This window comes from Histomonas meleagridis (assembly GCF_020186115.1).
Source record: "Histomonas meleagridis strain 2922-C6/04-10x chromosome Unknown contig_20, whole genome shotgun sequence".
Classification (NCBI taxonomy): Eukaryota; Parabasalia; order Tritrichomonadida; family Dientamoebidae; genus Histomonas; species Histomonas meleagridis.
The window spans coordinates 2265520-2504854 of NW_027150805.1; the positions used below are offsets into that span (position 1 = coordinate 2265520).

At 27.9% G+C, this 239335-nt stretch overlaps 65 protein-coding genes across 65 annotated transcripts; 37 read left to right on the forward strand and 28 right to left on the reverse strand.

Moving 5' to 3' along the window:
• Positions 1 to 876: 876 nt before the first annotated feature.
• On the forward strand, positions 877 to 1710 carry GO595_003234 (checkpoint protein HUS1; the record flags this gene model as incomplete). Its single annotated transcript, XM_067916232.1, has 1 exon — positions 877 to 1710. The coding sequence occupies one exon, from the start codon at positions 877 to 879 to the stop codon at positions 1708 to 1710; it is 834 nt and encodes a 277-aa protein (XP_067777035.1).
• Positions 1711 to 8513: 6803 nt separating this feature from the next.
• GO595_003235 (Beige/BEACH domain containing protein) lies at positions 8514 to 9701 on the reverse strand (the record flags this gene model as incomplete). Its single annotated transcript, XM_067916233.1, has 1 exon — positions 8514 to 9701. One exon carries the CDS (start codon positions 9699 to 9701, stop codon positions 8514 to 8516), a length of 1188 nt encoding a protein of 395 aa, XP_067777036.1.
• Positions 9702 to 16255: 6554 nt separating this feature from the next.
• GO595_003236 (xylulokinase) lies at positions 16256 to 17797 on the reverse strand (the record flags this gene model as incomplete). The annotated part of the gene is made up of 1 exon (XM_067916235.1): positions 16256 to 17797. The coding sequence occupies one exon, from the start codon at positions 17795 to 17797 to the stop codon at positions 16256 to 16258; it is 1542 nt and encodes a 513-aa protein (XP_067777037.1).
• Positions 17798 to 17920: 123 nt separating this feature from the next.
• On the forward strand, positions 17921 to 18976 carry GO595_003237 (uncharacterized protein; the record flags this gene model as incomplete). The annotated part of the gene is made up of 1 exon (XM_067916236.1): positions 17921 to 18976. One exon carries the CDS (start codon positions 17921 to 17923, stop codon positions 18974 to 18976), a length of 1056 nt encoding a protein of 351 aa, XP_067777038.1.
• Positions 18977 to 24951: 5975 nt separating this feature from the next.
• Positions 24952 to 25377, forward strand: GO595_003238 (uncharacterized protein; the record flags this gene model as incomplete). The annotated part of the gene is made up of 1 exon (XM_067916237.1): positions 24952 to 25377. One exon carries the CDS (start codon positions 24952 to 24954, stop codon positions 25375 to 25377), a length of 426 nt encoding a protein of 141 aa, XP_067777039.1.
• A 6020-nt stretch (positions 25378 to 31397) lies between these two features.
• GO595_003239 (uncharacterized protein) lies at positions 31398 to 31631 on the forward strand (the record flags this gene model as incomplete). The annotated part of the gene is made up of 1 exon (XM_067916238.1): positions 31398 to 31631. The coding sequence occupies one exon, from the start codon at positions 31398 to 31400 to the stop codon at positions 31629 to 31631; it is 234 nt and encodes a 77-aa protein (XP_067777040.1).
• Positions 31632 to 31714: 83 nt separating this feature from the next.
• On the reverse strand, positions 31715 to 33931 carry GO595_003240 (Adaptin N terminal region family protein; the record flags this gene model as incomplete). The annotated part of the gene is made up of 1 exon (XM_067916239.1): positions 31715 to 33931. One exon carries the CDS (start codon positions 33929 to 33931, stop codon positions 31715 to 31717), a length of 2217 nt encoding a protein of 738 aa, XP_067777041.1.
• A 6351-nt stretch (positions 33932 to 40282) lies between these two features.
• Positions 40283 to 40768, reverse strand: GO595_003241 (centrin-1; the record flags this gene model as incomplete). Its single annotated transcript, XM_067916240.1, has 1 exon — positions 40283 to 40768. The coding sequence occupies one exon, from the start codon at positions 40766 to 40768 to the stop codon at positions 40283 to 40285; it is 486 nt and encodes a 161-aa protein (XP_067777042.1).
• An 8055-nt stretch (positions 40769 to 48823) lies between these two features.
• GO595_003242 (PIKK family atypical protein kinase) lies at positions 48824 to 49996 on the forward strand (the record flags this gene model as incomplete). Its single annotated transcript, XM_067916241.1, has 1 exon — positions 48824 to 49996. The coding sequence occupies one exon, from the start codon at positions 48824 to 48826 to the stop codon at positions 49994 to 49996; it is 1173 nt and encodes a 390-aa protein (XP_067777043.1).
• Positions 49997 to 52918: 2922 nt separating this feature from the next.
• GO595_003243 (papain family cysteine protease domain containing protein) lies at positions 52919 to 54622 on the forward strand (the record flags this gene model as incomplete). Its single annotated transcript, XM_067916242.1, has 1 exon — positions 52919 to 54622. One exon carries the CDS (start codon positions 52919 to 52921, stop codon positions 54620 to 54622), a length of 1704 nt encoding a protein of 567 aa, XP_067777044.1.
• A 360-nt stretch (positions 54623 to 54982) lies between these two features.
• On the reverse strand, positions 54983 to 55759 carry GO595_003244 (XYPPX repeat family protein; the record flags this gene model as incomplete). The annotated part of the gene is made up of 1 exon (XM_067916243.1): positions 54983 to 55759. One exon carries the CDS (start codon positions 55757 to 55759, stop codon positions 54983 to 54985), a length of 777 nt encoding a protein of 258 aa, XP_067777045.1.
• Positions 55760 to 57317: 1558 nt separating this feature from the next.
• GO595_003245 (Ras-related protein Rab-5B) lies at positions 57318 to 57923 on the forward strand (the record flags this gene model as incomplete). The annotated part of the gene is made up of 1 exon (XM_067916244.1): positions 57318 to 57923. The coding sequence occupies one exon, from the start codon at positions 57318 to 57320 to the stop codon at positions 57921 to 57923; it is 606 nt and encodes a 201-aa protein (XP_067777046.1).
• A 5422-nt stretch (positions 57924 to 63345) lies between these two features.
• Positions 63346 to 64560, forward strand: GO595_003246 (Nucleoside transporter family protein; the record flags this gene model as incomplete). Its single annotated transcript, XM_067916246.1, has 1 exon — positions 63346 to 64560. One exon carries the CDS (start codon positions 63346 to 63348, stop codon positions 64558 to 64560), a length of 1215 nt encoding a protein of 404 aa, XP_067777047.1.
• An 847-nt stretch (positions 64561 to 65407) lies between these two features.
• GO595_003247 (Ubiquitin-40S ribosomal protein S27a) lies at positions 65408 to 65836 on the reverse strand (the record flags this gene model as incomplete). The annotated part of the gene is made up of 1 exon (XM_067916247.1): positions 65408 to 65836. The coding sequence occupies one exon, from the start codon at positions 65834 to 65836 to the stop codon at positions 65408 to 65410; it is 429 nt and encodes a 142-aa protein (XP_067777048.1).
• Positions 65837 to 66782: 946 nt separating this feature from the next.
• GO595_003248 (uncharacterized protein) lies at positions 66783 to 67658 on the reverse strand (the record flags this gene model as incomplete). The annotated part of the gene is made up of 1 exon (XM_067916248.1): positions 66783 to 67658. The coding sequence occupies one exon, from the start codon at positions 67656 to 67658 to the stop codon at positions 66783 to 66785; it is 876 nt and encodes a 291-aa protein (XP_067777049.1).
• A 4334-nt stretch (positions 67659 to 71992) lies between these two features.
• Positions 71993 to 72778, forward strand: GO595_003249 (small glutamine-rich tetratricopeptide repeat-containing protein beta; the record flags this gene model as incomplete). Its single annotated transcript, XM_067916249.1, has 1 exon — positions 71993 to 72778. The coding sequence occupies one exon, from the start codon at positions 71993 to 71995 to the stop codon at positions 72776 to 72778; it is 786 nt and encodes a 261-aa protein (XP_067777050.1).
• Positions 72779 to 74843: 2065 nt separating this feature from the next.
• Positions 74844 to 75854, reverse strand: GO595_003250 (AGC family protein kinase; the record flags this gene model as incomplete). Its single annotated transcript, XM_067916250.1, has 1 exon — positions 74844 to 75854. One exon carries the CDS (start codon positions 75852 to 75854, stop codon positions 74844 to 74846), a length of 1011 nt encoding a protein of 336 aa, XP_067777051.1.
• A 224-nt stretch (positions 75855 to 76078) lies between these two features.
• GO595_003251 (AGC family protein kinase) lies at positions 76079 to 77254 on the reverse strand (the record flags this gene model as incomplete). The annotated part of the gene is made up of 1 exon (XM_067916251.1): positions 76079 to 77254. The coding sequence occupies one exon, from the start codon at positions 77252 to 77254 to the stop codon at positions 76079 to 76081; it is 1176 nt and encodes a 391-aa protein (XP_067777052.1).
• A 426-nt stretch (positions 77255 to 77680) lies between these two features.
• On the forward strand, positions 77681 to 78376 carry GO595_003252 (leucine-rich repeat domain-containing protein; the record flags this gene model as incomplete). Its single annotated transcript, XM_067916252.1, has 1 exon — positions 77681 to 78376. One exon carries the CDS (start codon positions 77681 to 77683, stop codon positions 78374 to 78376), a length of 696 nt encoding a protein of 231 aa, XP_067777053.1.
• Positions 78377 to 78703: 327 nt separating this feature from the next.
• On the reverse strand, positions 78704 to 79039 carry GO595_003253 (uncharacterized protein; the record flags this gene model as incomplete). The annotated part of the gene is made up of 1 exon (XM_067916253.1): positions 78704 to 79039. The coding sequence occupies one exon, from the start codon at positions 79037 to 79039 to the stop codon at positions 78704 to 78706; it is 336 nt and encodes a 111-aa protein (XP_067777054.1).
• A 529-nt stretch (positions 79040 to 79568) lies between these two features.
• Positions 79569 to 80453, forward strand: GO595_003254 (eukaryotic initiation factor; the record flags this gene model as incomplete). Its single annotated transcript, XM_067916254.1, has 1 exon — positions 79569 to 80453. One exon carries the CDS (start codon positions 79569 to 79571, stop codon positions 80451 to 80453), a length of 885 nt encoding a protein of 294 aa, XP_067777055.1.
• A 3454-nt stretch (positions 80454 to 83907) lies between these two features.
• Positions 83908 to 84507, forward strand: GO595_003255 (ankyrin repeat-containing protein; the record flags this gene model as incomplete). The annotated part of the gene is made up of 1 exon (XM_067916255.1): positions 83908 to 84507. One exon carries the CDS (start codon positions 83908 to 83910, stop codon positions 84505 to 84507), a length of 600 nt encoding a protein of 199 aa, XP_067777056.1.
• A 4509-nt stretch (positions 84508 to 89016) lies between these two features.
• On the forward strand, positions 89017 to 90231 carry GO595_003256 (PHD-finger family protein; the record flags this gene model as incomplete). The annotated part of the gene is made up of 1 exon (XM_067916257.1): positions 89017 to 90231. The coding sequence occupies one exon, from the start codon at positions 89017 to 89019 to the stop codon at positions 90229 to 90231; it is 1215 nt and encodes a 404-aa protein (XP_067777057.1).
• Positions 90232 to 91568: 1337 nt separating this feature from the next.
• On the forward strand, positions 91569 to 92147 carry GO595_003257 (DUF51 family protein; the record flags this gene model as incomplete). Its single annotated transcript, XM_067916258.1, has 1 exon — positions 91569 to 92147. One exon carries the CDS (start codon positions 91569 to 91571, stop codon positions 92145 to 92147), a length of 579 nt encoding a protein of 192 aa, XP_067777058.1.
• A 201-nt stretch (positions 92148 to 92348) lies between these two features.
• On the reverse strand, positions 92349 to 93464 carry GO595_003258 (histidine acid phosphatase; the record flags this gene model as incomplete). Its single annotated transcript, XM_067916259.1, has 1 exon — positions 92349 to 93464. The coding sequence occupies one exon, from the start codon at positions 93462 to 93464 to the stop codon at positions 92349 to 92351; it is 1116 nt and encodes a 371-aa protein (XP_067777059.1).
• A 542-nt stretch (positions 93465 to 94006) lies between these two features.
• On the forward strand, positions 94007 to 98020 carry GO595_003259 (TKL family protein kinase; the record flags this gene model as incomplete). Its single annotated transcript, XM_067916260.1, has 2 exons — positions 94007 to 94975; positions 95618 to 98020. The coding sequence occupies 2 exons, from the start codon at positions 94007 to 94009 to the stop codon at positions 98018 to 98020; spliced, it is 3372 nt and encodes a 1123-aa protein (XP_067777060.1).
• Positions 98021 to 100128: 2108 nt separating this feature from the next.
• Positions 100129 to 101166, reverse strand: GO595_003260 (DUF382-domain-containing protein; the record flags this gene model as incomplete). The annotated part of the gene is made up of 1 exon (XM_067916261.1): positions 100129 to 101166. One exon carries the CDS (start codon positions 101164 to 101166, stop codon positions 100129 to 100131), a length of 1038 nt encoding a protein of 345 aa, XP_067777061.1.
• Positions 101167 to 102903: 1737 nt separating this feature from the next.
• Positions 102904 to 103512, forward strand: GO595_003261 (uncharacterized protein; the record flags this gene model as incomplete). The annotated part of the gene is made up of 1 exon (XM_067916262.1): positions 102904 to 103512. One exon carries the CDS (start codon positions 102904 to 102906, stop codon positions 103510 to 103512), a length of 609 nt encoding a protein of 202 aa, XP_067777062.1.
• A 91-nt stretch (positions 103513 to 103603) lies between these two features.
• On the forward strand, positions 103604 to 103912 carry GO595_003262 (ankyrin repeat domain-containing protein; the record flags this gene model as incomplete). The annotated part of the gene is made up of 1 exon (XM_067916263.1): positions 103604 to 103912. The coding sequence occupies one exon, from the start codon at positions 103604 to 103606 to the stop codon at positions 103910 to 103912; it is 309 nt and encodes a 102-aa protein (XP_067777063.1).
• A 561-nt stretch (positions 103913 to 104473) lies between these two features.
• GO595_003263 (ribosomal protein L10) lies at positions 104474 to 105421 on the reverse strand (the record flags this gene model as incomplete). Its single annotated transcript, XM_067916264.1, has 1 exon — positions 104474 to 105421. One exon carries the CDS (start codon positions 105419 to 105421, stop codon positions 104474 to 104476), a length of 948 nt encoding a protein of 315 aa, XP_067777064.1.
• Positions 105422 to 127146: 21725 nt separating this feature from the next.
• On the forward strand, positions 127147 to 129895 carry GO595_003264 (Dynein heavy chain family protein; the record flags this gene model as incomplete). The annotated part of the gene is made up of 2 exons (XM_067916265.1): positions 127147 to 129024; positions 129854 to 129895. The coding sequence occupies 2 exons, from the start codon at positions 127147 to 127149 to the stop codon at positions 129893 to 129895; spliced, it is 1920 nt and encodes a 639-aa protein (XP_067777065.1).
• A 1424-nt stretch (positions 129896 to 131319) lies between these two features.
• On the forward strand, positions 131320 to 135582 carry GO595_003265 (dynein heavy chain 1, axonemal; the record flags this gene model as incomplete). Its single annotated transcript, XM_067916266.1, has 2 exons — positions 131320 to 133153; positions 133676 to 135582. The coding sequence occupies 2 exons, from the start codon at positions 131320 to 131322 to the stop codon at positions 135580 to 135582; spliced, it is 3741 nt and encodes a 1246-aa protein (XP_067777066.1).
• A 144-nt stretch (positions 135583 to 135726) lies between these two features.
• Positions 135727 to 136236, forward strand: GO595_003266 (HAD family hydrolase; the record flags this gene model as incomplete). The annotated part of the gene is made up of 1 exon (XM_067916268.1): positions 135727 to 136236. The coding sequence occupies one exon, from the start codon at positions 135727 to 135729 to the stop codon at positions 136234 to 136236; it is 510 nt and encodes a 169-aa protein (XP_067777067.1).
• Positions 136237 to 136265: 29 nt separating this feature from the next.
• On the reverse strand, positions 136266 to 136958 carry GO595_003267 (HAD family hydrolase; the record flags this gene model as incomplete). The annotated part of the gene is made up of 1 exon (XM_067916269.1): positions 136266 to 136958. One exon carries the CDS (start codon positions 136956 to 136958, stop codon positions 136266 to 136268), a length of 693 nt encoding a protein of 230 aa, XP_067777068.1.
• An 8004-nt stretch (positions 136959 to 144962) lies between these two features.
• GO595_003268 (uncharacterized protein) lies at positions 144963 to 146966 on the reverse strand (the record flags this gene model as incomplete). Its single annotated transcript, XM_067916270.1, has 1 exon — positions 144963 to 146966. One exon carries the CDS (start codon positions 146964 to 146966, stop codon positions 144963 to 144965), a length of 2004 nt encoding a protein of 667 aa, XP_067777069.1.
• A 2551-nt stretch (positions 146967 to 149517) lies between these two features.
• Positions 149518 to 153348, reverse strand: GO595_003269 (Kelch motif family protein; the record flags this gene model as incomplete). The annotated part of the gene is made up of 2 exons (XM_067916271.1): positions 149518 to 150610; positions 151832 to 153348. The coding sequence occupies 2 exons, from the start codon at positions 153346 to 153348 to the stop codon at positions 149518 to 149520; spliced, it is 2610 nt and encodes an 869-aa protein (XP_067777070.1).
• Positions 153349 to 154029: 681 nt separating this feature from the next.
• Positions 154030 to 154947, forward strand: GO595_003270 (uncharacterized protein; the record flags this gene model as incomplete). Its single annotated transcript, XM_067916272.1, has 1 exon — positions 154030 to 154947. The coding sequence occupies one exon, from the start codon at positions 154030 to 154032 to the stop codon at positions 154945 to 154947; it is 918 nt and encodes a 305-aa protein (XP_067777071.1).
• Positions 154948 to 155255: 308 nt separating this feature from the next.
• Positions 155256 to 155576, forward strand: GO595_003271 (uncharacterized protein; the record flags this gene model as incomplete). The annotated part of the gene is made up of 1 exon (XM_067916273.1): positions 155256 to 155576. The coding sequence occupies one exon, from the start codon at positions 155256 to 155258 to the stop codon at positions 155574 to 155576; it is 321 nt and encodes a 106-aa protein (XP_067777072.1).
• Positions 155577 to 156098: 522 nt separating this feature from the next.
• On the reverse strand, positions 156099 to 156725 carry GO595_003272 (NLI interacting factor-like phosphatase family protein; the record flags this gene model as incomplete). Its single annotated transcript, XM_067916274.1, has 1 exon — positions 156099 to 156725. The coding sequence occupies one exon, from the start codon at positions 156723 to 156725 to the stop codon at positions 156099 to 156101; it is 627 nt and encodes a 208-aa protein (XP_067777073.1).
• A 192-nt stretch (positions 156726 to 156917) lies between these two features.
• GO595_003273 (uncharacterized protein) lies at positions 156918 to 157973 on the reverse strand (the record flags this gene model as incomplete). The annotated part of the gene is made up of 1 exon (XM_067916275.1): positions 156918 to 157973. One exon carries the CDS (start codon positions 157971 to 157973, stop codon positions 156918 to 156920), a length of 1056 nt encoding a protein of 351 aa, XP_067777074.1.
• A 3594-nt stretch (positions 157974 to 161567) lies between these two features.
• On the reverse strand, positions 161568 to 162596 carry GO595_003274 (CMGC family protein kinase; the record flags this gene model as incomplete). The annotated part of the gene is made up of 1 exon (XM_067916276.1): positions 161568 to 162596. The coding sequence occupies one exon, from the start codon at positions 162594 to 162596 to the stop codon at positions 161568 to 161570; it is 1029 nt and encodes a 342-aa protein (XP_067777075.1).
• Positions 162597 to 163011: 415 nt separating this feature from the next.
• GO595_003275 (uncharacterized protein) lies at positions 163012 to 163746 on the reverse strand (the record flags this gene model as incomplete). Its single annotated transcript, XM_067916277.1, has 1 exon — positions 163012 to 163746. The coding sequence occupies one exon, from the start codon at positions 163744 to 163746 to the stop codon at positions 163012 to 163014; it is 735 nt and encodes a 244-aa protein (XP_067777076.1).
• A 62-nt stretch (positions 163747 to 163808) lies between these two features.
• On the forward strand, positions 163809 to 164765 carry GO595_003276 (Carbohydrate binding domain containing protein; the record flags this gene model as incomplete). The annotated part of the gene is made up of 1 exon (XM_067916279.1): positions 163809 to 164765. The coding sequence occupies one exon, from the start codon at positions 163809 to 163811 to the stop codon at positions 164763 to 164765; it is 957 nt and encodes a 318-aa protein (XP_067777077.1).
• A 410-nt stretch (positions 164766 to 165175) lies between these two features.
• GO595_003277 (Clan S, family S54, Rhomboid-like serine peptidase) lies at positions 165176 to 166237 on the forward strand (the record flags this gene model as incomplete). Its single annotated transcript, XM_067916280.1, has 1 exon — positions 165176 to 166237. One exon carries the CDS (start codon positions 165176 to 165178, stop codon positions 166235 to 166237), a length of 1062 nt encoding a protein of 353 aa, XP_067777078.1.
• A 1762-nt stretch (positions 166238 to 167999) lies between these two features.
• GO595_003278 (nucleolar GTP-binding protein 1-like) lies at positions 168000 to 169790 on the forward strand (the record flags this gene model as incomplete). The annotated part of the gene is made up of 1 exon (XM_067916281.1): positions 168000 to 169790. One exon carries the CDS (start codon positions 168000 to 168002, stop codon positions 169788 to 169790), a length of 1791 nt encoding a protein of 596 aa, XP_067777079.1.
• Positions 169791 to 170200: 410 nt separating this feature from the next.
• GO595_003279 (ADP-ribosylation factor) lies at positions 170201 to 170746 on the forward strand (the record flags this gene model as incomplete). Its single annotated transcript, XM_067916282.1, has 1 exon — positions 170201 to 170746. The coding sequence occupies one exon, from the start codon at positions 170201 to 170203 to the stop codon at positions 170744 to 170746; it is 546 nt and encodes a 181-aa protein (XP_067777080.1).
• Positions 170747 to 170998: 252 nt separating this feature from the next.
• GO595_003280 (Myb-like DNA-binding domain containing protein) lies at positions 170999 to 172231 on the reverse strand (the record flags this gene model as incomplete). Its single annotated transcript, XM_067916283.1, has 1 exon — positions 170999 to 172231. The coding sequence occupies one exon, from the start codon at positions 172229 to 172231 to the stop codon at positions 170999 to 171001; it is 1233 nt and encodes a 410-aa protein (XP_067777081.1).
• A 375-nt stretch (positions 172232 to 172606) lies between these two features.
• GO595_003281 (small GTP-binding protein) lies at positions 172607 to 173200 on the forward strand (the record flags this gene model as incomplete). Its single annotated transcript, XM_067916284.1, has 1 exon — positions 172607 to 173200. The coding sequence occupies one exon, from the start codon at positions 172607 to 172609 to the stop codon at positions 173198 to 173200; it is 594 nt and encodes a 197-aa protein (XP_067777082.1).
• A 1081-nt stretch (positions 173201 to 174281) lies between these two features.
• On the reverse strand, positions 174282 to 174935 carry GO595_003282 (14-3-3 protein; the record flags this gene model as incomplete). The annotated part of the gene is made up of 1 exon (XM_067916285.1): positions 174282 to 174935. One exon carries the CDS (start codon positions 174933 to 174935, stop codon positions 174282 to 174284), a length of 654 nt encoding a protein of 217 aa, XP_067777083.1.
• A 1720-nt stretch (positions 174936 to 176655) lies between these two features.
• Positions 176656 to 178113, reverse strand: GO595_003283 (IMP dehydrogenase; the record flags this gene model as incomplete). The annotated part of the gene is made up of 1 exon (XM_067916286.1): positions 176656 to 178113. The coding sequence occupies one exon, from the start codon at positions 178111 to 178113 to the stop codon at positions 176656 to 176658; it is 1458 nt and encodes a 485-aa protein (XP_067777084.1).
• A 744-nt stretch (positions 178114 to 178857) lies between these two features.
• Positions 178858 to 179964, forward strand: GO595_003284 (serine/threonine-protein kinase AFC2; the record flags this gene model as incomplete). The annotated part of the gene is made up of 1 exon (XM_067916287.1): positions 178858 to 179964. The coding sequence occupies one exon, from the start codon at positions 178858 to 178860 to the stop codon at positions 179962 to 179964; it is 1107 nt and encodes a 368-aa protein (XP_067777085.1).
• A 3256-nt stretch (positions 179965 to 183220) lies between these two features.
• On the reverse strand, positions 183221 to 183679 carry GO595_003285 (uncharacterized protein; the record flags this gene model as incomplete). The annotated part of the gene is made up of 1 exon (XM_067916288.1): positions 183221 to 183679. One exon carries the CDS (start codon positions 183677 to 183679, stop codon positions 183221 to 183223), a length of 459 nt encoding a protein of 152 aa, XP_067777086.1.
• Positions 183680 to 184031: 352 nt separating this feature from the next.
• On the forward strand, positions 184032 to 185474 carry GO595_003286 (tetratricopeptide repeat protein 16; the record flags this gene model as incomplete). The annotated part of the gene is made up of 1 exon (XM_067916290.1): positions 184032 to 185474. The coding sequence occupies one exon, from the start codon at positions 184032 to 184034 to the stop codon at positions 185472 to 185474; it is 1443 nt and encodes a 480-aa protein (XP_067777087.1).
• A 2316-nt stretch (positions 185475 to 187790) lies between these two features.
• Positions 187791 to 188387, reverse strand: GO595_003287 (Casein kinase II regulatory subunit family protein; the record flags this gene model as incomplete). Its single annotated transcript, XM_067916291.1, has 1 exon — positions 187791 to 188387. The coding sequence occupies one exon, from the start codon at positions 188385 to 188387 to the stop codon at positions 187791 to 187793; it is 597 nt and encodes a 198-aa protein (XP_067777088.1).
• Positions 188388 to 188810: 423 nt separating this feature from the next.
• GO595_003288 (small GTP-binding protein) lies at positions 188811 to 189386 on the forward strand (the record flags this gene model as incomplete). Its single annotated transcript, XM_067916292.1, has 1 exon — positions 188811 to 189386. The coding sequence occupies one exon, from the start codon at positions 188811 to 188813 to the stop codon at positions 189384 to 189386; it is 576 nt and encodes a 191-aa protein (XP_067777089.1).
• Positions 189387 to 189728: 342 nt separating this feature from the next.
• GO595_003289 (Myb-like DNA-binding domain containing protein) lies at positions 189729 to 190307 on the reverse strand (the record flags this gene model as incomplete). The annotated part of the gene is made up of 1 exon (XM_067916293.1): positions 189729 to 190307. The coding sequence occupies one exon, from the start codon at positions 190305 to 190307 to the stop codon at positions 189729 to 189731; it is 579 nt and encodes a 192-aa protein (XP_067777090.1).
• A 1865-nt stretch (positions 190308 to 192172) lies between these two features.
• On the forward strand, positions 192173 to 193267 carry GO595_003290 (intraflagellar transport protein 57-like; the record flags this gene model as incomplete). The annotated part of the gene is made up of 1 exon (XM_067916294.1): positions 192173 to 193267. One exon carries the CDS (start codon positions 192173 to 192175, stop codon positions 193265 to 193267), a length of 1095 nt encoding a protein of 364 aa, XP_067777091.1.
• Positions 193268 to 202717: 9450 nt separating this feature from the next.
• GO595_003291 (GTPase-activator protein) lies at positions 202718 to 206077 on the forward strand (the record flags this gene model as incomplete). The annotated part of the gene is made up of 2 exons (XM_067916295.1): positions 202718 to 203107; positions 204224 to 206077. The coding sequence occupies 2 exons, from the start codon at positions 202718 to 202720 to the stop codon at positions 206075 to 206077; spliced, it is 2244 nt and encodes a 747-aa protein (XP_067777092.1).
• A 208-nt stretch (positions 206078 to 206285) lies between these two features.
• GO595_003292 (Sec7 domain containing protein) lies at positions 206286 to 207362 on the forward strand (the record flags this gene model as incomplete). Its single annotated transcript, XM_067916296.1, has 1 exon — positions 206286 to 207362. The coding sequence occupies one exon, from the start codon at positions 206286 to 206288 to the stop codon at positions 207360 to 207362; it is 1077 nt and encodes a 358-aa protein (XP_067777093.1).
• A 14324-nt stretch (positions 207363 to 221686) lies between these two features.
• GO595_003293 (U3 small nucleolar ribonucleoprotein IMP4-like) lies at positions 221687 to 222568 on the forward strand (the record flags this gene model as incomplete). The annotated part of the gene is made up of 1 exon (XM_067916297.1): positions 221687 to 222568. The coding sequence occupies one exon, from the start codon at positions 221687 to 221689 to the stop codon at positions 222566 to 222568; it is 882 nt and encodes a 293-aa protein (XP_067777094.1).
• A 291-nt stretch (positions 222569 to 222859) lies between these two features.
• Positions 222860 to 224215, reverse strand: GO595_003294 (polyA polymerase family protein; the record flags this gene model as incomplete). Its single annotated transcript, XM_067916298.1, has 1 exon — positions 222860 to 224215. One exon carries the CDS (start codon positions 224213 to 224215, stop codon positions 222860 to 222862), a length of 1356 nt encoding a protein of 451 aa, XP_067777095.1.
• Positions 224216 to 233146: 8931 nt separating this feature from the next.
• GO595_003295 (uncharacterized protein) lies at positions 233147 to 233362 on the forward strand (the record flags this gene model as incomplete). Its single annotated transcript, XM_067916299.1, has 1 exon — positions 233147 to 233362. The coding sequence occupies one exon, from the start codon at positions 233147 to 233149 to the stop codon at positions 233360 to 233362; it is 216 nt and encodes a 71-aa protein (XP_067777096.1).
• An 82-nt stretch (positions 233363 to 233444) lies between these two features.
• GO595_003296 (Splicing factor U2af small subunit B) lies at positions 233445 to 233888 on the reverse strand (the record flags this gene model as incomplete). Its single annotated transcript, XM_067916302.1, has 1 exon — positions 233445 to 233888. The coding sequence occupies one exon, from the start codon at positions 233886 to 233888 to the stop codon at positions 233445 to 233447; it is 444 nt and encodes a 147-aa protein (XP_067777097.1).
• A 1286-nt stretch (positions 233889 to 235174) lies between these two features.
• Positions 235175 to 236053, forward strand: GO595_003297 (26S proteasome non-ATPase regulatory subunit 7-like A; the record flags this gene model as incomplete). Its single annotated transcript, XM_067916303.1, has 1 exon — positions 235175 to 236053. One exon carries the CDS (start codon positions 235175 to 235177, stop codon positions 236051 to 236053), a length of 879 nt encoding a protein of 292 aa, XP_067777098.1.
• A 557-nt stretch (positions 236054 to 236610) lies between these two features.
• Positions 236611 to 237618, forward strand: GO595_003298 (uncharacterized protein; the record flags this gene model as incomplete). The annotated part of the gene is made up of 1 exon (XM_067916304.1): positions 236611 to 237618. The coding sequence occupies one exon, from the start codon at positions 236611 to 236613 to the stop codon at positions 237616 to 237618; it is 1008 nt and encodes a 335-aa protein (XP_067777099.1).
• Positions 237619 to 239335: the final 1717 nt, after the last annotated feature.

A 239335-nucleotide genomic window follows, 5' to 3' on the forward strand; every position in this document is an offset into this window, starting at 1 on the left:
AATTTTGACTATTTAACGGATTTTCCTAAATTGAACTGACTGTTTCACATAACATGTCTCAAATAATGGCTGCTGCTTTGATAGTCTTCCTAATCTTTTTATTAATTTTATATTATTATCTCTTCCCACATTCACAGTATGTAAAAGACATTAACAATAAAAAGTCAAGACTTATCACGGTTCCAAAAAGGAAAACATATCCAATTCAGCAACCAAAAAATACAGAATTTCCAGATATGCCTCAAATAAACAGAACATTTGAAATAAGTGGAAGCAATGCAAATATGCATTCAACATATGTAAAAACAATAGAAAATCTTCGAGATCAAAAAAATTCATATTCGTTTTCATTATATGGATCTCAAGCTTCTTCTGTTGATAGTGAGTTTATTAATAACAAAAGAAATTCATGTAATAAACCTACCAATACTTCTCGTCAGATTCCAATTCAACAGAAACCAACACCTTATGATTCTTCTAAAGAGTTTTGGAGGAAGCGGTCAGTTGCAAGTCAAGAACAATTAGTACAATCGGCAAAGCATCCCATCGTTGTTCCTGCAGTTGTTCCAAAGAAACCACCAAAGAAAAAGATTGAAACACCAAAAGTTGAAGCGCCCACTGCATCAACGTCAACAACCACAACCACTCCAAAGAATAGTCAGTCAACATTTACAATACCATCACCTCCAAAAGGACAAAATGAATCAACGAGTAGTAATACAGCAACACCCACGTTTAGTTTTGACTTTTCCCAATTTGGAAAAAAATAGAGATATTTGTTCAATAAAATCATATCTAAAACATCTTTTTAATAAACGGAATCATTGGCGAACGTTAATTAACGAGCCCCGAGGAACTTAGCTAAGTTAAATCATTATGAGATTGACAGCTGAGATAACAACTGATCTCTTAGCAAAGCTTATTTCTATTCTCAGTTCATGTGGGAGTGATGTAGTTCTTCATTTTTCAGAGGAATCACTTTCACTATGTATTCCTCATGATACAGGTCAAATTGGTGTTTGGGTTGGTTGCGACATTATCAGCTGTTTTAACAAATATGAAGTTCGTTCTAATGTTTCAAATACTGTTTCAATGAAATTAAATCCAGCACAATTGGCACAAGCATTAATATCAAATACAAGTCCATCCATTCAATTACATTTATCTCGAACAAATGATTTTGTTTATTTACAACTTACTCATAAAAGTTTAGACACATTAAGAAAATTAGAACATCGTGTTCCAATTATTCTTTTAATGCCAAGTGTTATTCAACAATATGCAGAACCAGAGTGGGAGTTAGCTTCTATGTGTTCAAAATTCCCACCATTAAGAGCGGTCGTTAATTGGTGTTCAAATGCAAAAAGTATTCATCATCATATATCAATATCATTAAAACATAGTAATACAACCGGAAACATTGATGCTGTTTTTAGGGTTGAGAATGAAATGGTTTGTGTATCAACAACATTTTATGATTTGAAACCTGAACAAGATGATGAAACAGAAACGAACTCTAAAAACTCTGATTGCGAAGTATATGTTGATCTTAAGAAGTTTATAAAGATCCTAAGAGTTGTAAATCTTCAACCTACAATTGGTCTAATTTATATTGTTGACAAAAAATATATAAGATTACATTTTGAAGTACCTGCAGGTGCTGCATCAGCAGTCTCAATGACGTATTTCTTGAATGCTTCATCACAATAATATATATTTTATATAAAATATAACATAAATAAAAAAAATTTTTTTTGATGTTCCATCCGACGATACGTATTAATAAGTTTACATTGAATAAATTTAAAAAGTCCGATAAAAAAATGTCGAGACAGATTAACTGCCTCTACCCTCCTACATCCAAATCAATTAAGCTCGCTATTGCAGAGGAACTGCCCGACAAGTGTTTGCCTTTAAAAAATTTCGAGGAAAATTCGATTTATATCAATTCATTTCTTAAATCTTCAGATATGACAATGCTTCCAACAATATTAAGAAAGATTTATGATGTAGTTCAAAGCTCGGAATGTACTAAAGAACAAAAAACATCAATAGGTTCATATCTTGAAAATATGGTTTTAACTTTTCAAGACACTCCTCTTTTTAGGACACAAGTTCTTCTCTTTTTCGAGTCTCTTAATATGCTTCCACTTAATTTTCTTTTAATTATGCCTATTTTATCATCAGTAGTTTTCACAACAATTGCAATATCTGAAAAACGATTTACACATGTTGCTAAAAAGTTTCTTGTCAACAAAATCCTTCCGAAGGTTACACCGGAAATATATCACAAATTGTCACCATCCATTATTTTTGAAATCAAATTTTCGAATTTGTATAATCTCCCAACAATCTTTACGCAGAATGTTCCAAATGATTTACTTAACACATCCGTATATAATTTAGACATTAAGCCTTTATCATCGTTAGATTTATTTAATACGATATTAGAAATTGACTCACGAACTTTAACCAGTCAAAACCAATTACTTCGTTTATTTGATTTCTTTCCAGAATTTGATGAGAAATATGCCGCTGCATATATAGTAGCGATCTCATCACCACAATGTTGTTTTCCAAAATTCTTTTCTAAACTTGAGCCATCACAAAAGGAACGAATCATTGATGTTCTACGTCAAACTTTTATCGAAAAAAACGTCGACATCACCAAAATTTCGTCATCATTAGATCAAATCTTTCTTACACCACGATTAGATGATTGTTCATTAATATTCTTTTTATTACAAGCCTTATTAAAGAATGAATTAATACCATTTAAATCATTTTTAGGCAAATGGGATAATATTGAAGCTCAATTACAATATTTAATATATTTATCAATACATTCTATTCCACAATTAGATTTTAAAGATTGTAAAATAGCAACAGTTTCAGATTATACTAATGATACACATTTAAATATACCGAATAATTGTTGGATATGTATTAACTTTGTACAATCATTATTAACATTATCTGAATATTATGAGAAAGATGTAATGCGTTTATTAAGTAGTGCTGCAGATGAATATTCCACATATATATTAATATGTTATTGTCAAATATCAATGAATTCACAAAAACAAAACTCGAAAGTCTTTGAAGAATCATCTTTATTTTTCTTGTTAAATATTATCCAAAAACATAATTCGACATTTGAAAAGATTTTATGGAAACTTAATCCGAATTTTTGTGAATATTTATATCGATTATTTTATTTCAAATATACATATAAAAGAGATATATTAATTGAGTTAATTAGTGATCATTTAATCGATGTCATTAAGATATCCAATGATATAAACTTTGCAATGAAAATAGCATTTCAAGCATCGTTTAAAAACATTATAGAGATAGAAATATTTATAAAAGTATTTATAGAGAAATATTCGAATAAATTTATAGAATTATTATTGATTCATATAAAAGAATTAATTTTAGATTCAAATATATCAAAATCAGCTTTATCGATTATATTAAATAAAGTGTTCACTATCATTTGGGATATATATCCAAATTTAACATCTGATTTACAATTAAAGATTAATATAATATATTCAATTGCAAATACTTCAATTCCTGATATAAAACAATTTGATTTTATCCGTTCTATTAAAACTAATACTAATTTAAATGAATCAAAAGAAACAGCAATTGAATATTATAATAATTATTTAAATGATAACTTAAGTTTAAATGATTTTGTCTTAATATTTCATCAAAAACGTATCGATTCACCTAAACTATTTCAACTTATGCAAAATTATTTATTAATTGAAATGAAATATATATATAAACATAATCAAAACGTTAGTAATAAACTTGGCGAATTATTAGGAACATTAATACATGAAAATATATTTAATGATAAACAATTAAAATATATATTTAATAATTTTAATAAATGTTTTCAACAAAATCAAAGTATTAACTTTGTAATTACAGCATTAAATTTATGTTATACTAAATTGTTATTATATCCAAATTATGTATTTAGTTTATTAAAACATCCATCATTAAGAAGTACACAACTTTATGATAAAATTAATAAGTTATCAACGAATTTATCATCATCAATACAATATGATCAATATTCAACAATTAATATTCATCATCAAATTTCTAGTAAATTTTCTAAACTTAATACACCACCACCTAAAGTATGTAAATTATTTCAAACTATACCAAACAATAAAGAAATCTTTTTACAATATTTAAATTCATTTCCGAATTATATTAATTGGATAATATTACATTTAATTATAATTGTACAAGATCATCCCAAACAATTACCAAATTTATTAATGATAATTTCTAATAATAATTATTTAACTAAATTAATAATGGAAGCAGCTATATATGAATCAATCGAATTAATTATAGATCCAACATTTACTACATTTGATGGTGAATTTAATCGAAGACGATTATTTATTTTAGGTAAATTATTAGGAAGAATTACTTTAGCACAAAATAAAACTATACCAATGATATATTTAGACTTAAAACATTTATTATTACATTCATTTTCACAAGGTAAATTATATGGAGTTATTCCATTCATTAAAGAAATATTATGTTCAGCAACAAAATATTTTTATCCTCCAAACCCTTATATATCTTCTTTATTACAAGTATTAGCATCAATATTAACAACGAGTTTATTAAAGTCGAATATTCGAGATCAAATTAATTCGATTTTTACATACTTTAAAGTTAGTCCATATCAATTTAATTTATTACATTTACGACCAGAAATTAAACAAAATAATTTTGATTTCATATCGAAACCTTTTTCATTAGATTATATATTATCACCATCAGATATAAATCGATTAATACAATATGATGAAACTATATATAAAGGAATTATATTAAATAATTTAATAATACCTAAACCACTTTTACCAACACAAGAAAATCAAATCGATAAATTAAAGACATCAATTTCAAATGCGATTTTTATGTTTTTAAAATCAGAAGGTTCTTCATTAGCTACAATATCTTCATCAACAGCGTTTGAATTAATATTAAAAGATTTTTGTTATTTTAATAACACCGATTTAATCCAAGAATCTGCATCAATATTAGCTAAACAACTTTCATCTGGTTTAGCATTATATAAAGTCTTTCAAAAGATGCAAAATTCTTTAATGCGAATTATAATAAAAGATTTTAAACGTCAAGATAATGAATGGATAACATTAACAATTCAAACTAATTTAAATTGGATATCACAATTATTTGTCGAAATAGTGAATTATAAATCATATAAATATATCCAACAAAAAATCGACGAATTTAATGATAAGAAAAATTCGGAATCAATTAAGTTTAAATATGAACAAAAGTTTAATTCATTACCACCAATATTATCACCTACGGAACAAGAATTTTCACGTGAACAAATCCTAATTTATCAAGAATTAAATGAATTACAATTATCACCAGCCGGGATATCAATACCAAGTTTATTAATTGATAAAAACATTAAAACTAATCAAGAATTCGAAATATATAATAGTCAAGTATCATATATAATATCAAGTAAGATTTCGCAAGGTAATATTAACTTACAAGATACTTCTAATTCATTCGAGAGTTTGTTCGAAAATTGCCCACCTTTAGAAACGACTTTTGACGAGTTTTTATCATCAATTAAAACTATGTTGAAATATATGACACGACAAACACATCAATATAACGATATATTTTACATTGAATTTCTACATCAAATTGTGAACAAATTTCCGCCATCGTTCCCTAAACGTGCTCAACCGTACATCATAAATTTATTTAATAATAATATACCTTCCATTAACTTATTTTGTACATTTTTGAAGTTGAACTTAATATCGACAAAAGGTTTAAATGAATTCTTCTTTAATACATTAAACAAACAACCTTTTAATTGTAAGTTAATCGGCTTCGCTATTCGATTTTTACATTTTACGATTATCGAACAAAAAATTGTAAATCCAATCGAAATGCTTTCTTCATTAACTTTAATAACAACAACACCTTTTAATAAAATGGAAACTTCAAATCAAACTCAAAGAGAATATTATTTGGACTTACAAAAGATCGTCGACGAATTAGATATACCTTTAACTATATTATCGCCACAAACGAAACTTCAAGTTATATCAACATTTGACCCAATTGAAGATATTAAAGAATCGAATTTGATTTTGGAATTATTTAAGAAGTTTAAAGAGAAACAAAACGTTGAAATGATTAAAGAAATTCTTAAATATAATGAAAACGCTTTTGTTATATTATTCTTTAAGAGACAACTTAATGAAATTATTAAATTTATTAATATATTAAATGAAAATTCTTTGGTGAAAAATAATTTCCATATAATATGTTCCGCAATTTTGACTTGTATCTCTGGTAATTCTTTAGTTATCAGTTATGACATGACAAAATATTATAAAATTTTATTATATTTCTTCGATTTAATCTACAAAGATTTCGATTTATTATTAAAGTTTTCGGAATTGTTACATGAACTGAGACCGTTAAAGGTTCCATCGTTTTCATTTCAATGGATTCAATTGATGTGTCAAAGCCGCTTTTTGATCAACATGTTGTCAAATAAAAACGGTTGGGATTCAATATGCATTTTAACGGCCGACTTCATAGCCATGACAATTTATACACAAGAAAATGATGAATGTTTTAATTTAATGTATAAAGTTTTATTAAGATATATATTAATTATAGCTCATGATTTCCCTGACTTTTTGGTTCAAATTACCCCTTTAATGATGTTGATATTACCAAATAATTTCACTCAAATCCGAAATATATTTTTAAGTACCGCCCCATCTGACATTGTAAAGCATACAAATAATTGTTTCACTTTTGATCCGCAGAAGAATGAGGAAATTAACAAGTTTACACCGACGATACAGCCGATGGAACATTTGATAGAACATTTTAATGAAGCAACGAAAAATGATGATTCTTTTGGTCAATTAGCAAATCAGTTTAAGAAAAAGAATTCAATGGGCGAAATATCTGCATTTATTATTTATATCACAAATAAGATTCTTCCAACAATTAAAGCTCAAGAGATTTTGTCACCTTCATTTAGTAACAATTACATTTACTTTATCATAGGTAAGCTAATTCAAGATTTGGATATCGAAACAATAATTGTATTATTTAATGTTCTTCTGGACCAGCTAAGATTCGTTGGTAGAACAACACTATTCTTTTGTAAGGCGTTGTTGACGTTGTACGAAAGTAATAATGAAACATCGAAGATAGGATTTGATGAACTGATTTTAAGATTGGTGGTCGAAAGGGCTGTGACGCCAGCGCCGCACCCGTGGGGACTCGTGATGCTGATAAGGGCAATTCTAACAGACAAGGAAAAGATCGTTTGGAATTGTTCGTTTGTGAGCCAAAATGAAAAAGTACAGAAACTGCTCAAAGCGGTCGAAGAAGTCTACTGCAAGTAGAAATAAAAGTATACACATTAATCTCTGTTTTTTTTATGAAATTTAGGTTTCGACATCAAATAAACGGTCTCCCATTCGAAAAGTAGAATGTAAAATCGTAATGCTCACAAAATTTGTGTCGATAAGACCAATTTTTGATAACGAAATCAATGATTTTTGATCAAATTTGAATGGGGTTTGAAAATAACCGTCAAAATTTTTAATTGGATGATCAACTGACAAAACGTTTTGATGCTTTTTTTACTTATTTTGAACAAAATTAGAAATCCTGGTATTCGCACACCACAACCAAACAAATTCATTAAAGTGGTTACAGAAGATGCTCTAAAAAGGCAATTTCAAAAATTATATAAAAAGTCTAAAGGTTTAAAAAATAGTGTAATTTACCCCAAAATAATTGGTGTAAGAGGTGTGCTCTTTGGTGGGCTTGGAGTTGTTGATATTGAGCCTGGTTCAACTCCTATTCAACAATTTCCTTTTTTACGTAAATAAAGAAAGCCTTATGACTGACACCAAAATGATGATATACTCGATGAAGAAATATCTGTATCTTATAATTGGTAACAGTATTTAGTAAACATTTTCAACATCTTTTAACCTCTTTAGTGATCACATAAAAAATATAATATTTATAACAATAGGCAATTAATAATGGAAACACTGAATTTCAAGTTATTCATAACTTCGAGATATTTATCATTAGATTAAAATTTCATGCACATCACTTCTTACTTTTTAATGTAGATTGTTTGTTATGGGTATAAGTAGAAGTCTTATGTTGTTTATTCTTCTTTATAATACATTAGTACTAATGTATTGGTGGGAAATCCAATCTGAGAAATCATATTTGAATAAAAATTGATTCCATTCTTTATTATCATAAACATCAAACAAATCAGTGATATTTTGAATAAAATACTTCCAATAAGATGCAATTCGAAAAGATTTGTAGAAAAATTCATATTTATGAAACCAAATGTCTAAAAACAAAACTTTAGTTGATACAAATTGATAGATAATCTTATTTATTTAACCATAAAATCAGATGAACGCAATGCAATGTCTGCAATTTGGGCCTTTTAAATGATTTGTTTTACACAATTCACAAATTGGCTTATTACAGAATTGGCAGATTGATTGAGTTGGGTTTGTACAAACAGCGCAAGAAGTGAAAACTGACGATCTATCAGGGTCCAACATTCCGTCAGTATTCCATTGGGACACTACACCTGCTGCGTCCATACTTATTACTTTACCGCTTTTATTTTGTGGGATCACTCTTTTAATTGAACAATTATGATTACTTTCAATTTGTTTAAATTCCGGTACTCTTGTTTTCAGTGAGTAATTTACGACGTAAAGGTTACCATTATCCGTACCACAAAACGCAGATAAACTTTCTTCAGATTCTTTGATTTGTGTAAGCGCCGTCACTTTTTCGCCGATATCAACGAACCCCAACTTTTGACCGTTAATTCCCAAGAAGACGATCATTTCGCCCACCCCAATCCAAATCAAGCCGGATACCTCGTAGAACGTTAAGTCCGATATTGGGTCATCGAATTCTATAACTCTATGAGTAGTACCAGTAATCATTTCCCATAAAACTAATTTCGATAATGAAGCTGTAGCACAAATCCAATCTATACCGGAAATCACCGATTTAGGTTTCGGTCCTACACTAAATTCTGATATAAATTTAGCGCTTGTTGGAACATTATTTTTAAATATTACTTTAAACGCTTTTGTTAAACCGAATGTGAAATTGATTACGAAAAATATTCCGTTCTTTGATACAGAAACACTTTCAGCGTAACCATATAAAAAGTTATATTCATAAAACAAAGTTTTATCAGTTACGTCACTTACAAAAGATAATTTTGAATATCTTCGACTTACATTTATAATTATTGTCTTATTAAAATCACTTTGCGACAAGTTATTTGGTGATGTACTATGTGCTATTGTATTAACTTGTTGTTGTTGTTGATTATTCGAATTCTTTAAACTTGTTAAATCTAATGATAAACTTCGTGGTGGTTGAACAGGGAATTTCTCACATGCCCAATTTGATATGTATTCATTATTTTTAGAGTCACAAATCGATGCATAAATTTGTGATGGTATATAATAATTATCAAATTCGATTGTCTTTAAGTCTTTAATAAACATTTCAGGTAATACAAGAGAAGTTGCAGGTATATCAGCAGAATCTTCGATATTTTTCATGATATTATCATCAGAATAATATTTAAATGGTAAAATCCATGAAAAATAATTTGCAGTTTCAATGGAATTAGGAAATGTTTTAGTGATTACCAATTTATGTAAAACATTAGGGATATATGGATAATTATTTAAATCAACAAAAGAACGTCCTGAAAGTGCATTTAATATATATAAAAATGTGTCTGTTTTAAGATTATTGGATTTCCATTTTTGATATGCTTCATAATTCGATTTATTAAATGTTAAATAATCATCAAGTGAAAATGATTCCATTGCAATTTTATTAATTTTAGATGATAATGCAATTAATGTTTTAATTTGTGGCGTGGAATATCTTAATAAGAAATGTCCAGTATTAAATGTCCAAAATGCTAAAGTTTTTAAGTCATGTTGTTTGATGAATAATATTGATGTTATAGGTATTATTATCATTACATGAGACATAAACATTGATGTTAAACCATAATCATTAATTAATACTGATTCAAGAAAGATATGTAATGTTTTAGAGTCAATTTCTTTAATGAATTCAATATCTTTCTTAGAATTCAATTTACAAAATGTTAATATAATTATAGCTTCAGTAAACCAAAATGAAATTGATGGTATTGAATCATTATATCTAAATAAGATACAATTATTTTGTTCTAATAATTGTCCATATTCTTTATTTGATTCTAAGAATAATGAAATTAAATTCTTTTTAATTAATTTCGGTGTTTTATATTCAAAATATTTATTAAAATCAGAAATTATTTGAGATTCTTCAAAATTTTCTTTAATACATGGATAAAATGAAGGAGTTAATACTTTAGGTGGTAAATATGGTGGACATCGTGGTGATAAATGATAAGTTATAGGTTTAAATGTAGAAACTCTTGAAGCATTTTCTCTTAAATTTGTTAAATAATTCGACCAATAAATTTTCTCAAGATTAATTTGAAATGTTGAATCATAAAATTGTAATATATTATTTAAGAAAAATGATATTAAATAATGTTTACAATTCGCAATATATTTACGTTTGATAATTTCGACTGCTACTTCAGAATAAATATTTTTGATTTGATTTAAATTATTATATTTTTCAAATAAAATTTTAGAATTATTATGTGAATTAGAAATGAAATTATTCCATTCGTTTTTACATATTTCATAATTTTCTTTATCTTCATTTAATTTTTTCATATGATATAAATTAATTATATTCTTTTGTTGTTTAGTTAAATTATTAATTGAAGAAAATGATTTAAATATTTCATTAATAAATTCTTCATCATTATTAAATGCTATAATAAATCCATATATCCAACAATTAATTAATTTTTGTTGGGTTATTAATATAATAAATATATTTAAATTCTTTAAAATTATTAATTTCAATTTTTCATAATCTTTATTTGAAGTTGTTGAAAATATTACTATTAATATTTGTAATATAATTTGTGAATATTTATTAATACCTTCTTTACCAAAATTATTAATAATCTTTTCATATAAATAAAATAAATCTTCAAAGAATTCCGATGAATTAATTGATAAATATCGATCGCCTGCAAATATTAATATTGTTTGCAATATTTGCGTTAATGAAAACCTTTGATTTTCAAATGGAAATTTAATTTTATGTATTAATTGATGTATAAAATCATATAAAAGAATATTTGGATTTAATTGATCGAAAAATGGTTTTGATAAAAATAATGTTTGTGTTATATTAATATATTGATTTGGATTAATATTTAATATAATATCTATAAAGAATTGGAATAAAGTTGAATTTAAAAACCATTTTTTAACATTATTCCATTCAAATATTTCATTATTTTCATATTTACCTATTAATATCGTAACGAAATTTTGTAAAAATGTTTTTATGTTTGAATTAATATTAACTTCAGGAAAAGTAATGTTTTTACTTAATAGTATAAAATCATTCCAAATTGGATCTGAATATTCACTAATATTTGAAGGTATTAATGTGATTAAAGTTTGATAATTATTTTCAAGTATAAATTCTTCATCAAATAATACTCGATGATTTAATATTAATGGGAAATAAGTTAATATTATATTTAAACAATTATTATCATTACAAATTCCATTTATATAACTTGTACAATATTTAATTCCTTTATTAATTAATTCTTCTTCTTGATTTAAATTCGGTATATCTTTCGATTTCATTATAGAATAAATGATTTTTAATGATAAACTCCATATTAATTGTAATAATAATGGCATTAATGCAGGCCTTCTAATTCCTTCGATATTACAATTAGAATCTCCTGATATAATAAACATTACATCATGCCAAATAGATTCATAATTTGATAATGTTGCAATTTTAATTTGTATTGAAGAATCACATTCAATAAAATCAGGTATAAATGAAGCTAAAGTTACAATTAAATGAAATATTTTTGCTGAAAATTTATTTGTAGATGTAATAAATATATATCTTAAATCATTAAATCGTATAATAGATTTGAAATATTCAATAGTATTTCGATTAATTAATTTAGTAATTACTTCTGTTAATGTATATTGTATAGGATAATCAATTCGATTTTCAAATGATTTCCATTCAATTGCATTACCAACTTTTAAAAATGATATTAAAAGTTTTCCTATTCGTGGAAGTTTTGATGAATTAATAAATAATAATTTAGCAATTTCTAATGAATTTGGATTTTTCTCCATAACTTTAATGAAAAATAAATCAGAATCAGGATAATTCTTCCAATTAATAGTTGGGAAACAATCAAATAAAATAGTTAATAAGATTTCATTATTAATATTTTCCCAAAGTTTTTTATCATAAAGTATTGAAGAAAATATTTCTTTTGAATTATTATTAGTTATCATTGAGAACAAAAAATATTTAAATAATTCAATGTCAGGAAACAATTTTCCATGTTCAATCGAATTTAAAACTTGTTTCCAAAGTTTTTTATTATAATTCCTTGTAATTGAGTTAATATTACAAATCGCTTTTAATATCGATTTATAAATTTCATAATCATTTGTAATTATTAATTCATTTAACATCTTCCTTGTATAATGTGTAGAAAGATTATGAATAGCAAATCCTAAATATGGCACAGAAAAACAATTTAATGGCATCGTCAAATTATTAAGCATAAAAGGTGTAATTAAAAGACTTTCTTCAAATTCTTTCGATGGTTCGATATAACCTGGTCCTAAACTATATATTACTGAAAAATCTTTTATTGATTTTTCTGAAAATCGAATTGCTGAACCTAAAAATAATAAAGAACCAAAATTCGAATTAGAGAAATATGCATTATTAAATTCTTGAATTTTATTTTTAACATTAATTATAAATATAAGTGAATTATTAATAAATATTTTTATGTTTTGTGATATTAAATTAGTTTCTAATTTAATAAAGATATGATTCCAATCAATTACATTAATTTCATGCATATAAGTTTGACCTTCGAAATTTAAAGTTAATGAATTACCACTTAATATCATAAATATATTATCCGAATGAAAGAATTGTAATTCGGTTTCTAATTCTTCTGATAATTTAAACCAAAATGATAATGATTGATATTTAGTTTTGATTATCATTTCATCATTACCTGGGAAAAATTGGAATAATGAAAATTGATCATAATTTTGATCACAAAATTTTTCAAATAAAATCGGATATTTAAATACTCGTTCAACATCTATTGATCGCATATAACGATTAGCTACGAGAATTAAAAATGGAACTTTTGATAAATCTTCATATCTTGTTAATTCATATTTCCCTAATATATATAAATTATAAGGATCTAATTCATCAGGAGGATCAATTAAATGGAATAATCTATGAATTCGAATAGGTTTATATCTTTCATCTCGATTACCATATACCATTTTCTTAATTAATTCTTTATCGACATGAAATAATGGATATGAATCATCAACGTTTTTAAAATGTAATAAAATATTTAATGGTACACAAGTCTTTAAATAATTTAATGACGCAAAAATTAACGCTGCATTTTCTGGTGTTATTAATTTAGAGTCAAGATATTTAATAATGTTTTCGACACCTGAAGCTTTAACAAATGAATCAACTAATTCAACAGAATTAGGTAATGAATATATTAATACATTTAAAATTTCATAATTTTTGGATGATAAAACTTCTTCAAATAATATTTCGATTGATGTTATCGATGAAGCTATAACTAACATTGCTGAACATATCGTAAAAAAGTTATCATGATCATTAAATAAGTCATACATTTGTATGACTGTCATAAATGATGGATCTCTCATTGGTTTTCCTTTTTCATGTGATAATACATCTAATGTTAATTGCATAAACATTGGTGATCTTTCGAAAAATTTAATTAATGTATTTTTTGGTGGACTAATCAAAAAAACATCTAAAAAATTATGTGATATTAAAAACGATAATGAAATAAGTCGTTTTGAAAATAAGTTTTCCATTAATATTAAACAATCAATATAACAATTATCAGGTGGAATTGTTGTTTTGAGTAAATAAAAATAATTAGGTAATATTTGTGGTAATTGTTCAGGAAAATGTCGATTTACGATTTTCATCATTTCTAACGCATTCTCGATTTTGATTGTTTTGGATTCAAACCATTTATTGATTGGTATAATTTCATTTAATCGGTCAATGATTTTTTCATTGACTTTTATTATTTGTAATAATTTATTAAAAAATTCACTTTGGATTTTGGTGTCTTGTACATATACATTATAATATTTAGTCAAAAAAAATGTATTTGGTGGTGGTGACTTATCATCGTTTCCACATAATATTAATTGAATAAAGATTTCAACTTTGTCTTTGGCTTCGAAATCTGATGTAACTAAAAGAAGTGAATCAAAACCTCCTAATGTATTAAATAATTGGGTCAATCCTTTATTAGTTTTGGATAAAATACAAAATAATGATGATATAATAAAAGCTAAAATTTTTTTGACTTCTTCATCTTTAGGTAAATTGATTTTGACATGATTAAAAACAGTGGTTAAATATTGCTTAAAATTGAAGGTGGTGAAAAAAGACCTATGCATTGTGTTGAAAAAAAGCATATAAATGAATTGTGCTGTTGACGGAGATGGAAATTCAAATATGTATTTTTCGGTTAATGTGTCAAGTAAACATTGTTTGGCTGCTTCTTTTGCTGTGGATTCGAGTTGGAACCCATTATGGAAAAAATTGGTATATTCTGACGTTAAATCAAGTGTTGAATTATTAAAAAAAGCTAAAAGTAAAGATGAATATGAAATCGGAATACTCCCTGAGCTGATTTCACTTAGCTTTTTTAGCAGTTGCATTGACTTAGAAAACAAAGAAAAATTTTGATTTAGTTTTATAAGCACATTTGCTACTTCTTGTGAAAGCTTGAGTGTTGCCAACGTAATTGAGTCACAATCAGTGTTGTTGGCCATAGAGCTATATGCATCAATAAATTTTTCAAATTTGAGTAATTTGGCTTCACTATTCTTTTCATTTTGAAATGAAGCAAAATTTTCATATGTTTGCATGAATAATGGATTATTGGTGCATGTTTCGATAGTAGTTTCGTCACTTTGTTGAATATAGCTCTTCATGCTTTTTTTTGGGTTGAACTGAAGATTTTATCGTTTTCGATTGTTCAAAAGCAGCTGATTGAGCGGTTTAAAATTGAATTCGTCAGAAAAATTCAATCAAACGATGTGTCAATTCAGAACAATGAGATAGCTAATTAAATCCATTTTTTGTAGATCATTCAATTGACTTTACAACAACACAATTTGACACATTCCATTCGCCAGGCTAAAAAACCAAAATATCTTGGTAAATATCATAATTTGTTATTAAAAATTTCACATATAACACAACCAATTTGGCATATTTGATAAAATATTATAAACATGAAAATAGCGTTAACAAAATGGTTGAATCACATTTAAAAACATGTTTCACTAATTAACATAATTTGATGCTTCGATATAACAAAACGCAATTCCAAACATGCTCTATACTGTGAGACATATCCCCACAGTAAGTTTTTTTGAAATGTGATGTAAAAAAATCATGTGTACGTTATCCAAAACATGCAAACTCAAATAGAGCCAAGTGCAATCTCAGAAGAATGCAATGTATCTATAGTATTCCAAAGGGAAATTTTAAACCGTCCTGACAGTGAACAACCAATGAACAAAGTTTATTTATACCAAGTAAATTATAATGATAATGATAAATTTAAGGTTGTAATTCCTGAAGATCCGAAAGAAGATACATTCAATCCAAATAAGACTCCAAGTTGGTGTAAAAAACAAATTCGTCATGATAAAGTTATTTGGCGTCAGCTTCATTCAACGGTAAAAAAATATCCAAAATATGCACCTGAATATTTTTCTCCTCTTCCTGAAGTTGAAAAGCCACAACTTAAAAATACATCAAATTATTTTACAGAAACACAAAATCCAAATTCATAATGTGCGTTTGTTCATATCATTAAATTCAATCAGTGTTTTGTTTTTGAATAAAGTAAAAGCTTTTAATCTTATTCCTTTAAAACATCGAACACAGGCACAAGCGCCGGGTATATTGATCTAAATTTCTTGTATCTTTCTTCGTATTTCTCTACAATATCTTTTTGAGGTTCTATAACATCCACTACTTTTATTATCTTGTCGGCCATTTCTTCAACATTTCTATATTCGCCACAAGCCACAGCAGCCAACATTGCCGCACCTAAAGCCGGACCTTCTTCAGATTCAATTGTCTCTACATTCATATTCATTACATTTGCAATTATTTTCCTCCATAAAATGCTTTTCGCTCCACCGCCGCATATTCTGGTCTTTTTAACATCAATTCCTAAACTCTTTGCTACTTCTAATGAGTCCCTAAGTGCGAATGCAACTCCTTCCAAAACAGCAAGTGACATATCTTCGCGTGTTGAATCCATTGTCATTCCTACGAATGCTCCTCTTGCATTTGGGTTATTATGAGGAGAACGTTCACCCATTAAATAAGGCAGAAAATATATATTGTTCTCTCCCAAATGTTCTAAATCGATATTTGATTGTTCCTTAGCATATTCATTAGTCCCTAAAATATTGTTCATCCACCATTTGTTACATGAAGCGGCACTAAGCATACATCCCATAAGATGATATGTTCCATCTGCATGTGCAAATGCATGTAACGCATTGTTACTATCAACACAAAACTTCTTTGAAGAGATAAAAATAGTTCCGCTTGTGCCTAATGATATATTACATTTCCCATCACCAACTGTACCCGTTCCTACTGCTGCAGATGCATTATCTCCAGCACCAGCAGCAACTTTTACATCATTCCGAATTCCGAATTCATTAGATATTTCTGGTTTGACATATCCAATAAAGTCTGAACTTTCGTATACTTTTCCAAGTTGTTCTGGACGAATGTAGCAAATTTTACACATCTCATTTGACCAGCATCGATGAGCAACATCGAAAAATAATGTTCCTGAAGCATCTGATACATCTGCACTGTGAACTCCTGTGATTTTATATGCAATATAATCTTTTGGAAGCATAATCTTGAAAATGCGTGAAAAATTATCTGGCTCATTTTTCTTTAGCCAAAGTAACTTTGGTGCTGTGAAACCTGCAAAGGCAACATTAGCTGTGTATTCTGAGAGCTTTGATTTTCCAATGGCATTATTGAGATAATCACATTCGACCGCAGTTCGATTGTCATTCCAAAGAATTGCTGGGCGAATGACATTGTCATTTGAATCTAAGATAACAAGACCATGCATTTGACCACTTATACAGATACCTGAAATTTTTGATTTATCGAAATTTTCTATAAGTTCCTTTAATCCTGTGATAGTAGCACAATACCAATCATCTGGATTTTGTTCCGACCATCCAGGATGAGGAAAGAAGATCGGATATTCTTTTGAAATAACATTTTTAATTTGGCCTTTTGAGTTCATAAGAAGAAGTTTCACTGCTGAAGTACCTAAGTCGACGCCAATATAGAGATTAGAAGAATCAGATTGCATTAATGAAGCAAATTGCGAGCAAACAGAATATTTTCTATTAATCATACAAAAAGTTTAGAATTTAAGTATATCGTCATGACGATAGTGATGGTTGTAAAATCCTCAGAAAAAATTGAATTGAAAACGATCAAAGGAATATGAAGCGCCACTTTTTATCGGTCGCCCAAAATGGAAAGAAAAATCCAACCAGAAGAGATCAGAGCAGCATTAATATCACAATCAGGCGATATTTACAATATGGGTGATGTAATTCGATTTCTTTGCCAAAAAAATTTATACAAACATGTTGGCGCAAGATTTTTATGTTGGATGATTATGATCAACAAATTACCGCCAAATAGATCATTTTGGGTATCCAAACTCTATGAAATGTATCAAAACTACATTGAAATTCGGGAAAAGAATTTAAATGATTTATCAATATCACCATTATATCTTATTCCAGCAGATGCCAGAAGAGTTATTAGTGGCGATTTGAGGCGAACATATGTTTGGTTTTGCAAACTTGCCGAACAAGTAGGGATCCAAGAATATTATTTAAATGGCGCACAAATTCGAGCGGAACGAATTTTGACATTTATATATCTTGAGAACCCCAATTATTCATATACACAAGGGAATGATCGCTTTGTTTGGGTATCATTTCTTGTATGTTTATTTTTTGCTTCACACGGCGGGTTAAACTGTTCATTTGCTGAAGCGTTATCGTTTTATTTAGCGGAGTTTTTTATTATGCACAACAAAGTTGCCAAAAATTTACAAAATCTTCCATATCTCCAGCATCGATTTTCCAAAATGGATTCACTACTATCCATTGAAGAACCCGAAGTCTTCCAATATTTAAACCAAAGCCAACACTTTGCGCTCCAGTATGGTATGAAATGGGAATTGACATTTTTTTCAGACGAACATAATGCGCATGAGCTGATGCTAATTTGGGATAACATCTTAGCGCGATTTGATCACTACGGCAAGTTTTTGCAGTGTTTAGCGGTGGCGCATATTAAGCAGGTGCCAATTCCAAGTCATCCGGACGAAATGGCGATGACGATTCAACAGTATAAGAATTGGAACGTGTCCAAAATCATTAGCGATGCAATAGAAATGATGGACTATGAAGAAGATAATTCTCAGCAATATTGTAAGTGTTATGGCCGTTGTATTAACTTTATGGGTCATTTGTTCGGTTGCTATAAGAAAAGGAATTCAAGTTTACAATGGTAACCCGAAATTGATGTGTTTTGTTTTATATATAATAAATTCTATCCTATCCAATGATTCTTCTTGTTTTATGATATTTTTTGAACTAAATTTAATTGATAAAAATATTACAAAAGACATCAAACCTAAATATTTTCAACATTATAAAACTAAGGAAGAAAATCAAAAAAGAAATGCGGGTGGCCTATTTGAAAGAACTTTTTTTCAAAGAACTTTCAAAGAATGATTGGAAACTTCATAAACAATTAATTGAAGAAGGCCATAATCCAAATGAATTAAAAAACGTAATTCGAAATGATGAAAACGAAAAACTTCAAGAAATATCATCACAAGAAAAATTTGATTTTGATCAAAAAATTGTACCTTCACTTTATGAAAGATGTTCTTATATTAATAAAGAAAATGTCTCGTTAATTGATTATGCAGTATTTTTTGGATCAGTTAAATGTTTTAAATATTAACTTATGAAAATAAGATTTATGGATAAAAAATATTCACATGATACATTCTTAGCTGATTTAGGGTATTTTTGTATTAATAATTTTTGTAATTTATTTAAACTACTTAAAACTACTCTTATTACAGCAATTGAAAATCGTAACACAGAAATCGCTAAATTACTTCATGGAACAATAGGAATTGATGTTAATGTTAAAGATATTAATCTGTTTTATTTAATTACTTTTTTTACTTAATTAATGGATTTCAAAGCAATATTTAGAATTTTTTTAAAATATTTAATACAGCACTTGAAAAAGACAAAATTAAATTCAACTGATGTTATAGTAAGTTTAATTGAGAAATATTTAAAGGTTTTTTAAAATTAAATTTTTTATTCTTTTTAAGATAGGAAATGAATGAAATATTTATTTTTTAGTCAGTTTATATATATATAATTTATCTACAAATCATTTATCTTTTATAATAACATAAATCAAAAGTATACTTCTAATGATTATAGTTGAAAAATTTTTTCCTATTATTTATATATATCAAATATATATTTGATCACATATGTGCAATGGTTTTCCTGTTCATTGAAAAATAAAGTACCTTATTAAACCTCACCATTTTGTTTTAAAAGCACCAAGAATTCACGTTTTTATTCTTCTCATTTTCATAAGTAAAATAGTTTTCACCTTTGTTTTTAATTAACATTTACATTTCCAGCACCAACAAAATCAAATTGAAAACCAATGTAATTTTGCGTCTACTAATACAAGTTCTTTTTCACCATTTATTCATCTTTTTAACAACAAAAATTTCAACACATTTGATGATCATCAATCTGCTAACATTTTGGTAAAATCAAAAGAAATATGTTAACAAACATACCTTATTGATCTTATGCGATCAAAAAACATATTATTATTAACACAAACAAAAAAAAAGAAATGTTGAAAGAATTGGAATTTCTGTATTTTATAATTGCATATCATTAGTAAATATTACAATTCCAAACAAGGTAACAGAAATTGGAAATTTTGCATTTTATAATTGCACATCATTAGTAAATATTACAATTCCAAACAAGGTAATAGCAATAGGGAATTATGTTTTTGCATTATGTACGAGTATAGAAACGATTTCTATTGGAGAAAATGTAAGTGCAATTGAAACCAATGCATTTAGTTCATGTACAAAACTTAAATTCATTAATGTTTCGAATGAAAATTTATATTTTGCCAATGATCAAAATGATGGAATTTTATATGATAAGCAAATCAAAAGAATCAATATTTATCCATCAGGAAATTTAAATATTAAATTTGAAGTTCCATTTTCAGTAAAAGAAATTGGAAGTTATTCATTTGTTTCATGTATTAATTTAGAAACGATTTATATTGGCGAAAATGTTACTTCAATTGAAGCAAATGCATTTTCATCATGCGATAAACTCAGATGCATTTATTACTTTGGCGAAACAGATCCGACAAATTCATCAAATATATTTATAGATGTAGCAGCAAAAATTGTCATGACAACAAATTCATATAATGGATCAACATTTGGCGGATTAAATGTGACTAAAGGAACAATAATAAATGAATGCGCCTTATTAACACATTTGCTAAGACAAATACATTTACTGAATCGAATACATTAATGAAATCAAATGCATTTACGAATTTATATGAAATTTCATTTGTTGTTTCGAATTCATTTACTTTTTCATATTCAAATGGTATAACATTAACGAATACAATAACATTAACACAATCATTATCTATTACACAAACAATAAGTATTTATAAATCGACTTATTCGAATTCAATATCTGTTTCTATTTTTAATTCATCATTAACTTATGTTTTGAGTGAATTTATTTATTACGAATATACTGTTATTGTGTATCCGACTTATTACATATATTATAGTAATTTCTTTACTATTATACACCAAAATGAAAATATTAATGATGATAATTAAAGCACAATAAAAATTATAAGTGTATGCGTTGCAGTTGTCGTAATTGTAATAATTGCAATACTTATCATAGTTTTATTGCGAATTCATAATCAGAAACAAATAAGTAATGAACAAGAAGCAAAAAGTTTCGAAGAAAATCAAAATGAAAAAGAAAATACATTTGTAATGGGAACATCAACGAATAATATTGATGAAGATCCATTTGCTGATGATTTTAAAGAAGAAAAATTCATCAATCATATTTAAAATACAAACATTTGCTTATTAATTAAGTAAAAATCGCTAAAACTTAAATTTATAATTTGAATAACATATTTCTCATGAGAGTTACCTGTTCAGCTGGTGTGCCTCAAATCCGTTGACACTTTTATATGCACGTAATTTTTTTGAATACTTTATTTACAAAAATCTCCATTTCAGTAAAAGATTTGGTCTTTAAGATTAAAATATTTAATATCAACAATTTGAATATTTGCGTAATCATAAAATATGATTTACCAACAATTGTGGATATATTATATACAATTTTACGATCAGGTAAATTTTCTTTAATCAAATTATTAATAATATGTTTCTTTTGAATTTTCAAGAAGAAAATATGAAAATACATCAAGAAAATTGGATTAAATGCTCGCAATTTCCTTTATAAAACTTAAATATATATCAATATCACTCATATTACAATTCAAAATGAATATAGCATTTGACTATTTTTCAAGTCAAAAAACATTTCATTTATATAAAGAAAGTTTTTAATTTCACTTCAAAATTCTAGTTATAACTGCATACAAAGAATTTGTATAATTTTTTTTTATTTTAAGAAGACGTTTATTATGACAAACGGCTCACTTTTTTCATTTCACTTTTTGAACATATTCACTAAATATCGAATAAAAAAATTTTGCTTCACCCAGGAGTCGAACCTGGATCAATAGCGTGTAAAGCTACTGTTCTAACCGTTAGACTAGTGAAGCTATTCAATATCCATTATATATCAAGAAATATAATATTATACAAGATTAACCAATGATCTTGATATATTTTTAGACAATCATTAAAAACACAATATAAGGATATATTAAAAAGATATGCATAGGAAAACAATATTTTTATACAAAATCTCTGTTGTTCATTACTTCATTTCGAATTATATCTAATGCTTGTTGATTTAATTCTTGAGCTTTCTGGTTGCATTTTTGCAACGAAACAGAATAAAATGAAAAGCAATGTGATAATCGATTTGTGACAAATCTAGAAAATCTTTTCTTTTGGTCTATTAGTTCTTGAAGCGATTTCTTCAATGAGTTCAAACATTGTATAGCATTCTGACGGCAATTTTCTTCATTTTGTGTCCCAAGATTTTTATTTAAGTTTGCTTTAGCAGATATGAATTTTGTATGCAATGTTTTGTAGTTTTCTTCTAAGCTATCTAAGACCATTTTTCTCTCGTATATATCTCGAATATCGTCTGCACACCTTTGAATCGAAACTGTTTGTTTATCCTCAACTTCGATGAAAGAATCAAATACGTTTGTTATATGTTCTGCAATACATGAAAATTCTGGTGCTATTGCCTGAAAAATGTCTAATAATTTTAATGAAAAATTATATAAACTTTCACCTTTTGCTTTGTATGCTTCAGATTGGCATGTAAGGTTTTCTGAAATTTTTCTAATTACGGGATCAGCTTTGAAGAATGTGGATAAATTCGTGGAAAAAAAAAAGTAACGTACTCCAAAATGTCCACTTAAGTTTATTTTCAGAAAAACACAAAGAGACACCAGGTATAAAAAACAAAAAGTATCATTCAATGAGAATTCCCCCTCTAAGAGAAAAAAAAATTATAAAAAAATTAGACAATTCATTTCATTGAAAGATTAATTATAATTTTGCTTAAACCAACAAGTACACAAGATAATGGAATATCATTTCAATCAATGGAATATCTTAAAGTTTTATTTCCTAAGTTCCCAACTATCTTTAAAATAAAAGATGCAATAATTTGGAGAATCGCTTAATAACACGCGACTTTTTCTGAGGAAATTTGAATGCTTTATTCCCACTTTTGGGTACATCCATGAGAAAAGAGAAAAATAACACGCCACTTTTTGTGTGATTTATCATGTTCCATCCAAATCAGTGCAATGGAGACTCCTCCTGAGCTCATAGAAGCATTTACTCGTCTTGACAATGCATTCTTTGAAGATGTACATGCTCTTGTTCAACGGGTGCGCGAGATTTCTGATCAATATAAGTGCCGATATATTCCTAGATCAACAGGTGAATCAAGATCAATGCAACTTTTCTGCTGTAGACAGTATCGAACAATCTATAACTGCAATGCATGCCTTAGGATTCTTTACAACCCCGAAACACAATTAGCACAATTCGATTCTTGCGATTTAAACCACACGCATGAAATTTCTGCATCATACAACGGAAAAGAAAGAAATCAACTAAGCGAAACACAAAAAACAAATATCAGAGATTCAACATTACAAGGATTATCGGCTTATAACATTCGCATCAAACAAGGATTGGTTTGTTCGAAAGATGTATTATACAATACAAGAAGAGAGATCTTAAAAAACATTCGAGACCATAAAATGGATGAATTGCTTGATCAAATGAAAAATGGAAATAATTGGTCGAACAAAATAATAATAGATGAAAATAAGCGTTTTAATGGATGTTATGTATTTCACGAACCTATTATGTCTGAAAAATATGCTAATAATCTGTGCATTATTGACGATACAAGTTGTACAAATTACTATCACCTCCCTCTTTTATTAATGATTAGTGAAGATCAAAATGGTCGAAACCAAGTATTATCTTTTGCAATAATATGCTCACGAACAAATAATGAATTTATAAATTATTTTGTAGAAATCAAACAAAAAATAAGTGATATCAGGCTCTTTATCTGCGATCGAAACAAAACACAGGTCAAAGCACTGAAATTTGTCTTTCCATTTTGCAAAATTATATTTTGCAGTGTTCACATTTCTCGTAATCTTCGACAGAAGGCAGGGCAAGAAATGTGTGATTTATTTCATAAGCTACAAATCCAAGAAATTTCTGAAGAAGAATTTATCAATGCATGTAATAATTATGTAAATGAACATCCAAAAACAAAAGGATCGCGTTTGTTACAAAACTTATTAGCGGATCAGGATAAGTGGCTACCAAGTATAATTTCAAAATATATACATTGCGATAATACAACATCAAATCGAGTTGAAGGTTTTTTTGGAAGTCTCAAGAATTTACTAGAACATAAAATTGTAACATTAGGAAATCTTGTATATGCAATTTATTTAATAGGTGAAAGACTTAGAATATTATCTAAAAGTGATAAACCAACAATTATCCCACAAGAATTAATGAGCAAAGAAGATTCGAAAAAACTCGGTACATTTGCTTCAGCAATGATATTCTCTGAATATATGGACCTCAAACTAAATGGTGTATTGTCTATTCCATACTCTGAGACCTGCTGCAAAAATCATACATTATACAATTTCCCTTGTAAACACCTTATTCTAATGAGAATTAAAGAAGATAAGAACCCACTCTTAACAATCAATGACATACCTTGTAGATGGATAATCACTAACGAAAATAAAACAGATAATCCCAATACCATTGAAAGATATTTACGGCCAAAAAACAAAGAAAACAATTGGAGTTACAGTAATTGCATTGATAAATTTGAACGTTTTTTCTCCCTCGCGAATCGATCTTCTGAAATTAGAAATATTCTAGACAAAGCCTTAAATGATTTATGCTCGCTTGAACATGAAACAGGAGAAGATGGAGATATTCTTCCACCAGAACACATACAGATTTCTGGAGCGCCTTCAAGATATCCAAGAAACAATGTGGATAAAGCAGGCGCTCCAAAAGTGAAGAAGAAATATCGTTGCAGTATATGTGGAGGTGATACTCATACTGCACCTAGATGTCCATAAAATGTTTTAGCTACTTAATGAAAACTTAATATATTAAACTCATAATATCAGAAATGTGAATATACAGTTTAACAGTTCATGAGAAAAAAACATCATAAATCATGTGAGGATAAGCATATTCGAGAATCCTTTGTAAACAGTTGGAATTCCAAATTCTCCTTTTTAAAAAGTCGCCGTTGCGTTCACAAATGAATGTTTCACCATGTTTTCATTTAAAAATGCTACAAGATGACTTGCTTTAATGCCAAAATAAATCACACAAAAAGTGGCGTGTTATTTTTCCTTTTCTCATGGATGTACCCAAAAGTGGGAATAAAGCATTCAAATTTCCTCAGAAAAGTCGCGTGTTATTAAGCGATTGCCCCAATAATTTTTAGCAAGGATTCTATTCTCTTTTATGAATATCACTAAAACTAAAAATTTAATATATTCTCTGCAGCAATGAAAAAGCCAATGGCTATTATTCAATAACAAAAGTGAATAAAAATTTGTTTAACAAACAATTTATTGAAATATAATATTATATTCGAATGAAAGGATTCCGAAATGGAGATATGTTTGGGATCCTTTGTCTGTTTTCGCTTCTGTCTGGAAATGCTTTTCTTGGTTTTGAAAAATAATTAGATTTGATTGGCACTTGCTCATTCCTAAAGTTTCGCGGAAGGGGCTCTCTATTTGGCGGCATTGGTCTTTCCTGGTATTGTGGAACCATATTGACATCAAGATTAAATGAATTTGTTCTTAATTGTTGTTTCGAATCACGTGGCTTAAAAATGAAATTTTGATACATCTTAGCAAATTCAGTAGCATCAATTTGCTCTTTGTATGAAAAACCATTGTTGAAACAAATTGGGAAATTATGAAAATTGATTGGTTCGAAACTATTATCATCTTGTAAGGAAGGACTCGCGTTCTCAGTAAATGAAACGTTCTGTATTTTAAATGAACTTTTTGGTGTTTCAGCTTGAAATTCATTTTCAATTATGATTTCTTCCTCATGCTTGGCTAATTTTGTTGCAAAGTAGCTACCAAACACAGAGTAAAACGTTGGGTATCTTATAGAAATTTCATCATAATTTTTCTTGATTTGTTTTTCTTGTTTATTTTTAAATTTAGAATGATAAGGAACATACTTCATCTGTTGCTGGATTTCATCTGTTTTTTGTTTTTGTTGAGGATCTTTTACACGAATTTTGAGTCGGTTTGAGTGGCTAGCTTCATGCATCCACAATTTCGAATTAAGGGCAGCCCAAAAAATGAAGTAAAGTATTCAATACACATAAAAAACCGTCTGAAAGTTTTGATTTCGAATTTTACAAATAAATAAAAAAATAGTATCAAATTTGTGCGTTTTAGTTTCTTTTAACTAGTATATGCCTCAAAAGGATAGTTCCGTTGATGTGAAACTTAATAAAGACAAGAATGAAAAGTGCATGTCCAGCTAATGAAATCAGTGAAAAGAAAGAACTTGGAGGGCGGAAGAACATAATGTAACCAATGATGAAGTAGAAAAGGTAAATTGCAAATATTACTCCATCCAATATCCAATGACCAAGTGAATGTTTGAATTTAAGAAGGTTAAACAAGTAATCGGTAACACCAAGGTATATCATAAGTGTTGTGAAGAAAACAAAGTGGAATGAAAAATGAATCCATAATCCATCAGCAATTGAAAATAGGCTCATCAATAATAAAGAAACGACAGATGTAGCACCTGCGCCTACACAAACATATACAAACATTTTTGTCGTTATCGATTGAAGACCTACACGATGACTTGAATTTAGATATCTGAAATTTTTATAAATTCCAATACCCATAAAAATGCATGCAATTACGACAGAAATTCCATATATGATATTTTGAGGTGTATAAACAATAATCGATGAAGGAAGAGGTGGATAATATTCAAAATTATATTGCCGGTTATAATAACCTATAAAAATACATAAAAGTAACGCCAATGGTACTATCAATGGAACCGTAAAATAACATTGTGGTGCTTTGAAGTATTTTTTGATGTTCATCACTTTAATAACTTTTTAAATAGTTTACATAAACTTGATATTTGAATAGTTTACGAAAAATAACCAATCTTCTAAATGAACAACATTTTTAAAATTTGGTTTAAACCTGATCAATTAATTCATTATTCCTCAACTGCTCTTATGCATTATTTTATATCTTTTGAAAAAATTATTTTTAACTTGAGTGAAGATAATATTTTAGAATCAACCCGTGCTACTATAGATCAAATAAATAATGATTATGTTTCGTCTTGCTCAAGCTTAATTCTTAGTAGATTGATATATTCATCAATTCTTTCACAAATGAAAGATATTAATTTATATATTAATTTCATGAAACAAATTGAAATAAAAGAACAAGAAATCACCAAAAGTAATTATGAATTGATTAATAAATTCAGAGATTTTCTTCTTGATATAAACTCACAAGAATCATATTTTATTCTAGAAAAAATGATTGGAATGAATTTAGTTTCATTAAATTTAGTTGAAAATAAAAGGACTTATTATTTTGCACATCATTTTCCTAATAAATTGCCAAATGACATAAATAAGCAATATTACATGTGGAATTATCACAAAGAAGTTTATGAAAAACTATCAAATAATGATTTTGAACATCATAAAAAATCAGTTGAAGAAGGACATAATCCGAACAAAATATTAAAAGTAATTCGAAATGATGAAATAGAAAAGCTTCAAGAAATATCATCGCAAAATGATTTTGATTTTAATCAATATGTTGAACCATCACTTTATGAAAGATGTGATTTTATTAATCAAAAAAATGTTACATTAATTGATTATGCAGCATTTTTTGGATCAGTTAAATGTTTCAAATATTTACTTATGAATGATGCAGATGTAAGTAATACAGGTAAATATGCTGTTGCAGGTGGAAATGAAGAAATTATTCATTTATGTGAACAAAATCATTCATCATTTGAAGATGCATATGAAGCAGCAATTGAATATCATCGAAATGATATCTTTCATTATATTTATGAAAATAAAATTAGTGAAACCAAAAATTTAGGAGAAAGAATTATTAAGTTATTTTTAACTGGTAAATTCATTAATTATGAAATACTTAACTTTTTACTTAAACAAGAAGTAATTGATATTAATGCTAGATATATTTGTTTATATATAAGATTTTTTTTAAGATTTTGATATATTAAGATAATATTTGAAATTCATTTAAATTAATTCAAAAACTACTTTTCTTTGTAGTTTCAAATGGTCATCTGGAATTAACTAAATTACTTCTTGAACAAAAAGGATTTGATATAAATGAAAGAGATATTCATTTATTTTATTTATAATTCATTACAATAATTTTCAATTTTAAAATAACATTTGGAAATTATTAAAAGTATTTAATACTATATTTATCCTAGCATCTGGAAATGGTTATACAGAAATAGTCAAATTACTTCTTGAACAAGAAGGAATTAATATTTATATATACAATATTATTTTACTTTGTTTTTTATTTATTACAATAATTTGAAATTTCAAAATAATATTTAGAAATTATTTAAATTATTTAAAACAGCACTTATATGTGCAGCTGAAAATGGTTCCATAGAAATAGTCAAATTACTTCTTGAACAAAAAGGATTTAATATTAATTCCAAAGATTCTTATTTGTTTTATTTAATATTTATTTTAATAATTTGGAAATTCAAAATATTATTTGGAAATTGTTTAAATTATTTTATACAGCACTTATGTATGCATCCGCAAATGGTCATACAGATATAGTTAAATTACTTCTTGAAGAAAAAGGATTTGATATTAATTCTCAAGACATATATTTATTTTAAATAAAACTCATATTTTTAATTTCATGTTTCAAAATGTTATTTGGAAATTATTTAAATTATTTAAAACAGCACTTATTATAGCAGCTAAACATAATCATAGAGAAATCATTAGATTACTTCTTGAACAAAAAGGAATTGATATCAACGCTAAAGATGTTTATTTATGTTATTTAATATTTATTTTTTGAATTGTATATGCCAAAATAATCTTTGGAATTTGTCTAAATTATTTAGAACAGTCTTTATGGAAGCAGCTAAATGTTGTATCATAGAAACATTTAAATTACTTCTTGAACAAAAAGGAATTGATGTAAATGCAAAAGATATTTATTTGTTATCTTCAAAGTTCAATTTTATAATTTGATATCCCAAAATAATATTTGGAAATTATTTAAATTATTTAATAATGCACTTATATTGGCATCTGCTGATGGGAACTTAGAAGTAGTTAAATTACTTCTCGAACATGAAAAATTTAATACAAAAACTGAAAATTTTTGTTTATTTTATTTAATGCTTATTTTAATATTTTGAAATTTCAAAATATTATTTATAATTCATTTAAATTATTTAATAAAGCATTTATTTCGGCATGCGGTTTTGGGTGTATAGAAGTAGTTAAATTAATTCTTAAACAAGAAGGAATTAATATTAATGCTAAAGATATAAATATTCTTTATTTGATATTTCAAAATATAATTTGGAAAGTGTTCAAATTATTTAAAACAGCACTAATTAAAGCATCCTCAAAAGGTTATACAGAAATAGTTAAACTACTTCTTGAACAAAAAGGAATTGATGTCAATGCTAAGGATATTTATTCATTTAATTTAATGTTTAATTTAATCATTTTATATTCCAAAATTATATTTGGGAAATATTTAATGTATTTCGAACAGCACTAATGTTAGCATCTTGGGATAATCATGGAAAAATAGTTGAGTTATTACTTAAACAAGAAGGAATTGATATAAACGGTAAAGATATTTATTTGTTATATTTAATATATATTTTAATATTTTAAAATATTATAATAATTTTTGGAAATTATTTGAAATATTTTTGACAGCGCTTATGTATGCATTTTCGGGATATAATACAAATGTAATTAAATTACTTCTTAAACAAGACGGAATTGATATTAATTCCAAAAATATTAAATTATTCTATTTTATATTTATTTTAATTATTTAATATTGCAAAATAATGTTCGGAAATTATTTGAATTATTTAGAACAGCACTTATATATGCATGTGAAAGTGGTTATACAGAAATAGTTAAATTACTTCTTGAACAAGAAGGAATTGATATTAATAATATTGATATTTTTTTGGAGTATTTAAGATTTATTTTATTCGTTTGATATTTAAAAATATCATTTGGAAATTGTTTAAATTATTTTATACAGCACTTATGTATGCATCTAGTAAAGGTTACAAAAATATCGTGAAATCATTACTCGAACAAGAAGGAATTGATGTTAATGTAAGAAATATTTATTTGTTTTATTTAAAATTTATAGTATTAATTTAGAATTTTAAAGCAATACATAGAAACTAATTAATACATTTGAAACAGCTCTAATGATTGCATCCAAAAACGGTTATAAAGACATTGTAAATTTGATTCAAGAAAAGATTGAAGCAAAAAGAGGATAAACTCTGGTAGACCCGCTATACACTCTTCCATTTCATAAAGAATTTTATACAAACCATTATGATGTTTTATTTAAAAATTTTTTTGTGCACAAAAATTTAAAATATTTATGTAAAAGTGGGAATGATCATTTTTAATTTCTCATGCCAAGTTGGAAACTTCTTCTTTTCAATAGCCAACACAAGACTGTTTTTCTTGTGGGCTAAAAGCACACAAAACTTGGTGGAGGCTATTAGTAAAATACGAAAGGTTATGCTTATTCGTTAAATTTACAATCAAACATGATCAATGGAAAACAAATGCATCACAGTTTTTGTTTCAATGTTTTTCCGAATTAACACATTATTTAGATTCTTGTTTAGCTTTTCATCTGCTGTGTTTTCGATGATGTTTTTGTTCACAAAAAAAACGTTATTTGAGACGTTCCACCGGAGTAGACGTTTATTACGTTTAAAAACAGTTTATTTTCAAAGGATTAGCGCGCTTTTGATAAGTTTATCTCACTCAATGAGCGATACCAGTTCCAGCACTTCAGAAGAAGAGAAAGAAGGCGAAGAAATCAATACCGAACAATCTGAATATGAAGACGATGAAAAAACAACACCGCTTCCCTCTCTTCTTGTTGATGTTGTACCAGATCCACGTGATGTCGAAGAAGATATTCTTCTTCCATATTTTACCAAAAAGATAAATGGCCTTAAACCCAAGAAGTCACAAAAGCCGCCAGAACCCAAAAAATAATTTAATTAATTAATAAAACATTATTTAATTTTTGTGTTTGAAGAACCTTATTGACCAATCGCAACAACTTATCTTATTAACATTTAATTAAATATTGGGTTTATGTCGCCTGATTCTGTAATTGGTTGAGATCTGTACATGTAACTTATTTGTACCTTCATCATTAAAGGCATATCACTTTGTGTTACAGCCATCATTTGTTGGAAAATTGGTTTTCCGCCGATTGGTTCTAATGTTTCGCTTGAAGGCTGTTGAACTTGAAGCATCCAACTTTTAGGTGCCCCAAACTTAACCGTAAACCGCTCCAGTGGCACTTTTCCTAGATTGAAGATTGATGCTCTAATTGCAATTTGCTTAAAATTATTTGGATTCTTCACCACTTCGAAGTATATTACATAATCAGGCATTCTTAGTGCTTCCACAGCACCTTTTGGTGGTGTTATATTAGTTTCTGTTAATGATTCTAACAATGAATTATCTTTTTGTGGAGGTTGTTGTTCTGTAGATTTATTATAATCGTCTATTAAATTCAGTAAATCATCTTCATGATTCTGTTGAAGAGTTTGTTCACCATTTTCATTCTGTACTAAAGGAGCAAGTACATCATCAACGATTTCTGGTTCATTTAATAAGTTGACCATTTCACCAGCGCGTTGTTGCACGTCAAGGTTTGGTGATTTATATAATTTCGCAATGAATTCTTTTGCTTCATCTTTCTTATTAATTCTAACGGCCAACTTTGTAATTGCCGTAATGATATAACCTTTAGTTTGATCAGAAGTCTGAGGCATTAACATAATTCTTTTCATATTCTCGAAGCTTCCGTCGTCCACTTGCAAATATTCACCGATAGCCCAACACGCCACTTGGACCAATATTTGGTTATCTGAATGCCTTAACAATGATTCACTTAACACCTTAATTCCATTATTTTGTAATTCCAACGAATGTGAAATCATCTTACAAAACGAAGATATTATTTCTGTACCGACATAATTCCCATTCTCTAACAACATCCGATACACAATGTCGAAGTTCCATTTCTCATTCGGCGCAAACCTTTGTATTGCTGTAAATAACTTCGAAACAAGTTCAACTCGAAATTCAGAATCGGCCAATTTGACGTAATCTAAAACTTCCGGAATTACTGTCGTCGCATTCGTTTCGTCAACAAGTGCTGAGACTACATTAAGTGCACGACGACGTATAGAAGAATCCCTATTATTCAAACAGTGGACAATCTGCGACTTGTACCGTTGGAGTGCAATCGAGTCATTACTCGTACGTCCAATGATTTCGTTACCAATATACAAAACTCGTGAGAACACCGATAGAGAGGAATACAATACGTTCTGATCGTTCATCTGTAAAAGTCGGCCGACTTGTGTAAACGCTAAACCGCGCAACGATGGATTATTGGCGGTGGATACGACGGTTTCGACGGCTTGGAACAAAAGTGACCGACAAGGGTTACGATGGATGTCGACACCGGTGACGATGGACTGTAAGACGTCATCAAGCTCTTGCGATGGCTTCTTAAGGAGAGATAGGATTTTCATGATTTTGATTTGAAGAAATGGATCATTGAATGTTGAAACATAGAACTCTTTGGATTGACGCGACTCATGTAATTGCTTTAGTATTTTGGTGAGAGGTTTGGTATACTTTTGAAATGTTGAGATTAACGACGGATCAATTTTGATTAGTTGTTCCATCAGATTTAAGCACGCGGTTGTGATTGAGTGGATCCCAATTTTCATGAGAGGTTGAACACATTGCGTAAAGTTCTCCATGAGATCGGGTAATTTTTGAATAATTCGAAACGAGGCAAGCGCAGCTTTCTTGACAACGCTGTGGTCAACTGATTTGATGTGCTTCAAAACTTCGGTGAAAACTGTTTGGCACATTTCGGGTGATCCGTTATTTGCGATGAAAGCTAACGCTAAAGATTGAATCTGTGGGTCATTTGACTGTAGGTCTTTGAGAACTGTCTGTGTAATGAGCACTGAGATTTCGGATGTTTCGTCAAGCATAACTGAGGCAGCAATGTATCCGATCCGTTTATATGAAAATAACTCATGGCTCATTAATGTGAGAACTTCCATGTAACCATATGATACATTCTCCCCAAGCGTTCCAAGAAAAATTAACTTGGAGACAATTCTTGGTCGCATACTTGGTTCACATTTTCGAATATATGATCGCATGTCGGCTTGTTCGGATGATATTATGAATTTTTCTTGTTCAGCATTTTCTGCAAAACGAACAGCTGTGATAAAATCGCGGAGGGAACGCGTCATTTGGGGTTTGATTATTGGGGTGCCTTGTTTTTCAATTGATTTTGATCGTTAATAAAAATTGCTTTGTTTTGATGAATAAGAAATCGATTCTTGTATGGAATAGTAATCTTAAATATTTTGTATTCAAAAAATAGCAAATCTTCCATTTTATTATTTCAGAATTTTTAAGGTTGTACTCCAAACGGTCGCCACCGAAAAAATATTGTTTTGTTAATAAATTGATACATATTTATAATTTTAATATGTAAACCAAAAAAATATTTATAATTATTAATGCTCTTTGTTAAATACTAAATTATTTTAATTGAAATTTTTTTATGATAGATAATCAATTTCATTTTGAATCAAAAAGTTGAAAAATCTCTCTATTACATTTTTTAGAATTATATGGTATATTTAAATTTTTTATTAATTTTGATTTATATTCAGTTAATATTGAGTTCTATTCATTTTAAAATCAAAAAATCATGAAAATTGATTTTGAAATATAATAAACAACATAATAATACCAATTGATGCTACAATATTATTTTGATAAATTATTATTTGATTTGGAGATAAAAATGTTTATAACAAGAAAATACGATCAAAAAGCATAGAAAATACCTAAAAAGTTGGACATGAAAAACCTGTTTTCAAATATATTTTTCTTATTATTATTTATATACAAATATAATTCTCTTGTATTAAATAAACAACATAATTATTATATATATCTTAAATTTAAAAAATAATATGATAATATTATGATGTTATCTTGTAATTTGCAATTGAAATTTTTTTTCAAAATTTCTCCAATATCTCTCAATAACTTTATTTTAAATATTTTTTACAATATTCTGATGTTATTTATTTTTTTATCTCTTATATCCATTCCTCTCTATTCATTTTAAGTTTCATTTTTTAATGATTGCATTGTTTTTAATCGTTTTATATTCAATATTTTTTGTTTATTATACCAATTTTCTGATTATATTTCCGATTTTTTTTTTTGATGGTTTTCATGAAAATAATCATCACAATAATCTAACATAATTGTGTTATGAGAAAAAATGATGAAATTCATTATGAGTTTGTTAAATACAATATAATTATTTATTTTTCAAATTATAATCTAACATGGAAATCTTTATACATGTAATAATCTAATAACTCAATATGGTAAATATTTACATTATGTAATATGACAAGATCTTTCTTATTCTGTGTACGATTATTTTCCGTTCTGAAATATTCATTGGTTTTTCTTGAAGTGAGATACTCTCGTGGAGGAAGTACTGAGTACTATTTCATTATTTTATTTGATATTTTCAAAAACATTTATAATATATATTACCATTTGATAAGTAAAATCTGTTTTTTTGTAGATTACTTATTGCTCCTTTTTCCTGAAGAAACTTTACTACTTTATCACAACAAAAAAAATTTGCAAGTGAAAGTGCTGTATTAAATAATTTGATAAATTTCCAAATCTAATTTTGGAACTGCAAATTAACGAAATGATATTTATCCGAAGCATTGATTTCAATTCCTTCTTGTTCACATAGTAATTTAACACCTTCTAACCCTCCGTATTTTGATGCAAACATAAGTGCTGTTCTAAATAATTTGAATAATTTTCATATTTTAGCTTGAAACTTCAAATCAATTGAATAAATAAAAAACAAAACATTTATACATTTTCTTTGGCATTAATATTAATTCCATTTTGTTCAAGTAATAATTTAACTATTTCAACGTTACCATATTCAGATGCTATCATAAGTGGTGTTTTAAATAATTTAAATAATTTCCAAATGTTGATAATAAATAAAAAATTAAAAGAATAAACACAATCTGTTTCGTTAATATTAATTCCTCCATGTTCGAGAAGTAATTTGACTATTGTTGTGTTATTAATATCAGATGCATTCATAAGTACTGTTTTAAATAATATGAAAAAATTCCAAATAACATTTTGAGATTTTATTTGGAATTTACAATAAACATTAAACAATCTCAAATAACATTCTTAGCGTTAATATCAACTCCTTTATTCTCAAGAAGTATTTTAAATATTTCTATGGGATCATCTTATTCAGATTTACTTTCAGATCCTGCAGGAATTAATGAATACATTAGTGCTGTATTAAATATTTTAAATAATTTCCAAATATTATTTTTAAATATAAAATGATTAAAATAAATTCTATCTTTAGCATTAATATCAATTTCTTCTTGTTCAAGAAGTAATTTAACGATATCTATATAATCATTTTTAGTTACTATAATAAGTGCTGTTTGAAATAAATTAAATATTTTTTTTTACATATTATTTTAGAATATCAAATTATTTTTTACAAATATCGTTTTTAGCATTAATATCAATTCCTTCTTGTATAAGAAGTAATTTGACTAATTCTATATTACCATTTTTAGATGCAATTTCCAAATTTTATTATGAAATATCAAATTATCAAAATAAATTTTAAATAAAAATATTAATTATCTTTTGTATTGATATCAATTTTTCCTTGTTCGAGAATATATTTAACAAGTCCAATGTTCTTTGATTGAGAAGAATAAACCAAAATATCATCAGGCATTTGATTATATTGTAGAAAATGTTTAACAAGAATTAAGTTGCCTATTTCTGCTGCTTTATTAATAATATGAGTATCAATTTGATCAACTTCTTTATTTAAAAATGATAATAGTTCGTAATTGCTATTACATACACAAATCATAAGTAAATAATTATTTAGAATTCTTCTTCTGTTAATTTCATCATCACTAGACAATGCGTGATCTTTTTGATTTCCTTCAAATTTATTTTTATAAATATATTTAAATATATCATTTTTATGGTATTTGATTGCTGTTTCATATGCATCTTCAAATGATGAATGATTTTGTTCACATAAATGAATAATTTCTTCATTTCCACCTGCAATTGCATATTTACCTGTATTTTCTACTTTTGCACCATTTATAAGTAAATATTTAAAACATTTAATAGATCCAAAAAATGCTGCATAATCAATTAATTTAACATTATAAAGATTAATAAAATCACATCTTTCATAAAGTGATGGTTCAACATATTGATTAAAATCAAAATCATTTTGTGATGATATTTCTTGAAGTTTTTCGATTTCATCATTTCGAATTACGTTTGCTAATTCATTTGGATTATGTCCTTCTGCAATTAATTGTTTATGAAGTTCCCAATCATTCTTTGAAAGTTCTTCATAATTTCTAAAAAAATATATTATTGGATCGATTTAAAAACCTTCAAATAATCCAAAGACAGAAACATGTTTTTTATTATTTTGTTTGGTATTTGATTTATTTTCTGCTTCAGTTTTGTAATGTGCAAAATATTTTGATAAAATATTTTTGGTTATATTTGAATCAACTAAATTTTGTTCAATCATTTTCTCTATTAAATAATATGATTCTTGTGAATTAATTTGAACGATACAATTCGAAAAAATTTCATTTATTTTTGGATTTATTTCTTCTTCTTTTATTTGAATTGATTTTAAGTAATTTATGTATATATTACTTGAGTTTTTTTGTGAGCAAAATGCAGAATAAACTAAATTGCTAATAACAAAATTGGATGAATATGGAAAATTAAGATCAAAAAATTTCATGGTTTGATCAATTGATATCTCCATATTTTCTTCAGTTAAATTAAATATAACATGCTCTAATATAGTAAGTAATTCCATGTAAACTGATTTAAATTTTCCTTTTTCTTTTTCCGGAAATTTTTTCTTGTCTTGGCTGTTGAAATTTCAGTGATTTTTTCTCTATATAAAGTTATAATAATTTACCTAGATAGCTATCATGAACAAAACATTTTAAATTATGTCCTGATTTAACAGGGAAAGTATAATCTTGAAATATCATGCTAATCTTGAGTTAAAAAAAAGATGATATAAAAAACACATTAATCGGCCTATACGTACAAAAATGGGTATCACCCATCGAACTTGAGATAGAATTAAAAATAGCAATTTATACAAAAAAATTTCATAAAAACGAAATATTTATTAAAAATTTTTCCGAAATGGAAATTGATAAATTTTTCTATAGATTTATGCCCCATTTTCTATACTCACATATTCTCATAACAAATCATGAAAGTTAAGAAAATAAATCATAAACAAAGCAAATAATAAATATATTTTTTTTATTATTTATATTTATACCAATTTCTTAATGTGCGAGAAATAATTTTTCAATTTCTTTGTTCCCACATCTTTTGGCATGCATAAGTGCTGTATAAAATAATTTAAATAATTTCCAAATATTTTTTTGAGATATTAAATAATTAAAATAAAAATTATCTGTAGCATTAATGTCAATTCCTTTTTGTTCAAGAAGTAATTTAACTATTTCTGTATAACCATTTTTAGCTGCTAAAATTAATGCTGTTTCAAATATTTAGAAAAATTTCCAAATATTAATTTCAAATACGAAAGTATTGAGACAAATAAGAAATAAATCAAATAAATACTTTTAACATTAATATCAATTCCTTTTTGTTCAAGAAGTAATTTAACTATTTCTGTATAACCATATTTAGTTACTATAATAAGTGCTGTTTCAAATAATTTAAATAATTTCCAAATATTATTTCGAAATACAAAATTAATATAACAAATAAAATTTTTATAATTAGCATCGATTCCATCTTGATCAAGAAGTAATTTAGTTATTTCTATATAACCGTATCTAGAAGCTGTTAAAAGTGATTCACAAGCAAAAATTATTTATAAATATATTTAAAGTTTAGATTGATTTTTTTTAGACTTAAAACATATTTCACAAGTTCGATATTTCCTGATTGTGAAGAATACACCAAAATATCATTCGGAAATTTAATGGTTTTAAGGAAATAATTAGCAAGATATAAATTACCTATTCTTGCAGATTCATTTATAATAACTTTTTTAATTTTCATGCCTTTTTCTAGTAAAAATAAAAAAATTTCATAATTATGTAATTGTATACATATTATTGCTAATTCAGTTAAATCTTTAATTTCAATAATTTTATTTTCATAAATATATTTAAAGATATCATTTCGGTGAAATTTAATTGCTGTTTCATATGCATCTTCAAATGATGAATGATTTTGTTCACATAAATGAATAATTTCTTCATTTCCACTTGCAATTGCATATTGACCTGTGTTATTTAATTTTCCACCATTTATAAGTAAATATTTGAAACATTTAATAGATCCAAAAAATGCTGCATAATCAATTAATTTAACATTATAAAGATTAATAAAATCACATTTTTCATAAAGTGATTCTTCAATATATTGATTAAAATCAAAATCATTTTGTGATGACATTTCTTGAAGTTTTTCGATTTCATCATTTCGAATTATCTTTGCTATTTCATTTGGATTATGTCCTTCTGCAATTAATTGTTTATGAAGTTCCCAATCATTCTTTGAAAGTTCTCCATAATTATCAAGGATTTGTCTACGAAAAACAGGGAATTTTATGTTATTTATTTCTTCTTTTGTCATGTAATTGGCAAAATATGGACTCTTTTTTGTTTTAATAATTTTTGGATTAATAAGGTTGTATTCTACCATTTTTTCAAGAATATAATTAGAAACATTTGTGTATGAATTCAGAAGAAAACTAGAAAGTACATCAAAAATATAGGATTTGGAATTATTATTTCTTTCAAATATTTCAATTTCTTTAATGAAATTCAAATACACTTCTAAATTATTCATTTTAATAGGAAACAATGTGTGTATCATCTGGCTAACAATTAAGTTAAAAGAGTATGGTTGATCCTTATCAAATTTGTTAATGATCAAATTTGTTAATGATCAAATTTGTTGAATTGAGAACATTTTCACTGTTCATATTATAAATGATATCAGTAATAGTTTTTAGGCTTTCCCATTCATTCATCATTTTGTAATCGGTTTTTGTATTGAATACTTTCCTAAAAAGCGCTCAAATTTTGTGATGAAATATTGATATCGATACCACATGTGGTTTTATTACTACAAATATTTAATATGATATGTTTAAATGATAAAAATCACAACAGTAACTTACGATCAGAACCTGTTATTTCAAAAATTTCGAAAGCTAGATATAGCAAATAAACATTTATATTAAAATAATCTATATTAATTTAAACAAAACATTTGAGTGGAATTAAAGCACATTTTCTATCTGTCTACTTTGTAGAGAAAACTCAAATCAATTTCACTGTTCGAATTTTTTAAAATAAGAAACTTAAAGAAATGCATACATTCACTACGATATAGTGAATATGGAATTATTTTTTATTTTTTTTAAATTCAATGATTATGAAACAAATTTAGAAAAGAGTTGCCCTACGAACAACACGCTTAAAGTCTTCAAGAGTAACTTTACCATCGTGGTCTCTGTCAGCTTCTTTTATCATTTCATAGAGTTCTTCTTGACTCATTGATTCTCCTATTAGATCTGCAACATATTTCAAATCATCAATATCCAAATAACCATCTTTATTGTTGTCAAACAGCCGAAATGACTTTTCAATTTCTTCATCGCGGTCTGGCTCACTGATCTTTTTTACAATTGCTTCCATAAATTGTGGGAAATCCAAAAGGCCGTCACCTTTTTTATCAACATCTGTGATCATACGTCGGAGCTCTTCTTTGGTTGGCTCAAAGCCAAGTGCACGAAGAGCTACTCTGAGTTCATTAGCTTGAATCTTACCAGTTCCATCAGTGTCAAACATATTAAAAGCTTCTTGTAATTCAAGTTTTTGTTCTTCAGTAAGGTCAGCACGTTGAGATTTTCGATTCTGTCCGGAAATCATTGTTGTTACACAAACGTATTTTCTTTCAACTTGCTGATAATGACTTTTTGAATAATTTACATTGCATTGAAATTTTTTTGAATGGTGAAGCATTCAATTTTTATGAAGACGTATTTTCAATACTATTCTTGATATTGTGTAAGTGGAGTATTATTACAAGCTTGTAATTGACATTTTCTAGTTTCATTCAAATAATTCATGACGAGGAAATTTTCTCTGAATTTTTTCAATATTATACAAAAAGTCGTTAACGACACAATGCATCTTAAACAAGTTGGAAAAGTTTGAAAAGTCAAATAAAAAATATCAAAATGAATGGGAAACAATAAAATCAATAAAAGATATTATTTTTAATTTAGATAAAGAAAATATCTTTCAATCAGTAAATACAATATTCAACAAATTTTACGAAAAACATCCATTATCATTTGACATTATTATTAGTAAAATAATATATTCATTATTCACCATACAATTAACTGGTTCTGATATGTATTTAAACTTTTTAAAAGAAGTTGATAAAATAGAACAAAATAAAAAAAGTGATTTAAGAATATTTAATATATTTACAAATTTTCTTATTGGCAAATCTACACATGAAGCATATTATCTTCTTATAAAAATGATTGATAATAATTTTCTTGAAATAAATATTGTTGGCATAATAGAATCATTGTATTTCATTCATTTATCTGGAAAAAACATCGAAGATATAATATATATAAATTTTTTAGATGAAGACAAATATAATATTAATAAACTTAAAAAGAACAATTGGGAACTTCACAAATTAATTGAAGAAGGAAATAATCCAAATGAAATAGCAAAGATAATTCGAAATGATGAAATCGAAAAACTTCAAGAAATATCATCACAAAATGATTTTGATTTTAATCAATATATTGAAGAATCACTTTATGAAAGATGTGATTTTATTAATCATTGGAATGTTACATTAATTGATTATGCAGCATTTTTTGGATCAGTTAAATGTTTTAAATATTTACTTATAAATGGTGCAAAAGTAAAAAATACAGGCCAATATGCAATTGCAAGTGGAAATGAAGAAATTATTCATTTATGTGAACAAAATCATTCATCATTTGAAGATGCGTATGAAACAGCAATTGAATACCATAAAAATGATATATTTAAATCTCTTTATGAAAATAAAATTTATAAAATAGATAATTTAGAAAAATTAGGTGAGAAATGTCTTTTACATCATAATTATGAATTATTTACATATCTAATTGGAGAAGGAATGAAAATTAGCAATTCAATTATTAATGAAGCAGCTAAAATTGGAAATATATTTCTTGTTAAATATTTTCTTAAAGAAAATCAACTTCCTAAAGATATTTTAGTTTTCTCATCTAGAAAATATTGAACTTGTTAAATATATTTTAGATCAAGAAGGAATCGATGTAAATTCTAAAGATTTTTATTTGTTTAATTTAAAATTTATTTCAATTATTTTGGAATTCAAAATAATATATATGGTAATTGTATAAAATATTTAAAACAGCACTTATACAAGCAACTAAAAATGGTCATACAGAAATAGTTAAATTGCTTCTTGTACAGGAAGGAATTGATATTAATACTAAAGGGATTTATTTGTTTTATTTAAAATTTCTTTTAATAATTTTATATTTCAAAATAATATTTGAAAATTATTCAAAATAAATGAAACAGCACTTATTATTGCATCTGATAGAGATTATACAGAAATCGTTAAATTACTTCTTGATCAAAAAGGAATTGATATTAATGCTAAAAATATTTATTTGTTTTATTTGATATATATATTAAAAATTTGATATTTTATGTTTTTATTTGAAAAGTATTTAAAATATTTAATTCAGCACTTATGCTTGCATCTTGGAAAGGTAATATAGAAATTGTTAAATTACTTCTTGAACAAGAAGGAATTGATATTAATGCTAAAAATATTTATTTGTTTTATTTTTAAAATGCTTTAATAATTTGAAGTTTCAAAATAATATTTGGAAATTATTCCAAATATTTTATACAGCACTTATGGTTGCATCTTGGAAAGGTCATACAGAAACTGTTAAATTACTTCTTGAACAAGAAAGAATTGGTGTTATTGTCAAAAATATTTATTCTTTTTATTTGAAATTTATTTTAATACTTTTTTATTTGAAAATATTATTTGGAAATCATTAAATTTATTTGAAACAGCATTAATTTTAGCATCTCAACATGGTCACACAGAAATAGTTAAATTACTTTATGAACAAAAAGGAATGCATGGTATTGATATTGATGATTAAGATAAAATGAAAGAAATTGTATCTCACTATCTAAGATATGGACACGATGTAACGCCCTCAACATCCAAATCTACAAAAACAAGTAAATAAATATACCTTCTCAAAGTTTTGATATTTCTTCACAATGTTTTATCAAATTCGATTATAAATTAAGACATTATTTGCAATAGAACGCACCATTGATTGTGGCTATTATCAGATTATATACATTGTTATATTTGGTGATATATTCATTTTTAACTGATGTATTTAAACTTGACCACAAAATAGATCGATTGTGAAGATTTTTCAATTGCCTTTCAAATTTCATATTTTTTTTCATTTATATAAACATAAACTATTCAATACCAGTGTCAGATGTTGCGTAGTCAAAAAGACTTCAGCATGCTGACAAATTTTGAACCATCGTTGAATTAAAAACGAAATACACTTTAACGTTCTCATCAAAAAAATAATGGATTTTCAAACTTTCGAAAACATCAAAGCTAAAATATCTTCTGCTACAACTTTTAAAGAAGCTTATACACAATCACACATCTTGTTTACAAAAGCTTTCAAAAATGCGAAAGAAGAAAATCAAAAAATTTTTCTAAATGAGCTATTCCGGTGGTCACAAGAGAAACTACACTCGCGAAATACTGAAGATCGCCTTGGCACATTAGTAGGATTTTCTTTTTATATTGATATTGAAGAAGATCAAAACCAACTTATTTTAATCAATCAGAATATCGAAAGAATCCTACCTTTGGAATCCATTATTTTAATAGAAGGAATAGCTCATATTATAAAACGTATTTTAAATGTTATCACATATCCAATAATCCCCAAGCTTTTTGAACGATGTATTTCCTGGCTCACAACAAGGGCCACACGTTCCGCAGTAATGTCTTCTGTTTTTCTTGTTCATCATCTTTTTTCAATTGATTCCAATTTTTTTATCAAGTCATCAAATGAACTTAACACAATAATTTCCACTGCAATAAATATTGGCACTGAAGAAATTCAACAAATAGCAGTAAATCTCTTTCAGCGTTTAATCCAATTTAGTCCACAAGGTAACCATATCGTTTCCGCACAAATCACAACAATCCTTTATAGCGCCCCGGCAAATTTACCTCGATATCTCTTACTTCTTGAGTCTTTTCTAGAGAACAACAGTGATGTATGCATTGAAAAAGCAAAAGATATCTTTACAAATATTCTTTTGTTTTTAAAGTCAAATGCCACTCCAGATTATCTATGGATTCTCATTAAACTTTGCAAAGTACTCCGCGAAACAGCACTTGAATTTTCCGATTCAATTCTCTCACTTTTTCAGAGTAACGATAACATCAATTTCAACGATACCAATGTTTGTGAGGTTTATTCTAAAATTATGAAGTTTATGCCAAAAACATTTTGTATTTATGGAAATTTATTACTTTTAACGCTTAAAAACAATGCTAATTGTTTCTTTATTATTGGTACTAGTATAATCAAATATTCACCTGAAATAGTTGATCGAAATCTTTTTTTGAATACAATGAAAACATTAAATTTTAATGAATATTCGATTAACCTTTGTTCCATTTATTTTAAGACATTTCCAGAAGATTCCACAAATATTATTAATATATTTAAACCAAAACTTGAAGAAGAAATTAAAACAATGAATTTATATATTATTAAATTTATATCGATATTATCAAATATTAAAGAATTTGAAATCGAAGAATTTTGGGATTTTGTTTATAATTGTTTCATTAATTCAACTGATGAGGAAATTAAAAACATATCAATACAAACATTAATAATTATCCTTCAACGCTTTGACAAAGAAAAACAGAAAGAATTATTAATATTATTATATACGAAACAAAATAATTTTTCAACAAAATGTAAAATAACATTTTTTTATTCTATTAATGATTTTTTAATAATAAATTTTTCAGATCATTTGTTATTTTTTATTATTGAAACTCTTTATTCAGATGAAGAATATTCGGTTAAAATTTCGGCATTAAATTTAATATCAAAAATTCAAAAAATTATTCCGAACATAAAAATAGATTTCTTCCAAACAAAACTTGAACAATTTCCTTCATTTTATTTCCAGAATTATTTAAATGAAGATCGATTAAAAGAAATATCAATGTTACCATTATTAATTCGAAACAGTGGAGAAATTATAACTAATTATCAAACGAATTTATTAAAATTCTTATTAAAAATCCTTAATTCGAGAATAGAAGTATCATTGACAATGCCAAAAAGAGTTTATGATAAATTAGAACAAAAAGTTGATCAAAAAATTCGTATTTATACATTAAAAAGTATAACTGAATTAGCTAATAAAAAAGCGCTTGATAATGATATGTTATTTTTAACAATATCTTCAGTTGTTAATCAATTTTTTATATATAAAAAGACCGGAATTTATTTAGCTACAATTAAAACATTAAAAACAATTTCCCGAAATTTTCCTATAATTCAACAAATTAGTAGTAAGAATATTGTAAAATTCCATCAACAATTATATCAATTCTTAAAGACTTCAACGAATTCTAAAGTTAATAAATCAATGTTACAATTATTAGGTACTATTGGTGCATTAGATCCACATCAATTTCATAGTCCTAAAACTCATATTCCAACAAATGATTCATATCCATTATATGATAAAGAAAACCGAGAAAAAAGCACATTAAATTATGTAATGAAATATATTTTAGGACAATTAAAAGATGGTAAACAACATGAATTACCTGTTTTAATTAATGCTTTGACTTATATATTTCAAAGTGATTCACAAAAATGTTTAATATATTTAGAAGATGTAATAAAAATAATTAATTCATTTCATATGAAACCTGAATTAATTGCATCTGATGATTTATTACATTTTTTAACGACTATAATATTAGTTGTAGATGTAGCAATTTTACCTTATAAAGATGATATATATAAATTAATATTACCTTATTTAAAAGAAAACACAAGTATTGATGCAATTAAACTTTTATGTGCATTAATTTTTGCAATTAAATATAATTTTAAAGAATATGGACCAAAAACATTTAAAATTATTTATAATTTAATACAAAAAGAAGAAGATTCAAATATTATAATTAATTATTTATTAGCGTTAACATTAATAGTAATTTATGCTGATGGTACAATTCGATTATATTTTGATTTAATTCAAAAATATATTTTAAAATGTGATTTTGTATCAGAATTCGCTATAACATTTTTATGTCAAATATTACGAAATTGTTCATTTCCTCAAATAGTTTTACCTTCATTTCATTTAGTATATAATTTTATAAACACAAATAATCATTTACAATATATATCAATCCGATTAATTGAATTATTAATCATTCGATTTCATTCGATAATGTTTTCATTACCAATTAATTTAAATGAAATACATCCCGAAATCACAAAGTTTTTAAAAGAAATTAATACAAATTCAACGTTTGAATTCTTACGTAATTTCGATGCTGTACCTGATCCTTATCCAATTCGATCGAAACCTTCAATACAACCTTCATCATTATCACAAGTATTTAGTCGTGGAAGACTTCAAAGTTCAGTAAATGAAAATGATTGGTCTTCATGGTTATTACAAATCACACAAGAACTTGTATTATGTTCTAATTCACCAGCTATTCGTGCATCACATCCATTATTACGAGTTTCATCTGATTTTGAACGTGGATTATTTCCTTTTGTCATAGTATCTGTATGGGATTATTCTGAAGATAAAGGGAAAGAAATGTTAAGTAATTATTTACTAGAAATAGTTCATAATTCTCATACACCTACTGATATTTTAGAGGTTATAATATCTGCTTGTGAAGCTATGGATAGAGCACAATTTAACTTGTTTAAAGATCCTTTAATTATAGCGCAAATAGCAGAAAGATGTAATTCTTGGTTTATAGCTATTCGATTTTATGAGAAGATATCGAATTTAAATAATGATATTATACCACATTTATTACGAATACAATCATTATTAAAACGGAAAGAATCAGCTTTAGGATTATTATCTATAGCTAAATCACCAAATAGTAATTGTGAATTACTTGAAACTTTATCTATGTGGAAACAAGCTCGTGATATATATTCACAAAAATTAAATGAAAACAAACGTAATGAAAATTATTTAATTAAATATTTATCTTGTTCAATGTTAATTGAAGATTGGGAAAGTATTAATGAAATTAGTAAAGATTTTAATTCATTTCCTAAAAATATTCAATCACAAACAGCAATAATATTTGCAGCGGCTGCAAGGTATTCGAAAAAAAACGCAAAAAAATTTTTACCATATATTAGAATCGATGATCCTAATACTTGTATAATGAAATCATTAATCGCTTTAGATTTAAATCAAACTGATACTGCTAAACAATGGTTTAAACGAGGGTTTTCTTTATTATCAATGAATATGTCTTCTTTTTTATCAGGTACTTATGAGCCATCACTTTCTATTATATATAAATCAATGATATTTATGGAATTAAAAGATATAATATATCAACGTGAAAACAAAATTACATCAAAAGAAATTTTATTAATATGGAAATCTAAAGCAGATTATATTAAACGTGATTCAACTCAATTAGGTCATATTTATAAAGTTCAACAATTACTTCAATGTAATAAAGAAGAAATGTTTGAAATCAATTTCGATTATATAAATTCATTACGTAAATTACATGAATATAACTTATTAGAGAATTGTTTTAATGATATAATAAAAGAAGATATTAATAACGATAAAATTAAAATATTAAAAGCAAAATATCGTTTTGATAATCAATTAACTAATAATTGTAATGAATTCATTGATATTATTAATAATTTAAGTTATAATGAAACATTTTGTGATGCTGTTTGTGCTTATGTTAGTCGTTGTCCTATTAATCCTAATCCAATACCTTTGTTAAAAATTGTAACTGAAATACAACCAAATAGAATTAAAGGTTGGAAACATTGGGCATTTTTTAACTTAGGTTGTGCACAAAATGATTCTTATAATGAAGTTGATCGTAATAATTATGCGAGTAATGCTATACATGGATTTGCTACATTAATATCATTAACTCGGCCTTCATTACATTTATTATGTCATTTATGTAATTTGTTTTTTACTTTTGGTCCACATTTAACAAATTTTGAATGTGCTGCAAAGAATTTATTGTCTTTATCTCCTTCTTCTATCATACAAATAATACCACAATTAATGATACATTTCGATAATGAAAATAAAGATGTACGAAATGTTGTCTATAAAATTGTACGGAATTTTTCGATAAATCATTTTCAAGCATTAGCTATCCCTTTATGTTTAGTTGAAAGAATTCCAACATCATCGAAAACATTATTAAATTTTATTAAGAAAATGAGTGAGAAACATTTTACATTAATGAATGATACAGAAACATTTACTTCAGCAATGTTACATATCGCTGTTACATCTGTTGAAGAAACTATAATATTATTAGAGAAAGCAATTTCTTATTATGAAAATGAGAAATATGATGAAATTATAAATATCTTTCAACAAATTATCACTATAATGAAATCTAAAAAATCACAATTTGAAAGTAATCTATTAAATGATTCGAAAATTATAGGATTTAATGTACAATTAGGTCGAATATGTGGTGGTGCGGATAAGGGTAAAAATGGTATACAATATAAAAGTTTAGTAATAATATGTAATACAATGACATTAATAAAGAATGCATTACAAACTAAAATGGAAAGACTTCCAACAATTGATATAAATGATTTAGAACTTAATTCGATTGATCATCCTTATTCATTAGTCGTTCCCGGATATTATTCCGTGGATAAAACTCCAATCACAATACACAAGATTGGACATGTAATGAAGATGATACCATCTGCGAAACTCCCACGAAAGTTACGTATAATAGGTAGTGATGGTCGAAATTATAAATATTTATTAAAAGGTAGAGAAGACTTAAGATTAGATCAACGAATAGTACAATTGTTCTCATTAGCTAATTCCATTTTACATGATGATAAAAACGGATTAGAGAAACATTTGAACATTAAACAAGTACCAATTGTACCAATATCACCAAACGCTGGTTTAATAGTTTGGGCTGAAGGAGGAGAAACTTTATATTCAATGATTTCTTGGCATCGGAAAGTTTTAGGTATTATCGAAAATGAGGAACAACAAATTATCCGTGATTACATTGGGAACAATCAAATATACGGCGAAAAAGAAGCAACTTTAAGATTAAGTATCATCCAAAAACTTGAGTTACATCGTGAAGTTTGTTCTTGTCATTCTGATGATGATATTCGTGAAACAATTTGGTTACAATCTCAAAACGCCGAAATTTGGCTGAACAAAGTTACAAACTTTTCGAAGTCAAATGGATTAATGTCGATCATTGGTTACATTATGGGTATTGGTGATAGACATCCATCGAATATATTAGTGATGAAAGGCACTGGTAATGTTATCCATATTGATTTTAGCGATTGTTTCGAAAAGGCGAATTTAAGAGCTTATGTACATGAAACTGTTCCTTTTAGATTGACGAGAATGATCGTAAGAGCATTTGGAGCAAGTGGAGTTAATGGAGTTTTCTCTATGACTGCGGAATATGTAATGAAGTTAATGAGGAAAAACAAGGACGTGTTGTTGGCTTTTTTGGATATTTTCGTCAAAGATCCAATTACGGATACAATTTGGTATCGAAATAGTGAGAAAAGAAATGAGGAAAAAGGAACAATGATGAAAAAGGCAATCAGTAGAGTCAGTGACAAATTATGCGGAGTGGAATTCGGAATGAAATTGAACGAAAAAGAACAGGTGAAGAAGTTAATAGAAATGGCAACAGATGAAATGAATTTGGCGCAAATGTATTATGGGTGGGCCCCCTTCTGGTGAACTCAATTACACTTAAATTTGTTTGTATAAAAAATATGTTCGTGAAATTATATATTTTTATTTTTTGATGAAACATCATAATGATTTTCAGAAAAAAAAAAAATGGAAAAATTGCAAAAATATATTAATTGATAGCTTGTTCTTATGATAAATTTGGATTAAATTGATAAATTATATGTAAAAAGAAATAGTCAAGAAATAGTTGTCTTTTCATATAACATTTCCTCGAGAATATGCTGTGGGTTGTTTTCATTGGAACAACAATTCTTTTTGGAAGCACACTAATTCAGCTTATTAGAAATAAAAACTTTCAGACTTTGTTGCATTTTACACTTTCTTGGCTTTTGGGATCAATGATTACTTCTTTATTAATGTTCATAATCAATTTCATTGTTCCTTTAATAGGGTGTATTTTAATTACTATTGCCATCCAATTGTTTGTGATATATGAAGGTAAAAAATTACTCAAACATAATTTCCCAGAATCACAATTTAAGTTTGAATTTGAAAATTCTTATCCATTATATATTATAATTTTTTTCACAGGTATTCTTTCTTCCTATCATCTTTATCAGACATATTCTCAATATCCATTTCAAGTTCCTTCATACGCAAATTTAATCTTTGATTCAGAACAATCATTTATTTCATCACTTAAATATGGAATTAATCGTAGGCGCAGAAACATTTTTTATTATAAAGATCCACAAGTTAATAACCAATATTTTCATTCATATGTTTTTCCATTACTTTACACAGCGGCATTAACGTCTTCCGGGGCTACCCTAGAAACCGCTTCCGTTTCAATTTGTTTTTTGAATACGGTTTCGACGGTTATCCTTGTTTATTATTTCTCACACCAATTCTCAAGAAATCCATTTTTATCAACATTATGCTTTATACTTAATAGCTCTTGGGCATTTTTGCGATCATTTTTCGGTTCTCTTTCATGTCAAAGTGATCTTATTCATGATATTTGTAAAAGGGCACCAGTTCCTTGGTACCAAACATTAGCTGTTGTTTTAAGCTATTCCAAGACATCATCTTTTACAGTTCCATTGATTATTGCAATCATACTTTTATTACAAAGATCTCATGACAAAGGTTCATTTCGAGAGAGTTATATTTTTGCTGGTGTTTTATCCATATTCATACCCAGTACTATTGGTTCCATTATTATTTTTGCTATTGGATCCTGTTATTCACATTCTTTTTCATCATTTATGCCTTTTTCAATCTCATTATTATTTAAACTTACTCATTCCCACCTTAAAAACTTTCCAATTTGGCGTGAGTACCAAATGGCTGGTGTATTCTTTTCTCCTTTTGTTGTGATCTTCGAAATGTTTGGTCCCATGTTTATAACGTCACTTTTCCCGTTTATTCCTCTCAAAAGCATGAGTGAACTTCACTCGTCATTTGTCTTTTTAACGGCCTTTGCAATTCTATTGTTTATTCGCGATGGCAATGAATCGTATGAAAACATTGTTATTATAACAAGTTCTGTTTTACCATATTTCTGTACTATGTTTATTAACACTTTAATTTATGTATATCATAAAATTAAAAATTCCTTGTTAAAAGGTATAATGTTATCTTTAGCTGTTGTAATGTTTATAATGATATTCATTGGAGGATTAACATCCATTAAAGCAACAGAAAATAAAACTATGAAAGGAATTGACGAATATGATTTAAGTTGTGGGAATTGGATAATGAAAAATTTGCGTAAAAAAGAAATCGTTTTAACAGATCCAATTTCTTATAACCCGATTGCGTTTGTTGCTGGAAGACAAATGATTTCTGGCAACATGAATGAGATGTGGAAACGTAATGTGAATGTTTGGGATTCGTTCCATGTGTTTAATGAGTTGAAAAACAATAAAAATATCGTCGAAATAATGAAAAGAATCGGAACGAATTGGGTAACGTGTTTGAAGAAGAATGAGCTGTGCGAAATCGCAAATGAGAAATTGGGAAAAAATACAATTGTGTACGAAAATGAAAAATGGAAAATTTATAAAATTTAATGATAAAAAATAGAAAAAATAATTTTATAAACATTTTATCTTTAGAAATTTTATTTAATCTTTTGTTGAAACATCACTTTGAGTTGATAATCATTATCCTTTTATATTTTTGTATTAATTCAAAAGCCAGTGATGTTTTTTGCCATTAAACATATTTAACAACAAATAATATTAAAAATTGATTTCGCCTCAAGACCTTTCGTCGTTCAAAAACCGATAGATAAATTCAATAATCAAGAAAACGTTTTCTACAGAAAATTCCAATCGTCACATTGAAAGTTCTATTGTTATAAATCGAGGTAATTATAATTGAGTTTTAAAACAATAAAAATGTATTTCCAACAGACGCAAAACAGAATCGTGGGAACATTGTTTCGAATTTTGCAGACCAGTTTCAGAAGATTTGTTTAAAAAATGTTGAATCTCCATATAATTGACTTTTTTGTAGCAACTTTAGGTCTTTTTGCTTTTTCGACAGTATAAACATATAGTTAGAATGTCTCAAAAAAGGAATTTCATTTATTTTTCGAGATTTCACAAATTGGGGCGCCCCGCTGTACGGATTATAAAAAAACGGAATACTCAAATATGCGTTATATTTTACATGCAGCTGGCGGCGCATTCCGCTTTGGAGATGCCTTGAAACGGATTTAATCCAACTAATTTTTAAAAACATTTAATTTCAAATTGTAAATCGCAACAAAATTCGTAAATTGCCAAACACTGCCGTTAGTAGAGAGTTGACACTAAACATCAAACAGTTGTATCTCAAACAGTTCCAATTGGAACTCTTTAATTGGTTTTTTTACTCAGTACAAAGCCGATCCAAAAGTGTCTGTCGTTTTTGAAACGTTTCCATTGAAAATTGAAAGTATCGGTTTGACATCTCACAATGATATCCAACGATCCATTGTTTGGAGAAAAGCAACCAAAGAAGTCACCACTTCTTATTGCCATCCTCATCTTCATTATTTGCACACTTATCATCAGTGTTGTAGCAATGATCTTTGCTATCAAAGCCTCGAATGTGCAAATCATCCAACAAGTAATCAACAACACCGCACTCCCAGTCAGGTTCAGTGTTGACAAGAACTATATCTTACCACCCACAGATCAAATGAACATTGGTACATGCTGGAGCTTTGCAATGATATATCTTCTCGAATCCCAATACCATGCACAAGGTGTTGAACAAGGACTTCTCGAAGAGAACGAATACGTCCAATTCAGTAAACAGGCCTTCTTCACATGGCTTCATGATCAATGCATGAAACATCCAGATGTTAAGGCATGTCATTACGGTGGATTAATGCACAACACTTCCGCCGACCAACAAATCGAATCAATATACTACTTCGCTAAGGCTTGGGAAGAAACTAAGACATCAGTACTTCCAGAAAGCGTTTGCCCATATCGATCTATTCCAGAAGGAGAAGAAGAGACATTCGATTACTTCTATTGTCCAAACCTTTATAAGGCACTTGAGAAGAATCCAATCAAATGGGAATATGTATCATCAGAAACAGCTTATACACTTAACGATGTTAAGCGCCTTCTTATTAAGGCTAACAGAGCACTCGGAATTGGCGTTCCACTTCCAAATCTCGTCTATTATCTTCCATGCAATGGATCAATCTTTGCCGAAACAGATATGTGCGTTAACAAGTCAATCCTTTGCCCAGATGCAGTTGGTCAATATTGCTATAAACTTGAACTCGATGCACGTCAACAAGATGGTATCTTCTTATCAAATGTCGATCCTAAATACATGGGCGAACTTGGCGGCCATGCAATGAATGTTGTTGCTTATAACGATGAATGGTTATATCGCAATAGATATCAAACAGAGAATAACGCTATCATGACAAAGGGAGGATTGATTCTTCATAACTCATGGCGTCAAACAGGTCATTCTGTTGAGTATTTAATGGGTCAAAGAAGTGAAGAAAACGAAGCTATTGTTTGTCCAAATCATGTTTGCCCACTTAATTGGATCCCAGCCACACTTGAATGCATTAAGAACAATACTGTTAATGGAGTTTTCGATTATACTAAATGTTCAAGTGATACAAAGCGTGTCCGTGGTAAAGGTCATACTAAAGGCGCTGATATCCTTACATGTAAGAGCTCTGCTATTGCTAAAGGTATTTGCACAAACACAAGTAAGTACGTATTACTTAAGAAGACTGAATCTGATTCTAATCCAGACGTTGAAGCTCTTCCTGGTGGCGTTAACAACATCAAAATTGCCGAAATTACAAATACTAATGAGGTTAAAGAAATGGCTATTAATGATATGCCTTTCTGGGCTCTTAGCCAAATCTTCCAACCAAATCCAGAAACATTAGTTCAAAATGATGACTTTGATTGCGGCTATTGGATGTTACCTTATCAAACACTCGAAAATATGCAAAAGATTAACTGGGACTTCTTTGATAACTTTAGAGTGTTCGATTATCATGTTACATTTGCTCCACAAAGTTATATGAAACATGCGGACTCCAAACCATTCGATCATACTTACATGGAAAATTCAACAAAGAAGATCACAAAGGTTGAATTCGATGGACCACTTCCATACCAATACGTCTTTTAAAAGATAACATTTATTTATTTAATTTGTCTTTCAAACTTTTGATGTTTTTGGGGTGTCCCAAATTTGAATTCTATCGTTTTCCCTGATGAAGAAATTTGTAATTTCAGATGTTAATGTGCTTATAAATTTTAGAAGTTGTTTTTGCTTGATCGAATTGGCTGTGTATACCTTAGTTTTGATTTTTTTTGTTAGAATATTGGAAATGGCATTTGACGAATGTATTTGAAAACGGATCAAAAAGTCATCAAACCAAAGAAGACCATCCATGTAAACAGTATTTTGGTTTCTTCTTTTGATCTTTAGATGATAAAAAAAGTAATACATTAAAAAAAATGATTGTGATAAAGTGCTAGGTTTGGTTTAATATGGTCGTGGTGGGCCTGGTGGTGGAACATAACCTGGTGGAGGTGGAGCGCCATAGCCTGGTGGTGGAGGTGCACCATATCCTGGTGGTGGCATTGGTTGACCTGGTAATGGTCTTGGAGGAACTGGTTGTCCTGGAAGTGGTGCTCCGTATCCTGGAGGTGGTGCACCATATCCTGGTGGTGGCATTGGTTGTCCTGGCATTGGCCTTGGTGGAGGTGGCATTGGATGGCCTGGTGGTGGAACACCATATCCTGGAGGTGGAGGAGGAGGTGCACCGTAGCCGGGTGGTGGCATTGGATGTCCTGGAGGTACACCATAGCCGGGTGGTGGAACTGGGTGAACTTGTGGATATACTCCTGGAGGTGGTTGTACTGGTCCAGAGAATGGTTTAACGCTTTTATCAGCAACTTGTAATAATACATGAAGTTTTCCTGGGTTCTTAACACCCTTAGCTGGTCTTGGGTCAAGCCATCTGTCAAGAACTACGTTTGGTGGAATTGAGGAGATTGGAATCTCAATCATTCCAATTGTGTCGTCGTTTCCAACAGCATCCTGGTCTTTTAGTGTGAGGACAGCTTTTTGTGTAGCTGGGTTTCTAAGTAAGAAAGAGAATTCTTGGTTCCATTTCGGGTTATATTCTTTTTGGATAACCCTTGTTCGACGTTGCATACTGTCTCCGAAAAGCTGAACAACAACGTATGGATCGACCTTTCCAAATTTGTCCATCTTTGGAAGGCCTTGCGCTTCAATAATCCTGACGTTGAATTGCATTCCTTACAAGTGGCAAGAACGGTTGTGCTCATTTTTGAGAGAACTCAAATTTATGGGCATTGAAATATCTCGTTAAACTCAAAAGAAAAATGAAAAAAACTTTATTTTTAATAGATATTTTTATATTTTTTATCATTTTTTATTTCGATATATAATTGGTAATTATATATTATTTGATAATAAATCATATTCGAAGAAATTGGAGAAAAAAATGTAATTTATTGTTTGAATTTCGACTAATCATACGGTTATGCAGAAATTGTTCTAAACTTTACACAAAAATTTTGTTGGTTTGTGAGATTAACTTAACGAAAACATGATTCAAAAGGTTGGTTTATGAGGACGGTTGGACCAATTTTTGATATAAATTTCACAAATTTGTGAAGTAAAAACGTTGTTTATAAACAGTAGTGTAAACGTTCCTTATATTGGTTAGCACAAGTCAAAATTTTGTGTGTACAAATAATAGAACCAACGGTTAAATAAGCATTATGACTTTTTTAGATATAATTTTTTGTAATCTATTGAATAAATGGTTAATTTGGAGTCCGGTTTTATTTTTTTTGATTCTTTTCCCCATTTTAATGAAATAGGCTCAAATTCGAAGAAATCTTCAATTTTTTTTACCATAATCAATTATGTTGTTCAAATTTAAGATATTATGATTCTAGTTTTTTAGTTAAATGCATTTTTACTTCTGATGCCAAATTACAATTTCATCAAAATTTTACACGAATTTTCACAGATTCTTCATTGCTATCAGTTTTAATTTATATAAATTGTTTTCTTTATAAATTTCATTAGTTTTAAAATTTGATTATTTTGTTTTAAACCAAAGTTGTCCATCACATCATTTTCATATTCACTATTACCAATGGAATTATATCATTATATTTTTCTTTTAATTCTTATTTTTCGGGGTCAAAATTTATTAATTTAAAAATGATGGATTTTGTACGAAAACCATTCAATCATCAAAAATTAAATTTCTTCATATATTTCTGATAATTCAGCTTTTTTCACATATTCTAATAAATAAACATTTTTATTAATTAATCTTTTATTTCGTTTATAATTTTTTGACTTCGAATAAAAAAAATATGTGCAGCCAATTTAGAGCATAAAAAAAATTGTTTGATAATTATTGCTCAAATTTTAAGACAAAAGGGAGGGATACTAAACTTGATAATAGGTATCAAACAAGAAAAATAAAGTCACATGTTTTAAATTTAAACAAATTTGTTTTCTTGATCTTAATATTTATGTGTATGTGGTTAGACCCATTTAAAATACTCTATCTTTAACATTAAAGAATAAGAAAAAGTTAATATAGATCAAATCTAGGACCAAATTTCATAGCTAAATCTCGAATTTCATTATTGCATTTGATCTTTGAAATACAGGTGTTTCATTTGATGTTAACAATAATGATATCAAACTAAGATATAATACAAGAAGAAATGAAAGTTTACGAAAAATGTGCTGCTTTGGAAGCCGTTAATTTATAGTTCTTGACATTTGACAAGTGATGCTATGAACAAAAAGTGACAGTGTATCAATGGAATCAAATAAAGAAGGAACACATACAAAAGTAGTACTTTGTGGATCATCATCAGTCGGGAAAACAACTATTCTTCAAAGGATACTTAATAAAGATGTTCATTCGATTCCAAGTGAAACCATGGGTGTTGGATTTGCAACTGTTATTTATCGAGTCGAGAATACCGATGTTGCTCTAAACATCTGGGACACTGCAGGGCAGGAGCAGTTCAGGTCATTAGTAAGTATTTATTTCAAAAATGCTGAAATAGTTATCTTGACTTTTGACATTACTTCGTTAAAATCATTCGAAGACATCAGAGATTGGATGGATGAAGTCAACGCTAACTGTGGTGATGAAGATCCCTATTTTGTTTTATGCGGCAATAAGTCTGATCTTGAAGACGATAGAGAGATTTCGCAGCCAGAAATAATAGAGTTTGCGCGTAGTTTTGATATGGAATACTTTGAAGTCAGTGCTTATGCAAACACAGGTATTGATAGTATAATGTATCATATTGCGAAAAAAGCTTTGGATCAGAAGGTTGCACTTCGTAACATTGGCGATGATATTCACCTTACTCCAAATATTAAGGATCAGGAAGAAAAGAGTGGTTGTTGTTAATTCAGATGCTTTTGTCATTACTATGTTTATTTTCATAAATTATTTGTTTGATAAGATATAAAAAATATAAGTAAAATATAATTAACGGATTAAAAATCATCACTCAAGATAAAAAAGCAAAAACAAAATTTGGGGTGCCTCGCTAAAAGGGTAAAAATTCTGAACAAAGGGCAAATTATCTCCAAAAATGATAATTCCAGTCAGATGCTTCACGTGCGGTAATATTATAGGTAATAAATGGGATGAATATCTTCGCCTTGTTCAGGAAAATCCAAATAATAAGGGAGCAGCACTTGATAAACTTGGGCTGAAACGTTATTGTTGTCGTAGAATGCTTCTTGCGCATGTTGACTTAATTGATCGCATGCTCCACTATACAAGAACTGATGCAAGTGTCGGAAATGATGTTGATTCTGAATAAAATCGATTTTTAATTTTGCTTTTGTTTGTTAAATAAAGATTTTGACTTTTTTCTTTTCGTTTAAGAAAGGTGTAAAGCTTTATCTGCTAGTATTAGGATATTTAAACTTTTTACTAAATTTTATAATTAACAAATTAATTTTAATTTTTATATCTTTCCTTTTCTTATAAGACTCACAGCATGGACATTCAGAAAAAGATTCCAAAACTTACTCATATAGACATGAAACAAAGATTTCGAAATTTCATGCATCAAAGGGTAAATTTTACCCTACTTCACTTGATGAGTGAAGAAGATTTTCACATCACACAAAAATTTTAGATGTCTGATAACCAAAAGGAAACTGAAGGAGTAAAGTCTATTCGTGATTTCTCAACTAAGGTAAAAAAAGAAACCAATTTTGTCATCCCAATATCAGAAACATCAAACAATAAAAAACAAGTTACAATTTCCCAATTTCATGGGAAAACACGAATCGATATACGAGAATTTTATCTTAAGGATGGTGAGTGGTTACCAGGAAAAAAGGGAATTAATCTTGATCTTAATCAATGGCAAAAATTGCGTGAAATAATGCCACTAATTGACGAAGGAATTGAAGAATTTGAGAATAAATAATGCATTTTAAGTTTTTGTCTTTTTCATTTTTAATGCTTTTTAATCAAATCTTAATTTTTCTATCTGCTTTTTTCATATAAAATTTTGTTTCAATAACTAATCCAACTTGAGATAATTGAGTAAAGGTATATAATAATATTAATTTGTTTGTATCAAATTAATAATAAATTATTGGATATATGATATTGTGATTAACCTACAATGGGGTGTAATTAAGCAATAAAATAGTTTTGTTTTTAGCACTTTCTTTTATTCACACTTCTAGATGCATGTGCTCTTTGCATTCATCAAGCAAATAATAAAAGTCTTTCAGCTAAAAAAAAGCCGAAAACAATATTTATATGCGTCATTAAGTAAATTCTTAAAAGATTATAGAAATTGATTCAAAATATAGAATTAATTATAAATTCACAACATATTTTTTACTTCTTTCCTATCTTAATTTATTGTTTCAACAAAGCTAACATATACATTCATTATGTTATTTGCTATTTTTGTGTATTCTAACAATTTGACTGTTAGATTTTACCAGAAAACATTTCAATAACATCTATTATTTCATTTTCACATGCTATTTGAAGTGCTGTTTTAAGGAAGATAAATAATTTCCAAATAATTTTGTGTAACATTAAACCATTAAAAATAATATTAAAAAGATTTAATAAACATTTTTAATATTAATATCAATTTTTTCATGTTCAAGAAGTAATTTTACTATTTCTGTATAACCATTTTGAGATGCATATATAAGTGCAGTATTAAATAATATAAATAAACTCCAAATATTATTTTGAAACATCAAATTATTAAAATAAATATTAAATAAAACAATTTTATGTCTTGAGCATTAACATCAATACTTTCTTGTTCAAGAAGTAATTTAACAATATCAATATGATTATCTAATGTAACAACCATAAGAGGTGTATAAAATATTGAGAACAAATTCCAAATAATATTTTCCAACAAAAAATAACCAAAAGTAATATCAAATTAAACAAATAAATATCTTGAACATTAATATCAATTCCTTTTTGCATAAGAAGAAATTTAACTATCTCTGTATAACCACTTAAACATGTCAACATTAAAGCTGTATTAAATAATACAAATAATTTCCAAATATTATTTTGATTTTTCAAATCATTGATATGAACCTGATGTAAAATGGATAAACATCTTTTGTATTTACATCAATTCCTTTTTGTTCTATGAGTAATTTAACTATTTCTAAGTAACCATTTTTAGATGCAAGTAAAAGTGCAGCCCATAATATTTTATATAATTTCCAAATAATTTTATGTAATATCAAAACACTTAAAAGAATTTCAATAAATAAATATCATCTTTAACATCAATTCCTTCTTGCTCAAGAAGCAATTTTACTGTATCTATATGGCCATTTAAACATGCCCAAAGAAATGCCTTATTAAATATTTTTAATAATTTCCAAATATTGTAATAAAGCATCAAGAAATTAAAAGAAAGTTTAAACAAAATAAACAAATATTTTTAGCATTAATATCAATTCCTTTTTGTTCAAGAAGGAATTTTACTGTTTCTGTGTGACCATTTAAACATGCCCAAAGAAATGCTGTATTAAATATTTTTAATAATTTCCAAATATTGTAGTAAAGCATCAAGATATTAAAAGAAAGTTTAAATAAAATAAACAAATATTTTTAGCATTAATATCAATTCCTTTTTGTTCAAGAAGTAATTTAACGATTTCTGTATTGCCACTTAAAGATGCGAAAATAAGTGGAGTATCAAATATTATAAATGATCCATAAAACTTAGTATTACACATTAAAACATATTAATATATATTAAAAAAAGTAAATAAAAATTTTTAGCATCTATTTCAATTTGTTTATTTTCAAGAAGTAATTTAACAATATCTATATAACCAAATAGAGATGCACGCATAAGTGCTGTATTAAATAAAATGAATAATTTCCAATTATTATTTTGAAATATAAAATAATTAAAATTAAAAAGATTTTTAACATTAACATCAATACCTTCTTGTTCAAGAAGTAATTTTGTTATTTCAGTATAACCTCTTTCAGATGCAGCTATAAGTGCTGTATAAAATAAAATAAATAATTTCCAAATATTGTATTAAAATTCCATAAAAATAAAACAAATTTTAAACAAAGCAAATAAACGCATAGAGTATTAATATTAATACTTTTTAGAGATAAAACATATTTAACAAGTTCAATGTTTCCTGATTCTGATGAAAAAACCAAAATATCCTTTGGAATTTGATGATTTTGAAGACAATATTTTATGAGAAATATATTCCCAATTTTTGCTGCTTCATTGATAAAAGAATCATAGATTTTCATTCCTTCATCAAGTAAAAACATAAAAATTTCATAGTTATGATACATAATGCATTTTATTCCTAATATTTCTAAATTTTTATATTTCTTTTCATAAAGATAATGAAAGATATCATTTCGATGGAACATAATTGCTGTTTCATATGCATCATCAAATGATGAATGATTTTGTTCACATAAATGAATTATTTCTAAATTTCCACCTGCAACAGCATATTTACCTGTATTTTTTACATTTGCTCCATTCATAAGTAAATACTTAAAACATTTAATTGATCCGAAAAATGCTGCATAATCAATTAATGAAACATATTTCTGATTAATAAAATCACTTCTTTCATAAAGTGATGGTTTAATATATTTATTAAAATCGAAATCATTTTGTGATGATATTTCTTGAAGTTTATCAACTTCATCATTTTGAATTATTTTTGGTATTTCATTTGGATTAACTCCTTCTTTAATTAACTTCTTATGTAATTTCCAATTGTCTTTTTTAAGTTCTTCAATATTTTTGATGACTTGTTTCATAAACTTAATATAAAAAAATTTTTTAATATCACTTTCTTCCATATATTGAGCAAAATGAGCATTCTTTTTATTTTGTGCAATACTTGAATCAAGAAAATTACATCCAATCATATTCTCAAGAAGATAATATGATTCTTGTGAATCTTTATTTAGAAGAAAACTTGAAAATGTTTCAAAAATTTTTGATTTAATTTTATTGTTATCTTCTAATGTTTCAATCTCTTTTATAAAATTTAAATAAATATTTATGTCATAATCATGTATTCTCCCAACAAGGAATCCATATATCATTTGCGTAATAATTATGTTAAAAGATGTTGGGAAATTTTTATCAAAAACATTAATGATTGTTTCTGCTGATAGACTAATGTTTTCTTTATCTAAATTGAATACAATTTGTTTTATTGATAAAAGCATTTTCATTTCATTTAGATCTTTTTTCATGTTTTCCTTTTTCATTTGTAAAATACGATTAAATTTCTCACAATATGCAGGAGTTATTTGATAAGTTTACATATAAATTGCCAATACATGTTTAACTAAGTTTGCTTGGTTTTTTCTGAATCAAAATATGTTGCGAGATCATAGAAACCGTTTATATCGAGAATGATGCAAATGTCTCAATACTCATGAATGTATATCTATGTTACTTATAATAACATTAATTCAAATTATATTGCACAGCACTTATGTATGCATTAAAAAAGAATTACATAGAAATTTTCATTTTGCTATTTAAAAAAGAAGGAATTGATCTCAAAGCTGAAAGTATTTGTTTATTTCATTTAAAATTAACTTAAATTATTTTATATGTCAAAATGACACTTGTAATTCAAATGAATTATTTGAAATAGCAGTTTTTATTGCATTAAACAATGGATTCATTGAAGAAGCCAAACTACTTTTCAAATACGAAATTATTGAGTTAAATGATAAAAATATAAATTTTTTTTTTATTTATATTTAATTTTTATATTAATATTATTTGTTTTAGGTTGAATCAAGCGGTGCAATATTATTATACAATATTAGTTATATTAATTTTGAAGAACCTATTTTAACATCATGGGAACACTATTTTTAATTCCTATTGATGCTTTCTAAGTGTGAATTGTAGCTTTATTCAAAAAGTGTCAGTTATAAACAGAGGAAAGTTGATGTGAATATGCATTTTTATAAAAAAATCTAAATCATGAAAAACTCATTTGGTTGTTATGCTTTTTAATTAATCTTTTTGTAAAAATTCTTTAATTTAAAATCTTTTAGATCCAACAAAATTTTCATAAAACATTCATTATAACACCTAATGTCAAGAAAACTATAAAACAATGTTATTTTCAATTAATAGGATCCAATGAATTATATAAAGTACTTTTTAGAAGTCATTAATTTGGTTCCAGTTTAATAAATGCCGCATTATGTGTTGTATGGAGTCAAAAGTGAATTTTTGACAAGGAAAAACGTTAATTTCGAATGACCAACTGAGATTTAAAATATCAAAATGTCAACTGAATCATCAAGCAGTACCAGCACTGATGACACTCCAAGTAGCATTATAGATAATCACGAAGAAAATGAAGATGAAAATGAAGAAGAAACAGATACAAAAACATCAATCAAAGTCGAACTTTTATTTTTCTTATTTGGAACAAATGTCCTATTTGCATACAACACATTTATAAACGGAATTGATTATTTCCAGAAAATATTTCCAAATGAATCTTCAGTATCACAGAACATTGCACGTGTTTACAATATTGCAGCATCATGTTCATACTTTATTTCCACTCCCTTTATTGAAAATTTTAGTGTCAAACTTCGGTATTATGTTTCAACCACTATAGTTGCAATCTGCATGCTTTTTTTCACTATCTATGCAAATTTACCCAATCCTAACTACACCGCTGTTCTTGTAGTTGAAGGTGTTACTTCTGTTTTTGCCGGATTTCTTTTTGGTACTACGATGGGTTATGCAGGATTATTTGGAGGAAATTGCGCAACGCTTGCATCAACTGGTTTAGCTATGTCTGGTGTTTTAACGTCCATATTTCGATTAATTTCCAAAGCCATGGGCCGCGGGGAAGGCTGGTTTTATTTTGGCATTTCATTTGTCATCATTGTTTGTTCGCTTATTTGTTTTGCGTTTTTCCAAAACACGACCATTGCCAAAGCGAAGTATAGTAACACTGTTATTTCTACCAATTTTTGTCAACGTATGAGTCGTATCACGCATATCTTTAAGAAAATGTGGATTTTTGCATTCGAAGCATTTTTGTGCATGACAATTACGCTGACTCTTTTCCCTGGATATGCGACACAGACTAAAAGTAAGCACGGGCTTACAAGCGATTGGGTATCGACGATAGTTACATCGTTGTATATGGTTGGCGACTTCATCGGAAGACTTCTCCCGCGTTGGATATGTTTCCCATCGCCAAAGTTCTTGTTCATACCGCATTTGGTGAGATTGATTTTCTTTCCCGCATATATAATATCAATCGAAGGAGCGGCACTGGAAGATGACATTTGGATTTACGTGGTGACGTTTTTGTTGGCTTTGACAAATGGATATTTCTTGACGCTTTGTATCTCGTATACTGCAAAATTGGAGACACTTCAAGAAAACGAAGTCGAACTGGCGTCGTTTTGTGTATCTCTTGGATTGAACATAGGTATATTCGTAGGAAGTTGGTTAACTTATACATTGCCTCAATGAAAATATTTTTAATTTTTTTTTACAGAAATTATATTAGTAAAATATAAACAGTTTAGAAATATGAATTTACTTTTTCAAATGAATAGAAGAATGTTTAAGAAATGATTTATTAATTTCATAATTTAATTTAAAAAATAATAAAAAAAAATTTAATTTACATGTTTATTTTAATATTTTTATTGTTGTTCTTTTGTTTCTTTAGGTTCTTCCTTAGTTTCTTCTTTAGTTTCTTCCTTTGTCTCTGTATTTTCTGATTTAATTGCAGGTTTTTCTTCATTTTTACTACCAATAGCTTCAATACCACGTCTTAAAGACCTTTAATTTTAAAATGCATCAATTTTCATTTTTATCTACATTATGCCATGTTTCTTTAGTTGTTTTCTTACCTTCTTTATCTACAACTTCATCAACTTGAACTCAACGATTACCAATTCTTTAATTTTAGAAATATATGTTTTATCACCATCTTTAGTTTGCTCACGAATTTCTTCGAATTTTTCATTACCATTAAAATAACTTTGTGATGAATAAGTTCTATAATATTTTTGTGGAATATAATTTTCATTCTTTTTAACAGGTTTTTCTTCTTTTTCTTCTTTAGGTTTATCTTGTTCAATCATATTATTAAATTCATCATCAAATGCATCAGCAAATAAAGAATTTAAACGAAGTTCAAGATTATTAAAGTATCTATTCATCGCAGTAAATGGATGATAAATTCTTATTGGTCTATATTCGATTGGATCAGTAAAATAAGGAGATCTAAATACTAATTCTCTTTTTTTAAAAATAATTTATTTATTTTTTTTTTTCAAAAAGCAAAACAACTTCAATATTTTGTGAATGTTTACTTAGTAATTGTAAGATGGCAATTGCCGCAATAAAGACGTCCATCTTTATGTTTGGCCATGAAACAACCCTTGCAGTTTTCACATTCTTTGCGTTGTGGTTCAACAGATCCATCCTTTCCAATCTTGAATAACTTAAGGAGCTTCATCTTTTCCTTCTTGCGTGTATGTGGAACCCTCTTCTTTGTTGTGAAGCTCTTCTTCTTCCTCTTCTTCTTTTTACCACCATCGCATTCTGGGATGTCATAAAGAACGGAATCTTCTTCTATTTCGTAATCTTGAAGAGTGAATCCATCTTCTAATTCTTTGCCAGCAAAAATGAGGAAGCCATCTGCTTGAATCATTGACTTGATTTCTTCAACTGTGCTTGAAGAGTCAACATTCAAAGAGATTTGCTTTCCTTCGTTTGTCTTGACGAACAACCTCATCGAAAAGGTCGAATTGACAGACTTTGTTTGGTCTAATTAATATGACTTGTGATGTTAAATGGAATGTCAAATCGATCATTTTTCGCTCAAAAAATGGTATATGCTCTTAACGTACAGTAAACATAATGAATTCAACAAAGAAATCTCAAATAGAACATATCCATAAAAATAAGTTTATAAGGGACCTTGAAGCACAGTGTAATCAAAGGAAAGAACAATTTAAAATATATGTAAATAAGAAACTTGAAAATTCAACTCGTGCAAAAATCTTCGTATTTCCAAAAGGAATGTATATTATTCAGACAGAAGATATGAAAGCTAAAGACACAAGTAGCCAATGCATTTCAGAAAAGGATCTTAAATTGCAAAAAATCAAAGAAATGGCTGAAATAATGAAACATGAGCAAAACAACCTTCAAAAAAGATTGAGAAAAACAAACAAGTCAAACAAGCCTTTGGTGGGCTAACCTAAAAATATGGATAACAGTTCAATGATGTTAAAATGTTTAAATCAGTTTCATGATTTCAATCTTTAAGAATATTAACCTACCAACTACAAGCGCCAAGTTTAGAAATACAATATAAATTCTTAGCAAATGATGATATTATCATTTTTTGTATTAAAAATATTTTTTGTTTTCTATTTTCTTACTTTTCATAACGCCATTCAAGCATTTGTAAGATAAAAATTTTTTTATGATAATGAATAAAATTGTGTGTTTTAATTCTTTTTGTGATTCACAATCAAAATTAAAATAGTTTGAAATAATTTTCTTTCTATTACATAAATTTATTAACACAAAGGGGCAACATCAGCTTTGGACATTGTTATTTTCTTTGCATTGTTCAGAGTTGTATCAGATCATGAATCAAATGAAACGATAAAATCCTATTGAAACCACTTTTCAATGCGTATCGTTCTATCGTTATTCTTTTTGGTTTCAATTTAATCATTGTTTGCTGAAAGAAATCCAACTCTTTGGTATACTTTAAAATCTGGTAAACATATGTACGACTGGTTTCCATAATTATCCACAGCAACAATATCGAAATCATCGAATTGCACTGGAAATGCTAATGTAAAATTCTGTCTTACAGCGCTCATTGTTTTCAGCGTGAATATATTCGATGCAATTTCTTCCTCTTTCAGTCTCATTTTAACATAAAATTTCCTCATTACGCATGTTTCATCACTTACGTAACCAAATGATATTTTGCTGAAAACAGATTTCCTCAAAACTTTAAACTTAAACTCCGCACTCGTTCCAGCAGCTTCCCAAAGATTGTTATCTCCTTTTGGAAGAGAAACGCCTTCGAACTGATCAAAGAATTTGCTCGGAAGCAAAGAAAGTGTTGGCTTATGTGTATGTGAACCTTCTTCATCATCAATTTGTGATAAATAAAATTCGACTTCCGACTCATGAAGTGTGAACAAATTGTCAACATTATTACGTATGTTCGAAATGATTTCGAAGGTCTCAGTAACATGGGATGAAAGTTTAGATGAAATAGACGAGAGATGCATTTCAACATCTTTGCGAATAATAGGTTCAGCATCATCTGTAACAGTTGGCTGAGCAACAATTGTTGGTTCCGGCTGTGGTGTGTAACTATTTGGCTCTGGTGTATGAGATACAGAAATTGTACTGGATGAAAAATGTGAAGTGATATGATTTTGTTGAGTTTTGGAATGTGTGATAATGTGTGAAGGTGTATTTGTATGTGTAAGCGAAGGGGACGAGGTGCTTGTGATTTTGGGGACTTCTAGTGTGGGCGTTGGTGATAATGTTGGATCATTTGGAGGAGGTGTTGGTGTTTGCATTGTATGTATTTTAGAATCAGGAGTAGGGGCCTTGGATTGACTAGAGTGATTAGTTTCCGATAAGTTATGTTGCTTATTTTGTAAATTAATTTCGTTATTATTAATTATAATGACATTTTTATTCTGAAATAGTAGTGTCCGCTTTAACTTGATGAGGTATATTATTAGTTTTCTGTTAAATTGATAGATTTTTCCAAAAATTGTTGATCTTTGAATTGATGCTTCAAAATGTTCGTCAGAATTATACTTGTGATAAGATTGAAAAAAAGATAGATACAATAATACGAAACTAAATGCAAGGAAATATTCGAAAACATGGCACCTGATCTTTTCCATTTTTGTGGGTATACCCCAAATGATGACCGTTAATCCAAATGAATGCAAAAAAGTTAATCGAGTGAGAAGTGTCTAAAAAGATAAAAATTCGGAGATAAACGGTAACTCATTTCACTTTTTCAATCTTCATTAATTGATGGGAGGAAGTCAAAATCATACAAGAAAAAATAAATATCAAGAATACCTTCAAATGTTGCGAGACCTTGAATAATTTATTTCTGATTTAAATGAAGAAAATTTCAATCAAGCTATTGAAACTTTACTAAATTACTTATCTGTAGAATATTCATATTCATTTTTGAATTTCTTTTTCATAATTCTTTCTTGTTCACGAAGTAATTTAACTATTTCTTTATGACCATATCTAGATGCCCACATAAGTGCTGTCCAAAATAATTTAAATAATTTCCAAATATTATATTGAAATAATAAATTATTAAAATAAATATTTAATAAAACAAATAAATATCTTTAGCATTAATATCAATTCCTTCTTGTTCAAGAAGTAATTTAACTATTTCTGTATTACCATTTTTAGATGCATAAATAAGTGCTGTTCCAAATAATTTAAATAATTTCCAAATATTATTTTGAAATCAAGAATTATTAAAACATTCATAAAGCAAAACAAATAAATATCTTTAGCATTAATATCAATTCCTTCTTGTTCAAGAAGTAATTTAACTATTTCTATATGACCATCTCTAGATGCTTTAATAAGTGCTGTTCGAAATATTCTAAATAATTTCCAATTATTATTTTGAAATAATAAATTATTAAAATAAATTTCAAATAAAACAAATAAATATCTTTAGCATTAACATCAATTCCTTTATGTTTAAGAAGTAACCTAACTATTTCTGTATAATTGTTTTTAGATGCCCAGATAAGCAATTTTATAAATCAAATAAACAAATATCTTTAGCATTAATATCAATTGATTCTTGTTCAAGAAGTAATTTAACTATTTCTGAATGACCATTTTTAGATGCATAAATAAGTGCTGTTCCAAATAATTAAAATAATTTCCAAATATTGTTTTAAAATATTCCAAAATCACAAAAATAAATTTTAAGCAAAACAAATAAATACACTTCGCATTAATATCAATTGATTCTTGTTCAAGAAGTAATTGAACTATTTCTGTATGACCTTTTTCAGATGCAAACATAAGTGCTGTTTTAAATATTTAAAATAATTTCCATATATTTTTTTGAAATACGAAATTATTTAAAATAAATTTCAAATAAAATAAACAAATATCTTTATCATTAATATCAATTCCTTCTTGTTCAAGAAGTAATTTAACTATTTGTATATAGCCATTTTGAGATGCATACATAAGTGCTGTTTCAAATAATTTAAATAATTTCCAAATATTATATTGAAATATAAAATTATTAAAATAAATATTAAATAAAACAAATAAATATCTTTAGCATTAATATCAATTCCTTCTTTTTCAAGAAGTAATTTAACTATTTCTAAATTTCCATTTTTGGTTGCATAAATAAGTGATGTTCCAAATATTGTTTTAAAATATTCCAAAATTTTTAAAATAAATTTTAAATAAAACATATAAAATTCTTTAACATTGATATCAACTCCTTTTTGTGCAAGAAGTAATTTAAATACTTCTGCATGACCATTTTGAGATGCAAACATAAGCGCCGTTTGAATATATATAAATAATTTCCAAATAATCTTATGAAATTTTAAACTATATAAATTGATATTAAATTTAACAAATAAACAGATTTCTCATTAATATCAATTCCATCCTGTGCAAGAAGTACTTTAACTACTTCTGCATGACCATTTTGAGATGCAAACATCAGCGCCGTTTGAATATATATAAATAATTTCCAAATATTATTTTAAAATATCAAATCATTAAAATAAATACAAAATATAACAAACAAATATCTTTATCATTAACACTAATTCCTTCTTGTTCAAGAAACAATTTAACTATTTCTGTATGACCATTTTCAGATGCTTTCATAAGAAGTGTTTGAATTAATTTGAATAATTTTTAAATATTATTTTGATATAGCAAATTATTAAAATAAATAATGTATAAAACATATAAATATTTTTCATGTTAACATCGATATCTTTTAGAGCAAGGAGTAATTTAACTAATTCTAAATGACCATTTGAAGTTGCATAAAAAAATGATGTTTGAAATATTTTCAACAGATAGCAAATATATATTTAAAACATTAACATATTAAAGCATACATAAAACAATCAAAAATAACTTTTTTAGTAAGATTATTTTCTTCTTTATTAAAAAGTAATTTAAATATTTCAACATAACCATAATGTGCTGCATATAAGAGTGCTGAATCAAATATATCTAAAAAAAATTCCAAATATTCCAAAAAATTACATTATTATCACAACAAATTTTAAGAATTGTAAAGAAATATCCCTGACTTTAAAGTTAATTTCTTTTTGTTCTAGAAGAAATTTAGTAATGTTTACATAACCTCTTGAAGATGCTATCATTAAAGGTGTTCTAAATATCATAAATAAATTCCAAATGTTATTATCAAATATCATAATAAGAAAACAAGTTTTATAACAAAAAAACAAATATCTTTAATATTAATGTCGACTCCTTCTTGTTCAAGAATATATTGAACAAGTTCAATATTTCCTGCTTCTGTAGCAAACAATAAAATATATTTTGGAACATGATATTTTTGAAGAAAATGTTTAACAAGATATAAATTTCCAGTTTTTGCTGTTACATTTATTATGTTTTCATCAAATTTAATTTTTTCTTCTAAAATAGAAAAAATTTCATAATTTCCATTGTTAATACAATAATATATTAATTCTTGTAACTTTACATCAGATAAGCTTTGTGCATTATTTATATAATATTCAAGATTTTTATATGGAATTTGTTTTTTATTTAAATAAGTTGTTGTTTGATGAATTCCGCTTTTGTTTTCATAAATATATTTGAAGATCTCATTCCGATGAAATTTAACTGTTGTTTCATATACATCTTCAAATGATGAATGATTCTGTTCACATAAATGAATTATCTCTAAATTTCCACTTGCAATTGCATATTTACCTGTATTTGTTAAATTTGCATTATTAATAAGTAAATATTTAAAACATTTAACTGAACCAAAAAATGCTGCATAATCAATTAATGTAACATTTCTTTGATTAATAAATGAACATCTTTCATAAAGTGATGGTTCAATTGTTTGATTAAAATCAAAATCATTTTGTGATGATATTTCTTGAAAATTTTCTATTTCATCATTTCGAATCATTTTCGCAATTTCATTTGGATTAGCTCCTTCTTTAACATATTTCTTATGAAGTTCCCAATCATTCTTTGAAAGTTTTAAATAATTTTTATCAAATTTTTCATCCATTAAACTTTTTGATTTAATTTTTTTGTTTTCTTTTTCTGTTTTATAATGAACAAAGAATTTAGAATTAATTCCTCGAGTGATGTTTGAATTAACAAAGTCTTTTTCAATCATTTTTTCAATAATGTAATATGATTCTTGTGTATTAAATTCTTTTACATAATTAATAAAAATTTCAATAATTTTTGAATTGTTTTTAATAATTTTATCTTCTTTTGCTTGGATTGTTTGTAAATAATTTAAATACATTTCAAATGACTCTCTGTGTGATACGAATGCAGAATAAACTAAAATAACTAATATACAATTAAATGTATAAGGATAACTTTCATCAAATAAATTCATCGTTTCTGCAACAATAAAATCAAAGTTATTTTCGATTGAGTTAAATACAACATGTTCTAGAGAAATCAATTTTTGGAGATAAGCAGTTTGATTTTTTCCTTCCAATGAATTTAGATCAGTTAAAATGCAATTGTTCAATAACTTTTTAAGTGATTTATCTGAAAATTGCAAAAGGCTTTTTTATAAACTATTTAAAAAGGCATTACGATCGCAACAGACGATACAAAAATTGGCCGGCTATTTAAGAAAATGAGCGGAAAGCACAAAACAGCGCGTTGCTTGATTCTTCAATATCTTGAATCATGTAGTCAAGAAGATAAAGATCATCGTGATGAATTAGAAGTTGCAATTGATTGCTTGAAGAACATTTGGGGAATAGAAAATTCATCAATTTCAATTCCAGGAGTTTCTTCAATTCTTGATCTCGTACCTGATAGCGGGTATGATACTGAGAAGGCTAATGCTCTCAAACTTGAAGGTAATGATTTACTTAGAGCAGGAAAATTCCAAGAAGCCATATCTAAATATACAGAAGCCATAGATGTTGACCCAACGCAATCTGCCTATTACTGTAATCGTGCCGCTGTTTATTCAAAGATAAACCAGCATGAAAAAGCAATAACTGATTGTGAGAAAGCAATACAATTAACACCAGACTATGCAACAGCTTATTCTCGACTTGGCTATGCATATTATTCAATGGGCCAAACTGAGAAAGCACGTGAAGCATACAAAAGAGGACTTCGCGCATGTCCGAATAATCAGAATCTAAAAGACAACCTTGAATCGCTTGGCCCAGAAATACCAAATCCACAGCCACAAGGTGGTCAGGACTTCCTTTCGGGTCTTATGAATAATCCAATGTTTGCACAATTAGGACAAAAGCTTCAATCACCAGAGGTTCAAGCACTTCTCCAAGAGCCTGAAATGCAGGATTTATATGAGAAGATACAAGCAAATCCAGCTGCAATTATGTCATATTTGGGTGATCCAAGAATGCAAAGGCTTATGGGCCTTATCATGGGCGGTAACTAAACTCTTAATTATTGCCATTGTTTTCTTTATATTATTTGAAACAGCAACATTTGCTGTTTTGCCACTCAATAAAAAGTGCTCTTTCGCAAAATTCTTATCGGTTTTGACAAATACATTTACAGCAAATATGTTGATATCGAATCCTATACATATATCAATCTTTTGATATTGAATACATAAATAAGATAGTTATTTCTAACAGAATTATGCACATCTTATGATTAAAAAATTTATATCTTAAATAATAATGGACCATTTTCCTCATGTCTTTTTCCTAGTATTTTATTGAAATTTTATGAAATTTCTTTATATTATTTAAAGCTTTTAAATATCTTTAGTATTGATATCAATTCCTTCTTGTTCAAGAAGTAATTTAGTTATTTCTGTATGACCATTTCGAGTAGCCAATATAAGTGCTGTTTCAAATAATTTAAATAATTTTCGATTATTATTTTAAAATATAAAATCAGGAAAATATGCTTTAAATAAAACAAACAAATATTTTTAGTATTGATATCAATCTCTTCTTGTTTAAGAAGTAATTTAACAATATCTGTATAACCAAAAGAAGATGCAGAAATAAGTGCTGTATCAAATAATATAAATAATTACCAAATGTTATTTTAAAATTATTTTATATTTCAAAAAACATCAACTAATGGAAACAAATATTTTTATTATTAATATTAATTTCATTTCTGTCTAAGATATATTTAACAAGTTCAATGTTTCCTGATTCGGAAGCAGTAACTAAAATATCATTTGGAATTGGATGATTTTGCAGTAAATATTTAAGTAGAAATATATTTCCTATTTTTGCTGATTCATTTATAATATCTTTATTTATTTTCATTCCTTCTTTTTCTAACAAAGCAAAGATATCATAGTTATGATAAAGAACACATTTCTTCCCTAAATTACTCAGATTTTTAATCTTACAAATTTTATTTTCATAAAGATATTTAAAGATATCATTTCGATGAAATTCAATAGCTGTTTGATATAAATATAATTTTGATGAATTATTTTGTACACATAAATGAATGATTTCAAGGTTTCCACTTGCCACTGCATATTCAAGTGTATTTTTTATATTAGCATTATTTAACATTAAATATTTAAAACATTTGATTGATCCAAAAAATGCTGCATAATCAATAAGTGAACAATCAAAATTCACAAATGAATTTCTTTCATAGAGTGATGACTTAATTGTTTGATTAAAATTAAAATCATTTTGAGATGATATTTCTTGAAGTTTTTCTATTTCATCATTTCGAATTATTTTTGCTATTTCATTTGTATTATGTCCTTCTTTAATTAATTTCTTATGAAGTTCCCAATCATTCTTAGAAAGTTCTTCATAATTGTTAATAATTTGGTACATGAATGGGTCGTTCGTTAAACTTTTAATTTCATTTTTTGACATGTAATGTACAAAATATGAACTCTTTGTATTTAACACAACTTTTGGATTAATGAAATTATTTTCAGCCATATATTCAAGAAGATAATTTGATTCTTGCTTATGTTCATTGATCAGAAAATTTGTAAAAACATCGATGATTTTGTATTTGCTTTGATAGTTTTCTTCGAATTTTTCAATCTCTTTTATGAAATTTAAATATGTTTCCATATGTTCCATTTTTGCTTGCATATGTTTAAATAAACAAAAAATGATCTGACTAATCAGAAGATTAAAAGAGTATATTTCATCATTGTCTAAAAAATTGATTAATGATTGAACTGTTTGAGAAATATTTTTATCATTTAAATTATAGATTGCTTGTTGAATAAATTTTAGTATTTTCAATGAGTCATTTTTTGGTGCGCCAGATTCCATATTTAATTAACGGCCAACCGTCATATTAAATCGAAAAAAATCCAAAAGTGACAACATTGATTCAATGCAGTTACTTTTGCACGATGCAAATTGTTTGTAAAAGCTGAAGATTTTAAATGTTAAGAATGAAAATAGTGTGAACTTAGCATCAAGCTACAAATAATGTAAACAAAAATCCCACATTACAAAATAATTTAGTCTAAACAAATGTTTTGTAACTCGTTACTGTGGTCTCTTTCTAGACTTAGGCCGTCCTGTTTGCACAGTTGCAGCTGAAAAACTGTGAGATTCCATGAGAAGATAACTTTCATGTAATGGCGCTGGCTCGGGAAGCTTATCATCAAGTATCATACTTGACGATCTCTTTTTCTTCGCTGCTCTCCTTGTAACTCTCGATAATGCTTCTGGAGATGCAGATGGAAATCCTAATAAATCATCTTCTTCGTCAACACTTCCTTTCATCGAGTACTGGTCACTTAAGTCCTCGAAAAATGAAAGTGCTCTTTTTTGTGCTTTGGAATTTGATGCATATTTTATGTCTTCTTCTATATCAGTACTAAAATCTTGTTCAGGGGGCTCTTTTTCTTCGAAGAACGATGTATCTAACTCGGATTCTAAACTTGGGACAAAAGGTGGTTCTTGTTCTTGCAGATTATCCCAATCAATACTTGCGAACCAAGGATGATTCTTAATCTCCCTAATTGACGATGCCCCCAATCTTTCTGCAGGGTCTTTATTTAACAGCTTAGCTATTAAATCCTTTGCTTCATCTGAGTTATCGTTTAATTCAGAAACGTCATATTCGCCTTTTAGAATTTGCGTAAACGTATCCGCAACGGTTTCTCTGTGAAACGGGGGTGCCCCAGTTAACATCTCAAAAAGTATACAACCGAGCGACCAGTAATCGGCAGTAAACGTGTGCGACTGCTGGAGGATAATTTCTGGCGCAATGTAATCAGGCGTGCCCATAATCCGTTCAGGTGATTCTTCGAAGGCACATTGCCTATCAACTAACCCCCAAACACTTAAACCGAAATCGGCCAATTTCAAATGTCCAATTTCACTTACCAAAATATTGTTTGGTTTTAAATCCCTATGAATTACATTGCTCTCCCTAAGGAATTCTAAGGCTTCTACAACTTCAGCTGTATAAAACTTAGCAACATTTTCATCTTGGCAACAACCAATATTTTGTAGCAATGAATATAAGTCGCCTCCAGGACAATATTCCATAACAATGTAATAGTTATTTTTCCCGATATATGAAAAATCTATGTGTTAGTTATTTCTATCTAAAAGCGCTTTTTTTATTTCTTTTTTGACATTATCTAAACGATACAAAAATTCTATGCAACGATACTATTTTCTGGTGAAAACGATCGTATATCATTGAATTTCCTATCGTCCGCATCAAGCTTTATGAAAATATCAACAAAAGAAATAAAAAAATGCGCATATTAAAACATACAGAATTGTGTCATATATGGACAAGTTACTTGCTCAAGAATATTCTTCTCGAGAAGGATTCGTTGTCTATCATTTTTTCGTTGGATACTACTCTTAGATATAACTTTCACTGCGATTAAGTCATTAGTTGCACTTCGTTTTGCCAAGAAAACTTGTGCATATGCGCCGCTTGAAATTCGCTTAAGAAATTGGAAGTCAGCTATTGTAGTTTCGCGAATGCATAGTTTTTCTGATGTTGTTTTCTCTACAAAGTCCATTGCTTCGGATAGTTTGTTTGATGCTTTAATTTTCTCATCGAGTAAAACTAAGGCTTCGCTATATATAATGCTAAGCTCTGGACTTGACACAGGGACATTGACAAGGTTAAAGGAGTCTTTGATAGACTCTAATTCTTCAAAGGAGCCACTTGAATTGTTATCAATTTTGATCGCATTATCAAGAAGAGCTATAATATGAAGAATAGGAATGACCGTATCAATAACATTTTGCTCGTTACCAGGCCAATGGATTTTGAGAAGATGTTCTTGGGTTCGAATTTGTAACTTTTTCATTTTCTCATCAGTGGTCATCATGGTCTGACTTGATAAATATGCAACTTCACACATCTTAGAATGTTCTTCAATCATGCTAAGTGGTATTTTTTTCTCACATATTCGACATATGACAGTATCAGAATCTGACGATTGGGAATTGGCTGTTGGAACACTTGGATCTGAAAAAGAAGGAGGTGAGATAGGTGAGCCTGAAGCTGAAAAATTGAATTGATGATCATCATCTGAAAATGAACCTGAAAAATTCGAGCGAGAGAGCAAAGGAATAAGTCGATTTATAGATAAGCAAGCAGAGAGGATTTGGTATCCAACTTTTTCGATGCTTGGCGTTAGTTTTTCTGTAAGAAGAGTATTGACTGATGCTGCAAAATTATATGATAACTGAAATAAAAGACCATAAGAAGAGTCTAATATTTGAGAAAGTGAAGATTTAAACATTTCTATTGCCTTTTTGTCATCGGTTGTTTCTGGAGTAAGTCGATTTACAACTTGATTTAATGTTTCAAAAGTTGTTCTCTGGGATTTCAGACAATAATAAATCCTATGGTATACTTGTTGTGTTGATGACTGTGATTTCGAACCGCCAACACTGTCCGGTGGCTGGGGTTCAATCATTTCTATAAAATTTGTTGCAAAAAATTTTTGAAGCAAAACCGATCATTAGTACTTTCAAATCAATTTTCGAAAGAAAAAGTGATGTCACTTTTTATCTTCGGCCAAAAAAAAGTCTTGTGAGGGTTTTTACTCTTAGTGCATTCGATATTATACATTCATTTATAACATGTATTTACCTTTGCATATTGTTTACTTAACAAAGAGAAATATTTATGTGAAGACAAATGTTCAAAATTATTTAAATTCATGCTACAATATTTCTAAAATTCTAAAAAATATTTTTTAAGTATATCTTTAGTATATATTGTTATTTGAGTTTTTAATAAAATTTTTGAATTTTATACACATAATCCAATTTTATGGATTTAATCTTCATGAAAAATATTGTTTAACGGTCGTTTTTGTTTTGGTTTTCTGAAATTTCAGATGCTTTCTGCTGCTTTAGTAAAAATTCACTCAGGTAATTATGATACAACAACAGTATATAATTTGGATATATCAGATTTAGACTTGACTGATATTAGTCAGCTAAGTAAATTATGTCCAGATTTAATATCACTTGATGTTTCAGGTAATAAACTTAAAAGTTTAGCTGGAGTTAGTGGGCTCACTAAGTTAGAAAAATTAATACTCGATGGAACTTCAGTTCCATTAACAGGAATAGGAAAACTTTCAAATCTTCAGTCTCTGTCACTAAAAAACTGTGGAATATCTCAACTTTCTTCGCTAATACCAGAGGAATTCAAGAAATTAACAAATTTAAAATATTTAGATTTGAGTGATAATCCAATTGCTCAACTGCCAACACTCCCTCAATATGTTCGCGAAGCAATGCCAACTGTTAGGCAATTGAATGGGGAGTTTTTGCTTTTTCCAAAATTTGATAATTCTTCAATTCAAAAGCCACCAACTGTAAGTTTTGCTGGTCCGGATGTCAACATAAACTTTGATGATGTTGAACAGAAGTTAAAAAAACAAATGGATGAAGTCTCATCATCAATAAAAGAATGTCAACAAAGGATATCAGAAGCGGAAACACTGATCCAACAACGATTAAAAGACGTAAGGGAGTATGCAGAGTCCATTATTTTGGATGATGATGATACTAAAGATAATGTTTAATATTGATATTTGCATAAAAATGTTTATTTTATTTCAACCAACTCTTTTGTTTTGTCTCATTTATATATATTTAATTCTTCCATATCTTCAAATTCGGGTATTTCAATTGTTTAGCTTCATGTATGTGCAGGTACAAAGCAAATTGAGCAACACTCCAATTCTATAATCTTTCGAAACATTAAATTTAGGATGTCAAGGCATAGCATTAGTGAAGAATAAAACTTTCATTGTAATTGGTCATCATTGAGAAATCAATTAATGAATTTAACACAATCCTTTATCTACTTTATAATGGTTGAAAGAAAAAACTAAAATATTATCAAATGTTTATGGTGAATTTTGATGTATTTCAAGTGCATCACATATGGACTTGTTAATCTTACCAGTAGCTTCAACAACACTCTCGAAAAAGTTAGATAAAATAGGTCCAACAGTTCTTGTCACTGGCTCCAAAACTCTTGCTGTTTCGGAGACAATAGTTTGTGTGACGTTATCTGCCTTTTCTGCAACTATGTCTAATTTTGATTTTTGTTCTTCGGTGTTTGGTTGAGGTTCGATTGGTGCTTCGATGCTCCCATCTATTGGAGGTTGGGGGATATCACCTTGTGGTCCAATTATATCGGATTGGGGATCGGAAAGTAGCGGCTGGCTTGATAAATCCATGATAAAAATGACTAGAAAATTGCCACCGATGGCATTCAAAAATTGTGTGATCGTTTACGCAGAAAAAACGTTAGCCGGCTAGTTCAACTGAAAATGACCTCCGTTTAACGTTAAACGGAAGGAGGAAAGCTTTAATTAGCTGTATCACCTCAAACTATCGAACAACTCTTTTTGCCTCAGTGTTAAACAAAAATAAATTTTATAATTTTATAAGAAAATTAGCTTTTAATTAAATACTATAAAATGCAGGAATACACTATGCTATAAACTATAGACATTATTTTGTTGTAATTTCAATGTATTAAATTATTTGGATAAATTTTTGTGATCATGATTCTTTGAATCAAAAAATTCATATGATCATATGTTTAAACAAATCTTTATTTAACATGAATCTTTGGAATGCATGTGACTTAGCAGTATTTGAATAAATATGTTTAAGCTTAAGCATTATCAATAAGATTTTCTTATTTTATTTGTGAATTTTTAGGAAAAAAAATATTTAAACGTATTACAGAAGTTTTAATTAATGTTAAAGCCAACACAAATACGCAAACTCTCAAAAGGCGGAGAAGGAGTTTATGACTTTGATTTTTCTTTAATTCCATCAGAATATTATGAAATTTTATTTCGTTCATTACAAACATTTTGTATCAAAAATGTAGATTCAATTGGATTTAATTGCAATGAACTTGCAAAATATAATAACAAACCGAATGTTCGACTTCCACACAATGTTATTAATTCTGTTGCGAAGAAAAGGAAACATTATATTCGCAATATGATTGAACTTCTTTGTTACTTTATACCACGAAGCCAACGTATCAAAGAGGTAACCTTTTCTCACCTAAGTATTCGCAACGAACTAATCGAAAGATTAATCACTGTAATTAATAAATCAAATAACATTAAGTCAATTAAATTTACATATGTTGCTATTGGCGACACTGGTGTAGGTTCAGTTCTTCGCATCCTAAATCCCAACAAAATTGAACGTATCTCATTTCTTAAATGCGGATTAACTGGCGCGATCACCCAAACAGTTCTCCAATTTATAAATCGAAAGACATCGCCAGAGATAGGTCTACAGTCTTTTGAAGTTAGTCCTACAGAAATTCCTGATGCTGATCGGAGATTGATTCAGCAAGCATTAAATGGAAATTCACGAGTTCAATCTATAGATCTGAGCATTGACACCAAAGAAGATGTAGTTGACTCACTTCGGAAGCAACGAATTGCAGAATTAAGGTCCAAAAATGAAGAACTCAAAAATAACATCAAAGCGCTGAACGAAATGTTAAATGCGATCAAATTTAATGACTCAATGTTTGTTGTTGGAGAAGGGTCTGCTGATTTCGTGATGTATTTGAATACACTTGAGCAAAAACTTACAGACATAGATAAGAATATGTAAATAAACATTTGTATATATACATTCATTTGTTAAAAAGAATTTATAATTTAAAATCTTTTAAACCTTTATTCCATCTTTCAAACTATTTGACTGCATTTTGCATAATAAATATTCTTAATGGAATCAAAATGGATGTCCATATGCATATTTATATAATCACCCAATATAAATATTTATTAATTTGTTTCATTAATTTCGTAGTTTAATCATTGTACTTTGATTTCTCCCTCAAATGATTTAAAAACATTTGAATTTCTTAAGAAAAATTAATTTTTTATTTTAAATCAGCTTATGATTCATATTTCAAATAATAGTTTCGAAAAATCAAAAAAAAAAAATATAATAAAAAATATGTTATTTATATATTTCTAATAATATTATTTTTGCAAAATCTTCAGCAAATGGATCTTCTTCGCATTTAATTAATTTATTATTGTATAATGATTCTATTTCATTAGACCTTTCATCAATTTCTTCTTCGTTATTTTGTTTTTTGTTACGAATATGAACAAGAAAAATAATGAGTAAAGAAATCAATAAATCTAAAACAATTCCAACACAAATACCAATGATAAATGTTGTTGAAATATCAGATTTTATTTGTTGTTCATTTTGATTTATAATAGTATAAAAATCAGAATAAAATGAGAAATAAGATGTATAAAAAACAACAGAATAATCAAAATAAATAATCATAGTATTGATGAATGTAACTGATCATTATTAGTATTTATGGATTGCGTTTTAATAATAACTGTTTTTGTTATAGAATATGTGTAATATAATGAGATAGAATGAGTCAATGAATATAATGCATTTGATATAGTGAATGTGTTTGACTTAGAAAATGTATTTGTTTGGGCAAATGTATCTGATTTAGAAAATGTGCTTGATTTAGAATATGTATTTGACTTAGAATATGTATTTGATTGTGAATATGTATTCGATTCGGTGAATGTTAATGTTGATGGTTCTTTCGTTATAAAGATATGTGATGTACCACTTAATATTCCATAGTTATCAATTGATGCAACATGAACATAAAGATCTCCATCTTTAATATTTGTTATTGTTCCATTTGTTATTTGATCTTCATTTAAGTTTTCTTTTGTAATATTTGTAATTTCAACATCATCAATAATGTAATAATATTCTTTGACAAATGTTGTAAGATTAAATTGTGTTAGTGCTGATTCATATGTAATTTCATTTGTTGTGTAACCTACAACTTTATAATAAATTGTTGCGGTTTCATAATTATTACTCGTGTTGATTTCAATTGTTCTTCCTCCTTCAATTCTGGTAATATTTGGTGGATTTAGTTTTGGTGTTCAATTGAATTATCATATGCATATTGAAGTGATGTTCTTTGATATAAATAATAAATCGTATTCACAAGAAGTTGTCTTTCATATAATGTTGTGCTACCGAACATATGTCCTGTTTGAATCATAGCTGTGTTTTTATATGTTGTTAAGTAATAATGCGGATTACTATATCTTGTTTCAGAATATCCATCAAGTGCCCATTCGAAGTTTTCTGCTTCTGTAAAATTTCCGGAATTTTGGGAATTAGATTCACTTAATTCAACCCAAACATCACCAAATACAGCATTTGAACTTGTATGCGTTAAATTTATTGGTAAGGAAACATCAGATGGAATGTAGTATGTATAAGTAGTAACTAAACCACGATTAGTAACTTTCAAAATCATAAATTTCTCCATTATATGTATAACTACCTCCTTCAACCCATGCTTTAAGAATAGCTGAAAGATGAAGTGTTTTGTTCTCTGTTGGTTGCGTTTTATATAAAATTAACCTCAGCTTCTGTGCTTGGATATACATTAAGTACCTTGATGTTTTTTGTGGTAGCAAAATCGAATAAACTGATTGGATGCTAATATAATTCATTTCTTTGTGAATAAACTTTATAATTTAAATTCTGATCTTTGGGATCCTGTCCAATCGAGTAAAACATGATTATCTTCGTATTTTACTTTAAGATTAATTTCGTTTGCTTTAATAAAAGATGTAAAAAAATAAAAATATTAAAAAACAATAGATTCGCTTATTCCCAAATGTATGAAAAGTTCTTTTAAGTGATATTGAACTACAATATTTGCTTAACCCTCGCGAATGGAGGGCCATCTTTTTTGTTATGAAATTTTGAATGTGTAAAAACAGCAACGATTATTTTGAAGCCAAATTTAAAATTTTCTGAGTGACGTTTGTTTGAAAAATTGGTGAAGTGAAATGAAAATGTTCTGTTAAAATAGCATTTTTTGAACTCAATCTTAATGGTAAAAGAAACTTATTTTGAATTGCAGAATTCTATAGAATTAATTAAAACAAATTTTGGTTGTCAACACATCTGGTTTTTATTTCATATTCTGTTTGTAATTGATGAATTTAATTAAATATATGAAAATATCATTTGATTTGATGGCCAGATTTTTTCCCTTTGTAAACACAAAGTATACAGATTTAAACATGTTGGTGACTTATTATGAATTATTAATGATTAAGAAAAACAATAAATGGGATTCTTCAGTCAGAATGTTGATTAATGAACACACACTCCTATTTTTTTTTACAAACCTACAAATAATTAAATGAAGAATACTAAATAATTAAACGTCTTGTAAATAAAAATGTAAAGCTTATCAAATTAGAAGAGAGCAAAAGTCGAATTCATGATGGTTGTGAGTTTTGGAACTTCGTGTTCTGACATTTTTTTATTTCTTACAAATATTAATGACAATAAAAAGTTGATCAGGATTTGAAACAAATGTTTTCGCCAGAAAAAAATTGAATAAAAATAAATGGCAATTTTTTTCCTAGATACTCTTGATCAACTCCAGCACAACTCTTGAACACAATTTTGCAATAGAAATTGTACGATTGGTTGAAAACAATGCTGTCAATGATTTAAAGAAATATGGAAAATTAGACCAAAGTTCCATATTCAAAATATCGTATTTTAAATTTTTAATATCAGAAATACCTCATTAAAAAAAGGAAAGCCTTTCACCCTCCCACCGGACAACCTAACTCTACTTCACATAGCTTCTTATACGGATTCACTTGAAGTTTTTGTATATCTTGAGTCTCAAAACTTTTCACTCACCATTCTTTCAGCCGGTGGTTACCTTCCTCTCCACTATGCATGTGCCAACAGCTCTATTGAAGTTGTTGCCTATATTCTTCAAAAAGATCCACATCAAGCCGAATTTCTCCATCCCAACTTTAATTTCATATATCTCACCACACTTTCTGGGAATACCGACATACTTCAACTTTTATTTTCTTGTGGAGCAGATCTTACCGCAAATGCCAATAAACGAAATCATTCCATTATTGGCGCAATCAAAACCAAAAACTTTGAATGTCTCAAAATCCTTCTTGAAAAAGGCGTCAACATAGAAAGCGACACGACTCAATACACTCCATTAATGCAATCAATAATTAATTATAATAATTCATCAACTGTTCGACTCCTTTTAGATTATGGAGAAGATCCATCAGTCATTTTACCGAACGGTGATTGTGCTCTTAAACTTGCATGTTTTCATTCACGCGTATCGGATGTCGAAGCATTGTGCGAAAAACTCGACGAAGTCGACATCCCCGTCGAGATGCGGTATCCCTCAGCAGTCCATTGGATCTGCTCGTCGAAAAGCTCCCAGATTGCCGAGATCGTACTGAAGAAAGGAATTGATGTGAATCGGCTCGACGGTTATGGTCGTCAAGGGCCATTTTACCTTTTGGACACCGGCGATGAGGCGGAAGCTCTTTTGATTTTGGACCTATTGTTGGATAATGGGTACGAAATCGATTTGAAATCATCCGGCGAAGTACAGACGACAATGCTTGGAGAGTTTGTGTGCGCCATACAAAAGGAAATGAGAGTTATTGAGTGGTTCTTGTTGCACGGAGCAAATATACATGAGGATGTGTATGGGAAGGAAATTGTGGACGTTGTGAAGGAAATGGGCGATAATGAAATGATCGAAATGTTCGGGAGATATCATCCTGATGAGTTTTGTGAATAATGTAAAATAAAATAAATGTTTTTGCATGTTTTTAAATTTAAATAATTTTACTATTAATATGTTTAAAATTATTTGGACGCATTGAAAGTAATATACACGAAGAAGACCACTTTTACGGTGAAAAAAAATTAAAATTTGAATTTTGAGATATATATTTTTCATTTTTCATTAATTTTTAGTAGTAATTCACTAGTGTATAGTTATCATATATAGAATATAGATAAAAAAAGGATTTTTTAAAAATATGACCATTTAATGCCGATATTTGAACAAATGTTTCGAGAATTTCTAGGTAGAAATATGTATTATAAGGTGTGTTATTATGGTTTATAAAGAAGTTTTTTTGCAAAATTTTGGATTCAATATTTATATTAATGTACATTAATATTAAATAACCTAGTAATCAATAAACGCTTCATGAAGGTTAACTCAATTTTCAATAAAAAATATATTTTGACTATTATCTACAAGGGGATATTGTTAGTGATTTTTTTTAAAGTTTTACAAAAACAAAAAGCACAATACTAAACATCAATGCTGGTAGAAAATAACGAGGTGACGTTTAATCAACCATACGAAAAATGAAACACATTTAGAACTTAGGATATTTTATTATATATTTGTCTTATTTACATTTGCTCAATGAATTTCTCTTCTTTGAAATCATCTGCAAAAGGATCTTCCTCAATATTTGAGATTGATATTCCTGTTGTGCATGTGTTTGTGGTTTGGTTATCATCATTTTGTTGTTCTGAAATTTCGTTTTCAGCAAATTCTTCTTTTTTATTTTTAATTCGTATTAATAATATTATAAGTAATGAAATTATAATAATAATAACAATAACACAAACGATTATTATGATAATTGTTATTTTGTTATCATTTGTTTGAAATTCATTGTTATAAATAAATGTAAAGAAGTTCGAATAATAAATATAATAAGTTGAATAAATAACAACAGTGTAATCGTAATATATAAATTCTGTTTCAATAAAAATATTCGATGAATTAATTACAATTAGTGAAAGTGATTTTGTTTGTATTTCATAACAAGTAAATGAATATGTAAATGATAATGTGACTGTTAATAGATATGAAAAAGATTTCGTTATATCATTTTGAAATGATTCAGTAAATGTATTAGATTTTGAAAATGTATTAATATTGAATGCATGCGATTGAGAAAATGTATTTGACTGAGAATATGTGTGACTACATCTGAATGTATTTGAGTTGGAATATGTGTTGCTTCGACTGAATGTATGTGATGCTGAAAATGAAAGTGTTGGAATTGGTTTGCAATTTCCTTCTGCATATGATTTGAATACATTTAATACTCCAAAGTTACTATTGATATATGTTGGATATGTTATAACTGTTGTTGTAACATTATAAAATGCATTTACTCCAATATTTGGTTCGTTAGTTCCATAATAATAAATGCATTCAAGTGCATTACAATTACCGAATGCTGAATCTCCAATTTCTTTTATTTCATACCCAAGAGTTAATATCATTAAGTTAGAACATAATGCAAATGCTGAACTACCAATCAGTATGACTGAATTTGGAATTGTAATGTTTTTGATTGATGAACACAATGAAAATACTGAGCTACCAATAGTTGTAACATTTTCTCCAAAAATAATCGTTTCTAAATTAGAACATGATGAAAACGCATAATTCCCAATATCTGATATAGAATTACCAAAATTAACTGAAACAACTGAAGGCCATTCTGAAAATGCGCCACTTGGAATGAAATAAATTCCTTCACTGATATTTATAAATTTCGTGATAATTTTATATTGGTCAATTTCACTAAAATCATTTGTGTTTGTTATTGTTAATGTTAAGGTATCATCATAAAATAATTGAAAAGAATTTATGAAAAATATAACAAAAATTATAACATTTTTATGTTTTTTCTTTTCGTTTGTTTTCAATTTGTAGTTGGTCAATAAAAATTTCTGTAGAAACAGTGGTTTTTTCTGAAAAAAATTGATATAAACCACCACAATCATCATTGAAAAAATAGCGGTTAAACGAACAAATGCATTGAATTTAAATGGTCGGTCTTTTTTATTGTTTTGCATCAACGAATAACAAAGAAATTCGTACTGGTTTAAAGATATATTCACATAATGCGTATTCAAAGGTTGTGTTGACGTGTTGTTTTCAATAAGCATACTCGTTATAAAGAATTCATTCTGTGCAATTGTAAAATTTGATTCTAGGAATTTTATTTTGTCATAAAAGAATTGAAGTACTTCTGGTGTACAGCTACTGTCAGTCAAGAAATTTAAAAATATACTTGTTTTAAAGAAAGTAGAAATAATGTGAAATATATCAAAATTAGCGCACTTAATTCCAAAGACTGGAACTTCTGCATTGTGTGTGTGAGTGAGACTTTCTTTGCTTAGGTTCTTTTTCATATTTGATATTTTTGTAGTTGTAAAAAATGGAATTCCTGGTATTATATCGGTTGTAAATTGCTTTGTTATGCCCGAAATGAACAGCAAACGAAGAATTTTCATGCTTCAAGATCTAATATAGTTGAAGGCCTTTACCAAATACACATCGGCCAATACAAAAGTTAAAAATCACACGGTTATTATGGAAAAAATTTGTTTCTTTTTTGAAGTTTTTCAATATAACCTAAAATTTGTTTGTTTCAATATTTAAAGACACCAGAAAAGGATAATACATTTAATGCTTGCAAGGCCACTTTTAATTAATATATTGAATGAATGTGTTAGAGTTGAGTTTGCTGATTAAAATGATATATTTTTGTTGTTGCTAAGCACTTTTTATAGTATTGAATTTCATGATTTTGAAGAGATATGCGTTCAATTCTTTTTATTTGATTTATTTTGTGTGCTGTTAGGGATCACAGTTAATATAGAAGTAATAAGATATGAAGTTTGTGATAAAACTTTATATCACAAAAAGATATTGATAACATTATAAATAACGAAAAACATTCTTAACAATAATAATAATCAGCAACTTATTAATTTTATGAAAGAATACAAATCCAATGAACTTAATAATATTATAACTATTATCATTTGTAACATAACAATAATGTGTAGGGAGATATTCATGAAAGAAATCAAAGTTGGAGATAAAGTTAGAGTTAGAGAAGAAAGTATATGGCTAAAACATGAATTGGGATAACTGGGTATACAATGCTGTTTTCGAAGCAGGATAAATTTCTGGTGAAAGAGTGGGCATTTATCATAATGGCTGAAGAGGTCCAATTTCCAAAAATGATCTTTTTTAACCTTAAAAAATTAACTAAAAGATCCTTTGATATCAAAATATATATATTTGATTTATTATTTTGTAAAACAAACTTATCCAAATTTGAAACAAGTTTAAAAATATGAGAAATTTTGGGCTTTGCTTGTTAACCATTTCGAAAAGTTTATTTCAAATATTTGAAACAAAATATTTTGCATTGAGAAATCACATAGAAAACATTAAATAGATGACGTTTAAATTATCGCTGTTGTAAAAAAAGAGAAAGCTGAAAAAGGTAACACGATATTTGATCCAAAAACATATCGATTTGAATTCGTGCAATCGATTCCTACAAATATATGCAAATAATTGCTCCGGTAAGAACTAATGATATTTTACATTCTACAAACCAATAACAATCATATGATTAATTTAATTCTATAAGAAAAATGAATTAATAAAATAAAAACTAAGTTTCAAATATTTCTGTATTAACTTCAATATAATAATTTTTTGAGATTGAAAATTTGATTATATTTCCATTGTATTTCCTCACCCAGATCCCAATAAAATATATTGCTTCATATGTAGTAATTTTATTACTTAAGGAAAATTGTGATTTCTTGAACGAACTCGTGATTAGTTGTCTTCTTTGTGATCCAGTGGTTTGAACGTTTTTTGACCCCCCCTGAAATAGGTTTACAATTTCCCGCCACTTTTTCAAAAATCAAAGGCTTTAATTTGCCAAACGCTTCCTACATGAATGAAATAATAGAAAAACATACCGACCCAGTTGCCATAGAATCAGATATTACAATACAAACTGTACAAAATATAGAAAAAGCAAACGAAAATGACACAAATAATTTATCAAACCAGTCAAAAGAGGAAAATATTACTGAACAAAACACAACAAAAGAATCCAATAAGTCAATGGGATCAATTCAGTTTGGTGAAATTTCGCATTTATCGTTTACTCAAAAATATGAAGAAAAAACAGAAGAACCAAATCAAAATAACCAAACTAATTATCAGTCACCACTAAAGCCACCGGAACCAATATTTTATGATGATGGTGTCAATGAAAGATATGGAATCAGGTGTATTTGTAATGGTTCGACCAACGAAGGCCTTTTAATTCAATGCGATAAATGTGGATATTGGATTCATGGAATTTGTGTGTGCATTGGCAAACCAAAGAATGAACCATATTATTGTCCATTTTGTCAAGATCAAGTTATTCGATGTCGTTGTCGCAAAAACATGAAATACAACATTCCACTTATACAGTGTACCAAATGTAAATTTTGGGTTCATAAGTACTGCGAAAATCTTGGCTTTGGTCGTCAAGTTCATGATTTTGTTTGTACTAAATGTGGAGGCACTACATATAATTTTCCTGAAATCGAGCTCAAAAATCACACAATCCCGAATCAAATTGTCACTATTGATGTCGATCGTACATCTATTCTCTCACAGATTCCAGAAGGTCCATTTAAGAACATGATAATCAGCGACCTTGATAAATCCGAGCTTGATTTCATCAAAACCATTGGCAAATACTTCAGCAACTTCATTGAAGTCCTTTTCAATCGCAATCACGAATTTTGGAAATGTTTCATTGACACTTTTTATTCAATTTTCAAAATTGACAAGTCTACAATCCTATCGCTCATGGATTCATATGCCATTTCCTTTTTATATTCCAATTACACTCCCACATATTCCACCTCACCAACCACATTTAATAACAGTGATTCTATTGAAGATTATTTAAGTACTGTTAATGCCCCAAATTATGATTTTGCACCACAATCAATTGAACTATATGTCAATGAAGAAAATAAAGTTTGTACTCCAATAGATTTAGATGATGGCCAATTTATAAGTGATTTGCCAGGTTTTCTTATGCATACGGATGAAGTCGATGCAAATGATGGAATTCCATTATCATGTATTGCAATCATTAACTCCGATTTAATTATCGATCTAGACGAAAGCTCGTTTAACCTTGCTCATTTAATCTCCAGAAGTTTCCACTTTAATACAATTGCGAAATTATATAAAGTCAATAATCAAATCCGAGTTGGGCTATTTGCCACACATTTGAAAGGGCCATATGTTGAAGAAAAGAGCAAAAGCACGCATGCAATCATTTCTAAGTCACAGATCATTTTGCCTTTAGATGGCGAAATTCCATTTTTCTTGCCGAAAGTCGAATGGCGAGAACGGAAAGTCAAGCAAAGGCATCGAAACACACAGCCACGAAAGCCAGTGAAACGAAAAGTCGAGAAGCAGCCGAAAAAACCTGAGGAGCCTCCGGTGGTGTTAAATCTTTTAAGCGCTTTCGTAAATGATATAATACCACCATTGCCTTATTCGTTGCTGACAGAACAGGAAATAGAACAAGAAAGACAAAAGTTGGGAAAAATTAGAACACGAGCACATAATAGAAAATTTTCCGCCGATGAAACATAAAATGTTTTTGATGATTTCTTATTATTAAACATTATTTGAATTGAATAAATGTATTTTAAAAAAACAATTTTTTGATTTTAATGAGTTTTTTATTGAATTCAAAACACAATGTTTATTAATGATTTATTCTCAAAAATATAAATTTACATCCAAGTCTCTTGTTTAAAAAAAGAAAAATATCTTCTCCATTGTTATCGTTTCCTTCGATATCAGATGCATATAAGAGAGGAGCTTCAAACGATTTAAATGTTTTCTAAATATTATTATGAATTCATAAATTTTGTAAATAATTTAATGTTATTTTCATAAACCATTAGTTCCGTGTTTTATTCTAAAAACCCCAGAAGAAAAATTATGTTCATTAGAGGAAAAGAATTAATATATTTTATCCAATTTTGTCCATCTCAAATTCAAAGAAGTAAACAAGAATATGAAAATTTAAGGCACTGCCACATCAAAACTTAGAAAATTTACATAAAGATTGCAATAGTTTTACAGTAATGCCGTTATATGATATTTAATTCAAAAATTAAAATAAATGAAAAAATGCATTTAAACATAAAAAATCAGTCATTAAAATATTTTATTTCTTAATTACAAATATTTACTTGTTAAACATTTTTACGAGAACATACAAACTTCTTTATTTTTTCTGGTTTTTTTTTTAACCTTATCAGATTTGTCCAAAAAAACTTTAGCTGCTAGTTCGAAAACTGCATCCAAGTTGTATAGGATTTTAGAAGAACATTCAACATAACCAGAAACCCCAATATTTTTCGATTCTTCTTCTCCCCTTTCTGTTCGAATTGGTTCTTCAATTCCACGATATTTATAGGGGTCATTTAAGTATTCATCTCTTAAGTCAGATTTTAATCCAACCAAAATGAAATTGATTGTAGAACAATAAACAGAAATGTCTGGAATGTATTTGCTTTTAATTGATTTCAAAGAAGTTGGATCAACTAGAGAGAAACAAAGTAAAAAAATATCGGTTTTTGGATAATCCAGGCAACGAAAATGCATCCATTGATAATCACTACCCCGACTGGTAATAGTCATATTGATATTGTAATTATTTATTGAAAAACTCTTATTATATTCTTCTTCAAATATCATTGGAACATATTCTCTTGGAAAAGTACCTTGCATGTAAGTTGTGAACAGGCTTGATTTACCAACTCCCCCATCTCCCAAAAGAAGTGCTCTGCAATCCAACATTCCTTATGAGGGAAACCGTGGAATTTGAAAATTTTATCGTAAAATGACATTTATTGAATGCTTTTTTCAATTTTTGTGGGCTTGAACCACCCCAACTTTAACGTATTGTGTCATTTTGGATGGAAGCAACAAAAGAACTTTGTTATCTTTGCTGTGAAGCACTCGAAAATAAAGTTAAAAATGTGAATAACAATAAAATCTTAAATCTTATGGACCCAAATGAATCAAGGCATTGTCCAATGTTCGTAACATGGAAAAAAGCAAATGGAGATCTCCGTGGATGCATAGGATGTTTTGGTGATTTGCCATTGGTTAAAGGATTATGCGATTATGCTGTTATTGCAGGTACAAAAGATCATCGTTTTAAGCCAATAACCGAGGAAGAATTACCTAACTTGAAGTGCGCAATCTCCCTCTTACATAGCTTCGAAAAAGGAAAGGATGTTTTGGATTGGGAAGTCGGAGTTCATGGAATTCGTTTATTTATTGATGGTGGATATTCAGCAACATATCTTCCTGAGGTTGCTCAAGAGCAAAACTGGACAAAGGAAGAAACACTTTCTCACCTCGCTCGTAAAGCTGGTTTCTATGGAAATTTTGATCAATCCGTAATGAAGAAAGCCAAAATTGAAAGATACCAATCATCAAAGTGTTCTGTGAGCTGGTCAGAATATGAAAACTTCGTCCAAAGCCACTAATTCAGAATGTAAACGCTTTGCCTTCTCTTTTTACTTTTAATTTTATGTATTGTAAATTAATTTACAGAATTCATATGAAAAGAAATTGAAATCTTAAAATGTTAAAAACGATTTTCAATCATTACATAGAATAAAATATATTTTCTATTAAGACTTAATTAAAATGTTAAATAACAAAAATTATTTAGAACTGTTTATTGGTTACAGCTCGTCGACTATTTCCTTGTTTAAGTATTGCTTCATTTCTTCTCTGAACTGTTTAAGTATTGTTAATTCATTTCCTTTATATTTCAGCACATTTCCATTGAACGTGAATCTGATGTAATCCACTTCTTCAACTTTCCATATTTCAGCAGTAATATGAGAAGCGAATGGCGGTGGCGAACTAAGATCTAAATAACCCAATCCGACCATTATCGCAGCCAAAGTTACATCGTGGCCGCTATACAAAGTAAACTTTTGTGTTTTCTTTCCTTCGTTTATTAAATCAATCTCATTAAACATTAGCTCAAATATCGGCTTCTCTGCAAGTGGCTTCATAAACTCAAAATATCCTTGCACAAAATACGCCGTGTCACTCATTAGCTCAGGAAAGATCGGATCAGTAATCTCACGTGGATATGGTTGGTTGTTACAACGAAGGGTATTCATAAAGTCCCCAAGAAGAAACTTTTCAAGTGGATTTGTGAACGAAAGATTATAATATTTAACTAAAGTGTCTGCATTCGCATCAAAAAGTGATTCACGACGATGGGTCTCATCAGTGGCAATAAATTCAAGGGCCTTCTGTTTGAAGACTTCGTTCGCTAGCGCATGTGGGAATAAAGGTTCATCAGTAGAAGTTCCTGTGGTTACATTAATTGTTTCATCAGGAGTTTGAGGTGGATAAAGTCCATCAATAAAAGAAACACCGGATTCAATGCAGCGTGGAATATATGATGAACGAAGATAAATTTCATTGGAATCATATTCTGAAGATAATAAATGTGTCTCATCAATAAGATAATTTCTGTAGGATTGTCCAAGCTTTTGAAGTTGTTCAGACCCGAGATCTAATAAAGAACCATCTGTACAAGAAGGTAAGAAAGAATGATTAATTGAAGAATTAAATTTGAAATCTGTTAAAACTCCATTAACTAATGGAATTCTATAATTCCTGGTTAAATAATTTTCGCCACAACGCCATTCATAGTCAATATCAGTTCTTTCCCAATGTTGATATGGAACTCTAGCTCCATGACGAACAAAAAGGAATAAAGAAATGAGCGTCGCATTGGGAACCACTGTTGGCGCTCTAAATGGGGATGTGCATGGCATATCAAAACCCATTTTTTTAGATCAAGAACGTTTGTTTTAGCGTAATTCGCTCAGAATTTTTTGAATGCTAATTTAGTCAATTCATCAAACCGGAACGTCGCAACAAAAATCAAGTTCGCTTAATTCACGGTGCAGTAACTCATTTTGACTTCTATATTCTCAATATGAATCAAGCATTTTTTCTGTGATAAATCATAAAAAACCAAAATATCATATTTATATCATCAATGTCTAACAAATTTTTACACAGGATATGAAAAAGAAATTTCAACAATTTGCTGTGGTTGTTGTAATAGTAACTTAATGCATTGTAAATTTTACTGTTAATTAGAAAATTATTCATTTAATTTCACTTTAAAATATATTTGTTATGCTGATTGAGTTCTTTTTTCTAAAGTTAGGTTAGTTATATTTTTCTCTTTATATTAAAACATGTTTCTGTAATGAAAACTGTGTGTATGATTTCCTTGAAGGAGGCAAAACGATCAATTTTAACTGAATTTTTGGTCAATTGAACCAAAAAAACTCCATTCCTTATCAGCATGTTATGGACTTGTTTTTGGTTATTCTCTTTTTCATTTGACAAACACTGGTGCGAGCCCCCTCTTTTGAAATATCGAGATCGAGATGATGCTGATTTAATTATGGTTCAATTAATCACACGGCATGGAGCACGAACTCCTTTACATATTTCGCCTGCTTTCTCAAATATATGGAGATGTAATTATTCAGAATACAAATTGTTCTTAGGTTCTAAACCAATGAAAATACATGTATCATATGGTGATTCAATTTTTTTAGGTGATTGCCATGTAGGCCAATTAATTGACAAAGGCGCGGAAGATCTTACTCGACTAGGAGAACATCTTAACAAAATTTATATTCAACAAAAGAAATTTCTTCCATCTCAATACAACCCTTCAATAGCCAAATTTAGATCAACCCTTACACATCGCACCCTTCATTCTACCATGTCTTTTATTCATGGTTTTTATCCATCTGATCCAAAAGTTGTAATCGAAGTTTCCGAAAAGTATCTTGATCCATGGCGTCGTTCTTCACAGATATGCCCTATGCTTAAAGAGCGAATTGAAGAAGTTCGTAATAGTGCTGAGTACAAATCCACATTTGCAAAAAATCTTTCCACACTTGAAGAAGCTGCTAAAGTTATTGGTTCCAAAACTAAGTCTGCACCAGATATTGTAATGGCTGCTCGTTGTAACAGCAAAAATCTTCCATCATCAAATTCGTCATTTTCTGAAGCTTTGTTCGATGCTGCTGCTATCGTCAAAGCACACCAGCAAAGATATGTTTTTGGTTCGCCTAAAGTTTTCCCATTAATGTTTTCATTTCCAGCTGGCGAAATGACGAATGCAATGATTGACAGATATAATGGGAATACATCACTCAGATTCATACATTGGTCTGCACATGATGGAAATATATTCGGATTTCTCGGATATTTAGGCGTTCAATTTGATAAGCTTCCACCATATGGTTCTTATATAATCGTTGAACTTTGGAAGTTCAGACGATCAAATGATTTCTTTATTCGAATAATATATAATGGGAAAGTGATGAAACTCCCGAGATTCGGCAATACGAAGTATATTTTGTTTGAAGACTTTATAAACTTCGTTTCAAAAAATATACCTGATTTGAAAAATGATTGCAAATTTGATTTAGAAAAGTTTAAAAAGGCAAGTGTTTTTAATACGGATGAATAGAGTAAATGTTTTTTAAAGTTTAAAAATCTTTTAAACATTTAATGTGAACAAATAATTCGACTCAAGTTTGTGGAGGGAATGAAGAGCTTCAGAAATCCTAAACCTGAGATCATGGAAAGCTTTGATACTTAGTTCAATAGTTTTATATGTTCCATTTGAAAGGCCGACGCGCATTATTACAAAAGGTTGCATTACTCTAGTAACAGATGATGATGATAAAATCACATCAACACGCCATGAGAGAGAAGTTAGTGTTGGAGCAGATAATAGTTTTTCAGCTTCGTCTGCAGTTGTAGAAACTTTTAGGCTCATTGGTGCAAAGGGTAAAAATATCCCACACAAACCGTTATAACTACCATAAATCCATTGAAAAAATGTATACAACCGTTTTACGATAGAATATTATTTTTTATTAACGGTCGCTAGAATCAAATGGAAGTTTCATCCCTCGTTGGCAGGGAACTTTCCAAAGTTGCACAAGAAATCGAGTTCTTTGTAAACTCAGCAGTTGCCAATCAAAAGAAACTTCAATATGCGGTTTCTCAACTCAGATTATTTGCGCGTGCATTTAATTTAAGATTTCCAAGGCTGAGTCCATTAACTCAAAAACAAATCCAAGCAGCAGATGGAATTGTTAAAAATGCAAGTAAATTAAAATCAATAATTAGTCAAAACATGTCAAATTGTTGGGCGAATTCAGTTATTAGCAACTCTTCTTCTGCTGTTGCAGCTGAGGTTTGTGAAATTATTCGAAGGTTAAATGCCGAAGCTTCAATTCTTGATCCTGAAGATTCTCATTTCTTTGATCCAGCAGATCCAAAATGGCTTCAGCTACATCTTTTCGATCTTCATTCCATACATACTTCATTTAAAAGTTTTTTAGAGGGAGAAAATAATTCAATTTCAAGTAATATTCAAACAATAATTAAATCTAGACTTCAAAGTATTGATAATTTCATCAAAGAATATGAACGAGAAAGTATTGTTCCTCCAAATATTGTATTCACACCAATTCCAATTCATTACAAAACATGGACATTAGATGTTAATGATATTATTGAAGAGAAACAAATTGGTAGTGGAGTATCTTCGAATGTTTTTTATGGTACATTAAAATCTACCAAAGAGAAAGTTGCAATCAAAAAATTTAAATACAAATTAACAGGATCAAGATTTAGATCTTTTCAACGTGAAGTTACTACTTTAGCAACCACTATTCATGATACGCTTTTAAGGTTTATAGGTGTAACTGAAACTCCACCTTATTGTATTGTTACTGAATGGATGCCTGGAGGTAATCTTTATAATGAGCTTCATAAAAGGAAAAAACTAACGCCAACACAACTTACAATAGTTGCTTATGATATTGCTCGAGGTATGAACTTTCTACATAAACATCAAATCATTCATCGTGATTTGAAATCCCTTAACGTTCTCCTTGACGATAAGGGTCGCGCCAAGATATGTGATTTTGGTTCATCTAAAAAATTCGGGAAAACAGAAATTATGACCGTCAACGTAGGTACACCTTATTGGATGGCCCCGGAACTTCTTTCTGGTCATCAAAATTATGATACTAAAGTTGATGTTTATTCATATGGAATTGTTTTATGGGAAATACTTTTTCATAAGACTCCATATAATGGTTGTGATCATTTAGAAGTCATACATTCAGTACTTGACAATGATGCTCGACCTTCATTTCCAGGAATTTGGTTTCCAGAAGAACTCGAAGATCTCATTAATTCATGCTGGGAACGAGATCCACGTAATCGCCCGACCTTTTCCACTATTCTGAAGCTTTTCCAAACTGGTAAAATCTATTTTCCTGGAACTGATATTTCCTTATTTTTACAACATGTCCAAGAAACCCAAAGTACTGATGACAAAGATTCACTCCAGATCCAAGAGCTCTTACAACGATCCGATGTTACACTTGAAGATTTTTCGTATACGATAAATAATAGTTCAATACCCAACGATTACTTAGAAGAAACATGGAACAAGTTAGAGACTTTCCAAGCAAGCCCAAATTTACCCTTACTTTCTTTATGTTATTCCAAATTTCTTACCACTGGTAAAGCATTTCAAGCATCCGAACGCTTACGTTCATTTCCTCGAGGACAAATCAGCAAAGAAATCATTGTCAAGTTTCTATCTAATGTACCTACAGGCAATGAAGAGCTTGATGAGAATCTTCTTATTATCTCATGTAAGAATAACATGACAGAAGAAGCGTTAATACATTCGTTATCTATTCGGCACACTATCCTTTGTTTAGAAACGTTAACACGAGGGAGCATTAAAAGTGAATATAAATCATCGATCATTGCTCGCTGTATCTTAAGTTTAAGTAATGATGAAAATGATAACTTAAAAATATCATCGTTACGATGTTTGATATCGATGAAAGAGACGAAAAACATTTCGCTTAAATTAATTACGAATATGTTAATACAAACGAAAAATGTTTTGTTGAAAAATGTGATTTATTTGGTGATATATCAAATGATTAATGAAAACGTGAAATTTAATATCGATTTCATCGATTGGTTAATATCATTCGATGATAACTCGAAATTAGCAATTAAAATAATTGCAAAAATGTGTAAAATAGAAGAAATAGCAAAAGTGATGTTGAAGAGATTCCAAAGCGGATTCTATGAAATGACTTACGAAGTGGTAATAGAAATATTTAAAGTAATCGCTGTGGAGAATAAAATGTTAAAAAACGAACTAAAAGTGGTGCTGGAGAAGTTCAGGAAAATCGCTTTGGATGACTACTTGGAGGAGGTGGAGAAAATAGAGATATATTTGGAAGGCGAATAAATTTATGTGTATTATTTTATTATGTAAAAATTATTTGTTATAAATATATATTTGAAGTAAAATGTTTTCATATATTAATATAGAATTTTAATTTATGAATAGTAATTACATAATATTTAATATAGAAAATCAATTTGGATGAATACTTGGAAAAAGTGGAGAAAATAGAGAAATATTTGGAAGGCGAATAAATTTATGTGTATTATTTTATTATGTAAAAATTATATGTTATAAATATATATTTGAAGTAAAATGTTTTCATGTTCGTTTTAATATCCAATTCTATATGCAAAATAATAATTATTAATAATTCTGTTTATTTATATTAATAAAATTTAAAAGTATGTTAAATAACGATATTTCTTTGACAATTTATTTTCTATCAATTGTTTATTGTTCAGACAAAAATAATTTCATCATAAAGACATTTTTTTTATGAAATCATTAAATTTGAATTATTAACTCCAGCATATATAATGTTAAACCTTACTTATGATTTTACTTAGCTCATTATTGATATTTATTGAGATAGGGGATAAGAAATATATATTTATGATTATTTGGTTAAGACTACATTAAAAATATTGCTAACTTAAATTTGTAAACTGTTGTAAAATTGGAACTCGAAATAAAAAATGTTTAATGTTAAGATAGGATGATAATATATAAAAATTGTTGGATTTCGATTGAAAAATAAATTTTATGAGTTGTTTAGATAAAAACGTTTGAGAATCCTATACGAATGTTAAAAAAATTTATGTTTTTATTTATTGAAATTTGTGTTACGTTGAGTTCGATATGTTATGGTTAAAATGTAAAGTCTTTCTGGATTTGATTTCTGTCGAATTCTGATAAAGCACTGATTAAAAATGTTAAATTAGGTTGAAATAATGAAATTAATGGATATTTAATGTTTTGGTATTCAATTCATTCATTCCAAATATAAAACAATATTCAGAACTCATAAAACATCGTTTAAAATAATTATATTTTTTTACTGATGCTATATGAATCTGATTATCATTTTAAGAATGTGAAACGAAAATTTTCCGAAGAAGAAGATCGGATTATAATTGATATGGTTTGCAAGCATGGAATACATTACTGGAAACAAATAGCAAAGGTAATTGGAAGAAGAACTGCAAGACAATGTAGAGAACGTTGGAAGCATTATCTTTCCCCTGGAATTGATTCAAGTCCTTGGACGCCAGAAGAAGATGAAATCCTTAAAAAGAGTTATATAAAAATTGGTCCAAAATGGTCAATCATAAGGGAATCATTACCAGGCAGAACTGATGTAAATATAAAAAATCGCTATGCGTTGCTATTAAGAAGATTAAGAAAAGCAGAAAGAAGGAAAGATATTTTCAATGAAAAAAAGCAGCAGAATTCCAAACACACTGATTCCCAGGATATTTATCATATCTTTCGTGATTTGGAAAATACAATTAGTAGCACCGATCCATTCTCAATTACGTTTGAAGAATTTAGTGATATTATAAATTCTTCATTTCAACAACCATAATAATGGATAAAGGCTTAAAACACTGAGTTAAAAATAAAATCCAATTTCATTTTTATCTATATATTTCCAAGTTATTAATGAATGAATGAAACGTCACATAGTATTAACACTCTGTGTAATGATTTTTCTATAATATCAAATTATCTATCAAATATTTAATATATTTCTGATTTTTATTTTATTATAGTTATGCGATACTGTAGAAATTCATAAAGATACATTTATATAAAATGATCATAGAAATTCCCTCAAAAAATGTCATCTAAGATCCTTTTATTGTGAATATTTTGTATTACATTTTTGGTATGAAATTTGCTGAGAAATTAAACAAAAGAAAAATCTGTTTTAGATATTTATTTTATCAAATACAAAATCATCATCATCACCATTTGATAATTTAACACTTAAATCATCATCATCACCATTTGATAATTTAACACTTAAATCATCACTGTTACCACTTGATAATTTAACTCATAAATTATCAATTTATTTTTTTTTGATGTATACATAATGAAATCAAAATTTATTTGCATTTGCAATAAGAAGAAAAATTAAAAATAACATTTCGACTGTTTACTGTTCAAATATTAACACCGTCCTCTATTCCCGGAGATCTCTTCATCACTCCCCATAATGGCGTTGGTTCTGGTTCTTCTTCAGCTCTCGCAAATGGGTTTCCTCCCCAAACAGGATTTCCATGATCATCAATAGGCACTTGTCCCCATCCACCAGGCTGATCTCCCCATTTTGCCTTTGGTGGTAATGGTGCATTTAATCCAGAAATCTTTAAATTTGGGTATGATGGCGGAGGACCAATTTTTTGCATCTTGAATAACCAAGGTGGAGGCCCATCGTCTATCATACCAAGAGCTTCTCGTAACTTCTTGGATAATTTACCTGGCTTAACCACACGAGGATCGGGATTATCTTCTTTTCCTTCGTAATAAATCTCGCCGAAAACGGTTAGTAACGGTTTTGTTTGATGCTTGAAAAATGCATCGTGAAGAACAGTGGTAGAAACGTCAAATAGACCCACAGATGGACGAGTGCGGTCACGTTGTTTATGCGCAAGCGATTTCCTCTCTTCCATTTCAAGAAGAGCTTGGCGCATTTGGGGAATGCCAGTCTTCTCAAGATATTTGGGAAGACGATAACGAGATATCTCACTGCCTTTCTTGTAGTTTAAATATTTTCGCTTCTGAGACCAGTGTGAGGGAACTGGAACAACATTCCGTGTATTTTTGATTTCAACAAGAGTATAAGGATCGGGTGCATCATTATCAAACGTTTCAATAAGTTCAGGACGACGTGATAAACCTTTGAGCATGCCAATCGTAGGTCGACCATATCTTTTGACTTGTTGCCTTGAAACAAATATGGGTTCTTGTGGCTCTTCATCAATTTCTTCTTCTTCATGAGCATTCCCAACTTCTACAGTGGGTGTAAATTTTGATAAAATAGCTTGATATTCTTCATCATCATCAAAATAATCAGGAGCTTGTTCTTCGGAAGTTGGTGGGATAATTGTCGGAAGTTCGAGTTTTTTGATTCCTTTTTGCTTCTTTTTTCTTCTTTCTCTGTATTTGTGCTTCCTGATGGAGTTATTGTTTGGTTGCATCTTAAAAAACGGTTTTGATTCAATGCCACCAGCGACCGTTTATGTGAATTCTTTGAAAGACGTTTAAAATTTCCAGCCAAAAATGAGCGAAAAAAAACAAAGAGTGAGGATTCTTTCATGGAAACCAGTAGCAACATGGAATTGGAATGTAAAAAATGAAGAAGTATGCGGAATTTGTCATAATGCATTCGAAATAGCTGCTCCAGGAGTAAAATGGCCAGGTGATGATTCTCCTATAGCTCTTGGTCAATGTGGACATGCGTTTCATATTCAATGCATAATGAAATGGTTGAATCAACCACAGTCGAATAATACATGTCCTATATGTAGGCAATATTTCGAATTCCAATCTGGCAGTCATTAATTTCTAAACCTTTGTTTCTTTGTTTTCATATAGTGAAATTATATAAAATGAATTTCTATGCTTTGATAAACAATTTCGATATCTTTATCAAAAAAGAAAAACTAATGTGTCAGATGAAAAAAGATTTATGGATTTAGAATATAAGTTGTTTGATAAATTTTTAGTGTTGTAATCACAACAATTAAAAAAAAAAAAATTGTACAATTTAATACCAACGATAGATATTTGAATGGATTTTGATGCAAAAGAATCAGAATTATCTATCGTTTTCCATCACGCATTTTTCGAACATTATAAAACAATTTATTAATTCTGATATTCCGAATTGGAAAAATTACACGACTCAGAACATGTTTCGTTCATCTCTGAGTAAAATCCATCTTCAAGAGGTGTCAAGCAGCAAAATGGAAATGGCCAGAAAAGACACAATGCTCTCGATCCACATACTTCTTCACAGTTACCACAACATCCCTTATTGAATTCTAAAGTTGATCTGTTACTCCATTTTTCGAGGAGTGTTCTGTTATGAACCAAATTGTTCATTGCAATTACGAATTGGTAAAACGAGATGAAGCCAAAATAAGCAACAGCAATGAGAGAAACTAATCCAAATGTTGAGCACCAATTATAGTGATGTGTAAAAAGATATTTGAAAAAATAGAATCGGAAACAAATGTTACAAAGCGAATAGAAAAACGTCCAAAAGCATAGAAGAATGAAGTATCTTTGGTTTTTGATGCCAATCCATGATTTAGTCCATTCACAAAAATGATCTGCGCGCAATACGATTCGCCTGGCTTCTGCACTGTAACAAGAACGCTTGGGCCTATCACGGTTAGAACGAGCAAAGTCAACTTGTTTCTGAAAAGTTGTATAATTTGACATCATTTCATTCCACGAAAAATTATGCTTGTGTGTAAGGGACCAGTTGTAAGGAAGATATCCAGGACCAACACAAATTGTTTGGAAGTAGGATATAAATGCGCAAAGAAAAGAAAAAATGGTTATGGTGTATGAAATTATTTTGAATGTAAGAGAAGGATATGAATCAAACGTGTCATAAATAAAAAGACCCAATGTAACCATGAAAGAAATTATAACAACAATTGGCATTGTTAAAGAGACTTTCCAATGTCCAATGACTCGTGTTTTTGTTAAAGGAAAGTAAGCAATTTTAAAACAACAGAAACTTTGATCAATGTAATGAGAATTTGGAATCTCAGAACTTTGATTATTATCGAGGAGTGGAGATACAAATAGTTGGCTTTTGTTCATTTTCTCCAAACCTCTTTCAAAAAAAGTTCAATTTCACATAACATTTCGCATTGTGGATTTTTAAGTCGGGTGCCCCGAAAATAAAGAACGTTTAAAATATGTCTGTTAATGAACCAAAAGGAACATTTCTCACTGGGATAGATATTGATGTTGACCAGTGGAGAAATCAAACGATCGAAGAACTCCAAGGATGGTTGGATGAAATCAAAACTCGAAAAACACAAATGGGTGATCTACTAGTTGAATTTCCAGATGGATGGGATGCAGATCAAGATTCACGCGGTAAAAAACAACTTGACATTATCTCAGAAAAAATCACTCGTGATCTCAAAGGTCAAGAACTAAAAGAAGCTCAATCAGAATTGAAATGTATTCGTGCACAAGCAGATAAAATTCGACAACTAGATAAGGTACTTAGTCAATTAGATTCTGAAGACAGTGATGAGTCCAAAGATGATGAATATTTGGAAGACGATGCAGTTTTTCTTGAAAATGAACCCGTAATTCCGAAAATAGACACAACAGCGCCGAATCCATTTGATTTTACCCCTGAAGTTGCATCTCGTTTGAAAGAAATTGATGAAAAACTTGGAATAAGTGATGAGGTTCAATCAAAAAATTCAATAAAATCACTTGACGAAGTCAACCAAGAACTGCTCAAGTTGTACCAAGAGGACATGGGAGAGTTATCAAAAAATGTAAAATAAAAAATTTAATTTCGGAAAATTTGTCAATCATGTCACATTACTCAAAAGTGACAGGTATTTTGTATAATATTTGATCGTTTATTAATGTTTGATGGCAGAAACAGAACTTGCAGCAATTGAAAAAAGGTTTCACGATTTAATTAAGTACCGTAATCGAAGAGGAAACATTGATTTTTCAACTCTTGAAATGCCAAAATTAACACCCCAATTAGCGACTTCCAATAATGAAGAATACTTTCCTGTTCCAGGAATGTATGGAGGCTTTTCATATAAACTTATTAAAACAGGAGATCATTATATGCTTGATACCAGTAGTTGGTGTAGAGTTGTAGGAGGATCTGGTCAAAGGCATATCATCACAGCAGACGAAACAAAGTTAGTTGACGAAGGATTTGTATAATCCGTAATTTAGCAAAAAATAAAAAAACATTGAACAATTATTTAAAATTTTGATCTTATTTTTTTCCAACACAAAATGTCGATGCTTCAGAAATTTTTAATCTCTATTCAAACAATATTTATTCTCGTTCTCATAGTTAAAAATAGTTCATCATGGGAATAACTGAAGTCTTCTTGAAAATGAATATGTAGTTTCTTTTGGGAAGCATTTTCATGTGATGAAATTAAAAATAAAGCTGTGTATTGTTAGCTTCACAATAAGAAAGTGAATGTATAAGATCTAATTCGGCACAACATGTTGTAAATTTTTTGGAATATGGTACGTGTTTGACAAGGAGTTGAAATATTTATAGAAAATTACATATCATTAAGCACTCATAAGGAATTTGCTTTCTCAACACGGTCATTGCTCAATTAACTTTAGGATGAAAGCAAATGTAAACATTGAACAAATTCCCAAAACAAATTCCATTGCAAGCACCAAATTAAAAACACATTTAGCAGTAACAATATCAAAAAATGAGAATTAAGGTGTTTACCTTCCTTAAGAAGAAAAAATTTTTTAATCGAAAAGATCATCGAAGCCTCCTGCTAATTCGACAACTTCTTCCTCTTCCTTCTTCTCTTCCTTCTTTTCTTCTCCAGCTGGAGCAGATGCAGCGGCTGCAGCTTTCATCTTAGCAAGTGCTTCTGGATCAGAAAGAAGTGCTTGGATATCTGCGATTTGCTTCATTTGGTAGTCAATAGCAACAGCAATTGATGCAATGTCCTTGAATGCGGAGCCAACCATATGTGGAGCAGATGCAGCATTGACATAGCCAATTCCAATGGAAAGACCAGCAACGTTCTTGAGGGCTGTAGCGAACTTTCCAGAAAGAACTTCATCGGAAATTTCAAGGATGCTTGGTTCATAAAGATTTCCATTATCATAAAGCTTGACAAGCTTAAGTGTGTACTTGAATGGCATGATGTTAAGGAGACCGAGTAAGTTAGCTTCTGAGGCTCCAACCTTTTCACCTTCTTTGATAAGAAGTTTTTCAGATGTGATTTCGATGGTACCCTTGAAGATCTTGGATTGGATGTTTAACGCGTGAAGAACGGAAACTTGTGTTGGTGGAAGGGTTGTACGCATTGGTGGAACAACAACATCACATGGTGAGATAGCACCAACTTTAGCTGGTGAACCCTTACAGTGGTTGTCAATAACATCTTTGATCTTTGAGAATGATCCGTTTGTGAAGCAGAAGCCAACACCATGATAGATAAGTGGTTCAAGAACTTCGATGTTCTTAAGTTCGCTCTTAAGTTCTTCAACAACTCTCCTCATGAGTGAGTTCTTACCGAAAACAATTTCAGCGAGACCTTGGAGATCGTGACGGATTCCAAGAAGTTGGGACGCTGTAACGTTCTCAGCAGATACAAGGGCAAGCTTGTTGTACTTATGGAACATTTCCTTAAATTTAGCGCAGAAATCAAGCTTCTTTTGTGGGATCTTCTTCTCGTGGTGCATAGAAGATAAAGGCTGGCCACATGCTCTCAATTTGCAGCGGTTATGTAGTATTCAAAAAGTCGATTTCATCAAAAAGTGGTAATTTATGAAGTTTACGATTTATTAACGTTACAAAAAGACGATAAGTATTCAATCTGTTCCTTCAAGTTCAGCTGAACAAGCACATGCCTAATGATGATACTATCATAAACACAGGAGGTAAAAATTTGAATCATTTATCAACCTGCTTAAAATTTCTAACTGAGCTTGAGAAAACTATATTCGGTTTAACCGAAGAAAACTTCCAGACATCAGCTAAAAAAGTATTGGGATTTTTTGATTCAAATTTTCCAGAGACATTTAATATTATTATATGTAACATAGTTTATAAAGCAATTTCATCACGAAAGCATGTCTTCGATATTTACTTAAATTTTTTAAAAACACTTCAAACAAAAGAAGAAGAAATTAATCAAAATATCATTAAAATAATTTCAATTTTTATCAAACGTATATCTACGACGAACACACAAGAATCATATTATTTACTCGAGAAACTAATTGAACAAAATTTAATTGATAAAAATATTACCAAAAATATTCATTCAAAATATTTTTCTCATTATAAAGCAAAAGAAGAAAATCAAAATCAAACACACATAGCATTTGGGCTTAATAGAAATGATCCAATAGAAAAATACTTTTTAGATCATTATGAAGAACTATCAAAGAATGATTTTTCACTTCATAAGCAATTAATTGAAGAAGGAGTTAATCCAAAAGAAATTGCAAAAATCATTCGAAATGATGAAATAGAAAAACTTCAAGAAATGTCATCACAAACAAATTTTAATTTTAATCAAACAATTGAACCATCACTTTATGAAAGATGTTCATTTATTAATCAAAATAATGTTACATTAATTGATTATGCAGCATTTTTTGGATCAGTTAAATGTTTTAAATATTTACTTATTAATAATGCAAAATTAGAAAATACAGGTAAATATGCAATTGCAGGTGGAAATGTAGAAATCATTCATTTATGTGAACAAAATCATTCAACATTCGAAGATGCATATGAAACAGCAATTGAGTTTCATCAAAATGATATCTTTAAATATTTTTATGAGAATAAATCAGAAAAAACACAATCAGTGCGGAAAACAGATGAAGATAAAACTAAATATTTGATAAGTTTTTGTATTCAAAAAGAAAATTATGAAATTTTAACATTTTTAGAAGAAAAAGGAATTGATGTTAGTGCTGATAATATAAATGAATCAGCAAGAAATGGAAATTTATATCTTGTTAAATGTTTCCTTCAAAATAATCGAATTCCAAAAAATATTTTGCCATTTTCATCAAAATCAGGAAATGTTGAACTTGTGAAATATATTTTAGATAAAGAAGGAATTGATGTTAATTCTAGAATTATCCATTTTAATGATTTGGAATATGTTTTAATAATTTGTAATATGTTTTAATAATTTGATATATGTTTTAATAATTTGATATATGTTTTAATAATTTTATATATGTTTTAATAATTTGTAATATGTTTTAATAATTTAGAATATGTTTTAATAATTTGGAATATGTTTTAATAATTTGAAATATGTTTTAATAATTTTATATATGTTTTAATAATTTGAAACAGCACTTCATATAGCAGTTAAAAATAATAATATAGAAATAGTAAAATTACTTTTTAGATAAAGGAATTGATGTTAATGCAAAAACTATTCATTTGAATAATTTAAAATGTGTTTTAATAATTTGATATATGTTTTAATAATTTTATATATGTTTTAATAATTTGTAATATGTTTTAATAATTTGAAATATGTTTTAATAATTTGAAACAGCACTTCATATAGCAGTCAGAAATAATAATATAGAAATCGTAAAATTACTTTTAGATAAAGAAGGAATTGATGTTAATGCAACAAATATTCATTTTAATAATTTTATATATGTTTTAATAATTTGAAATATGTTTTAATAATTTTATATATGTTTTAATAATTTTATATATGTTTTAATAATTTAAAATATGTTTTAATAATTTGAAACAGCACTTCATATAGCAGTTGAAAATAATAATATAGAAATAGTAAAATTACTTCTAGATAAAGAAGGAATTGATGTTAATGCAACAAATATTCATTTTAATAATTTTATATATGTTTTAATAATTTTATATATGTTTTAATAATTTTATATATGTTTTAATAATTTTATATATGTTTTAATAATTTGGAATATGTTTTAATAATTTGAAACAGCACTTCATATAGCAGTTAGAAATAATAATATAGAAATAGTAAAATTACTTCTAGATAAAGAAGGAATTGATGTTAATGTAAAAAATATTCATTTCAATCATTTAATATATGTTTTAATAATTTGAAATATGTTTTAATAATTTTATATATGTTTTAATAATTTTTTATATGTTTTAATAATTTGAAACAGCACTTCATATAGCAGTTAGAAATAATAATATAGAAATCGTAAAATTACTTTTAGATAAAGAAGGAATTGATGTTAATGCAATAACTATTCATTTGAATAATTTTATATATGTTTTAATAATTTAGAATATGTTTTAATAATTTGAAACAGCACTTCATATTGCAGTCAGAAATAATAATATAGAAATCGTAAAATTACTTTTAGATAAAGAAGGAATTGATGTTAATGCAATAACTATTCATATGAATAATTTGGAATATGTTTTAATAATTTGTAATATGTTTTAATAATTTGGGATTTATTTTAATAATATTTTACTGCAATTCAAATTGCACAACAAAACAGTTACACAGAAATCGTAAATTTACTTCGTGAAAAAATATAAACAAAAATTCTCAATCAAAATCTTCTTCATCTTCAATAATGAATGGAAATGAAGTATATATTCTAATAATCAAAATCAACTCGAAGATCAAATGTTGGCAAAAAACAATCGAAAGAAAAGTATCAAAACAAATTTGATATAAACATACAAACATATGATAATCATCAAATTCACGATATTCATTATAACATTTTACCTAATACCAAATATAATCATAAATCAAAATGTAAATACATAAATACGATAATATTATAAAATGCATTATAAGAAAAAATCCGACAAGAAAAGTATTGGCAACAACATGACAAAGATCATGCATGAGTTTTTTTTATAATGAACGCTTTAACTATTAAATTAAACTAAATTGATAATTTTGGCTAATCTTTTTCGCCATGATCGGCAAATTCAAAAAGTGAAAATTGAGATAAAAGTTCTATTTTAACGGTTATAAAAACCTGAATTATCTTGAAGGAAATAAGTGAAAGTAAAGGTGCATCTCTTATTAACTAATGCAAAAAATTAAATAATTGGTTCATTCAATTAAATAATGATTATGTGATGATTCATTAAGAATAATAATGTTAAATATTTGATTTATTAGGTGGAATGTGTGGATGGATTGTTCCAAACAAAACGAATGCGTTTTTGATACTTTTCTTTTATTGTTCTTTTTGTTTCAATTTTCTCTTCTTCATATGTTCTGCTATTTTCATTCAGTCCATATGATTCATCACTTTCTTTGTCATCATTTTTCACTTTTAATTTTTCTTCGGCACTTCTTTCAAAATACATGTTACATCTTTTGTCGAATTCGACGTTCTTTATCTAAATTCTTTATTTGTTTCATTATTTACAGTACAATTTCACGTAGATCATTTAAATCATGTGCATCTTCTTCATATCCATTTCGATGTCACTTTTATCGAAACTTTGCGTTTCATCTGTTTTATTATTTCCCATATCTTAAATTTTCATTAACTCCTTTACGTGCATTATGTAAAAGTCTTTCTTCATTAAGTTGGAAATATTATGTAACTTTCTATATACAAAGCATTGATGTACATTTATTTATTAATTTATGACCTTTGTCTTTAATTTCCCAATTTGTCTTTCTACTAAAGCCAATCCCAAAGTATTATCATATTACCAACTTGGGAAGATTAAACAAATTTCGGTGGTCGAGAAATTAATATTTTCAAAAATTTCAACGCACGATGAAAAAATTTAGGATCTCGGATTAGAATCAGCATCATTAATGGGCAGCAAAATACACCAAAAGCAAACAACAACAACAAATCAGAAATCTCAAAACGAATGGGAAACATTTACAACGCTCAAAGACAAAATTTTTGGTTACCTATTTAAATATATGTAATTTTGCTCAATCATCATATTTTATTATCAGCAAATTTTGTAAAGAATATCCAACGTCTTATGATATCATTAAAAGCACAATGATATATATACATCTTTTCTGATTAATAGTAATAATTTTAATATATATTTGAGGTTATTACAAGAAATTGAAAACTATGAAGAAAATAATAAAATCAACTCAAAAATAATAAATTTATTTTCTCAATTTCTACTTAAAGAAAACACATAAGAATCATTTTTTTTATTTTCTGAATTACATGAATGAGTATAATTTACTTGAATCAAAAATCATTCAAATTATATGTAAACTATTTTTTGTTCATATTAATAAAGATAAATTAGATAAATATTTATCAAGAAAATATTGCTTATAAGGAACTATCAAAGAATGATTTTTCACTTCATAAGCAATTAATTGAAGAAGGAGTTAATCCAAAAGAAATTGCAAAAATCATTCGAAATGATGAAATAGAAAAACTTCAAGAAATGTCATCACAAACAAATTTTAATTTTAATCAAACAATTGAACCATCACTTTATGAAAGATGTTCATTTATTAATCAAAATAATGTTACATTAATTGATTATGCAGCATTTTTTGGATCAGTTAAATGTTTTAAATATTTACTTATTAATAATGCAAAATTAGAAAATACAGGTAAATATGCAATTGCAGGTGGAAATGTAGAAATCATTCATTTATGTGAACAAAATCATTCAACATTCGAAGATGCATATGAAACAGCAATTGAGTTTCATCAAAATGATATCTTTAAATATCTTTATGAAAATAAAATTACAAGATATTAATCAATTAAAAGAATTCGGAGAAAAATGTGTTTCATATTTTAATCATGATATTTTTACATATTTCGAAAAAGAAGGAATGAAAATTAATGAAAATTAATGAAAATATCATTAATAAAACAACAAAAATTGGAAATATTACCTTAATAGGTTATTTCCTGTACCATTTTACATACTCGATTTGGTAGTACCTATAGCTTCTCCTTGAGCCCACGAAATTTGATTATACAAAAAAATTATTTCTGAATTTTGATCGCGATCATAACTCGTTAAAAAATTGGGTTTAAGTCATCAAACCAGGTTGAACGATCATTACATTATAGTATGATTTATAATGTTTAAATGGTAAAATTTCATGAGAGAGTTTTTTTTCCTTCTCTTTATCAAGAAATTTTTAATTCATATCTCAGTAGCTAATGCCTAATTCAAAAATCTGTCTTTTGAAATTTTAGAAAATATGTTTAACTATTTGGATTAGGGTGGTTAATATTTTTACATTTTTTGAAATTTTGCCCGCCGGCGAACTGTGAGTTTCGTGGGCAAACGTTCTCTTCATAAACCCGTTAACACATGACCGTTTACATTTGGAGACTTATTCTATTCGATTTATTTTCGAACAGATTTTTTAGTCAGCTGATTAAATTTTTATATATAAAATACACTAATATAACCTAGAAATCAGTAAATACTTCATGAAGGTTAACTCAAATTCCAATAAAAAACGAATTTTATCTTTTGTCTACAAGGGTATAACGTTTGTGATTTTTTTTCTTTGTAGACGTTTAGAGGACGTTTAAAGACATAAAACCATCACAGGTGCACCTATATAAACCTAACAATTCTGGGGGCATCTTTTGAAAATTCAAAGAATATATGCGTTAAAATACCATTATCTTCTTTTCAATTTGGATTTTATATTTGAAAATGAATTTTTAATATTAACAATATATTCGAAATATATTTTCAAAGTTAAAAAAATTATATAGAAGGGAAATCTATCGACACTCTGTGTGCATTGAGCAACTTATTGATTTGCTAAATGACCACAATTTTTTAGAATATTTGGCAATTGAAGAACACTAAGCGAGGTATTAATTGCATTTATAATTATTTAGTATTCTATTTAACAGATGCTGAGAAATTTAAATTTTTTGTACGCTTAAGCATCAGTTTTTCACTTCACTTGGACAACCTCTTTTTTCTTTATTCTTCTCAATATTATCTTTTATTTTACATCGTTAAAGAACAAATATTTCTGACTGAAATTAGATTATAAATGCTATTTATAGTTTTTATTAATAAAATTAACATGAAAAAATTTTTCTTCGAAATAAACGGTTTCCCAAAAGCAAGAAATGGAAAGCCAAGACAACAACAAGATAGACACAGAAATATCAGATTGGCTTCAAAACAACCCATCATCAAAGAAACTATCATGGAATATTCCAATTATTGAAGGAGTTAAAAATGAATCAAATCCATTAAATCTTCCAAATGTTGAAGAATTTCTCAATTCAAATTATTACACAGACAACGAAATTGTTCATCTTTTTTCAGATGATTGTGTTTCTCTTACGTTTTCTTCGAATGAAAATCAACCAATTCAATTTCCTCAATTACCAGCAGTGATCACAAAGACGAGTTTCAACGAAAAATCAGATCATGCAAATCATGATACATCAAATTGTTTCCCAGCAATAAGTTATATATCTGGCGATAAAGAATTATTAAAACAAAATACCACTTTTGATGTACCTGAACGACTCAAACTTAAAGACATGCAAATTTTTACAGCTGATCTTGTAGAGTTTGAAACAGGTTTCAATTTTATTGAACCAATATTATGTTCTTCATTTATTATCTCCGATGGAAAAATTTTAACTCATCCATGGAATTTCATACCAAACCAAACCATTCCATTTTTTGAAAGTCAAAGTCTCAAAGTTTTTCCTAATCATAAAGCTGCTTTTCATTATCGAACAATAAATAAGACATGTTATCTTGTTGTTTTCCTAAAACGTGTTACGCAACCAAAGAATGGAACAGCATGTAATTCTTATTATGAAAAGAGTAACAACACTAACACAAATGAGGCTCTTAAATCATTAAAATTTTCTTGGCCTCATAACAGTGACACTTTTTCGGTTTTTGCATGGACTTATGCGCCGATTTTAGACATTGTAGCATCACCAGACGGGTTAAGTTTACCAACACCAATAGCTCTAAATGATTCTTTTAATTTTGACCAATTAGATTCGTATATTAAGAATTCAACATCTAATAAGAACATGACATTTAACATCAAAATCAAGATTAAATCAAGTATAAAGAATGTCATTAACCAGTATACGCTTATTAATGATGGATTTACTTTTTTACCATCATTATTACCAATTGATAATGAGCCATCATTACGATTTCGTCATTCATTATATTTAACAATTTATGAAGCGAAGTTAAAAATACCAAACAATCAAATAAAAAATGTATATGTTGAAGTATCATATCAAGTAAACAAGAACAAGCTTAAAATCATTCATGACACATATAAAAAAGAATTAAATGAAACATCGAAAACAATTTGTTCATTTAATATTAAACATCCAATCTTTAACAATGTATTTAACATATTTATACCACCATTAATTGAAGTTAATTCATTTATAGTTTTTGATTTTTATACTATTCCATTTCCGAAAGATATTAATAATGAGAAAACTGTACCACAATTAATAGGTACATCATCAATACCTTTATTTAATGAAGAAGGAAAGTTTCTAAAGAATGGATTTTATAATTCAAACATTGAGTTTAATAATAATATCATTAATAATGGTAATAATGAATCAAATTTAAGTAAAATATATTTTAATGTTAACTTTGATAGTTCACTTGTAGTTAACAGTGGATTTTTAAATAAGTTTTTCACAAATTCTAATGAAGAAATCGATTTTAATATATTCGAAAGAATTCAACCTGAAATAATAACACAAAACTTATTCCAAATAATTGATTTATTGTTATCGAATATAATTAAATATCCATTTGAAGTGTTTAACTCATTTTTAATCATAACTACAAAAGTTATTCCAATTTATTCCGATTTCGAACAATTTTTATTAAGTTTCGTTAATTATTATTCATTAATTAATCCGAAAGATCATAAAGTTGAATTTCATCATTCGATATTTAAAGGTTGGATTCAACAAATAGAAACATCACATGAAGTTAATAGTTCTGAAAGATATGACTTATATTATACTGAGTTTTTCTTTTTGTTGATTATTAAATCGATAATAATTACAAAAGATAAAAACTTTTCAAATGATTTAATGGAATTTATAAACATTTGGGATAAATCTATAATACCATTATGTAGAACTGGTTTAATATATGCTAAAAAAGCTACGGAATCTTATGCTAAATTCATATTGTTATTATTCGATATTGGATTTTATTCATTATCATTAAAATGTATATTTTTATATATAAACGCATTTGGTGAAACACCAAATGAACATATTGTAATCATTGATTTCTTAACGAATGTATTACATCCGAAATTATTTGTGAGTAATATGTTATTTAATCCATTAATAAAAGAAATTATTTTAAACATAACAAAACGTTCGACAATTAATGAAGATAATTCGGTGTCAATGCCACTTCAAAAGATTTTTAATGTTTTGTTATGTATTTGTTCGACATTTGAAACAGATAAAGAAATAACAAAAATAATTTGTGATAATTTAATTGATGTATTAACTTCATTAAATCCAATTTCGATAATACCTTTCATTAATAATAATGAGAATAAACAAATATTAATATTCTTTTGTTATATTATTTTACATATTGATATAAACTCATTTAAGAAATGGTGGGAAAATGCTAATAAAAAAGAATTCTTTAATTCATTAAATTTTTTATTAGATAAAATTAGATTGAAACCTAAAAATAACAAAGAAGGAAATTCATTGCATTCAAGTATTAACTTTAAAGATATCGAAAATTCATTCATGAATTTAAATAAAAGAAATTCTTTAAATAACTCACGTTCTTTTATTGTTAAATATCGTTATTCTGCTTCTAATAATAATATTACTTCTGATTTCACCAAAGAAAAAGTTAAAAACGAAATATTTTATTCAACTCATTTAAGTATTATACATATTTTAAATATATTAAATGAAATTAATAAAATTGAAAAAAATTTACAAAATACACTTTTCTATAATCCATTGAATCCCGAATTAAGTCATTTTTCACAAATCACAAAAATAATTTATCATTTATTAAGTATTAATACATCTATAGATTGTATATATCCTATAATTAATTTATTATGTGATATAGCTAAGTCACGAATTGATTTATTATTTACACAATGTTGTCCCGTATTACCTAAAATTCTATTTGTTTTAATTCAACAACTTAAATATGAACCTGAAAGTAATAAATTCATTAATCAATTATTTGAAACTGATTATAAATTATATAAAAACAATAATCGATGTAATATTATTTTTTCACGTACATTATCATTATTTCATCATGAAAATTTCCAAAATTTATTATTAATCACAAACAAAAACGTCAAAAAACAATGTGAAAAAATATATAAAATCTTAAACAAATTAAATGAAGAAAATTTAACATCTGAAAAATACGCATATTTATTATACAAGAAAAGTTTCATATTAAAAACATCTCCCGATTCACAACTCGAATGTTTAACAGAACTTGCACAATATCATCAAAGCAATGAATACTATGAAGAAGAAATTCAAGTATTAATACTTCAAGCATCAATCATTTTTGAGTATTTAGTTCGATTAAAGAAACTTAAAGGCGAATTATGGAAATATGATAAACATACAGCATTACAATTTAAAGACATTTGTTCAGTGATTTCGAATGATGCAATTTGTCCTGATATTATATGGAATGACATCCCAAACATAAATTGTTTTTGTGATTCTCAAATGTTTAACATATATTCATTAGTTAACTTATTAACTAAAATTATTAATCGTTGTCGTGACACTGGAATTTATGAAATCGCATTGTTTTTAATTGACCATTTATGGCCTTTGTTGGAAAAATATCGTTCGTTTAATACTTTACGAGAAATAATTTTGACCGAATCAGAAGTATTAAACTCATTATCACTAATACCAACAAATGAAGATCGACTTTTTGGTCATTATTTCAAAGTTACGTTTTTCGGTGAAATATTTAAGAAGAATAATAATCAAACATTTGTTTATAGAGAGAAAAAGTTAACACATTTATACGAGTTTTCTTCAAGAATCAAAAATTTATACTCATTAAAATTCGGCGAAGAAAATATCGAATTAATTAAAGAAAGTAGTACAGTAAACATCGAAAAATTAAATCCTTCAAAAGGTTATATCCAAATTACTTTCATAAATCCTTACTTGAAGAAAGAAGAACAGAAAAAAAGACATACTCTGTTTGAACAATGTCATAATTTGTCATACTTTAGCTACGATACGCCGTTTATTCAAGGCGAATCTAACAAAAATCAAGGAAATATTGAACAGCAAATGCTATTGAAAACGATCATCCCATTGAAATTTAAAATGCCATATGTCCTCAAAACTCAGAAAATAGATTCAGAGAAAATCAGAACAACCGTAATACAGCCGATAAGAGTGTCCTATCGGCAGCTTAGAGAAAGAATTACAATGTTAAGAAATGCTATCGAAAGAAATGATGTACAACAAATTCAACAATTAATTCATGGGTCTTTATTAGTACAAGTTAATGAGGGACCTTCGAAAATGGCTGAAGTGTTCTTGAAAAAAGATAAAAATTCGGAACGAACAAAGTTTTTGGAAAAGAAAAATGAAAATGATAAATACGTGGAAAAGTTAAAAGCTGCTTTTCATGAGTTTTTGGAAGTGAATGAAAAAGGATTGAAAATGCATGCGAAATGGGTATGCGAGCATACTGATTTTGTGCCACTGCAGCAAGAACTGGAATCTGGTTTTAATACACTGAAAGAGAAGTTGAATCAATATATATAATATATTTTTATTAATAAAATTATGATGTATTATATCAAAAGTTATTTTTTATTTATTCCGTCATTTTCGAGACGTTTACGAAAAAGTTTAAAACTGGTTACAAAAACCGGTAAAAAAATATTTTCTAAAAGCGCTTTTGATCGAAATAGGGCGGGATATATATATATATATATATTCAAAAAAATCATTTGTCACTCAATAAGAAAATAGCGACAATTTGCTTTTGTTAAAACTATTCAAATTAAAATGTCAAAAAAAAGTAATACTCATGCATGATCTTATAATGCATTTTATAATATTATTGTATTTATGTATTTATATTTTGATTTGTGATTATATTTGATATTAGGTAAAATGTTATACTTCATTTCCATAATTTGTTGTTTATCATATGTTTGTATGTTTATTAGAATATATACTTCATTTCCATTCATTATTGTATTTTAAATTACATTATAAAATATTTAAATTCACATATATGTTGAAAGAATAACAGCAAAATAATATTGGATGGGAAAAAGAATGTACATTTTAGCAAAAGATAATTTTTAATAAACTGGATGCATTTCCAACGATAGAATCGAATGAATGAAAAATCATTGGATTTATATTCAAGAACTGAAGTAATAAATCAAGAAAGTCAAACCACAAATACATATAACTAAATTTTTAAAAACACAAAACCTATTATATGCATACTAAAAAATAAACAAAATAGACAAAAATGCAAAAAATGATTAAGTGAATCACAGATGTTTGAAAGATAGAGATAAAATGAGATAGTAATTATTAAATGATGAAACTATGTGTGTATATGAAAGCCTAAATGTGATGGATAAAATGATAAAATATATGTATGTATAAATTAGGTGTACGAAATCACAAATGATAGAGACCAAATGATTTAATGAGTTGCACTGAAAGTTGAGATTAAAAACGAAAATATATAACACCCCGGGGAATTCAACATTTGTTGCTTCAACATTTGTTGCTTCAACATTTGTTGATGAATGGTCAGGACGATTTTTTATATCACATTTCCAAAAACCCCTGGAAATTCCCCGCCTTTTTTACACAATTTTTGCATTATTAATAAGTAAATATTTAAAACATTTAACTGATCCAAAAAATGCTGCATAATCAATTAATGTAACATTATTTTGATTAATAAATGAACATCTTTCATAAAGTGATGGTTCAATTGTTTGATTAAAATTAAAATTTGTTTGTGATGACATTTCTTGAAGTTTTTCTATTTCATCATTTCGAATGATTTTTGCAATTTCTTTTGGATTAACTCCTTCTTCAATTAATTGCTTATGAAGTGAAAAATCATTCTTTGATAGTTCCTTATAAGCAATATTTTCTTGATAAATATTTATCTAATTTATCTTTATTAATATGAACAAAAAATAGTTTACATATAATTTGAATGATTTTTGATTCAAGTAAATTATACTCATTCATGTAATTCAGAAAATAAAAAAAATGATTCTTATGTGTTTTCTTTAAGTAGAAATTGAGAAAATAAATTTATTATTTTTGAGTTGATTTTATTATTTTCTTCATAGTTTTCAATTTCTTGTAATAACCTCAAATATATATTAAAATTATTACTATTAATCAGAAAAGATGTATATATATCATTGTGCTTTTAATGATATCATAAGACGTTGGATATTCTTTACAAAATTTGCTGATAATAAAATATGATGATTGAGCAAAATTACATATATTTAAATAGGTAACCAAAAATTTTGTCTTTGAGCGTTGTAAATGTTTCCCATTCGTTTTGAGATTTCTGATTTGTTGTTGTTGTTTGCTTTTGGTGTATTTTGCTGCCCATTAATGATGCTGATTCTAATCCGAGATCCTAAATTTTTTCATCGTGCGTTGAAATTTTTGAAAATATTAATTTCTCGACCACCGAAATTTGTTTAATCTTCCCAAGTTGGTAATATGATAATACTTTGGAATTGGCTTTAGTAAAAAGACAAATTGGGAAATTAAAGACAAAGGTCATAAATTAATAAATAAATGTACATCAATGCTTTGTATATAGAAAGTTACATAATATTTCCAACTTAATGAAGAAAGACTTTTACATAATGCACGTAAAGGAGTTAATGAAAATTTAAGATGTGGAAATAATAAAACAGATGAAACGCAAAGTTTCGATAAAAGTGACATCGAAATGGATATGAAGAAGATGCACATGATTTAAATGATCTACGTGAAATTGTACTGTAAATAATGAAACAAATAAAGAATTTAGATAAAGAACGTCGAATTCGACAAAAGATGTAACATGTATTTTGAAAGAAGTGCCGAAGAAAAATTAAAAGTGAAAAATGATGACAAGAAAGTGATGAATCATATGGACTGAATGAAATAGCAGAACATATGAAGAAGAGAAAATTGAAACAAAAAGAACAATAAAAGAAAAGTATCAAAAACGCATTCGTTTTGTTTGGAACAATCCATCCACACATTCCACCTAATAAATCAAATATTTAACATTATTATTCTTAATGAATCATCACATAATCATTATTTAATTGAATGAACCAATTATTTAATTTTTTTGCATTAGTTAATAAGAGATGCACCTTTACTTTCACTTATTTCCTTCAAGATAATTCAGGTTTTTATAACCGTTAAAATAGAACTTTTATCTCAATTTTCACTTTTTGAATTTGCCGATCATGGCGAAAAAGATTAGCCAAAATTATCAATTTAGTTTAATTTAATAGTTAAAGCGTTCATTATAAAAAAAAACTCATGCATGATCTTTGTCATGTTGTTGCCAATACTTTTCTTGTCGGATTTTTTCTTATAATGCATTTTATAATATTATCGTATTTATGTATTTACATTTTGATTTATGATTATATTTGGTATTAGGTAAAATGTTATAATGAATATCGTGAATTCGAAGTAAATTTACGATTTCTGTGTAACTGTTTTGTTGTGCAATTTGAATTGCAGTAAAATATTATTAAAATAAATCCCAAATTATTAAAACATATTACAAATTATTAAAACATATTCCAAATTATTCATATGAATATTTTTTGCATTAACATCAATTCCTTCTTTATCTAAAAGTAATTTTACGATTTCTATATTATTATTTCTAACTGCTATATGAAGTGCTGTTTCAAATTATTAAAACATATTTTAAATTATTAAAACATATATAAAATTATTAAAACATATATAAAATTATTAAAACATATTTCAAATTATTAAAACATATATAAAATTATTAAAATGAATATTTGTTGCATTAACATCAATTCCTTCTTTATCTAAAAGTAATTTTACGATTTCTATATTATTATTTCTGACTGCTATATGAAGTGCTGTTTCAAATTATTAAAACATATTTCAAATTATTAAAACATATTACAAATTATTAAAACATATATAAAATTATTAAAACATATATCAAATTATTAAAACACATTTTAAATTATTCAAATGAATAGTTTTTGCATTAACATCAATTCCTTTATCTAAAAGTAATTTTACTATTTCTATATTATTATTTTTAACTGCTATATGAAGTGCTGTTTCAAATTATTAAAACATATATCAAATTATTAAAACATATTTCAAATTATTAAAACATATTCCAAATTATTAAAACATATTCTAAATTATTAAAACATATTACAAATTATTAAAACATATATAAAATTATTAAAACATATATCAAATTATTAAAACATATATCAAATTATTAAAACATATTCCAAATCATTAAAATGGATAATTCTAGAATTAACATCAATTCCTTCTTTATCTAAAATATATTTCACAAGTTCAACATTTCCTGATTTTGATGAAAATGGCAAAATATTTTTTGGAATTCGATTATTTTGAAGGAAACATTTAACAAGATATAAATTTCCATTTCTTGCTGATTCATTTATATTATCAGCACTAACATCAATTCCTTTTTCTTCTAAAAATGTTAAAATTTCATAATTATCTTTTTGAATACAAAAACTTATCAAATATTTAGTTTTATCTTCATCTGTTTTCCGCACTGATTGTGTTTTTTCTGATTTATTCTCATAAAAATATTTAAAGATATCATTTTGATGAAACTCAATTGCTGTTTCATATGCATCTTCGAATGTTGAATGATTTTGTTCACATAAATGAATGATTTCTACATTTCCACCTGCAATTGCATATTTACCTGTATTTTCTAATTTTGCATTATTAATAAGTAAATATTTAAAACATTTAACTGATCCAAAAAATGCTGCATAATCAATTAATGTAACATTATTTTGATTAATAAATGAACATCTTTCATAAAGTGATGGTTCAATTGTTTGATTAAAATTAAAATTTGTTTGTGATGACATTTCTTGAAGTTTTTCTATTTCATCATTTCGAATGATTTTTGCAATTTCTTTTGGATTAACTCCTTCTTCAATTAATTGCTTATGAAGTGAAAAATCATTCTTTGATAGTTCTTCATAATGATCTAAAAAGTATTTTTCTATTGGATCATTTCTATTAAGCCCAAATGCTATGTGTGTTTGATTTTGATTTTCTTCTTTTGCTTTATAATGAGAAAAATATTTTGAATGAATATTTTTGGTAATATTTTTATCAATTAAATTTTGTTCAATTAGTTTCTCGAGTAAATAATATGATTCTTGTGTGTTCGTCGTAGATATACGTTTGATAAAAATTGAAATTATTTTAATGATATTTTGATTAATTTCTTCTTCTTTTGTTTGAAGTGTTTTTAAAAAATTTAAGTAAATATCGAAGACATGCTTTCGTGATGAAATTGCTTTTATAAACTATGTTACATATAATAATATTAAATGTCTCTGGAAAATTTGAATCAAAAAATCCCAATACTTTTTTAGCTGATGTCTGGAAGTTTTCTTCGGTTAAACCGAATATAGTTTTCTCAAGCTCAGTTAGAAATTTTAAGCAGGTTGATAAACGACTCAAATTTTTACCTCCTGTGTTTATGATAGTATCATCATTAGGCATGTGCTTGTTCAGCTGAACTTGAAGGAACAGATTGAATACTTATCGTCTTTTTGTAACGTTAATAAATCGTAAACTTCATAAATTACCACTTTTTGATGAAATCGACTTTTTGAATGCTACATAACCGCTGCAATGAGGTCCTCCTTCACAAAAAGTCGTCACGTAAATAAATCAAAAAGTATCCAGGACGTTTATTTATTTTTTATAACAAATAAAACAAATGTTTCAAGCATCAGTCTAATTTCAACAATGTTCAGTCCTAGGACTGATAATTAACCGTTAAAATTAATTCAAAACAGATTGGGCATCACAAAACATCAATCACTTGCTTTTGCATATCCAATGGACAATTCTTCTGAGAATTTGGAAATTATTTATCCATTCAATACAACTTACATATTCATTTGATGTTTATCTCAACATTTAATACAACTATTTTTTTTTAAATGATTTCAAATTATTAATTTAGTGCAATATTGTAAATCTCACCATTCTATACACTCAAGAATTTTTTATTTCGGAAATAGGAAAGTGCTTCATCACCAATCGTTTTCACATTTTCTCCAATAAAAACATTTTGTAATTTTTCCCAATCAATACGCCAGTTCCAATTGATGTTATTTTCTTATCAATTTTTAATAATTCAAAATAATAATAAGGAAATGAATAGTTTGAACATTGATGAAATGCCATGCAACAAAATGTTTTTACTGAATTTCTGATATCGCAAATCTACAGAAACCATTTTCCAAAATTCGTAAAAACTCTATCAGTGATATTCATGATAACATTGCGTACTTCAACACTATTCTCAACCAATGATGAAAAACCATTAGAAGTTGTAATCGTAAATGTCTTTGGAGTATTATCAAAAATTTGAAATGATGTTGTAAGAAAATAAGAAAAATAATAATAAATAAATAAATTAATTAATATTTGAATTTTATTTTGATGTGGAAAATTCTATAATACGAATTGATACAATAAATACAGCAATACACAAAATTACTTTAGATATTGGAATAAAGTTATTTGCAGTATTAAATTTTTTAAATAAATAAAGTGAACAACTTTTTATTTTATCAAATAATGGATATTGGACTAATACTACGTTTGTGATACAGAAAAAAGTGTTTTCACAAGAAAAATTTCATTTAAAATCAAAAACAAAAAAATTCAAAAATTTATCATTGATTTTACAGAATAAACCATATTCATTCTGGTAATCCATAAAATGAGAATGATTTGCTTTTTTAAAAAATCGAAAATGTGTACTAAGTGCATTACAACAATCTGATATTTGCGTGAAGACATAACACAAGTGACATTGAAATCGATGTTTACTAAATACTTAGAAATATTTTACTAAAATAATGAATAAATTTTAGCTTTGAAAAATTAATAATTTTGCAAAAATAGATTTTCCCATTGAATATCAACTTAAAATATATTAAGTTAAAGATTAATGTGCGTAAAAATTTTAAAATATCAATAATTGATTGAGAAAAATGGATCGCATCAAAATCAAAATTACATTACTTTTTATTTGTATGTATGAAAAAAAGACAATTTTTTTGTGACGCTTTTGCATTTTACTTCCTTTTTTCAAATTGGAAAGATTTTTGTTAATCTTGCTGGGATGGAATTCGGTATTGGTAAGTAGAGTTTTTCGTTTTAGTGCAATACCCATCGAGGGCCCTTTGAGTTTTTTTAAGATAATATGGGGAAATTACTATTTCACGAACTCCTTCAAATTTCTTGAAATATGGCATACCGTTACAAAAAGATAAAAGGTCATCAGCTGTAACTTCAATGTATGGTGAGTGGTACTGCTTTATAATTGTTTTAAATGCATGTAAAACCGTATCTGTGAAATTTTTATATTGGGTAAAACTTTCATCGAGAAAATCTTGGATGCCCTCTTCGTTATATTCTTCTTTTGGTTCCCATCGCAGTTTATATTCATTCTTATTTTTCTTGTAAATTGGGATTTCTATAAAAGGTTCTCCCATTTTCTTTTGGTGTCCAAAATAGCCAAAAAAAACGTTACAAGAAAAATGAACAAAACATTCCTCCTTTCAACGTTTGATAATGATAATAAAAAGAATGAAACAGAAAAAGCAAATGTAAATAAGCGTAATTATGTAAATCCTTTTTCAGAAGAATTGCATCATTCCATTCCAGATTTTAAATCATTAGGAATATTTTTAATAGAGCCAATTCCTCCAGAAACCATTTACCTTTGGACCCCATACAAGGGGAAACAAATAAATGTAATTGAGGAATTGAAAAGAAGAGGAATTGATTTTGATCTAAAACCACATTTATGGAATACAAATACAAATTTCCCATCTTTTATTGATATCAACTATTTTGATGACACAACGCTTCAGCTTTTGCATCCAAAAAAATGTCTTCAAAAATTAAAAAAGGATTTTAAGAATCAATCTGCAAAAGCTTTTCGATTCCATAAATCACGAGTTACATTTGAAGATGTTTTGAAAATCGAATATCACAAAAAATCAGGAGTTTATTCAATTGTCTACAAAGATAATCGATCAACCAAATTATCACCATTATTTGTTCTTTTTCCATTTGATGATCCTTATTATTTTGTTGACCGTATTGAGCGAGCATTTCAAATCCGCAGTTTAGAAGAATCATGGTTTCGATATTGGTTATATGTGAAGAATATTCCACGCGATGATCTTCATTCCTTAACGAATAACGACAGACAAAAACTTTTAAATTCAGTTACAACGTCACCAAAGTATAAAACCTTTATGAAAAATGGTCCTAATTATGATTTTTCCCAAAAACTTCTTGACGAAATAAATTTACAAATTCAAATTATAACAAATTCGATCATCTTTAACAATCGAATATTAACTAATCCGACACTTTATAAAGGATTATCATTACCTCTTCCACGATTACCAGGTTTAATTGAAGAAATACCAACACCTGAAATTAACATATCGACATCAATTAATACCAAAATTAAAAACATTGAAAATGTTCATTTATTCACAAATACATGGTTTGTAAATGCAATACCAATTATAGTTTCATGGTGTTTAGATATATTTAATTCATGTTTATTTAATACTATATGTCCACAATCATTAACACTTGAACAATGGCAAAAACATCAAAGGAATTATGAAAAAACAATGATATCCAAAGTTAGAGTTAAATTTATATCACAAGTATCAACAATTATTTTAGATGTTATACGGAATATAAAATTAACATATTCATTAACTGAGTTTAATAAAAATATATATCTTAAATCACCATTTGGTCGATTTATAGGACTTTGTAATCAAATAATTCAATCACATTTAGTAAGTTTTATAGAAAATAGTATTATTAAATATAAAGAATATATACAAGAAAGAAATCCAATAAAAATAGATGTAATAAATTATAAAGAAGTTATCAATAATTATAAAAATAATTCACAAAATGATCCGATTTTTATAATATATCTTGAAATAATTGATGATAAAATAGAGATACAACCAAAATTAGAACATTTCATTAATGCAATTAATGAAGAAATCGAATATTCAATTACTGCGTTTGAAGATTTCCAAAAAATTGAAACTTCAGTATTAAAAGCTATGATATGGACACCAACACCAATATATTTATTACCAAATATGGAATCAAAATGTGTTAATGACTTAAAATCATTTTTTAAAGAAATGTTTGAATATTCAACAACCAAATTAAATGAATATATATCAACATTAAATGTATTTGATGATTTAATCAAAGGAACTGCTGAAGAATTTGCAAATAATTTAAGGAAAAATAAAGCTGATTTAAGTCAAATTAAAAAATCAATTTCCGAAATATTAGAACAACAAAAAGATGTTCATTTATTATTCCCATTTAAAGTAAATCTAGGATTGTTTCAACTTGATATGAATGTAGTTCGAAAAACTTTACAAGAAAGATTAAATGAACGAAAAATTGCATTAGTTCAACTTTTATTATCAATTTCATTTGATGAAATGAAAGAAATCAAAGAAAAATATGAAAAAATTTGGAACAAATTATTTGAAGAACCTAAAACAATTGAATCACTTTTTTCTCAAAAAGAATTTATTAATGATTTAGAAATTAATTTAAAAAATATAAAAGATCAACTTTATCAAACTTTATTATATTTAGATACTGTTGAAGAAATGTTTGTGACAGTAACTGATGAACAAGATAATTTAAGATGGGAACTTATTGGGTTTGAAAAACGAATATTAAATAAATCTTCTGAAGTATCAAAGAGTTTAGAAAACAGTTTAATTAAATTACAAAAAGAATTACAATGTGATAAAATGGTTTTAAGTTCACAAATATCATCAATTATTACGTCAATTGAAAGTGTTTATACATTTAATGATATTAATCAACATGTATCATATGTTTCACGTATTAAATCAATACAATCCAAATTAGACGAAGCTATTCAAAAGGCTTCATTATATAATATGAGAGAAAAACTTTGTGGCGAAGAAATCACTGATTATTCATTATTATATTCATTAGATTTATTTAAATCTTATAAAATGTTTTGGGAAGCAATTAGTACATGGAAAATATCCATTGAAAAATGGAAGAAAAATCCATTAATACAATTTTCTGCATCTGAAGTTGAATCACAATTTGCTTATTTACAACAACAATTAACCAAATCTTGTAAAATAATTAAAGATAAAGAAATATTAAAAATTGGAGAAGATACTAAAGCTGAAATGGATTCATTTCGTAAATATTTACCTATTTTTGGTATTATGTTAAACCCTGGAATGATTGAAAAACATTGGGAACAATTAAAAGAAATTATAGGAACTGATATTACATTAAATCAAACAATTTCTTTACAAGATACTATTGATATGAATTTCCAAGATCATTTAACAGAAGCAACAAACATTTCAATTTCTGCTTCTAATGAATATAACATACGAATATCATTAGAAAAAATTAAAAATATTTGGGAAAATATGAAATTAAAAATTCATAAATATCGTGAAACTGATTGGTTAATATTAGTAGAACCGAATGATATTATTGATCAAATCGATGAAAATATGGTATCTTTACAATCAATAATATTTTCTCCTTATAAAGAACCATTTGAACAAGAAATCCAAAATTATCAAAATGGTTTACAAACAATATTAAAAGTCATTGAAAAATGGCTTGATTGTCAAGCTAAATATTTATATCTTGCGCCAATATTTTCATCTAAAGATATATGTCATCAATTACCTTCAGAAGGTATAAAATTCCAACAATTATCTGAATCATGGAATAATTGTTTAATTAAAGCAGAAGAAACTGAAAAAGTTTTCCAGTTTTGTAATGATCAAAAATTAATTGAATTCTTTAAACAAACATTAAAAGAATTCGAACATATTGAACATGCTTTAATTGAATATTTAGAAGCTAAACGAACAGCATTTCCAAGGTTTTATTTCTTATCTAACGAAGAGTTACTAAAAATATTATCACAAACTACAGAACCTTCAGCTGTTCAACCATATCTTAAACGATGTTTTAATAGTATTGGTTCAATTACATTTAATAACTCTGATTATATAACTGAAATGATATCAATTGAAGGTGAAGTTGTACCATTTAAAACACCTACAAAACTTACTGGCGCTGTAGAACATTGGATGTTAGGAGTCGAATCAGAAATGCGGAATACATTACAAAAAATAATTGAACAATCGATCGAAGATTATCCTAAAAAGAAAAGAACTGATTGGATTTATGAATGGCCTTCACAAGTACTTGTAACAGTATTCCAAATAATTTGGACATTAGAAACAGAACGAGCAATTCGAGAACAAACATTAGATAAATATCATGAAATAGTACAACAACAATTAATCGATTTAGCTAAAATGACAACATTAGAATTAACATCAATACAAAGAACTTCAATATCATCATTAATAGTAATGGAGATGCATAATAGAGATATTTTATTACAACTTAAAGAACAAAAAGTTGAACGAATTGATCAATTTGAATGGATATCACAATTACGACAATATTTTATTGATGGTTTAGTATACATTCAAATGGTTAATGCACAATTTAATTATGGTTATGAATATTTAGGAAGTACTTCTCGATTAGTTATTACCCCATTAACAGATAGATGTTATTTAACATTATTAACTGCTTTAGATATGCAAATGGGAGGTGCACCTCAAGGTCCTGCAGGCACTGGTAAAACTGAAACAACTAAAGATTTATCGAAAGTTGTAGCGAAACAATGTGTCGTCTTTAATTGTAGTGAAGGATTAGATTACTTACAAATGGGAACATTCTTTACTGGCTTATCTTCATGTGGTGCATGGGCATGTTTTGATGAATTTAATCGAATTGATATTGAAGTATTAAGTGTTATAGCACAACAAATCGCAACTATTCAAAACGCAATACAATTACATAAACATCATTTCTCATTTGAAGGAAGAGAAGTTCGATTAAATCCAACATGTGCAATATTTATTACAATGAATCCTGGTTATGCAGGTCGAACAGAATTACCAGATAATTTAAAGGCTTTATTTAGGCCTGTAGCTATGATGGTACCTGATTATTCAATGATAGCTGAAATTTTATTATATTCTTATGGATTTGAACAATCAAAACAATTAGCATTAAAGATTACTACGACATTTAGACTTTCTTCTGAACAACTTTCAAATCAATCTCATTATGATTTTGGTATGAGAGCTGTTAAAACTGTGATTAATACTGCCGGTAATTTAAAGCAAAGAGATTTAACTATGGAAGAACCTTTAATTATATTAAGAGCTTTAAAAGATGTAAATGTGCCTAAGTTTACTAGAAAGGATTTGCCTTTATTTAATAATATTATATCTGATTTGTTTCCTGATGTTAAAGAAAAGACTTTAGATTATGATTTATTAATTAATGCATTAAAGAAATCATGTGAAATTAAGAAATTAAAAGATACAAATATACAAAAAGCTATTGAATTATTCGAAACTATTACTGTTAGACATGGTGTAATGCTTGTAGGACCTGCAGGTTGTGGTAAGACTACATGTTATGAAATATTAGCTAATGCATTAAATATTTTATATGAAGATAATCAAAATAATTATTATCCTGTTAAAACTAAAATTATTAATCCAAAATCAATTACATTAGGTCAACTTTATGGAGATTTTGATATACATAGTCATGATTGGACTGATGGTTTATTAGCTGAAGCAGTACGTTTTGCTTCTCATCAACCTCCTCCAATTAGATATTGGATAATTTTAGATGGACCTGTCGATGCTTTATGGATCGAAAATTTAAATACTGTTTTAGATGATAATAAAAAACTTTGTCTTTCTTCAAGTGAAGTAATTCCTTTGACTCCAAGAATTTCTATGTTTTTTGAAGTCGAAGATTTAAAGTTTGCTTCACCTGCAACTGTTTCAAGATGTGGAATGGTATATATCGAATTAAAAGATAATGATTATGAAAGTCTTTTATATTCATGGATATTAAATCATGAAAATCAAAAAGATATTTTAGAGCCACAAATGATTAACGCATTTCAAAATTTAATAATTCCATTAATTAATAATATTAAAAAAGATTTTAAACATTGTTTACCTTATCATGAATATTCAATGTTTAATAACTTTTTACGATTATTAAATTGTTTAATTAAAGAAGAAAAAAATCTTCAATCAATAGAACCATATATAATATTTTCTATTATTTGGTCAATTGGTTCAATTATTAATACTTCTGATCGACAAAAGTTTGATGAGATTTTTCGGAAATTAATTCTAAAGAATGAAATGAATTTTCCAACAGAAGAAACAGTTTATGATTATTGTTATGCTGAAAAGAAATGGGTTAAATGGAATGATATAATTGATAAAAATATTGATATACAAACAACATCAGAAATCATTGTTCCAACTATAGAAACTACACGTCATATATGGATAATTAATAAATTAATTAAAAATGATATTCCTATTTTAATTAGTGGCGTTACAGGATCAGGTAAAACAATAACATTAAAAAAATATTTAGAAAATGAAACAAAAATCATTTCAAATCTTTTGACTTTTTCTGCTCAAACTACTGCTAATAATATTCAAGATTTCATCGATAGTAAATTCGATCGAAGATCTCAAAATATTTGTGGTCCATCTATAGGTTATCAAGCTATTATACTTGTCGATGATATTAATATGCCAAGAAAAGAAAAATTCGGCGCACAGCCACCAATAGAATTACTTAGACAATTTCTTTCACAAAAAGGTTGGTATGATCGAAAGAAACGAACATTTAAACAATTTATAGATGTTCAATTAATTGGTTTAATGAGAAATCCAGAAGGACCAGAACAAACGCCATCGCAACGATTTTTAAGACATTTTCATCAAATTATATTTCCAGAAGTATCGAAAGAATCAATGAAATTAATATTTACAACTATATTAACAAAATATTTTAATGGAGTTTCGAATGATATTATTGAACCACTTATAAATGTATCGATTAGTATGTATCAAACTATTTGTGAAAAATTATTACCAACGCCTTCATGTGTACATTATACATTTAATTTAAGAGATATTTCTCAATTAATTCATGGAATTACTTCAATTGATCAAAGTCAATTAACAGAGAAAAATAATATTTTAAGGATTTGGTTTCATGAATCTATACGTATATATCATGATCGATTAATTAATGATGAAAATAGAGAATGGTTTATGCGATTATTAAAAAGATCTTTATATGAAACATTTAATATTCGACATTTTCAATTATCATCTATAGAACCATTAATTTATGCTGATTTTGGTATTGATGATACTAAGAAATATCAACAAGTTATAGATATAGAGAAATTTACACAAATATGTAAAAGTCATTTAGAAGATTATAATTCTTCACATTCCATTAAATTAGATTTATGTTTATTCTCTGAAGCTATTCAACATTTAGCAAGAATTTGTAGAATTATTAGAGAACCAGGTCGAAATGGATTATTATTAGGTGTTGGAGGTAGTGGTAGACAATCATTAACTAAATTAGCGACTTATATTTGTGGTATAAACTTATTTCAACCTGAAGTTACACGTACTTATTCTAGAACAGAATGGAAAAATGATTTAAAGAATTTGTTATTTTCTTGTGGGTTAAATAAGAAAGAAACTGTTTTTTTGATATCAGAAACTCAATTAATTGATGAATCATTCTTCGAAGATATTAATTGTTTATTAAATTCTGGTGATCCTCCTTCTTTATTTGATGATGAAGATATCGAGAAAATTATTAATGAAACTTCTAATTTAGCAAAATCTCTTGGTATAATTCCGACTCGTTCTTCGATTTATAATTTATTTATTTCACAAGTTAAACGTTATTTACATATAATGATTGTGTTGTCTCCAATCGGTTCTACTTTTAGAAGAAGAGTTCGAATGTTTCCTTCATTGATTTCTTGTTGTACTATTGATTGGTTTTCTGAATGGCCTTATGAAGCATTACAAATTGTAGCAACGCAAATTATTGGAAATGAATTTTCTTCATTTTGTGCTAAAGCTCATATAATAGTTAATGAATATTGTACAAAATTCTTTAATGAAATGAAAAGAAGAAATTATGTAACACCTTCAACATTTTTATCATTTTTAAATCTAATTAAATATTTAGGTTATAATATTAAAAATAAACATGAAAAAACTTCATTAACTATATCGACAGGTTTACAAAAAATGACTGAAGCAAGTGAAGAAATTATAATATTAGAAAAGAATATTCATGAAATGCAACCTATACTTGAACAAATGAAAGAAGACACTAAGAAAACATTAGCAGAATTAGTTGAAGATCAACGTCGAGCATCAATAACACAAGAAAAAGTATCAAAAGCTACAAAAGAAGCAGAAGAACAATCAGAATTAGCGCAACAATTAAAAGCTGATGCACAAGCAGATTTAGATAAAGTAATGCCACAACTTGAAAAAGCATTAGCTGCATTAGATACATTATCTAGAAGTCAAGTAGCCGAATTACGTGGTGCATCAGTCCAAACTACTTCAATGAAATTAATAGCAACTGCTTTATGTATAATATTTGATGAACCTCCGAAAAGAATTCCAGGACCTATACCTGGAACTCGTGTCGATGATTATTGGGAACCAGCAAAAGTAATTTTAGCTGATCCTCGATTTTTATTACGTGTAAAAGAATGGACTTCGATAAACAAAGATAAAATAAGTGAAGAAAAGATTCATAAGTTATTGCCTATTTTAGAAGATCCTGAATTTGATCCTCAAGTAATGGAAAAGAAATCTCAAGCTGCAACTGCTTTATGTATGTGGGTACATGCATTAAAACTATATCATGATGTAAATATAATTGTTGAACCTAAACGACAAAAACTAAAAATTGCTGAAGAAAATTATCAAGAAGCATTAAAAGCTGTTGAAGAAGTTAAAAGTCAACTTAAAGAAATCGAAGATAATATTCAATCATTAATCCAAAAACATGAAGAATCGGATAAAAAACTTCAAGAATTAAAAGACAAAAAATCAAAATGTAAATTAAGACTTGAACGTGCAGGAATTTTAACAACTTCTTTAGAAACTGAACGAGAAAATTGGAAAAATATGTTGTTAGATCTTGAACAACAAAAAGATAAATTAGATGGAGATATATTAATATCCGCTGCTTCCGTTGCATATCTTGGTCCATTTACAAATGATTTCCGTAATAAAATCATTGATTTATGGTCAAAAGAATTAAATAATTTAGGAATTAAAAGAACTCAAAATGCAACAATATCAAAGATTTTAGGTGATCCATTAAATATATTACAATGGAATTTAAAGTCTTTACCTAGAGATGATTTAAGTATTGAAAACGCGATAATATTAACTGAATGTTATCGATGGCCTTTAATTATTGATCCACAAAATCAAGCGTCAACATTTCTAAAAAATATTTATTCTAATTTAGTAATATTAAGAACTAAAGAAAAATCATTTATTCGATCATTAGAAAATGCAATTCAATTTGGTAAAATAGTTTTAATCGAAGGAATTGATGAAGAAATTGATCCCGTTTTAGATCCTTTATTAATGATAAATATATATGATAAACCATCACAAATTAAAATCGAACATTCGATTTCATTAAATCAAAACTTTAAACTTTTCATGATAACTACAAATCCAAATCCTATATTTTCACCAGAAACATTAGCAAAAGTTACATTAATTAACTTTACTATAACACAAAACGCATTAACTGATCAATTATTAGCTTTAGTTGTTGCTAAAGAGAAATCGAATTTAGAGAAAGAAAAAGAACAATTAGTTATAAGTAATGCAACAATGAAAAGACAAGTATTAGAAATCCAAAACACGATTTTACGATTATTACAAGAATCAAGTGGTGATATACTTGATGATGTCCAACTAATTGATACATTATCTGAATCGAATAAAACTTATAAAGTATTATGTGAACAAATGAATCAATCAGAAGAAACTGAAAAACAAATCGATTTAAGTCGTAAAGAATATACATCTGTAGCTATTCGAAGTAGTTTATTATATTTCTGTATTATCGACTTATGTCATATCGAACCAATGTATCAATATTCATTAAGTTGGTATACACAATTAATATCAAAGTTAATATCACAAGCGCCACGTTCGAATACATTAAAAGAAAGATTAAAAAGTTTAATAGATTTCATTACACTTAAAGTGTTTAAGAATATATCGAATTCATTGTTTAATAAGCATCAATTAATGTTCGCATTTTTAATATCAATTCGAATTGCTTTACAAAATAATAAAATTAATAATAACGAATGGAAATATTTATTAACAGGTACAACTGATACTAATGAAGAAATTCCTCCAAATAAACAAATAGGGAAAATATCGGATTCGATGTGGGCAGAATTGTTTCATCTTTCTCATTTGAAAGGTTTAAATGGTTTTAATGATTATATTATAAATAACTTTAAATATGTTCAACAAATTAAAAATATTTTTACTGATAAAATCGGCGGAAAATTCGATTCAAAATTAAATATTTATCGAAGATTATGTATAGCTAGAGTATTAAGACCTGATTCTTTAATTGATGGATTTATTCAAGTAATTAAAGAGGAATTAGGTGACGAATTCCTTGAGTCAGAACCAATCGATATAAATAACGCATTTCAAGATTCCGGGCCTTTGGTCCCAATTATCTTCATATTAAATAGTGGAACTGACCCTGCTCAAGATATACAAAATTTTGCCGCTCAACAAGGATATTTGGAAAAATTAAGAATTATCTCATTGGGTCAAGGCCAAGGTGAAAAAGCTTCAGAATTGATCGAGTTTGGAAAAACTGAAGGATTTTGGATACTTTTACAGAATTGTCATTTGGCTATTTCATGGATGTCAAAACTTGAAGAAATTATACAAAACCTTCATGAAGTACACCCTGACTTTAGGCTATGGTTGACATCAATGCCTTCTTCACAGTTTCCTATTTCGATATTACAAAATGGTATTAAAATTACTACTGAACCTCCACAAGGCTTAAAATCGACTTTGAAAGAACTATTCATAAATTATGGACAGAAAATACTGAAACAATGTCCACGAGAGAATGAATTTAAATCCATATTTTATAGTTTATGTTTTCTACATGCAGTACTTTTAGGCCGACGTAAATATGGTTCATTAGGTTGGAATAATTATTATGAATGGACTAAAGGTGATTTAGATATTTGCAGAAAACAATTAAATTTATTTCTAACGAATTTGGATAAGAACGATGAAATTCCATTCAAAACTTTGTGTTTTCTGACAAGTGAAATCAACTATGGAGGGAGAGTTACTGATGATTTAGATCGTAGGACATTATTAACAATTTGTAAAGATTTTTATAAGCCAGAAGTATTAGATGAAGGTTATACTATAGCTCCTGGTTATACTACACCTCCACCTTCTAATTTACAAGAATATCTTAACGAAATTTCTAAATATCCGATAAACGACTCACCTGAATTATTTGGATTAAATCAAAATGCTGATTTAACATTAAAACAAACACTTTCTTTTGGTATACTAAATGACATCTTATTGACATTACCTCATGGAATTTCATTACGGAAAGATTCTAACAATTCTATGATACAATTAGTTAATTCTTTACTAAGAAAAGTTCCTCAACAACTTGACTTAAAAATTATTAATCAAAAATATCCATCTGTTTATGAAGAGTCAATGAACACTGTTTTGCAACAAGAAGCAGTGCGTTATAATGAGCTCCTTAAATTAATCAAATCTTCTTTGAAATTGTTAATAAAAGCTATGAAAGGTTTAATCGTATTTACTAATGAAATTGAAGAAATGTCAATTTCGTTGGATCAAAACTCAGTGCCTTCGAGCTGGCAAGCAATTTCATACCCATCACTAAAGCCATTGAACTCGTGGTTTAATGATTTGAATGAAAGAATCAGATTCTTAAAAGATTGGATTGACTTTGGTCAGCCGAAAGCGTTTTGGATAAGCGGATTTTTCTTTCCACAAGCATTTTTAACTGGAACGAAACAAAATTTTGCACGAAAATATAAAATTCCAATTGATGAAGTATCATTCGATTTCCAAATTCTTGATAAAAATTATCAAAGAATACTTAAGCCTCCTGCAGATGGTGTATATATTTATGGGCTATATTTGGAAGCGGCATGTTATAATGTAAAAGAGAAAAAATTAATTGATCCTCCTCAAAGACAACAAACAATGGAAATGCCAGTGATTTGGTTAAAGCCTGTGCAAAATAGAACAAGCCCAACTTCTGGTGTTTATAGATGTCCAGTTTATAAAGTTGGAACAAGAAAAGGCGTGCTAACAACTACAGGACATTCTTCAAATTATGTATTAACAGTAGAATTGCCAATAGATAATGATGAAGAATTTTGGATTAAGAGAGGTGTAGCATTGTTATGCTCATTACCGCGGTAAAATAAAAAATAGACTTGTGTGTAAACTATTTAAAATTCTGAGTAGATAGCAACCGTAATTTGCATTAAAATTTCTATTTAAGAACGATCAAAAAGATGTTCTTTTTTGCAACTCCAACCGATACACAGAAATTTCACTTAACAAATGATAATTTTCTCGTTTTTGGCTGTTCATTATATTACGTTTGATATATATGGGACACTCCTCAACATTAGTACAAAGAACCAACTGATTAAAAAAATTGCAACTGAAAATGGATTGGATCCAGAATTTGCTTTAGCAACATATTCACAATCAGAAGATCTTGCTGTTCAAGGTGAAGGATATGCAGATTGGGATCAAAAACTTAAGAAAGCACTTTTCTTGACTGATTTAAATCTAAATTCTGATTGTTTCGAAAAAAGTTATGATAGCTTAATTCAAACATATAAAAATTACGAGCCATTCCCAGAAGTCATTGATGCTTTAAAGGAAATGAAAAAGAGAGGATATACACTTGTTGCCATGTCAAATTCAGTAACCTCACTCATGAATGTCAACCGAAAAGCTCTTGGTGATGTCCTTGATATGGCCATATTAGCTGATGAGTCCAAAGCTTTCAAACCAAACCTCAAATTTTTCAAATATGTAATTTATCAAAAGAAGTGTGAATAGAAATGTTTGATTGAGCACATTTTTAATGATTAAGCTTGTTCTAAAGGAGGAAGAAATTCAAGAGCTTCAGTGAGATTAGATACTACATGATATGGTTCGAAACGAGAGGAAACACCCTCATTTGCACGATTAACCCAAATCCTATTCCAACCCATCTGAGTAGCAGGAAATATATCTGCCCATATGCCTTGAGCAATGTGTGTGTGATTAACATGATCAAAATCAAGTTTTTCATGAACATATTTGAAGAATTGCAATTGTGGCTTGTAGGCTTTAGTCTCATCAGCTAAATATGCAATATCAAATAAGTTGCCAAGTGCTTTTCTATTATTGTCCATGATTGATTTCATGCTATTTGACATAATGACAATAGAATATCCGCGATTCTTGATTTCACTAAGAGCTTCAATAACCTCAGGGAATGGCTTGAGGTTATTATAGGCATTAATAACACGATCATATGATTTTACAAAACAATTTGTATTTAAGAAAATATCTGTCCAGAAGAGTGCATTCTTAATTTTGGAATCTAAGTCCACGTATTCTTCACCATACAAAACTTTATATTCGCATGAAGTATACATGTTGGAAGCAGCTTGAGGATTCACACCATTCTCATTTGCAATTTCCTTGATGCAATCAGAAATTGAAGACATATTAAGAAGGGTTCCATAAACATCGAATGTAACATAATGAATCGAAAGAATAGTGAAAATTATCATGAAAATGATGAAGTTTAATTTTGTTTGAGGATGGCTAACCGACTTCTTTTCAATTACATGCAAACAAATTATTGAATAGCCCAAGCATTGAAAAAACAATATCGACCGTTAAGTTTCCGATCCGTTGATTAAGGCTATCGTTGAACCACCGTTTATTTATTTGTGTTAATTATTGAATTATGTATTTAATTTCAAATGTGTTGAAGATTTGGCATTTTTTTATTCGTTTTTATCTGGGCTTTTATCTTATTTTGACCCATTAAATAGTTTTTTTTCAAGCAAGAGGTGTCTATGTAGCAAAAAGCCTCATCCCCAACTTCGTCAAATACATTTTCCATTAAAACCAAACAAAATCAGATTCAAACAAGTTTCATATTCATCTAATTCTCATTTTTAACTTCAATACATTTAAAACAAGTCAATTCCACAAAAACACGTTAAATACAATATTTCTGATATATTTAAAAAGTGTGAATGATGAAACAAATAGTTGGGGGTTATATTACTTTTGAATCAAAAATCGGGTACAATGAAATAATTTATGATTTCTTAAATGATGAAAGGTTCGCAAATTTGATAAGAATGAACAAAAATATTTCCTATGAATGAGAAAAAAGATACAAAAATTAAATCTATTAATGTATGTTATGAACATTTCAAATGAATTAATAGTTAAAATTATATTCAATTAAGTTTTTTACTAGTAATTATATAATTTATCTTAAACAAAATTTTGGATGGTCACCTCTTCAAATTGAAATATTTTAATGAGTTCTTCCTTAACACTACTGTTAACAGAAAACACAAACTTAGCAAAAATATTGAATAAGTTCTGCCAACCAGACATTATATCACATGGTACAGATACTAATTGCCTTTCTATTTTAAAGAAATAAAAGAAATACAATGCGAATTTATGTTTGCATTCTCCCAAAATTGTAACCAGAATGTTATACATCGCCAAATAAAATTCTTCGTCATCGTTTATTACACGAAATCTTTTTTCAAGCATAAAAATAAATTTCGGGATTTCAATAAATATAACACGATTCGAATTAGAATTAAGGATATTCTTCATATATATTTGTAATTTTTGAATCGTTTCTTCACCTAAATATAATTTCTCTTGATTATTTATTAAATACATCACAAAATTATCATATATTACTGAATCTTGTGGAACATTTTTTGGATCATTTAAGAAAATCCAAAAATTCATTTTGTCACTTGTATAAGGTGCTAATATGGATTTAAAATTACCTTCAATATTAATTCTTTCGTAGAAAAATGGATTAATTTTATATAAATTTTGTTGTGAAGATTCAATATATTTCTTGATTTCTTGAGTGCAATCATAAATTGCAATTGCTACTTCATATTCATTAAGTCTTTTAATATATTTATTAGCAAGTTTTTTCAATAAATATATGCGATACTCAATGTCTTTATCATCCTTTAAACTTGCAAAATGTTCCATGAAATAATTATATGGATTTGTAGCACAATCTGATTGAAGAAATAGTTTTTTAAAACAATATTCATAACCTTCCTTTTTAACAATGTCAAACATTTTTGGTGTATCAAATATAAAATTTTTTTTATAATTTCGTATTAACATTTTATCATTCATTTTAAATATATTAAAAAGTTGATTCTCATATATAATACCATCCATTTCAATATCATTAAAATAATCTTCATGATCAATGTTAGGAATAATTTCATATAAAAGTTTTACTTCATATAATGTCGCAAAAAATGATAAATATGTTGAAGGTATTTTAAACAAAATAAAAAAGGAAAAGCTGCCATATATTTCAAAAAATGTTTGTCGAGTGACTTTTGGTTTTGTGAATGAACCCAGAAGAACTAAAAATGAAGGGCTTTTTTTGTTTTTCGATACAAAAGTTAACGTATATATTAACATCTCATCATAATTACGAATTTGAAGTTGTGGAATAAGAAGTGTATAAATAAATGTAAGTGAAAAAAATTCTTCATTTGTTGCATAACAATTTTGTGCAAGTTTGAAATGTTCTTTGGTTAAAAAAGTACATGCATATTGAATGGAAAGAATCAAGTTATGAAATGCCATCATCGGTGTTAATTTTCGGTCTAGTGAAAATGTAAGTTCATCATATTTTTCAAACAATGAAGTTAAAAACATTGGATATGACTCATAGAATGAGCTTATAAAATGACAAGCAATGTGTGGCTTGAGAGAAATCATGGATTTCACTACTTTTAAACAATTGATTAATACTTCTGGGAAAGTAAAATAACAAAAAAATGATGGGAATGTAACATGTGCAAATAAAAATAAGTCAGCTGTTAAACCAGTGAAATGATTATTAATATTGACAATAAAATCAGAAACATGTTCACCAAACAACAAATTTTTTATACAATCCGTGATCACTTGATATGAGTTATGTTTGCTAATAGGGAATTTTTCCACTTTACCATTTTTACTTCCAGAAAACTTTAAAATACTTGAATATGAAACAATGCATGGTGCTTTATTACCAAGAGCTTTCTCAGTCATGAATTTTGCTGTGATATAAGCAGACGTTTGGAGATAAATTATAAGTTTTTTATAATGATCAATTAAATCTTCAAGCTTTTTATTTTTCATTTTGCTAAAAAATTGTAACCACATATGTGATTGAAGTGTCGAAACTATTTTTTGCATTTCTTTGAATTCGTTGTTTTCATTCATTGCAATTTATCAGGTGACTTAAAAAAATGCCCACATTAATTCAATTGAATATTCAGGGGATCCATAATTGTTAGGTTTATATAGTGTGTAATAGTTTAACGTCTTTAAACGTCCTCTAAACGTATTTAAAGAAAAAAAATCATAATTGTTATATTATTATAGATAAAATTAATTTTTAATTGAGAGTCAAGTTTACTTTCATGAAGTATTTCCTAACTCCTTTATTATATCAATGTATTTTATCTATAAATATTAAATTAATTATATCCATCTTTTGAATTCTTAAATGGCCACATATAGATTTTTGCCATTTTGAGCCTGACATATTTGTATGTATTTTATTGTGGATCATGTTATTCAAAAATTCACAACTTTATTGTCATTCAATTATTATGCCTAAACGACCGTTATTTTCATGTTCGTTTTGCCAAATTAAAGATTTCAATTTAGGCAGAAAATAAACGGCCATATGCAAAAGGTGTCAAAACATATATTCTTGTTCAAAAATATCCTTATAATTAAAGCATGAAAAAAGATTACTCAATACATGAATTACAGAATAACATCCTAAAGCTACAAGCACAAGTAAACTTTAGTGATCATTTTCAGAAAAAAAGGCTCTTATTCGAACCAAATTCATTTATCAAGCAATACAGTATCCTTCTAAAAAACCAATTAATTTCAGCATGTTGCACATCAAGTTATATTTGTGGTATGAATGACATTGATGATAAAGTTTCGTTTGTAAAATTATTTCAATTTTATTCGATATTTAAAGTAAACCCACAAAGTGTTGAACAATTTTCTTCCAATGTATTTTCGTATGCTCAAATGTTTCAGCAAACAATACAAAATATAATATTTAGAAATGAAATGGCAACTTTCACAAAATGTATTATGAATTATTTTGTAGAGGTTACACCGGATTTAATTCTATTTGCACATACTACATTCCCATCACTTTTTTGTTTTTTTACTCTTCCTGAAACATTTAATTTTGCTTTATCAGTTCTTAAAACAATGATAGTATACGATAGACCACAAGTTATCTGTCATTTTATAAGCTCATTCTATGAGTCATATCCAATGTTTTTAACTTCATTGTTTGAAAAATATGATGAACTTACATTTTCACTAGACCGAAAATTAACACCGATGATGGCATTTCATAACTTGATTCTTTCCATTCAATATGCATGTACTTTTTTAACCAAAGAACATTTCAGACTTGCACAAAATTGTTATTCAGATAAAGAACTTTTCTCACTTACATTTATTTATACACTTCTTATTCCACAAATGGAACTTCGTGGTTATGATCCCAAAATCATTGAAGCACTTCTTTATGTGTTTAACAACAAGGACACCCCATCATTCCATCGTCTTGTCAAAGTGTTTACTACGCCTCAAATCACCCGACCAATTACTCTTTCAATATATGGTGGTTTTCCTTTTATGAACTTTGCAATACCAGAAAATAAAAAATCAGGAGTACCATTTTATTCAAGTGCTTATGAAATCCTTTTATTAACCGAAATCATCTGTAAATATTTAAATGATGAGAGCCAACTTAAGCAAGTATATGAAGGAAGGAAAAAGCTCATTCAAAGAAACCTCATCAATAATATATACAATTGTCAACTTTATGGTACATCACTTCTCGATCCTAGCAATAAAATCAAACAGATGTATGAAAAAGGGTTTTTATTAGATATACCTAATGAATATAAAATCGATAATAATCAAGAATACGATCGATTTTTCATGAAGATATTAAAGCAAGCCAATCTTAAGCTTGCGAATCCATTCGAGCATTTTCGCAAATTATTTTTAAGCAAAGACTTATTCACGTTTAAAAACTCATTAATATTTGATGAGAAATTTCAAATATATTCATATAAACGAATCGCAAATGAATATATAACTAAACTTCGAAGATACGACGCATATTTTGCAATTCATGAATGCATTAAAGCAATTGAACAATTAATTAAATCATCCAAACAAATGTTAAATGAAATAATGCCTTATGCAACATTATCATATAAAGAAGAACTTAAAATCGAGAAAGAAAATGATTATTATGATGAATATGAAGAAGAAAATGAAGAAAATTTTGATAATAATAATAATAATAACAAAATGAATAATGCAATTAATTTTTGGGCTTTTTTGCTTGACAAGAATGAAAATGTTCCACAAAATGAAATTGTCGATGACTTTTCTCTATTATTAGTTAATAATCAAAACGATTGTCATTTCCTTAATGAAAACGAACTCCAAAAATTACACAAATATATGGAATATGTACTTCATTCGAATAAAAGAATTGCAATTGTGAAAATCCCAAAAATTATTAAAATGCTTGAAAATAGATTTAGTTATTTGGGAAGTATGAGCAGAATCGATTCGGCAATATATAACACATTGGTAAATATAACATTCGATTGCAAAAAGGAATTTGCGTCGTTGTTTTGCTTATACTTCAGAAATGCATTAGTTGCCGGAAATGGAAATCGGAGTATGAAAGCGCCGCATAACATTAGAAAAGAATGGAACCACTTGTACAGCTTAATCGGAATGTTTGTGCTGAATAATGATAAGAAGTTTGCACAGAGATTAAATGGATACTTTTTAAGGTTTAATGATAGCGACGAATGATATTAATGTTTGAAATTTTATTATGATATTAAATTATTTAATATATATTAATATTTTTTTTTTGTTAAAAGTTTTAATGTGAAATCTAATTTTGACTTTGAAGTGTTCCATATTGATGACTTTGATCTTGCTTATTCTTTTTTAATGATATGTATAGTCGAAGATAAATTTAATAATAAGGAAACTATTTTCACAGTCGACGTTGACTTGAAAGTTTAATCGTTTGCACACTGAATCAGAATACATATATATTGATATATCTTATCTTGTAATGTAAGTACTAAAAGTTATTTTTTTAATGTTAGTTCATATTCAATTAAAACAAACAAAATGTTTAATTATATGTTACTATTTTGATATATCTTGTAATGTAATTACTAAAAGTTATTTTTCTAATGTTAGTTCATATTCAATTATAACAAACAAAATGTTTAATTATATGTTACTATTTTTCATGTATCGTTCCTTAAGAACTTGCTGAACTTATCACTGAGTTCTCTATTTTTCCTAAACACGAACCTTCCCAGCAGCTTAAATACCCCGAGCCACCCGAGTCGTATTGCCTTAGGCACATTTATTGATCCATCGATACCGTTATCTACGTACTTAAAGTAATAGCAGAAGTACATTGCGAATTCATATTTGCAATTACTAATAATCGACAGAAATGCGTTAAACAGAATCAAATTCGATTCATTTGACTCTTTTTCATATGAAAATCTGTTCATAAGCATTGTAACTATTTTCGGAACAGTTATTATTACAATTCTTTTATTAGAGCTCAAAATGGACTTCATAATTGTTTGTAATTTTATTATTTCTTTCTCAGACAAATAATATATATTATCATCATTAACTAAGTAATAAACTAATTCATCATATATTTCATCATATAAAATTTGGTTTTTGTCTTCAATTATTTTCCAGAATTTAATTTCGCCATTAATCGTTACATTGTTTTTATCATCTTTTATGTCATTAACAACATACGGCATCATTTCGCTTAAGTTTTGTTTCGCCATATCTAATATTTGTTCGATGAATTGGATACATTCCGTTAAACATAATAATATTTCATATCTTCGGATTTTCGTTATATATTCATTCGCAAGTTTTTTTAGTGCGTAAATTTGGAATTCTTCACTCGCAATGATTGACGTAGTGTTTGAGTTCTTACTTTTAATACTAGCAATGATTTGATCCATAAAATCTAATGGATTAATCTTTTGCTTCGCTGCATTCCCAATTAATGTATGAAAGAATCGATCAAATTCTTGATTCGGAATTATTTTGAAATGTTCTTGGATATTAAATAAAAAGCCTCGTTCATAACGCTTCATCATGACGCTATTAGGCTTTAATAATGATTGCGAATAAAGACGACAATCATAAATTTTATAGAGAATTTTTTTGCGTGTAAATTCTTTAAACGTTTTCTTGATTTGCTCTCGATTCGAATCATTCGAAAATAACATTTCATACGTGAAAAGAATTTCATACGATGTGCCATAAAATGGTACCCATGTTAATAAAGCAGAACTTTTGGGTAAAGCTAAATTTAAATAGGGGAAACCGCCATACTTTGAGAGGATAATTGGTTGGGTAAAAGTGGGGTTCGTAAATATTTTGACAAGACGATGGAACGATGGAATATTTCGGTTATTCGATACAAAAGTTAACGTATCTATTAACGTCTTATCATAATTACGAATTTGAAGTTGTGGAATAAGAAGTGTATCGATGAACGTAAGTGAAAAAAGGTTTTCATTTGTAGTATAACAATTTTGCGCAAGTCTGAAATGTTCTTGTGTTAAAAATTTACATGCATGTTGAATGGAAAGAATTAAATTATGAAATGCTATCATTGGCGTTGGTTCTCTACCAAGTGAAAATGTAAGTTCATTAAGTTTTTCAAACAATGAAGTTAAAAACATTGGATATGACTCATAAAATGAGCTTATAAAATGACAGATAACTTGAGGATTGTTAATTACAACTAATGTTTTAAGAACTGATAAAGCAAAATTAAATGTTTCTGGAAGAGTATAAAAGCAAAAAAGTGATGGAAATGTTACATGCGCAAATAAAATTAAATCAGGTGTAACTTCTGTAAATTGAATCACAATAGATTTGATAAATTTATCCATTCGGCTACTAAAAACTATGCTTTGAAGAGACTGTTGGATTAATTGCGAATAAGAACAAATGCCCCACTGTGTAAATTGTTGAACTTCTTTTGAATTGAACTCAGAAATTGCTGTATATGGAATCTTTATACCTTCTTCACCAGAAAGAAAATTTGAAGTGATATAAGCCGCTGTTTGAATTTTTTTAATTAGATTATCGTAACAGGTCATTAAAGATTTTGTCTCATCTTGAGTTTTTAAAACATTCTTACTGTTCCGAAAATTCATTTGCGCTTGTAACATTGAAATAACATTCCGCATTTCTTGAATTCCATATTCCATTACGAGAAAAACTTCTTCTTGTTTTTAGCACCGAAAACCGTTAATCCGAAGCCGTTTAAAAAAAATGCCGATCAAAATCTGACAAATCAGACTTATGAAAGTTTTTTGAAACAAAAAAATATATTTTATAAATTTATTTAACAATAAAAAAAATATCTAAGCAATACATTGCAAAAATTGCTTTTTCAAAATTTCGTCAGAAATGTTAATCACGAATTTAATTTGTTCAATTTCAGCTACATTTTGTTCCTTATCAGCAACAATTGGATCGCATTTAACACTTTTAACTTGATCGTGTAGACAAGCTTCGACGTATTTAAGATATTCGTCATAAGTGTAATCGGACAAATTAGTAATATCATTCAGTTCATTAATAAGATCAACAAACAAATCCGAATCTTCTTGTGAAATACGCCACGGGCGTTTTATATTCGGCGGAACGTCAACAATATCAGTGAAAAGAGCTCCAGTTTCTTTCTCTCTTTTAATCTTTTCGAACTTTTGCTCAGTGAAAAATGATTTTACATATGTAATGAATTCGGACTCATTACGCTGAACGGGCCTTGATGCGAAGGAAAGCGTTTTCGTGATTGGAGCAGGCGCTGGGCGCTGCTGCTGCTTTGTGCCACCGACAAGTGAAGGCTTAGGCGCAGTATTGTTGTTTTGCTTTGGTGCAGAATTTGTATTATTATTTGATAAAGAATTCGAATTCTTTTGTCCTAATGAAGAATTATTTTGTTTAGCTGAAGTTTTATCTGTTGCATTTATTGGCGATGTTAAAGTGTTCATTTCAATGTCGTTATTTTTCTTTGATGAAGATGTTTTCGTTTCGCTGTTATCTGACTCTGACTCTGAAATAGATATAAATTCGTCTGGAATTTCGATGTCCAAATCTTTATGAATATCATCTTTTGAATTATCAGACAATGAAGTATCAATTTCCACTTCTATATCAGATGGCAATTTGGTTTCGATTACATCTGATCCAGAAATAGAAGAAGAAGTATTATTATCAACAATAACATCATCCACTTGTGATATATTAACTTCAAAATTATTGACTATTCCACTTGTTGGAAATGATAATGATTCCATATCAAATCCTACGTCCATTGATGACTTATTAATTGATGGAATTACTTCGTTACTATTTTCAACTGTTCCTGAAATTAGATCAATTGAATCGGGTAATGTCGCAATATAATTTGTCGAAGGCTTATTCGAGATTGTATTATTTTTGTTGAGTTTGTCATTAGTCGATGATAAGTCATCAACAATTTCCGTTGATAATGTTAATTTGCTTTTGTCATAAGTGTCGTCATCGGATTCAGTTGAAGAAGCGAAATCATCAACAATTTCGATGCCTGAAAAAATCGAATCATTGTTTCTGTTTGCTTTTGTTGGCGTATCGAAATGATTAATTATTTTTTCATTCGAATTGTTATTATCTTCTGTAGGTGAATTGAAATCGTCAATTATTTCACCATCTGATTTACTATTGCTATTATTTTTATCTTTGTCTGATTTAGATGGTGAATTGAAATCATCAATTACATTTTCATTAGTTTTATTATCAATTTTATCTGATTCTGTTGGTGAATTGAAATCGTCAATTATGTCAATATCCGAAATGTCGTTTTCTTTGCTTTTCTCTTTATCTGATTCTGTTGGTGAATTAAAATCGTCAATAATTTCTATGTTTGATTTTCTATTATCATCGCTTGATTTCGATAATGAATTTAAATCATCAATCACATTTTCATTTGTTTTATTATTATTATTACTTTTATCTGGTTCTGCAGGTGAATCAAAATCGCTAATTAATTCTACGTCAATAGGAGAATTGAAATCATCAGTTGATTTTAAGTCTGATTTACTATCATTGTTGTTAATATCTTTTTCTGGTTCTGACGGTGAATTGAAATCGTCAAATATTTCTATGTCTGATTTACTATTACTATTATTTTTATCTTTGTCTGACTTTGATGGCGAATTGAAATCATCAATCAGTTTTATATCTGATTTACTATTATCGTTGTCAATATCTTTTTCTGGATCTGACGGTGAGTTGAAATCGTCGATTATTTCAACATCAGATATAGTATTTTCTTTGCTTTTCTCTTTTTCTGATTCTTCTGGTGAATTGAAATCATCGAACATTTCTATGTCTTTACTATTATTGTTATTATTGTCTTTGTTTGACTTTGTTGACGGCGAATTGAAGTCATCAATCTGTTTTATATCTGATTTACTATTATTATTGTTAATATCTTTTTCTGGTTCTGACGGAGAATTGAAATCACTAATTATTTCCATGTATAATTTATTGCCATTACTGTTTATGTCTTTTTCTGGTTCTGACGGAGAATTGAAATCGTCAATTATATCAACATCAGAAATACTATTTTCTTTATTTTTATCATCAGATTTCACATGGGAATTGATATCATCAATTACATTTTCATTAGATATATTATTATCTTTCGACTTATCTGATTCTATTGGTGAATTTATTTTATCATTTATTTCTTTGTCTGAAATAATTTTATCTTTATATTTATCATCAGATTCTGTTAAAGATATGAAATCTTCAATTGGATCTTTATCTAATATAAATTTGTTTTGATTTTTATTGCTTAGCAGTATTGTAGAATTGAAATAGTTTGATAATGATTTATTTGGAGATGCTTTTTGTGGAGGTGAATCATTTCCATTATATAATTCAATTTCATTTTTATTGATTTCTTCATCTGATGAAAATTTATTAATAATTTCTTTGTTATAATTTTCGTGTTCTGATACTGATGCAAAATCATCTGAAAGTTCTGTTTTTGTTTTTTTCTGATTTTCAATAATTGACTTTGTCAACGAAACAGATTCATTAATAATTCCATTGCTTTTATCTTCAGAGGAAGTAAAATTGTCCAAAATTTCATTGTTTGGTATATTCGCATCTTTAATTTCATTTTCAGATTTAGTTAAATTAGTAAAATCATTTGAATGCGATGATTTGTTTTCTTTATCTTTTGCATTTGTCTGTAATGAATTTGTATTAATGTATTTGTTGTTGTTATTTGTTGTTGGTTTCAATAAATTTTCATTTTTAGATTCAGGTAATTTCTTTTTATTATTTGTAATATTTTCCTTATTCGAATTTGGTTTCGCTAAATAAATAAAATCTTTAACTTTGTTACTAATTATTTTTTGAGATGAAGAAGAAATATTTTCTTTCTCTTCATATTTATTAATATCGGAATCAGTCGGTGTGTTACTTTCTTCCAGAAATTGGAAATCATTTTGAATTCCAATGTTTGACAATTTATCTCTACTTGATGATAAATGTTTTTTATTTATTTCTTCTTTGTTTATCTTATTATTTGTTTTTATATTTTTATTATTTGATAAAATTTTTTCATTTTTCTTTGTGACATTATTTTTACTATTTGTTAAGTTGTTTTTAGCGACTTTTGTTTTTTCAAAAATATTATTTTTATTATTTGATAAAACTTTTTTATTTTCGCTTCCTGCGTCAGAAAGCGTTTGTTCAAACGTAATTTCATTGCTGATGTTTAACTTAAGTGGAATTTCTTCTTTAAATTTAAATTCATATGGTTTCTTTGGTTCCGATGGTTGACTTATATCTTCTACGTCTTCTTCTGATGAAAAGTCAAAAATGCATTCGCTCCTTGAAATTGTTCCATTAATAATTTTTTCAAATGAACTTTGATCACTTTCATCAATTTTATACTGTGGCTTTTCTTTGTTTGTTTTTGATGCGTTTCTTTGTTTATTTGACAAATTCGAAGTGGTCGAAAATAAATCATCAATGATACTATCAGAAATTAAAATCGATGGAGGCTTATTGGATATTGAAGAAAAATCAGAAGCTTCACTTATATCAGTGTCGGTAGAATTTGTTTTTGATGAATTCATCTTTGTTGGAATAATTTGAGGATGATTTACTGGATGATCTGCGAAATTTGAAGTCATTTGTCTGAGATGCCTTAACTGGATAATTTGCATTTGGTGCGTTTTTCTTAACCATCGAAAAAAGTAACGTTTTAATTGATTTGATTGAACTTGTTTGTTCTTTAAAAATAAATCAAATTCTCTCCCAAGACGATTGGTGCTTCTATGTGAAGAGCTTGTTTTTGCTTTTGTTTTCGTTTTTTTCTTTGGTGGCAAATGTTGATTAGTTTTTTGTACTTTACTTGCTGGTTTTTTCTTCGTTTTGCTTGTTTGTTTTTTGGGTGTTCTTTCTATTTTTTCTGTTCCAGATTTGAGAAGTTTTAATGCAGATTTCCAGTGTATGTTGTTCATTTTTCTTCCGTTTATTTTCTATTTGAAAGGTTTATTTTAATTATGTGAGTTTTTTTAACGGCCAATCGCACAAAATTTTATCGAAATGGAGAAAAAGTCGAAACGCATTCAAAATTCTGTATGGAAACAAGTTTGCAAATCATCAACTGATTAAAAAACCAACAAAACAATCAATTTCACGCATTATATTTAGCAACCATCATATGTTGCATCAAAAAATATTATAATTTTAATGCTTATGCTTTGAGTCTTCACTTTTTTTAAGCAAGCGTTTCCTCTGATTCTTGTACAACATTAATTTAATTCTAATATTTATCACAAGCATTCATTTGCTTTTCGGTAATTTAAAAACAGATAATTAATAATTTATAATTTCCTTTTAATCAAACATTTATTTACGTGGTATATTTCTTTGTGTTGCGAATCCAGCGATTCGTTGTCCATTCCTTTGTGGATATACCATTTGCGGACGCGACTTCTTTGGCGACATTGTATGCAGCGACGCGGGCCCTCTAAAGTTTGACAGCCTGCTTGTTGTACCTGCTGTGGGCGAATGCGATCTATTTGCAGCAGCAGCAGCCTCAACTTTTTGCATTTCGTTTCTTAATTGATTCACGTCCACTAAATCATTGTTATCACCATTATGCTTTGTGATAATTGACGAATTCATTTGCTGGAAAGCACTAAACGACGGAATCTTCACCGAATTCTGTTCAATTGTTTCACTTTTCGGCGACAACAAATTATTCGAAGAATTTAACAACAAATTACTACTTGACGACGTTGTCAAAATCGTATCACTCGCCGGCGGATTTATGTTAAATATTGGCGGCGGCGATAACATACTTTTACTCCGTGGTGAATAAGGATAATCAGGAGGCGAGCCGTAATCCATTTGTAGTGGCGAAGGCGTCGAAACATTACTTTGTGGTGATGAAACAGGAGAAATAATATTATGTGGAGGAGAAGAAACGTTTTGTGGTGTTGGCGATGATGATAATATGTCATTAACATGTTCATCACTATGTTGTGATGGTGGCGAAGGTATAATCCTTCGAACGTTAGGTAAAATTTTAGATTCACTTAAGTGAATATTTCGCTTTAAGTTAACTTTAGGAGTTTTAGTTGATTCGGTATTAATTTTTGAATCACTATTAAGTCGAGTGAACTTTCGTCGCGTTTCACTGTTTAAATCTTCTTGTGATAAACTCGTTCTTCTTCTGTTTCGTGATTCCATTCCAACTCTCGTTACATCTGCGAGTGTTAATTGGATAGGAATCGAAGAAGTGTTATTTGTATGAATTTTCGGTGGCTTGTTTATGTTTAAATTCTTGTTCGATTTAGTTGGAGGTAAAGGAGGACGACTTCTCCGTAATGCCATTGTACGCGGAAGGTTTTCTTCTTGTGATTTCTTAGGGATTTCATTCTTAACGTTATGGAACAATTGTTCCCTATTAAATTTCTCAGGCAAAATTAAAGTATTACTTCGATGAGCACCAATAATTCTTTCTATTTGAGAAGAAGTTAAAGTCTCATCAGAATCATTTTCATCATTATTATTATTACTTTTGTTAAATAATACCTCAAACTCAATTAAAGCACTTTGAGTAGATATTGGTTTTTCGATAGTAATTTCATTAGATATTTTCCAAATGTTATTATTATTATCTAAATCATTATCCACAGTTATTAATGATAATGAAGGCCTTCGATATATTTGTTGATTTTTCATATCTTGTGAGAAAGATCTTCTATGCGAAGAATATTTCTTAGCCTTATTATTAATTTTATCTCTTTTATTTATTGGTAAATATGTTGTTCTATGAGCAATTATAGTATGACAACAATTCATATTTAATGTGTTATTCCATAACTCTTGTTTAAACATATTATTTATTGGGAATTTAGGTCCATCTGTTTGTTCAATTTCTTTTATCCAACTTGAAGATATTTTTATTGTATATAAAGTACTTAAAGGTAATTTACTTTTAAACTCTATACCACCATAAATAATTATATCCCAATTCTCTAATATAGCACCACAAGCATAACGTAAAGACTCTGGAAAATTTCCAGTGTCTTCAACTTTTTTAACACTCAAACCAAAAAGATCTATCGCGAAAGAATTACATAAAGAATTATTTGAAACGCCTCCAATTACAAGCATTTCTTTTCCTAATATTAATGATATATGTGCTTTTCTCGGACTAATAGTATTTAATATTTGTTCTTTTTTCCATTCATTAGTCGAGAAATTAAATGACCATAAATCATTTAATAAACCACGATGACCTTTACCACCGAATATATACATTTTATCTCTAAATATTACTGCTGAATGACTTACTCTTGGCTCAGGAAATGCACCTGAAGTTTTTAATTGTTCCAAAGTTTCTTTCGTTGGATCTAATATCCAAATTTCGGAATTTAATCCTTTCGATTTAGATTTACCTCCATAAATATATAACTTATTATTATATGCAACACATGTATGTCCATATCGATAAAATTGGATTCTTATACAAAATTGTTGCCATTTTTGTGTGATCATATCAAAGCGCATTATTTCAGGCACTTCTTTAGTTCCGATAAATCCTCCAATTACATAAAAAGAATCATTTAAATATGTAAATGTACTTCTTCGGCGTCCAATTATTCCACTTTCAATTGTGGTCATCTCTGATAATGGATAATTACGTAAATACTTTTGATGATATGAAGAGAAATCAGAACATACTAAACGTTGTGATGATGAAACACCACCTAAAAATATTATTGTTCTATTATTAGAGATACAATTATGTTGACATATCGATGGAAGTGAATCAGAAATGGAATTTAATGACCATAACATCATTCGTGGTTTCATACTTTGTTTGTATGAGATTTCATCAAGTAATCGTTGTAAGTTATCGGAAAATTGCGTTTTTTCTTCAAGCTTAGAAAATGTTACATATAATTCTCGTCGTTCTGTTTTTCCTTTAGAATCACGAATATATGGTATTAAAATAGATCGAAATTCGCCAATAATTGGTAAGTAATGAAATATCGAAATTGCTTTATAAAATAATAATTTGGCTGTTTTGCCTCGATCTATATATATAAAAACTATGTCATTACATAAACATAATTGTGCTTGTGGAATTTTCTTAAGTGATTGTAATGAAACTTCTACAAGCATGACAATTCGTCGTTGTGGATCTACAAATTTAACATCATATTTCCGAAGTTTATCTTCGATCTTTTTGAGAACGGTTAACTGTTTTGCTCTTTCGGTTAAAACATCGGCGTCTTTGTTGATTTTGTCAATGACTTCGGTGGCTAATGGTAACATTTGGGCATCAAGATGATAATGTGGAGTGATCTTTATTAATTCTCTTAAAAATAATAAATATCGTGGAAGACGTTGAATGGGCGTTATAAGATACGACATTAAATCTCGCCCATCATTCATTTGTTGAAGTTCGGAAAGTGTTGAGGCAAAGGCTCTGTTGACTTTTTTAAGACAAATAAGTTCATTTATGGATGGATATAACGAAATATAATTGACTGAGGATCGAAGCTTATCTTCATATTCTAGAAATAAACATCCAACATTGGCAGCATAATTGTTACGTTCAGCTTCACTTAATGCAGTATAAAACTCATAATGTGATTTTTGGATTTCTGGAAAATCATGGAAAATAAGTTCCCGTTCTGAGTCACTAAGAATGCCTTTGGCTTTAAATTGTGGGTTCCAGACATCGATAAGATATTTCAAATCATCAAGAAATTGTTGTTCTGTTTGCTTGATTTCATGAAGTAAATTGGCTCTTCGTTGAAATTTGCGTATGGCGGATTCTGCAAATTCGATTTTAACTGATATTTCTACTGGATTTTCAAAATTTATATATGGACCAATAATTGTATTTTTAGATATAATTTCATTGTCTATAATGAGATACTTAACAGTTGTCTCGCACTCAAAAGTATTTTGAATTTTATTACAGATCTCTTCTGCTGTTATTGTATTTAAAACAACAACATTTAAATTAATTGGAAATTTTGGAATGTTGAGCGCCGTATTATGTTTAACAGTAAGATATAAATTAATTGAATCTTTCGGTATTGCTAAAGATTGATATAAATAATAATCTGGACGTGAGAATTTTGATTGATGTTGTGTTTGTAAAAGCATGGGATATGATTTAAGTGGGTTTTCTTTCATTGATAGTGTGTGCATAAAATAAGGTGTGCAAATCCAGATTGGTAAAGAATCATCCAAAATTTTTTTGTCAATTAATTTCTGTATAGTTAGCCCTTTGTACTTTGATTCTTCAAGGTATTTATTTGGCAAGCCATCATAACAAACACAAAAATATCTGGGCGCCATCCCTCGTCAAATGGAATGCCGATATCGAGCCGTTAATCCCAAAATTCCACACGCACTTTTTGAATGCGACGATATTCAGATGACGGTTACTCCTTTGTTCGGAAGGAACATTATTATCAGTGATAATCATGAATCAAACCCAAAATCAGGCCAAATTACTTAGAGCCCCATGTCGCATAAAGTTATAATTTTTTAATTAGATTGAGAATTGGATATTTTTTTCTTATATATTTGGATACATTAGTTATCGATATATTCTATGACATAAAATGTATTTTATATCATAATTCAGAGTATAATGATTTGCTTAATTTAATCCAAAAATAACATCTGGTTGGATTTTTAAGAATAAAATATGCAACGAATAAATTAAAAAAAGCCACCGGCGGGACTCGAACCCGCAACCCCAAGATTAAGAGTCTTATGCTCTAGCCGATTGAGCTACGATGGCAGCTGTGAAATAAATATATAATTAAATGATATGTATATTTGATCCTGACATTAACGGTACGTTAGTGCTACGATTTATAAATGATTCAATATTCTCTTGATCTTGCATCGGCATTAATCTCAAAATCACAGTTTAACAATATAATAAAAGATTTCCTTAAAAGTATTCCGAACGATGCTAATGACAAGCATGATACTTTTTTAGATTCTAAACCTTTTTATGACGATTTCCACGGAATTGAACAACAAATCGAAGAAGATGAATATATTAATCAAGCAATTCAAAATATAAATACACTTTGTGAAGACAACTCATATTTATACTCATCTATTTCAAATTATTATCCGTCACCTACAAAACAACAAAAATCACCTACAAAAGCAAAGGACACTCATACTTTAAAGGAACAACTTGCAAAAGAGCAACAAAGGAAAAAAGAACTTTTTCGATATCAAAAGCAATTACGGCAAAATCCAATTAGCAAATCCACTCTTAAAACATATGAGCAGCAACACCTCAAGTTTATATCCCAACAACCTAAACTTCATAACAATTACAATGAACCTCAAACACCACAGCAGATATCTCCCGAAGCAAAACGTAAAAATTACATAGAATTTGGCAAAAAGGCGACTGCAATGAACAAAGAAAATGCAATTCGGATTAAGAACACCATAAAACCACTTAATCCTGTCGTTACAACTCCAGTTAAGAAATCGATACCTTTTGCAACTGACTTAAACTTGTTTGAGCAAAAAATAAGCAATGAAATAAATGAAATTGAAGAATTAGATAAATATATATCGGAACAACAATACGAGGAAATTAATGTTTCATCAATAATTAAAAGAATTATAAAGAGTGGAGATGACGAAGACAACAAAGAAAATGAAGAAACTGATTATCATAAACAATTTATGCAACTCTTCCAAAGAATAGAAAGAATCGAAGAAGAGGTTAAAGAGCTCGAAACAAAAGCAGAACATTTGGCAAAATAATTTTGTAAAATTTTGCCATTTTATTTAAATTATAATTTGTTTGTTGCTCACATTCAGCTTGGATTTGACCCGTCAAAATATTTACGTTGCAAAAAAAAAAAAAAGTTTGTCAATTTCTAAATAACCTTTCATTTTTAAGAGAAAAATTAGGGTTTAAGTCAATCTATTCAAAAATTCACAAATTCATTTGTCATTTGTCACAATACCATATGGGAAGACATAAGAAAGGTTATGTTTCAAAAAGAAAAATCATAAAATTTTTGTTGCCTGGCCACGAACAACTAGTAACAGTTCCTATTACTAAGCCAATGAACAAAAAACCAAAACAAAATAACAATGATGAAATTCCATCAAACCAACAACAAAATCTTAATCAAACGCAACATGTCCAAAATGCTTCTTTACAAGGCCATGAAGACACTTCTTCATTTTCGAATAGTGTTACTGCTAATTTTGAATATGATTTTGAACTCTTTGGCAGCCCGTATTCTTCCAATGTGATTCCTGATTTTATGGACGCTGACTTAGCTCTTGCATTAGAGTTGTTTTTGGATAACAACTGCTTGGGACCAAATAGCACAGCAAATTCATCTCACGTTGATAATGAAGATGAAGATGAAGAATGTTAAATGTTATAAAGTCTTTAGTCAAAATTGAATTTTGAGCACCTGATTCTCATCGAAATCAAATTACCTTGTTGCGATGATTATTTTGTTTCAAATATTCTCAAGAGCATCATGCTCAAATAGATACAAAAAAGCAAAATTATTCTGTGAGAAGAAAAAAAAAACATTTTTATGATCTAAATCAAATTAAAGATGAAAGAAAAATCAACATATAGATGTCATTTAAGTGCCCCTTTTGTCGTCTTTCTTATACATTAAATAGAATTGCTATCCACGTTACGAGGGAAGTGAATTGATTTGACTTGTCCCCATTTAAAAAACGTCCATCAATTCAAAAAATTAAATATTATTCTATGAAATGTGTCTATCGTTCATTTATGGCTGGGTGGTTTACGGTTTTTAACCTCACCCACAGGAATTGGAATTTGGAATTTCGATTCTATTGAAAAAAAAAATAAATAAAATAATAATTTTTATATTTTAACACTGATGGACATTTTATATTTTTTCATGATGGTTCAAATGCTATATAGTTTGAGAAGTTTTGTTTTTGAGAAGAGTTGGCCAAATTGTCAAGTTTTCATACCTGTTTTTGTTTGTGTTTTCAACTATTGCTTTTGGTATATTATCGCTTTTTCCAATATTTGTAACCAATGGCAATAATTGAGCATTGATAACATTATCTTCTTTTTCTCCATGCCATGGAGATATTATGATCTGATTTAGTGGCTGAAGGATTCCTGAGCTAGGACTATCATCAACCAATATTGTCTTTTCAATTGGTAATGAAAGAGTATTTAAGTCTTTAACAGCAAAACCTTTAATATTTTTGATAGATTTCTTATAGTACCTATTTCCTTCAGGGATAAAAGGGGCAATTTTTCCAATAATTGAATCAGCATATTCTTTATCAGCAGCTGTAAAAATAATAATATTGTAAATGGCTGAAGCACGTTCGAGAAATTCAGACAATCCAGGTCTCTTGTGGAGGTAAAATTTTTGTTTTCCTGCATAAATTGGTTCAGATGGAAAGAGTGTTTTCAATCTTGTTATGTAAACGAGTGTCTCATCCAAGTCAAGTACTAAATTCGGTCTATTTCCTTGAAGATCTTGTTTTTCATCTGTGCAACCTTCGTAATGCTTCTCTTCCATTGTTAAATTTTTGAAAGGCGAGATCGGTTTTACAGGAAATTGATTCAAAAATCCAGAAAAGAGATTTTCAAAAATTTTTTATGTTCAATTTTGAATGCGTTTATCAGTATCAAATTTCAGAACGGCAAAACGGTTATTCCGCCCAATAAAAAAGTTCTCGACCATGCTGATCAGATTCTAATTCTTAACAATTCATTTTGGAATATTTCCATCCCCAAGGACGTCACCAACTACCGCTGATCCACTTGGCATTCTAACAACCATATCTCTGTAATATTCAGGATGCTCATCTTTATTTGCAAGATGATCTTGAAATTGTGATCTAAATGTTGTCGAATACTTCTCAGTAAGCGGATGATGATCAAATGGACAGGAATAACACGCTTTGTGTTGGTCTGTAGCTTTGAAGGTTTCGTCGGTTTTTTGCGGTTTGACAAATGCGGTTTGATTCGTTGTTTCCCAAAAACTTTCAGCGGGCCTTTTCGGGCCGCGCGACACTGTTGGGATAGGGTCAGTCCACTTTGGGTGGACAAACCTTTTCCCATTTACTTTTTTGATAGTTGTGAAATTATTCCGATATGCTGTAGCGTTGATTGATTCATCTAATGACCGACACATTTCTCGAAAAGCACGTGTCCAAGCAGGATCAACATCCGCATACTTCTTAGCTCGTTGACTTGCTGCTTTATTTAATGTGTCCTTGGAATAAACAAGAATTTTGTTATCTGTATTGGTGAGATCACCAAATTTGTTCTTAGTTCGATCAAATTCTTTGGAACATAAGTCTGTCCGATAAGATGTGTTCATCATTCGTTCTGACCATTTTGCCATATATTCTTCTGATCGTTCTGTTGCATTAATTTGAGAACGATCATTGGCTCGGGTTCTTGTTGGAATTGCACGTGCAGCTGCCATTTGTTCTGAGTCAAATGCGCCATATGTCAAGTTTGATAAAGTTGGTCTTTTGAGGTAATCTTCAACAGTTTTTTCTTTCTTTACTAGTTTCTCTTCAATTGGAAAACTTTTCCATTCAGGAATAGTGTATCGTGAAGATAATAATCTTGTTGGAGTTTTTGTTCGACTTGTTGGTAAGTCTGATCCAGATGAATCTTTTGATAAACGAGTAAATACATAATCAAAACGCTGAAGTTGTTCTGGTTGAAATGCCTTTATCCAACGGTATACTGCAGGTAATATTTCTTTTTTAAAAACAGCATCACAAACATTTTTAAAAGGAACTTGAATCATCTTCTGCACTTAACGTATAAACTGCCGTTGGCGGTTTTTCATCATTTCCCAAACACTTCAGTTTTTGAATATAAATCCGATGATTTTTCATTCATTCGATTCTATCGTTGGAGAACCTTCTGCTACCACTTTATCAACAAAACTTACTAAATTCTCACATTAAAATCCAGTTTCATTATTTTTTTTTTTAAATTTACAAAAACCTTATTTGAAAAATCAGGAAATCATTGGAAATAATTAAAATAAAAACATTTTAAGAAAGCAATCACATCTGATGAAGTCTATTAAGTTCTGTCGCACCAGTCGTTCGTGTTGCTATCGAAACTAAAGTAGCATCCGACTTACCAAAGCTTTTCGAAGGTTTGAGCCATCTCTCCATGTCTTGCCCATGAAGAAACAGGAGAACATATCATTGCAGGTGCAGATGAATTACGTCTTGAAATTTGTCTCAAGGATCTCGAAGAAGATTATGCATGTGTTCCAATCAAGCGCTCAATACCAGTCGTTTCATTCACAAACATCATCAGTTGTCTGCATGGCCAAGTCCGCCAACAAGCTCAACAACTTGCTCAAGGTTGTCGAAGCCAACGTCCTTTAGCATCTGGTCCTTTAGCATCAGGGTACACAGCCAAGCCAAAATTGATCGAGCTGAAATCACAACACCATTGACAGTATGCGGTGGTGTTCACGACGTTTTGTCTAAGCATCGTGGTAAAGCATTCGACCAGCAACAACGTGAAGGTACACATTTGATGGTCATCAAGGCCTATCTTCCTGTTGTGGATTCAATTGGCTTCGATAAAGATCAGCTACATCAGGTCAGACATTCCCACAAATGGAGATTCTCCAAGGTGACACATTCGAAGATGGAAACCAACTAAGCGCCACGATTAAGGCTGTCCGTAAGAGGAAGGGTCTCTCTGAAAATCCCATCACTTGACCACTACCTCGATAAACTTTAAATTTAAAATAAATAAATAAAAGCCTTCCAAATGTAGCGTATTGTTTTGTTAATACAATCGGAATTTTTCTAATTTAATGTATTAATTAAGGAGTTCAAAATCATGAGATGAAAGGTCATAAACTTGTGGGAGATGTATCAATATGGTGTTTTGTTATGATTATGTATAATGCATATACATACAAAACTTCTTTCTTTTTGAACTAAATTTGCTGAAATTGTATTTAATTAAATCATTGTTGAGTGTGTAAAAATGTTTTAATAAAATTGCTTTTTGTGAGGTCTTTCTCTTTATTTTCGATCTCTTTCACAAATTAATACATATCTATAGATATGATGAATAAATAAAAAAGTCATTTCACGTTTGTCACTTTTTTCACTTTTTCCATAAAACAATTTGTGTGATTTCCACATGAAAACAAAACATTGCGACTGGGAAACAATTCTATCAATAAATCAAGCAATTTTTGGTTTAAATGAAGAAAATTCCTCTAGATCTTTAGATTTAATAATCAACAAATTTGATGAAATCCATCCTTTATCTTATGATTTAATTATTATTCAAATGATATATTATTCCTTTGTGATTAAAAATAATAATGTAGATTTATTTTTGAATATTATAAAAGAAATAAGATCATTTGAAGAGAGTCATCAAATCAAATCTAATATATTTGATATATGTGGGCGATTTAATAATATTCAAACAGATGAATCATCTTATCTTCTTGAAGCTATGATTGAACATAATTTTCTTGAACCAAACGTTGTAAAAAAAAAAACCGTAGTGCTTATTTTGCACATCATATGTCTAAAGAAGAATTAGCAATCCATTTAAGGGAAAATTATTTTGTAAGATCCTTACCAAATTATGAAGAACTTTCAAAGAATGATTGGGAATTACATAAAAAATTAATTAGAGAAGGACATAATCCGAATGAAATTGCAAAAATAATTCGATGTGATGAAATAGAAAAACTTCAAGAAATATCAACTGAAACTAATTTTGATTTTAACCAAACAATTGAACCATCACTTTATGAAAGATGTTCATTTGTTAATCAAAGAAATGTTACATTAATTGATTATGCAGCATTTTTTTCTTCTGTTAAATGTTTTAAATATTTACTTATGAATGGCGCAAAATTAGAAAACACAGGTAAATATGCAGTTGCAGGTGGAAATGAAGAAATCATACATTTATGTGAACAAAATCATTCGTCTTTTAAAGGTGCATATGAAACAGCAATTCAATTCCATCGAAATGATATCTTTAAATATCTTTATGAAAATAAATTAAAAGAAATTAATAACTTAGAAGAATTCGGAAAGCTTTGTATTTCATATCATAACTACGAAATATTCTCATTTTTACTTCAAGAAGGAATGAAAATAAATAATGATATGATTAATGAAGCAGCATTTATTGGAAATATTTTTTTAGTTGAATATTTTCTTGAAAAGCATTCAATTCCACGTGATATTTTATTATTTTCATCTGGATCAAGAAATATTGAACTTGTTGAATTCGTTTTAAAACAAAAAGGAATTGACATTAATGCTAAAGATATTTATTTGTTCTATTTAAAATTTATTTTAATAATTTTATATTTATTATAATAATTTGATATTTCAAAATAATATTTGGAAATTATTTAAATTATTTGAAACAGCACTTAGTAAAGCAATTATAAATAACTATACAGAAATAGTTAAATTACTTCTTGAACAAGAAGCAATTAACATCAACGATAAAAATGCCCATTTGTTTTATTTAAAATTTATTTTAATAATTTTATGTTTCAAAATCATATTTGGAAATAATTTATATTATTTTGGACAGCATTAATGACGGCATCTTATGGAGGATACATAAAAATAGTTAAATTACTTCTTGAACAAAAAGATATTGATATTAATGCTAAAGATATTTATTTGTTCTATTTAATCTTTATTTTAATAATTTTATATTTTAAAATAATATTTGAAAATTATTTAAATTATTTCAAACAGCACTTATTGAAGCATCTTTCAATGGTCATATAGAAATAGTTAAATTACTTCTTGAGCAAAAAGGAATTGATATTAATGCAAAAGATATTTATTTGCTTTATTTAAAATTTATTTTAATATTTTTATATTTCAAAATAGTATTTGGAAATTATTTAAATTATTTCAAACAGCACTTATTTGGGCATCTAAAAATGGTCATACAGAAATCGTTAAATTACTTCTTGAACAAGAAGGAATTGATATTAATGCCAAAGATATTTATTCGTTTTATTTAATATTTATTTTTTTTATTTTATATTTCAAAATGTATAGTATCTCCTTAAGCCCAAATGAAAATTTTCATTCTTAAGCTCAAAACAGAGATATCAAAAAAAAAAAAAAATTTGTAGTAAAACAAACAAAGTCAAATGACTAAAAATGTCTATTTTTTAACTTGTTAAATAGCCATATATAGATTATTGCCATTTTGAGCCTCAAATATTTGTATGTATTAAATTGTGCATATTGTTATTCAAAAATTTTAGATGACGACCGTTTTCCTTGTGATCGTCTTGCTAATATAATTTGTGAAGATGCGCATCAAAATCCGTTCAAAAATGTATCGTTTCATAAAATCTTTATTAAATAGACACATTTTTGAAAAACGGGTGTTCCAGAGCCTCCTTTGCAGTTATTCTTTCTTGGTGGTCATATCTTATGCATTTATCTATCAAGTCTAATGCCTCCGGTGTTGCGAATTCTTTATTAGTTTCGTTGATAAATTCTGTCCATTGCTTCTTCGGCTTGTTCTTTACTTTGTCCGCAACTTGGCTTGGACATGGAATGCCGTACTTACTAAGGTAGTCTTCGAAATCCTTGCTCCCGAGGCATTCCACAATGACAGTGATCATTTTCATGTCAGTATTCCCGCTAAAGAATGGAGTACTATGGAAAATCATACCGGCCATTGTGACGCCGAAACTCCACATATCAAAGGAATAGTCATAGTATTGATAATCAACAAGGATTTCAATGGGTTTGTAATTTCGTGATGCAACATATATCCCATATCGCTTATGTGGATGATAGAAATCTGCAAGACCCCAGTCAATAAGCTTTAAGACTTTCGTTTCTTTGTCAAATAATATGTTAAGTGGCTTGACATCTCGATGCATGATGCCATGTGAATGTGAATAATCAAGAGCTTTAAGGAGTTGGTAAAGATAACACTTGATGTCCGGCATGGAAATTGTCTTGAAAAGTTTGGAATACTTTTCTTCATGAATGTATTCAAATACAAAACTATATGCTTGCGTATCTGGATTCTTAACAATTTCTATCAAATCAACAATGTTTTCACACCCACGTAGATTAAGTAAAATCTTTGCTTCGCGACTGTATTTCTGTGGACGAACTGGTTTCATGACTTTGATAGCAACAAGTTTGGTGTAGTCTTCATTTCTGTATGCCGTAAAGACATCACTATACTTGCCAGAGCCAACCCAATCTACAATTTCATATGAATCTAAAGATGTATCAGAAGCTGGAAGTTCCCAATTTTCGGTTTCAAAGTAATTCTTGCCATTGTCATCACATGCATTTTTATAGACTTTCGAAACTGTTTCTATTTTGTATTTTGGGTCTTTTCTTTGTACTGCTCTTCCGCTCATTCAGAACAAAAGGAAATTCAATGAATTACACAAGCTGTTGTGAATAAATTAACGTATTTCAATGTAAAGGTTTCAAATTCGAATTCGAAGGTTCAATCATGACCAAAAACAAAATTTGCAAAATCAATCATATGTTGTGCCTAATATCAGCATATAGAAAGATTACTAAAAATGGTTTAACTAACAAAATATTTCATCATATGACAACCTGTATTAAATTAAAGTATTATGTTAACATATGATATACAATTAAAACACTATGATGCTATTGAGGAAGATCATCCACATAATAAATAACTGGTTCAAGCTATTATATATTGATTAAATCCAAAGTTTAATTTTTTTTAATAATGTAATTAAATAAGAAAACTGCGTATAGAAGCTGAGTACATGGAATTACTGAGATTTTTGATTTTTATTCACTATGAGTGAAGTAAAAAGCACCAAAATTATTTCCAACTGTCATATATAGTTGCCCTGTTCCACAGTCACCCCATAAATCAGATGAAGCTTTTCCTTGTCCGAAGTTCATGAAAAGCACATATTCATCACTTGGTGGAGACTCATCATTAAAAACATGTTTATGCCCGCCAAGGTATGTTTGATCCATCGTTAAGATTCCATAATTTGTTTCATAATTGGGTCCAAATTTCTCTTCAAGTTCTTCAAATATTTCACCACAAGATGGAACTTGTATACCTTCAACCCAACTTCCAATTGTCACTGGTTCATTTAAGTAGATGCCATCAAACTGAACGTCATTTTCGTAAACAAGTTTATCCAATTGATCTTCACTATATAAACGAATTGTAGCATCATTATCAAGACCATGAATTTCAGAATCTATCATGACAACCAGAAGAGAATTTTGTTTTTCCTTTGGGAAAAAGGATTTCATTTCTTCAGGAATTGTTGGTATGTAAAGTTGCATTAACATTGAATGATTTGGGTTTAATTCTTCCTCTGGTAAGTGAGGTCTTTTTCCTCCAATCTTTGAGATTTTTGGATTCACAGTATCTCTTTTGTTCAAATCTGTTGGATACCAACATTTTTTAAAGAGGTTATTTTTTTCACAGTATTGATCAAATTCTTCTTTGGTATGTTTTTTTTCATTACTTAAGAAAGGAAAATTAGTGTTAAACGCACTCATAAATGTGAAGTTGCACAACGATTTCAATGTACTCATAGAATTTTTTGTGTGATTTTAAGTTAATGGCATTACTTGAACCAACAAAATCACCAACTGCATGGAAAGCCACACATGAAAATTCTGATATTGGTCCAACAAGATTTTCTGCTGATGGAAGTGCTATTGCTTTTGGTTGTTTTAATGGGAACATTTATGTTCGATCAACTAAAGATTCACATTTAATGTATCGAATTCAAGCTGTTCGTACAGAATCTCCAATAACATCAATAAAATGGCATTTAACTATCCCAGGAGCAATTATTTGCTCATCAGCATCAGGATTTATTTCTTGTTGGCACGTTGAAACTGGTCAACTTCTCTGGGAAATCCATGAAGAAAATAACTGTGTTAATTCAATTGATGAATCACCAGATGGGACGTCATTTGTTTCTTGTGGCAGTAATTGCAATATAAATTTATATGATTTATCCACAAAGCAACACAAATCGACTCTTTCACTCAAAAGGTATTCACAAGGCCGTGTTTCAGGTCATACATCCCGAGTATTCTCAAGTATTTTTTCTGATAATAACAATTATGTCATCAGCAGCGGTTGGGATGACAATGTTATTATATGGGATATAAGGACAAGCGAAGCTGTTAGGTCCTTTGTTGGGCCACATATTTGCGGGGAATCACTTGCATTAACAGGAAACACAATTTTAACTGGTTCGTGCCGCGCTGAAGACCAACTTCAGTTTTGGGACTTTCGGAGTGGAAAATGTATGAAATCGATTACGATATCAGAAGAAGGGCGAAGTTTACTTGTTTACGGATTAAGTTTAACTCCAAACAAAAGATATGTTGCTGTTTGTGGAGGCGATCTGAATTGTGTTTCGTTCTTTAACATGTGCGATTATTCCCTTCGTGCAAGAACTGAGTCATTCGACGCTTGCGTAAGCTCTGTACATTTTAGCAGAGATAAATATGGGTTTGGATTGACAAACTCAATTGGATATGTGGACAAAATGAGATTTTAAATAGGACTTCTTATTAAATGATTTTAAGGATTCAAAGATGTGTTTTTTTTTTTTTTTTTACTTAGTAAATGATTTGCAAAAAATTTAAAATTAAAATGAAGACTTAAAATTGAAAATTTTTCTGAATAAATTATATTTGCCATTAAGCGAAATTGTTCTTTGGATTTGATTTGAAATTTTTTACTCTATCTATCTATAGTAAATAAGGATTTTAAAATTCTTATGGCAATCCTTTAACTTAAGCCCACATTTTTGACATCATTGACATTGAATGAATTTTTATGCCATCCTTTCAATTTTTTGTTTATTTTTTTTGCTTTTTCAGAAGAATCACCGAAAAAAAAGCCGTTATGCCGATCAATAATGTCAGAAAAACTTGAAGGAAAGTATTTCCTGGGTAAATAAATAAGATGGAAGAACAAGCTGACAATGGAAATTGGTGGGATGGCAATGTGTCATTAGCACATAATGGTAATGCAGTTCAATATGATAATGGTGATCAACCAAATAGAAATAGAGCACATACAATACGTAATCAATCACATGGATCAGGAAATAACCCATCTCGGTCACGTGGAAATACAGCATTGCAACATGGAAATAATCGTCAACAAAATCGATCACGTTCAACTACAGCTCGTAATCGATCTCATACAGTTCGTAATCCCTCACCTGCTGCTCTTATTCGAGTTGAAGCACCTACTCCATTAATTTGGACTATTGGCTCAACACTTATTATGCTTCTCCTATTAATATGCGAAATTATCCAATGCGGAGGTTTCAACAACATTAAAAAGAACCCATTATTAGGCCCTGATGATAGCACTATGATACAAATGGGAGCCAAATATGGACCACTAATTATGGATGGTGAAATATGGCGACTTATCACAGCCATTTTTGTACAAAACGGAATAATATATTTTGTTGTCACAGTTGTTTTAGTCTTTTTCACACGAAAGATTGAACGCGACACGGGATTTTGGCGAGCGTTCGTATTATTTATCATTTCAGGAACATATGGATATATTGCATCATGTTTATTTGTGTCTACATCAGTTTCATGTGGAGCCACAGGAGTAATGTTTGGTTATCTCGGGCTATTGCTCGGTGATTTAATTGCTTCGTGGCACACACTGAAAAAACCAGTTTTTAGACTTGTTGCAATGATTATTACTATTTTGATTTTATTACTTATTGGATTAACTCCTTATGTAGATAACTTTGTACATATCGGAGGACTTATAATGGGATTCTTGTTCGCGTTAATGATGTTGCCAAACTTAAATTTCGGTAAATGCGAAAGATGCTGCCATGGAATCGTTGCGTTTTTGGCATTCCCTGTGATGGCAACTTTGTACATGATTTCATTGGTGGTGTTCTTCAGAGAAGTGGTAAATGATAATTGGTGTAAGTGGTGCCACTACTTAAATTGCGTAAATATCTCTGGTTGGTGCCCACCAGTGGAGTGATGAAGCGATGCAACCTGTCGTAAAAAAAATCTGTTCTGTTTTTTTGTCTGTGTTTTGGAAGAACGATAGAAAATTGAATTCAAAAAAGAAGGAATTCTTAACGTATCGGCGTCTGACATAAAATGAATGAAAACCGTTTGGAAGTGTGATAGAACTTTTTGAACAATTAATAGAGGTTATCGTATTATCTTCGAATGCAGATTGAATATCCTGTGTGATGACAAATATAATTTGGTGTTTAAATTCAATTTCAAAAATGCAAAAATCTTGTACTTCATTAATGATTCATAAAAGTTCCGTATATTTAACTTTAAACAAAATAGAATGTATATTTTATTCATTGTAAATTTTTCTCTTCCTTAAGTTTTCAGCAATTCTTGATCAAATTACAACTTTATTTCAACCTTCTTAAATTTGAAAATCAAAAGAAATCGTTAAATCATTTGAACCATTAAGAAATGGGAACAATGATATATTTGTATGTTTGATTTTCTTCTATAAAAATTAGTTGTATCTTTATCTGATAATTGGATATAAAAATATACACACTAACCAAAAAAGAAATTTAATTTTTTCGTAAATAAAGATTATTAATGATGATTTGATTTTTCCTTTCGGTGGCATGTGTTTCAATATTGGTATATTTTTCACATAACATGTCATACAAAAATTTAGAAAGAATGAGAAGAAATGAATTTCCTTTTCCAAAAATTAAGAATTATTTCTTAAAAGAGAACTTTACTCATGGTCCTTTAATCTTTGATCTCGTTCTTGATCTTAATGGTAGTCTCAATTTTGGAAATACAAATTTTAATTACAGAATTAATAATCAAGGCATTTCTTCTTCTCTTCACTACAAAATCTTATCCAACTTGGATTTGAAAATATGTAGAGATGGGAAAATTTCAGCTTTTTATAAAAATAATGATGTAGGCATAAAAGTATATGTAGAAAATGACTACATCTCACTTGGAAAATCATTCGCAGAAAATGGAACTGATATTGATATTTACTTAAATGTTTCAGAAAAAATTACTATTAGAGGATTTTTCGATAGACCATCATATGCAACAGGGTTTGGAGTTTCATTCAACAAAGGGAAGTTTACCTCAGCAATTTATGCACTTAAGCCAATGCTTAATAGTGCATGTGGATTTTATTGGAAAGTTCCTGATCAAAGTCTTCGTCTCCTATTTTCACATAAAACACAATCACACAGCCTTATTGCCAAGTTGTCTCTTCTTGGCGACACAAAATTATTCACTGGCTGTGATATAATCCGTTGGAAACAATTTGAATTCAAAGGAACAGGAATAATACTTACTGACTCGCCTTCACTATGGACTCTTTCTGCAATGTATAAGGGTCAGTTTCTGAAGGGCTTGTATAATCCAGATGTTTGTTTTTATTTTAGAAATCCATTCAAAGTTGTATCATTTACTTTTAATATGGAATTGCCTAAATTAGGTAGAATGAAAACGGAACTTTGTATAAAGCATAAGGAATATGTTTCAAAGGCTGATTTTGGAGTTGGATTCTTTATTGATTTAGATCCAATAACAATTTATTCAACATAATACTAATATAAAACTATATAATCTCCAATATAATCTTTAAATAAAATATAACCTTTAAATAAAAGTTCTTTTCAAGAATAAATTCCGATTTTTAACAAAGGGTCAGTTGATATGTAAACCATACAATACAAATTTTACTCGACCATGAATTAACCGAACAAACCCAGTCAATATCAGACGAGTTCATGGCTTTAATTTTTAACACTATCCATCCAATTCCTACAACAGCTCAAGGACTCATTGATATCGTCCTTAGTGCTACAAACAGAAAAACAGCAACTGTTGTTCACCCTGGATATCAAATCTCAAGAATTAGAAATTTTTACATGACAAAAATCGAATTTGCACAAAATGAATTTCACAAGAGACTTTCTCAAATTATTGATGATTTTCCACGTCTTGATGCAATTCATCCATTTTGGGCTTCATTAATTAATGTTATTTATGATCAAGATCATTATAAACTTGCCCTTGGTCAAGTATCTGGAGCTAGGAATCTTGTTGATAAAATTGGACGTGATTATGTCAAGTACATGAAATATGGTGATTCATTATATCGTTGCAAATCACTTAAAAAATCAGCTCTTGGTAGAATGTGTACAGCATGCAGAAGGTTAACACCATCTCTTCAATATTTGGAAGAAGTCAGAATGCATCTTCAAAGATTACCAGCCATTGATCCATCATCACCTACAATTATTCTCTCTGGTGCTCCATCTACTGGTAAATCATCATTTATGAATCTTATTACACGTGCCAATGTTGAAGTTGCAGCATTTCCATTTACCACCAAATCACTTTACTTAGGTCATACAGATTGGGCCTATCTTAAGTGGCAAGTTATTGATACTCCAGGTTTACTTGATCGTCCTCTAGAAGATAGAAATACAATTGAAATGACAGCAGTTATGGCCATGGTTCATCTCCGTGCAGCCATTGTCTACATGCTTGATATTTCCGGTAGCTGTGGCTACACAATCGAACAGCAAGTCAGTCTGTTTCACTCTTTGAACGAAATATTCAGTAACCGCCCCGTAACGGTCGTCCTCACAAAATGCGATTTGATTTCACCAGACTCATTAAGTCCAAATGAGAAAGCACTTATCGATTCTATGTTAGCACCCAATGTTGAATTCCGTCAAATGAGTGCTATCACTGGTGATGGAGTTGCCGAAGTTAAAGAAAGTGTATGTCAGCGACTTTTAGACATGCGTGTTGAAACCAAACGCACATCTGATAAAATAGACAAAGTTCGCTCACAGCTTACAATAGCACAACCAGAGGCGCCACTTGAGCCAAATATTCCTCCGACAGTATTTGCTCCGCAAGGACTTAACCGTCCATTAGCGCGTGAATTAGAAGAGCAACAAGGCGGCGCCGGATGTTATGTCCCTAATACAAACGAAGAGAAAATCCTTGCGAACGATGAATGGAAGACAGACATTATACCGGAAATTATCGAAGGGCGTAACGTTGCTGATTTTATCGATCCGAACATTAATGAGAAATTACAAAAGTTACTTGAAGAAGAAACAGTTCGTTATGCCGAATACCAAAAAGAGAAAGAAGACTTCGAAGCAAACAAATGGCACGTCGCCCCTGACCAAGAAGAAATGGTTAAACTCATCCGTGAAAGAAGAGCAATCATTAGAACAAGAGCTCAAACACGCGCAGGAGTTAAAAGTATAATGCCCACGAAGCACAAGAAGAGGACGCAAGCCGAAGTTGTCGAACACGTCAATAAGTTGTTGACTGAAAGAGGCGTAGACGATGAAACACGAGCAAAGGCAGTGGAGAAAGTGCTGAGTCAGAAGCCGAAGAGAGTACAGAGAGTGATGGAGAAGGAAAGCAGAAACAAAGGAGTGCAGAAGAGAGGGCCTGGCGAAAGGTTCGACTATTATGTGAAGAAGAACGATGTGTTGGAGCCGAAGTTCTTGTTCTCTGGTAAGAGCGGCTTCAAGAGAGACTTCAAATAAATGATTCTATAAAGAATAAATGGTAAAATATAAATAAACATTTTACAGATTTTAAAATTTTGAAATGTTTTACAATTTGATTTTTAATTTCCATTATAACATTTAAAGCTGAAAAATTTGATAATTTGGTGGTATTGTACTTATCATTGGGCTGTTTTAGACTGATTGAGGTGGATAAAGTGATAATCATTTGTTATGATTTGAATGATTATTTATCCAGACAAACTACTCAATTATTTCACAATGTGGATGAAAATCTGTTTAATTTCCACTTTTTAAATGATTTACTCGGAAATTGAATACCAGCTAATCATTTGACCGTTAATAATTTCTATCGTAATTTTTGATTTTGGTCAGATGGAAATTTGCTGCGTGATGGAACCCAACCATGAAATCATATCATTTTTAAAATGGGTTTCATATTTAGCGATATATATAATAAATGGTTCAAGAACAAAGAAACAAGAATTCTTATGTTAGGACTTGATGCAGCAGGAAAAACAACAGTTTTATATAAACTTAAACTTGGTGAACATGTAACTACAATTCCAACAATTGGTTTTAATGTCGAAACTATTGAATATAAAGGGCTTAATATGACTGTTTGGGATGTTGGAGGTCAAGATAGAATTCGTCCACTTTGGCGCCATTATTTACACAATACACAAGGACTTATTTTTGTTGTTGATTCTAATGATATTGAAAGAATTGATAAAGCACGTGATGTTTTGCATAGACTTCTTGAAGAAGATGAATTACGTGATTCTATTTTACTTGTATATGCTAATAAGCAAGATCTGCCAAACGCAATTAAACCAAGTGAATTAGGTAATAGATTAAAACTTAATACGATTACAAATCGTCCATGGCAAGTGCAAGGAACATGTGCTACAACAGGCGATGGATTATATGAAGGATTGGATTGGCTCGGCGACCAAATCAACAAGAAATGGTAATTTAAAATTAAAATAAAAAAATAATTTATTTACTAATATTATTATAAAGCTATAACAAGTTAACATAATGTTAATGAATGATTATATCTTGTAATATAACAAACTTGTTAAAAATGCATTTGTTGCATCAAAATAAATCAGAAAATAATACATTCAACCAAAAATAAATCATGAAAAAAATATAGTTATAAATTTGAAAAAGCATTTAGATAGTTAAATATTTATATATAGTTCTAATTATTATATCACATATCAATAAATCCAGCCAGACTTCACAAAAAACTTATAAATTTTCTTAATTTCATTTGCATGTTCCTTATCCAATTCGCACGCCTCTTCCAGGCTCAATGATCCCGTTGCCATACATTCTCTTATTAGCAAATCCTTAATTTTGAAGTAAACTTCTTCAGTTATTTTGTACTTTGTGCATAAAATCCATTCATCTTTACTTAAGTTAGAAGACGGATCTTGTTCTTTCATTTGTAACTTTTCGAATGATGTTATAGTATCATTCCATTGGCTAATCATTTCTTCCGGAATTTTATCATCTTCAACGAAATTAAACAGTTGTTGATAAAATGCCATTTCCATAAATGATTCAACGCCCGCGGAGGCCATTAATTTCTTTAAATAAAGGGTTTCACTCATTCGTTTATAATCTCTTAATGTTAAAGATAGTTTTTTAGTCTTATCAAACCCAAAATATGGTATAATCGGAACAAGATTCGAATCATCTGTTTTTTCCGTAGGAGTTTCGCCACCAAACGAAAATTCAGTGTTATAGAGCAAGCCAGATGATTCAATTATCTCTGTACGAAGTGACCGCTCTTTTAATTGGTTGTTATAGGATAAAATAACTGATAACTTCTTATCAAAAGATTCTTCATCGTCTTCCTCTTCTTCGCTAAATTCGAGGCCATTCATAACTTCTTCGGCATCGGGATTGTAAACTACTTCGAACTCATGGCGTTTCGGCATGTAGCCGAGAAATTCGGCTGGTGTTGTTTTTTGATTTTTATTTTTGCTTTTAAGATCTGGTGGAGAACCTTCAGCAGGAAATGGTCGCGTAATCGGATAGATAACATCAGGTTCTTTTGATTCAGATAGCCTAACTTTTAAATCTGGAAAGGGTGGATTGCTTGATGAGAGATAAGTAAGAAAGTAATGATCTCTGCATTCTTGAGCTGACCTTTTAAGAAGTTTTGAAGGTCCTTCCCAATTACCAAAACCAAACTTGGAAATTGCATCTAACAAAAATAATTCATCTTCGTGACTCCAAGAATTATCAAAAATTGGAGAAATTGGTGTTTTAGCAACAATAAAAGAATGTGTTTTAAGATGGGTTCCAGATTCAATTCCAAGATTAAAACATTCAAGGCATTGAGAAAATGTTTTACATTTCGTGCAAATTATATAACATTCATTTTCTATATCGCGTAAACATGTTCTGCATCGAATTTTAGATAACTTTGGAGAAACATTCATAAAGCATTTGATGACATTTTATTCCTTACTTTTTTGAATATAACAAAATTTTACAATGATCAAATAGATTTTTCTTTATTCCAAACATTTTTACAAATGGAAAATGATTTAAACCTTGAGTCAGCCTTAGCTTAGTATATATGCTTTTGCTATCTCTCTATTTTTTTACTTTTTCGAATAATTAGTAAATTATTTTAAAACTTATTAGTAAATATTAAAAAGAAAAGAAGCAATTTATTGCTTATTGGACAGCATATAATATCATCCCTATAGGTTAATAAAATATAACAAATTAAATTGATTTTTTGTTTCTATCATCGGAAGGTAGAAAAAACGGGTTCTTCAATGTAAAGCATTGGAAAAAATCTTATCAAAATGTATGGGAACTCTAGTAATTGCATTTGTAAGCTTGTTTTTCTCGGAAATTCTGGTGTTGGAAAAACATCCCTTGCATTTCGTTGGTCATCCGGAACATTTTCAGATTTAATTAAACCCACAATTGGAGCAAATCATCAAAGAAAAACGATTGACATAGGAGGATCAAAGATAGATTTATATGTTTGGGACACTTCAGGTCAAGAACAGTTCCAGTCACTTACACCTCTTTACGTAAGATCAGCATCAGTTGCACTAATTGTTGCATCAATCAATGATATGAATTCATTTGATTCTATCCAAGTTTGGTTGGACCTTCTAGCTAACTCATGTGACAATATTCCACCAGCAATACTTGCCATTAACAAAATTGATCAAGAAGATTTATCTGTTATTACCAAGGATCAAATTGAAGAACGCTTTGTTAATAAGTTCAATTCAATTTTCTATGTTTCTGCAGCTACAGGAGAAAACGTAAATAACTTATTTACACAAGCAGCAAAAGTCGCATACAGCTTCGTGAAATCTATCGAAATAACAGACTCAAAAGACATATCGCTTCAAGACAAAAAGAATAATAGAACATGTTGTTAGTAAACAAATTAATTTGTCACAAATTTAACAATCAGTGAAAACCTTATAACGAGAATTATGTAAAACCTATAAATTTAAAAAAAAAGAAATGTTTTATTCAGAAAATATAACTTTTGAAAAATTATTTTATTAGTTTATAAACCTTTATATATTTAACAAATTCTGGAAATATTTCAAAAAAAATCGAACAACTGTTTATTTTAACTATTAACATATATACGCAATCAAATACATATACACAATCAAATGCATTGACACCATCAAAACCATATTATTACTCAAATACAAATGACCAAACTATTTCATATTATTTCTCTGATACAAGTAATGTACAGTTCATTACCTTCTGATGTAACTTTGTCGCATTCTTTTACATTAACACAACATTTAATTGAAACAAAAACAATTTCTTTAAGCGGATTTGTTACAGTCAGTCCTTTACTTTCCATATTTGAAGATGAATATATTTATATTAGTACAAAAGTTATTTACTATTCATACATTGTGGTTCAATTCTCTTGATATGATACTTATTATTATGGATTTTATACATTGGTATATCAAAATTATGAAAAGCAAAAACAACAAAAACGGAATTATCATTGGTGTTTGTGTTACTTTGGCTGTTGTTATTGTTATTTTGTTGGTTATTTTTTTAATTCGAATTAAAAAGCATAAGCGAACAAAGGGTATAAACATCGAAGAAGCTGAAGAAGTCAAAGAATTTGATACAGTGAACAAATTTTCAGTGGGTTTAAATGTAGCGAATGTTGACGAAGATCCATTTGCAGCAGATTTTAATGAAGGTAATGAATTTGTTAAAATATAAAAATAAATAAATAAAAATTAGTCTGGTTCAAAATCCACGTTTTTTCTTTCTTTGTCCTTCCTCAGGGCAGCCGCCATTTTTATGTTGAAAAAATCCCCGACTTGAAATTCTCTAATTTACATTATTTTGATAATTTAGCGCACCGTTTTCCTTCTCTTAAACTCAAATCTTTTATGTGAATTACTCCCTATGAAAAATTTTGCATCAAAATCATAATTACATAAAAAATATAAGTATTGACACTTCAAATGTTTATTGACTTTCCTCATTTGGCTTTGTCCATAGCAAAATATCTTCTCTTAGTAGTTGTAGAATTGAAGTTGCTTCATTAATCTGTGCTTCACTATTTTGCTCGATTAAAACAGAAGTTTCTTGTTCTGTTTTTGTAGCTAAGTCAATTGCTTCTTGCCTTTTCTGAGCAACATCGTACAAAAATACAGAGTAGTTTAGAACAACTCCGAGATATGACGGTGAATATTTTGGAAGTTCATTATTTGCAATTTCTAACGCCTTTTCATAGTTTTCCTGTGCTTTCTGTGCTGGTTCTGCTTTTTCTTCGCCTTCTTTGGCTTCAGATATATATCGATAATAATCTGCCTTAAGTTTGTAATAAAACACTTTGGCTTCATTATCTTTGGAAACAGGTAAAAGCTTTTCGTCAATAAGGTTAATGAGCTCAATACAATATTTTTCTAATTCTTGGATTATATTTTGCTTGAAAATAATGAGTTGATTTAGTCTTGTTTCTGAATTTTGAGTTTCCTGGTAATTTATAATATCATTGATGTTTTGAAGACCATTTCTAGAAACAGTAATAACTTGTTTGTAAGAAACAGATAACAAATTTCTTTCGTCATGTGTTAACTCTGGATTTAAATCGATAACACGTTTCATTAAATCAACCATATCTTGATGGCAATTTGTTTGATCCAAAACTTTCACCATATAAATTAAAACATCTCTTTCAGTTATCATTTGCAAACAACAAAAATTTTCGAACAAGCATAGTGAAAATAAACGGTTCTGGTACTCAAAATTTTGTATGAACAGAAAAAGGGCGGGAAAACAAACTTGACTAAAAAAATGTTAATTAACAAGTGAAAATTAAAAATATAGAAATAAAACATATATTTTATATACAAACATTTAGTGTAACATATTCAATCAAAAACACGAGGCTTTTTAGCATTGTTAAATATATCAGAAATGCTTTTCTTAAACAAAAGCAAAGTAATTCCAAAAGAGATCAAAACAGAAAAAACATGAATATAAATTTTTCTAAATATTATTTTCAATTCATATTTTTCTATATCGAATTTTATATATCCTTTAACACAACCAATTTCCTCATTATCGATCAAATTTACATGTTGTGAATACATTGAATCGAACAAACAATTACGAACAAATATTAATTTGTTCTCGTTTGCAATTTCGTTTTGTTCGCTTCCACTAAAACAACAATTCTCTATTGTTAAAGGAGAACCATGTGGAACGGCAAGGGAACAACTTACACAATTATCAAATGTCGAATTCACAATTTGAAGTATCGATTTATCATATGCTGCTAAAAATAATAACGCCGAAGCTTTTGATTTCTTTTTTGTGGAATGCCAACATTTACAAAACACAGAATTCGAACATATGAAACTATTTGATCTATGTGATACAATACATCCATTATAAAATTTAGAATTAGTTCTATCGAAACAACAAAAACTTATTCTCGTATGTGAAAATGATATTTCGCCACAACCAACTTCCAAATCTGAATGTGTGTTCGTAAAGTTATTATATGAAAAAATGGTTTTACCATATGATCCTGAGGAAATAGAAAACACAGCGCTTTTTTTGGCTTTTGTTTCGGTAAATGTTGTTCTCTTGACGATTATGTTTGAGCCTGTTGGATTTTGGTGCTGGAAACAGCCTCCTTCAGACGCAGTAATGTCGGTAAAACAGCTTTGAAGGACGGTGAAATTGTTAGAAGCCCAAATGGCACCGCCTTCGTTGCCTTCAATTTTTTGGAATTCGCTGTTTTGGATAAATATATTCCCAAATGTTGAAATTGCACTCCCGCTAATTGAAGGTGTGATAATATCATAAAAAATACATTTGTTGATTTCAATAGATATTAAAGAGCTTCGCGTTTGCTGAGAAAATATTTCTTCTGAATAGTTATAAGATTCTGTTGTTATAACACGATCTAAAAATGTGGAAAACATAGAAGAGTAAAAGATAGCTTTGATACTGGCTTTGTTTGTTGAATAAAAAAAATTTGAAAAGAAACGATTAATTTGGAGATGACGAAAATTAAGATTTTGTGGAATTTTCGATGGTGTTGAGGTAAAAAAAGGTGAGTTAGTCCATGACATAACAAATAATGAAATCATGGTCAAATTCATGGAAATTTGCTAAACTTCGGCTTGTCTGTGAAGGAAAATAAGGCGAAAGTCTTTTTGGAGAACCTCATAGAATAATTTGTGTGAATTTATCTTATCGTCATATTGAATCCAAAGCAATGGTTAAAAACTCAACATCAATAAGAGTTTTATTGATATTCTTCAAAACGAAATATCAAATAGTGTACCTTTGTTTTTTGTTTTAGTTTATTCCTTAATAAAACGATTTACTGCATTCTTGGGAAGCAATTTAATGATTCATTGCAAATAATAACATCATGTGGATGTGACTCAATTAATGATGAATTTGTTATTTGTACAAATTTCCCATTTTTTTGTAGCTCTGAAATATTTCTATTTCCAGTATAACCCATTCCTGCACGTAATCCTCCAATCAATTGGAATATTACATCTGAAAGTAAACCTCTAAATGGAACACGACTTTCAATTCCTTCTGGAACAAATTTTTTTGCCTTTGTTTGAAAATATCGATCTTTTCCACCTTTTTTCATTGCAGGTAAAGATCCCATTCCTCTATAAATTTTAAAAATTCTTCCTTGAATAATTTCTGTTTCTCCAGGTGATTCAGTAGTTCCAGCAAAAAGAGATCCTATCATTATAGCATCAGCACTTGCCGCTATTGCCTTTACAATATCACCTGAATGTTTAATTCCACCATCAGCAATTATTGTTTTCTTTAACTTATGTGCTTGTTTTCCACATTCAATAATTGCCGAAAGTTGTGGATATCCAATGCCTGCAACTATTCTTGTGGTACAAATTGAACCTGGACCTATACCAACTTTAACTACATCTGCCCCTGCTTCAATTAAATCACGAGTTGCTTCAGGAGTAACAACATTACCGGCAATAATTGGTAATGTTGGATATAATTCACGAATTTTTTTTACTGTTTCAATAACACCTTTGGAATGCCCATGTGCTGAATCAACTACAATAATATCAACTTTTGCTGAATATAAAGCTGAAACTCTATTAAGTACATCATCTGTAATACCAACTGCTGCACCAACAAGAAGTCTTCCATTTTTATCTGTTGATCTATTTGGATATTGATTTGATTTCTCAATATCTTTAATGCTTATTAAACCTTTTAAATATCCGTTTTTATCAACAATTGGGAGTTTATCAATTTTATTCTTTTGAAGTATTTTTTTGTATTCTTCAATTGACATAAATTCTGGTGCTGTAATTAAGTTTTCTCTTATCATTATATTTGAAATTGATTGATCTTTTGATTCATATCTTAAATTTTTATTTGTTACAATTCCAACAAGTTTACCATCTTTTACAATTGGAACATAACCAATATCATATTTCTTCATTAAAGTTATTGCTGAAGAGATAGGTTTTTCAGGTGTAAGATAAAATGGATCCGTTATAATCCCATATAAATTTCTTTTTACTTTTTCAACTTGTGATGCTTGTTCTTCAATACTCATGTTTTTATGAATAATACCTAAGCCACCTTCTCTTGCAATGGATATTGCTAACTTACTTTCTGTTACAGAATCCATTGCAGCACTTATTAAAGGAATATTTAATTGAATTTCATCTGTAAGTTTTGTTTGAAGATTGGCTTCTTCTGGGAGAACATCACTTGAACAAGGAATCAAAAGTACATCATCAAAAGTAAGTGCTTTTTTAATAATTTTGTCAGACATACAATAAAAGCAACCCAAATTATATTTAACTTGCTAAAGTTTTTGTAATAAAGTATTTAGTAAAACTTTCACTTTGAATATTTGATTGTTAATCACCCTTTTAAAAGAAATCATTGTTTAAATTTATAAATTCTGTTTATAGTCAAATATTTAACACTGACCTCATGACTTTGAAAGAATTCTTTACAATATTTTCTAACAAAATCAGAAAATAAACAGTTTGCATCATTCTTTTACTTTCGGTTTTTGAACTCAATTTAGGCATAAGAACTTCGATTAAAAATTGTTTATAAAAATCAAAAAAAAAAAATTTATCGCATTCATAGATATTCCACAAAACAATATGTGCAAAATAGTTAAAAATAACCCACAAAACTTTGATGTGCAAAAGTTCTTTCTGCATTGAAAAGCGTGGGTAACCTCCAAAATCCGAATCGATTCAAAAAAATTTTATTTGGCCTCTGACATATCAAAAAGTGGAAATTATTTTGTTTTTCATAATGTTCATTGAATTTTGAGATCAAACGGTTTTACAGCAAAAACGATCACCCCGCGCTTTTTCTTTTTTTATCATGACTCTCTTAAAATCTTTTAATCTTTTGATGTTTCATAATCATAACTTATCTCTAGGAATTTGTTAAGCCAAAAGGTATTCTTAATTTTTTTAAAGATTCATGAGAAACAAATTCAAAAAAAACATTTCCCACAACAAAATTAACGTCTGTACCAAACGGTTTCATTCAAATGGCTGAGGTTTCCCAGTATGCACAACAAGAAGACACAGTCAATAGACTATTTTGTAAGCCTGGGGATATGCTAAAAAGTCGCTACAGAGTACTTGAGGTTTGCAGTGATGGCGCTTTTTCGAATGTATATATATGCCGCGATATAGAAAGGAACACAAACGTAGTTATTAAAGTATATAGAAGCCATCCTTACTTTAAAGACGCTGCAGTGCGCGAAATTAAGATCATGCAAATCCTCAACAAACTTGATGTTGATCAATCCTTGTTTGTTGAATTCTTTGGCTCATTTTTCTACAAGAGGCATCTATGCCTCTCTTTCCAGCAATATGGTCTTACATTATTTGATGCAATGCGCTCTCGAAATTATCGTCCATTCCCATATTATGCAGTTCAATACATTATGTACAAAATATGTAAAGCTGTTGCTATCCTCCATCACAATAACATGATTCACACTGATATCAAACCCGAAAATATCTTACTTCCAATTGGATTTGATCTTGTTCATGGATTTGACAACATATCCACATATTCAGATGCACCAAGTGAGTATCCCAGTGGCTCTGAAGACAATGGGATCATTTTTGATCCCGACGATGGCAATCAAAAAGTTCCACTTGATGTCAGATTAATCGACTTTGGGTCTCTTTCGACATCAGGCAAGTGGCACTACATGCTTGCCACTACTCGTAGGTATAGAGCGCCTGAAATTATGCTTGGGGAAAGATGGAGTGTTGAATGTGACATTTGGAGTTTGGGCTGTCTTCTCGTAGAACTTGCGACAGGTGACATTCCATTCGACAGCAGAGACGATTTGGAGCATTTGTTCCTTATCCAGCACATGATTTCGCCATTTCCGAAACGAATGCGAAAAGAATGCACAATTGAGAAAATAAAAGAATCATTTTGTGGCGACCTAATAAACCCGCAATGCCTATCAGAACAGGCAAATGCGTGTTTAATGTCGCGATTACCACTTGTTGATTACTTGGGCGGTGAGGAAGATCTAATCGACTTAACATTAAAGATGTTAGATCCAGACCCGTTCAAAAGACCATCGATTGATGATATATTAGAACATCAATTTTTTGCCGCGTTGCGCTGATTTTTATAATTATGCGTTAATAAATGTTTTGTCTGTCTCTTTTACGATATGAAATTCAATGGTTTAAATATCGTTTTTGACTGAATAATATTCATCGTTGTATTGAAAGTTCTATCGTGTATCACATTTAAAAAAACATTTTTCAAGTTGTTTGTTGAAATTAATGAGGAAAAGTTGCACTATCGATAAATCTACATCAATAACTCAAAGTAGCAAATGGATGGAAGTTATAAAATCACTTGAAGATATTATTGACAATTTGAGTGAAAGTAATTTCAATGAATCTGTTGCATTACTATTAAGACTTATTAATGATAATTTTCAATACTTTCCCTATTTAACTATTAGCAGATTTATATATTCTTCATTTCTTTCACATGTGAAAGATTTTGATGTATACATAGAATTCATGATAGAAATAGACAATAAAAACAAAAATATTATTGATGAAAATATTAAAAGGAATCATAAAATGATAAATAGATTTTCATATTATCTTCTTCCTTTAAAAACACAAGAAGCATATTATTTACTTGAAAAATTGGTTGAAAGAAATTTAATTAAGAAAAGAATTAAAGAAAAAATTATCAACGGTTTGCCTATGTATTTTGCGCATTATCATAAAAAACATAAAGACTTATTGTTATATTATCGTTATCCATGTGGCAAAACTTTTGTAGATAATTATGAAGAACTTTCAAAGAATGATTGGGAACTTCATAAGAAATATGTTAAAGAAGGACATAATCCAAATGAAATTGCAAAAATAATTCGAAATGATGAAATCGAAAAACTTCAAGAAATATCATCACAAACAAATTTTGATTTTAATCAAACAATTGAACCATCACTTTATGAAAGATATTCATTTATTAACAATTGGAATGTTACATTAATTGATTATGCAGCATTTTTTTCTTCTGTTAAATGTTTTAAATATTTACTTATGAATGGCGCAAAAGTAAATAATACAGGTAAATATGCAATTGCTGGTGGAAATGAAGAAATCATACATTTATGTGAACAAAATCATTCGTCTTTTAAAGGTGCATATGAAACAGCAATTGAATTTCATAGAAATGATATCTTTAAATATCTTTATGAAAATAAAATTACAATATATCCCTCAGAAAGTTTTATTATTTTATTCTCTAAAAATGAATCTATAAACATTGATCTTTTTAACTTTTTGTCTGAACAAAAACTGATAGAAATTAATGCTAAAGATATTTTTTTGTGTTAATTAAACTTTGTTTTAATAATTTGATATTTCATAGAAATATTTGAAAATCATTTAAATTATTTAAATCAGCACTTATTTATGCAACGGAAAAAGGTAATGTAGATATAGTTAAATTGCTTCTTGAGCAAAAAGGAATTGATATCAATACTAAAAATATCCATTTGTTTTATTTAAAATTCATTTAAATAGTATAATGGCTTTTAATCAAATTGTTTTATACGCCACTTATGATAGCATTCGAAAAGAATATGTTTATATTAAAAAATGGTCACATAGAAATAGTCAAATTACTTCTCGAACAAGAAAAAATTGATATTAATGTTGAAGGTATTTATTAATTTTGTTTGAGATTCATTCTACCGTTTTTATAATTCAAAGAAATATTTGGAAATTATTTACTTTATTTCAAACACCTCTTATCGCAGCAGCTGGAGCAAACCTGATAGAAATCATCAAATTACTTCTTGAACAAGAAAGAATTGATATTAATGCTAAAGATATTTATTTGTTTTATTTAAAATTTATTTTAATGTTTTGATATTTCAAAGTAATATTTGGAAATTATTTAAATTATTTTATACAGCGCTTATGTACGCATCTGAAAAAGGTCATACAGAAATAGTTAAATTACTTCTTGAGCAAAAAGGAATTGATATTAATGCTATATGTATTTATCTTAATAGATTTGGATATCAAAATAATATTTGGAAATTATTTAAATTATTTGATACAGCACTTATGTATGCATCTAAAAATGGTCATATAGAAATAGTTAAATTACTTCTTGAGCAAAAAGGAATTGATATTAATGCTAAAGGTGTTTATTTGTTTTATTTAGGATTTCTTTTAATTTTTTAATATTTCAAAATAATATTTATAAATTATTTAAATAATTTAATACAGCACTTATTGAAGCATCTAAAAATGGTCATATAGAAATAGTTAAATTACTTCTTGAGCAAAAAGGAATTGATATTAATGCTAAAGGTGTTTATTTGTTTTATTTAGGATTTCTTTTAATTATTTAATATTTCAAAATAATATTTGGAAATTAATTAAATTATTTAGAACTGCATTTATTTGGGCAGCTGAATATGGTAACATAGAAATCCTCAAATTGCTTCTTGAACAAAAAGGAATCGATATTAATGCGAAAACAAATTATATGTTATAAATATTATTTATTTTATTTATTTTATTTATTTTATATTTTAAAAAATTATTTGGTTTTTGCTCATAATATTTATCACAGCTTTTATTTTAGCATCTAAATCTGGTCATATAGAAATAGTTAAATTACTTCTTGAACAAAAAGAAATTGATATTAATGCTAAAAATATTAATTTATTTTATATGAGATTTATTTTAATAATTTGTTGTTCCGAAATAATATTTGGAACTTATTTAAACTATTTGATACAGCACTTATAAGCGCATCTAAATATCATCAAAATGAAATAGTTAAATTACTTCTTGAACAAGAAGGAATTGATATTAATGCTAAAAATATTTATATGTTATTTTCAATTTTTATTTTAATATTTTGATATTTAATGATAATATTTGGAAATTATTGAAAATATTTGATACAGCACATGATATTGCATCTAGAAAATATACTAAAACTTGGTTGTTTCGATAGCTATTTATAAATAGTTATATTATTTGAACAAGAAGGAATTACTAGTAATACTAAAAATGTTTTTTTTTTGTATGATATATTTGATGAAATCAATCATCAAACAATATTTTGGTACTTATAGTAATACACATGATATTTTATATGATAGTGTAAATGTTTTTAATAATCATAAGTCCAGAATAATTTTTTTTTTAAATACCTGAATTCAACAAAAACATTATTAAGTTTTAATAAAAATATATTTATCTTTTCAAATTAAATCAACATAAATGTATTTTCAATTAAAATATTTTTAAAAATTAATGTGAAATTAATAAATAAATTATATTTCATTTATAACACAAATAAAATGTACATTTTAACAAAATATTTCACTTCTTGCCAAGATATGGGTCATATGCAAGGCTGATCTGCTCCGGCCTTCCTTGTATCCGTATTACTTCGAACACCCCAAGTCCAATAAGCTCTTGAACGTGGAAATCTGCGTAGAAAATTGAATTATCAATTGTTCTTCGTTCGACTTCTCGCCTTTCCGCAACTCTAGAACGCATCTTCTTTACATAGTTCACAAGATATTTCCTTCCTGCGTCTAAAGACCCGATCACAATTGATGCATATGGAATATAAAGATTATATTCACCATGAGAACGAAGCAATAATACTTTAATTCCAACAAGAGTTTTTATATCTGCTTCGTAAAACCCCGCTTTTTTTAAAGTCTGAAGTGTAATAATTGGCGATATTGATTTTGTAAGTATTTCATCCGCAAATCGTGCTGCAACTGGATTACCATAGCGCTTAACAGAATCAATGTAATCTATTTCAAGCATGAAAAATCTTTCTTTTTGATAAGAAGATAATTGTAATTCAAAAGATTGAATAATTTTTTTACGAATTAACACTTCAATCTCACTTCTTAGTGATTGTAGATTTTCAGCACACTCTATTAGTTGAGCTTCAATAATAATTGGAGATGGTAATGGATTTCCATGATAAATCATATTATCCTTTGGTTTTATTCTCGAATAAAAACTCTCACGTAAGTCCATTATATTTTTATGAGTTGAATTAATTATCGTATAACCATCCGATGAACCCTCATCATCAGAGCTCTCCATTAATGGCATAAATAAAACTTCACAATTAATCTTGTCATTTTTATCTTTGAAATAACGAATTTTCATGAGCAAAACTCCTGAAAGTAATCTTTCAGGAAGTTTTGAGAAAGAATTAACAAATATAAAGACGCTTATTAATCAAAAAAAATTTAGTCAAGCGATTCAACATGCTTCAAGACTTTTATTCTTAAATCCATCAATACTCGAAGCATATTACTTTCGTGGTATTGCGTATGCACAAATATGCGATATACATTCTGCACTTCATGATATACAACATGTAATTGATCTTGACCCATTAAATTCAGAGGCAACTTCATTATATTCATCTCTTAATTTTAATGAAGGTCTTCTTCAATTTGAAAAGAAGCAATATTCGGTAGCTCTTAAACACTTCAGTAGAACAACTCGATATGACAGACAAAATATTAATTCTCGATATTATTCTGCCTTATCACATATAGCACTTAGTCAGTATTCCGAAGCTCTTTCCGTATTACTTGAAGCCAATTCCATAAAGCATCATCCAATTATTGATGCATTATTATCAAATCTCTCACTTCACTTCAACAATCTTCCAGATGCATATCGATATGCTAGTTCATCTCTTTCTTCAGATCCTACCAATCCACATGCGCTTAAAGTCATTGATATCATCAAATGTTACATTGATAAAACATTAACAACAATTGACGAAATTCTATTAAGTAATAACAATTGCGAAACAGCGCTTACATATATTAATAATCTATTAGAAATACGTCCAGATATTATTACATTACGAATTTATAAGTCAATCATCTTAAGAAGTATTAATGATCTCGTTAATGCAGAACAAGAACTTATTGATATTCTTGATCAAACAACTAATAACGAAGCGCAACGCCAACTTTCACTTACGTATAATGATATGGGCATCCAAACATTTATGAACGGTAATGTTAAAGAAAGTATTATATGGTTCGATACGGCAATGAGAGAATATCCAAACGATCCAAACTTTTACATAAACAAAGGCGATTGTTATCGAATATTAAATGAATACGAAACATCGCTTGCGAATTATCACAAAGCGAAAGAATTGGGTTTAACTGGAGAATGTTTAGATAAAAGAATTGCAATAACACATTATGCATTAGCACGAAATGCATTAAAAAAGAATAATAACAAAGCTGCTTTGTATGAATTGGATAAAGCAATTGCAAATTATAATAAATTCGCTGACTTCTTCGTGGTAAGAGCTAAAGTAAATGTAACATTAAACCAAATAGAAAACGCTTTAAACGATTTGGAAAACGCGTTGAAAATTGACCCAAATAATATCGAAGCTAAAAAATTGTTAAATGTACAAAACGAAGAAATGAAAAGAAAAAGAAAAAATGTGAAAAGAAAAATTAAACCAAAAATAACAAAAGTAAATGAAATACAGCCATTCTCAATTGAGGATTTGAGAAATAGGCCATTCGATTACTTAAATGGAACAAAAAAACTCCCAAGAAAAAGATAATTCGCTACGGATATTTGTTTGTTAAATAAACTTTTTTTAGTTATAATAATATTACCCAAAATGATTATTAAGAGTAGAAACAAAAAATAAAAATTCTTTTGAAAAATTCATTTCTTTATAAAAACTGTCACTAAACGATAGAGTGCAACACAAAAAAGCGGGCACCGGGTGGTGACCCTATCGATTTGATTTTAGTTATAATATTGGAATTATAAAATATTCTTATTGCATCATTCTTTATAGAGGGAGGAACAACCTTTATCTCATATTGGAAAATCCTATATATATATATATATATATATTCTACAACTACTAAGAGAAGATATTTTGCTATGGACAAAGCCAAATGAGGAAAGTCAATAAACATTTGAAGTGTCAATACTTATATTTTTTATGTAATTATGATTTTGATGCAAAATTTTTCATAGGGAGTAATTCACATAAAAGATTTGAGTTTAAGAGAAGGAAAACGGTGTGCTAAATTATCAAAATAATGTAAATTAGAGAATTTCAAGTCGGGGATTTTTTCAACATAAAAATGGCGGCTGCCCTGAGGAAGGACAAAGAAAGAAAAAACGTGGATTTTGAACCAGACTAATTTTTATTTATTCATTTTCATCTTTTAACAAATTCATTACCTTCATTAAAATCTACTGCAAATGGATCTTCGTCAACATTCGCTACATTTAAACCCACTGAAAATTTGTTCACTGTATCAAATTCTTTGACTTCTTCAGCTTCTTCGATGTTTATACCCTTTGTTCGCTTATGCTTTTTAATTCGAATTAAAAAAATAACCAACAAAATAACAATAACAACAGCCAAAGTAACACAAACACCAATGATAATTCCGTTTTTGTTGTTTTGCTTTTCATAATTTTGATATACCAATGTATAAAATCCATAATAATAAGTATCATATCAAGAGAATTGAACCACAATGTATGAATAGTAAATAACTTTTGTACTAATATAAATATATTCATCTTCAAATATGGAAAGTAAAGGACTGACTGTAACAAATCCGCTTAAAGAAATTGTTTTTGTTTCAATTAAATGTTGTGTTAATGTAAAAGAATGCGACAAAGTTACATCAGAAGGTAATGAACTGTAAATTACTTGTATCAGAGAAATAATATGAAATAGTTTGGTCATTTGTATTTGAGTAATAATATGGTTTTGATGGTGTCAATGCATTTGATTGTGGATATGTATTTGAATTACTATATGTATTTGATTGTGTATATGTATTTGAGTTACTATATATAATTTGATTATTTTTATTACATATGAAAATAATTGAGATTTTCCATTTTTTGAAGTCAATTTTTTTAAATAATTTTTAGAGTCAAGGTGCGATAATCTTTGCTTTAATATACCATAAATAATTAATATGACTGCGATGCGCCATAAGGAAAAAAGGATGTACAATATGAAATCCCTATATGCAATAGTCAGTGAAAGATTTGTTTCATTTGGAAGCGATTAAGTAAATGCATTCTATTGTGTGAAAGTATTTGATTTAGTAAAAGTATTCTTCTTAGTGAATGTGTTTGATTTAGTGAATGATTCTGTTGCTGAATTACATATTGGAATTATTTCATGAGTAATAGCGAGCTGCCAGAAAGTAGAACCTGTGTATGATTATGCCACTGCAACAGCTTGCGCAGGTACATCTGAAATTGCTGTTTCACCTTCAAAGAATACAAAATGATAATTTGTACATTGCTCAAATCCATATTGTTAAATTTCTTGAACACTTTCACTATGAATGATTACATAAAGTGATGTACATTCTGAAAATGCATATCTTTCAATTGATGTATCCAAATTCTGTATTATAATATTATTTAATTTTGAGCATAAAATGCTGAATCTCCAATTTTCGTAACTATATTTAAAATTATAATATTATTTAGTTTGCTTTAGCCACTAAATAAATAAGCAGTAAATAATTAATATTAATATTTTCGCTAAATATAATATTATCTCAATCAGCGCACCCTGAAGATTTGAACATTCCAATAAAAACTGATGTTAAATTAGAACAATTACTAAATTCATAATGGCTAATAATTAGTTCGTACGTAAATAACAAAATATTGAACACAAACCTCATATATTGGTCAAATTAAGAAAATCGTATAATTACACATTTTATATCCAAAGATCTGATAAGCTAATATTGGAGAATCACATTTTGAAATAAAAATTAAGGGAACCAAACACATTTGGCTCAAGAATATTAAAAAACGTTAATAAATTTTGTATTGCAGATGAAATATTTATTTGATTCCACACAAAAGCAATATCGCCTTAATATGACTCTTCTTCAAAGTCGCTCTCTGACTCAGAGTCACCTGGATGATATATTTTGAAGCCAAAAATTTTGGGAACGTAAACTCTTTGTTCGATTTTCGGGAACAAATGTTGACAAGTATGCATAAACATGTGCACCCATGACGGCCCAAAGAATGCACCATCGATGGTGTGATGCTGGCGGTCTACTGAGTTGTATACATCATGACAATTTGGGCAAAACATTTTCACAGAATGTGAACCTACTTTTGCCGAAACACCATATGGAAGACATCTGATTCCTTTACAGTAAACTCTTGGACATTGCTGGAATTCATTTCTTTGATACTTTTCAAGCATAAGACGTATCCCATTTTTAGTTAATAGAAAACGTGCATGTAATAAGCCATATAAATTCATTGCATCTCGCTCTATATCTGGGTCTATGTTACTATCAGCAGGCCCTTTCTTGATGAGTTCAAGTGCTTGATTAAAATTATCGATTTGTGGTTTGAGTCCGAAAAGGTTGAAAGAATTTGAAATGAACTCGTTGTCTACACGCACAAAAAGAGAAGCTTTAGGTGATTCCAAAAAAACGTCTAGCCAACGTGTCATCCAAAGGTAATTAACGTGCTTCACAATACGATATAGCTTTTTGAATTAAATAAAGTTTATAATTATTTTTTTTTGCAGCTGGAATGTTTTTGCTTTAAGTTTAACCAAAACTTGAAATCCTTGGAGTTGCTTACTGTCTCATTATAATTTTCAAATAAATTCTTATAAGTATTGATATATTTGTGCTTATTGTTAAAATATCAAATTAATCATCAGTTTTTTGAACAAAAAGCTTTTTGCATTTCTTTTCATTAACTTGATGAAATTGTTGTTAGATAAATGAAAACAACTAAAACTTGAGGTTCCAAAAAATCTATTTGTGAAAGTGTCAGATCAAATTTGACTTAATTGCAACCGTTAAAAAAACGTTTTTTTTAAAATTCCACAAAATTCATCATAAACTTTTGAAAAGTAACAATACAAATGCAAGCTTCATCACTTCTCCATGGGCGTGTCGTTTTTATAGGTGACGCATCAGTTGGAAAAACATCTATTCTCAATAATCTTTTTGATATACGGTTTGATGAATATGAACCATCGACTGTTGGTGCAAATTATCAATTATTTACAAATGACATAAAAAACACACATGTTGAAATTCAAATATGGGATACAGCTGGTCAAGAACGTTATCGTACACTGGGCCCAATTTATTACAGAAATTCAATTGGCGCTTTAGTTGTTTTTGACTTAACGTCACGTAATTCATTCACAAATTTACCCAGTTGGATACAGGAATTCACACAAATTGCTGATCAAGATGCAGTTATTTATATTGCGGGAAATAAATCTGACTTAAAAGATGAAAGAATGATATCAACAAATGAAGCACAAGCATGGGCTGAGTCAAATGGGTATCGATATTTTGAAACTTCGGCTCGAACAGGAGAAGGAATCCATGAAATGTTCGATGCATTATCAAAAGAAATTATCCAGAAAAAGATTACATCACATGGAGAAACGAGGTCTCTTCGAGGCGATAACGAGCGATGTTGCTAAGATTTGCGATAATTTATTGTTTTGTAATGCATTTTTAACAGAAACGAAGTGAAAAGCTTCATAAAATTATGGTATTGAATTATAAGTATCGACACCATAATTATAAAATGAAAATACGTACTGTTTAAAAATAATAATTTAATGTTTATTTATTTTTAAGTGTGTGATTAATTTCATGCAATAAAAATTCTCTTTATTTTTTTCCAAAAATAATGTTTTATAAAATGTATTGTCAAAGAGATATTAACCTATAGATCAATGTATTGTTATCTAAAGAAGGAAAAAGTTTTAAGATGAATCAGAAGATGAAAACATATCTTGGAAAAATCAAAAATATAATATTTAGATTTCAGGGTTGATCTGATTTTCGTTGTTGCTCTGCATCATTGTCATGGGGTCAAAATTAGGCGTAACACTATTTTGTTGTATCGATCCATTCATCAAAGAAGATCTCAAGCTAGAGTACCAACGATTTTTAATAGCACCGCATGATCTACCAGGAAGGAGCTGTGCAATAATTGACCATCTATTTCCAACTTCCTTTTGTTTTTCAATAATGATTTGATCTTCCCATTGTTCAAAAGGACCATGCTTAAGAGATGGATCTAAACGGTTGAACCATCTTTCTCGACACTGTTTTGCTGTACGAGTTGGAACGAAACGGGCAACATCACTCCATTTCTTTATACCAATTTGGCTAATTGCTGACTTCAATAGCTCATCTTCTTGTTGGCTCCATGATCCACGTGTGCTGATAAGTGATTTGTTATTCATTGTGTCTAAATTCCCAGCTTGATTTTGAAAAATTGCTTGAAAAATTGCTGGAACTTGTGATGGGTCAATTGCAAGGTTGCCGTACTGTGCAAGTATTTCGTTTTCTGAGGATGCTTGTAGATTACTTTCGCTGTTTTGGTTCGACATTGTTTTTGGCGGCAAACCGTTTTTTGCGGAGAAAAATTTTTATAAAATAACGTCCTCCAAGCTGATAAAAATGGAAATTATTGTGATAGAAGTTAAAAAAAATTGGTTATTATATTTTTTGTAGTTTATTTTCGACACATTTAAGTTTAATGAAAAATTTTTGAATCTATTGGAATTAATAATTAATATTTTTTTTATATCTTGCATTTTTAAATTGTAAATTCATCTGATTTAACCTTACAATGGAGATCACAAGAGGTAACAACAAACAGAGTGCTGGCTCGTAACTTCAGCCACATTTTTTTCTGGGAGATGGGAAATTTTTGGATCCAAACTAGCATCTATTTGATAATCTTCTTGTGGGGCCATTATAATTGATCCTTCAGCAGAATCAGAAGCGTCTGAAACTTTGAGATGAACTTCTTTCTCTCCATCAATTGTAATGTTTGGTTTATCTGGATCGCTGTCTTCATTTTTTGAGCTGCTGCTCCCAGATGAGTTTGATATTTTTACAGAGTCAGAAGAAACAGAGCCACTTCTTGACATTTGAACGTATTTAAACGTCCGCCATCATAACGTACAAAAAAATAAATCAAATTTATCTGTAATTTATAAATAATGTCGAATTACAACAAAAGGTTATCAAGGAATTCTCCAATAAGTACATTTTGCTCTTTTGGTACAAGGAAGTCCTGAAGTTTAAAGACGTCTGATTTGTTGGGAGCACAATAGAAAGGAAACAAACTTCCTGCTTGCGAGTTGCTTTGTTCGATACATTTCCTTTCATCCTGGTTGACGAATGCGCCTGGAATACCTTTAAGTGCAGTTGCCCAAAATCCAAATCTTGATCCCATTCTTTGGATGATCCCTTTAGAAGAGATAAATTGGTGTAACTTACATGCGTAAGATTTTTGGTCCATGTCATCATTTATCGTTTCATATTGTAATGAGTTTTGTATTCCACAATTTGTCAAATTTATTTTTTCATCATTATCATGTTTCTGTTCTACAACATACACATCTTTACTAACACAATCATTTTGTATTTTAATATTTCCAAATAAAAAATTCCCAATGTAATACGCAGCATTTTTTCCAAAGTTATCATATAAATATTTACCTATGTTTTTGTTGATATAAAGTGCTTGTGGAAAAGTAGCTTCATCAATAACCAAATTTTCGACTTGAGAAAATGGGTCAAAAGATGAAAATTCTTTTCCAAAAATTGCCTTTTCACAATTTTCGACTTTTTGTGAGTCTTTGATTGAATCAGGAAGTTCTATCGGCAGAAATTTTGAATGGTCAACGATCAAATCCTTGTTTTGAAACATTGCGATTTGAAGTCCTTGATAAAGCATTGACAATCTATCTGGAAACAATTGATCTGTAATATGAACCCATACACTTCCTTTTGTTTTGTTTGATTTTGAAACTTGTTCCCAATGTTCAATAATTTTCGCTGCAAGAAATATTTCATTACAACTTCTTTCGGACTTTTCATCTTCACAAGGAACAAAAGATGATGACCAAACAGGTAACTTAAGGAATTTGTATGCAAAGTTTACATTTTGCTCTGATGCTTTAAATTTGTGGTGAGAAGATTGTGGAATCTGATTGTTATTTGAATATTGAGAATCATCAATAGTTGTTTCTTGATTAGAAATTTTGTCAAATATAATAGAAAATATTTGGATTTGAAGTAATAAAATCAAAAAGACTAAATAAACAGAGCTACATAATATCCATTTTTTCATTTGTCTTTCACAAGGTTTGTTCGATGGTATCGTTAACCGTCTCAAATAACGAACATTTGAAGAATGAGTCGTTCTCCTGGAGGGAAAAAACCACTCGACGAATTTTCTCTAATGCGGCAGATATACGACGCTCTTCAATACTTAAATTATGAAACCGAATTTGATCCAATCAAACGACATTTACCTTATTTAACTCCATTTTATTTTGCACTTCCAGCGCAAAGTTCTAAAGAACAATTTGATTATTTTGCGTCGCTTTCTATCTGGTTAATGCAAACATATCATCATAGTGATATTGCTACTCCTTCAGATTATGATGAACCTTCTTCAGTAGCCGATAATCTAATGGTAGCTCTACCTTCACTTGGCTTCAAGCTTAACTTTTCATCATCCAAATTACTACCTGGTCATGGAATAGCAGTTTGCACAATTTTAGATGCAATCTTACGTTTAACACTTAAACGCATTAACTTTTCACCAGCTCCTTTCCGTGCCATCAGTGGCTTTGGTGGTGAAGAGGAAGTTCAAACCATTGGCGATAGTGATGATGATGGAATAATTGATGACGCAATTGACATCCAAGAAGATGCCGAGAACAACTCCGACGATTATGAAGTTTCCGATCATGTCACTGGAATTCCTCGAAACACCATTGACTCTGTTGATCTCAAATCGGAAGCCGAACGTGTTGCATCACGACTTCAAATCCGTATTCCGACTACGAAGACAGACTGGCGCTCGCACTTTAGCCAAATGAGTCAGCACCACAAAAGTATAAACGAGATCAATAGTCAGTTGTCACCTATACTTACTAAAGTCGGCGCCGATGTAACTAAAGCGATTCAAGCGATTGAAACGCGCGAGAAGAATCTCAACAATCGCTTCGAGATTAGCGTTTCTGAGTATGCTGAAAAGGCTACTGCGTTATCAGTGGTCGAAGCGCGGCACAGAGAAAAAGTTGCAATTGTTAATGAGTTACAAGAAGAGCTAAAGACAGTCGCAAACAACTTGAACAGTACGAAAGAATCATTGAATGAAAAGCAAAAGGAAGTAAGCGATAATACGCCTTTGATGAAGATTAAAATGGGAATAACGAAGCTGAAGGACGAGGTGAAAAGTTTGGAGCTACAGTCCGCTATTCTACAGAGATCATTGATACAGTCATGGCTCGAAGAAAACGAATTGGCAAAAAGCAGCTACATGTAAGAATTAAGTAAAAAACGGCTCAATAACTGAACGATTTTTTGCAGTTTCAAATGAATAACTTTTCATTAATTCATTATATGCAAATTAAGAGATTTAAAATTAAAAAATTTAATCACTTTTCTTTTAGTGAGCAGATGCGAATCAATTATTCAAGTGCATTTATCATTGCTAATTTATTATGTACATAATGTTTATATTAATAATTTTACTATTATCAATCTTTAACTTATGAAATTTTAATTAAGAAAAACGAGAAAAAATAAAATTCAACTTATTTATTTAAACGTAAAAAACAATGCGACAAAGCCTATTTTAATAAATGGTAATGTGCGTGAACAATTATCAGATGACAATGTCGAGTATTCGATTTTGAACTTGGGTAAGGGAAAATGTAAATAACAGAAAATATTTAGTTTGTAAAAATAAACAACAGAATATCTTTGATTTCAATGTTTTGGGAGTTTGATTTGAATGTTTTATTTTATACAACGCGGTTATTTCTGCAAGAGTTGGGGAAAAAAGATGAATACTATCATTGACAAGGTACTCGCAATAGCAATTTCACAATTTCTTCATAAATACATTTATTCTGTTAGCAGAAAACAAATCCGCACGAGCATATTAAGTGGAAAAGCTTCTTTGGGAGATATTGAAATCAAATCAGAAGCTCTTATATCGAATGGTATTCCAGTTGAAATCACTAAAGGCTTTATTAGGTCAATTGATATCTCATTCCCATGGAGAAATTTAGGCTCAAAACCTTCTGTTTTTTTTGTTGATGGAATCTACATGAAAGGTAAAATTGTTGGAAACACCTTAATTCAAACGGACATTCAAAGCCTACTTCAACAATATGATATATTAACCAAAATGGGAACGGAAGGTGCTCAATCTAATAATTCAAATCTTGCAGGAACCACACTCAAAATTGCTACAAATCTTCAAGCTAAAGTCACAAATGTTCACCTTAGGATCGAATTATCAGATAAAGAAACAACATCATTTGGGATCTTTATTCCGAAAATCGATCTTTTCACAGTTGATAAAAATGGCAACGAAGTTATTCTAGATTCAGCGCCTGACATTTTATACAAGAAAGTAGTTCTTTCAGGGTTTTCATTATATCTTGATACTTCATCTCAACCTATTGATACTTCTACCCAAAGTAAATTCACCGAATGTATGGAGAAAAGTATGAATTCTGATCATCAATACATTCTTAAAGATCTCAATTTTGATGGGATAATTGAAATTCCAGTTAATCAAACGAATGGGAACAAACTTTTTGACACGAAAGTCAAATCCATAAATCTTTTTTTCAATTCCGCCCAATGGGAAGGTATTCAAGAGATTCAATCTCGATATAATAAGTTTTCCCGAATTATGTTTTTTGAGAGTTGTGGTCGTCCTAACTTCAAACGCCGCCGTGATCTTCGAGGTTGGTGGCATTATTCATATCGAACTGCACGTAAAAAGCGCATTAAAAAAGAATTTATTGTCAAAACCGCTCTTGAATTTCTCAAGAAGCGAAAAACAGAAAAAGAATATCTATTAAGTGTTCTTAATTCTGATAATGAAACAGAGAAAAAGAACTTACAAGATGTTTATGGTGTCGAGTTATCATCAATGCTTATACAGTATATGATATTTTTAAAGAAGAAAGAAATACTTGAAAAACAAAGTGAAGAAGAAGAAAAAATCGAATTAAATTTAGATGAAACTGATTCTGATCCACTTTTAGTTAAGTTTCATATACATAAAATCAAAGCTGTTATACAATATGATAAAGAAAATCCATTATCGAAAATATTAATCAAAGATATTAAAGGGAATTTTGAAAATCGGAAGACGAACAATATAATTAATGCTTCCATTAAAGATTTCTCATTAATTAATTCGATTAATTCCAACAAAATATTTTATTTTAAGAAACAACCTAAAGGCAATGAATGTATTCTATTTAAAATGTATAAAAACAAAGAAACGCAAATTCTTCAATTAGATTTAAACATTGGTTCACCGATATTAAACATTGACTTTAACTTCTTTGATAAATTCCAAGAATTTTATACCGAAGGAATGAAATTAATACGCGATAAAAGAAATATCAAAAGTTTACAAGAGCAACCACAAAAAAGAGATTCGACGATATTAGAGATACAAAACTTAATTAATAATCATAATAAAATTGATTTAAGAGCACATATGGATACGCCAATGATTATATTTCCTACGAAAGAAAATATTATTATTAATTTCGGCGCTTTCGATGTTAAATCAATTGATTATCAAATCGAAAGAGATATACATAACGAAGAAACATTTTTCGATAAATATTTGTTTTCGATTGAAGGATTCCAAATTCAAGTTGGGAAACATAATTTATGTGATAAAGTTGTTAAGTTTCAAATTGGAATTAAACATAGTTTTATACAAAGGAGTACAATGATAATGAATTCCTTTGATATCAATGTAAAAAATATGGTATTTAACATATATCATTTAGATTATTTAACATTATTAGAATTAATAAGTTTAATACCAAATAATAATAATAATCAACAACAACAACAACAACAGCAACAACAACAACAAATTGAAGTTGATGATAGTCAATTTATTCAAAGATCAAATTCTTTTTATGTACATATTAATTTTGATGACTTTTCATTCAACTTTTTGGATAAAATTAACGTGAAAATTGATATTAAAGATGTCGACTTTTTAATTTATGGGCTTCAAAGTAAAATAGAATCAAAGTTTACTTTGAAGTCATTAATAGTCAATACGCAAGAAATAAATTTGATTAACTTTAAAGGAGAAAATGAAACAAATGCAATTTCAGCAAATATTATATCAGAAATTACAGATAAAGATTTACTTGATATAAAACTTAATAATTCGACAGCTAAAATATATGTTGACATTCCATTAATAATGAAAATCATTGAATATTTTAATGTTAATACCAACAATAATAACAATGAACATGATAATACAATACAACAACAACAAAAACCAATTAATACTAATAAACAAAATGAAATACATTTAACAAAATATGCAATACAAAAAAGACTCGAAAAATACGTTTATTTGACATTAGCAATTAATCAACAAAAAACTGAAGTGTTCATTCCATGTTATCAAATGTTTTGTATTTCTTTCGATTCGATTACAATTAAAACACCCGAACAAATTCAAAGAGATATTAATAACTATGAAACTTATTATGATACTTTTGATTTCGAAATGAACAAATTCCAAATATTAATGAATCAAATCGCTTTAATTGAACCAATTAATACTTCGTTAAGATTCCAAAATTCATTTGTTAAATGCGATGAAATAGCAAATCAAAAATATTACTTCAAAATGTCAAAAGTTGTTTTGTTCCTACATGACATACAATACAAAGATTTAATGAAATCACTCGATTACATAAGCGAACAAATCTCAGTGAATAGTGAAAACAAAGCAATTACAAATGAAACAAATGAAGTAATAACTAAAGAAAATGAAGTAAAAGATGAAGAAAATAATGAAACAAATGAAGTAATAACTAATAAAAATGAAATATATGATGAAAATGAAATTGTAGAAGCAACAAACAATAGTTTCGTTCAGAGAATACCTAAAATAGAAATTGATGCTGAGTTTGAACAATTTTCTGTTCATTTAATTCAGGATAACTGCGAATATGGTTCAGATTTTGTATTAAATGGATTCAAAATATTATTTAATAATGTCAACAATGGCATTAATGATGTCGATTTAATTGTTGGCACATTTTTAGGTACAAAAACAATTAATGACATCGAAAGCAAAATTTTACATTTCGATGATGAAACGAAACTTAAAATTCTATTTTCAAACAATAAATATAAGTTAAATAGTCACATAAAAGAAATTCTCATTGACTTCGACCTTGAATGGATCGAATTCATGAAAAGTTTCTTTATTATTAATGCTGAAACTGAAATTATAGAACCACAAAATGAAAAAAAAGAAACGCAAATTATAAAACAACAAAACGAAGAAAAAAAAACTGTTGAGAATACGAAAAGTAATAGAAATATGGAATTGGAGTATTCATTTGAAGTTGATAAAGCGTCAATTTCAGTGAAAATCCAAGAAAAGTATAACATCACAATAGAAAACATTTCCATTGTTAAAGAAGACACAAATAATAATTTTGGAATTAATAACATTTCATTTAATGTTGAATTAGAGACATTACTTGAAATGAATTTATTTCATGTTTCACTTAATTTAATTGAGTTAAATCATTATAAAATCGGAGGTTCAATTAATGATTTAATGATTAATATATCACAAGAACAATATAAAAATATTATTCATTTTATGAAAGACTTAATGAATATAATACCAAAATCCAAATCAACAACAAAAGTCGAAACTAAAAATCAAAACATTAATTCAAATCCATCTTTATATGATATCGACTTTAGTTTGAATTCATCGAATATTAAAATGGCAAAACAAAACGATAATTTCGATTTAACATTAAATGAATTTAAGTTATCATTGATGCCGAATATAAATGGTAACGCTGTGGTAAATAATATGTTATTAAAATGTAATAACGAAAATATTATTTCACCAAATGAATCACTTACAGTAAAAATCGATTTTGCAGGCGAAAAGTCAAATGAAATTTCGATATTACTTCCGCAAACAAAAGTTTTGTTATATCCAAAGCAAATCAGAAACATCCTCGGATTCTTCAACATAAACGAAAACAAAGAAACAAATAATAAAGAAAACGAAACTAATGAAAATATTAATAACGAAAACAATGAAATTAATGAAAATAATGATAAAGTAAATGAAATAACTAATAACGAAAATAATGATAAAGAAAATGAAATAAGTTTAGAAGAAGTTGAAACTGATAACAGCGAACAAAAGAAAACACTTAAAATTTCGATCATTGCAGATAATTTGAACGGCTCCATTATCAACGAGAGCACTACTGCGAAAATTGATTTTGATGATTTCGACTTATGTTTAATATTTAATGAATATACAAAAGTTATTATCAAAACGAATGCAACCAAAATTATAAATCCGAAGTTCAAACATCCATTTATAGTTACTGACAAAATCAATTTCGAATACTTCAATGGAAACATATTTGTGGATATCAATGAATTAGAGTCCGATTTCCAATACGACTATTTAATGTCAGTTGTTAACTTTGCGTTTGTAATTTATTCGACGCCAATCGAACGCGATTTTTCAGGTCCAATATCAATGTCAGCGTTAACATATGATGTTAAAGTTGAACATATTAAAGGAAATTTTGTGACACGATCAGTTAAATATTTACCAATTAACTTTCGTAAAGTTATCTTTAAGTCAAAAGACGGATGTAATCATATAGCAAAGATTCGAAAAGGAAAAATTTCGACGTTATTTAAGTTTACTAAATTAAGTGTTCCAATGTTTTGGGATATTTCGAAGAAATTACCAAACATTAACAAAGGATTCGAAAATGAAAATCGTTTTGTCGAGCCATTTATAGGTAAAAATTCGACATTTTTAAGAGCAATGAATTTCATTTGTAAATTTGACAAAATTTCAATGGTTTATGATCGGAAACTATCGCAAATATTTTGTGAAACGATTTCATCATTTATACCAAGAAGTAATCCAAATCTTTTATATCCATTTTATATTGATATGTCGATATCATTTATAGTTAAAAGTTTTGAAGGAGAGATATCAACAGTACCAAATATTATCTTAAAAAATATTAAATATGTATATAATTCGACCAAAATGAAATTAACAATTGGAAGTTATTCATTATTTTCTAAAATATATTCAAATAAGAATAAGAAATCATTAAAATTTATACTTCAAAACAAACAAAAGAAATTATACTTAAAATCATTTACAGGTGAAATTGATTATAATAGTTTAAACATAATTTTACCAATTATATTACAATCGCCATTTCTTACACATCAATGGACACAACCAAAACCTAAAATAGAAACGAATAATGAACAAAATAATTTCCAATCTGATTTATCGATCTCTATTAAACCAAGTAAAATAACATTTCCTATAACTAATTCTAATTATCAACTTCAAACACAATTTGATTGTTTATTTATAACAAAGCCATTAATATTTATAGTTGAAATTAATTGTTCATATTTTAATATAATTAATAATCAACAAGAATTAATACATCAAATCTTAAATAAGTTTAATGTTAAACTTAATATAGTAACTAATTCACAAACAAAAATTGTTACAATATTATCGACACCAATTAATATATTATTATCAGCAGCAGATATTTTTTATTTACAACAATTTCTAAATAAAGATATACCTGAATTAATGGAATGTTTCAAATCAGAAAATGATGAATTATCACCTAAAATTACAATCAAGAATTATAACATTGATATATATGTTCAACCAATATCAGTCGTATTAATGAGTAATGCATTAAATTATAAATGTTTTAAACCAATTATTCATTTTAAAACAGAAACAATTAATATAAAAATGAATACACAAACTTGTACTAAAGGTTCATTCATAATAAAAATTAATGGAATTCAAGTGTTAAATCCTGTTAATGGTTATTATGATTATTTAATTGAACCAATGGTCATTGGAATCGATTTAATGCTTGATACAGATAAAGAATTTACAATTCGTTTTATAGACCCTTTAAGAATTAATGCATCTTTTAATACAATTCGAATGCTGATGGATTTCATTGAACGAATTAAACAAATTCCTCAAAGTTCACAATCAAATTTATTTATAGTTAATGAAACAGGTTCAAACTTAACGTTAAAACTTAAAGAAAATAATAAATTAAATTCATCAAATATTATCCTTAAAAAAGATGGGAAAATTAATATTCGAATTGGTACAAAAATTGCATTTGAATCATCAATTTATAATTGGGTTTCACCTATTGAACCTACAAATCCATTTTTAGCAGGGAAAAATACAATTTTTTATCAACGGAATACTGTTGATTGTCAAGAATTTGTATTTTCATCAATTTTAAAAATTAATAATCAAACAGATTATGATTTATTATTAATTGATCATACTGCAGGAAAGAAAAATGTCTTAAATATTAAAGCACAACAAATTACTTCAATTCCACCAAATGTTTTATTATCACAAGATTTCGGACTTTCAGGTACAAATCCTAATAAAGAAAGTCGATTTTCTATTTCGGAATTAAAAGATAACATTAAATATATCGAATTATTCTTTGATGGTATATATGTAAATTTATTATTAATTGGAGAATATGATTCAATCTCAAGTATTTATATTGTTAATATTACTCCGATTACAATACTTAAAAATCGATTATTATATAATTTAATGATATCATTTGAAAAAGAAAAATATAAAATTCAACCAGGAAAAGATCAAATGTCATTTACATTTAAATATAATTCGACAAGAGTACAGTTCATAATGCAAATTGATGAAATACAAGAAGAACCAAAAAATTATATTTTAAGTTTAGAAAATGATAAACCACAAAAGTTCTTAATCAAAAATCAAAACTCAAATATATTAATAGCGATTCAATGTACTAAATATAAAGGACAAACAATTATAACATTTTATTCGCCTACAATTATATTTAATAATACAAATCATGACTTAATTTTACGGAATAATGAATTCTTTTCATTTATATTTAAGAAAAGTTTTGGTATTTGGGGAGTCGAATCATATTTTAATGAGAAACCAATGATCGAAACTAAGTTTGGATTAATTGACCAAAAATATGAATTATTGTCACAAGACATTGATTGTTATATGGATAATACTTATGGAGTTATATTAATACCATCTGAAACACATCCGACAAAGTTATATTGTCCTTTAAGTTATAAAATTAATTCAGCAAATCCATTTTCTACATCGACAATTATTAATATATATTCCAAAATCAAAATCAAAAATAATTTATTAATTCCATTAATTATTAAACCTTATGATAATAAACATAAAGTTGAATATGGGAAAAATATAAAAATTGATCCGAAAGCAACTATAGCTATCACAAATTCATTAAAAGAATTCACGTTTTTAGTACAATCACCAAACTCGAAAAACTTTTTAATATTATATGCAAATTCACAAATACATACGACTTTTATATTTCAAAATAAAAATGGAACTAATCAATATATCGAATTATTAGTTGAAGAAGTTAGTCATGAAATGATAATAAAGTTTAGTGTTCCAACATTTCCACAACCATTAATGATATCGAATTGTTTAAGTTATGATTTTTATTATAAACAAACAGAAAACAGCTTAATAAAAGTCAAAGTTTTAACAGATACAACTTCATTATTTGGGTTTGAAAATCCATATTTATCGAATGATTTTTATATTGAAGTTGATGAACAATTAATAAAAATTAATACAACAATTACTGACTTTAAATTAAAACATCAAATTAATGATAAACAAATATTTACATTTATACGAACTAATTCTGATTCTACTAAAACGATTATAGTTTGTGACAATGAACAATTAATTGATTCATTTAAACAATCACAAGTTCATCATAGTACAAAACAATTCATATTCTTCATTCCTCAGATCGAAATCTCATTGATTAATAACGATTATTGTGAGTTTTGTATGTTCTTAATTACAAACATCGGATTACAATTCATCATACATCCAAAGATTCGTCAACTTGAGTTCTTTATTAACTCTTTACGTATATATGATATGCATCCAAATGCGATAATAGAAGTACCAATATCTTGTGATCAAAATGAAAATAATCCATTTCTAGAATTTAAGTCGACAATGAATGCAAACGCTCCTTTACTTTCATCATTCCAATCAATAAGTTTTGATATGAATGAAATTAATTTGATTTTAGACGTTTCATTTTTATCCGATTTAATTTCATTTTATTATTTATTAACACCAAAATATCAAAAAGTATCGGCATTAGATTTACCAAAGCCTTCTATTAAATCTGTTGGTTATTCATCAACACAATTCATATTGCAATCGTTGTTAATAAAGAAAATTAATATTAATGTGTTCATCGTTGGAAGAACAATGAGACCGAAAATTTATCCAATTCTTTTTAAATGGATAAATTATATCCCGACTTTGACTAAGCCTTTAAGGTTCCATATTAGTTCGTTTAAACGTGAAAATCAAATCGTTAGTAATAATTATTTGGTGACTCATATTATGAACCCAATGAAACAACAATTAATTTCTCAAGCGTATTCGGTTATAACCGGAACTATATTCAAATTTATACCAGAAGAACCGCCCGAAATTTATAAAAGTACTCGGAGTAAACCTCTGAAAACAACCGCTAAGGTGCTACAAACGGGCGAAAAGTTCTTTCATGCTGTAACATTGATTTTACAATACTTAACAATGTCTGATAGCTTCGTTAATACTTCCGGTATTAACCAGTCTTCAAAGGAAGTTGTGAAAAATAGTTTTATAGCTGCTGGTAAAGGTTTTGGTGATGCAGTAACTGGAATTTTTATGGATCCAATTGAAGGCGCTAAAAAAGAAGCTAAAGGACGTAAGTTTATTGGATTCGCTAAAGGTTTAGCTAAAGGGATCACTGGTGTTGTAACAAAACCTTTTAGTGGAATTATGCAAATGGGAACTGGATTAATAACAGCATCAAGAAAAGCGATCGAAGACGAAAACACAGTTTTGAAAAGAACAAGAGACTCTAGAGCTTATCCAATGCATAGAATATCGACATTTGAAGAATCACAAAATGCAATGAATTATCAAATGATTTGTCGACAAGTGAATTCAGCTGAGTATTTGTTTGATATTTATTTCAGTAAGAATCAAAATAGTTGTATTTGTATAACAAATTTGAGAGTTTTCTTATTTGTGATGAAAAATGAGAATGAAATAAGTATGGAATGTTTCTTCGAGATTGTAAATATTAGGAAAATGTTGATGAATATGAATAAAATGAAATTCGAATATATGAACCATACTATAAATCGAAAGATGGAATTCGAATTTAAGTTAGATTCTGATGCTGAAAGAGCATATAGAATAATCCAAACGTTGTTTAAGTTGTTAACAATAGGAATCGACGATTGACAGAAATATGTTTGTTAATAAATATTTAGATATAAATTTGTTTTTAGAAAAAGAGAGAGAAGTGTTTATTTTATCTATTAACAATAACCTCTTTTGATTAAATAGGTAATGTTTCATCACCACCAAGGAATGGTAAAATCCGTGAAAGATATGGTATCTTAAGAAGGAGTTTGAAAAGGAGAGGAAGGAATCCACCAAACAACCAATATGCACCACAAATTTCACATATAATTCCAGGTAATGGTAACTTAAAAAATACTAAAGCAATACCAAGTAAAAATGCAATTGTTCCATGAAGTTTGTCTTTCTGTATTGCGAATGAATAAAAGCCTTTTGGATTCATAAGAATTAAAATTGCTAAAAGAATTAAAATATTTGACATTACAAGTAATGCCCTATCAAGAAGCAATAAAATTCCAATGATAAAAAACGACACGCCAAAACCAAGAAGTCCGAGGCCGATGATACTTTTGTCATTCATTTTTTCACAAAAGTTAATACCGGTCAGTAAAGCTCTCAAAAAAACACGTTATATTGCAAGACCATAACGTTTAAAATTTACGAAAATCTAATTTTTTTTTATTATGATTAACTTATAAGAAAACCAAATTATTACCAACAATATTATTCACTAATAACTTTACTTTAACCTATTTCACTTAAGAAAATAAAATTCATGCTTGCGATAATGCAGAAAAAAATTATCTATTTAAATTAATGACTTTTTCTGAACAACTTTTTGTTTTCGCGGAAGAATTTTTTCAATCGCATTCGATCGTTCTCCATATTGGACTCTTAATCATGCAGAATACCAACACCCGTCTCAGAAGAGTTAGGTCAGCAACAACAGCAAGAAGGCCAAAAATGGGTGACATCATTTCACCTGATGAATACTGTTATATTAAAGCAGATGAGCCAATGTTTTTCTTAAACCAATATGCAAACAAAAATATAGAAGATATGGTAAATAATAATGATGTAAATTTGATTCCACAAATCGGTGGAAAGTCTGCTGCAGAAGCTTATCCAGATCTTTTAGCAATTTTTAATTCACCAAGATTTAATCCTCGATCTCAACCATTACCATTACTCAAAGATTTCATTAGCGTGATCAGAGAGATTTTAACAAGCGATGCATTCTCTTATGTTATGGGTGTATGGCCTCCAGTTTTTCCAGCCGAAGATCCCAAGATGACTGCTCTCTTACTTTATATCATAAAAATGATTCACGATTGTAAGTCAGGTATTAATGTTATCCATTGGTGTTCACGTGTATTAGCACCAGATAATTGGTGTGGAGAATCATCCAAAAAGAATTCACATCTTAAAGCCATTTGTCTTTGTCATCGTACTCGTAAAGTCTTTACGGAAAACAAACTTTTTTGGGCTACCATAAATACATCCAATCATTTTGAATTATATAGAATTGAAAACAACAATCTTGTTCTTCATACCAAAGGCGAAGCTAATTCAATCACTATTGCTAAAGGCGGTAAAATCATTGAGATCCATTCTTCTAACGGTGAAATCATCAAGCGCATTACGCCGGTTGACGATAGCGCGTGCACTTTTTGGCCTGATGCACTTTTGCCAACCGCCCAACCGTTTCCTCTAATGTTTGGATCTTCTTCTCGACCATTTCCAGACAATGGAATTTTATCATTATATGAAGCGCTTCTAGCGGATGATTTACTAGTTGTTAAATCATTATTACAAAATGATGTATCACTTGTTGCAAAATCATTACCATTAGCAGAAGCCCTTTTAAATGTATTTGCGCATGCAGGCAAAGTCAATCAACTTTTAACAGTCTTAACATCTATTGATTTTGAGAATGCGTTAGCAAGTACAATAGTTCGTAATAATAGTCATTTAACGAATATGTTTAAAGTTTTCTTCAAACGATATGGGCAACAATATTATCAAATCTTCCTGAAAAAGGCCGTACAATTTATAGAAAAAGCCGGCGACATGAACACAGCGTCAGTCGAACATATTTCATCTGTAATATTTACTATATTACGTTATATTTATTCAAGTGAAATTGGAATTTCGCCACAAATTCGACACTTTGCATCAATTCTTAAGTCATTTTCAGCCGTGAAACTGAACTCGAAACAAGCGTCATATAATTCTCTTTCTGGATTCTTCTGCTTACGATTTCTTACGTCAATTCTTGCAGACCCAATACAATTTGATTCGAATTATGAAATTAAGACTGAGCAAATTAAAGTGTTAATACCATTTTCACAATTGTTACAAACGCCATTAAACTTAAACTTGTTTTCGGGTAAATTCGATTCATTTGCACATAATAATAATTTGTTGATCAAACATTTCTTCCCGAGAATAGTAAAATTCGTGTTCTCAATCGCAGATTTACCTTCAGAGCCTCCGAAATATGAAGTGCCAACACCAGAAGTATTAAGGCAATCATTAGAACTAATAATGGAACATTTGGGTAACGTACATCTGAAGTTTGGACAGAAGTATAAACAATTCGCTGAAAAAAGTAGTGAATTCACAAACATTGGTTGGAATATAGGCGCTTTCTTGATGTCTTTCTTTAAGGAGAATTTGAGGAGTACGGAAAACGTGTTGTCTACAAGGCATTTAAGAAATCATGAGCATCATGAACATGCTGTACATGCACCTGCTTAATGCATATGCAGTTTTAAGTTTTGAAAAAAAATTAAATGTTTTTTTGAGGTGGGTTTCAATAGTAAAACCGCTCTATCGTTTGTTGTTGTTATCCCTTTTTAAATGAATCACTCAAAAGCGATCTCAAATTTCGTAACGATAAACTTTTCGTTGTTTTTTGAAATAAACGGTCTCGAAATTATCTATCGGCATTTCCTTTGCTGTGGTTATGAGCGAATTGAACTTCGGAATCCCGGATGAAATCCTACAAGAAATAGAGGACGAAGATAAAACTCAGCCGGCAATATTCGCTTTCAATTCAAACCCAAAAATAGGAATAAATGACCTTTGCCATGTTTATAATGTAAATCCTGATCCTGAAAATATCGCTCATTTATTACATACAGTAGATGGATTACTGGGTGACAAAATTGGTGAGTATTTGTCAAGAAGAGGAAATTCAGAAATATTGTTGGCTTATTTCGACGAAATCAAAATGGACGGTCCAATAATAGATGCTTTAAGAAAAGCTTTATCGTCATCCCTTCATTTACCTAAGGAAGGAGAACAAATTGATCGTATTCTTCAAGGATTTGCTAAAGCATATGTTAAACAAAATCCAGATGTCAAAATCGAAAGTGATCAGGTTTATATTCTTTCATATGCTCTTATTCTTCTCAACAGTGACTTACATAATCCAAAAGTTCCGAAGCATATGACGCAAGATGAATTTATTGAAAATATTCGAGGGGCAATGGATCAAGAAACTATCAGTGACAAGCAATTAATTGAGATGTATCATGTCATTAAATCACAACCATTTGCTATGAAACGATCTAGCAATGCTGATACATTTGCATTATCAGCACCTCGCATGAAAGGCGAGCTACAAAAGAAAACTCCAAGTCATTGGTTTGCTCGCTTCAGACCTAAGTACTTTGTTCTTACGAATAGTTCATTGTATTATTTTAATAATATTGATGAAGTAGGAACTGAGCAACCCAAAGGTCTGATACAGTTGGAGGGCGTCAACGTAACTATGGCTCCCGAAAATGTAATTGTAATCCAAGCAACCGAAGGACAACTTCAATGTGTCAAATTCACTCCAAAGGGTCCTGAGATGCAGGAAGGAATCACTCAGATAGAACTTAAGGCAAAGTCGGAGGTGTCGAGAGACAAATGGTTCTACAGAATTAAAACATCTGCAGTGTTCTCAAACTTCAATCAAAACGATAACACAAAAATGGACTTGTCGTCAAGTGCTCTTGGAAATGAGGTGTCAGATTCAACAGCAGCAATAAATTAGAAAATGATCAGAAACAAATATTTATAAATATTAGCCGTTGTAATCAAGAAATGTTAACCGTTTTTATCGTTTCTGTCAATTAATTGAATTTTTAACAGAAAAAGTTTTGCTAAAGCAAAAAGTGATCGTTGAGTTTTAACGATCTTGTGTAAAATACAAATTTTCTCATTGTTGTATAGATACCTTTAATGTAATCACGTAGTAAACGAAAAAATTGATTAATGTAATTTTTAGATACAAGCATACATTTATTTATATTAAGATTTATAAGCAACAAGTATCCCCGAAGTACAACAGTACCTAAAGTTGTTTTTCTGAATTTAAAGATCGAGCAAAATGAATACAATGATAATTTTTCATGAAATTTGAAAGGAATTTTATTTAATTCTATAATTATAATATTATAATATTTTTATATATCTAATTGTATTTGATAATTATTTACCATATAAATTATTATTATTTACATCTTTATACAAAAATTTACAGTGCTGGCATTAATTAATGTATTTTTTGTTATAGAGGGTCACCCTCGCTGAGCCTAATTGCAAAAAGGTCTGTATATAAAAATTATAAGAAATTTTTTTAGCAAACAAAAATCTAATGTAATGAAATATGATATAAAATATAAATTTTAGCATTATTAATGATCTAAATTGAGATTCAATGTGATTAGATGTCAATCATAAAAATTCGAAAGAAAGAGAGGAAAAAGCAAAAAATTAATTAGGAGAAAACAAAAGTAGATTTTCAAGCAATATTTAAAGGATATACTAATGTATAAAATATATATAATAAATCAACTGATTTAATTTTTTTGCAATTAATTTTTGTTGGAGTAATATGACAATTAATATTTTCTCCAACGGTTAAAAGTGGATAATTTTTAATGTCCAATGGACAGTTTTAATGCCAAAAAGACGATCAGATATTTTTGTGTGAAAAAGTGGACAATTTTTAGCTTCCATGGTCAAATTTTTGTGGCCTGCACTGTAGCTCTTTGCGTTGTCTGACAATGATCAAAAACCGCTGATTTCGACAATATGTATAATATTATTCATCAATGTATTGTATAATGTTATTAATATTGTTATTCATTAATGTAATGTATAATGTTATTTATAAATAAATATAACAATAAATGATCAATAATAAATAATGATAAATATAATGTTTAATAATAATTAATGATGAATGATAAATATTGAAAATACATTATGATAAATAATTATAAATGAATAAATGCATAAATTAGCATATAATGTTTTGATAATCATCAATTAAATTTTGAATGCAATTCAATTGAGATTTAAAAATTTAATTTAATTAAATTAATAATAGCGCATATAAAAGTGCCAATACATTCCACAGTCTCATAATCAACTTCATTAAATAATGCTATTTAGATAAAATTAATAATAATAATAATAATAATAATAATAAAAAAAAAACAATTTGTCGTGAAAATAATATGAATCGACGTTCATATCACTTCCAATATAAATAATACAATCTACATATTTTGACAAATATTTGTGTTTGAATGCATACTTGGTCATAAAATTTTATGTAAACGTTTTTCAATTGAAATTACAAAAATGCCACTTTCGAAGTCATAATATTAATTTGAAATATTTTACATCATACAAAAAGTCGAAACATGAAAAAAATATGTTATCATATTCATAAACATAGAATCAATTTTCATTAATAAAATTCAAAGTTTATATGTTCTAATAGATGGTGAATTTAACCATATGTATAAATTTTAAAAATAAAAATAAAATTCTAAATGCTCAATAATTTCGTCAAAATTAGGGATTATATGAAATTAATGATGCATTTATGTCTTTCCTTGCATAATCTATTACAGTTTGGTATAAAAATTATAAATTTTTAACTTTTAATTTTTGGGTTTTTTGGAATTTTAAAAAATTTGTTTTTTCGGCAAATTTTAAAATTTTTCGGCGGTTGTCATCACATCGCATTCAAAAAGTGGAGAATTGTGGGAATAACCGCCAAAAAGTGGGTACAAAAAAGGTACAGTTAGCACACTCTATTCGGAAGTATTATACTTTGCATATTTTTACATTCATAAAATGTTTAATCTCCAATCTCTGCAATATTTCCACAAATTTCGACAATTTCTGAATTAATACATCCTCTAAATGCTTCCCAAGTGTTGTAACTGATGTTGGAATTGTGATATTTATCAAATTTGAACAGTTACAAAATGCTTTTGCACCAATATTTTCAATTGTATTACTAAGTTCAATCGTATGAAGTGTTTCCCATTGACTGAGACCTTCATTTGGTATTGTTGTAACTCCTTCAATAATAATAACCATCTCAACAGAAATTTGATATTTTTTTTAATCAATAATATTATTCTTTTTAGTTATTGTAAGTGTTGTAATGCGTTGTTGCGCAGTTGCATGTTGCGGGTAAGTTTCAAATGAAGTTCTACGTCCCAGGACAATCTAGGACATCCAGGACTTCGAAGACATACTATGAATTTACTATAAATCCACTGTAATAGTATGTTTTACAAAAACAATATAAAAATATCTTGAATCATCATCATTTCTGTTTAAGGTATTCTTTTCTCGCTCTATGAGCTTATGCCAATGAATTGGTGTTCCATATTACTCATTACTTGAGGAGTATTTCCTCGCAAATAACTTGCTGGTATAGTGTCTTTATAAGATTTTTCACCAGGAACTTTAAACAAAACAGTATACTTATTTTTACCTTCATCATAATTAAGTATTTTAATAATTTCACCATTCCACTTACCAAATATAGTATTCGCGAATTTGCGTTTATGATGATAATTATCTACAACAATTAATTGATATCGTGGTTTAGTTATGACAGTTCCATCTCTAGCAATAAGTGTATACATATGTCCTTTTCTGTTATCTATTTTATACATCTTTCTACTTATTTGATGACGTTTTTTGTAAATACCGTCATGTCGTGGTGGCAATATATATTTTACATAACAGCTCACTGTAATAATTTAATCTTTAATTCGTTGTTGTTTTTCTGCTAATTCTAAGCACTTAAATATATATTCTCTGTCTATATCTTTATTATTAAACATTTTTTTCGTAGAACATTTTATAGCAGAATGATAACTTTTTGGTGTTATATAAGTATATTTTTCATCATGAGATTGATGTTTAGATTTCTCGTTTGGAGTATTCATATCACGTAATGTTCTAATGAATCTGTCAATAATACCTAAATTACTATGATTTTTATCTGTAATAATATGCATACTAACATTATTATCTGTTAATAATTTTACATTTCCTTTATCTAAAATACCAGGTTCTTCATCAGATGTTAATTTTACGGAATGATATTCATCAATAAATTGTTTTAATGTATAATTAATATCTTTGACAGATTTACCACCCAGAGGGTGAACAACTACATATCTATTATTAGTTCCGATAAATATATGCCAATAACGAGGATTGTGTTTACCATTGTCATATAGATCATGAAACCAAGTATTAGGTCTGTTACTAAATATTTTTATCATATATGGTTTAATATCCTTACTTCTAATTGATTTATCTTTTAAACGTTTATCTACAATATTTTTAATGATTTCATCTTTAACATGGTGTTCGTTTTTAACATGTTTTTTCACATGCTTATATGTTTTAAAATGTGTTTTATCAATCATATCATTTACAGATGTTTCCAAGGTCTTTATACCATATCACATGTAATGTCGCTTTATTTCACTTATTTTATTATATATAAGAGTTATTTTTCAATAATAAAATGGGATTAGGCAATATATTTGAAGGAATTAGAAAATTAGTTCAAGGAGGCGGTCGTTAAGTTGAAAATATTATTGATAAAGGCAAACAAATATGGGGTAAATTATCACCTATAATAAATAAAGGTGGTAAAATTATTAGTAAAATACCTGATGCAATACAAACTATTAGAAATAAAAAAGATAAGATAACAGGTAAAAGATCAAATAGATGATATAGTTTTTGAATATAAATTAAAAAATAAGATTAGAGGCGCTGTTGACAGAAACAAGCAAATAACAGATAGAGTAATTAATAGAGTACAACATGTTAGTGATCAAGTACAACCTAACATAAATGCTGGAAAAAATATATATAATATATCAAATCAAAACAAACTAGCAGTCGATCAACAACCTCCTAATCAAATAAATATGTCAAACGCAAGATTATTATAAATAAATAATGATTTTTTCATTACATAAATGACTGAGACAGAAATTGAAATTGAAAATAATGATAATAATACTGATGATATTGACACAATTATCGAGAGATAAAAATCATCAATAATTTAACTAATGAAGAAATAGACATCATAATTAATAATGCTGAAAATGACATTGATAATAAGTATTATGATGTAATATTATATATATAAATGGTAATTCAAGAATGATATTAAAAAAAAATATTAATAAAAATAATGCGTCAAATGATATTAACAGTGCTGAAAATAAATCATTAAAAAAAATCTATAACAACCTCATCTGACAATCAATTTTTAATAGAACATATGTTAAAATTGAATTCTCGTATTGAAAAATCAAAGAATAAACAGAAAAAATTAAATCACAGATATAAAAAAATGAAGTGTGATATTCATGAAAATATTGACGAAAATACAGAATATAATGAAAATGAAACAAATACTGATGTAGTTAATAAAGCATCATCAAATGATGCCGGGTCATATAATGACCTTGAACCGAATGAATAATATAATAAGTCTTATATCAATAATAATAATAAATATTTGATTAAACAAAAAGGATGGAGAAAGTTAGTACTACATCAATAAATATCATTACTGCAATGTTTAATATTAATATTATGCCAAAAAAATATTTTAAAAGAATAAATAAGAAAAATAAAAGACCGAGGATAACATTACGCAGAAGATTAGTAAAACATATAAATAAATCAACAAATAATACTAACTACTAACCGTTTTAATAACAACAACTATAATAACTCTGCTAGATCAAAAATTGAGAGTAATTTATTCTCTTATGCCAATATCTGTGTCACAAACATGTCCTAATATTAATTTAGATGTTATACATAATATGAGAAATAATAATGATATCAGACAACAACAAATTAATGATATAAAAAATAAAAAAGAAACTGAATTAGCACTTAAAAAATTATTGAATAAGCAAAAACAAGTGATGTTAGCAGAAACTAAGCGCCAACAGCAATTATATGAAGATGAAAAATCAGGTAGAGAATATGTTGAAAAACAACTAGAAGAGCAACGCAAATTAAACAAACATCGTGAAATAGAAAATGAAAAATATTTTAATATTTTATATGAGCTTAAGAAAACACAACATGATAATGATATTGATGAATTAATAGATAAAAATGCTACTATCCAAGCACAATTAGCAGAAGCAAAATCATTATTACGGGAGACGCAATTTGAGCTCGAAAGAAATGAGTATTATCGTAAAAATATTAGTTCATTTTTTGCAAAAAATAAATGATGAAAATGAAGTATTGCAAAAGGTATTATTATCAGATGATTATACAAAAGCTAATGAAATAGCAAAAATCCGTCAACAAGAACTAGAGAAATCAAGATATGAAAATGATATATTACAATATGAAAATGATTTGAAAAAAGACATAGAAAAACAAAAATTAATAGCGTCAACTAATATCACAAGAAGAATATGATAATATATTTAATAAACATATATATCATATGCAAGGTTTTTTTGCAGATATTAATAAGTATAAACAACTCCAAAACAATGAAAGAAACAATACAATAACATATGATACATTAATAGAATTGGAGGACAAAGCACAACGTGAATATATTAAAAGTATACATGTTGTAGCTAAATTACAGAATTTTAATGAATTATCTAATCAAAATATGATCAAAAGCATCAATAACATAGAAAATCTAATGAAGTCAAAAGTCAAAAATGATATTCAAAAAATCGAATTAGAAAAAGAAATTAAGCACAAAAATGATTGACGTAAATCTAATGAAAATGAATAATATCATAAAGAAATGTCGAAATACGCAGGTTCTGATGATTATGTGAAGTTCAGATAGCATAAATAAGAGATAGAAAAAGCGCATATTATAAATGATATCAATAATAGTATAGCATTTACTGATAAATCCAATGAGCAAATTGCTGCTGTTGTAATTATTGTTTATTAATTATTAATTAATAATAAATAAATAATAAATAGAAATGAAGTTATGTTTAACAACTTTTTAATGCAAAATCCATCGTACAGAGATATATTTAATCAACTATATATATCAAAAAAAAAATGAAGGTAATATCACTGCAATCACTGATATGATTAATAAATATAATGGTTTTTTGAAAAAATCTAACGAAGAAGAAATAAATTTGTATTGATATTCAAAAACAATGTATATATTTTTAACATATTTATATATTTTTCATGTTTAAAAATGTATGCTTTACAAAATCAACAACCAAATGTTATAAATGCTATGAGCGGTAATTCGAAAGATTGGTATAATGCAATAGATGTATGTTTAAAACTATCAGAAATTATATATGATGATTATGAATATACCACAGCTACTTCTTACGGAAATGTTGGTGATATTCATGGTGATACTACTTATGTTGATATATCAACTGATAGATTTGAAATTATTAGTTTAGATAATTCATATATTACATTATAACAAGAGATTACTTTTACAGTTCTTGCTCAAGGCGATTTATTATTCAAAAAATATTATATTAAATATATATGTTCTTGTGATGCTATTGATCAATATGAAATATATAGTAATACTGATAAGATACAAGATATTTTTAATGCATAATATAAATGGTTTATGTTTTATAATTCATAATCTGATGAAGCTAAAGCTGGAAATGATTGTTTTGCTACGATAAAATCAGAAAACATGATCCAATGGTACCTGGTGTCTATGTTGATTTATCGTCGATAAGCCTTTTTTCTTCATAAATTACTGTTGAAAATTTTTTAAGAATTCCATTGAGTTATTTTTTATTATTATTCAAATATGTAATATTATTCTAATTGGGCAGGTAAATAATCTATAAAATTAATGCCTTCATATCAAAATTTAGTTATAGAACCAATACCTAATTATGATGATGTTTAAATAGATATTGATACTGATAAAAATGATAAAAGAATATATATATAGTATTCAAATTATTATTAATAATGGGACAGTAGACTTAGGATTTCGCAATATATACGAAACATTATATAATAATCTCAAAAAATCATTTAGTGGCAATGGCACATCTAAAACTTATTCTTATGCTAAACAACAACTACAATTTATATGTAATACTCAAACAACTAAAGATGTAAAAATTAAATTAGCAGAATATTTGTTAAAGATGGATGTATTAGAATCTGAATATATTCAAGTTCCATCACTATTCCCTATTCATGTATGTCGAGTAAGAGATTTTACACAAAAATTTAATTATGATAAATCATCAATAGATACTGCTGCTACAATTGGTATTAGACGCTGTGATACATTATTCACAGTATTTCGTGTAAATCAATACAGTAGAACATGTTATCTAAATCCACATATATATTATAATAGATTTAATATTGATGGTAAAATGTATCCACTAGAAGATTATACTACAGTAGATGATGCTAAAAATATTAATATGTTATTGGATAGTGTTAATTTAAATAGTAGTTTATTAAGTAGTCTTAACGAAGATTTGAAAACTTCTGTACAACCATATTATTACGGATTTACTTCTAATGCCTCTGAGGTATTAACAAAAACAAGGAAATGGCATGGTAAAGATAATAGTAATTTCTTTATAGGATTACCATTTGCTGAAGGTGAAGATTTTCAAGGCGGTATTTCAACAACAGATACTATGCAAATAGAATTGCATGGAAATTGTGTAAATACCACTAATTATTTAGCTACAAGTACTAATGCTTTACCAGTAGGTATATATTTCGAAGATGCAATACTAAAAATTCGTTCTATTGAACCAGATGGTATACCACAAATAGAAATAACTAATGCTTCAATAGAACAAGTTATCAATGAATCACGTTAAAAATATATATATAACAATATTTATTTTTGTTTATCTGTATTTTCATCATGCGCTGTTATATATAAACTATCATTTTTAATATCTGCATCAATCTCTTCATCAGGTATTGGTCTGATGGAAATCGTAATATACATAGGTGATAATATATAAATTTCTCGCATATTAGCATCAACTAATTTTAATTCTAAGTGCGATAAATCACTAGAATTTATTAATACTTCAAAATCTGCATTATTTACAATAATTGGATAATTATTACTGGAAGAGTTATCAATTCTAAGTATTATTTTTGGAATATTGATATTTTTTTTATATTTCTATAACTACTTTTCCCTAAATTACTTATAGCGTATAATACTGGTGTTGATAAATAATTTCCTACAGAGTTACATAATATTTCATATTTATTAGTTTCTTCCTTTAAATATGTTGATGTTAATCATAAATTTGTGTTGTATAAACCTGTTAATTGTATTATATTATAACTTATATCATTGATAGTAAATTTATTAGCACTACTAAATATTAACCTGCTTGTGAAATATGTTGAAATATTAACATTGCTTTTTATAATTAAATCTGTTAATAAACTTGCGAATTCCGCATAATTCATATAAGTATACTGATTATTGAAGGTGTATTTTTCATTATTAATTGTTATATAATCATCTTTTTCAATGACAACTATATTACATTTTGTTGTTAATGACGTAATTATCATTTTAGCAAATTTTGTATAAGGTTATGGTAAATTAACATTATTTCTGTTGTAGTGATTGCTATCATATGATGAAATTATGTAATCAATTATTTCATTAAACATTATATTTTATTTATATAAAAATCATGTTATTCGAAATATATATATGTGTTATATCGACTATTTATGTAATTAATTCTGTAATAAATACCTTTATAAAAATATATAATATTGATATTGATGATGATGATAATGAGGAGGAGGAGATACCTGATAATATCAAGAAATCATTATACTGTCAAAAAGAGGGATGAGGGAATTCGCACAACCATATATATCACATATTAGCTAATGTTATAGTTATTCTTTTGGCTTTAATATAAATATTAAATCTACTATGTTGATCTTTGATTTTACTATATTCATTCCATAAGATATCTACGTCAAAACAACCTGCAGGAGATTCTTTAATCAAACAATAAAAATCTTATCTACTAATGCCTGGAAATAATACTATATCACTTAATGTTCTTTTTAAATCTTTTGGTATCGATTTCACTGTCTGAACACAAATCATTACATTAATGTTGAAATGCCTTAGTTTTTTCAATAATTTCATTAAATCAGTTTCTTTATTCGTTAATAATACATGATTAGCAAAATCATCTAAAACCAATAACATTCTGTGAGGATATGTTTTCCAATTATAATATGCCAATTTTAATGATATATATTTCAATATTTTTTCTTTGGAATTTAGTTTATGTTCAGCAAAAACCCTTTCTGATTCTTCATTAACTTCTTTAAGATCACTATTAATATATTTTATAATAGAGTTATATTTTAATATTCTTTTCATATATTTGTTTAAGAAATCTAATAAATCGTTATCAGATATCGCTATAAGTTTACTCTTCTTAATCAATACTTTAAAAGAATTAACTGTTTCATCAAACTTATTACTAGTAGAACATATACATATTAATTCATAAGAAGGTTCATTAAATAATACTTCTTGTTGAGATATCAACTTTAAATAGATATAGTTCTTACCACTCCCCATAGAAGCAATTAGTGCACATATGCCGTTTTGAGTAAATAAGTATTTTTCATGAATTGGTTTTATCAAAGCATTATTTAATAATTTATTTTGTTTACTTATTTTATTAAAATTATTATCTATTTCTTTAAATTTTTTGTCAATAGATTCATATTTGAGCTTCATTTTTATTAAAATAAAAAAGCATATTATTTTTTAATTGTTTTAATATTTTTTCCTTTATAAAAATGGAATCATTCAAAAATTATTTGTTAAGTGATTTTGAAAATCTTAATTATAAAGCAGTAGATATTAAATTTAAGCATTCTGAGTAACTTGGTATTGATAAGAAGACTAAAGAAACATATACTCGACACAGTATATTAGTAAATATGAAATTTTATAACCAAAACCTCAAATTATTAAGTGCTGTAAATATTAAATTAGGTTTTGCTTCCTTCGGAAAGGGATAAGAGAAGATTCAGAAGATTTTTATAAAAAGATTTGAGCAAGATGGATGCGTTTTGGTTGAATAATGAAATATTTTTTGATGAAAAACTTCAAGTATATGAGATAAATGATGAGCTGCCTTTGGGATGGCAGAAAGATAATAAAGTTTTAATGAATAATGAAAATTTAAGTATTCCAAATAAAATTAAATATGTGAATGGATTTCATCATGAAGTTCATTCTATGTTTTTATTTATTATAATTTTATATAAAAATTCATGTCACATGTCCATTAAAAATTTTTTTCTGTGTTATTTATAGGCATTGGAATGAGTGCATCAAAGATAAACTCATTTCCAGACTTAATTGCACTTACAGAAATAATTTATAACATAAATACAAACAATCTTGATACATCTATTTCTTCATTACGCAAATTTTATGATAATTCACGAACGTTTTCATTCAACTTGATCATCTGCCGTTTCATTTACACTTTGTTTGTAACAAGACTGAAAAATATAGATATAATTATTGAGTTTTTGAATTTAATTGAACGGGATGTAAATAAAAATCAAGTTAAAATAATTGACATTTTTTCTCAATTCCTTCGGAAAAATAACTCACAAGAATCTAATTATCTTATCGGAAAGTTGATAGAAAAAGGTTTAATTAACTCATCGATTACTGATAATATGAAAAATTTATATTTTTCACATTTTAAAGAACATTTCGTTTTAAACCATCGTTATCAATTTTCTGAATATTTCTCCAAAAACCTTGAAAAACTTAAAGCGAATAATTGGGAACTTCATCAGAAATATGTTAAAGAAGGAATAAATCAGAATGAAATTGCGAAAATAATTCGGAATGATGAAATAGAAAAACTTCAAGAAATATCATCAGAAACAAACTTTGATTTTAATCAAACAATAATACCATCACTTTATGAAAGATATTCATTTATTAATCATAAAAATGTTACATTAATTGATTATGCAGCATTTTTTTCTTCAATTAAATGTTTTAAATATTTACTTATGAATGGAGCAAAATTAGATAAAACAGGTAAATATGCAGTTGCAGGTGGAAATGAAGAAATAATTCATTTATGTGAACAAAATCATTCAACATTTAAAGATGCATATGAAGCAGCAATAGAATTTCATCGAAATGATATCTTTAAATATTTTTATGATAATAAGTTAAAAGAAATTAATAATTTAGAAGAATTAGGAGCAAAATGTGTTGTACATGATAATTATGAACTTTTATCATTTTTACTTAAAGAAGGAATGAAAATAAATGAAAATATTCTCATTGCTTCAATCATAACAGGGAATTTATATATAACTCAATATTTTCTCGAAAGTAATCATATTCCTATTGATTTTTTGAAAATTTCGGGTTTTTCTGGAAATGTGGAACTTTATAACTATTTAATTAACAATAGATACATTGATTTTAGCAAGATTATTTGTTTATTTTATTGGATTTTTATTAAAATATTTCATTGTTTCATAAAAATTTTTAAATTTTTTTTTAAATATTTTTAGCACTAACAAATGCTTCAAAAAATGGTTATACAGAAATAGTTAAATTACTTCTTGAACAAGAAGGAATTGATATTAATGCTAAAAATGAAATTTATTTTAATAATTTTATATTTCAAAATAATATTTGGAAATTATTTTAAATATTTGAAACAGCACTTATTTTAGCATCTGAAAATGGTCATATAGAAATAGTTAAGTTACTTCTTGAACAAGAAGGAATTGATATTAATGCTAAAAATATTTATTTGTTTTATTTGATATTTATTTTAATAATTTTATATTTCAAAATAATATTTGGAAATCATTTAAATTATTTCAAACAGCACTTATGAATGCATCTTATGAAGGTCATACAGAAATAGTTAAATTACTTCTTGAACAAGAAGGAATTGATATTAATGCTAAAAATAATATTTATTTTAATAATTTTCTATTTCAAAATAATATTTGGAAATTATTTAAATTATTTTGGACAGCACTTATTAATGCATCTGAAAATGGTCATACAGAAACTGCTAAATTACTTCTTGAACAAGAAGGAATTGATATTAATGCTAAAGATATTTTTTTGTTTTATTTATAATATTTTGAAAAAATATGAAATTTCATATAAACATTTGGAATTACTTATAAACATATAAAACAGCGCTTATGATAGCATCAGAAAAGAAAAATGCAGAAATTATTCGATTATTTGCAGACAAAATTCAACATCATAAATGTGACGACATAATAAAATTAAAAGATTCTCAAGGATAAAAGAGTTAATATTTAAATATTGAAATAAACATTTCCTAAATTCACTTTGTTTTAATACATTATTATTAACGCATTTCATTTGATTAATATTATTATTATATGAATCAAAATTTGATAAATAGAATATTTTATATCATATTTCATTGTATGATTTACATATAATTTGATGATAATTTTTGTGAAAAAAATGATGAAAAATTCATAACAACAAAAAATTAATTATTATTCATAGTATTTTTTACTCTTAGAGTTTAATGAAAATCTATTGAGTACACCTTATTATTTTTAGTCCCATAATACAAAATATTTGTATGAAATCGTACCAGCTACCCTTTTGGTCATTGATCATTTTTTTTTTCTTAACGATCAGAGATTTTGAGTAAAATTTTATCGGAAACCACCTAAAAAGCGACATTTTTAACGTGCTTATGATCATTGATCATCCATTTTTTTCACTCGACTTTTTGTAAATTTTACATAACGATAGAAACGATATTGTATAGTTTATGCTTTCAAATTTTTTTTCGATAAGTGACCTTTTACACCAAGCCAAATTAAATTAATAAAATTGAATAAAATAAGTGCCGTTTTGTATCATATAAAATTAAATTAAAAAAAATTGAATGTAATAATTGTCGTTTCGCATTGATCAAAATTGAATAAAAAAAATCTAATTCAAAAAATCATCTTGTTAAATATAAAATTGCATATCTTTGATGAAATATAAAATTGATATGAATGTTGAATACAAATTGATTCTAACACATAATATGAACAAGAATTTAAAAGCATGAACAGACGCACAAAGAAAATAAAATCTTAATAGAAGCATAAAAAAATCGATGAATTTTGTTATATTTTCATTTTGTCATCACAATACTTTAAATTATGTGAAATATTCAATTTTTTTTCTCTATTTATGTTTTTCCTCACTCCAAAAAATAATAGAAATCAATTTTATTTGATTTTACTTCATAGCTTATATGTCTTTTAAGCATTTAATTTTTCTGTTAATTTGACAATTTCTTCATGACCATTATCAGTTGCACACATAAGTGCTGTTTGTAATAATTTGAATAAATTCCAAAAATTATTTTGGAATATTAACTTATTAAAATAAATATTAAATAATACAGATAAACATCTCTAGCATTAATGTCAATTCCTTCTTGTTCAAGAAGTAATATCACCATTCTTGTTTTACCACCTAGTGAAGCCAAAATAAGTGGTGTTTCATAAAATTTAAATAATTTCCAAATATTATCTAAAAATTTCAAAATATTAAAATAAACTTCAAAGAAAACAAATAAAGATTCTTAGCATTAATATCAATTTCTTTACATCCAAGAAGTAATTTAAGTATTTCAATACAATATTTTTTAACTGCTAATATTAATGCTGTATTAAATAATATAAATAACTCACAAATAATGTAATTAAATTTCAAATTATTAAAATAAATATTAAATAAAATAAATGATTCAGTAACACCACTAAGTTCTTTAGCTTTTTGAAATCCAATGGTTAACGTTACAAACCGCTAAAAACCGTAAAAGTATTTGCGATACTTTTTGAATAACGCTCTTCTGCAAAAAGTCAGAGTATAAATATCACAAAAAGTCGTCATGTAAAGAAGTTGCTGAGGACGTTTATTTTCTAGACCAAAATCCAATGAGCTCTGCAAGACTTCGCCGCCAAATGCGTGAATATGTTCATTCTCATCTTGTTCAAAGTCAACGAGAGGCTACTGAAGAGCGCAAAGATCGTTTGAAATCTTTTATGTCACAAGGAAAACAACTTCCAAGGGATATTCAAGCTGATGCAATGTCACTTCTTAAGGCAACCACATACGATGATGTAGAAAATGAGAAAAAAGAAATTGATGATGAGTATGCACTTATTGGCGTTGAAGATCCAAAAGTTGCCGTTACAACTTCTCGAGATCCTTCTGGTCCTATTAAGCATTTTGCTCGTGAGATTTCCCAACTCATACCAAATGCACAACGTGTCAACCGTGGTGCAACTGATCTGAAATCTCTTGTTGATTATTGTCGGAAACATGAAATGACAGACATTGTAATTGTACACGGAACGCATGGCGATCCTGACAGTATCATTGTTTCTCATCTTCCATATGGTCCAACTGCTTATTTTTCACTTGCCAATGTCGTAATGCGGAGACAAATTGATGAAGCGCCACCATTATCCTCAGCCTTTCCACATCTTATATTTGAAGATATGACATCAAAACTTGGGAATCGCGTTAAGAAAATTCTTCAAGCATTATTTCCAGTACCAAAGCCTGAAAGCCGCAGAGTGATATCGTTCATCAACAAGAACGATTGGATCAGCGTTCGACAACATACATTCCGTAGAGCCGGCGGAAAGATCGAACTATCAGAAATTGGTCCGAGATTGGAAATGAGAATATTCAAGATCGTACAAGGAACACTCGAAATGGATGATGCAGATACAGAGTTCGCGCTTCGTTCATTTATTAGGTCCAAAGCTGCGCTTCTTAAAGCTAAAGATGATAACTCAGATGATGAATAGATAATTAATAAAAATAAAACTGTTTAAATAATAAGGAAATTTGATAATAAATATGAACTTGTCTAAATGAAAAAACGCTTATATCAAAACAATTAATTCAGAAATCGGATTTAAATGATATGTTAGCTATGAACATTTTTCATAATTTGATTTCTTTCAATCATATTATTAAAAGCGATGCACCAAATATTTTAAAGTGTTAATAATGAATGTGATAAAGATTTTGAAAAAAAATTATAAATTTGAACATTTTTATCAATTCCATAAATAGTTGTTTTTTTGAACATAATTTCATTTTCTACTACTCTTTATAAATTCTATATAGTCAGATGCCTTTTTGTTTGGATTCATTATTTGCCATTCAACAAGTTGATTTAATAAATCAGCAACTTGAGGTCCCAATTTTTTAAGACCGTGCAAATCTGCCAATTGCTTTCCATTCAGCAATGGTTTCATATGAATTATTTCTGTTAAATTTTCTTTATGAACGAATGGTAAAACCTGTTCTTGGTAAAACTTAACGTCTTCCTCATCAAAAATGAGGCACCCCGTGTACACCCAAAGGTCCCCTATCTCACGTACCCATTTTCCGACCGTTAATCTTGTTAACGGTCTGGGGAGTTTGCTTATAATTTGAGCACTTTTTAGGAGCGTTGTTACATCTTTTGTATAGTTCATCGATAGTTTAAGATTCCGTGTGATACTTACTTCAATCTGTGATATTTTCTTTCTTGGTTTATCTGGATCTTGGACATCATTAGCATTATAAAAATCTTTGTAAATTAATGCAAGAATTAATGTAAAATAAAATTCTGTATTATTGCACCTGGATATAGCAACTTTGGCTTGTTCAAGGAATGTGATTTCATCAAGGGAAGAAGGAGGAGAAAACACTGATGAAAAGACTTTGGTTTGAATCATCAGATCCAAAGCTTTTATGATATTATCTCCTTTCATCATCTTTAAAAGCTCTTGGCTGAGTCTATCTTTTGTTACATTTTCTGCTATTGCTTTTTTCAAACTTGGAATGTAATCAAGTATTGATTGATCAATTTTGAAAGAAAACTTTATAGCAAAGCGAAAACTTCTTATAGCTCGAAGAGGGTCATCAGAAAGTGTTATATTAGGATCAATTGGAGTACGAATAATTCCATTTTTAAGATCGTCAATTCCTCCAACAAAATCCTCAACTTTGCATAGATTGACGTTGAAAAAAAGAGCATTTATGGTAAAGTCCCTACGGCGCGCATCGGATAATGGTGTTCCAATTGAATTTGAATCTGGATTAGTGAAATCATCAGGTCTTAAAGAACAAACATCAAGCCAAAATTCATTATTAATACAAATGCGTGCAATTGTGAGATGTTTTGACATGCCAGGATTTGGTTCAATAATTGCAATTTTTGTAATTGGAAATGTTTCATTGTATTTTTCAGTAAAAGCACGACAATCACATCCTTCAATTGCGATATCAATATCATCATTTTCTTTACCCAAAATTTTGTCACGAACCCATCCTCCAACTATTCTTGCTATTGTTGGTTTCGGAAATGAATCACATACTTGACGTATTTGACCAATAAGAGTTTTTTCAAAAAGTGTTAATGATTCTCCACTTTCTAATTTGAATATATTTTCATCAATCATTCCAAATATGTCACTTTTTTGAAATTGAAATGATATTTTGCCGCCTAACAGAATTTAACCGTTCATGTTATGAACACAAGCTTTTCATTTGTTATTCTTGTTTTTGATGATGCAATTCTGTAAAATAGCTTAGCTACATAATCACTTAAGTTTCATATTAATTAATCCAAATTGCTTAGATGGAAAAAATTTATTCAAAAAACCAATGATATTTAAGTTATTGTTTAAAAGCTAATTGTATATAAAAAACATTTTCATAATGTGTAATGTAACATTAATATTATGCTTGATCATTGGAAATCGTAAAAAATTACTTATGTTACCACATATACAAAGCACACCTGAATACTCAGAAATATGTGACGAAATAATAGTATAGTAAGAATGAGTAACATATAAGTGGTGTTTAATATTCACCATGATACTGAACTACAAAAAAAAAAAAAAAAAAAAAATCAAATTTGATTTTTAATAGTTAATTCAAAAAGTGATGTTGAAAAAATCAAATTGCAACTGGATTTTAATGACAATTGTTTTACCAAATAAACAATTCATTGATCCATTTATATCAATCCTTAAACTAAAGTGGAAATCATGTTCTGAGTTACTTAAATCTATGAAAGGCGAACCACTTTATGAATTATTTTACAACAATCAAACCCAAAATTCTTTTCCTGTTTTTCCATCAAAATCTATTTCTCAAATGGAAGCTTCTTTGGAATCAGGTCAAAATCATACAGTAGCAATTCAGAACTTTGATTATTTTTTTCCATTTCTTCCAAATGTTCTAACATCCATCATTGAGAGTGATCAATCAGATAAGCCATTATCTAAAGCAAGCATAGAATATTCCATGTATTTTATTTTTCAATCATATATAGCATGGATATTATACTTTGAAAGAAGTTTATCTACAGAATTTATTCCTCAATTATTAGAATCCCTTAACTTTGTCATACAGAAAACAAAGTCTAAAATAGCAATAGATGCATTTATTTATACTGTTGAAATTGTCAAATCCACAAACCGTGATTTTTTTAATGAATCGTTTCTTCCTCATCTGAAACACTTTTTTAGTTTAGAGGTACAAAACCACGAAAATATATTTACCTTTTTTTCTGATATATATCTATTAAATACAAATCTTGGAAAAGAAGAAATCATAGATCTAATCGAAATTATAAAATCATTTTCCAATAGAAAAATTCAAATTCCTTCTTTACATATTCAAAATGTATTTAATTCATATTTATCTTTATTACATGAGTTTGATAAAAATATTTTAATATTATTTGATAATGTTATTGACTTATTTGATCGAAAATATTGTGAAAATGTAGTTCGTTCTGTTGTTTTAAAACTTTGTTCTTCAATTATTAAATGGGAAAATCAAATGAAATTTCCAGAACCAAATGTCAACGATCATTTCAAGCCCAAAAAGTTCAAATCGAAGCCGGTTTCCACTTTTCCTAAGAATCCGACTTTTTCAAATGGATTTTCAATGGTCTTTCAAATCACAGAACCCGTATTACCAACTGTTGAAAGTTTTATTGAACCGAAAATCATAGAAAGTATCACAGATTTCTTTAGTATATTAAGTAAAGATAAAGAATATTCATTATTAGCAGTTAAAGAATATTCTGATTTTTTATATAAGTTACCTAATGAATTCAAGAAAAATTATTTATTGACATTATATTCTGTATTTTTTATTATTATCAAATCATTAATTAAGACATTAATTAGTCAATATGTAATATTTTGTGATTTATTACCATTTTCACAAATATTTGATTCGAGACATATATGTTTAAATAATAATGATAAAGCATATATACCATTAAATGTAATTCGAAGCAAATTATTTAATACATTACTTTTAGATGGCGGTGATACATTTACGAAGAAATTTTTATATAAATATTATAAAGATCCATATATATTTGAAGAGATTATTCATAAATTTATATATAACATTCATATAATGGAAGCATTCATTATAGAATCAAATATATTTATACATTTTTTATCTGACTCATTAATATTATATCAAAATTATCGTTATAAAGGATATTTACAAGCAGAAAAACTTAGTTTGAAATTATTTTATTTTCTTTCAACAATTTATCAAAATGAAAAAATTCAACAAATATTATTTAGTGATCAAACATTTATTAATTCATATTTAAATCAAATTTATGAAGTAACAATTAAAGATATAATTTTTAGACAAATTCGATCTTATTTAACATTAACAAATACATTAAATTCAAGTTTACCAAATGCGATCAGTATTCTCCTTAAAACATTACTTATGCATTTTCCAGAAGAAAAATATATAAATTTAGCAAATCAATTACTTCAAACAATATTATCATTAAAGATTGAAAACAAGAAAATATTTATACCTATTTATGAACCAATTGAACAATCATTTGATAAATTAGATCAATCGATTGATTCCAAAACATTTTTATTAACTGGATTACAATTCTTTAATGAATATATTGAAGAACTTCAAGAAACAAAAATTAAATCATTTTCATTAGCGATCTTAAAAGTATATCAAAATGATTCATCTGATGAAATTTTCAAATTACTTGTCCAATTTATAGCAGGAGAAACATTATCAGCAATATTCCCATCATTTTTAATTAGAAGAGGTAATGGAGTATTAATATTTTATCATTTATTTCATGATAGTAATCGATCAATAGAAGTCATTAATTTCTTAAATGAACTTTGTCATTTTTCGAATTATAATTCGATCATTTGTCATCAATGTAATTTAGATAAGTTAATCTTAGAAGTAATTAATAGTAAATGGAATGATGAATCAATTAATGATAATTATTTTGAGAAAACTTTTGATTTATTATTAACGATTTCAAATATTTCATCATCATATAAAATAGTAGAAAAATTTATTTCATTACTTTCTCCGATAAATGGACAATATTTTTCACCACATTTTTTCACGGCTTTAAATTTCTTATTAAAAGTTACACAATTTGGACAATTAAATCCAATATATCCAATCCCTTTAATTAAAGATGAATATATTAAAGTACCTGAAATCATTAATATATCAAATGGTTTTACTGTAGTTTTTTGGTTATTCTTAGAAAGAACTGATTTAAATTATAATCCAATTTTATTTACTGCTTATGATTTCGAAGATGAATGGTCTATAACATTATCAATTAAAGCAAATAATTTATATTTCCTTGAAATAGGATCAGATTATTCAATTCCTTCATTAATAGAAACGAAATTACCATATCGAAAATGGTTAAAAGTTTCGATTAGTTATAGTTTTACTGAGAGCATCGCAAAATTAAATGTTTTATTTAATGATCAAATATTTCAAGTTAAAACAGTTTTACCTGAATTAACAAATACAAATTGTACTTTTTATTTCGGAGGATTAATGAATAATTCCATTAATAATGAAAACTTTCCACATCAAATTGGAAGTTTTGGTATATTTCCATTATTAAATAATGATCAAATTCTTGGTATCTTTACTAATAATCCAAATCATTTTGTTTCTGTTGAAATTAAACCATTTTATATACATTATCAAGATAAACCTATTATCAAAAAGAATGAAACATTTTATTCATTATTTGATTCTAACTTTAATTTAATATTTCCTTTGTTCTCAATGACTTATTTAACTTATCCAAATGGTAAAAATTTGGATTATTTCTTAGAAAACATTTTGGATGTTTTAATAAATATATTATTAAATGGTATAAATATCGAAGAAAAATTCATTGAAATGAAAGGACCAGAAATAATTTCATTTCTTTTAACTTGTTCGAATCCTTTAAAAATTACTTATAAATTATATCAACGATTTTTTAAATTATTTCAAATTATTAATTTAGAAACTCTTCAAGAAAAATTATTCGAATTAATTATGATAAACTTAAAGATTTGGGTTTTATCTGATTTAAATGAGCAACTTTTAATATTAAAACATCTTTATCGATTATTATTACCTAATTTTCCGGATTATACATTAAAATTTTTTCCATTTTCATTTATCTTTAAAAACATTATAATATTTTATTCAAATAAATCAAATGAATTAATAAATAATGAAAATCTTAAACAATGTCGTATAATATTATATCAAATGTTATTATTAAATCCTTTAAATGAATCTGATTTTAAATTGTTATTATTATATTGTAATGATATTAATAATGATATAACAATTATATCCGAAATATTAAAACTAATTCAAGAAATTTATTTAAGTTATGAAAAAATTATTTCTGTTTTTATGTTATCAAATGAAATTATAAATTTGTTTTATTCAGTTATTAAAAATGTTTCGAAGATTTTACCAAAAGAATTACTTGAAACTATTTTATGTTTATATAATATAATTGAGAAAAATAATTTTGTTGAATATATTTCGATTTTATTCCATGAAATTAAAATTAAAAAGTTAACAAATGAATTATTTCAAATTGTTATAAATAAAGTTAATGAAATTCCCGAATTATTTCCTTATATGTTTTATATATTATTACAAAATAATGAAATTAATATAAATCAATTAAATAACATTAAATTTATTGATACTTTTACTAAAAATGAAGATTGGTGTTTATGGCCAATTTTATTAATATTAGTTAAAGATAAAAAAGAACAAAAAGTTATTTATAAATTTATACTTAAATGTGATTATAATCAATGGATATATATATATTCGACATTTATATTAATATCAAATGTTTATAATTATTTAATAGATAAACAAATTCATAATTTCATTAAAAGAATCGAAAAATTAATATTAAAAAATGAAATCGAATTAAATAATAATATATTTCATAACCTTTCATTTATATTATGTCATTATTTATTTATTCAAACAAATAATTATTTACATAATAATTCATTATTAAATCTATTCCAAAATTCACCTTTTAAATTGGATGATAATATAAATGAAAATTCGAATTTTAATATATTAAATTTATCTCCTTTAAATATTTCATCGATATTATATCCATTTAAAAATTATATAATTAAAGAGAATCAAACAAAATTTGGATTTAAACTTAATAAAAATGGTAAATGGATTGATATTAAATTAGCGGAAAATTATTTAAATATATTTTTACAAATTAAAACAACAAAATATTTAAATACTTTTGTGTTTTTATATTATTTTGTATCAAAATTTAAAGAATTAAATCTAAATGAATTTCAAAATGATCCAATTTTCGAAAACTTTTCATATTTAGACATATTAAATTCCATTTTTATCAAAGATAAACAAAAAAATTATTTTCCATTTTTTAATTATTATATTAAACATATGATATCTAAGAAATGGGACTTAAAGACATTACAAATATTAACTATAATCAATAAAAATGAAAGTAAAACTTATACTGAAGTTAATAAATATGAATTTAATAAAATATTAAATCAATTTATTTCTTCATATTTACATAATAATATTAATAAAAATTGGTTAAAGTTATGGAATTCAGTTACATTATTAGGTCAACCATATGAATCAGCAGGACAAAAAGAAACGAAATTAATTCGTGATAACGTAATTTGTTTTTCATATTGTCCATTTAAGTTAATAAAATCATGGAAATTTAATGAACAAAAATACACCGAATTAGCTAAAGAAATTATATATGGAGATAATAATGAATTTAATAATCAAGAAGAAGAAGAAATATCAGAAGAAATATTATCGAAACCATTAAACTTTATTACATGTTATAAAGTCCGAATTTCATCGAAAATTTTAATAAAACTTTCGATATATAAAAACAAAATAATATTTTATACTGATTTAAAGAGACATAAATCGATAAAAATTTCATTGATTTCGAAAATAATCCAAAAAACGTATCAAATGAAACAAATTGGATTCGAAATATTTTTATATGATGGGAAAACTTATTTCTTCGTATTCCCAAGTACAAAAATACGCGATTATATATTTAATTCTATCATAAGTAAATTCGATATTAATCAATTTATATATAAAGAATTTGAACAATTCCCAAATAACATAACTAAACAATGGATTAATAATGAAATATCAAATTTCGAATATTTAATGACATTAAATATGTTAAGTGGATTAAGTTTTAACGTCGAAAAACAATATCCAATAATGCCATGGATCTTTAAGACGTATAAAAGCAAAACATTAAATTTAAACGATAAAAACATTTATCGAACATTTGAACCGAATCAAAATTCTAATAAACAAAATCCGCCGTTATATTACTTGAATTATATTGAACCATTTTCAAGTTTAAATTATGAACAAAAATTCCAATCAATCATTAAATCATTTAAAGAAGATCATTTAAACACAGAACTCATTCCAGAGTTCTTTTATATGCCGGAATTTTTAATATCAACAAATTGTTCATTAAATCAAAACATAAAACTTCCGAAATGGTCAAATTCGACATTTGATTTTATATATTTACATCGAAAAGGACTCGAAAGTGAATATATTTCATCACAATTAAATGTTTGGATTGATAATATTTGGGGAGTAAATCATGGAATTAATTATGTTGATTATTTGCCATTATTTGATCAACCACATCCTAAAAAGAATATTCTTGTTAAGGCTCAACAAATATATCAAATATCACAAATTTCTTCTCCATTTAAGTTTTTAATATATGAAAATGATTTTATTTTAATTTTACCATTTTTTGTGTTATTTAATATTCATGAAATAGATAATCCACAAACATTAACATTAAAGATTAATATTAAAAATGAGGATGAAATTATTAAATATAAAAATAATAGTTTTAGAATTGATAATAAAATATTTAATACATTTTGTAATGAGATAAAATCATTAAATGAAAATTTGTTATTATTCGATGAAAGTTTAAATTATAAAATCGAATATGATAAAGAAAAAGGTTTAATCATCGAAAATAAAATCACTTCAAAAAATAAAATTATTCAATTAAATAATGAGCCGAAATGTTTATGTTTAAATGAAACTTTTCATGTGTTCGCTATTGGTTTCATTGATTGTACTGTTTATATTCATTCTCTTGAACATAATTCTTCAATGTTTATTATAAATTTGGATAAAAATGTTCCGAATATTTTACGTATAACTTCGAATTGGGGTTTTATTGTTATTTCGTTTGAGAATAATTTGGTATTGTATAACATTAATGGTTTGTTGCTTAAAAATGTTAAATTAAATGAAAATATTATAATGATCGATTGCTGGAGTAAAGAAAATGGTTTCGATTATATGGCTGTGGTGACCGAAAATGGAAATGTGTACGTAACTGATGTATACGAAATGAAATTCGATGATGAATTCATTAAATGTAATGAAGTAATCGAATACTGTAAATATGTAAAGGAAGAAAATATATTAATTGTAATTGCGAAAGATGGAAAAATATATAGAAAATCAATCGATTAATTTTAATAATAAAAAAAATTTGCGTTGAAATTTCTAAATTTTTTTAAATAACGGTTTTTAGTCATAATAGAAATAATTTGAAAGGAATTGAATGTATCGGATTTTTTACATCTTAAATAAACTTGTCAAAAAAAGTTTATTGAATAACTTTTTGAAACATTTGAGTGAATGCCATTGTATAAAAAATATAATATTTAATACAAAAAATGGTTAGCAAACATAATGCTGATGATATTGATACAAATTATTAATTAGAAGTTATGAAGATTTGAATTTTACTCTCACAAATCATTTAATTTAAACGAAGGAAATCTTGAATCATCAGATCAACAAACTATGATCATACTTGATACCAAATACCATTTTCATTTATATTTATTTTGCAGTAAGATAATTGGTGTATGATGCAATTTTCGCCATCATCGTCAAAAGTGATTCATATGAAGTTTTTTTTTTAAATTTATTTACGATTAAATCAAACAAAAAAAAAAAGAAAGAAATCAATGCAACCCAAAAATTATGGATATATACGTTAACTATACATATGGATATTGTAAAAATAAAATGTCATCTAACTGACAATTTATACAAACCATATCCATAAAGTGGTTGCAGAAAGGTTTTCCAACGATAGAATCGAATGAATGAAAAATCATCGGATTTATATTCAAAAACTGAAGTGTTTGGGAAACCTTCTGCAACCACTTTACAATTTTGATAAATCATTAGAGAAAAAATTTGAACTTCAAGAGCGATTAATTATAGAAGGACATAATCCAAATGAAATTGCATAAATAATTCGATATGATGAAATCGAAAAACTTCAAGAAATAACAACACAAAAAAATTTTGATTTTATCAAACACTTGGGCCATCGCTTTATGAAAGATATTCATTTGTTAATCAAAGAAACGATTTAATTGATTATGCAGCATTTTTTGCATCAATAAAATGTTTTAAATATTTATATGTGAATAATGAGAATGTTAACAATACATGTTAATATGTTATTGCTGGTGGAAATATATTCATTTTTGTGAACAAAATAATTCATCGTTTTATGGTGCTTATGAAACAACAATTCAATATCATAGAATACATTTAAATATATTTATGAAAAATCAGATAGTTTTTAAAATATTCAAAACTTTAAACATAACATTAATTATTTAGGAGAATATTGTATTTGTTGATATTTCCCCCACTTGTAAAATCTTTTAAAATAACTGATTATATATGATAAGTAATTAATTTTAAATTTTTTTTGAGTGAATCAACAATTTGATTAAAAATCATTATAGCATCATTGTGTAAATAATTTTATAAGAAAAATTTATATTTAAAATCTCTTGGAAATATATTTTCCTCAATTAAAAATTAAATCACAAAAATTAACCAAGTATTTGTTACCATTTTTTGACTATGTTCGTTTGGACAAGCAACAGCGGAAAAAATACCCAGAACGTATGGGATGCCTTTTGTCATGCTGTAAGCCTAGCGGATATGAAAAACTAAGCGAAAACCCTAAGAACAACAAACCTAGATCTGACGAGTTTCATGCAGATGATCTTGGTGTTCCAAATATGGATGAGATCAACGATATTCTTGACCAATCAGATGGTGATGTCAATTTAAGCGATGCCGAGCTTGAAATGTACCTAGAAAAACTTCAGACAGAATAAAGATTTGAATCAAATTGATTCATAAAAATTGTTCTATCCTAAAGATTAAAATAGAGGAAAATATTGTTTTATATACATTTGGTTAATTTTCGTTGTCCATTTCCTTCTTATATTCTTCGAATTTTCTCTTTGTTCTCCCATAAAGGACATCAGCTGGAGTATCAGTAATTCTGGTTCGATGTGATTTCCGAAATGGCTCTGCAAAAGCGCGGATCCCACGTGGGAAACATAAACTTGAAATATATTGAGAAGGATATAATGGATGAACAAAACCACAACTATTACCAAGAGCACATGTACCATCCTCAAACCCACGACAAATAGAACAAGATAATCGGAGAACTGGCGCAAAAGAAATAGAAATTCTGCGACCAGCATAAAATTGATCATTAAGAGCAATAAAGGCAGCTGTTGCTGCATCCATCTCGCGAAACATTGCAAGAAGGTTTCCAGAAAGATGGTCCATTTTATTTCCGCATATAACCATATCTTCAAGAGTACCAAATTGTCGGAGCATGAGAACCATATCTAAATAAAAAGCATCAATTAAACTTTGTTTTGTTTCGTCTGAGATTTGTAATGTGTTTTCTGGTAATGAACTAATGAATAAATCAGGATCAGGGAATATATTATGAAAAAGCAAGCACCTTGAAATCACCGAGTTTCTGTGAGTTTTATTGCAAAGATCCCCCTTTTCACAACTTCCTGTTTTCTCAAAAAAGTTACAAAGAGAATCTTTTGTTTTGTCCATTTTTGGTTTGTAAAAACATTTTGTGAGTGTAAATGGTCATATCATTTTTTTTGAATTAGCCATTGGTTCAATAGTAACATTAATTTATGGGTTGAAATATATCCTGACTATTATATTTGATATGGATAAAATATTTAATATTTTGAAATGGCCTGGTTTTTCTTGGTATTGGTTGCGTGTAAATTTTTCCAAAAATAGATAGATATCAATGCTCAAAGTTATCAAATATTTTATTTGAATTTTATATTGAAGAACATAAAAAATATATTCTATTGACAAATATTTTTGTTTAGATCTTTAATTTTTCGATTTTACAAAAAAATTATTTTTTTGATGAATCTTCAGATATATAACATATATAAATTCATATATTTTTGAACAAAGAAAATATTTTCTTCATGCTTACATTTCTTTTCCATTATTTCCTTTAAGAAAACTATTTTCTTAAAACAAGATTATTTTTTTTGAATGGTTTTTCGTGGGCAAAAAAGTGTCAATAAGGTCAACTTTTAATGAGATAATTGAAGCTAAGATATTTGGTAATCCATAAGAAATCCAAATTTATAATAAAAGCCATCTCATACACGTAAAGCACCCAACTCCAAATTGGGTTCTTCTTGGAGCTCATCAACTGAACCATTCTCAAAAATTTTTGCTTTTTTTCTTTGTGAACTGTAACTTTTAATGGTTTACAAATTCATCAAAAAGTTATTTTTGTAATTCTTCTTCAAAATTGTGATTCAAATCCGAATTTGCCAGAAATGAATTTATAAAATTTAAATGATGTTTTAATCAAAAAATCTATGTTTAATGGCTTTGCTTTACTTTTAACGATTCCTATATTTATCTAAGGTGCACCTTTTATTCAAAAAGTCAATAAACGGTCACTCTATCTCAAGGGCACCCTTTAAGTATTTCAATTTTGATTGAAAATTTTCTATGAGTATTCGCAATATTGTTTGTAGGTCAGATCACCCCGATTATTAATTCCAAAACAAATTGGTTGGATTTAAACGTTCCTCATTTAAACAGTAAATTTACCCTTTTTATAGTTGGTCAAAATGTCTACAATAGAGCGAGTTGCAGTACATCCTATTGTGCTTCTTTCAATTGCTGATCATCATAATCGTGTTGTTAAAAATGATGCCAATAAAAGAGTTATAGGAATTCTTCTTGGTGATGAATTCAAAGGACAAATAAATGTTCTCCAATGTTTCGCTGTTCCATTTGAAGAAGATTCAGCTGATCCATCAATTTTATTTGTTGACACAAACTTTATTGATGAAATGTATGCCTTACATCGCAAAGTCACATTAAAAGAAAAAATTGTTGGTTGGTATTCATCCAAGTCAACAGTTTCTCCAAATGATTTAGACATTCACCAAATTATCAAAAGATACACACCAAATCCTGTTTTTATAACGACAGATGTTAATGCCTCAGATCCTCATGAAATTCCTGTCACAGCTTTTGTTGGAGCAGAGCGCGTTCGTCCAGATGGCCAACCTATTGTTTCTTCATTCCAAAATGTTCCAACAATTGTTGATTTTCTTGAAGTTGAAGAAATCGGAGTTGAACATTTGTTAAGAGATATCAAAGATGTTGATATGTCTGAGATCGGAACCACTCTTACAAACAGTGTACATGGTCTTGCAGCACTAGAAAATCGACTTCAAGGTATATCAGATTATTTGAAAGATGTTATAGAGGGAAAACTTCATCCAGATAATGAAATCATCGGAATAACACAGTCAATCTTCAACTTACTTCCAAACTTAGAGTTGAAGGACACAGCAGATTCATTGAATGCTAAATCAGATGATTCAGCTTTCATGGTTTTCATATCACAACTTTGTAGGTCAGTTGTAGCACTTCATGACTTGGTAAATAATAGACACCCACCACTTGGTGAGCAACAAAAAGCAGAAGAAAAACAATAAACGTTCATTTATAACATACACCTTTTGCATTCAAAAAGTTGATCTTTTAAGAGAGAAAATCGTTTACGGATAATATAAAGTTATGAAATATTCAATGGCATCAGAAACTCCCCACGAAAAACAGTTCTTCCTTTCTTCCGAGCGAACTACAAAATATTTCGAATTTGTCTCAAGATCTTTTTTCAACACTCGAGGTAAAGCAATCTTCAGCTTTTTTCGGTTCATTAGTTGTCGCTAATAATAATCTTATATCAAAATCATTAAAAACTTGCAGAAATGTAAGAAAAAATTCAACAACTAAGCAATCAGAAGATTATTTTAAACTCTTTTTTCTCCCTGATATCGTTCAGCCAAATAATTATGTTCATAATTCTAAAATCAATCCAAAATCATCAAGAAAAAGAAACACTACCAAGGAAATAGACATCAGAAAAAACAAGAAGCAAACTATTGCTAAAGCTAAATTTCAAAGTTCATATCGTTTATTAACAGAACCAACTCCACTTGAAAATTTCATTCCCTCTCATTTTATATTCAATCACACGCATAAAATCCTCATGTTCGGGCGTGCTTGTGCTGTCATGAAAGCTTCTGATGATGAAGGTGTTGATACACGATATGGCAATCCAATCTTCAACCAAGATCTTCTCAATCTCAAATTTGATGAAATCTCAGAAATTGACGTTAAATCCAATGCAGCAATCTCTAAATCAATTAAAATGCATTTCAACGAGCACAAAATGCAACTTAAAAACGCTTCACCAATGCGCCAAAAGTTAATTGATTCACGCTGCAAATATTTATCTGCTCTTCAAATCACTAATGAGTCATATACTGAAGTACCTATACCTTCAGGTTTCTCATTTTCTTATTCTCTTTCTGAGCCTCCGATTAATTATATCGATTTTCATATTATTCTTGCATTAATATCTAATATTGAAAACATTTCGCAATCGTTGCGTATTGGCGATGAAATAAAAATCGCTTTAAATAGTTTCCAGCAACTATTGGAATGTGCACTTGATTTTACTTCTAAATTTGGTTTTATTTGTGGTGAAAATGATCTTCTTTTTATGTGTGTAACTCATCGTATAGCGCGAACACTTTATGAAGTGTTAAATATTAATAATATTAAATTTATGATTTTCACCAAGTTCTTCAAGGAGAAAAAAGTTTTTCTTGAAGAAATATTCGATGAAGTTGCAATAACTTTGGCAACACAAATAGATAATGGCGGAGTGTTTGCTAAGGAATTATTACATTATAGAGAACTCGCATGTGTACTTGAGATGAATGCATTCGCATCAATGGTACAAATGGAATGCGAAATGATATACAATGATGGGAAATATGTTAAAAAACATTTAATGAGAGCTGCTAGAGCATATTTACCATTTGGCGATTTGTACGAAGTGAAATTTGTTTTTGATGAAAAAGGAAATTTTGTGATTGAGTCAAAGGAAATAAACGATGTAATAGAGGAAAAGCCGCTGTTCCCTGTGTTCAATATGTTCGGTGGATTTACTACAGACGAAAATGGATTTTTGTCAGGTGTAACATGGTAATAGAAATTTATACTTGTAAATATTATCGATAAATATGTATTAATTTAACTTTCAACATTTTTGAAATTTCATTAATTTGATCTAAATATTTGTATATATTTTAAATAAAACATATACACTTTAGATCATAATTTCCTTCTTAAATTTCGAAAATTTATTATATAAGGTATTTCTTTACCAATTATATAATTAATTAAATAATCTTTTTTAATTAACCAGTTTTTCGTTATGCAAACTCATTTTATATTTGTTAAAAACAAACAGTTTAATTAAAAGAAGCCAAATCAATTATAAATTTAGGAATATAATTTTAAAAAGTTGATTTGATCATACAAAAAAAGCTAATTTTGATGCATTCGTCACACTCATAAATTTATCAGATGCATATGATTCTTATTTTCAATTATTTTATACAGAGATATTTAAAGATATTTCATATAAATCTCCAAGCGTTTATTAATTTAGTTTGCTTAAATATATTACTTCAATTTTAAATCATTTTCGATAGAAGTAATTTTACAATCACCAAATAGCATATGCTATTTGAGCTGCGTTTATAAACTTTTTAAATAAATACCAGAGCTGATAATGAAACCATAAAAAATTTATTTAAACTTTAATGAAAATAAACAAATATTTTTGATGTTAATATCGATATCTTTGTGATCAATAAGTAATTTAACGACCTCAATTTGACCACTTGAACATGCACACATCAGTGCCGTCCATTATAATATGTAGAAATTCCAAACATTATTTTCAAATATCAAAATATTATAACAAACATTAAAAACCCCAAAAAATCACTTTGAGAATTTATATTTATTCCATCTTTTAGAAGAAGCATTTTAACGATTTCGACATTTCCATTTGCAGATGCACACATAAGTGCTGTATCAAATAAGTTGAATAAATTCCAAATCTTATTTTTAAACACCAAATTAATAATATAAATACTAAATAACTTTAATTAATATCTTTTGTATTGATTTCTATTCCTTCTTGTTCAAGAAGTAATTTAACTACTTCAGTGCAATTATGAAAAGCTGCAATAATAAGTGCTGTATCAAATATTTGGAATAAATTCCAAATAATGTTTTGTGTTTTTATCTTAAAAAAATAAATTTCAAATAAAATAATTTAATATCTTTAGCATTAATATTAATTCCTTCTTGTTCAAGAAGTAATTGAACTACTTCTTTGTGGTTATAACGAGATGCTTTCATAAATGCAGTAAAAAATAACTTAAATAAAAACCAAAAATTGTTTTTAAATATCAAATTTTTGAAATAAATATCAAATAAAATTAACAAAAAGATGAATTTGCCGGCATTAATATCAATTCCTTCATGTTCAAGAATTATTTTTACAATTTCTATTTTGCCTTTTTCAGATGCCCACATAAGTGGTGTATCAAACAATTTAAATAAATTCCAAATATTATTTCAAAACATAAAATTATTTAAATAAACATTAAACATAACTATTAAAGATCTTTCTCATTTATATCAGCTCCATGTTGAAGAAGTAATTTGAATATTTCGACGTATCCATTTCCACATGCATAAGTAAGTGCTGTTAAATATATTTTGAACAAAAACCAGATATTATTCTTATAGACAAAATTAATAATATAAATTTTAAATAACTCAAATATATATTCCTCGAATTGATATCGATTCCCTTATCAATAAGTAATTTAACTATATCAAAATTA